Here is a 288,358-nt window from a genome sequence, read left to right as displayed (position 1 = left end):
AACAGTGGATTACAGCTTAAAAGACTACAAGACACAGACTTTCTCTGAGGAGAAATAAAAAAGGAAGTCCCAAAATCAAAAACAAGGACATTGGAGGAATTTGAAGTCTCTGGTCCCTATAGCTACAGGAAAGAGTAAATACAGTCCAACTCCTAGAAAGATTAACATAAATCTTCATACTAGAGACTTTGTGTCTTGGTACCCATTACCCAATAACATACATGGCTTTCAACAGCAAAATTATAAAGCATACAAAAGGCAAGGAAAAGCAGAGTCTGAAGAGAAAAAGCAATCATCAGATCCAGACTCAGATATGACACACTTGCTAGTATTATCAAATAGGCAATTTAAATAGCTATGATTAATATCTAAAAGGATGTAATGAGAAAAGTACCCAACATGAAAGACCAGACAGATAATGTCAGTAGAGAGATGGACACTATAAGAAAGAATCAGAAGTAAATGCTAGAAATCAGACGCAGGAACAGAAATGAAGAATACCTTTGAGAGTGGGTGAGTAGACTTGAAACAGCTGAGGAAAGAATGGGCGAACTTAAATATTAGCTGATTTTATTTTGTTTTTCTCTATACATCTGAATTACATGTTTATTTTATTACATTTTGGTTTTTTCCAGCTTTATTGAGCTATACTTGACATATAACATTTTGTAAGTTTAAGGTGTACAACGTGATGATTTGAAATATGTATACATTGCAAATGATTATCACGATAATGTTAGCACATCCATTACCTCGCACAGCTACCATTCCGTGTGTGTGAGTGTGTGTGTGTGTGTGTGTGTGTGGTGAGAACATTTAAGATCTACTCTCTTAGCAGCTTTCAAGTGTACAACACAGTATTGTTAACTACAGTCACCATGCTGGACATTAATTCCCAGAAACTTACATATCTTATAACTGGAACTTTGGACTCTCTGACCAACATCATCTGTTTCCCCTATTCCCCAGCCCCTGGCAACCACCAGTACACTCTCTATTAATTCGTTTGGTTTTTTGGTTGCTTTTTTTTAGATTCCACATCTAAGTGAAATCACATGGCATTTGTCTTTCTCTGTCTGGCTTATTTCACCTAGCATAAGTGCCCTTAAGTTTCATTAGTGTTGGGCAAATAGCAGAATTTCCTCCTTTTTATGGCTAACTAATATTCCACTGTATACATCTATATACCACATTTTCTTCATTCACCATTGACGGACACTTAGGTTGTTTCCATGTGTTATGAACTTGTCAAGTTAACACTTAATAAGTGGATCACATAGATATGTGGTCAACCAAGCTGTTGACACAGAAGACTCCTGAACTCACACCAACACAACAAATGTACAGCTACATATAGAGCAACTTCCTTTCAAAGAAATCCAGAAATTAGCTGAGTGATCCCTAAACATCAGACAAATGAGAAAATACACACATTGAAACTGGTAAAAAAGGCTGAGACACACTCTTGCTATAAACCCTACTCCCAGCACAGTAGGGGAAAATCAGGAGGGAACTCCAACTACCAGCTTCTCCCGAAGAGTGAACAGTTTGGACATTTCACTTAGCACCCAAACTTTTAAGACCCCCACACAATAGATGGGACCCCAAAACACCTAACTCTGAGAGCCAGTGAGGCTTGTATACATGAGACCCAAAAGACTATCACAAAAGAAGAAGCAATAGTTAATGGGCATATGAGCACTTGACAAAGCTATCCCACCAGGGCTCAGTGCAGAGGAAGCAGGCAAAAACATCCATCTCACACTTTTTCCCTGGAAGCACCTTAACTACATTCTTTACCAGCTGCTGCCTGAGAGTCCAGTCTTGGTAAGATATATGTTTCTAGGAATTTATCCACTTTTTCTAGGTTATCCAATTTGTTGGAATATAATTTTTCATAGTAACCTTATAATCCTTTGTATTTTTGTAGTGTCAGTTGTAATGTCTCCTCTTCCATTTATAATTTTGAGTCCTCTTTTTTTTTTTGGTTAGCTATAAGTTTGTCAGTTTTGTTTATGTTTTAAAAAAAACTCTTAAAGCTTCATTGATTTTTTTCTATTGTCTTTCTAGTTTCTATTTCATTTATTTCTAATCTTTATTATTTCCTTCTTTTTGTTAACTTAAGGCTTAGTTTGTTCTTTTTCTAATTCCTTGAAATTAGGTGGTTTATTTGAGATCTTTCTCTTAATGTATGTGTTTAACATTATAAACTTCCCTCTCAGAACTGTTTTTGCTGCATTCCATAAGTTTTGATATCTTGTATTTCCATTTTCATTTGTCTTGACATATTCTTTTATTTCCCTTTTGACTTTTTTGACCCACTGGTTGATGAGGAGTGTGTTAATTTCCACATATTTGTGAGTTTTCCAACTTTCCTCCTGTTACTGATTTCTAGTTTTATACCATTGTGGACAGAACAAATGCTTGACATAATTTCAGTATTCTTAAATTTGTTAAGGCTCACTTTATGACCCAATATATGATCTCTCCTGGAGAATGTTCCATGTGTGCTTGAGAAGAATGTTTATTTTGGTGGTATTGGGTGGAATATTCCAAATATTTTATTAGGTGTATTTGGTTTACAGTGTTATTCAGGTCTGCTGTTTTCTTATTGATTTTCTGTCTGGTTGATCTATCCAGGGTGATCATAGCATATGGATAAATGAAATGATTTGACAGCAGTGTCTCAAGGGATGGGAAGGATGACTTGGGAATACACTCATAAAGTGGAGCAGTATAGTGTTATCTGAAGGTGGACTTAGAATATTTTAAAATGTGTATTGTAAACCCTAGGGCAACAACTGAAAATGTTTTTTTTTTAATGTCAAGAGGAAGTAAAATGGAAAAATACAAAATTCTCAAACACATGGAAGTCAGAAAAAGAGGGGTGGGAGAAAAATGAACAAATGTAATAGAAGATAGAATAGAAAACAGTTACAAAGATGGTAAATTTTAATCCAACTATATCAATAATCACTTTAAATGTGAATGGTCTAAACACACTAGTTAAAAGACAGAGATCTTCAGATCAGATTAAAAAACTAGACCCAACTTTATGCTGTCTACCACAAACCTACTTTAAATATAATGACTCAGAAAAAATTAAAAGTAATGAGATGGAAACAGAAACACCATGCTAACACTAATCAAATGATAATATCATACACTGTACAAGTTATCTATTGCTATACAATGAACTACTTCAAAATATGTTTGCTTAAAACAACCACCATTTAATTTTTCACAGTTCTTTGGGTCAACAACTTGAGCAGAATGCAGTAGGGTTGTCCTTCTGGTCTCACCTGGGCTTACTCTTGTGGTCGCAGTCACTTAGTGGCTAGAATGACTGAATGATCTGAATTTTACTCACATGCTGGTTGTTGTCTGGGGCTTTCTCTTCGTGTAATCTTTCAGTTTTAAGGAGAGCAGCCTAGGCTTCTTAACATGGCAATCTCAGAGCAGCTAGAAGGTGAGATTGGAAGCTGCAACACCTCTTGAGTGCTTCCTTAGAAGTCACCCAATGTCACTTCAGTCCCATTTCTACTGGTCAAAGTGAGGCAAGTTGCTGACTATCCAGCCCAGATCAACAAGTCAGGAGATAGAGTCTATTTCCTAATGGAAGGACTTTTATTTTTAATCCACTATGTTGATATGTTCAGCTTTGGGAATTAAAGAAGCTTGGAAAAGAGATATATTTGAGGGCTTTTATTGAAATTATTATGCACCATGCACTTTGGACAAGTTAGTCAATTTCTCTGTGTCCTACCTTCCTTACTCTAATTGAAGCTAATAATATTATAGTATCACCTCAGAGGATTGTGAAGGTTAAATGAAATAATATATAAGTAGCATCTTTAGAGGAGTACCTGGTTCATGTAGGGCCTCTAAGCATTGATGGTGATGATTATGATGATGATGATGATGATGATGTGATGAACTGATTTAGCAATTACTACTTCTAGATTCTAGCTTCAACTTTGTCACTAATTAGCTAGGTGGCATTTTTCAAATCATTTAACACCCTCAAGTTAGTTTATTTGACCATGAACTTAGGGGCTTATATAATAGAATACCTCTACTATCCCTTCTCATTCTATAGTTGCAACTGTACTGATGTTTAACTGAGAGGAAATATTTCACATAGAAGAAATATATGCCAAATTTATGGTAAATATAGGTATTTAGGGCACTGGGGATGACTGGCCACAGAATTACAGTGCAGAAGTCTTTTAAATTTCTTATTAAAAAAATAAACTTGAAAAGGAAATACTCTGGATTAGATTCTGTGGTTCTCTGAGGGAGAGCAGCTATCAACAAAATAACCTGTGAGGACTATTTACTTTTCTTCAATTCAGCAATAAAGCATTAGCATGTTAAAGGTATTGTAATAGTCCCTGCAGATAAAAAGATAGATAAGACACCAGTTCTACTGATGTCTACTCTGATGCAGAAATCAGCAGAGGCAAAATTAGCCTAGGCTGGCCGACAAATATAGAGGAATGGGATGAGAGATGAGTCTGGAGCGGTAAACAAACAAAGCCAAATCATACAACGTCTTGTGAGTTACACTAAGGAATTTTTATTTTATTCTAAGACCAAAGGTAGAGAGAGGCCCTTAAACATCTTGAAGCAGGAAAAGCTTTTCAGGTGAAGGTGCAATTCAAAGTGGCCTTAAAGATGACAGAAAATTTACTACCAGCTAGATGGTCTACTTAGTGCTTGCTCTTCTCTTTGTAAAAACTTCCAGTGACTCCAAACTGCCCACAGAATAAGGTAAACACTTCTCAGTCCAAGTGTTATAGTTCTTTGTATCCTTCCTGCCCTTCTACTCTGATGCAGAAATCAGCAGAGACAAAATTAGCTTTCCTCTCCTTACCCCACTCGTGCCCAATATTCTCTTAAAGTTCACTCTTCCTTCATAGCCTGGAGTATTTATATGGGTGTTCATTTGTTTAAGTTCCAAAAGGTCAGAAGGCCGGTCTGTTTTATTGGCATCGTATGGCTTTGGTGTGGTGATTCAGAGGGTGTTGAGATGGGCTAGGCCGATCACCCTTGATACTGGAGGACTTACTCTTCCAACTGCTGCGAGTATTGTCAGTAGATGAGCCTCAGCTGTCAGTCCTCTTCAGCGCTGCTTCAGCTAAAAGAGAGCTACTTCACCGGAAGTCACCCCTTCCTGGGGGTAGCCAACATCCAATGACTGGATGGACCCAGAGGATAAAAGTTCTCCCCACTTCCCCCAATAAGAGGCAACACTAAGGGGTAATGCTAGCTTCAGAGCTCCCTGTGGGGTCAGCTGAAGCCGTTGTTGAGACTGCATAGCAGCCCATCTTCTCCCTCTGTCCAGTCCTCCCAAGAGCACTTCCCTATAAACCTCCTGGACATTAATCTCCCTCTCAAAGTCTGCTTCTCAAATAGGACATTGGGAAATATTTCCTGAATGAGCAAAAGAATGAATATACCGAAGGATAGATCCTATACCAATTTGGGAGGGGAACTAGATAGAGGAATCAGTTACCTGAATTGTTAATTATTTCCTCATCATTTAAAGGGCCATATGTGAAGCCTTAATAGTCTCTGTTACAATTCTCCTGTGTCTGGTCTTCTGTTTGTTTTCTACATACTGACACAAATTGCTTTCTCCAAGCGGAAAAGTTTTTATTATGAATGTCACCTTTGATGACCTTGTGCTCTTGTCTGCCTGAACTGGCTGGAAAAGTTTTACTACTAAAAATATACTAAAAAATGTTGGTTTGTCCACATTTCATTGATGATATTCTTTTGTTTGTTTGTTTGTTTGTTTGTTTTTGCGGCACACGGGCCTCTCACTGTTGTGGCCTCTCCCGTTGCGGAGCACAGGCTCCGGACGCGCAGGCTCAGCGGCCATGGCTCACGGGCCCAGCCGCTCCGCGGCATGTGGGATCCTCCCGGACCAGGGCATGAACCCGTGTCCCCTGCATCAGCAGGCAGACTCTCAACCACTGCGTCACCAGGGAAGCCCGATATTCTTTTTTTATACTGGGTAAAAATTTATTTTTTAAAAATTCTTATTGGAGTAGAGTTGATTTACAATGCTGTGTTAGTTTCAGGTGTACAGCAAAGTGAATCAGTTATACATATACATATATCCACTCTTTTTTAGATTCTTTTCCGAAATAGGTCATTACAGAGTATTGAGTAGAGTTCACTGTGCTATACCATAGGTCCCTATTAGTTATCTATTTTATATATAGTAGTGTGTATATGTCAATCCCAATCTCCCAATTTATGCCGCCCCACCCCCTGCCCCCCTGGTAACCATAAGATTATTTTCTACATCTGTGACTCTATTTCTTTTTTGTAAATAAGTTCATTTGTACTATTTTTTTAGATTACACATATAAATGATATCATTGCTGATATTCTTTTTTTTTTTTTTTTTTTTTTTTTTTTTTTTTTTTTGCTGTACGCGGGCCTCTCACTGTTGTGGCCTCCCCCATTGCGGAGCACAGGCTCCGGACGCACAGGCCCAGCGGCCATGGCTCACGGGCCCAGCCTCTCCGCGGCATGTGGGATCTTCCCAGACCGGGGCACGAACCCGTATCCCCTGCATCGGCAGGCGGACTCTCAACCACTGCGCCACCAGGGAAGCCCCATTGCTGATATTCTTAATGCAGGATTGTTTCATGCTTTATTATTAAATTGGTCTCAAAATATAAAGATAAAATAGATGCAATATTAAGTATCTGTATGCCGAGGAAAATATATGTATTTTAAAAATCTCAGTGGTTAACATTTTGGCCACTGGGTGTCACCACAGTTCTAGCGTTTCTTTTCTTTTTTTTTTTATTGGAGCATAGTTGAGTAACAATGTTGTGTTAGTTTCAAGTGCACAGCAAAGTGATTCAGTTATACATATACATGTATCTATTCTTTTTCAAATTATTTTCCTATTTAGGTTATTACAGAATACTAAGCAGAGTTCCCTGTGCTATACAGTAGGTCCTTGTTGGTTATCTGTTTTAAATATAGTAGTGTGTATATGTCAATCCCAACCTCCCACACTCTCCCTCCCCCTTCCCCCCACCAGTAACCATAAGTTCGTTCTCTAAGTCTGTGAATCAGTTTCTCTTTTGTAAATAAGTTCATTTGTATCATTTTTTTTGGATTCTGCATATAAGCAATATCATATGATATTTGTCTTTCTCTGACTGACTTACTTCACTTAGTATGATAATCTCCAGGTCCATCCATGTTGCTGTAAGTGGCATTATTTCATTCTTTTTAATGGCTGAGTAATATTCCATTGTGTATATATGGACCACATCTTCTTTATCCATTCATCTGTTGATGGACATTTAGGTTGCTTCCATGTCTTGGCTATTGTAAACAGCGCTGCAATGAACATTGGGACACATATATCCTTTTGAACCATGTTTTTCTCTGGATATATGCCCTGTTTTTAGTTTTTTAAGGAACCTCCATAATCTTCTCCATAGTGGCTATAACAATTTACATTCCTACCAACAGTGTAGGAGGGTTCCCTTTTCTCCACACCCTCTTCAGCATTGTTTGTAGATTTTTTGATGATGGTCATTCTGACTGGTATGAGGTGATATCTAATTGTAGTTTTGATTTGCCTTTCTCTAATAATTAGCAATGTTGAGCATCTTTTCATGTGTTTGTTGGCCATCTGTATGCCTTCTTTGGAGAAATGTCTGTTTAGGTCTTCTGCCCATTTTTTGATTGGGTTGTTTTTTTTCTGATATTGAGACACATGAGCTCTTTGTAAATTTTGGAGACTAATGCCTTGTCTGTTTCTTCATTTGTAAATATTTTCTCCCAATCTGTGGGTTGTCTTTACGTTTTGTCTATGGTTTCCTTTGCTGTGTAAAAGCTGTTGAGTTTAATTAGGTCCCATTTGTTTATTTTTATTTTCATTTCCATTACTCTAAGAGACAGCTCAAAAAAGATATTGCTGTGATTTATGTCAAAGAGTGTTCTATGTTTTCCTCTAAGAGTTTTATAGTATCTAGTCTTACATTTAGGTCTTTAATCTATTTTGAGTTTATTTTTGTGTATAGTGTTAAAGAATGTTCTAATTTTATTTTTTTACATGTAACTGTCCAGTTTTCCCAGCACTATTTATTGAAGAGAGTGTCTTTCCTCCATTGTATATTCTTGCCTCTTTTGTCATAGATTAATTGACCATAGGTGCCTCGGTTTATTTCTGGGCTTTCTATCCTATTCCATTGATCTATATTTCTGTTATTGTGCCAGTACCACACTGATTTGATGACTGTACCTTTGTAGCATAGTCTGAAGACAGGGAGCCTGATTCCTCTAGCTCCATTTTTCTTTCTCAAAATTGCTTTGGCTATTTAGGGTCTTTTGTGTTTCCATGCAAATTTTAAGATTTTTTGTTCTAGTTCCATGAAAAATGCCATTGGTAATTTGATAGGGATTGCATTGAATCTGTAAATTGTCTTGGGTAGTATAGTCATTTTGACAATATTGATTCTTCCTATCCAAGAACATGGTATATCTTTCCATCTGTGTCAATTTTCATTTCTTTCATCAGCCTCTTATAGTATTCCATCTACAGGTCTTTTGCTGCCTGGGTAGGTTTATTCCTAGGTATTTTATTCTTTTTGAAACAATGATAATGGAATTGTTTCCTTAATCTCTCTTTCTGATGTTTCCTTTTTAGCATATAGAAATTCAAGAGATTTACCTGTATTAATTATGTAGCCTGCAACTACCAAATTCACTGATGAGCTCTAGTAGTTTTCTGTTAGCATCTTCAGGATTTTCTATGTATAGTATCATGTCATCTGCAAAGAGCAACAGTTTTACTTCTTCTTTTCCAATTTGTATTCCTTTTATTTCTTTTTCTTCTCTGATTGCCATGGCTAGGACTTCCAAAACTGTGTTGAATAAAAGTGGCAAGAGTAGACATCCCGTCTTATTCCTTATCTTAGAGGAAATGCTTTCAGCTTTTCACAGTTGAGTATGATGTTAGCTGTAGGTTTGTCACATATGGTCTTATTATGGTTGAGGTAGGTTCCCTCTATGCCCACTTTCTGAAGAGTTCTTCATTTTTTCAAATGAATTTTGAATTTTGTCAAAAGCTTTTTCTGCATCTATTGGGATGATCATATGGTTTTTATTCTTCAATTTGTTAATGTGGTGTATCACACTGATTTGTGGATATTGATAAATCCTTGCATCCCTGTGATAAATCTCACTTGATCATGGTGTATGATCTTTTTCATGTTTTTTTTTTTTATTTTTATTTTTGGCTGTGTTGGATCTTCGTTGCTGTGCGTGGGCTTTCTCTAGTTGTGGCGAGTGGGATCTACTCTTCATTGCAGTGCACGGGCTTCTCACTGTGGTGACTTCTCTTGTTGTGGAGCAGGGGCTCTAGGCGTGCAGGCTTCAGTAGTTGCAGCACATAGTCTCAGTAGTTGCGGCACGTGGGCCCTAGAGTGCACGGGCTTCAGTAGTTGTGGCACACAGGTTCAGTAGTTGTGGCTCGCAGGCTCTAGAGCACAGGCTCAGTAGTTGTTGCACATGGGCTTAGTTGCTCTCTAGCATGTGGAATCTTTCCAGGCCAGGGATTGAACCTGTGTCCCCTGCATTGGCAGGTGGATTCTTAACCACTGTGCCACCAGGGAAGCCCCCCTTTTCATGTATTGTTGGATTCAGAGTGCTAATATTTTGTTGAGGATTTTTGCATCTATGTTCATCAGTGATATTGGCCTGCAATTTTTGCGATATCTTTGTCGAGTTTTGGTATCAGGATGATGGTGGCCTCATAGAATGAGTTTGGGAGTATTCCTTTATATGAAATTCTTTGGAATAGTTTCAGAAGGATGGGTGCTAACTCTTCTCTAAATATTTGATAGAGTTTGCCTTTGAAGTCATCTGGTCCTGGACTTCTTTTTGTTGGGAGTTTTTTTTTTTTTTTTTTTTTTCTTTCCTTTTTGCGGTATGCGGGCCTCTCACTGTTGTGGCCTCCCCCGTTGCGGAGCACAGGCTCCGGATGCGCAGGCCCAGCGGCCATGGCTCACGGGCCCAGCCGCTCCGCGGCATATGGGATCCTCCCAGACCGGGGCACGAACCCGTATCCCCTGCATCGGCAGGCGGACTCTCAACCACTTGCGCCACCAGGGAGGCCCTTGTTGGGAGTTTTTTAATCACAGTTTCAATTTCAGTACTTGAGATTGGTCTGTTCATATTTTTTATTTCTTCCTGGTTTAGTCTTAGGAGATTGTACCTTTCTAAGAATTTGTCCATTTTTTCTAGGTTGTCCATTTTATTGGCATATAGTTGCTTGTAGTAGTCTCTTATGATCCTTTGTATTTCTGTGGTGTCCATTGTACCTTCTCCTTTTTCATTTCTAATTTTACTGATTTGAGCCCTCTCCCTTTTTTTCTTGATGAGTCTGGCTAAAGGTTTATCAATTTTCTTTATCTTTTCAAAGATATACTGGGTATCATCACAGTTCTAGCTTTTAAAAAAATAAAGTTTTAATCAATTGATTGGAAGTAACTAATAATTTATTGATGTTATTAAATCTCATGATTATTAATCTCATTAGAGATTTAATAACATTTTCATTGTTCAACCATCATACATTGAACATTAATATCCACTAGAGGAAATTCTTTGTAAAATACAATTTTAGCATGTTTTGTTTTTCTTCACAACAAATCACATAGAGAGAAAATTTCTTCTAACCATGATTGGAGTATCTCGTGTGAGTGGGCAAGTGGAATGGGAAGGCTAAGGCTGAAGGAGGACACGGAAACAGTTGAATTACTGCGTTATCAGAGAACCAGAGTCAACTAAATAGAGAGAGGGAGAGAGATTCCCAAAATAAAAATGACCTCTTTCTGTCTTAACTTCTTTTAATCCTTACAACCTCTGTAAAGTAAGTACTTTTATTTCCTCCATTTTACAGATGGAGAAACTGAGGCACAGAGAGGTTAATAACTACCCAAGATCAGACACAAGTTGGTGGAACCAGAATTCAAGACAGAGAACATTCCCAAGGGTAGCAGATTATACCCTTAGTGAAGGCCTAGACAGTGTTTTCAAAATGTCATGGTACCTCAACCACCCTCATCAAAGTTGAATATAATCATTGGTAAAGGGCTTCCCTAGTGGCGCAGTGGGTAAGAATCTGCCTGCCGATGCATGGGACACGGGTTCGAGCCCTGGTCCGGGAAGATCCCACATGCCATGGAGCAACTAAGCCCGTGCGCCACAACTACTGAGCCTGCGCTCTAGAGCTTGTGAGCCACAACTACTGAGCCCAGGCACAACAACTACTGAAGCCCACGCATGTAGAGCCCGTGCTCCACAACAAAGAGAATCCACTGCAGTGAGAATTGCACCGCAACAAAGAGTAGCCCCCAGTAGCCACACCTAACTAATTCATTCTTCCATTCAACCCACCCTGCTGAATAATTTCTGAGGGCAACACGCTGCATCTGTCACTGAAAAAGCTTCTGAAAAGCTCTTTGTAAGTCTACAATAAAATTGGGAAGAAAAGACTTGCCTAATGTGAAATAGTTAAGTAATAATAGAAGGGAATATATGATTAAATTAAAAAAAAACTGACTAATGCAAGCATGAAGTAATAGAAGAATACAAAAATAGAACCAAAGTGGATAACAGTATTGGAACTGAGTCTCCTGGAAGATGTAAAATTAAACTGGTCCACAAACTCAATTGACAACCAACATTAGTTACACATCTATGATGAGTTCTGTCGCCAGCTAGGTGTGGGGGAGGGTACAAAAATGAACATGCCATGGACTCTCACTGGTAAAAACCTTACAAACTAGAATAGGAGGCAGACATTTACCTAGTAATACAAAGCCCGAATGGTTAAGTGTGGGAAGTAAAATGTAAGAGAAGGGTCATTGAAGAACCAATGAGGGAGAAGTGAAAAACAATGGGGCAGGGAAAGGGGCGTACCAGAGAAGGTTTTCTTAGAGCTGGTGTTAAACCAATAATGGGGTGAAATGCCATTAAGGCACAAGCAAATACATGGAAGTGAGACAGCGCCTCCTAATGAAACCTGAGAAGAATCATTAGGGTCTGGCAGTGATGTTTTAACTACAACAGAGGAGGGTGTAGGGCAGAGAAATGATCGCAGAATAGTGAAAATTTAAAAAACAAGACAGGGGAATCGAGAGGGGAGTAGTAGAAAGACATTTGGATGAGGAAATGGATATAAGTTGCTTGGTCAGATCCAAGGAAGTGAGAAAAGCAGTGTGGTGGGTCAGAGTTCGGGGGAGAGATTCAGAACTTACCTTTGAAAAGGTGAACCCCCCCAGTGGACGTGGGTATCAGGGCAATTAGTCTGCAGCCCGCCCCCAGCAATAGCCATCATCATGCAGACTCTCGTTTCTGAGGTGCTCTATAACTCTTCTAAACTGGCCCGGCTTCCCAAGTCTCCCTACCTTCTTCAACCACCCCCCCCTTGGCCCCAGGGGACAGCACCGCCGTCATCAGAGAGGCTCTCCTATCCTACCAATTACCTGGTGTCTAAATGACGTTTCAAACAGCATGGCCAAAGCAGGTCTTCTTTTTTCCTTTTCTTTTTTTTAAATTGGAGTATAGTCGCTTTACAATGTTGTGTTAGTTTCTGCTCTAGAGCAAAGTGAATCAGCTATACATATGCATATATCTCCTCCTTTTTGGATTTCCTTCCCATTTAGGTCACCACAGAGCATTGAGTAGAGTTCCTTGTGCTATACAGCAGGTTCTCATTAGCTATCTATATTATACATAGTATCAGTAGCATACATATGTCAATCCCAATTTGTCCCAACGCCCCCTCCCCACCTTGGTAACCGTAAGTTTGTTCTCTACGTCTGTGTCTCTACTTCTCAAAGCAGAGGTCTTGATCCATAACTCCTCCCCCCTGCCCGTCCACCACCAAAATCATGCTGCTAACAAGCCTTCATTTCTAACTAAATGGTATCTCAGCTACTCAGTTGATTAGCTAAAAATCTAGGCTTTATCTCCTTTTTTTTTTTTTTTTCTTTTGCGGTACGCGGGCCTCTCACTGCTGTGGCCTCTCCCGTTGCAGAGGACAGGGTCCAGATGCGCAGGCTCAGCGGCCATGGCTCACGGGCCCAGCTGCTCCGCGGCATGTGGGATCTTCCCGGACCAGGGCACGAACCCATGTCCCCTGCATCGGCAGGCGGACTCTCAACCACTGCGCCACCAGGGAAGCCCTAGGCTTCCTCTTCTATGCTTTTTTGTCTTTCATTCCTATAATAGGTGAGCTAGCTCAATATCCATGTTATATCCTGAAACTGGCCATTTCTCACCGTTCCCACTCCTATATTATTCCCTCACCTACACTGTACTAGCCGTTTGCCCATGCCTCTTCTCCTTGACCTTACGTCCCTCCTCCGTCCCGTCATCAGAGTGATCTTGTGAAAGTGTCCAGCAGAATGTCGCACTCCTCCGTGGGAAATCCCCCACCTAGCATGAAAGCCAATCTCCTTGCCACGCCCCCAAGCCAGGGAGCCCCATTCATCACTCGCATTGGATCTCCTACCTCCCTTCCTCAGGGTCCTCAGCCCAACACTCTGCTGAAGCAGCTCTGCAGTCACTGTTTGCCACATTACCTCATTTTATCTCCTTTAGAGCACATATTGGAACCTGGTGTATCTCAAATGTTTACTTCGTAAAAAATTATATATTTATGCCTACTAGAATGTAAGCATCTTGAGAACTTTGCCAAGTTCATCATGTGTCCCTATGGTCTACAATAAGGCCTGGCATATAGAAGATGCTCAAAAAATTATTTTTTGCCTGACTGATAATGATGTGGGAATTAAGGCTCTTAGTTGTAAATACCTTTAGATTATTGACCTTAAGGAATTTCCTATCAAAATTGGAATACAATGATCCCCAACGTACCTTACAGATTGAAAATACTATCATGTCATCAAATAAAGTCCTATGTCAGTTCATTCCACCTCAGTGGTCATCTTAATGTGAGAAGATGATATAGCCTCCTAGAATTTGGTAACTCGAACATCACGGTCAATGTCTTCTCCCCTCGTCTGTCTCATCAGACCCCCTTTGCTGTATTCCAACAGCTTAGTCATTCTCTGCACATCAGCGTCAGGGGAAGTTAACTATGATTTTAGCTCCAAAATGAAGATAAGGACTTGACCAAAATCACACCCGATTGCCTCTCTCATTCACTAACCTCATTTATTTGGGGAAGGGAGATATCAAAGTAGATCTCTGTGAGTGTTAACTCTGAAGAAAAAACAAAACCCTGAATTGCATGAAGTCCACAGGAATACGTTTTATTCAAAACAAATATGTATATATAGAAGATTGATCAAAATCTAATACTTCCTGAATTGTGATAAACTTGATACAAAATGCTCCGACAGATTTGTTACTAAAAATAAGATTCCCAGTACATTGAGGTACAGAATCAAAGTGTTTGGCTGAATTAACTAACTCAACCCACTGCTTTGGGTTTATAGCTCAGAGTCATATACAATATACAATCTCGATTTTCTATTTAGCCTTGAATAAGATATTATGGCCAAGTTGTAAACAATATGACATAGATGCTCATAACTTGTGTGTTGTCATTTAGGCAATAATCCTAAAATAAGTTCACTGAAATTTCATTACAATGTCCTCTAGGCTAAAGCTACAGAATCATATTCATTACAGGAGAGAGAGAATTATAGAAATTGGATTAATGCTAGAAATGCTTCTGGGAGAAAGCATACATATTCAAAATACTGTAAAAAATCACATGTAATTCAAGGAAACTTATACCTTTCAAAATTGTAATTTGACTACATTAATGATAAAGAAAATACTAGAATGCCAAGCCACTGTCAATTTATAGGTAAAAAGTATTTTTTTCATTCTTCTTTCTCACTAATACACCAGACTGTGGTCATTTAATATAATCTATCTATTACATGTTCCCACCTTAGTAAAATGATGTCTGTCTTTGTACGACACTGGAGAATATTTCTACACAAACACTGGGGAATGTTGAAATAAAATGTTTGTTTAGAGGTCATGATGGTCCAAATAGGCAGAAAATAATTTCTTCTCAGACATTTGTTAGTTTAGGTAATCCCTCACCTCTTTTGTTGTACGTTAATGCAGCTTATAGAACACACACAGTAATATGCTGTCTCTGAATAGAAGTAATCTCCTTGCCTTACAAATATTCCAAAAGGAGATATATAATTCAGCCATTCAAAAATTGTATACTTCCTTTTATCAGTAATTATCTATCACCAAATATGCTAATAATAGTCTCTCACACATGACACTTTTTCATAAGGTGTCTGTTTCTCACTGCAGGAAATATCTGCTTTCCACATTTGTGAAAAATATTTATGTATTCCCGAAGCACTGCACTGCATAAAATGGAAATTGGTTTCATTTGCCATTTATATTAAGAGTAATCTCCAAAGTGTTTTGCTAGTTCACTATGTTTCATTTTCTCTGTGAATAGTTCATCAAATAGTTCATCACCCACTGAACCTGAAAAAGAACTGGAAAGAAATCAGACAAGAACCAATTTAAATGTACAGTATGCACAAAAGAAATCTGCTAGATTTATAAGAAAATGTCAATAATTTTATCTCTTGATGGTAAGATGATGGGGAATTATTTTTTTTTCTTTTTCTTATCTGTTGTTTCTAATTTCTTCAGTAGTTGCATATTAATTTGTATAGTTTAAAAAGTTATTTCTTAAAAAGAAAGGAAGCTGAAAAATATATAAATATCCTAGGTCTTACCATAGGAGGCAAAGAAGGATCTCACCTAAACGTAATATAAACATAAAGCAGACAAAGTGGATGCAATGATGCTTCATTTATTTTCCTGCCTCTGCACCTCTGCAGCCATAGCTGTGCTGATAACATACCACAGGGGTGGGTCATTGGTCTCATTTAAGGAAATTTCTTTTACAAAATCGATAATGGAGAGTTGAAAACATAAACACCAAGTTACTTGTATGACATCCTCACCTTCAATATAAGGTGTTCTGAAATTGAAATAAGACGTACACTTCACACGGTCCACTGGCTTCTCCTGATCGTTAGAGTCACACTCTCAGCCTTGGCCACTGCATCAATCCCGCAGGTCTGCCCTTCTCCATAACGCACACTATGTCAAACCCCAATCCTCGACCTGGCCCGCCATGGTCCTTTACCACTTCTGGCCCCAGGCTTCATCCCTGGAGTCTAGTCTAGGGGAACTGGAGTCCATAATATTGGGCCGTAAAATCAATACACCATTTTATTCCTCCATACAGACTGTCTTACCTTGTTCTCTCTTATCTTTTCTTTCCAATTAGCTATAAACTCTTGCAAGTTAAGGACAGTGATGTAATGTACATGTGTAATCTGGTAGCACTGAATCAGGTACTGACCATATAGTGGGTGCTCAAAACCCATAACAATGTCACCTACAGCAAAGAAATACGCTACAACCTAAGAAATTTTGGTGTTGTTGATTCCTGGTTCAAAAGATTGAGTTTAAGAAGTAAAGTGGAGGAGCTTCAACATGGAGGAAGAGTAAGAAATGGAGATCGCCTTCCTCCCCACAGATACATCAGAAATACATCTACATGTGGAATAACTCCTACAGAACACCTACTGAACGCTGGCAGAAGACCTCAGACCCCCCCCAAAAGGCAAGAAACTCCCCACGTACCTGGGTAGGGCAAAAGAAAAAAGAAAAAACCGAGACGAAAGAATAGGGACGGGACCTGCACCAGTGGGAGGGAGCCGTGAAGGAGGAAAGGTTTCCACACACTAGGAAGCCCCTTCACGGGCGGAGACTGCGGGTGGTGGAGGGGGGAGCTTTGGAGCCACAGCGGAGAGTGCAGCAACAAGGGTGCGGAGGGCAAAGCGGAGAGATTCCCGCACAGAGGATCGGTGCTGACCGGCACTCACCAGCCCGAGAGGCTGGTCTGCTCAACCGCCGGGGCGGCGGGGCTGGGAGCTGAAGCTCGGGCTTTGGTCGGAGCGCAGGGAGAGGACTGGGGCTGGCGGCGTGAACACAGCCTGAAGGCGGCTAGTGCGCCACGGCTGGCCAGAAGGGAGTCCGGGGAAAAGTCTGGACCTGCCGAAGAGGCAAGAGACTTTTTCTTCCCTCTTTGTTTCCTGGTGCGCGAGGAGAGGGGATTAAGAGCGCTGCTTAACGAAGCTCCAGAGACGGGCGTGAGCCACGGCTATCAGCGTGGACCGACCCCAGAGATGCGCATGAGACACTAAGGCTGCTGCTGCCACCACCAAGAAGCCTGTGTGCGAACACAGGTCACTCTCCATACACCCGCTCCTGGAAGCCTGTGCAGCCCGCCACTGCCAGGGTCCCGTGATCCAGGGACAACTTCACCGGGAGAACGCACGGCGCGTCTCAGGCTGGTGCAACGTCATGCCTGCCTCTGCCGCCGCAGGCTCGCCACGCATCCGTACCCCTCCCTCCCCCAGCCTGAGTGAGCCAGAGCCCCCGAATCAGCGGCTCCTTTAACCCCATCCTGTCTGGGCAGAGACAGACGCCCTCAGGTGACCTACATGCAGACGCGGGGCCAAATCCAAAGCTGAACCCCGGGAGCTGTGCGAACAAAGAAGAGAAAGGGAAATCCCTCCCAGCAGCCTAAGGAGCAGCGGATTAAATCTCCACAATCAACTTGATGTACACTGCATCTGTGGAATACCTGAATAGACAACCAATTCATCCCAAATTGAGGCAGTGGACTTTGGGAGCAACGATATATATATTTTTTTCCTTTATCTCTTTTTGTGAGTGTGTATGTGTATGCTTCTGTGTGTGATTGTCTCCTTTTACCATTTGTCCTAGGGGTCAGTCTGTCCATTTTTTTGTTTTTAGCGTAGTTTTTAGTGCTTGTTATAATGGGTGGATTTCTTTTTTGGTTTGGTTGCTCTCTTCTTTCTTTTTTTTTATTAACTTAAATTTTTTTTTAACAATTATTTTTAATTTTATTAACTTTATTTTATTTTATTTTTTCTTTCGTTCTTTCTTTTTTTCTCCCTTTTATTCTGAGCCATGTGGATGACAGGGTATTGGGCCTCCGGCCGCATGTCAGGCCTGTGCCCCTGAGGTGGGAGAACTGAGTTCAGGACATTGGTCCACCAGAGACCTCCTAGATCCACATAATATCAAACAGCGAAAATCTCCCAGAGATCTCCATCTCAACGAGAAGACCCAGCTCCACCCAATGACCAGCAAGCTACAGGGCTGGAAACGCTATGCCAAACAACTGGCAAGATAGGAACACAACCCCATCCATTAGCAGAGAGGCTGCCTAAAATCATAATAAGGTCACAGACACCCAAAAAAACACCATTGGATGCAGACCTGCCCACCAGAAAGACAAGATCCAGCCTCATCCACCAGAACACAGGCACTAGTCCACTCCACCAGGAAGCCTACACAACCCACTGAACCAACCTTAGCCACTGGGGGCAGACACCAAGACAACGGGAACTATGAACCTGCAGCCTGCAAAAAGGAGGCCCCAAACACAGTAAATTAAGCAAAATGAGAAGACAGAGAAACACACAGCAGATGAAGGAGCAAGGTACAAACCCACTAGACCAAACAAGTTAAGAGGAAATAGGCAGTCTACCTGAAAAAGAATTCAGAAAAATGATAGTAAAGATGATCCAAAATCTTAGAAATAGAATGGAGAAAATACAAGAAATCTTTAACAAGGACCTACAAGAACTAACATGCAAACAAACAATGATGAACAACACAATAAATGAAATTAAAAATTCTCTAGAAGGAGTCAATAGCAGAATAACTGAGGCAGAGGAATGGATAAGTGACCTGGATGATAAAATACTGGAAATAACTACTGCAGAGCAGAATAAAGAAAAAAGAACGAAAAGAATTGAGGACAAATTCAGAGACCTCTGGGACAACATTAAACACACCAACATTCGAATTATAGGGGTCCCAGAAGAAGAAGAGAAAAAGAAAGGGACTGAGAAAATTTTTGAAGAGATTATAGTTGAAAATTCCCCGAATATGGGAAACGAAATAGTCAAGTCCAGGAAGTGCAGAGAGTTCCATAAAGGATAACTCCAAAGAGAAACACGCCAAGACACATATTAATCAAACTATCAAAAATTAAATACACACACACAAATTAAATACAAAGAAAAAATATTAAAAGCAGTAAGGGAAAAACAACAAATAACATACAAGGGAATCCCCATAAGGTTAACAGCTGATCTTTCAGCAGAAACTCTGCAAGCTAGAAGGGAGTGGCAGGACATATTTAAAGTGATGAAAGGGAAAAACCTACAACCAAGCTTCTCTGTCCAGCAAGGATCTCATTCAGATTTGATGGAGAAATTAAAACCTCTACAGGCAAGCAAAAGCTAAGAGAATTCAGGACCACCAAACCAGCTTTACAACAAATGCTAAAGGAACGTCCCTAGAAAGAAAACACAAGAGAAGGAAAAGTCCTACAATAACAAACCCAAAACAATTAAGAAAATGGTACTAGGAACATACATATCGAAAACTACCTTAAATATAAATGGATTAAATGTTCCAACCAGAAGACATAGACTGGCTGAATAGATACAAAAACAAGACCATATATATGCCATCTACAAGAGACCCACTTCAGACCTAGGGACACATACAGACTGAAAGTGAGAGGATGGAAAAGATATTCCATGCAAATGGAAAACAAAAGAAAGCCCTAGTACCAATGATCATATCAGACAAAATAGACTTTAAAACAAAGACTATTACAAGAGACAAAGAAGGACACTACATAATGATCAAAGATCAATCCAAGCAGAAGATTTTACAATTGTAAATATTCATGCACCCAACATAGGAGCACCTCAACATATAAGGCAAATGCTAACAGCCATAAAAAGGGAAATCGAAAGTAACACAATCATAGTAGGGGACTTTAACACCCCAGTCTCACCAATGGACAGATCATCCAAATGAAAATAAATAAGGAAACACAAGCTTTAAGTGATACATTAAACAAGATGGACTAAATTGATATTTATAAGACATTCCATCCAAAAACAACAAAATTCACTTTCTTCTCAAGTGCTCATGTTACATTCTCCAGGATAGATCATATCTTGGGTCACAAAACAAGCCTTGGTAAAGTTAAGAAAATTGAAATTGTATCAAGTATCTTTTCTGACCACAACGCTATGAGACTAGATATCAATTACAGGAAAAAAATCTGTAAAAAATACAAACACATGGAAGTTAAACAATACACTACTTATTAACGAAGAGATCACTGAAGAGATCAAAGAGGAAATCAAAAAATACCTAGAAACAAATGACAATGAAAACATGATGACCCATAACCTATGGGATGCAGCAAAAGCAGTTTTAAGAGGAAAGTGTATAGCAATAAAATCCTACTGAAGAAACAAAAATCATCTCAAATAAACAACCTAAACTTACACCTAAAGCAATTAGAGAAAGAAGAACAAAAAACCCCCAAAGTTAGCAGAAGGAAAGAAATAATAAAGATCAGATCAGAAATAAATGAAAAAGAAATGAAGGAAACAATAGCAAAGATCAAAAAAACTAAAAGCTGGTATTCTGAGAAGATAAAAAAAATTTGACAAACCATTAGCCAGACTTATCAAAAAAGAAAGAGAGAAGACTCAAATTAATACAATTAGAAATGAAAAAGGAGAAGTAACAACTGGCAGTGCAGAATTACAAAGGATCATGAGAGATTATTACAAGCAACTATATGCCAATACAATGGACAACCTGGAAGAACTGGACAAATTCTTAGAAAAGCACAACCTTCCGAGACTGAACCAGAAAGAAACAGAAAATATAAACAGACCAATCACAAGCATTGAAATTGAAACTGTGATTAAAAATCTCCAGCAGGGCTTCCCCTGGTGGTACAGTGGTTGAGAGTCTGCCTGCCGATGCAGGGGACACAGGTTCGTGCCCCAGTCCGGGAAGATCCCACATGCCGCAGAGCAGCTACGCCCGTGAGCCATGGCCACTGAGCCTACATGTCCAGAGCCTGTGCTCCGCAACAGGAGAGGCCACAACAGTGACAGGCTGGCATATGGCAAAAACAAACAAACAAACAAAAAAAAACCTTCCAACAAACAAAAGCCCAGGACCAGAGATGGCTTTACAGGTGAATTCTATCAAACATTTAGGGAAGAGCTAACACCTATCCTTCTCAAACTCTTCCAAAATATGGCAGAGGGAGGAATACTCCCAAACTCATTTTACAAGGCCACCATCACCCTGATATCAAAACCAGACAAAGATGTCACAAAGAAAGAAAATTACAGGCCAATATCACTGATGAACATACATGCAAAAATCCTCAATGAAATACTAGCAAACAGAATCCAACAGCACATTAAAAGGATCATACATCATGATCAAGTGGGGTTTATCCTAGGAAAGCAAGGATCCTTCAATATATGCAAATCAATCAATGTGATACACCATATTAAGAAATTGAAAAATGAAAACCATACGATCATCTCAATAGATGCAGAAAAAGCTTTCGACAAAATTCAACACCCATTTATGATAAAAACCCTCCCAAAGTAGGCATAGAGGGAACTTTCCTCAACATAATAAAGGCCATATATAACAAACCCACAGCCAACATCATCCTCAATGGTGAAAAACTGAAACCATTTCCACTAAGATCAGGAACAAGACAAGGTTGCCCACTCTCACCACTGTTATTCAACATTGTTTTGGAGGTTTTAGCCACAGCAATCAGAGAAGAAAAAGAAATAAAAGGAATACAAATCAGAAAAGAAGAAGTAAAGCTGTCACTCTATGCAGATGACATGATACTATACATAACGAATCCTAAAGATGCTACCAGGAAACTACTAGAGATAATCAATGAATTTGGTAAAGTAGCAGGATACAAAACTAATGCACAGAAATCTCTTGCATTCCTATACATTAATGATAAAAAATCTGAAAGAGAAATTAAGGAAACACTCCCATTTACCATTGCAACAAAAAGAATAAAATACATAGGCATAAACCTACCTAAGGAGACAAAACATCTGTATGCAGAAAACTCTAAGACACTGATGAAAGAAATTAAAGATGATACAAACAGATGGAGAGATAGACCATGTTCTAGGATTGGAAGAATATACATTGCAAAAATGACTCTACTACCCAAAGCGATCTACGGAGTCAATGCAATCCCTATCAAACTACCACTGGCATTTTTCACAGAACTAGAACAAAAATTTTCACAATTTGTATGGAAACACAAAAGACCCCAAGTAGCCAAAGCAATCTTGAGAAAGGAAAACGGAACTGGAGGAATCAGGCTCCCTGACTTCAGACTATGGTACAAAGCTACAGTAATCAAGACAGTATGGTACTGGCACAAAAAAACAGAAATATAGATCAATGGAACAGGATAGAAAGCCCAGAGATAAGCTCATGCATGTACGGTCACCTTATTTTTGATAAAGGAGGCAAAAATATACAATGGAGAAAAGACAGCCTCTTCAATAAGTGGTGCTGGGAAAACTGGACAGGTACAAGTAAAAGCATGAAATTAGAACACTCCCTAACACCATACACAAAAATAAACTCAAAATGGATTAAAGACCTAAATGTAAGGCCAGACACTATCAAACTCTTAGAGGAAAACATAGGCAGAACACTCTATGACATAAATCACAGCAAGATCCTTTTTGACCCACCTCCTAGACAAACGGAAATAAAAACAAAAATAAACAAATGGGACCTAATGAAACTTAAAAGCTTTTGCACAACAAAGGAAACCATAAACAAGATGAAAAGACCACCCTCAGAATGGGAGAAAATATTTGCAAATGAAGCAACTGACAAAGGATTAATCTCCAAAGTTTACAAGCAGCTCAATATCAAAAAAACAAACAACCCAATCCCAAAATGGGCAGAGGACCTAAACAGACATTTCTCCAAAGAAGATATACAGACTGCCAACAAACGCATGAAAGAATGCTCAACGTCATTCATCACTAGAGAAATGCAAATCAAAACTATACTGAGATATTACCTCACACCAGTCAGAATGGCCATCATCAAAAAATCCACAAATAAATGCTGGAGAGGGTATGGAGGAAGGGAACCCTCTTGCACTGTTGGTGGGAGTGTAACTTGATACAGCCACTATGGAGAACAGTATGGAGGTTCCTTAAAAAACTAAAAATAGAACTACCGTATGACTCAGCAATCCCACTTCTGGGCATATACCCTGAGAAAACCGTAATTCAAAAAGAGTCATGTACCACAATGTTAATTGTAGCTCTATTTACAATAGCCCGGACATGGAAGCAACCTAAGTGTCCACTGACAAATGAGTGGATAAAGAAGATGTGGCACATATATACAATGGAATATTACTCAGCCATAAAAAGAAATGAAACTGAGTTATTTGTAGTGAGGTGGATGGACCTAGTGTCTGTCATACAGAGTGAAGTAAGTCAGAAAGAGAAAAACTAATACCATATGCTAACACATATATATGGAATCTAAAAAAAAAAATGGTCATGAAGAACCTAGGGGCAGGATGGGAATAAAGATGCAGACCTACTAGAGAATGGACTTGAGGACATGCGGAGTTTTTTTTTTTTTTTTCAAAGTAAACTGTGATTTTATTGTGAAAATCTCATAGATGGAACATTAAATTGAATATTTGTGCTGTCCGTAGCATTTTACAATAATCTTACCACTTATTTTTGTACCATGCATTTCAATTGCCTGTTTAGTGAAAATAAAGAAACCTACAGTTTTTGGCTTGTTTTAGCTTAAATTTTACCATTGAATTAAACACCCCACCATGAAATGCGTTGCCAACAGCCACATCCCAGCCCCTAAGTAAAGAATGTTTTGGCTGCTAGTTCAACCCCAAGGAAACAATCTTTGACTTCTATCACCTTAAAATGCCAGTGTTATTAGCAAAAGATTTTTGTTCCCCACAATAAAAACCAACCCTAGGATCTTTAAGGTCCTAGTTAACAAAATTTTCACGTGTGCAAAGTTTGACTGAAATAAATGTATTTCTCTCATTTATCCTTCCCACCCAGCATTCCTGTTTTCAGCTAATTTTAAGGGATATAATTTCTAAAATTAGGGCAAAGAGTAAATTTCCTGCTTTCTACTTCAATGCTTTAACTCTCCTCCAACCTACACAGTTGTAGAGGATAAAAGAGCTGACATCTGACTCCAAGCATGAAGAAACAATATTAGCACACGTTAGTCTAACCATCTGCCAATTAGGGAAGGGTAAGCTGGGACAAAGTGAGAGAGTGGCATGGACATATATACACTACCAAATGTAAAATGGATAGCTAGTGGGAAGCAGCCGCATAGCACAGGGAGATCAGCTTGGTGCTTTGTGACCACCTAGAGGGGTGGGATAGGGAGTGTGGGAGGGAGGGGAGACGCAAGAGGGAAGAGATATGGGGATATATGTATATGTATAACTGATTCACTTTGTTATAAAGCAGAAACCTACACACCACTGTAAAGCAATTATCCTCCAATAAAGATGTTTAATAAATAAATAAATAAACAAACAAATAAATAAATAAAAAGAAGAAGTAAAGTGGAAGTCTTCCACTTGGGGGAGAAGAAAAACGAAAGAAAATAGTATCAGAGGGAAGATCCCAGAATCAGGAAATGGCATTGCTTCTAAAACACACCAGCTGGGGCACAAGGTCAATTTCATGAGGTCAAAATGCCTGGCCCTTAGAAGGGCAATGTTAATGATATTAATTTACTTAATATTTTTCCGTCCTTCTTAGGTCTCCATTCCGGCTTCTTATATCAATTCGCCTGAACCACTGTTGTCTTCTTCCGTTTGACCTGACTTTTGTTTGCTTGGTTTCTGATTTATTCTTTCACTCTAACTTTCATTTACTTTTTTTAAGAAAAAAAATATTTAAAAAATAATAGAGTATTTATATATGTGGGTTACAGAAAATACATACATAGATGCAAAAGAAGATAAAAATCAAGGAAATGTACCCAGCTCACATGGCTAATAAATTGGTTAGCATGCATTCTTCTAGATGTTCTTCTTTGTAAACATATATAAGCATATAAACTGCATTTAAAAGTCCCACCGTTATAACCTACTTTTTTCACTTTTTATACTTTGATCATCTTTCCATACTACTATTTATACACCTACAATGAAAATTACACTAAGTAGAGTAAGATTGTTTGGATTCAAATCTTGACTGTACCAGCTACTAGCTGTGTGATATTAGACAAGTTATTCAGGTGCTTGGTGTCTCAGTAAAACCACATAAATAGCATCCTCAAAAGTCTGTTGCCAAGTTTTAGATAAATCAAGTCATGTGCCTGGCACAGAGTAAGCACTCAGTAAATGCTAGCTATTCTTCATCTATAGTTTTAGTGACTCCATAATAAACCCCTGTATGGATGTAACTTAATATGTTTAAATTTCTGATTAGTAGCCATTTAAGTGCATCTGAGGTTTTCATTGTTATAAGCAGTATTGCAACATGCATCCTGTCCATACATCTTTCCATACTCCTGTAATATCCCCCATAAATTTTAGTTTGTATGGGCCCTTGGACTTCTGACACTTACGTGGACTACTCCGTATCCTCCCTTGTCACCTTATCTCCATGGCCACCATAGTCACTTTCTAGAATATCAGCTCCATTTATGACTTTACAGTAAGGACAACTGCAGGCACAAATTCTCCTCTGAAAAGTGACGAATAGCTCCGTGTGCCAAGGAGTCTGAATCACCAACTTCAGTCGTTTATTTGAAATGATGATTTTCAGAGGATGGATTCCCCACTCCCACTCCATCCAGCCAATGGAAGGAATGAAGTAAGTGGTCTCTACTGACCCTCCTTGTGTATAATTCCTCATACAGTCCTAATGTACCAACTGGCACTCATGGGAACTAGTATCAGAGAGGCTACTTCCACTGTTAACCTGTGTTCTGTTAGATCTAATATAAGGAGATCACTTTTAGGTAGAATTTAAATGCATTAGAATTAAGGTTGCTAGCTACAAGTATGTTGACATGATTTCACCTGGTGCTATTTGCTAGGGTCACTAGTCGGAAGGTCAGAGATAAACTCTTCTCATTAGAGTGAAATTTCTCAAGTTTGTAGAACAGGCTGTATGAATACTGAGTATTGCTAATCATATCTCAAAGGGAGGTGGTAAAAGACCTCAATAGAAGTATGGGACTCCACTAAGGATTAGAACTTCCTCATTTCTCAGCATCCTCTTTACCATGGTCCCTCCCAAAATCTTCCTGTTTCTCTCCTCTTTGCTCATTTCTTTTCTTCATGCATCCTTTTCCACATTCTGTCTTCCCTTTATCATCCCTCCCCCACCCCTTCTAACCTTTCTCTTCACCCTGCCTTTCTCTAGCTCCCATACCGTTTCAATACTGTCCTCCATTCTCGCGCTTCTTAAGAGTGGTCCTTCATTTCTACTCCTCTCCTTAGCCTCTTATCTCTTTAACCCCCTCCTGAGTGTGGATTCCATCCCCAATACTATAGAAACTGCATTCCCAGAATTCACAAATGGTAAATAAATGGTCATGTTTGACCCTAGTTTTCTTCCTAATTCTGGCTGATTTCTTTCCTTGGCTTGTCTTGGGCTGTTGATGTCAGGGTCCCTAGGGCTCTCCCTTCTATCCCTTCCTTCACGAGCCCTTCCCACTCACCCTGAACAATTTTACCTAATTCCACAGTCTGCTGATGCCTCCTAAGCTGACCTCTCAGCCGAGCTGCACCCAACAGTGGCTTGCTGCCCCTGCCCAAATTATGACCCTCAATGTTTCTTTACTTGTACTATTACAGCAACATTTTAACTGCACTTTTTGCCTCTGTTTTCACCCTCTTCTAATCAATTTTCCACTCTGACTCTATTATTTTCTAGCACACAGGTCTGACCATTGTCAGGTCCCTTCTTAAAACAGCAAACAGATCTCATGATGTCCATCAAAGCTTTTGCTCTCTGTCCACAGTCTTTATCTCTCTCATTCTGCTTCACGTATCATATACTACTTTAGCACATGAGACTACCTGCTCCTTCTCGAAAGTACCTTCTAATTCCATGGTGGTTCTGAGATTTTCTTCTTGCTGTAACATATTTCTTCCTTGTCATTTTCCTAGTAAAATCCTGCTCAGGCTTCCAGTCCCAGACCTGATCTCTTCACCTACTTTGCTAGGCAAATATTTTCTCTCCCGTATTCATGTTGCTGTTCACATTTGCTCACACTATTAGTGTAGTTGTTATGACCTTGTATTATCATCTAGATTATGATCTTCTGAATGACAAGTCTGTGTGTTATTAAATTTTTGAAACTTAGTTTTTAGAAAATAGTTTATTAATAAATATTTGGTAAATTGAATTCTCTCCTCTCTCTTAGCCCTGGGTTTCCAACTATAAGGAAATAAAAAAATGAACCACAAAAAAGGACAAAAGTAATTTGCAAAGTTAAGATAATATCTGATTTACATGAATTGGCCAGTATTTGCTTTGGGAGTAATTATATTCAGTTGAGGCAAAGAACGGAAATAAATGTGTGCTTTTAGTAAGAAACCTGAGTACATAAGTACAAAGAATTTTGTCTTTGTAAGTTATGAAAAATTTGAAAAATGTTAAAACATTTTCTCCCCAGATGTGTATTAAAATTCACATATATTTCAAAACAATTCTACATCCAGATGCACCCAACCTGCTTCTAAGTAAAACGTCAGGAATTAGTGGAGAAGATTTGTTTTCTTCTCTCTGTTTCCATGCAGAGGAACATCCTTAGATAACAATCCCAGCTTCTCTCTCCACCCTTTCCTTACTTCTGCAGGGTGAGTTATTTGATTGGTGAGGTTAGGAAAATGCACTGGTCACACTCATCAGCTCTCTTCTCTCTCCTGGAGAAAACATGAGTCATGTACCACTCTGTGCCATGCTCTAAGTGTCCTGCCCCAGTGGGGGTCAGGACTGCATTTGAGTGGCTGTGACTAAATGAGTATGTTTGTAAAATTCAGGGTTAGTTATTAGCAATCACACCAGGCTGCAGACCTGAGGCACATTCTTCACATAGCTTTATCATTTCTATCTGTTTGACACCTGTGTCTATCTTTCAATTGGTTCCTCACTGGGCCTGGGAATGTCAATGTCTGGAAAGAATGTAGTTCAAAAATTTCACTTAATAAACTTAATAAACGTTCACTGAGGGATGCCAATGTGCAATCCACTGTGCAAGGTATGGGGTGTACAAAGGTGAAATGAGAGATTAAAAATGGTGAAATGCAATTACTTCCAGATGTAAGCCCAGACAAAGCATCACATCTCTGACTTACCTTTCCTAAATACCAGGCTCCTATTAGATGTGAGGGCACAGATGGTATGATTTGGATCACGGTTTTCTTTGGCTGTATTATTTTTCATTTCAGTGAATGATGTTTTCCAAGCAATCTGATTAATTTCACCATCACTCATGCTTAAACCAAGGAAAGCAGTTATTTTCTTTATGGTTTTAGAAGGATCCTGAGCAAAAAGCAAATAAATACATACATATATATATATATATATATATATATATATATATATATATATATATAAAGTATATCTCATCAAAGCACTAAATTCATTCTCTGAAACCTGAAAATGGAATTCATTGATTGATTTCCTGTTTTAACTTAATTCTACTTAAGTTTTCATTGTTGAAATGGTAGAAAGGACTTACTTTCTTCATTTCTTCATAGGATATAATTAGAATGTTCTTAGCATTTTTGTGTTCTTCCCAGCTTAAAACGTCATCAAACCAGGATCCATATACAACTAGAAGAAAAGTGAATTGTTGTGCTAATATTAAATGCTATAAAAAAAAAGCTTTCATTAAACATTATCACTTTGCATCCCTGGGTTCTTCCCACTTCAGTGAAAAAGTAAGGCACACACGTATTAGACTCTGGAGGGCAAGAGTTTTCCTTCAGAGAGCTCAATTTCACTATTTCAAATAAATATAATATTGTGAAATGAAGCTGGATGGCCCCCTCTTTTAATTAGGCTGAGGTGTTTTTTTCTTATTTTTAGTAAAATATTCTTTTATCATCAGAGGGTCTTCCCTGGTGGTCTGGTGGTTAGAACTCTGTGCTTCCACTGCAGGGGGTGTGGGTTCCATCTCTGGTTAGGGAACAAAGATCCCGCAAACCACGAGGACAAAGAACAAAAACAGTGACAGCAGAACTACACAGATACATATTTTCCCAAGAATTGTGTTTTGATATCTACCTTGGATCTTGGGAGAAATAGGGAAACAATAAGAATTTATCATTTTCTTCCTGTAAAATGACATGCTTTTCATAATGATAAGTTCTTAGTATAAAAAGTTTATAAACATCCTCAAAACAAATTCTGTTCACTTATCTTAGTTCAAGGCTGAAAAATACAGTTTTAGAGATTTCTCTGTAGTTGATATTATTCCTTTATCGTTTCATTAAATTGACAGCCTTAAAAATCTCCAGGGTTTAAAAGTAAAATATTAAAAACGGGACTTCCCTGGTGGTGCAGTGGTTAGGAATCCACCTGCCAATGCAGGGGACATGGGTTCAATACCTGGTCTGGGAAGATCCCACATGCTGCAGAGCCACTAAGCCCATGCGCCACAGCTACTGAGCCTGTGCGCTAGAGCCTGTGAGCCACAACCACTGACCCCACACACTGCAACTACTGAAGCCCAAGTGCCTACAGTCCGTGCTCCACAAGAGAAGCCACCACAGTGAGAAGCCCGCGCATCACAACAGAGTAGTCCCAGCTGGCCACAACTAGAGAAAGCCCACTCACAGCAACGAAGACCCAACACAGCCAAAAAAAAAAAAATGTTGTATGCCACAGCAATAACCAAGTTTCTTTGTCAATTGCATTGTAATCAGATCTTTAACCGTGGCTTCTTAAATCTTTTGTCATTTGTAGACAGTTATTGTTTGTACTCTGATGCTTTTGCAAAAATGCTTCATCTTCAAGATTCATAGGTGGAACTTTTTGACAAGTACAGGTTTCTGATAGCTTTCAGATTATACTGCTGAACTGGCGAAATTAAAGAAAACTAATGGAAAATCTGATAGCTTAATAAAACTGTTAACAGAAGATTAAGATCAAGGATTAGTCACATAGGACTGAACAAATTGATGAATATGGTTATAATTGTTTAGTTTTTGTCTGAAATATTACTGGTTTTTAATCTGTGTTTTGAGCTATAAGGAAACCCTTCCCTTCAAGCTAATTATGACTTACAGCAATTTGGTAAGTTGTACTTTTGTAAGTAGAATTGAAATATTTATCTTTTCTCTCTACATGACCCCTCCAGAAATTGGAAATTCTTAGGTTCCCAGCAGCTTTATCAGGTGAATATGAAAGGCTGCCTCCTGGCAGGTGCAGGAATCTTGGGATATTTGGGGGACTCAGAGAAGAGAGGAGTCCATCCAAATCTATAGATATCATAGGTGGAATCTGATGTCAAGCCCTTGGTGTGGCTTTCCTGGCCTTGAGAGGCCTTTTTAAAGTTCAATTTGTTACTCTTTATAAAAAGTTCCAGCAGAGCCACCTTAAAAGAACCTGTATGATCAATTACACTTATGTAAATAATCAAGCCGAGTTTATTAAAACCAGACTTATTTTGCAAATAAATTAGTCTTAATTTGGCTACATTTGGTAGAAATGAGGGTAATTTTAGTAGACATAAAAAAAAATCATGTTGGGTTTCCCTGGTGGTGCAGTGGTTAAGAATCTGTCTGCCAATGCAGGGGACACAGGTTCGAGCCCTGGTCCGGGAAGATCCCACATGCCGTGGAGCAACTAAGCCCGTGCGCTACAACTACTGAGCCTGCGCTCTAGAGACTGCGTGCCACAACTACTGAAGCCCACACGCCTAGGGCCTGTGCTCTGCAACAAGAGAAGCCACCGCAGTGAGAAGCCCGCTCTCTGCAACTAGAGAAAGCCCGCTTGCAACAAACAAGACACAACACAGCCAAAAATAAAATAACTAAAATAAAATAAATTTATTTAAAAAATCATGTTTTGGTGGACCATTAAGTTCTACGGTTGTTGTCTTTGAGTTTTTTTGTATTTACCACCTAAGACTCACTTCTCAGATGGCTCCTTCTTGCTATGTTACATTACCAGAAAGATTTTTTTCTGAAACTTACTATCACAGTAATCTATCTTTGGAAGAATAGATGCCCCATGACCTGCAACCAGGACATTGTGCACACTGGAAAAGACGTCAGTTAAAGGAATCTTTACAGCCACTTTGGAAAGAACCCTATCAGGCCTCCTCTCCTGAATGAACTGCAAATCTTGTTCTGTTTCTAACACCTGACTAAGACCATCACTACCAGACCAGGTTGAGAAGACAACATCTGAAGTAGACAGCTGACCCAAGATGCTGGACAAGGCTCATATAGCAATTACTTTGCTAGCTGTTCATACTTTTACTTATGAACCAAATGTATTTCTTCCCTGGACTCAATTGTTTTCCAGTTTGAAAAGGTCAATCCAAGTGCTGTGTTTGTGGCCAGCTGCCTATGTCCAATATTCCTAGTTTACCTTGGTAGATTTCTCTTCTCCAGGATTCTAACTGGATGGCTCTTAGAAATTTTATTTTAGAAGAAAGAAATTCTAGTAGCATGCAAGCTAATGCTACCACCAGTATCAATAAGTGAGACCCTCTTAGATGACCAACTAATGACACTTGTTCTGAACCTGGCCATAAATACTCCTTTACATTAAATGTTAAATACTGGGTAGCAGTGGATTTATGCAACAAGTTTATGGCCTTGGCTTTCCCCAGGTTGGTTAGGAAGATGCACAACTGATTTCCTTTGGGCTCAAGGTCACTTACAGGAAGCCTTGAAACAGCCCCTGCCAATCTGCCTTTAATGCGAGCAAGCTGGGTTTCGATGAGTTTTCCAATGGTATGACCATTTGGCTGTGACACTCTTTCCTTCACTAGGGATAGGAGATATCATTAATCACATGTAGGCTTTAACAAAATTTACTCAGCAAGCTTTGAATGATAATAATCAAGCCATTAGCTTGCTCAATTTGGAAGTCTCCATGATGAGAAAAGTGGTCCTACAGGATTGCATGGCCCTGGATATTCTAACTGCTTCTTGGGGGGGGGGAACTTGTGCTATAATACATACTAAATGTTGTGTTTTTATACCTGATGGGTCTTCTAATGTGACCTGTTTTATGACACATGAAGAATCAAATTTCCCCTATGAAAGATCCTCTTCCCAATCTAAAGGAAATACTAGGAAAATGGTTTGGTTTAGGAAGATCTTGGCTTCAGTCTTTATTAATGACATTGTTACTCCTATTGGCAATTTTGACTACAGTTTGTGTAATTTATAAAGTGATAGTTTCTCAAGCTGTGTATCAACTTCTACTAAGATAATGATATCTAAACTTGAAACTATTTATCATATCTATAGTTCTCTATAAATTAATGAATGTGTACAATGCACATGCAAGGTAAAATTGGCACCAGTTCTATTGGACAACTTGGAATTGACTGTTACTCTTTGCCATATATCTTACTAGTACAACCCCCTAAAAGCAAAGAAAGAACCGAGCTATTAAGACCTGACATCAAGGGACATGGTGGACTCAGGCTAGGTAAGCAACCACCCTGGCATCAAGGGACCAAATATATGATCACCTAATGATTACTATTAAAAGATTAATGATCAAAAGCAGGAAATTGATTAATTAAAATTCATATTTTATGGTAAGATGAGAAAAATTTAAACATAAAAGTTTTCTCTGCCTGTTTGGACCTCCTCCCTCCCCTTTAGAGTGTCTGCATTAACCAGACATCCTTAGGAGAAAACATTCCTTCTTAATCTTGTAAGAAGTCATGATGACTCATGACTCACTTTGTACATATAGATCTGGATCGTGTAAACTATCAATAATACATCATTTGACATATAACCCGTTGTCTCAAAACTTATATAACTGTGCTTTGACCTCAAATGGATGGAACTGTCCTCAGAGCTTTCTGAAAGACTGTCTCCTGGGTTTTAATCCTCAGATTGGCTTAAATAAAATTTTCCATTTTTTCTTAGGCTATTGATTAATTTTTTGTCGACATCTCCTTAACATCTAAAGATTTAATACTAGCTAATGCCTCAATCATAAAAGAGCTACTCTACTGGTGATTTCCTGAAGATCTGTTGACTGCTGATTCATTTTAATAAACATTTATTAAGCCATTAGTGTCTGCCAGACATTGTGCTATACATTTAGGACACTAAATCTTTGAATAAATTGAAGTATAATTAATTCCAAACTAACTGCAGTTTTTCATGACTTCAGCTCCTGAGGAAGCAAAGGGCAAAAAAATAATGTATGTTTTTTGGCCATATCATATGGCATGAAGGATCTTAGTTTCCTGGCCAGGGATCAAACCTTTGTCCCTTGCACTGGGAGCACAGAGTCTTAACCACTGGACCACCAGGGAAGTCCCATAATGTATTTTTTTTTTTTTTTTTTTGGCTGTACGCGGGCCTCTCACTGCTGTGGCCTCTCCCGTTGCGGAGCACAGGCTCCGGACACACAGGCTCCGCGGCCATGGCTCGCGGGCCCAGCCGCTCCGCGGCATGTGGGATCTTCCGGGATCGGGGCACGAACCCGTGTCCCCTGCATCGGCAGGCGGACTCTCAACCACTGCGCCACCAGGGAAGCCCCCATAATGTATTTTTAAAACAAGAATTTCCAGGACTACAGTGGTATCATTATAGTGTTAGCCCAATTTTCTGCTCCATGGGCCCAGAGGACTATGTAATAAGAATTGGTGCCAAGAAGAGCTGCCCTGATACAATCTTCAGTTACTAGCAATCTCACTGCTATTTCAATGACTTACATAATACTTTATCTTAGAATTACCCAAATTACCATATCAGTGATAAGAAGTTTATCTTCTAAGAATGGCCAACTTTTTCCAAGGCACAAAACACATGGTAGGAGGAAGATTGACTTTCTCTCAAATTTAGGAAGTCTCTAGAAACCCAGACTATGCTCATAGTCTCAACCTGCCTCTCCAACTCCCCTCAGCAGCTACAGCCCAGCCCTGGTGATTAATGTCACTGCCTAGAGTTGCTGATGCTATGGAAGCTCCCAATACTGTCAGGGGAGCCTGTGCTTCTATAGCCAAGAGGCTGAGGAGGGATAGAGATCCAGTGCCATACCCAGTGATTAGATGTAATTGACCTTGTCCATTATGGTTTTTCAGTAGGAAATATATTCCAACATACCCGAAATAGATTTAAGAATAAACTTTGCATAATAGCCTGATCATAATTTGAGACCCAGCTATTCTATTATTGACTAATTAATTCATCCTCCACCTTGTTCCAAAAGGACTTAAGCCACACAAAAGAATCTAAAGAAATTCGCTGCCTGTGGCTTCCTTACTAATATAGGAAATTACAGTTTTGGTTCATGTTTTAATCAGAATCCTCATTGTCTAGGTCATGAGTAGACCTATGGCTTTAAAGAAAATACAGCTTCTAAAACAGATTTGAAATATTCCTTTAATGGAAAATGTTTTTCTGCACATTGTTCAGGAAATTACAGAATTATTCCACCACCTCCTGGCCTTAACATATGCCTGGATGGCCCTTCTTCTGCTATCCAAAATTACTCATTCCTCTGAAATGCCCCTAAATAGAAGTTGCTCTTTCTCAACCAACCCGTGTGCCTTAGGGTCTGGAGAGTGAGTCAGAAATCTCACTGCTTCCTACCCACTTCTAGAACGCCTCCCTCCTACAGAATCCAGGCTCCTTCGGGAATCATGGTTTTGAATATACTACTCTTTCCATCCTTGTCTCAGTCAGAAATCAGCCTTGGGATCTCTGTCCCACAGTCACTGAAGATTCTGGTTTTTGACCAAAATCTTAATGGGTAGCTTCTACAATCTCCTATTCTGACCATTTTTTTTTCACTTTCTTCCTTTTATTCATCCCCTCGACAACTGACTTACCAATACCTTCTTATTTGCCCTCTAATTGTTTATTTCAATCACCAAAAAGCACCCAGTATTAAACTAAAGCATTTCCTCTTCTCTTCCTCTCTCTCCTTGCTGCTGAGTTCTGCTGAAGAAATTTACACAACTCTATGTATTTATACCACTGCAAATTCATTTTTCCAACTTTAAGGGCTCCAGAGTTGCCTGGCAAACCTATTTGTCCTGCACAAACACATTCTCTTATTCTTCACATCAGCTATTTCAAACCTCCCACATTTCCTGCAAACCCCATGCCCTACTCTTATATCCAGTTATAATGAGGATCTTAGTTTCTAGTTTCTAGAAAGTACTCTGATGATAGATAACTGTGCAGAAAACAAAACTCGCTGGGATGAAGTGGCCTAGGAAATATAAAGTTCTAAAGTTGTCTCCAATTCTAATATAAAACTGGACAGGGGGCTGTAGGGGAAAAAAGTAAAATGCTACTATTGCATTGAGAGATTAATCTGTCAGGGTATTGCCAGAACGCAATTTATAGTTATTATGTAATTTGAAAACCTAAAGCATATTTGTAAACTGAAAGAGAAAATTAAATGATTAGACAAATGTGTAGCTATGTATATCTTTACTGTCCTGTCTTGTCATATCATGTGTATTTATGTTTATGGTTTGGAATTGGGTACAGGGTATCATGATGCCTCAGCCATAAATGAATCTTTCTGAATAAATATCTACTTGTATCATTTCCACCCTAATGTGAAACTATGTAAGTCTGTGTGTGTTTAAATATCTATGTTTAATAGAATAAGTGAGTAGATTTCTACAGGCAACTTTAGCCATCACATAACTATAACCTCTAAATAATTCTACAAAATAGATAGTTTTGTCAGTCCTATTCTACATTAGGAATCTGAACCTCAGAACAGCTAAGCTACTTGTCCAAAGCCATACAGGGAATAAAATAGAGTCAGGACTTCATCCCAGTTCTTCGGTCTCCGTAGCCTGTTCTTTCTAATATATCACGTCATTTGCACATAACCCTCCCCTCAAAAAGACACAGAAGAACATCCCTGACACGCAGTCACGTACATACAAACATCCCCTACCCCGCACACACAGGAAAACAAATACCCTATCTTATAAATAGTAAAAAGGGAAGCTACCACTCAAATAAATTTAACTAAAGCTTTAGCGGTTCAGTGACTATTCGTCTTGTGACACAGTTGGCCTAGGCTGGATTACTTGACTGTAGAATACTTACAAGTCAAATCCCTATGAACTCAGCTAAGAAGGTGTGAAGGAATCATCTGAAATATTTTTTCTGACTACACTCTTCCCTTCCCAGATATTCTGCCGGGACTCCTGACAATGGTAGCACAGGTAGACGCTCCATGGTAGCTAGTTTGCTTCCCTGCGTGTGGCCTGGGTTGTGGCTGCCCTCATAGACAAACAACCTCTAGGACAGGAGCAGGCCCTAGTCAGACCATACCCAGAGGAAGCTTTGCCTTCCAGCACCACAAAATAATGGAGATATCACCAAAGGAGAGCTCATGCAGTGCTGAGAGAGGGGTGGTGAACCACAGTCTGTAATAGTTGGAGATGAACACAGCTTCTCTTTTTTTGAGGAAAAGCAGACTCAAGATCTGTTTTTTAAAAAATAATTTATGTATTTAAACTCTGCTTATTCCAAAAATGGAATTGAGGCAGAGGGAGGCATGTTAACTATCTTCAAATATTTAGAAGGCGATCAGGTGGAAGATGAATTCATGATCGGGGGGCAGTTTTTTTGCTGGACGAGTTAAGGCACAGTGGTCAGAGCAAAGATTTTGGAGCTCACACTTGAATTAAATCTTGGCTCTCCTCATTAGTTATGCATCTGTGGATAAGATATTTGGCCTCCCAAGGCCTGCATTCCCCTCACCTGTAAAGTGAGGATACTAAGATCTACCTCATTTCTTCTAGTGAGGATGAAATGAGTTCGTGTTTGCATAGCACTTATGGCTGTATCACATGGTACGTGCACAATCTATATCACATGGTAAGATTTTTAAAAACATCTTAGCAGTACCAATATTGAATGTGTTGCTTTGGGGCAAGAGGGAGGGGTGTGAACTTGTTGTCAAGGGTAAGAAGTTCAAGCTTAGCCTCTACAATTCCTGGGGATGTTGTAAAGGTGATTCAAACATCAGGTGGGTGTTTTAACCGGAAGACCTTTAATATACCTGTCATTTCTGAAATTTGATGATTCTACCAAATATGTGCCATTAGATAGGGAGTAAAATAGAGAAGTTGAAACAGTGTGAGCATAGTATATTCTTCCTTAGGGATTACAGCAAAACAAAATATTAAACCCTGTTGCTGGGACTTCCCTGGTGGCGCAGTGGTTAAGAATCCACCTGCCAATGCTGGGGACACGGGTTTGAGACCTGGTCTGGGAAGATCCCACCTGCCACGGAGCAACTAATCCCATGCACCATAACTACTGAGCCCGCGTGCTGCAACTACTGATGCCCATGCACCTGGAGTTCGTGCTCCGCAACAAGAGAAGCCACTGCAATGAGAAGCCCGCGCACGGCAACGAAGAGTAGCCCCCGCTCGCTGCAACTAAAGAAAGCCTGCGCAGCAACAAAGATCCAACGCAGCCAAAAATAAAAACAAACAACAACAACAACCAAAAAAAACACTGTTGCTGGTGAGTTTCCAATGTCCTCATGTTAAGATTATGCTTGCTGTGGCCTCTCTTAAATTAACAAGTAAAAGCTTAACAATTTGCAAGTAAAATAGTGAAAGTAGCAATTAAGTCCAGTGAGAGATAAGATCCTCAGGGAACACACCATTTCTAAATCCTGTCTCTTCTAGATTCTGCATCATCTTGGTATATTATTTTTGTTTAATGAAAGCCTTGGGAATTCAGAAGAGTTTTTGTTTTGTTTTGTTTTCTTTAAGTGCTCCAGACACCACTGAGTCAGGGAAAAAAGAATAAATCCAAAGGTCACACATGGTGACAGGCCCAGCATGTGCTGTGCAGCTCAATAAATGATGTATCATTGTGGTGTTTTCAGAATAAATTACTTTCTGCCAAGAGTCAAGATGGCAAATTCTTTGTTATGATTGGGGAATTGGGGGTTTGTGTGTGTGTGTGTACTGTTTGACTTGTAAGGCATGTTTCAAGCTACCTGTCTAGCTTTCAGCTGTATCTCACTGTACTCTAATCAGTGAATAATTACTTCACTGAGAAGACTGATGGTATATGAAAAAAAGAAATGCTTGATCAGAATTAATCTGTTCTGAAGACCTTAAAACCAGCTAATAAGTCATTGCTCTTATGTACTACCCACTGGTGATAAGAAAAACTGTGAGGGAGCAAAGTGAGAAAGAATTTGCTTAGAAGAAGCAAAAGAATAATCTATTCAAATGTATTTCTGAAAATAGGCAGTTAGGATTCATTTGAACTTTTGGAAAATGCTTTCATTTTGAGCAGAAATATTCCCTGTATATTATGAATAAAAATCATAGTTGTATTTACCATCTCCTCTTAGGAACAGCTCAAACAATTCATGCCAGGTTTCAATGCCAGGGAGATTAGGGTTCTCTCTGTAGTAGTGGAAGGGTGAAACAGCTGTATCTTTTGGATTCCTAATGATGTAGATAATCTGTTAAAAAAATATCCATTTATTTTTGGAGGGAAATAGCCCCAACACAAAACATTTCCTAAAAGAAAGTAGCAGCCAAACTTACCTGTGCAAGTCACAACTTTTTGGTAGCTTCAGCTGATTATTAAACACAGACTTAGACGAGTGTTTCTCAAAACTTAAGGTGCATAAAAATCATCAGGGGATCTTGTTAAAATGCAGACTCTCATTCAGAAGTTCCAGAATGAGGCCTGGCATTGTGCATTTCTAACAAGCTCCCAGGTGATGTTGAGGCTGCCAGCCCACTGACCACACTTTTTGAATTTATGTTATAAAATTTGGTGGTAATATTTTAGGGGCAGACTTGAGAGACCCTACTCATTTGAAGAACAAGATTAATTTTTTAATATCCATGTATTATAAAACATGATTTATATACAAGAAGATTTCTTACAAATTGTTCAGATTTATAGGAAGAAGAATGCTTTGGAATTCCTTTTTGTACAATTTGATCCTCCAAAGAGCAGAGAATCTGAGATACCCTCCCACTTTATACAAATACTGCAACTGCAATTTAATTTGATTCAATAAATATTAATTTAGTACCTATTGTATACCAGGTAGTGTGCAGTGTTCCAGAGGCAAGGAATAGAATAACGAGCAAGACAGAAATGATTCCAGCCCTCTCAAAACTTGCAGTCAAGTGAGGGAAGCAGATAATTAAACACACTCTTGACAGTGCAGTGTTACGAAGGTTGTAACAGCGAAGTACAGAGAGCTTTAGGAGCATGTAAGAAACCTCTGGAAACCAGTGTGAGAAGTCTGGATGTAACAGGACTGTCCTCAATCATGGTCAGCATTGCTGGAGTACCAGATACTCTACTTGATTTTTAAATGAAAATCAAGGTGGACACATTTTACTTAGATAAGGAAGTTTCTACTGAGTCATTTTTAATACATAACTATCTTTCCCTACTGTGTTCATAGTCCAGGTTGTGACCCTAAGGCACAGCATCTGCTGCTCTTTACTTGAAAGATACACAAAGACCATGACACACAAGAATGAAGAGCCACCTTTAACCCCACCATTATCTTCTCTTCATCCCAAGAGATAATTGTGGAGTAACCCAGCACCTCAGACTTCCTCTAAATGCCCTAAGCTTCCTGAGCAGATTCACAAAAACCCCAAGGCCCAGAGATGACAGTTTAAAACTCCACTGCCTTAACAAAAAGGAATAAATGGCCAAATTTTAAACCTTAGACATCCAGATGGAGACTTTTTTTTTTTGGTAGAGAGAAGAATTTTTTAGGGCCTTTGGAGAACCTTCCCTCAAAGTTGCATGTCAGTACGATCTAGTGGGAAGGTCAGTGCAACCCATTAACACATATTTTACCAAAAGAGGTTAAAAGAATGTGTTCTGTAACTATGCATGGTGACGAATGTTAAGTAGACAGTGTGGTGATAGTTTCGCGATACACAGGAATACGGAATCACTATGTCATACATCTGAAACTAATATACTGTTATGTATCAATTACACTCAATAAACATGCACAGATGTAGAGAACAATGTATGGACACCAAGGGACGTGGGGAAAGCGGTGGGGGGGTGATGGGATGAATTGGGAGATTGGGATTGACATATATACACTAATATGTATAAAATAGATAACTAATAAGAACCTGCTGTATAAAAAAATAAATTAAATTAAATTAAAAATAAAAACACACACACATTAGGAATGTACTTAGCACTTAGAAACTGTAAGAAACATTAGGGGGTAGGTTGAGGGATATGAAGGGAAGGCAGAATAGTACTCTGGAGAAAAAATTAAATATTAACTAAATATTTAAAAAATAAAAATTTTTAAAAATTAAAATTCTATTTAAAAAATTAAATATTAACTTATCATGAAATGAGCTGAAACATAAATTTCATGTAAGAAAGTTGGGAAACATTATAAAAGGAGAGACAAAGGTTAGGAATAAAATATAGGAGGCCAAGTAGGGTCAAGAGCTGCTAGGGAAAGATCGGAGGAGGAACTTACTCTCTGACCGGCCCTCCTGGGGCATTTAAGGCTTGTCCAATCCCTGAGCTCTCAGGGCTCGGCCATCAGCAAGAGGGGACAGGTCATCCTCTAGGGAGACCAGGGGCAACCAGGCAGTCTCAGTCCCCATTAAGGGTCACACTGAAATGATTGTACCTTCAGGCTGTACTGTGAGTGTGGTGGTTTTAAGACGCACCCTAACCTATCTGAGTTTCAGTTTCTTTACTTATAAGAGGAAAATATGTGTGTGTTGTAATGTTTATAAAGCACAGCTTAATCTCTGGTAGCATTTGTTATCAGTTTTACTGTATTGCCCTGAGTAAGGGTAATTGAGCTTACCAGACTCCTTTCCTCCCCAAATCTCTCTCTCCTTGTCTTAGAGACAGTCTGTTTGAAATGAAGATGCTCAGTTGAGTCAAAATGTACTCAGGTTAGTATACTTTCACCTGTTCTGATAGATTTGCCTGGGATAAAAACAAAACTTCACGGCATTCGCCTCTCATTGTGTTTACTTTTATTTGGGTGGAAGAGTAGATGATGTACGTGGAAACACTGTGGTCGCAGAGTTATAATCATCAGAAGATCTGCTTCAATTTATGCACATTTGGTAGGGGTTTTTTTTGTTTTTTTAAGAATATGGCTGACATTGTTTAAAGAGGCTTCATTACTGGGAAATTGTTTACAGTGGACACATGTATCTTGCCTTTGCTTTACAAATATTATTCTCTTTTTTTTCTGATCATGCATTTCTCCATGAAAAAAAATTTGAATAAGAAGTATATGAAGATAGAAGATATTCTTTAAAATTAGAAGTAACTTCTTTGTTTTTGTTTTTTTTTTTGGCTCTGTTGTGTCTTCGTAGCTGCACGCAGGCTTTCTCTAGTTGTGGCGAGCGGGGGCTACTCTTCCTTGTGGTGCCTGGGCTTCTCATTGCCGTGGCTTCTCTTGTTGTGGAGCACAGGCTCTAGGCACGCGGGCTTCAGTAGTTGCAACACGTGGGCTCAGTAGTTGTGGTGCACTGGCTTAGCTGCACCATGGCATGTGGGATCCTCCCGGACCAGGGCTTGAACCCGTGTCCCCTGCATTGGCAGGCAGATTCTTAACCTCTGCACCACCAGGGAAGTCCCAGAAGTAACTTAAAATAATAATGTGGGGACTTTAAAAACGGCTTGAGGTAAATATTCTTTAGTGTTTTATATTATCGTTTATTTTTTATTCTTTTCCTATATACTCTTTTGCAAAAATTATAGATAAAATAATTAAAATAAAATTATTAAGGCAGTTTTTCCTTCCCTAGACATCAATATTTAAAGTAAAAGAACTCAAACCAGATTCAGAATAGAATAAGACATTGTCTAACGTAATTACAGTTGACATACTGATTCAGATTTCTTTCATTACTGAAAGATAATAATTTTTATGAGCTAGATACTGTGGTAACACCTATACACTCATTATCTTGTTTCATCTTCATCACACTATATGAGATGAATATTATTATCCCTGTATTAAATGAGAAAACCAAAGCTCAGAGAGCATCAGCAATTTTCAAAGGTCACATAGCTTGAAAGTGACACAGCAAGAATCCAAGTCCAGGTTTGTGTACCCCCGAGCCCCTGCCCTTAACCATTGAACTTACCTTGCATTGTTTTTGTTTAATATTCATTGGTAGCACGTTGTAGTTCAAATGCGTTGGGATAACTCCTCTCACAGTACATTTTTAGCTCTTCAAATTTAGAAATGTCTCCCAATTCAATAGCGGTGTTAGGGTAATTCTAGCAGTGGGAATGTTCTCAATGATTTTTGCAATCCAGTGAGTGCCTTCATAAGAAAATAAAATGAAATGCCTTTTATAATTAAGTGATACTCAAAATGAATATAGAAAATTAGTATGAGGCTATAAAAGCAATGAATGCATTAATTTTATTATAAATAGTTGTCCCCTCTTGACACCAACTGAAACCTGTTGAAACCTTTGAGATGTTAATTCACTTTACAAGAGGAATCACATTTTAAAGAGCGTGAAGAGTTATGAAAACTGTATATACTGTTTCCTCAGCTTGAAATACTCTTCTATGTTACCATTCACTTCTAGAACCTTCTCTAATTCACAAACACACAGATCTTTTTATTCACGATTCCTACTGGTCCTGCAAGCTCATGCATCTTGCTGTATTAAAAACTGTCTTCTGAATCCCCACTCCCCTCTCATAATTGCTCTCTCTCTTTCTATCCCTTGGAAGCAGCACACACCAGAATAGAGTTGCCACTGCTTGCATTCATGTCTGTCTCTCTATTTCCCCCTTGAATACAGACACAGAATCTTATTTTTGTTTGTATGCAAATACAGAGTAGTCGTGCAAACAAAACATTTGAACAATGAACGAATGCCATATCCAAATGTTATGGAGATGCATACCTACTACCATGAAGTCTGGAAGAAATACCACTTTATGTTTACCTGAAGCAAATGAAGATATGCTCCAGTGCTGTAGACTATAGTAAATTGGAGCAAAGAGGTAGAAGTTTGGGTGGGGAGGGTGTTTCACTCATTTGAAAGCAATGCCCATAAAGGGTTTAAATGAGGCCTGGTTTCCATTTATCTCATTGTAAGTCCAATTAGATACAATATCAACAAATTTACAATTGACTAAATATTTAAACAGTGCTCTCTTTAACACTATATGTTTTAAATTTAAGACAATTTTAGATTATAATGTTAATAAGTCTTAAATATGTATAATTATAATAGTCATATAAATGTGACTCCTATAGTAGTGATATTTGCATTATTTTAATTAAACATACTGATTTATTCTGATGAAGAAGAGAGAATATACAGCTTTGTGTTGCTGAAAGGGACCTCCTGGAAACTAGTGGAAGATGTCAATTTACAGGCACCAATACGTCCAGTGGAAGCCTTAAATATGCTTGTTTGTATATGGTATAAATTAGCCACCTGTTCTTATCAGCCCAGAAGAAAACCATTATTTATAAATCAATCATTAAGTATAAACTGAACAAAAACTATTTATTTATCACTATGCCTGGCTCAAAGTATGAAGAGAATTCATAATGTTATAAATATTATGCTTATTATATGTATTAACCTCTGTATGTCTTCATGAATAAAATAGAAACGAAAGTGTAGTAAAGCTCTAATTTCTCCAGTTGAATTTTCTCAAAGCACATCTTTTGGCCTTCTAATGTCAAGATTTTTCATTAAAATAAGCATTTAAGGGCTTCCCTGGTGGCACAGTGGTTGAGAGTCCGCCTGCCGATGTAGGGGACGCGGGTTCATGCCCCGGTCCAGGGGGATCCCACATGCCGCGGGGTGGCTGGGCACGTGGGCTGTGGCCGCTGGGCCTGCGCATCCAGAGCCTGTGCTCCACAGCGGGAGGGGCCACAACAGTGAGAGGCCGGCATACCGGAAAAAAAAAAAAAAAAAAAAAACTTTAAGGTACTCTAATTTCCTGTGGAAAAATTCTGAAAAATAAATGTTTGATAAAATTTATTATTATGTGTATTATTATTATTGTATTTCTACATTATAAAATACATTAAAATAAACTTTACCAGGTTTTGGATAGGACACCAGAAACACATCATCTTCTCTTGCCTCAGAAGAATCCAGGGAATTTAAAAGTTCTTCTGAAGACATAGTAGAAAAGAGGATTCCCTTGAATTTATGAAGAACACTCGATTGGCTCTCGGATGACATGTTTCATCAAATCAATCAAAAAGTATTTACTAAACACTAACTTTACACGAGGCACAGAGCAAGGGTTGTCCTTGATTTTAATCCTAGCTCACTGGCAATGTAATCACTGAGCTAACATTCGAATCAGAGGAACATATGTATACCTTTTGCAATTCTTCACAAGAGTAATTTTTAAATGATAACTGAGCCAAAGGCTACTGTGAAAACGATGTTATCTGAATTTTGCTGATAACACGTTACAAAATATTCCCTCCAACTTGACTCAGATAGTTTACATACACAGCTATCAAGTTATCAGACTGTAATCATTATATTAAGGGACTAAGGTTCATCAAATCCTTTGTCCTAAATAAGGAGAGACTTTTAGTGGCTATAATGGATTATATCATTGTGGAAGTAACTGGAAAAATTGAGCTTCTTCTGGTTAATATTAACACACAGTAGAGGAAGCAGCTAGTATTGCATTTCAGGAAGAAAAGAGGAATGGAGTAAGAAAATATAAATTTTTCTAGGAATTGGTAGATAAATCTGTGACTAACTATAAACCCCACAGTAAACACTTTAAATAAAAAGTACAAAAGATAATATGGGAATCAGGAAACCCAAGCAAAAAACAAACAAAAAAAAATCTTGAGCTTTGATGTACACAGGAAGTTTTTTGGTTGAACTAATAAAATCTTGTTTGAGTCATTCTTAGCTTCTGTCACCAATATTGTTATATTCTGGATTGAATTAGATACGGCAATGAAGTGCCCAGTTACCTCAATGAACCACATTTGAATCTTTTCTGTTTGCTCGTCTAAACATTAAAAAGAAATGCACACCAACAAGGAAATAATCACCATTTTAGTTGAGCACAAAAAAGTAGAGGTCAATTGTTGAAGAACTAATTGAAGAAGATACAAATGGAGCTGAGGAAGATGGCGGAAGAGTAAGACGCGGAGATCACCTTCCTCCCCACAGATCCATCAGAAATACATCTACACGTGGAACAACTCCTACAGAACACCTACTGAACGCTGACAGAAGACCTCAGACCCCCCAAAAGGCAAGAAACTCCCCACGTACCTGGGTAGGGCAAAGCGGAGAGATTCCCGCACAGAGGATCGGTGCCGACCGGCACTCACCAGCCCGAGAGGCTTGTCTGCTCGGCCGCCGAGGCAGGCGGGGGCTGGGAGCTGAGGCTCGGGCTTCGGTCGGAGCGCAGGGAGAGGACTGGGGCTGGCGGCGTGAACACAGCCTGAAGGGGTTAGTGCGCCACGGCTAGCCGGGAGGGAGTCCGGGAAAAGTCTGCAGCTGCCGAAGAGACAAGAGACTTTTTCTGCCCTCTTTGTTTCCTGGTGCGCGAGGAGAGGGGATTAAGAGCGCTGCTTAAAAGAGCTCCAGAGACGGGCGCGAGCCGCGGCTAACAGCGAAGACCCCAGAGATGGGCATGAGACGCTAAGGCTGCTGCTACCGCCAGCAAGAAGCCTGTGTGCGAGCACAGGTCACTATCCCCACCTCCCTTCCCAGGAGCTTCTGCAGCCCGCCACTGCCATGGTCCCGTGATCCAGGGACAACTTCCCCGGGAGAACGCATGGCACGCCTCAGGCTGCTGCAACGTCACGCCGGCCTCTGCCGCCGCAGGCTCGCCCCGCCTCCGTGCCCCTCCCTCCCCCCGGCCTGAGTGAGCCAGAGCCCCCGAATCAGCGGCTCATTTAACCCCATCCTGTCTGAGCCCTCAGGCGACCTACATGCAGAGGCGGTGCCAAATCCAAAGCTGAACGCAGAAGCTGTGCGAACAAAGAAGAGAAAGGGAAATCTCTCCCAGCAGCCTCAGGAGGAGTGGATTAAAGCTCCACAATCAACCTGATGTACCTGCATTGGTGGAATAACTGAATAGACAACGAATCATCCCAAATTGAGGAGGTGGACTTTTGGAGCAAGATATATTATTTTTTCCTCTTTTCCTCTTTTTGTGAGTGTGTATGTGTATGCTTCTGTGTGAGATTTTGTCTGTATAGCTTTGCTTTCACCATTTGTCCTAGGGTTCTGTCCGTCCAATTTTTTCCTTTTTACATTAAAAAATTTTTTTTCTTAATAATTATTTTTTATTTTAATAACTTTATTTTATTTTATCTTTATTTTATTTTATTTTATCCTCTTTCTTTCTTTCTTTCTATTTTTTCTCCCTTTTATTCTGAGCCATGTGGATGAAAGGCTCTTGGTGCTCCAGCCAGGAGTCAGTGCTGTGCCTCTGAGGTGGGAGAGCCAACTTCAGGACACTGGTCCACAGGAGACCTCCCAGCTCCACGTAATATCAAACGGTGAAAATCTCCCAGAGATCTCCATCTCAACACAAGACCCAGATTCACTCAACAACCAGCAAGCTACAGTGCTGGACACCCTATGCCAAACAACTAGCAAGACAGGAACACAACCCCACCCATTAGCAGAGAGGCTGCCTAAAATCATAATAAGACAAAGACACCCCCAAACACACCACCAGATGTGGACCTGCCCACCAGAGGGACAAGATCCAGCCTCATCCACCAGAACACAGGCACTAGTCCCCTCCACCAGGAAGCCTACACAACCCACTGAACCAACCTTAGCCACTGGGGAGAGCCACCCAAAACAACGGGAACTACGAAACGGCAGCCTGCAAAAAGGAGGCCCCAAACACAGTAAGATAAGCAAAATGAGAAGACAGAAAAACACACAGCAGATGAAGGAACAAGGTAAAAACCCAACTGACATAACAAATGAAGAGGAAATAGGCAGTCTACCTAAAAAGGCATTCAGAGTAATGACAGTATAGATGATCCAAAATCTTGGAAAAAGAATAGAGAAAATGCAAGAAACATTTAACAAGGACCTAGAAGAACTAAAGAGGAAACAAGCAACGATGAACAACACAATAAATGAAATTAAAAATACTCTAGAAGGGATCAATAGCAGAATAACTGAGGCAGAAGAACGGATAAGTGACCTGGAAGATAAAATAGTGGAAATAACTACTGCAGAGAAGAATAAAGAAGAAAGAATGAAAAGAACTGAGGACAGTCTCAGAGACCTCTGGGACAATAGTAAACGCACCAACATTCGAATTATAGGGGTCCCAGAAGAAGAAGAGAAAAAGAAGGGAATGAGAAAATATTTGAAGAGATTATAGTTGAAAACTTCCCTAATATGGGAAAGGAAATAGCCAATCAAGTCCAGGAAGTGCAGGGTTCCATACAGGATAAAGGAGAAACATGCCAAGACACATATTAATCAAACTATCAAAAATTAAATACAAAGAAAACATATTAAAAGCAGCAAGGGAAAAACAACAAATAACATGCAAGGGAATCCCCAAAAGGTTAACAGCTAATCTTTCAGCAGAAACTCTGCAAGCCAGAAGGGAGTGGCAGGACATATTTAAAGTGATGAAGGAGAAAAACCTACAACCAAGATTACCCATCAAGTATCTCATTCAGATTTGATGGAGAAATTAAAACCTTCACAGACAAAAGCTGTAAGAAATCAGCACCACCAAACCAGCTTTACAACAAATGCTAAAGGAACTTCTCTAGGCAAGAAACACAAGAGAAGGAAAAGACCTACAATAACAAACCCAAAACAATTAAGAAAATGGGAATAGGAACATAAATATCGATAATTACCTTAAATGTAAATGGATTAAATGCGCCCAGCAAAAGACACAGACTGGCTGAATGGTTACAAAAACAAGACCCATATATATGCTGTCTACAAGAGACCCATTTCAGACCTAGGGACACATACAGACTGAGAGTGAGGGGATGGAAAAAGATATTCCATGCAAATGGAAATCAAAAGAAAGCTGGAGAATCAATTCTCATATCAGACAAAATAGACTTTAAAATAAAGACTATTACAAGAGAAAAAGGACACTACATAATGATCAAGGGATCAATCCAAGAAGAAGATATAACAATTGTAAATATTTATGCACCCAACATAGGAGCACCTCAATACATAAGGCAAATACTAACAGCCATAAAAGGGGAAATCAACAGTAACACAATCATAGTAGGGGACTTTAACACCCCACTTTCACCAATAGACAGATCATCATAAATGAAAATAAATAAGGAAACACAAGCTTTAAATGATACATTAAACAAGATGGACTTAATTGATATTTATAGGACATTCCATCCAAAAACAACAGAACACACATTTTTAGTAGTGCTCATGGAACATTCTCCAGGATAGATCATATCTTGGGTCACAAATCAAGCCTTGGTAAATTTAAGAAAATTGAAATCATATCAAGTATCTTTTCTGAACACAATGCTATGAGACTAGATATCAATTATAGGAAAAGATCTGTAAAAACTACAAACACATGGAGGCTAAACAATGCACTACTTAATAACCAAGTGATCACTGAAGAAATCAAAGAGGAAATCAAAAAATACCTAGAAACAAATGACAATGGAGACATGACGACCCAAAACCTATGGGATGCAGCAAAAGCAGTCCTAAGAGGGAAGTTTATAGCAATACAATCCTACCTTAAGATACCAGAAACATCTCAAATAAACAACCTAACCTTGCATCTAAAGCAATTAGAGAAAGAAGAACAAAACAACCCCAAAGTTAGCAGAAGGAAAGAAATCATAAAGACCAGATCAGAAAAAAAAGAAAAAGAAATGAAGAAAATGATAGCAAAGATCAATAAAACTAAAAGCTGGTTCTTTGAGAAGATAAAAAAAATTGATAAACCATTAGCCAGACTCATCAACAAAAAAAGGGAGAAGAATCAAATCAATAGAATTAAAAATGAAAAAGGATAACAACTGACACTGCAGAAATACAAAAGATCATGAGAGATTACTACAAGCAACTCTATGCCAAAAAAATGGACAACCTGGAAGAAATGGACAAATTCTTAGAAATGCACAACCTGCCGAGACTGAACCAGAAAGAAATAGAAAATATGAATAGACCAATCACAAGCACTGAAATTGAAACTGTGATTAAAAATCTTCCAATAAACAAAAGCCCAGGACCATATGGCTTCACAGGCGAATTCTATCAAACATTTAGAGAAGAGCTAACACCTATCCTTCTCAAACTCTTCCAAAATAGAGCAGAGGGAGGAACACTCCCAAACTCATTGTACGAGGCCACCATCATCCTGATACCAAAACCAGACAAAGATGTCACTAAGAAAGAAAACTATAGGCCAATATCACTGATGAACATAGATGCAAAAATCATCAACAAAATACTAGCAAACAGAATCCAACAGCACATTAAAAGGATCATACACCATGATCAAGTGGGGTTTATTCCAGGAATGCAATGATTCTTCAATATATGCAAATTGATCAACGTGATACACCATATTAACAAATTGAAGGAGAAAAACCATATGATCATCTTAATCGATGCAGAGAAAGCTTTCGACAAAATTCAACACTCATTTATGATAAAAAAAAAACCTCCAGAAAGTAGGCATACAGGGAACTTTCCTCAACATAATAAAGGCCATATATAACAAACCCACAGCCAGCATCGTCCTCAATGGTGAAAAACTGAAACCATTTCCACTAAGATCAGGAACAAGACAAGGTTGCCCACTCTCACCACTATTATTCAACATAGTTTTGGAAGTTTCAGCCACAGCAATCAGAGAAGAAAAAGAAATAAAAGGAATACAAATCAGAAAAGAAGACGTAAAGCCGTCACTCTATGCAGATGACATGATACTATATATAGAGAATTCTAAAGACACTACAAGAAAACTACTAGAGCTAATCAATGAATTTGGTAAAGTAGCAGGATACAAAATTAATGCACAGAAATCTCTGGCATTCCTATACACTAATGGTGAAAAATCTGAAAGTGAAATTAAGAAAACACTCCCATTTACGATTGCAACAAAAATATCTAGGAATAAACCTACCTAAGGAGACAAAAGACCTGTATACAGAAAACTCTAAGACACTGATGAAAGAAATTAAAGATGATACAAACAGATGGAGAGTTATACCATGTTCTTGGATTGGAAGAATCAACATTGTGAAAATGACTCTACTACCCAAAGCAATCTACAGATTCAATGCAATCCCTATCAAACTACCACTGGCATTTTTCACAGAACTAGAACAAAAAATTTCACAATTTGTATGGAAACACAAAACACCCCGAATAGCCAAAGCAATCTTGAGAACGAAAAATTTAGCTGGAGGAATCAGGCTCCCTGACTTCAGACTATGGTACAAAGCTACAGTAAAGAAGACAGTATGGTACTGGCACAAAAACAGAAAGATAGATCAATGGAACAGGACAGAAAGCCCAGAGATAAACCCATGCATCTCTGGTCACCTTATCTTTGATAAAGGAGGCAAGAATATACAGTAGAGAAAAGACAGCCTCTTCAATAAGTGGTGCTGGGAAAACTGGACAGGTACATGTAAAAGCATGAAATTAGAACACTCCCTAACACCATACACAAAAATAAACTCAAAATGGATTAAAGACCTAAATGTAAGGCCAGACACTATCAAACTCTTAGAGGAAAACATAGGCAGAACACTCTATGACATAAATCACAGCAAGATCCTTTTAGACCCACGTCCTAGAGAAATGGAAATAAAAACAAAGATAAACAAATGGGACCTAATGAAACTTAAAAGCTTTTGCACAGCAAAAGAAACCATAAACAAGACGAAAATACAACCCTCAGAATGGGAGAAAATATTTGCAAATGAAGCAACTGACAAAGGATTAATCTCCCACATTTACAAGTAGCTCATGCAGCTCAATAACAAAAAAACAAACAATCCAATCCCAAAATGGGCAGAAGACCTAAATAGACATTTCTCCAAAGAAGATATACAGATTGCCAACAAACACATGAAAGAATGCTCAACATCACTAATCATTAGAGAAATGTAAATCAAAACTACATTGAGGTATCATCTCACACCGGTCAGAATGGCCATCATTAGAAAATCTGCAAACCATAAATGCTGGCGACGGTGTGGAGAAAAGTGACCCTCTTGCACTGTTGGTGGGAGTGTAACTTGATACAGCCACTATGGAGAACAGTATGGAGGTTCCTTAAAAAACTAAAAATAGAACTACCATATGACCCAGCAATCCCACTACTGGGCATATACCCTGAGAAAACCATAATTCAAAAAGGGTCATGTACTACAATATTCATTCCAGCTCTATTTACAATAGCCAGGATATGGAAGCAACCTCAGTGTCCATCATCGGATGAATGGATAAAGAAGATGTGGCACATATATACAATGGAATATTACTCAGTCATAAAAAAAACGAAATTGAGTTATTTGTAGTGAGGTGGATGGACCTAGAGTCTGTCATACAGAGTGAAGTAAGTCAGAAAGAGAAAAACATATACCGTATGCTAACCCATATATATGGAATCTAAGAAAAAAAAAAGGTCATCAAGAATCTAGGGGTAAGACGGGAATAAAGACACAGACCTTCTAGAGAATGGACTTGAGGATATGGGGAGGGGAAGGTTAAGCTGTGACAAAGTGAGAGAGTGGTGTGGACATATATACACTACCAAACGTAAAATAGATAGCTAGTGGGAAGCAGCTGCATAGCACAGGGAGATCAGCTCGGTGGTTTGTGACCACCTAGAGGGGTGGAATAGGGAGGGTGAGAGGGAGGGAGACGCAAGAGGGAAGAGATATGGGGATATATGTGTATGTATAACTGATTCACTTTGTTATAAAGCAGACACTAACACACCATTGTAAAGCAATTATACTCCAATAAAGATGTTAAAAAAAAGAACATACTAATGATGGTAGCAGAAATAAAATTTTAAATGATTATACACCAAAAAACCCCTCAAAGAATCTACAAACAATTAAAATGAATATGTAAATTGATCATGGTTGCTGGATTATGAGGGCAATACATGGAAGTAAATTGTATTTATGTATTCAAGCAACAACCAATTGAAAAATAAAATTTGAAAAACAATACTATTTATAATAATATGAAAAAATTAAATCTCTAGAAATAAATCTAATAAAATATGTGAAAGACACTGAAAACTACAATTAATGAGATGGGTTAAAGAAGACCTAAGTAAATAAAGAACAATATCATGTCCATGGACTGGATGACTCAATATTATTAAAATGTCAAGGGACTTCCATGGCAGCCCAGTGGTTAAAGCTCTGTGCTTCCAGTACAGGGGGCACTGGTTCAATCCCTGGCCAGGGAACTGCAATCCCACATGCCGTGGGATGAAGCCAAATAAAAACCCCCCAAAAACCAAAAAATAATCAAACAAAAAAATAAAATGTCAAAATTCTCCTTATTGGTCTATGAAGTCCATTTAGTTAGATCAAAATCCTAACAGGCATGTGTATGTGTGTTTGTGTCTGTGTGTGTGTGCATGTTTATAAATTGACAAGCATTTGTATGGAAGTGCAAAGGTCCCAGAATGGTCTCTTAAAGAAGAACAAAGCTGTAAGACTTAGATGATCAGATGTCAAGATTTACCATAAAACTGCACTAATTAAGATAATGTGGTCTGAGCCCAATGCTGCCCATGTAGATCAATGGAACAAAGTAAAGAGTACAGAAAAAGATCCACACATAAATGTTCACGTGATTCATGACAAAGGTGCAATTCAGTAAAGGGAAAAAACCATGTTTTTTTTTAGTGAATGGTGCTTATTCAATGGGATCCATATTGGGGGAAAGAAGGAATCTTACTTCTTATCATACACAAAGAAAAATTCAAGATGGATCATAGAATTAAACTTAAAAAAAAGTTTCTAGAAGATGTAGGAGAATATCTTCATGATCTTTAGGAAGGCAAAGATTTCTTAAACATGATTCACAAAAGAACTATCCATTAAAGAAAAAAATTATACCTTGACTTCATTAAATTAAGAAACTTTGTTGATTAAAAGTCTCCATTAAGTGAGTAAAAAAGGTAAGCCACAGACTGGAAGAAAGTGTTGTGATACATATATTCAACACTGTACTCAGTTTTAGACCCTTTAAAGAACTCCTACTAATCGATTTTTTTAAAAAATCAAACAACTCAACAACAAAAAAAGAGCAGAAGACCTGAATAAGCCTTTGAAAAATTTTCAACATCATTAGTTGTTGAGGAAATGCTAATTAAAATGAACCTCGTGGGACTTCCCTGGTGGTCCAATGGTTAAGAATCCGCCTTCCAATGCAGGGGACATGGGTTCAATCCCTGGTCTGGGAACTAAGATCCCACATGCTGTGGGGCAAACTAAGCCCAGGCTCCACAACTACTGAGCCTGTGCACTCTAGAGCCCACACACCACAGCTAGAGAGAAGCCCACACGCTGCAACAAAAGATGCCACATGCTGCAGTGAAGATCCTGAGTGCCAAAACTAAGACTCAACGCAGACAAATAAATAAGTTAATATTTTTTAAAAAAATGAACCTCGTAAGGGGATCCACTTCCAGAATGTTGGCATGAGGAACTCTGTGGATCCACTCCCTGAAAAAACAATCATCAATGGTGACAATTATTTTTAAAATAAAATAAATAGGGACTTCCCTGGCAGTCCAGTGGTTAAGACTCTGAGCTTCCAATGCAGGGGGCGTCGGTTTGATCCCTGGTCGGTTAACTAAGACCCCACATGCCATGCGATGTGGCCAAAAAAAATAATAAATAAATATTTAAAATCTCTAGAAATTGTCCTAAAAGCACACAGCAAATGAAGAAATAGTTATTCAAGAAAAATGCACTGAATATTTATAAGAACAGCCAGACTCTATCACACTTGAGCAAGAATTGTTTCCCTACCTCCATTGCCCCTGCCAGGTAAGCATCAAAGCTCCACTCCAAGAAGTTATGGCCAAGAAGATGGGGCTTCCTCTTCCCCTGGCTTCTAGGCAATAATTTGGAAAAAAAAAATCCCTAAAAATACCTCCCCAGTACTTCCCTGGGAGGAGCAAGCCACCAACATTTCTCATCCCTTCCAACTCTGTCTAAATTCCAGGTGACTGCAGGCAAGAGGTTGAGGGCTTCCTTCCTCCAACCAGTTCCCACTCATAGGGTGTAGGCCCTACTGCTGGTGTGTCAGGCTAAAAACACTGGGGCCCTGATTGCCTTTGGCCCAGCTTGCTTATAGGTCAGAGCTTCCGTATCAGGAGAGGAAAGCCAAGAAGACCAGGGGCTTTCATCATTTACCAAATCCCTGCACAAAAAAAGGTGTGTCACTCCAAGAGAAATGGACCACTGTCCTCACATCCAACTACACAGTAAATGGTTCAGAGATTTTTTTTTTCCCCAAAGCATGAAGCTGGGCATAAGAACAAAGAGCTCTGAAGCTCTTCCCAAAGAAACTGACTTTATTTAGAAAAGAATGAGGGGGAATTCAAGGATAAAAATGCTCTAGAAGACAATGGAGATTTTTGTAGTAAGCAATTAGCTCCACGAAAGCAATAAAATAAATTGTACACTAACTTGTTTATCATAGAGAACCAGGGAAAGAGGTTTAAAAAAAAAAAAAAAGATCTCCTGGGATAGAAAAACTACCTCCACAAGTGGCCCAAATTTAATTGGGTTTGACTGTGGATCAATTTATATACTGAGGCATTGCTGAAAACAATAGAGCAACCAGTCAGCAGTTATTGGAGTCAAATAGCTGGGTGTGATGCCAACAGAGGCAGACAGCTTAACAGAAAGATCAAGGAAAGAGACAGTCAAAAAGAGCCCTGCTAAAACCATTGTCATTCCAGAGCGACTGTGTACATGCCCAAGGATGCACCCTCTGAGGAGTGACATCATAGAAGGTTTGAACAACACTATATACCAACTAGACTTAATGCACATCTATACAACACTTTACCCAATAGCAGCAGAATACACATTCTTCTCAAGTACACTTGGAACATTCTTCAGTATAGACCATATGCTATGCTATACAACAAGCCTCAATAAATTTTCAAGTATTAAAATCATACAAAGTATGTTCTCTGACCACAGTGGTATTAAATTAAAAATCAGTAATAGTAGGAAACCTGGAAAATTAACACATATTGGAAATTAAACAACACATTCCTAAATAAGCAATGGGACAAAGAAAGTTGGGTCAAAAAAGAAATTAAAAGAACACTAGAGGGCTTCCCTGGTGGCGCAGTGGTTAAGAGTCCACCTGCCGATGCAGGGGACACGGATTCATGCCCCGGTCCAGGAAGATCCCACATGCTGCGGAGCAGCTGGGCCCAAGAGCCATGGCCGCTGAGCCTGCGCGTCCGGAGCCAGTGCTCCGCAACGGGAGAGGCCACAACAGTGAGAGGCCCGCATACCGCAAAAAAAAAAAAAAATTAGAAAATAATTTTTTTAAATACCAAATTTATGGGACTCAGTTAAGGCAGTGCTTACAGGGAAATTTATTGCTATAAATACATATTGATAAAAGAAAAAAGATCTCAAATCAGTAGTCTAAACTTCTACCTTATGGTGCTAAATAAAAGAAGGCAAACTAAAACTAAAAGAAGCAGAAGGAAAAAATTGTAAAGATTAGAGTGAAAATTAATGAAATAGAGAATAACAAAAAATGCAGAAAATCAATAAAAACAAAACTTGCATCTTTTAGCTGAACTGATGGGGGGAGGGGTGGTCAATGGCAGGAACACAACATTACAAATGACTTTAAAGGAATAAAAAGGATTCTAGGGAACTACTATGAAATTGTTTTCAATCAAATTAGTTAACTTAGATAAAATGGACCAATTCCTAGAAAGACACAAACTACCAAAACTGACTCAAGAAGAAATGGAAAATCTGAGTAGACTATAAGTTAATAGATTGAATTTGTAATCAAAAATTTTCCACCAATAAAATTCCAGATGGCTGCAGTAATAAACTCTACCAAACATTTAAAGAAAACCTAACACCAAATTCTTCACAAACTCTTCCAAAGAATAGAAGAGGAGGGAATACTTCCCAACTATTCTATGAGACCAGTATCACCCTGATACCAAAATCAGATAAAGATCACAAGAAAACTACATACCAATGTCCCTTAGTAAAAGTTCTCAATGGAATATTATCAAATCAAATCCAGCAAAAGAATTATACACTGTGACAAAATTCTTGGTAGCTAACCCAAGAATGCAAAATTGATTTAACAACTGAAAATCAATTAGCCTAATACCCCACTTAAATAGAATAAAAACAAAAACCACACGATCCTCTCAACAGATGCAGAGATACATTTGACAAAGTCCAACATCCCTTTATGATAAAAAAGAAAAAGGAAAACAACCTGGGAATAGAAGGGAACTTAATCTGGCAAAGGTCATCTACAAGAAAATGAGCAGCTAACATTATGTATAATAGTGAAAGACTTAATGCTTTCCCACAGAAACAAGAAAAAGATGTCTGCTCTTGTCACTTCTATTCAATATTGTACTGAGGTTTTTGCCAGGGCAATTAGGCAAGAAAATTGAAAAAAAAAAAACTTTCCAGATGGAAAGGAAAGAAATAAAACTATCTCTATTTAGAGATGGCATGATCCTGTATCTAGAAAATCCTAAGGATGTGAGAGCCAATGCAATCTGGACATACTGATCATGTCCTAAGATTCTCGAGTGTTGCTAGTGAGTCTGTGTCCAAGGACTATAGATTAAGTATAAATATTGAACATATTTATATATTTAATACAGATGAATATTAAAATAGCCCTGCTGGTTTCAGCTTAGAGAGGCAGTTCATCAGCTTAGTGGGAATAGATCTCTTCAGAGTTTTGGTAATTGGGTTGTAAGAATGAAATCCCAGGGAAAACTACAGTGATTAGATGTCATTAGAGCTATGCAAAGTTTTCCTTATTGTAATGACAATGACAACAAAGCAGAGTTTTCAAGTGGTCTTTTACATTTGGCAGTAGACTGGGTAAATGACTATCGAAGAAAATCTTGATGGTAGAACAGTTTGTAATTCTGATGGTTTTTTTGTTGTTTTCTCTCTGGACTGATGGGATATATCTGAGACCAGAATTTCTTTGTGCATTTGAGTTTAGATTGCAGTTTTATATTTGTTGGGACTATTATGCTTTGAAAATATGAAGAATTTGGGAACCTAGTTATACAGAGGGCAAATTTTTAATTACTTAGAGAAATATTTTTAAAGAAAGCTAACATAGGAAGAACCTATTTTTAATTTTACAATGCATCCTACATGTTTCAAAACACGGAATATGCTTGAAAGAAAAACAACCCTTTTCTTTTCTAAATAGAAGTAATATGTGTTTATCAGAGAAATTAAAAAATGCTAAAAAAAAACCCCAGAAAATTATCTCATAATTTTATCATCCAAAGGTAACAGCTAGAAGTTGATATACACCTTTGAGACTTTTTTTCCTATGGCTATTTGTAATATGTGTGTGTTTACAAAAATGATACCTTTTTTTTGCAACCTGTGTGACAAAACTATAAATATAATTTTATCACTATAAATATGAAAATACAAGTAACACACTATAAATATGGTAAGCACAGTCTTTAGTGGAGCCTTAGTATTCTGTTGTATTTAATTAATGTATTTAATCAATTCTCACTGTAGAAACTTTGTTTCTAATTTTTTTGTCATAATAAATGAAAAAAATCTGAATAGACATTTCACCAAAGATATACAAATGAATAATAACTACGTGAAAATTGGCTCAACATCATTAACCATCAGTGAAATACAAATCAAAACCACAGTAAGATGACTTCACACCACCAGGATGGCTACAATAAACAAGACAGATAATAAACAAATGTTGACAATTTTGGAGAGCATGGAACCCTCAAACACTGCTGGCGGGAATATAAAATGGTACAAAGCTTCGGGAAACAGTCTGGCAGTTTCTTAAAATGGTAAACATAGAGTTATCATATAATGCAACAATTCCACTCCTAACTATATACCCCCAAATGAAAACATGTCCAAACAAAAATTTGTAAACAAATGTTCACAGCAGCATTATTCACAGTAGCCATAAAGTGAAAACTACTCAGATGTCCATCAACTAATGAATATATATATATGAATATAAACGTGTGTGTATAGAGATAGATGTATACATGCACATATATGTATGATGTTGTATATCTGTACGTATTAGTTTCCTGTTGCTGCTGTAACACTGTAAACTTAGTGTCTTAAAGCAACACAAGTTTTTTATATTTTAATTCTGGAGGTCAGAGGTCCTAAAATGATGTTCGCAAGGCTGTGCTCCTTTTCGGGGCTGTGGGGAGGAATTCCATTTCCTTGTCTTTCCAACTTCTAAAGGCTTCCCTCGTTCCTTAGCTCATGGCTTTGCATCTCAAACCTTTTCCCCCTCTGCTTCTATAGTCACATCACTTTCTCTCTAATTTTGACCCCGTAGCCTCCCTCTTACAATGTCCCTGTGATTCTAGTGGGTGCACCCAGATACTTGAGGATAATTTCCTCATCTCAAGATCCATAACTTAATTATTTCTTCAGACTCTCTTGTGCCACATAAGGCAACATATGCATAGGTTCTGGGGATTAGGATATGGATGTCTTTTGAGGGCCATTATTCCATCTATCAGACTATAAAATGGAATATTATTCAGCAATGAAAGGGAACTAAATACTGACACATGCTTCACCGTGGGTAAACGTTGAAAACATGTTAACTGAAAGAAAGCATTCGCAAAAGACTACATATTTTATGATGCCTTTTATATGAAATGCCCAGAACATGCAAATCTACAAAGACAAAAGTAGGTTAGTGGTTGCCCTCAGCTGGAGAAGTTGGAGGGAAATGGGGCGTGACTACTAAAACATATGGAATTTCTTTTTTTGAGATGATAAAAATGTTCCAAAGTTGACCGTGATATGCTTGCACAACTCTGTGAATATACTATAAACCATTGAATTGTGCACTTTAAATGGGTGGATTCTGGGGTATGTGATTTTATATAAATAAATCTGTCATATTAAGAAAAACAACTAGGACTATACATCCCCTAGAATCTCTTGCCAGCAATATATAAGAATCCTAGTTGATTCATATCCTTGTCAGCATGTGATATTGTCACACTTTATTGGCAGGAGTATATTAATTGGCTGTAAACATATTGGAAAAGTGTTTGGTAGTATTCTATTTGCCTATTTCTGGTAACAAACCACTATGAATTGTAATGAGTTAAAAGCAACAATTTGTTCTTTACTAGTTTTGTTGGTTGACCATGTTCAGCTGGGTAGTTCTTGCTTCAGGCCTCTGGTGTAGTCGCTGTCAGATGGTAGTAAGCACTGGATTTTTCTGAAGACTTAACTGGGCTTGACATAGAAGACAGCTTGCTCACATGGCTGGCAGTTGATTCTGGCTGTTTGCTGTAGTTTAGCTGGGGCTCTCTATCAGAGTGCTTATATGTGCTTTTCGATGCGGTTCAGGCTTTTTACAGCATGGCAGCTGGATTATAAGAGATAGCATTCCAAGAATGAGTGTTCCAAGAGACCAAAGCAGAAACTACAAGGCTTCTTATGACAGACTCTTGGGAGTCATGTGGCATCACTTCAACTACATTCTATGAGCTACATAGGGCCAGCCCAGATGCAGTGGGGAGAGAACTACACAGAACTTGAATACTGGGAAAATGTAGTTCATGGGGGCTGTCATGGGAACCTGGTTCCTACCGTCTCCCTCTAACCTCCATGATTCATTTCCCATCTAGCAACAAAATGCTCTCACAACCTTCCTAAGACCTCTAAGTCCTCACTCTATTAAGTCATCAGGGTCAGGCTTGAAGTCTGTCATCTCATTACCTAAATCAGGTCTAAATATAAATGGAGCTCCTTGGGGACAGCTCCCTCTACTGAAGGTCCTCGAGTGCAGCTCCTAGAGCATGATTCTCTTAATCTGAAGACCTGTGAATTAGAGAGACAGGTTATCTTCTGATACACACCCAATGTACAATGCTAAGACAGGGAGAAGATAACTGTAGGAGACGTTTCTATGTAAAAAGGAGAAGACTAGGAAGCACATAAGTGTTAGTGAGCTAGAGAAATTTTGTTGAGTCCAATCCTCCTCCCTATAAGTGATTCTCTGAAGTTCTAGGCTCTGCCTTCTGGGCTCTCGGTTCTGCACTCTGAGCCATCTTTCCTCCCTAAGAAATAGCACTCTTCACAGCTGAGCATATTTCTCAGACCGACTCGTGCCTGTAGAAGGTCAGGGGTTATAAGGGCTCTTTTTCTTTTGAACTGTCTCTGTCCCTGAAGTCTGAGTAGGCGGTTGTTTTTGTTTGGTTTTGATTTTTTTTTGCCAACGTAATGCTCTTCAAAAATGGTGTAAGCTTTCTGTGATTATTATTGTTGCTCTGTCCAAGGGACAAAAAGCCACACCCACAAATATCTCCTGGATAGGCCCCATTCTTCTTTGGAATGAAGAACAGGGTGCTTTGAGATGATGTCTTTGAGATTCTTAGAAGCCTTTTTGTCTAGCAGATAAGAGAGTCATGCCCTTAAGATTCTTAAAAGCCTATTGTCTACCTATGAGGTCTATGGGGCACACATACATTTTATCTTTCTGAGGTATCAAGAAAAGATCTTACGACTAAATCCTTGACTTCATCTTTACCCTGAGACTGTGTTTTGTTGGTACTGCCAAGGATGTGATCTTGTTCTGAGGTCATTTCTTACTGTGAGAACCTTTTGCTAGCTAGAAACATTGTCATGGATCTTATTTCATACATTCTAGTAAAAAAGTGGACTGTTTCTTCTTTAATTCAACTCTTTCTTCTTATGCTTTTATTACAGGCACTAGAAGAACCCAGTTATCACTTTCAATGTTCTGCCTGAAAGTCTCCTTAGCAAAGTCACAAGTTTGTTAAGACTCAGGGGATAGTGTTGCTAATTGTTCTGCCCTGATCCTCTCTCATCCAGACTGCAATAATAACTGCCTCATAGCCCTTCAAAAGTTTGGTTACAGTTTCCTCATGCCCTGTCAAGCTTCTCCTCACTATCTAGTCCCAAAATCAATGTTACATGTTTTAGGTTTTTGTTACAAAAACACTTCATATGCAAGTATCAATCTGTTTCCTTATATATTTGCTGAATAACAAACAATTCCCCAAATATAGCATTTTAAAGTAACAGTGTATTATCTCTCATGCTTTTATAATTTTTCTGGGCTCAGCTGGGCAATGTTGATCTGGAGTCTTTCATAGCAGCTGGGACTAGAGTTATGTGAAGACTGAGCTGGTCATCCAAGATGGCTCCCTTACATGGATAAGAATTGATGCTGGCTGTTGGCTGGGAACTAATCTCGGGCTGTCTACCAGATAAATTTTCATCCTTTTCCCCTTTGCCTTCCTTCCTACTCTTGCCTCTCTCTCTTTTTTTCTTCTCTCCCTTTCTTTCTCTTTCCTAGCTTCTCCTGCCTCTCTTTTCTTTCTCTCTCTCCTTCTTTTTATAAATGAATTTTATTTATTTTTTTATACAGCAGGTTCTTATTAGTTACCTATTTTATACACATCAGTGTATACATGTCAATCCCGATCTCCCAATTCATCCCACCACCCCCCCACCACCCTTCACCCCCGCTTTCCCCCCTTGGTGTCCATACATTTGTTTTCTACATCTGTGTCTCTATTTCTGCCTTGCAAACCAGTTCATCTGTACTGTTTTTCTAGATTCCATATATATGTGTTAATATACAATATTTGTTTTTCTCTTTCTGACTTACTTCACTCTGTATGACAGTCTCTACGTCCATCCAGGTCTCTACAAATGACCCAATTTCGTTCCTTTTTATAGCTGAGTAATATTCCATTGTATATATGTACCACATCTTCTTTATCCATTTGTCTGTTGATGGGCATTTAGGTTGCTTCCATGACCTGGCTATTGTAAATAGTGCTGCAATGAACATTGGGGTTCATGTGTCTTTTTGAATTATGGTTTTTCTCTGGGTATATGCCCAGTAGTGGGATTGCTGGGCTCTCCTTCCTTTCATTTCTTTCTTTCTTCCTCCTTCCCTCCCTCCCTCCTTCCTTCCTTCCTTCCTTTCCCTTCCTTTCCTGTCTTTTTCTTTCTCTCTTTCTTTCTCTTCCTTTTCTTTCCTTCTTTCTCCCTTCCACCTTCTTTCCTTTCTTTCTCTCTCTTTGATACTTTGAGACTTTAGTCTTTGCAGTGAGGAAACTTGGGAGGAGAGAGGTCTCATCCTGGTGTGTTGATCAGATGTTGACAATTTGTCAGCAGGTGTGTTTCTGGCCCACAGGAGCAGAGCATGCTGCATCTCCCACCACTGGTAGGTTTATGCCACATGGGGTCCCTAAAGCTTGGTTTGAGCCCTAAGGCTGTAAAACCATGAATAAGTGATGGATAATTACAATCCATCAGCCAGCAGCCAGAAAGAAGAATAACAAACAGAACTCCCAGACTTGGAAGAATTTCATGGAATAGAATTGCTGGTAGAGATAAGTGACAACTTAAATTTAGAAAATAAATAATAAGAGCATTTAGGGAGATTCTATTAAAACCTTTTTAAAAAGACCTTTAAAGATGATTTACAATTACAAAGTCAGCAAGTAAATCAAAGGAGAGATTGGTTCCTGATGAATACCCAATAGGTTACCTGTAAGAGCCACTCAAAGAAAAATCACAAAACGCAGAGCAAAAATTAAAAGAAATGAAGCATTAATAATAAAAATGGAGGGCATGGGCTTCCCTGGTGGCGCAGTGGTTGAGAGTGCACCTGCCAATGGAGGGGACACGGGTTTATGCCCCAGTCCGGGAGGATCCCACATGCCGCGGAGCGGCTGGGCCCATGAGCCATGGCCGCGGGGCCTGCACGTCCGGAGCCTGTGCTCTGCAATGGGAGAGGCCACAAAAGTGAGAGGCCCGTGTACAGCAAAAAAAAAAAAAAAATGGAGGACAGATCCAGGAGGCTTAATAGTTTACTACAAGATGTAAAAGAAAAAGTAGACATACTTGTCTAGACAGAAAATGTTCAATGGGAAAAGACATCATAAATTACAAGATAAATTAAGATAGTGAAAAATATTTCCAAACACTATGGCAGATAGCATTTCTATCTATAATAAAAAGATTTTAAATTGATTTTAAAAAAAGAAAAATTGACAGAAAGCATGACACAAACTACAGATCCAAATCAAAGTGAATATATAATAGAAGCCTTACTTCCATCAAAAAGGAAATGGTTGTTTAAATTTGGATACAGTCATACTGTGAAATATTATGTTACCTTAAAAAGATACATTAAAGGCATAAGCAGCATAAAAAGAAATGTACATATTATGATCCCATTTTTATAAAGTAAGCAGTTTCTCCAAAGCCTTACATTTCTACACATGTATGTATGGGTACACAAATGTATTTGTCTGTATATGACAACATGAGCCAGAGACAGATATGAAAATTTATGACACATGGACGTTATGACTGCATAAGAAGAAAGAGAGAGGAAGAAGTAATTAAAAAAGAACAAGAAGATTGTTTCTGAGAAAAAGAGAAAACATGACATGATATAAATTATGTAAAATTTTATAGACATATATGTGTGTCTATATGCAGAAAGAGATATGATATGATAGGAGAAGCGTTAAATTTCACTTGTAGTTATCTCAGTCTGGAGGAATTTCAAGTATCAGTTTCTTACTTACATACATGTTAATGATTGCTTGAATTTTTTTTTCTTACAGACAACATCCTCATATCCTCAAAATTGAGGAGATGAAGGCTAAATTTTGAATGAACACATCTTGAGATAGAAAAGGTCTGAAAGGTTGCCTGGTTGACCATCAGCAAGAAATGTGATTGGATGCAGTACTGAGTGGTCCTGCAAGAGAGCCTTGATAGCTCAAGAACTGAAAGTTGGCCAAAATAGCTCTTAATTGTTTGGGAAGGAAAACCCCTTCCAGCATCATACTGAGGAATGCTTTCCTCTTGCCTGAGAGAGGGTTGGGAACCCTTGTGGGTGTGATGGCTGAGCCAATAGCAGTACTGGAATGAGGGGAGGGAGAGCATCAGTGTGTGTGACAGTGATGACTGAGAAATGACAACTGCCAACAGCAACACATATCAAACCCTGAACTCCTCCCTCACTCCCTCTCCTTCCTCCCATAATCCCTTGGGGCCAGAAAGGGGCAGACCCTCTTCCTTAGTCTTCTTGTCTAGATCCCCTTAAGGAAGACCCTAACCTGGAAGGCTTGGTTAGGAAGATAAAGAAGGTAGCCTTGGGAATTCCCTGGCGGTCCAATGGTTAGGACTCTGCGCTTTCACTGCCGAGGGCATGGGGTTCGATTCCTGGTTGGGGAACTGAGACACTGCAAGCTGCATGGCGCAACTGAAAAAAAGTGGGGAGGGAAGGATATTAAGGAAACGTTTAAGCCTTCTTTCAAAATGATAATCTGGTTCACTAGGTTATATCTTAATGCATGATCCTATTTTCAATGTCGAATGTGGAAAATGATCTTTTATTTGCTTTCTTTTGTTGGGCTTCCCTGGTGGAGCAGTGGTTGAGAGTCCACCTGCCGATGCAGGGGACACGGGTTCGTGCCCCGGTCCGGGAAGATCCCACATGCCGTGGAATGGCTGGGCCCGTGAGCCATGGCGACTGAGCCTGCACGTCCGGAGCCTGTGCTCCGCAATGGGAGAGGCCACAACAGTGAGAGGCCCACGTACCACAAAAAAAAATACAATTAAAAATAAAAAAGAGGAAAGTATAGAAATTATTTTTAAAAGTGTTATCCCCGTCACAACAAGTACCATTTACAGTGTACTTATTACATGCCAGGCACAGTACTGTGTTCTACGTGCACACCCTTACAACAACACTATAAAAGAAATATTATTAAACTCATTTATTTTAGTGAAAAGAAACAGACTCAATGGGATTAAGAATACACTTAGTTAGAATAGCATAGTCAGTGGTAAATATGATTAACTTGAAAGCACATGCTCTGAATCATTGTGTGACCGTCCTCCTAGTCGTATCCATGGAAGAGAGAGAGTGTGTGTGTGCATGTGTGTGTGTGTGCACGTCTGTGCTCATGTATGAGTAAAATGTCCTCAGTAGTCTGTAAGTATCAGAATTTTGGTCTGCTATTTAATGTACTAAGAAGTAAATTCTCTTCATTCCCTCCATTTCTAAAAGCAAGATTTGCATCTTTGGGGCCTTCCAGAAGCCTAGACATAATCTCCAGTGGGGAACTAAAACCAAGAGCAGATCCAGGCTCCATAAGTGAGGGAGAAACACGGTGCTCTGTCGGCTGAGTTAAGGGAGAGCACATCTGATGAACAGTCAGTAATGGCTCCTGGAGAGGGTGGCCTTTGACCAGGGACTCGAAGATTTTCACGGACAAAGGGCAGGTGGACCAGGATTTCGGAAAGGAGGTGGGGTGGGGGGTACTGGGGACCATAAGAGGGAGATTTAGGCCTAGAGGACAGTGGCTGAGAAGTGCAGCTACAACAACTTGGGTTGGAGATAGAATAGGAGCAGCAGAAGATGAGGTTAAAAGTCAGACTGTCCAGGTCTCTGCCCTGGACAGCCCTGGATGCCCAAGTGAGGAGTCTGTTCTCAATCTGAAATATAACAGGAAAGGGTCACAAATTCTCACCCTCACAGAGTCTAGGTAAGTAAAGTATGTGGGCAAAGAGGGCCAACTATAAGACGCAGACATATACTTAATTTATATTAAACACTTAGAAATTATCTTCACTTCCCTAAGCAAGTATGTTGCCTTTCAATTATAATTTAAATATGTAGCTTCTCAGGTTATCTTTCATCTTCTTATGTTTGAAATAGAGATGAGGAAAGAGAGATATTTCTCCACTCTGAGAAAAACAACAGCACAAACACAACCATAAATAACAAACTATACTTGGTCCCAGCATCAGGAATAGATAGGGAGAGCTGAGGACTCAGACAAACTGGAGTGGATTTGTTTTGTCTCTGGAGGTACTCAACATGCAGCTCTTTATTGCCTCATGAGAGACCGGGCCCAGTACTTGCAGATCTTTTAGGTTTTCATGAAAAATTAGAAATACTGAATTTGATATAAAATCCTTTGATTATTTAACAATGGCTAAAAAATGTGTTTTAAAAACTGAGTAAGCCAAACAAACAAAACATATATCCCATCTAAATTAGAACCGTGGGCTCCTAATTTGCCCCCTTGCTTAGGAAATAATTAATGTTTTTTGAATAGAAGGATAATACATTTAGAATTTACTTTAGGAACATTATCTGGGGGTCATATACGAAATGAACTAAAGAAAAAGGAGAACTCGAAGCAGATAGACCAATTAAGGCATCTTTCAAAAAGCTGGGCTTGAACTGAGCAGGAAGCTGAGGAAATGGAAAGGTGTTTTCAGGTATAGGACTGTGAAAGAGAGAAGGTCTGGAATTTGGTAGCAGGATATGGGGAATAAAAAACAAAAAACAAAACACAACATGAAGTGCAGTGGTTGTTTACAGTAATAAAAATTCAAGGAAAAAGATTGCTTTTTCTTTCTCCCATGATGTTGATACCAAGGGAGGGTATGACAGTGACTTCAAGTGCCAGGATAAAACAAACCCCAGAACAGGAAACGTGAAGCAACAGGAAGAGTAACAGACAGAAAGATATCAGATAAGAAGGAGATTTCAGGAAAGGTTCACAGGTAACACAAACAATGAGGTCACAAGGAACGTGGATGTCAGTGAATAGGGAGCTGCCTTGTGATATTAATTTTTTTTATGTTTCCTTTTCTTTTAGAACACTTTCTTTTAAAGCAACAGTTGCTCCAAGGTCAGAGTCAGAAAATACTCCTCTGACATATTTTATCAAGCACTTCTAATGCACTAGACATTATTCTGGCTACAGGAAATAGAATCTGAATATGATTGTAAAGTATATACTTTCATGGAGAGAATTCTAGTTCAGAAGACAGATAATTTTTTTAAAAATAGACAATGAGAAAATATCAAGTTATGATAAGTAAAATACAAATAACAAAACCACAGTGATGCAATACAGAATAACTAGGGGGTTACTTTAATTGGGGTGGTCAGGAAAGGTTTCTCTGTGAGGGGCCAGTTTCCATTTTCCATATTCAAGAGGAGGTCCTCATCTAGAGTCTAAACCCATACTGTTGTCTAAGTGAAAAGAAAATTATCTTGGGCCGAGGAGTACAGATACTGAGGAATTTGCTGAGAGAGTTCTGACACTGTTAAACTGTCCTCACTGGTAGGGCAAATTCTCAGCTGCTCTCAGATTATTACAGTGCAGTATTAGCAAGTGAATATTTGTTTTTATTTGTTTACTTCATTGTTTTATTTTTCTCTCATGGAGCATTTTCTTGCCTTTAATATAAGTTGAAGGAGGCTTCTGGCAAAGATGGAGTTAATGGGAGCTGGCTTACTTTCCAACTTGAAACAAAAGAACAAAATATGACTTTCCTGGCAGTGGTTAAGAATCTGCCTGCCAATGCAGGGGTCACAGGTTCAATCCCTGGTCCAGGAAGATCCCACATGCTGCAGAGCAACTTAGCCCGTGCACCACAACTACTGAGCCTGCACTCTAGAGCCTGTGAGCCACAACTACTGAAGCCCGTTTGCACTAGAGCTTGCGTGCCGCAACTACTGAGCCCACACGCTGCAACTACTGAAGCCCGTGTGCCCTAGGGCCAGTATTCTGCAACAAGAGAAGCCACCACAATGAGAACCCCGTGCACTGCAACAAAGAGTAGCCCCCGCTCGCCGCAACTAGAGAAAGCTCGCAAGCAGCAGTGAAGACCCAACACAGCCATAAATAAATAAATAAACAAATAAATATTCTTTTCCATTATGAAAAAAATAAAGAACAAAATAGTAGAAGATCTAAGAAGCAATAGGGATGTAAAACAGTTTGGTAGTTTCTTAAAAAGTTAAACACATTCCTGCTGCATGACCCAGACATTCCACATGTAGGTATGAGAAATGAAAACAAACATCCATACAGACATATACATAAAGCTCATAGCGATTTGATTTGTAATAGCCAAAAACTGAAAAACAAAACAAAACAAAACACATGTCCATCAGGAGACAAATGGATAAACAAACTATGGTATAGCCATATGACAGACTATTATTCACCAATAAAAAGGAACAAAGAATTGATACATGCAACTACATGGATGAATCTCAAAACAGTTTTGCTAAATAAAAGTCAGAAAACAAAGGGTATATACTGTGTGATTTTATTTATAGAAAATTCTAAAAAATGTAAATTTGTCTATAATGACAGAATATAGATCAGTGTTTGCCTGGGGTTGGGAAGGAGGGAGGTGGGGAGAGGCAGGAAGCAGAGATAGAAAGGGGTACAAGGAAACTTTTGGGTGTGATCAATACGCTTGTTATGGTGATGTTTTTCACAGGTGTGTACATATGTCAACTGTATAATTTAAATATGTGCAATTTACTGTACATCAATTGTACCTCAATGAAGCTGTTAAAATTATCGAGGAAAATATGTCAATATCCAGAATCTGACAAAGATTACTGCAAACTCTTTCCCATTTAATGTGAGTGTGTTTTCAATATGAAGTGGGTCTTGAGGCAATGCTACTGAAATTATTTGATAAATCACTTATCTTTATAAATTGTTTAAAAGTTTTTTTTTATTTAGAAATTTAATTAGCAGTTTTAACATTAATGAGGCCATACTATTGGAATATCATGTAATTATGTTGGTGTCTTTCTTGCTAAAGTTATTATTATTATTTTCACAGTTAAAAGCTTTTTAAATAAATGATGAATATGCAGTACACTATTTATGGGGGATGAAAGTGCATCTGGAAATAAAATACAACAAATTATTCACAGTGGTTCTCTCTGGGGTAGAATTACAAGCTCCATGGCTGATTTAATACATGGCCCTACTGTTTTGATTTTTAAAAATTAACATGCTTTATAATCTCCAAAACTGGATCTTTCCATTTTAAGAGAAAACAAAGAACTTCAGGAAAAGTTCCTGACACAGTGACTGGCACAAGACACTCACTGAACTGTAGCTATTACCTAAACCTCAGGTAACTGGCAGCCTTCCTGGGAACGCTGGAGCATCTTCAAAGAAACCCTATTCTGGTTCTCTACACAGACCCAGAGGAAAGACAACATGGAGAGTCTATTTATTCAACAGCCGCTTTGAAGACAAATACATCCCCTCAGTAGTCTGAGGGGATATATTTCCCCTATTTCTACTTCAGTCCTTTTCCACAAATTTCTGTCCTTTGCAGGCTAGAGCCTGATGCAAAAAAAAAGACAGTTGTCCTAGATATACACAATCTTTGAGGGCACAGTTTGGAGATGCACAGGACACTTGTAAAAGTGGGACAGCATAGTCTCACCGTAGCCCACAAGGAAGTAGAACCTGTGAGCAGGCAGCTGCCTCGGGACCAGGGCACAGATCTCCACCTGGTTAGCCTGGCGCTTTAGAATAAGCTGGTCGGGGAGGCAGCCGGGGAAGATGCCCAACAGAAACTGGCGAAGGAAAACATCTTCTACCGTTCGCTCTGTAGCCTGGTCCTCCCCACCACCCAGGTTACCTGTGTGCAGTGACAGCCAGTCCTTGCGGTGGGTGACGTGGTGAGGCGCGTGCGCCTCCTCGCAGTTTCACTAGCTGCTCCCCCTTGCCCAGTCAGACTCGGGCCGCCCGGTTCTTGGTGCCGACCTAGCAGGTGTTCAAGGCTCGCGAGACACCCGGCAGCTTCCGGTTCTAGAGTGCATATGGGCGCCGCCATCTTGGGCCCTAGAGCTACCGATTTTTTAATGTTTGTCTTTTCAGGGGCTAAATATGCCCTTATTTTCTCCACCTTCCCGGGCTGCCACTCTCCTCTCCTCCCCGTGTGCTTTCCGTGTGTCATTTTCTATCAACCAAAAAAAAAAAAAAAAAAAGTACCATCTGAAAAGCAAACTGAACCAAAGCATCACTGACTTTAAATATCAGGGATTTATTTCCTCATTTAGCCATTGAATCAGAGATAACACTTTATGCAGATAAGGTTCAGTTTTGGAAAGTGTTTTATACCGGAACAGTGAATATTTCTCTCTAGTACTGACGATTAATTGCTGTTCTTCTTTTGAATCTCTCACATGTATTGATTCATAGCAACCAAGAAGCTTAGCTTTGAATACAAGTATGGTAGGGATTGATTTGTGCGAGGGTTATTAGATGTATCAATCAAGTGGATCTTCCTTTATTTCATCAGCTCGGTTTGTACACCGGGCTCATACACAGTCTCAAAGGTTGCTAAAAGCAGCCCTAACACAGAGTGAAATCAGTGGTAAATTAAGTATCAAAGATGCAGTTACTTATTTTTCTCCTAAACCTTGGAAGAGACACCTATGACACAGTGAAAAGTTAAGACAGTATAGGATCAATTCTTTAATAAAATCATTGGCGCGATGCGCCCCCTGACAAATCAAGAACCCAGAGAGAAAAGACAATTTAATAAATGACAGCATTTATACCCCTCCCCTATATAACACTTACAACACTTGTTCAGAATACATTTATTTGGAAAGGTAGAGTTAAACTTTGTACTCAGAGTCCTTTTCTTTTTAAGAACTAACCACTGATCCCAATATAGCTTCCCAAGGGAGAAAGAAGCTTACTCTAAAATGGAGAGTAATTTCTTTGGAAGGTACAGAATCCTTGTCACAGAAGGTTTACAAAAAGTTATTTGACAGTAAGGATAGTACTTATAAAAATGATGTCTTGAGATTCTTACAGATGCTATAGTTCTGCCATTCTTTGGGAATTAGTACATTGGCATAGTAAGAAGACCAATTTTAAAAGTCAGACTAGAAATTGCATTTTATTTAAAATTAGAGGAATTCAGTTTTACTTATAATCTATATATATTCAGGCCATTTAGCCTGAATTGGATCATATTAAAAATGAGAAATCTCTAATCTACCATAGGGATACTACCAGTATTTTCTTCCTTCCAGACACAAATGTGTACATACCATATGATTCCATTTGTGTGAAATTCTAGAGTACAAAAACCTAACCTATAGTGTCAGAAAGCAAACAGTGTTTTTCTGGGGCCAGGATTGGGGGAATTTACTGAGAAGGAAAACAAGAAACTTTTTAGAGTGATGGACATAGTCTATACCTTACATCATGTGTCAAAAACTCATCACGCTGTGCACTTAAAATGTATTCATGTCATTACTTTAAAATTCTACTTCAATAAAAGATTTTTAAAACTATATTAAGATACCATTTTTTACCTATCACATTGGCAATAAATTCAAAAGCTTGACAACACACTTTTTTGGTGAGGTTGTGGGGTAATGAACACTCTTACATTGCTTAGAGAAGAAAAAAAAGTTTCAAGCCCTAAGGAGGGGAATCATATGCCTCTTGATACAAGAGTCACAGAATATGTAGCATTCCTGCCAAAAAATGCATTATCAGAATCTAATAATGTGAGGCTATCAGACAAACCCAAATTCAGAGACATTCAATTGATCTGAACTCTTAAAATTTTTCAATGTTAAAGACAGAGGAATAGTTCCAGATTGAAGGAGACTAAAGAGTTATGACAACTAAATGCAATATGTACTCCTAGACTGGATCTTAGAACAGAAAAAAAAAAAACAGTTATAAAGGACACAAATGGGACAATTGATAAAATTCGAATAGAAACATGTAAGATAATACTGTTATATCAACATTAAATTTCTGAAATTATCTTTATACTATGGTTATGCAGGCAAATGTCTTTGTTGTTAGGAGATATACACTGAAGAATTTGGGATTAAAGGATTATTTTGTCTGCAATTTACTCTCAAATATTTCATCAATAATAATAGTGGCAATGATTAGAGAGATAAATAAAGCAGATACGGGCAAAACAGTAATGACTGCTGTCTCTGAGTAAAGGTTATATGGGAGTAGGATTTTTACAACTTTTTAAGTTCGATGGTTCTTTTAAATTTGGATTTTTAAATAAATAATTAAAATGAATCTTCAAATAGCAGTTTCTCAATTGAGAAGGAAAGCCAAAAGAGAAAGGAGAGAATTTTTTTTTTCCTTGGGCTCTTAGAATTGAGTAGACCTCTTGGATTCTCGGGAAAGACTTCAAAATGTCCCAAAGATGATAGCTTTGGGGTGTGTCTAGGAGCTCAGAAAGTAAGGCCAGAAAATAGCCTGGTAGAAAGTGGGCAAAAATGCATATGCATGGTGGTAATGGAAGGAGGTCAGTATTTCTGCAGGCTTATTTCTGCTCCTGCTCTGCCAGTTTGCTTCTCTAATTCAGGGGGCTATGAACATTTCATTGCAATTTTGGCAACACTGGAAAATGTACATACAGTAATATTAGTAACAGGTGTTGATGGCCACAATAATTCCCTGGGAAGAAAAACGTGTTCCAGAATTTACCTTGAAACTGGGGTGGACAACTTCTTTAGTCCACAATGCAACCCTTAAGATTAAGACTGTATATTAGAGTCACTGCCAGATCAATATGGTTTGGAATATCCCAAGAAAGAAGACAAAGATAGAAGGGAATTCTGTGAAAGAAAGGGAAGAAGGGAGAGAAAGACAAGAATAAACACGTGCTGCCAGCACTACCTCAGCTGCCCCTCGAAGACACTAGCACGAGGTGTTTGCTTCTGCTCTTACCCCTCCCACAAACCTCAGAGAGGATGATTGCCTGAAACACAGGGGCTGGCTACTGCATGAGGGACATGACACTTTTTTCAAGTCAAAGAAATTTAAACTGGGCAAGGGCTCACTACTCCTTTGAATTTTTATAATTCTTTGTTCTAGTTTGCCAACACTTGTCTCATGCCTCCCTTTATTTTAATTTTTATACATGTTTTATCTCCCTTACCAAATTGTAGATGTCCTACAGGCTGAGTACAGAACAAAGTAATTTTTATGCTCCTCAAAAAGTTCAGTATAATGCCTAACAACTCATGCTCAATAAATATTTATTGAGGGAACATGACATTAAAAAAACAAAAACAAAAAAAACTAGGCCATCAATATTTCACTTGATGTGTTGTTGTGTGTGAGAGCCCCCTAGTGTTCAAAAAGAGCTGTGTGAAGGAGCCCGGATTAACAGGAATTTAAGCAAGTTTTCAAGGGAATGATCTTGGACTCACTTCTTTAATTCAAGATGCTTTTCTTTTCTTATCTCTCTGATTTATTCTTCTGAGGGGAAAGATCAGTTTTAGAATATTGAAACTCATTAATTCTCCAGGACAGCAGCACCGACTATGCTTTAGCCTCCTTCCCAAAGGCCTTTTCATTCAACCCATTAATGGAAGATAAAGTGTGTCATTGACTCTAAGATACATCTTTTCACATTTTAACATTTCTGACAAACAGCTGTCAAACAGAATCTTATCGATGCCTTTCAAGGTCACTCTTTGCTAAGCAGTAATCATGGCATTGTAGCCATTGCCTACACGTGTGCACACTTGGTTATGGCACTTCTCACATCAGTTATGAGCATTGTTTCTATCAAGTTTGTTAAATTTAACTGTCGTTTGAATATATTTTAAAAGATATATACCAAGATACACTAACTGCATATCTATATCTATATTTATACATGCACACACATACACATACACATATACATAGAGAGACAGAGCCATACTTGGCTTTAAAACATAAAGCTATTGTGTATGCAAAAAAGGCAAGAAAATTATGCAGTGGGATGTAAATCAGTCAGTGTAAATTGATTATTTTTTGAAAGAATTCCAGATTGTGCTGCAAAACAACAACAAGTTTCCTACAAGGCCTAAGAGGGGAAGAGACCCAGAAATCGATAGAGCTGTGTTGCATTCTATTACTGAGATGCATGTAAAAAGATTGCTTATTATGTGCCAAGCAATGCAGCCAGAAGTGGGAAAATTTGCAACTCTCCCTCTGAATAGATAAAAGAAACTTCAAAGTAATGAGTGACTGATGTGACCTATTTGCCCATTGCGCAGACTGTCGGTAAGATGTTAACTTGTCAGCACCTTCCTGATTTTTTGGAACAGAAGTGGTTTACCTGTAATGATACATGATTCATTTGAGGTAAAAATGGAAACAGTAATAATGGTAAATTGAAAATCCTGGTGAATCTCAAGGTAGAAACACTTTTCAAAATCATATTGACAATGTTAGAAGTATTAAAGAGATCAAGATAGTGAACACAAGTAATAAAAATCAGCATATCTACAGCCACTATGGAAAACAGTGTGGAGGATCCTCAAAGAATTAAAAATAGAACTACCATATGATCCAGCAATTCTGCTTCTGGGAATATACCCAGAGGTGACAAAAGCACTAACTGGAAAAGATATTTGCAGCCCTGTGTTCATAGCAGCATTATTTACAATAGCCAAGACATAGAAACAACCTAAATGTCCATCAGTGGATGAATGTATAAAGAAGTTGTGATATATATATATATATATGTGTGTGTGTGTGTGTGTGTGTGTGTGTGTGTGTGTGTATGATGAATGTTATATATATAATGTTATATATATACATATGTATATATATGATGGAATGTTATTCAGCCATAAAAACAACAACAACAAAAACGAGGAAACTCTACCATTTGCAAGAACACAGATGGACCTTGAAGGCATTATGCTAAGTGAAATAAGTCAGATAGAGAAAAACAAATACTATATGATCTCACTTACATGTGGAATCTAAAAAAAAAACCCCATAAAAACCTAGAAAACTAAACTCTTAGAAAAAGAGATCAGATTTGTGGTTACCAAAGGTGGAGGGGAGGAGGAGGGGGAATTGGAGGAAGGTGGTCAAAAGTTACAAACTTCCAGTTATAAGTAAATACTAAGTATGTAACATACAACATATGACTATAGCTAACACCATTGTATGATATATAGGAAAATTAAGAGAGTAAATCCTAAGAGTTCTCATCACAAGGAGAAAAATTATATTCCTTTCTTCTTTTCTTTTTTTTTTATTGTGTCTATATAAGGTGATGGATGTTAGCTGAACTTATTTTAATTATTTCACAATATATGCAAATCAAACCATCATGCTGTATGCTATACATTTATACAGTGATGTATATCAATTATTTCTCAATAAACTGAAAAAATCAGCATGTCACTATGATAATATGCATAATTACTGATGACTGAACAATTATCTCCATATATTTAAGCCACAACATGAAATCTAACAATGAGATCTTCTCCAAAAGCGCATTATGTATAAATGGCAAAATAATTGGATGGATAATGGTTGAGTTAATGGTGGGCTAGCTAAAAGTTACTTGGAATTGGTGTCAACAGCTACCCATAACTCACACAGTAGTTTGATTTCTGATGCATTTCATGCCCATGTATCTTAATAGTTAAAGGAGAAGCTCATTGAAAACTAACTTGAGTTGCCTTGGCTATTCTTAATTCTTTCTTTTTCCATATAAATTACAAGTTACACAACAAACTCTCTAGGTCTAGATCAATTTTAGGAGCAATGACATCTTTAAGATATTGAATCTTTTTGTTCATGAATATAGTGCATCTCTCAATTAATGTAAATCTTCTTTACTGTCAATAAATTTTATAATTACTTTGTAAAAGACCTCTGAAATTTTTGTTGTATTTGTCATGGATTGACATTTCATTATTTTTGTTGCTATGAAATAAAGTAATTTTATTTTTCAAATTGTATTTTCTAGCTGTTAGAAAGTAGTAGTGATAAAAGATAAAATTGACTTTCATATGTTGATCTTATATCTGATAACCTTGCTAGATTTCTGCCTTAATTTTTAAACTTGTCAAATATTGGTAGGTGAATTTGGTAATTTTGGGTTTCCTATCATTTTTTAAAAGAAGAGTTTTGTTTTTCCTTTCAAATTATTTTATTTGTATTTATTTATCTATTTATTTATTTTAAACTAATTTTTATTGGAGTATAGTTGACTTACATGTTGTGTTAGTTTCTGCTGTACAGCAAAGTGAATCAGTTATACATATATCCACTCTTTTTTAGATTCTTTTTCCATATAGGTCATTACAGAGTATTGAGTAGCGTTCCTTATTAGTTATTAAGTTCTTATTAGTTATCTATTTTATATATAGCAGTGTGTATATGTCAATCCCAATCTCCCAATTTATCCCTCCCCACCCCTTTCCCCCTTGGTAACCATAAGTTTGTTTTCTACATTTGTGACTCTATTTCTCTTTTGTAAATAATTTCATTTGTACCATTTTTTTAGATTCCACATATAAGTGATATCATATATTTGTCATTCTCTGTCTGATTTATACATCACTCAGTATGAAAGTCTCTAGGTCCATCCATGTCACTGAAAATGACATTATTTCGTTTTGTTTTTTTTTATGGCTGAGTAACATTCCATTGTATATACGTACCACATCTTCTATATCCATTCATCTGTCAATGGACATTTGCTTCCATGTCCTGGGTATTGTAAATAGTGCTGCAATGAACATTGGGGTGCATGTATCTTTTCGAATTACGGTTTTCTCCAGATATATGCCCAGGAGTGGGATTGCTGGATCATATGGTAACTCTATTTTTAGTTTTTTAAAGAACCTCCGTACTGTTTTCCATAGTTGCTGTACCACTCTGCTTTCAGAAAGCAGAGGTAGAAACACATCCTAACTTATTTTATGAAGTCAGTTTTACCCTAATATCAAAGCCAGACAAAGATATCACAAGGAAGCAAACATCCCAATGAACGCGTTCCTCCTGAACATAGAAACAAAATTCTTACTAAAATATTAGCAAACCAAGTCCTGAAACACATAAAAACTTTAAACGACATGAGAGAGTGGAGTTTATCACAGTTAGGCAAGGTTGGTTTAATATCTTAAACTTGATTAATTTAATACACCACATTAATAAAATAAAGAAAATAAAGTTGTTCATCTCAATAGGTACACAATAATGCATTTGTAAGTAGCAATAGTCATTCATGGTAACAACTCTCAAAAAACCAGGAATAGAATTCAAATTTTTCATTCTGATAAATAGCATATACAAAAAAAACTAGAGCTAGTATTGTATTAAAGCTGAAACATGAAATGTTTTTATTTAAGATCAGGAATAAGGCAAAGATGTCTACTCTCAGCATTTCTATTAAACATTGTGCTTGTGGTTCTAGCCAGTTCAGTAAGGCAAGAATAAAATTAAAGACATACTTATTGAAAAAAAGAAATACATGTGTCTTCACTTGCAGATGAAATCAAAAGCACTATCTTTAAGGAAAAACATAAAATCAACTTCGTAAAAATGAAATTTTTTTTATTTTCAAGAGACAACATTAATAAAATGAAGAAATAATTCAAACAAGGAAAAATATTTGCAAATATTATATCTGAAAAAGGATGTACATACAAAATATATTTTTTAAATCTAAGAATTCAATAATAAGAGGAAACACTCCCTCCTCCAAATGTGCAATGCAAAGGATTTTAATAGACAGTTCACCAAAGAAGATATAAGCACTGAAAATATAAGCACTGAATATAAGCACTGAAAATATACTCAATTAGTCATTAGGGAAAAGAAAATTAAAACTCCATAGAAATACCATTACATATTAAGAAGGATATCTTTATTTATTTTATTTTTTATCATTATAATTTTTACTATGGTAAGAACCATATAAAATGATATATACCCTCTTCACAGAGGTTTAAGTATGCAGTATAATATTATGAACTATAGGCACAATGTTGCACAGAAGTTCTCTAGAACTTTTTCACTCTATACCCATTGAGAAGAGGGATATTTTTTAAAAGACCAACAATACCAACTGTTATTGAGTATGTGAAGAAACAATCATACATTTATGTTGGGTGTGTATAGCTACTTTGCAAAACAGTTTTAGTAGTTTCTTAAAAGGAAAATCTTACCATGTGGGTCAGCAATATGTACACAGATGTTTATAGCAGCATTATTCAAAGTAGCCAAGGGCCTAAACTGGCCCAAATGTATATCAACTGTTGAATTAATAGGCAAAATGTGTTAAATGAATGCAATGGAATGTTATTCAGCAATAAAAAGGAACAAACTATTGATACATGCAATGACAGGGATGAATCTCAAAAACATTCTAATAAATGAAAGAAGCCAGACATAAATGACTAAATACTGTATTATTTCATTTATATAAAGTTTCCAGAAAAGGCAAAACTATAGAGGCTGAAAGCAGATCCACAGTTGTCTGGGGTTAGGGCTGAGAGCCAGGATTGACTACTGGAATTAGGAAATTTGGGGGGACGATAGAAGGGTTATAAAATTGGACTCTGATAATGGTTTCACAACTATAAATTTTACTAAAAATCATCAAACTGTACATTTATAATGGGTTAATTTTGTGGTACATGAAATACCCCCAAATAAAATTGTTTTTATTAGCAACCTAATTTATTAGCAACCTAATTTTGTTTTAACTAAAGTGTAATGTCCATGTCCCACACAGATCTTGGGTAGCTTGTCTATTAAATAATAATAATAATAATGATAACAACAATAATAATAAACCTGTCAAGCTATTAGCAAGTGGAGCAGAGGGGACTGGAAAAATCCTCAGGTGCAACAATAATTTACTTGGCCTGACATCTCCCTGCTTACTAAACCACCCTAAGAACCATTTTGATGGGAAAAGGTTAGTTAAGCTGGGCCTGAAAAACACAAGAACTTACATAGTTTTGCACATTCTGGTGATGCCTAGAACTGGAGACTGCTGCTGCTAAATCCAAAGGTAAAACCTCTGTCAAAGTGCTGAAACTCAAAGATAAAAAAATTCTAAAAGAACTAGAGGGTGAAAAAGAAGCTGAAATCACATATATGACAATAATTTTAGCAAAATCCTCATCAAACACAAGGCAAACCAGAAGACAATGGAATGACATAGTTTAAATGTTAAAGTAAAAACTGTCAAGCTATATTTCTATACCCAGTAAAACATCTTTCAAAAATGAAAATGAACTATAGACATTTTCAGATAAACAAAAGCTGTGAGAGATTTACTGTCAACACTACCAGAAAAGCTAAAGGAATTTCATCAAGCTGTTGAGAAATGATACCAGTTCTACAGAAAGGATGATAAAGCATGAAATTAGTACATGGGGGTAAACAAGCAAAGTATATTTTAATATCCTAATTTCTTTGAAAGACTAAGCAAAACAACAATACTGTATTACAGGGTTTATAAAATACATAGTAATAATACACATGTTGTCTTCATGTCAGTTTGAGCTGCTATAACAAAGTACCATAGACTGGGTGGCTTATAAACAACAAAAAAGTTACTTCTCACATTTCTGTAGGCTGGAAGTCTGAGATCAGTGTGCCACCATGGTCAAGTTCTGGTGAGGCCTCTCTTCCAGGTTTCAGATTTCTGATTTCTTGTTGTGTCTTCATATGATAGCAGAGAGAGGAAGCAAACACTCTGGTGGCTCTTATAAGTGCACTAATCCCATTCATGAGGGCTCCACCCTCATGACCTCATTGAATCCTAATTACTATCAAAAGCCCCACATCCTAATACCATCACATTGTAGGTAGAGTTTCAATGTATGAATTTTGGGGTAACATAAACATTTATTTCACAACACACAACAATAGGGAAAAAAAGGACAGGAGAGACAGAGTAAAGTGACTTATACTATTGCAAACTTCTAATATTATATATAAGGTGATATATTAATTCAAGTTATACTGTGATTAAAGGTACATATTATAATTCCTAGAGCAACAACTAAAATAAAAGCATAGATTGAAATCCAATAAGGGAGATAAATAAGACACTAAGAAAACACATGATTAATCTAAAAGAAAACAAGAAAGCAACATGGAAGGAAAAAAGGCACAGAGCAAGCCAACAGAAAACAAATAGCAAGATGACAGACTTAAACCCAGCCATATCAACAATTACGTTAAGTATAAAGGGGTTGAACATTCCAATTAAAGGATAGAATTGTCAAAATAGATACAAAGCTAAACAAGACCCAACTATAAGTCGTTTACAAGTGATGCATTTTAAAAATAAATATAACAATAGGGAAAATAAACAAATGGAAAAAGATATGCCATGAAAATAGTAATCATCAGGAATCTTGTGAGTCTTTATTAATGTCAGACAGAGTAGACTTCAAAACAAGGTTTATGACCAGGAGTAAAGAAAAATATTTTATTTATATATTTATCTTGATATTTATTTAGAGCATAATATTTATATTGTTAAAAATGTTAATACAGGTATTCCCCACTTTTCAAAAATTTGCTTTACACCATTTTGTTTCTATGAAAGACATATATTAGTACCTGTTTTCGCTAATGGAAGGAATTCTGAAGAGAATTTTTGCTTTTACAAATAAAAAAAGGCAAAAACTAAAAATAACATTCAGCTTTTGTCTTTTTTTTTTAACATCTTTATTGGAGTAAAATTGCTTTACAGTGTTGTGTTAGTTTCTGCTGTATAACAAAGTGAGTCAGCTACATGCATACATATATCCCCATATCCCCTGCCTCTTGTGTCTCCCTCCCACCCTCCTTATCTCACCCCTCTAGGTGGTTGCAAAGTACACAGCTGATCTCCCTGTGCCATGCAGCTGTTTCCGTTTGTTTTGCAGTGAACCGTTATAGAGGCTGCCCACACCCTGGGCACTGACAGTGGCACCTCCAAGATCCTTCTCCAGGAACTACACTCAACATCTCAGCATCAAGCTGCCATAGCTTTGAACTATGTCTGTGAGCATCTAAGCTTTATCTCAATTTATTTTGTGCATCTGTTTTCAAGATGTGTCCTAAGGGAATTGCTTCTTCACTTCATGCCATTTCTGGTTACAAAAGGTTTCGTAAGAATGCTCTGCTTTTGGATAGCAGGGAAAACCTGTAATAAAGGGCCAATTCATTAAGAAAATATAACAGTCTTAAAAACTATTTCCCAAGCAATCAGCCACCGAGGTGATCAATTAGGACAATGGACCAACTTGAAAGTAGCAAGCAAGCCTTTATTCACTTATTGTATCATCACAAACAAGAGGCAAAAACAAGTGCCAGTTCCTAAGTGTTTCATTTTTCCCCATGGGATGGCACTGGACGAGAGTCAGATGGATGCAGTGCAGATGGGGGAGTCATCTCACTACCTAGGAGCCCTAAACAAAAGGCTTCTGCCTCTTTATGTACCTATGGGCCAGGAGGAGGGAGAGAGACAAGGGCTAGGAGCAGAAAGGCACTGAGTTAAAGTGGAGAAAAGCGCCTTAACCCAGACCCCTGATTAGGATATGTACTGGGCTAGGAATGCAGACATGCATCTGAGAATGGTTGTCCCAGGAGGTCCTGAACCCCTGACTGCAATTCACCCCAGAAAATCAATGCATCAGCTCTGTACAAACCTGGTGTGGCCGGGACAGCTTTCTCCCCACGAGGTCTGCCGGGCAAAGCCTTGGAATGACCTGTGGTCAGGGCATGAAGGATCAGACAGTCGTCTGACCTGGAGTCAGACTCCTCAGTGTATGTAGTTTACAAGAGAATTGCAAAGTACGTAAAGCTAAAATGCACAGAACTGAAAAAGGAATGGGCATACACTTGGGAGACTTTAACATTTCTTTTTTCTGTAATTGAAAGAGCAAGCCAAAAAAACTGTCAGTAAGGATACACTTGACCTAGTAAATATTTTTAGCACACTCCTGCCAACAACTGTGCTCATGGAAGCTGGGCCATAAAACAAGGCTCAATAAATTTCAAAAAATTTAAATCATACATAGAAGATTTTCTGATCATGACAGAATTAAGTCAGAAAGAGATACCAAAAAGATACTAGTAAACACTACTCATATTTGGAAATTAAAATATACACTTCTAAAAACCCATGGGTTAAAGAAGAATCACAAGGGAATTAGAAACTATTTTGAATTAAACAGTAATACAAGCACTATATATCACAATTTGCAGGGGCCACTTCTTCCATTCCTTGGTTCCCCAGATCCAAATATTCTAAATACGATCCAAATATCTAAATATAAGAGAAACTGGTTACTGTCCAAAACATACACCATGTCTTGTAAGATGGTACCACAACTTCCTAAGATACTGTCTCTCAGATGGTCCTTAAAGTGAATCTCTGTTAGGCCCTGCCAGCTTTCTGTAAGGCAACTGCTTTTAGGTCAGTGTTTCTCAAACTTTTTACATTATCCCCCCCACCCTTATTCCAAGGAAATTAAAAAAAAATTTGCCCCTAATCATTGTAATATTTAAGATTTTTTTGCCCCTTAAAACAATCTTTTGCCTTTTGTGGAGGTAGTATCACTCCCATTGAGAATGAATGCTCTCCATGATATGGTAAAGAGCAATACTTGTTAATTCCATAGGCAAAAGCTCCTTTCTGTACTTCTTTTGCTGTAAAATGTGTCCTTGGTCAAAAGGATGTTGTGTGTTGTATATGCCAATATGGTACATAAGTCCTTCTGTAGATGGTGGTGTACATAAGTCATGGTGGTGATGGCAGAAGCATTGAGGACAGGAAAGACAAATCCAGAATAAATGTCTATTTCAGTGAGAACAAATTGCTGCATCTCCATGATGGAAAGCACTGATAACCACTCCTGACCTTTCAAGGCATTAACTGTCCTATCTCAGTCTTAACCTTTATAAGAGATCGAGGCAAAACAGTATGTTGAATAGATACCAGTTAATCTCTTTTCTCAGTTACCCCACTATTTTCTCTATAGGCTTCTACACAGAGTTGTTTTGCTAGCAGGTATGGAGGTTATGCATGGAATCAATAATCTGGCTTCCACCACTGCTGAGTGCCCAAGCAGTAATAGCATGGACCAATATAAAGATATACAGATTGCCAACAAACACATGAAAGGATGCTCAACATCCCTAATCATTAGAGAAATGCAAATCAAAACTACAGTGAGGTATCACCTCACACCAGTCAGAATGGCCATCATCAAAAAATCTACAAACAATAAATGCTGGAGAGGGTGTGGAGAAAAGGGAACCCTCTTGCACTGTTGGTGGGAATGTAAATTGATACAGCCACTACGGAGAACACTATGGAGGTTCCTCAAAAAACTAAAAATAGAACTACCATACGACCAAGCAATCCCGCTACTGAGCATATGTCCTGAGAAAACCATAATTCAAAAGGAGTCATGTACCACAATGTTCATTGCAGCTCTATTTACAATAGCCAGGACATGGAAGCAACCTAAGTGTCCATCGACAGATGAATGGATAAAGAAGATGTGGCACATATATACAATGGAATATTACTCAGCCATAAAAAGAAACAAAATTGAGCTATTTGTAGTGAGGTGGATGGACCTAGAGTCTGTCATACAGAGTGAAGTAAGTCAGAAAGAGAAAAACAAATACTGTATGCTAACACATATATATAGAATCTAAAAAAAAAAAAATGGTCCTGAAGAACCTAGGGATAGGACAGGAATAAAGACACAGACATAGAGAATGGACTTGAGGACCCAGGGAGGGGGAAGGGTAAACTGGGATGAAGTGAGAGAGTGGCACTGACATATATACACTACCAAATGTAAAACAGATAGCTAGTGGGAAGCAGCCGCACAGCACAGGGAGATCAGCTAGGTGCTTTGTGACCACCTAGAGGGGTGGGATAGGGAGGGTGGGAAGGAGACTCAAGAGGGAGGGGATATGGGGATGTGTGTATATGTATACTGATTCACTTCGCTATAAAGCAGAAACTAACACACCATTTTAAAGCAATTATACTCCAATAAAGATGTTTAAAAAAAAAAAGACTGTTTGGGGTTACTCTGAAATATATTTTGTATGAGAGACTGCCAAGTAAACTTACACTGTTATGTTCTTGATAAAAGATAATGAGTTTGAATCAGAATAAGAGGAATTGTGTTAAAAACAAACAAATAAATAAATAAAGCCATTTCCAAATAGATCAGTAATCCACCTGGTGGCGTGTTGATTACAGCTGACCGACCACATGAACTCTCATGCTCCATTCTTACTGTCCCCTTTTCCTCTAGACACAAAGGTCAGAATCTTCATCGAAGTGTATCTTGAGATCAATAAACTCTTGATTGTTTTGTAATGTAACTTTTGATTGCATTGTTTATGATGAAAAAGATCCCAAATATTGAGGTTGATTTTTTAATTCATGCCTGGAAACCATGACTCTTGTGGAGTAAAGAAATAATTTTCTCTCCATATAAAAGACGTAAAGGATTTGTTTTCCTGTACTTTCAAAATCCTAGAAACTAGTTAATATGCCACAGAATTACACGTCAAGCATAAACAGATATGGCCTCAACTTAATCCCGTGGTTTCCGGATCACTCACAATAAACTTCACAAGATTCAATTCAATCATCCTACATCTTTAGTCCTTCATACCATCAAGAACCTAACTGTATATCCAAATAATAAGTTTTCAAGCAAAAATATAGACTGTGACTCGTAATTACACTTCTTTTGGGTTTAGGAATTCTTGAGTAATTAATGCCTTTGGATTCTTAATATCTGTTTTTGAATGCTTAAACCAAAATAAAGTAGAACAGCAGGAGTCAGTAATATCTAGATTTTTTTACTTAATGATAGTTGGTGAAAACAAGTGAGATCTATTTTCCTCATGTGATCTGAGAATAGATTAGAGCAACCCACATTTATGCTGGAGCTCTGCCCTTTTCCCCCAAATGATTCAGCTAAACCTCATGAAGATTCAACATTAGGTAACAGAATGTCCTTTCCTAAAATAGCTTTAGTCCAAAAAGCTGTTATGTGAGAATGAAGTTCAGAGAATTAATAAGGAGGTCTGCACAAAGCACCTTGACCAATTTCTGGGGAGAAATGTATGGTAAAGGATGGACCAAGGTGACTTTTTCTGATATCTCTCCCTCTTGAGAAAGTGGCAGAATGGGGCCACGGGAGTTCAAGGTAAATGGGAGTTTGAAGCAATTATCTAAATAATTCAGACAAGAAGGCACACTTGGGCTTGTCAAAGTCACTGAACCTAAATATTTTGAATCCTGTTAGAAATTTATTAAAGTATCTCTAGGGCACACATACCGATTTTGACTCACTGTGTGAAGGAAAAATGTTATCCCTGGAAAAAGTAGGCTCATGTACATATACCGTGTTAAATAAATTCTCAGTTTTCTTTCTACTTTACTTTGCCCAGTAGATAGTGCCTTTCACCTGCATAACAAGTACGAATAATGTCCTTATATCCTATTCATAGCATTTATACTTCTGTATTTCTAAAATAATTTTCTAAGTAGCATGAGTTTTCACCCAGAAGAAACAAAATCAGTGTAGCTGATATGAATACAAAATAAAGGAAGAAAAGAAAAGGAAATAGAATTACCCACACGCTTCTGGGAAATAAAAAGACTTCACAAGTTATAAAAAAAAATCATTTTATTCACAGGGTACTTTTCCAAAATTTCTCCAAGTAAGGGAGGTAGAGAAATTGAGACTTACTGAACCTTCCCAGTACCAGCCATAATTACAATGAACACAGCAAAGAAAAAGACATATTTTTACAGCAAACCTCCTCCTATGACATTGCATTTAAATTCTGTGGAGAGAACAACTCAGCAGAACCAACAGAGATACTGTTTTTCTCAAGTCATACTATAAAAAGTACCAATTAAAGTTTTTTCTTACCTGCTACATATTCTATGAAACTAAAAAAAGAAGAAATGAAGAGCACAGATTTTCCCCACACCTACTGCTAGTGGAGTTTGGTTTTATTAGGAAGAAGTAATTCCAGGTACACTTCAAAAGTGATTTCAATGTTATGGTCTAATCTAACATCTTTTCCAGAATTACTGCATCTATGGACTTTTAGACTACTGTACGAGGAAGAATATTTGAATGTTTCTATTTTTTTCTTAGTCCCAGTCTCTGCAAATTTGCTCTTGAAAAACAGCTTGCATACATGTGGAATACTATATAATGTGCAATCATTGAGTTAAAGAGAAACTTTCTTTTTCAAAGCTTTTCAGACTAACTCTGCTGTATGGTTAACTGGAGTTCTAATCATGTTCCAGACTTTTAAAAATGTAGGCAAGTTTTCAGTGGAGCTCTCCTTGTCTGTTCTCGCTCCCTTCCTTCTAGTGTCTCTGACTTTGATGTATCCCAGTGGCCATCAGTCATCACAAATTGTGAATCCTATATATTATGAAAGAGTTGTCTCTAGTAACCTACCAACAAGAAAGCCCAAAGGATTGGTGCTAAAGAATGAATGAGAAACAGAAAAAAAAATTGTTTCCTTGATTCCACGAATGCTAGAATTTGCTGGAAAAACAAACATTTTTAGTCTATGTGTCCCCCTGTGGCTATCACCTAAGGCGTTCCCTATGAGAAGGTTCTACTACTTCAACAAAGGATATTTACATACTGTTATCAGACGTCTCCAAGGCCTATATACTATTGTGCATTTATATAAAATAGTCACATTCACTACACTTATAAGAGTTCTTGCTGATGATAAAGATACAACTTGGAACAAACATGGTTACACCTCTACAGTGATGGGGTACACGAAGGAAATACACAAGGAAGTGGGAGCCAAGCCAGAAAAAGTTAAGGCACCCTCTGCCACCCCCCCACCAGGTCAGCCATCTTTTTCTTTTCAATGGGCATAACTAATGCAAGGGGTGTGTGTGTGTTTACACTAGAACACAGGGGAGAAAATACATCTATGTCTGCCTAAGTAATCATGAATATAAAAGCTTTTTACTGAGGTATAATTTTGGAAGCAGTGCACTAAAGCTAACTCTATGCATAGCAAAGGGTGATCATGTTTCAAAGGGTCAAGTTCAAGGTAACACTTCCTACTATCGCTGCTGCATCATGACAAAAGATTTAAATAATCTTATTTTGGGAGTACGCATCAAAGTGGAGATGGAAGAGGGGTGTGAGAATGGGAGTGTTTGCATATTCAGGCTCAGACACCAAGGAAAGCCCAACTTGGAGAGGGCAGAAAGGGGGGGGGTAGCATTTAGACCGTGAGGGTCCAAGTAGGTAAATAAGTGCCACTTCTGCTTTCTTCCCTAAGCATCTCACAGTCTCACGCTGCTTTCTCCAGTGTCTTTCCATCATTAGCCATAACAACTGCATGACAATGTATTTCCTTTAAAATGTTTTGAAAAGGTTCTTGAGGCTGACACAAGGACAGCAGCCTCTGTGCTCTCTCTTTGCTGCACACTAAGATCCTTCCCAGTGGTCCCTCTCTATTAAAGCCCTGATTTTTATCTGTATCTTTTTCATTTTGGTTAAACCTCTTTTTTAAGATTACAATTTTCCATTTCTCTTACTATGTAGAGAAAAACAGACATATCTATCTCCTGACTTTCTCTGCCCTGGATAAAAATCACATCTCTTAGATGTTTATTGGTATCATGTGAAACATAAGCTTTTAAAATGACAAATAACTGGAGAAAATCTAATTACATAGAAGCAGAAAGAGACATGATCAATATATTTAGATACTATTCTATAAAACTCCCAGATAGCTTCACATCATTGATTCTATCCCACAGCTTCAATAGAAAAGCAAATCAGAAAGAATTTTAGCACAATGTAGAGATCAATACAAACACAGGAGGTAGGTAAATTAGTGACCATAACCAAAATATAATTCCTCTTTTGTGCTTTAAAAAGTTATAGTTATGGGCTTTGGCTATCATACAAATGCTCACAAGTATTGTAAGTCAATTTATAGTAAGTTATTTACTCCTTATTTGTTAGAGATGGAAGAAATCAGAAGTGCTGGCACCAGAAAATCAGAAGAAGGAGACAGAAGCATATTATTTTTTCTTTATTGCAATGACAAGAAGAATTTTTGTGTTATGTTTGAATGAATTTTCCATTCATGTATTTATTTCAATCTCTCACCCCTAGGATGTAGGTAAAAACTTCAGAGAAGCCTAGGCTGGGGGTAAAGCCAGTAGTACCCATTTTCTTATGCTAGGAAGAAAAGGTTATAGCAATTGCAGATTCACACAAATCTCCTTTCATTTACAAAATAGGAATTTTATGTTGCTCAACCTAAACACTGTGGCTTCACATTTAGGATTTAATAAACAGACAGTCTAGGCTTCAGGATGCCTTTGGATGAGTCTCCAGGCTTTTCAAAGAGGCTATAGAACTTTCTCTAGGCTACCAGAGAACTAGTAGAACATGTGCTATCTTCCCAGCTTCAAGAACTCAGAAAATGCATCAGATTAGAGAAAAAAAGCTCTATTTTTAATAAACACTGGCAAGGCCATAATCAGGTCAGGCTGACCAGAATTCTGTCACAAGACACCCAAATTTACAGAGCACAAGTTTAAGCATCTCAGCAAATTTCCACACCAACTCTCTAGTCACAAGGCTACTAGCTTGACCCCGGAGCCAGGCCAGCTTCCTTGGTAGTTGACAGAGATAGAGAGTGCTGGAAAGCCAAGGCCAAGGGCAGAGACTTCTCTGACCCTTTGTGTCTGGAGAGCATGGGGACTGCGTTTTTCCTCCTTTGGACTTGCCTCTTCCTTGTCCCAGCACTCAATTCACTGAAGTTGTCAAAATTGCTACTTGTATTTAGTTGTTGTTACTGCTCACTTTGTAAGAGGCTTGACCTATGTTGCAGGTGCCTCGGAGTTGTCTGCACACTTCCATCCCTGCTGTGTGCCCACTAAAATCAGATCATCTCAGAGGAGACCTCTACACTGGGAAGATGAAGAAATAAAAAGCACAGTATTGGGGCTTCCCTGGTGGCGCAGTGGTTGAGAGTCCGCCTGCCGATGCAGGGGAAACGGGTTTGTGCCCCGGTCTGGGAGGATCCCACGTGCCGCGGAGCGGCTGGGCCCGTGAGCCATGGCCGCTGGGCCTGCGCGTCCGGAGCCTGTGCTCCGCAACGGGAGAGACCACGACAGTGAGAGGCCCGTGTACCGCAGGAAAAAAAAAAAAAAAAAAAGCACAGTATTTTTCTCAAGATTTATTCCTCCACATGCTCATCCTCAAGTTCCCACAAACGTCCTTATAGCTCTTGATCTTTGAAACTCTACAGACAGAGAGCAGTTATTACCTGGTTCTGGTGGGAAAGTTTTTATACAACACAGTAAGCATTTCCTGAAGTTTTCAGTGGACTGTGACTTTTTTTTCCTCTTAGGTTCCTCCTAACTAGGATTTATCAGTTAAAAATTTCACAAAGTCAGTATTTTTAAACATAGAAATGAAAACTCTAGGTGGCTGATTTTCAAAACAGGGAAATGGGAGGTGGTATATAATAAAATTACAACCTACCATAGCTGCCGACAAGAAGAAATGTTATTGATATCATTTCTATTTGAAATTATCTGTAACATTCCTGTAAATCTTTTGACTAATCTCAGAATATTTTTGGTGAATTCAGAGTCCTAGGATTTTCCCAGTTATTTTCCATGTAGATTTTTAAGCCATGTTGCCCGTTGCTTCAGGTACAAGTTATATTTAACCTAAACAAGCTTTTTACCCCAGAAAAGGGCATAAAACATCACAAAGCCAAACACAGAGTACTGTTTGAACATCTGTCACTTTGGATCATTGGATCATTTGCCCTTGTTAAAATAGCTAAAAGTGAATTCTACAGAAACAAAATCCAGGAAGCTCTCCTTAACTTCCTGTGTTACTTACAGTTTAGATGCATAATGTTGCATAAACTTGGTCAAATACTCTATATAAAGCATATGTGTCCAGTGTCCTCTTCCATATAAAAATCTTTCATACAAAAAATTACTTTTCTTTGTTATGGAATGACTTAATCCTTTAGCCATCCTCATTTGACCAAAGTCTAATTAAAATCAAACAGAGGTCATCCTTACTCATGATCCTTAACATCAGTGCAATTTTCCAGTTGGAGCTAATAAAAATAAAAATTCGCATCAGGTACTCATTTTCAGTCTCTTCAACCCCCCTTTTATGGAGCAACCTAATTTTTGTCACTAAAAAGCAATTTAAAAATTACACTGATGTCAGAGGGTGACACCTTCTCTTGGCAGATGCATCAAAAATGATGAAATACTTTCGTATTAGATGTGTCTGCCATAACTTGAATCTCTTCTGAGCTGCATCTTAAAGGTCAGTAATATTAAAATGTAATCAACCAAATTTGACAAAGAAAGAGGTCCAATTCTGAAGGTTTCAATTTCAAATAAACAAAATAAAATAATGGGAGTTTAAATTCAACTTCTTGACGTGGCACATATATACAATGGAATATTACTCGGCCATGAAAAGGAACGAAATTGAGTTATTTGTAGTGAGGTGGATGGACTTAGAGTCTGTCATACAGAGTGAAGTAAGTCAGAAAGAGAAAGACAAATACAGTATGCTAATGCATATATATGGAATCTAAAAAAATGGTACTGATGAACCTAGTGGCAGGGCAGGAATAAAGATGTAGACATAGAGAACAGACCTGAGGACACGGTGGGGGCGGTGGGAGGGGAAGCTGGGATGAAGTGAGAGAGCAGCACTGACATATATACACTACCAAATGTAAAATGGATAGCTAGTGGGAAGCAGCTACATAGCACAGGGAGATCAGCTCGGTGCTTTGTGACCACCTAGAGGGGTGGGATAGGGAGGGTGAGAGGGAGACGCAAGAGGGAGGAGATATTGGGATATATGTATACGTATAGCTGATTCATTTTGTTGTACAGCAGAAACTAACACAACATTGTAAAGCAATTATACTCCAATAAAGATGAAAAAACTAAAAAAGAATTCAACTTCTTAAGAGTAATAGAGTATGCCAGAGTACTCTGAAAGATAATTCTAGAAAGATCCTCACTTAGGAAAACACATATTTCAATAAGGATGGATATATATAACTTTATGCTACACACACGTACACACACACAGACACTCAAAACTCCTAGGTTTAGATACATCTATCTAACCACAGAAAAGGGAATATGTATGCCATACCTAAGGATTATCACTATAAAATAATGCCAAACTGTAACCTACTCTAAGAAAACATTCTCATTAAACTGTAGTCCTACTTTGAATGATGTGAGCATGTATGTGTATCCTTAACTGAAGACAATATGGAACAATCAAAATATCACTTTGGTCGAATCCAGGGTTTCTCAACCTTGGCACTATTGGCATTTTCAAGTGGGGAATTCTTTGTTGGGGGGGGCAGGGGGCGCTGCTCTGTGCATTGTAGGATGTTTAGCAGGATCCCGGGCCTCGATCCACTAGATGCTGGCAGCACCCTCCAAATCATGACAATCAAAAATGTCTCCAGACATTGCCAAGCGCCACCAGATGAGGGAGGGGAATCACCCCATTAAGAAGCCCTGATCTAATTACACTTTATCGATTTGGGCCATTTCTGTTTTGCCTTTCAGAAACCCCAAATGGACTAAAAGACTAACCATTGTACAAATCTATTGCATAAACCTAGCCCAGGAATCATACGATGTAAAATTTCCAGAAGGTATCTCCAATGGAACTGTGACACATGGGTTCTATGGAGCTCATTAGTTACATCTGAACAGTTTTAATAATTAAAGCACTAATCTGAGTGATACATATTTTATTAACTTTTATGTATGTTTTTTATTAGGCCTTTTATATTTTGATGAAACATATAGCTAAAAATATATTCCTTTTTAAGGTAGTTATTAAGTAATAACAATAGCTCAAAAGAGGAAATACATTCAGGGTTGTACACACAGCGAATATTTAATGCAACTCCCTCATAGTACATTCTCATTACATTTTTGCTGCCAAATAGGATCAAAAGAGCAAATGAGATCTGCAGAGAACCAATACTCTCAAATTCTTAACTTTCTAAGTATCAACAGAATCTGTGTTATGTCAACCAGCCATATTTTAACTGCTGATCTCTATAATAACCTCAATATTCAATCATATTTAGAAATTGGCTATTCCAATGATGTAGAATTTTTCCAAGGGCTTTGTTATCTTGGTATCTTTTATATTAACCCACCAAAAACTGCTACCTGTTTAACTGTTTTAGTCTATATTGTATACTAAGTCTCTACCATTAAAAATGAAGCAGAACTTTTGGGTACAGTTTACCTACATTTTGGTGACACTTAAAAATAAAGTTAGTGATTTCTACTGTCTCCTTTTAGATTAAGGCATCCCAAAGCACAAAGACAATGTGAGGTTTCTTTTACCTTTCTCTTACATGTAAACACATCTGACTGCTTGTAATCTGTCAACAGAGTTTGTGTGCAGTTGTGTTGAAGCTGAGATAACAAGCCTTCTAAGCAGTCCTACCTGTTACTAAGGGAATAAACAGCTACTAATTCACATCCCTTTACTGGTGTGAAGCATGCTTTGATGACCATGCTTAACACAGGACTTACTCATGAGATGTTGGGAAGAGTCGCATTGACTAAACCAATTCTGCTCATTTGGAGTGATTTGGGGGTAAGGCTTGCATCTCATACTGGTTTGAGCATTACAGCAGCATGCAGCAGGCTGGCTTCTCTCATATCAAGGTGTAGTAGGTAGTACATAATGCATTTGTAGCTCTCCAACACCAGTTACAGATTTTTGCCACCCCAGGTCATGTGGGTCCAGCTTTCATAATCACACAGGAATGAGCTTTGTTTAACAGTGTGTGTGTGAGAGAGTATGTATGAGGGTACACAAATATATGCATTCTCTGATGTGTGCATGCATATTCTTTATCTTGGAGGGAACACACCATGGTAGATAGAAAAGGATATCCCTTCCAATCTATCTTCCAGAGACTAAGCTTTACGTCATTGTGCTTTACTTCATCTCCAAACGTTAAATTATGAAGACAATTCTGCCAATTTGCAAATAAATAATGCACTCACATTTGCAGTTTTTTGCACTAAAATAATAAGAATGCAAACAGGTTACATAATGAACACCTAAAATTGAGTTTATGCCCTAAATTCTGAGGAGGGAAAGTGGCTCTTCATTCTGACAATGAATCAACCCAGACTAAATTCAACAATGCTTCACATTGTCTAAGTAGACCTGACAAAAGGGGAGAAGGTCATTCTTATTTAACATTTTTTAAATGGAAGGGAAGGGAACTCTAGTTAACATAGACTTGGTTCAACAAATCACAATAATCAGCTGTAGCATTTTGGATCCATATTATTCAGTAAGGGATTTTTAAAATCTACCCCATCACCTACTCACTGCCCTTAAATAAGGCAAAAATAAATAATAATTTTTTAAAAACCTATAGTTCTAATGTTAGTCTTAATAAGATAGTTTTTTTTTTAATTAATCCAGTTCATGTTGATAATCACTAACACTTTTACCCTGGCATTTCATTTACTATACCTTGATTAATTCCTCAGCTTCAACAACTAGAGTTTTGTCTTGTTTGTGAACTGTATCATCTCCATTTGAACCATGAAAATGTGCTTTACCAACATCATTTCATCAGCATGTTACTAGTTGCACATCCACCATGTGCTATAAAAGATTTCATAGGACATTTCACTTCTTCTTTTGTCCTTCCAGCCAACAGTAAAAGTAGAGTTCCCCTTGAGTTTTTGTTGTCGTTTTTTCCAAGTGGCCCACGCAAATCCATGAAACGACCTGACCATTCCCTTTTGGAGTCACGTAGAAAACCTAACAAAAATACCCTGGCTCAGTCCTTTCTTTTTCCACAGTCCCTAGGAAGTGGGTGGGAGTGAGGTGTCCTCACATGGGTCTAACTGCATTCTCAGTGCACCAATTTTATGAAGATACCAGAGTTGGAGAAATTCTTCCGGCATGGCATGGAAGCCAGAAAAGGGCAGGACATTATCATAGTAGTGGTGGCTGATGGGTTGTTCATGCATATTCACAGAGAAGGGCCAGAAGCCATAGATGGCCACCTCTTCACAGAGGCCCAGGGCCGCGCTCACCAGAAAGAGTCCTGTGGACAGGCGCTTGGCATGAATTCCCCTACTTTTCCAGAACTTCCCAATGCTACGCAGAAAGTTGGGGTTGGCAAAGAGCACTGTTTGATTGGCACCAACATCTGACAGTGTGTAATAAACCCGGAGGGATGGCTCTGTTCCCGTCTTCATAGAAAAGGCAGGCATGTAGATGTAACTGTGGTTATACACTTTCATGTGGTCCACAAACGTCTTTCTGGACCACAGCAGGTTCTGAAACCTATCAAAAAGAAGAAGCTCAATTAAACCTGGAGAAAAGAAACTCATCAATACCCACTCTACCATTCTTCTGATGGCCCTGATAGCTCATATCATCTCAGCAAAAAAAAGAAAAAAAAAAAAGAAAAACACTTCTCTTGTATTTAAAATCCACCTTGAACTTACCAGTTATCTCTCATCAAGTAGCCTGACTTTTCCCCACCGCAACATCTTAAACTCCAGTTAAGATTCTTTAATGAGATGCCCTCTGAACTAAAATACATTGTACATTTTGTTCTTAGAATTTACTTGCCTGGAATGTAAAAATGAGTTAATACTCATGAATTCACAAAGATTGCTGGTTGTTGGATAGGCTTTTGATAAAAGCTACTTGTGTGGTAGACGTAAGCACATGACTGGTTTTCTCATCGGCAAATAAAAGGAATCACTTCTAAGATACTTCTTACCATTGAAATTCTATAAGTATGCAGCTTAATCAGTGAATGCTATATTATAATATTACATGGAAAAAGAAAGACTTGTCTCTTTTATAAAATGCTACTAAGAGTTGCCCATATTGCTTGCTCCAAAGAACTCCTCTTTCCTGTTCTTTCAGTTTGGATTACATAGAAAGAGGATCTCTGATTCAAATGTATTCAGCTAAAATTAATGGTACACATCCTATGCATCAGGCATTGTGGAAGTACAATTTTAATGACCCAATTTTTGATCTCAGGAAATTCCAGTCCAATTGTGAAACAAAAATATAAGTGAGCACAATATAATGTTCTAAGTACAACCGTTGATATTTGTATAAATTACTATGGAATACAGATGAAAAAATAATTCTGCCTTGGGAGAGAGAGTGGGTTCCAAGAAAGCTACAGAGAGGGGATGACATTTAAATACATCTCCTTAGGGGAACAACAGGAAGAACAACCACTAAACTATAAAGGACACTTTGGTCATAGGCAAGGGTGCAGTGTCCTGAAACAATGATGAGGATTCTGTGTCCCTGGAACGAGCGAGACAGGGATTGTGGAGGCAGTGATGGGAGATGAGGTACGTTGCAAAAACCCTTGTGTCTCTAATTTGTTTGGGCTGCACTCTGTGACGACTGAGAACCTTCACAGAAGTGAGTACTTACAGCACTTACTATCTGGACTACAAATATTTCATCATTTGTTTAGTTGTCAATCTGTGTCAAAAAAAGTGACTCTGGTGATCTGGGGAAGGAAGAGTCTGGTGGCCTGGAGACCAGTTAAGAGGTTGCTGATGTAGCTCAAGTGAAAAAAGACAAAAAGACGGTGAGTGCCTTGTAACTTCTTGTTCTTTCACAAACGGAAGTCACCTGTCTTGGGTTATGTGCAGGTGAAGAAGCAGCATTTGAGAATAGAATTCAGCCACTACCAGCAGAGGGAAGTCTGGCCTGACAGGTTGACAGGGCTCATCAGAAATATGTGAAACTGAAATTCTGAATACACAAATCCACAGGATTTTATGTCGCAATCAATGTTATGAACTCTGCCTGCCAAGAAAGATGTTCTTCTTAAGCCCAAAGGAGGGGAAATGATCCTCAAGTTTTCTTCATGTCCTTGATTCAGCAGCCTGCCTTAGCAATTTTCCCTAGGCTCTGACAGACAAGTGACAACAGGGTTTTTAGGTGCAATAACTTTACCCTAAAAGAAGGCAAGGAAGACACTGATCCATACTCTGGAGCTGGGCTAGCCTCTCCAACACAAACTCCTGCTTCTCAACTTCAATAGGCTCTGTTTAACAATTATTAAACATTGCCCGCCCATATTTGCTGCTCACTAACACTTTCCCAATCGTGTAGATACACCCTGCAGATAACTTCCTACTTCATCTGAACTATGGTTCTCAAACTTTAGTTAGAATAACCTGTATCACAGATTCCTAGATTCTGCTGAGAGTGATACAGGGAGTTGAATTTTTACCTAGCATTCCCTGATGATTCTGATGCAGGTGTCCGGGAGCTATACTTATTTAGAAGATCGACACCATCAATGTAAGCTATCTAACTCTCTGCACCTTTCCCTCAGCATCTCTTTCTTTACATCTTCTAATTTTGTCCTTGCTCCTTCCTCCTCTCTGAGTCTTCTCCTCTGTGAAACAGGCTGTTTCACACCCCCTAGTGGGTCTCCCCTCTTTAAAACAATGAACCTCTCCATCTCTACTGAATTATTCCCTTCTATCTTCTAAACATGGCTCTAACTTAATAAAAGAAAATTCAACATAAGCCCAGAGTGTTCCCAGAGCTACCCTCTAGTTCTCTCATTTCACCATCAACATCCTAGAATAGTTAGTACACTTCTGCTTGTTCCCTTTCTTGCTTCCATTCCCTTCTTATTGCTGTGCAGAATGGTTTCTATTCCACAGGGCTCTTCTGGCTGAAGGAACCTCCTTATTTTTGTAGTGGACTACATACTAATGAGAATTACAGAGAGCTCCAATAAAATCGAGGCAATTGATTTTATGAACTCTGTCTTAAAGCTGACTGATTACTTTTTTTTTTTTTTTTTGGCGGTACGTGGGCCTCTCACCGTTGTGGCCAATCCCGTTGCAGAGCACAGGCTCCGGATGCGCAGGCTCAGCAGCCATGGCTCATGGGCCCAGCCGCTCCGTGGCATGTGGGATATTCCCGGACTGGGGCACGAAACCGTGTCCCCTGCATCGGCAGGTAGACTCTCAACCACTGCGCCACCAGGGAAGCCCTGACTGATTATTCTTGAAGAAGGTAGTTTTCCTTCCTTGAGTTTTAACTTTGAAAAGGAACACACATCTTGGATTTACTGTACTCCTAATTTTATTGGCATGGTTTAAAAAACAGCTTATATATTATGTTTTAGTATTTTTATCTACCTCATTCTTCAGAATAGCTCAGAATTGTTGTATATTGTATGAGTGGAAACCTATTAAATAATAATTGAAAAAGAAGAAAAATGAAACTGACCAGTCAATAAAGTATTAAAAATAGAAGTGATTAATATATAAAGAATATGGGCACACAATAGAAAAATATAACACAAAGTACAAAAATATAGCACATTTGACAAATGAATTTAATATGTGATAATAGAAACAATGATGAAATTTTTTAAATTAGTTAATAAACAACGTCAAGATAACTAGTTAATAATTTGGAAATTTGAGGGGGGACAGATTCATACTTGACAAGAAAATTTTTTAAAATTTCAAGATACGTAAGATAAATATTTAAAGTCTACATAAAGAAAACAAGAAAAACTAAAGAAAACAATTGTGAACTTACCATTTACAAAATATCTTCTACAAAGGAAAATATTGACAAAATTGATTAGGTTAAGATGTGAAATTTCATTACCACAAAAAAGAAGATAACTGAAATAAAAAAGGAAATGACTCCAAAAAATATTTTCAGCCAACATGACAAATAGAATGTTAATACTGACAACATTATAGTCTAAATATATTGGTATATTGACATGAAAATGGACAAAAATACAGACAATAAAAGGGAATTGTGATTAATAAAATGTTCAGCTTCAGGTTGCCAGTCAAGATGAAAACTGAATAGAATCAGGGAAGGTAAGGGCCCAGCTCTCCCCTCCTAGAACAAATCTCTAGAAATAAGAGAAAATATGTTTTTTTAAAAAAATCTACATTTATTCTAAAAAAAGAAAAGAAGGCAAAACTTCAGTCAATCCCCACATCTGGAATACTTCTGAAAACAGAAAGCTTATAGAAGGAAAACAGAACATAAACTAACTTGCCAAGCATTACTCCAAAAGGTAGTTGTGCCCTATTCCTTAAGGCAGGAGATACTGGAGAAGGTGGGTGTCTTGGAACAATCAACAAGGTTATTGTTCAGATTATAGGGCAGCAGGAACATGCAGGTGGGTAGAACCTTAAAATCCCACACTGGCCAATTGTCACTGTGTGTAGTGGAGAGGTAGTGTCAGCCTCTAGGGAGGAACAGTGGCTTTGTGCCCAGATGATACTTGGCCCAGTCCACAGGAAACTGGGGATTCTTTTCAATTCATACAGTATTGGCAGCCAGGCCAATGGAGGGCCAAGAGAGAGACCTGTAGATTATGACACTTGGGAGTCACCCAAGAGAAAGCCACCTTGCCGCCTTCTCTTCAACTGAGAGTGAAGCCCACCTGTCAACAGGTCCAATCTCTGCACAGAGCTTCCAGTCTCCAAACAAGAACAGATAGTCAAGATCAGAAGACATTGAAGGAAAGCCTCCAACACGAAAGTCAGAGAACAGAATGGAAGAACGAAAGAACTCAGAAAAAACCAAGATCACTAAAGAGGCAGAAGAAAACTCTTAAAAGTCTATAATTAGTTTGTTTAGAAATATTAATTATTAATTATTAACTAATATTTTCACCCATAACTAAGACTTAGATGCTATAAAATGAAAAAAAAAAATTAGGTAATAAGAAAGAGCTGTTAGTAACTAGAATAGATAACAACAGATGGATTCTGGTAAAGGAAATCTCCAGGAAGACAGTTTACACAGCAGGCTGAGAAAGCCATCAATCAGATTCTATGAGAGAAAAAGATAGTTTCTAAAAGGATGTCTATACATAGAGAATCCTAAAGATGCTACCAGAAAACTACTAGAGCTAATCAACAAATTTGGTAAAGTAGCAGGATACAAAATTAATGCACAGAAATCTCTGGCATTCCTACACACTAATGATGAAAAATCTGAAACAGAAATTAAGGAAACACTCCCATTTACTATTGCAACAAAAAGAATAAAATACCTAGGAATAAACCTACCTAAGGAGACAAAAGACCTGTATGCAGAAAATTATAAGACACTGATGAAAGAAATTAAAGATGATACAAACAGATGGAGAAATATACCATGTTCTTGGATTGGAAGAATCAACATTGTGAAAATGACTCTACTACCCAAAGCAATCTACAGATTCAATGCAATCCCTATCAAACTACCAATGACATTTTTCACAGAACTAGAACAAAAAATTTCACAATTTGTATGGAAACACAAAAGACCCTGAATAGCCAAAGCAATCTTGAGAACGAAAAACGTAGCTGGAGGAATCAGGCTCCTGGACTTCAGAATATACTACAAAGCTACAGTAATCAAGACAGTATGGTACTGGCACAAAAACAGAAAGATAGATCAATGGAACAGGATAGAAAGCCCAGAGATAAACCCATGCACATATGGTCACCTTATTTTGATAAAGGAGGCAAGAACATACAATGGAGAAAAGACAGCCTCTTCAATAAGTGGTGCTGGGAAAACTGGACAGCTACATGTAAAAGAATGAAATTAGAACACTCACTAACACCATACACAAAAATAACCTCAAAATGGATTAAAGACCTAAATGTAAGGCCAGACACTATAAAACTCTTAGAGGAAAACAGAGGAAGAACACTCTTTGACATAAATCACAACAAGATCCTTTTTGACCCACGTCCTAGAGAAATGGAAATAAAAACAAAAATAAACAAATGGGACCTAATGAAACTTAAAACCTTTTGCACAGCAAAGGAAACCATAAACAAGATGAAAAGACCACCCTGAGAATGGGAGAAATATTTACAAATGAAGCAACTGACAGAGGATTAATCTCCAAAATTTACAAGCAGCTCATGCAGCTCAATATCAAAAAACCAAACAACCCAATCTCAAAATGGGCAGAAGACCTAAATAGACATTTCTCCAAAGAAGATATACAGATTGCCAACAAACACATGAAAGGATGCTCAACATCCCTAATCATTAGAGAAATGCAAATCAAAACTACAATGAGGTATCACCTCACACCAGTCAGAATGGCCATCATCAAAAAATCTACAAACAATAAATTCTGGAGAGAGTGTGGAGAAAAGCGAACCCTCTTGCACTGTTGGTGGGAATGTAAATTGATACAGCCACTATGGAGAACAGTATGGAGGTTCCTCAAAAAACTAAAAATAGAACTACCAAATGACCCAGCAATCCCACTACTGGTCATATACCTTGAGAAAACCATAACTGAAAAAGAGTCATGTACCACAATGTTCCCTGCAGCTCTATTTACAATAGCCAGGACATGGAAGCAACCTAAGTGTCCATCAACAGATGAATGGATAAAGAAGATGTGGCACATGTATACATGGAATACTACTCAGCCATAAAAAGAAACTGAGTTATTTGTAGTGAGGTGGATGGACCTAGAGTCTGTCATACAGAGTGAAGTAAGTCAGAAAGAGAAAAACAAATACCGTATGTTAACACATATATAAGGAATCTTAAAAAAAAAAAAAGGTTCTGAAGAACCTAGGGGCAGGACAGGAATAAAGAGGCAGATGTAGAGAATGGACTTAAGGACATGGGGAGGGGGAAGGGTAAGCTGGGATGAAGTGAGAGAGTGGCATGGACATGTATACACTACCAAATGTAAAATAGATAGCTAGTGGGAAACAGCCACATAGCACAGGGAAATCAGCTAGGTGCTTTGTGACCACCTAGAGGGGTGGGATACGGAGGGTGGGAGAGAGACACAAGAGGGAGGGGATATGGGGATGTGTGTATATGTATAGCTGATTCACTTTGCTATAAAGCAGAAACTAACACACCATTGTAAAGCAATTATACTCCAGTAAAGATGTTTTTAAAAAAGCAAAAATAAAGAGGGCAAAAAAGAAAAAAAGAAACGAAATTGATTTATATGTAGTGAGGTGGATGGACCTAGAGTCTGTCATACAGAGTGAAGTAAGTCAGAAAGAGAAAAACAAATACCGCATGCTAACAAAAAAATAAATGAATAAATAAATAAAAGGATGTCTCAACAACAAAAAAGTGACCCTGACAGACTAGCAGTAATGAAAGAAGATTTGCAGCTCTAATGGGAGTCTGGAGATGAATTAGTGATTGTTGCATGGAAAGCCTTTATTTACTCTGGGGAAAAATTAAAAGTTGAACCAGATATTAAATACTTGTAATAGACTTTTTGTCTCAGATGTGAACAGTACTTAGATAGACATTAAGGTAAGCACTGACTATTGATTTGATTGTGATATACCTGGATTGAGAGATCAAGAAAGTGTAAGTGTGTATGGGGGAGTGGTGCTGTGAGGAGCACTTTAAGAGAGAAAAATATTAATTTTTCCATAAGAAATCTATAGATAAATGGAAAAAATTTTAATTGCAATTAAGCAGGCTGCTTTAAAATGTAACAAGAGAAAAATCAGCTAGAGAAGTTGAAGGCCTTGGAACATTTCTTGGGGGAGTGCATGACAGGAGATTGCTGCTTTCTATTTGAAAGCAGTCGTATTATTTGATCTTGAAAACTATGTATTATACACATAATATTTTGGTAAAATAGATATTAAATTTTTTAACTCATAAAAATAGAAAATAAAGAATATATATATGTATAACTGAATCACTTTGCTGTACAGCAAAAATTAACAAAACATTGTCAATCAACTATACTTCAATAAAATAAATTAAAAATATAAACTAATGTATATTGATCCAATAAACAATACCACCCAAAAGTGTAACAGTCAAGAAACTTTATGCACCTAACAAGATAGTTTCAAAATATATTTAGCAAAACTGCTTAAAATTCAGATAGATAGGTATTCACAAACCCACAATCATAATTAAGTCTTTAATTTTAAAATGTCTATTATTTTTAAACATGAATAGAAAGTTTCTAAAATGACCATATTATGTCACAAAAGAAAATATATAGTATGATATATATACATAAATATATTAAAACAATTATTATCATAAAGTCCAGATCATCAACCACATAAAAATATACATACTGCACTGGAAAACATATTTCAAGTATGTTTACAAGGGGAAGTCAATATTTACAGTCGATATAATTACCTATCTAGAATATATAAGAGAACCAACTGAAAAATTATTTATTAAAACCAATAAAGTCTAGATCAACTTCTAAAAATCCATAGTTAAACTAGGAGAGAACTTCCTCAGCTTGATAAAAAATATCTATAAGAAACCTACACCTAACATAATACTTTATGGTGAGAAACTTGAAGCTCTCCCACTAACATTGGGAACAAGTCAAGGATGTCTCCAAGTCAAGAATCTCACCACTACTTTCGACATTATACTGGAAGTCATTGTTAATACAATTAGATATGAAAAGGAAGTGAAAGGTATACAGACTGAGAAGGAATAAAAAGAACTGTCTTTTCAGATGACATGTAGAAAATCTGAAAGAATTGAAAATGCTCCTAGAACTAATAAGGTTGCAGGATACAGGGTTAATATACAAAAGTCAATTGCTTTCATATATATCAGTAATAACAAGTGGAATTTGAAATAAAAAACACAATACAATTTATACTAGCAGCACCCAAAATGAAATACTTAGGCATATATCTAACAAAATATGTACAAGGTCTATGTGAGGAAAACTACAAAACTCTAGTGAACTAAATAAAATCGAGGAACTAAATAAATGGAGAGACATCACATGTTTACAAATAAGAAGACTCAATATTCTCAAGATGTCAGTTCTTCCCAACTTGACTTATAGATTCAGTGCAACCCCAATCAAAATCCCAGCAAGTTCTTTTGTGGACATCAACAAATTGATTCTAAAATTTATATGGAGAGGCAAAAGACTGAGAGTAGCCAATACAATATTGAAGGAGAAGAATGAAGTTGGAGGACTGACACTACCCAACTTCAACACTTACTATAAAGGTACAGAAATCAAGACAGTATGGAATTGGTAAAAGAATAAATAGATCAATGTAACAGAATGGGGAGCCCAGAAATAGACCCACATAAATACAGTGGGTCTTTGACAAAGGAGCAAAGTGATCTTTGACAAAGGAGCAAAGGCAACACAGTGGAACAAAGATAGTCGTTTTAACAAATGGTGCTGGAGCAAGTGGACATCCACATGCCAAAAAATGAATCTAGACACAGACTTTACACTCTTCACAAAAATTAACTCAAAATGGAACATAAACCTAAATGTAAAATGCAAAACTATAAAACTCCTAGAAGACAATGCAAGAGAAAATCTAGATGACCTTGAGTATGGCGATAACTTTTTAGATAAAACACCAAAGGCACAATCCATGAAAGAAATAATTGATAAGCTGGACTTCATTAAAATTAAGAACTTCTGCTCTGTGAAAGACAATGTCAGGAGAATGAGAAGACAAGCCACAGCCTGGGAGAAAATATATGCGAAATACGCAGCTGATAAAGAGCTGTTATCTAAAATATACAAAGAACTGCTAAAACTCAACAATAAGAAAACAAACAACTCAATTAAAAAATGGGCCAAAGACTCTGACATCTCACCAGATGGCAAATAAGCATATGAAAAGATGTTCCACATCATACATTATCAGGGATATTCAAATGAAAGCAACAATGAGATACCACTACCCATCTATGAGGATGGCCGAAATCCAGAACACTGACACCACCAAATACTTGTGAGGATGTGAAGTAACAGGAATTCTCATTCACTGCTGTTGGGAATACAACATGTATGTACGGCCACTTTGGAAGACAGTTTGGTGGTTTCTTCCAAAATTCAGCATACTCTTACCACACCATCCAGCAGTCATGCTCCTTCAACTCAAAGATGTTGAAAACTTATGTCCACATAAAAACTTGTACACATGTACTTATAGCAGCTTTATTCATAATTGTCAAAACTTGGGAGCAACCAAGATGTCCTTCAGTAGGTGAATGGATAAAGAAACTGTATTATTTCAATCCAACAGAATATGATCAACACTAAAATGAAATGAGCTATGAAGCCATTAAAAGACAGGGAGAAACCTTAAAGGCATATTATTAAGTGAAAGAAGCCAATCTGAAAGGGCTACACACTGTATGATTGCAACTATATGACATTCTGGAAAAGGCAAAGCTACAGATATAGTATAACATAAAGATCAGTGGTTGCCAGGGGTTGGAGGGGGAGAGAGGGATGAATAGGTAGAGCATGGAGGATTTTTAGGGCAGTGAAAATATTCTGTATGATACTGTAATGATGGACACATGTCACTATACATTTGTCCAAACCCATAGAATGTACAATATCAAGACTGAACTGCAATGCAAACTATGGACTTTGGGTGATTATAATGTGTTAATGTAGGTTCATCAATGGTAACAAAAGTACATCTAGTGGAAGATGTTGATAATGGGGGAGGGTAGGCATGTGTGGGGTTGGGGACATATGGGAAATCTTTGTACGTTCCTCTCAATTTTGCTGCAAACCTAAAACTGCTCTGAAAAAATAGTCTTTAAAAAATCCATAGTTTCCCTACACAAGAGCAAGCACATAGACACAGACCTACTAGAGAATGGACTTGAGGATATGGGGAGGGGGAAGGGTAAGCTGTGACAAAGTGAAAGAGCGGCATGGACATATATACACTACCAAACGTAAGGTAGATAGCTAGTGGGAAGCAGCCGCATAGCACAGGGAGATCAGCTCGGTGCTTTGTGACCGCCTGGAGGGGTGGGATAGGGAGGGTGGGAGGGAGACGCAAAAGGGAGGGGATATGGGAACATATGTATATGTATAACTGATTAAATTTGTTATAAAGCAAAAAATAAAAAAATAAAAAATAAAAATAAAAAAAGAGAAAGGAAAATAAGATTGAACAAATCTTTGATTTTTTTTTTTTTTTTTTTTTTGCGGTACGCGGGCCTCTCACTGTTGTGGTCTCTCCCGTTGCGGAGCACGGGCTCCGGATGTGCAGGCTCAGCGGCCATGGCTCGCGGGCCCGGCCGCTCTGCGGCATGTGGGATCTTCCTGGACCGGGGCACGGGCCCGTGTCCCCTGCATCGGCAGGCGGACTCTCGACCACTGCGCCACCAGGGAAGCCCCCAAATACTTGATTTTATAGGAAATAATGAAATAGATCAGAAAGTGTGAACACATGGATTTTTATGAAAGACTTTCACTTCATTAAAATTATTTTAATTTGTTTGAAAAGCAACTCCTAAAGCAAATATAATAGTATGGAATTTTGATTTTGAGATTTATTATATATATAGTAAAATACACAACAGTGACATAAAGATGTGGGTAATACATGTAATTTTACTGTTTTAAGGTTCTTATGTTTTATATTAAATGATACATTGCTAACTCTGAAAAAAAAAAAAACCATAGTATCAAAGGTTTTATTTGTAATAGCAACATGGCCTCCAACACCTTGAAAGAAACCTAAAAATAAATATATAACATTTTTATGGAGACAGTAATGAATACTGAAAGATGTTTCTCCAAATAAATGTATAGGTTCAATGCAATCTCACCAAAATTCCAATTTTTTTTTTTTTTTTTTGCGGTACGCGGGCCTCTCACTGTTGTGGCCTCTCCCGTTGTGGAGCACAGGCTCCGGACGCGCAGGCTCAGCAGCTATGGCTCACGGGCCCAGCCGCTCCGTGGCATGTGGGATCTTCCCAAACCGGGGCACGAACCCGTGTCCCCTGCATCGGCAGGTGGACTCTCAACCACTGCGCCACCAGGGAAGCCCCCAATATTATTTTAAAATAAAATTTTATATGATGAATCTAAAATTCACATGAAAGGTAAATCAATTATACATACTCAAGGCAATTTTAGACAAAAGAAGCATACAGGAAGGACTCAATTTACCAAATATCAAAACTGATTATAAAACTATAGTAATAAAAACACAACAGAATCCATGAAAGAGCAGATAATCTATAAAGAGTCTAAAAATGGAACTAGGCATATTTAGGGATTTCCTATATGATGAAAGTGACATTTCAAACCAATTCATAAAAACTGACTTCCATAAATTGTACTGGGACAACTAGCAAGCCAAATAATAGAAACTAAGATAAATTCCTCCCTCATAGTGTTCAGAAAATTAAGTTCCAGATGGAATAAAAATATATTCTAAAATTAGAAGAAAATATAAGAAAATACTTTTAAGACCTTGGGATACAAACGGCCTTGTTAAATAAGGCACTAAAAGCAAAATCCATAAAGGAAAAGATGGATAAACATGACTGCTTCAAAATTAAATATTTCTATAAGATAAAGGTTATGTAATTAATAAGACAAGCAACAGATTGAGAGAAAGTGTTTACAACATGCATAACAAAGGATTAACCGCATGCTAACACGTATTTATGGAATCTAAGAAAAAAAATTGTTCTGAAGAACGTAGAGGCAGGACAGGAATAAAGACGTAGACGTAGAGAATGGACTTGAGGACACGGGGAGGGGGAAGGGTAAGCTGGGACGAAGTGAGAGAGTGGCATGGACATATACACACTACCAAATGTAAAATAGATAGCTAGTGAGAAGCAGCTGCATAGCACAGGGAGATCAGCTCGGTGCTCTGTGACCACCTAGAGGGGTGGGATAGGGAGGGTGGGAGGGAGACGCAAGAGGGAGGAGATATGCAGATATATGTATATGTATAGCTGATTCATTTTGTTATAAAGCGGAAACTAATACACCATTGTAAAGCAATTATACTCCAATAAAGATGTTTTAAAAAAGCAAAAAACCCCCCCAAAGGATTAGTATCCAGGATACAAACAATAAAAATCAATAATATACAAATAACACAATAGACAAATGGACAATGAGCTGTCGAGTCTGAGGTGAGGAAATTCAAAGGGCCAACATACATATTAACATATGTACAACCTCACTAGCCTTCAAATTATATATTTATATCAATTTTTAAAAATTGTAACAAAACTACAGTGAAATAACAGTTTTCTACATATCCAATTGGTAAAAGTTAAGGAACATGATAATAACAAGTATTAGAAAGAGTATGAAAAAGGGGTACTTTATGCTTCAAATGGAAGTATGAATTGTTACAGTTTGGAAGGTGATTTGGCATCTTCAACATGCACACTTACTGACCCAGCACTTCTGTTTCCCTGAGGGTGCTTCTGATATTTATAGAACCTCCCTCACTTCTCTTTTAAGTCTTGGCTCAAATGTAAGCACATCAAATAAATCTTTCCTGACCACCCCATTTCTCTCACATTTGTTGCATTTGTCCATTATACCTATCACTACATGACATTTTACTACATATATACAGTAAACAAAGATATATATATATATCTTTGTTTATTGTTTGTATCCCCTTGAATGTATATAAAGAGGACTTTGTTTTGTCTACCCCTAAATCTAGAGCACTAAGAAGGGTGCCTGGCACATGGAACCAAGTTAATATTCATGAATGTTTGCTGAAGTATGCAGAAAATCAGAAACAACCTAAGTGTCCATCACTCAGGGAATGACAAAACAGTGGTATGTCCATTCCATGAATACAAGGCAATTCTTTAATAACACGACTCTATTTGTAAGGAAGCAGAAATACTTCCAAGACAAAATGTTACATGGAAATGATGAAGATGCAGAATTACTACAGCAATTTGTATAGTGGATTATCATACAGGATAAAGATATATATTTTCACATATGTATATAAATGCATGGGAAAACGTTGGAAGGATACACAATAAATTCAAAACAATGGTTACCTCTGGGGAGAGCAGTGGGTATAGGGCAGTAAAAGAGGGTCCAGCCTTATCTGGAATGCTTCTGTTCTTTAGAAGCTGAATATATTTATGTGTTACTGTGTTATTAGATATTTCCTTTTGAAAGGTCAGGCAGCTTAATATTCATATAAATGTAAAGTAAGACAATTGTGAGTTTTTAGTTTACTCTTTTCAACACACCAATAAATTAGGCCTAGGGTGTAATTTTATTCTTTTTAAGCTTTTAATATTATTATAATGTTGTCTGTACCATATAAACCACATTTACAAAAAGAGTCACAAGTTTTCAAGTTAATTTATCTTTTAAGCATATTTCATTTTAAAAGTTCACTTCTTTTACACAGAATATTTGTTCTAATTTTCTTCTCTATAACTTTTATTTGAATACTTTTCTTATTAGTTACTTCCTGTTCAAATGTTTCAGCAATTTTCCAGTAGGTTAACTCATTTCCTCCTGTTATTTACTTGCTTTTTTAATATTTTGGACTATCTGCCATGTTCATGGTTGCTGTCATTTTTCTGTGTCTTTGTGCAGCTGTTTGTTTACCCAGCTGTTGCTTCCTTTTCCTCTGTCAATGAACATTGATTTTTGTGTTGATTTACAATACTTTCCTCCTCTGGACCTTCTCATCCTACAGGGGTGCCTCTCCCACAAGAAAATATTTTACCAGATTGCAAACAACACTTCATACCAAGCTATTCCCTTCATACATAGTACATATTAAAACATGCCCTAAGAATTCAAACTTTAAAAAATATTTGCAAGATGAAGCTTCCAAACCTAAACTGGGGATGTGGCTAAGAGGAGAGAAATTTAGGACAGGCCTTTCAGAGATGGATATATCTGAACTGAATTTTGAAGACTGAGCAGAAGTTGGCTATGTACATGGAACTGAGGAGAAAGAGCATTCCTGCCTGAGAGAGCAGCCTGGGCAAAGGCACAGAGGGGAGAGAGGGGGACTTCTGGAAAATGCAAATAATTTAGCATGGTAGAGCTTTAGCACCTTGGGAGTAGCTAGTGATGAGGCTAGCTTGGTGCACAGGGCAGTATAAAAGATTGACCTACTGGGCTTCCCTGGTGGCACAGTAGTTGAGAGTCCGCCTGCCGATGCAGGCGGGTTCGTGCCCCGGTCCGGGAGGATCGCACATGCCGTGGAGCGGTTGGGCCCGTCAGCCATGGCTGCTGAGCCTGCGCGTCCGGAGCCTGTGCTCCGCAGCGGGAGAGGCCACAACAGTAAGAGGCCCGTGTACCGCAAAAAAAAAAATTGACCTACTGCCAATCACGGTTGAGATTTTACTCATAAGGAAAAATGGAGAGCATTTTTCCTCTGTGACAGAGATGATGAGGGTGCTCCCCCGGGGGCTATAGGAGAGGAAAGAGAAACTGACTTTGGTGACTGGGAGGACCACGACTTAACGTCACTAGAAAGCAGTGGTGAGGTCTAGGGGCAGTGTCCATGCTGATTTAGTATGAATGTTGCACCAGTTGTTAGATCTTTGTCCCTTCTAGGTGTGAGGATGTTTTCAGTTCTGGTGGCTCCTCTCATCATGATATACAACACAAGAGAAGGTGGTTCGAGGGGAAAGATTATTACCCAATTTTGGACCTTCTGAGCTCTGGACATAAGATCACCCAGAAGAGCAATGGACCAACATATAAAACACTGACAAATTATAGCATTTAAATGGTGGGCAAAGGGGGTAGAATTCTAGCAAAAGGTAGATGGGCAGCAAGGTGAGGGGACCCCAGGAGAGTGTTCAATAACAGAAGAGAAAAGAGTTTCAGAAGTTTGTCAACAGTGCTAGATGCTGAGAAGAGATCTAGTGAAACGAAGATAGAAAATGCTACCTGGAGATTCAGTAACACACCTGTTCTCAGTGGCATCAGCTATTTTAGTAGAAATCAATCTAGATCATGGGTTGAAAACTCAAGTGTGTCCAGGGGCTAAGCTGATTAGGAAAATATATGCAGGGGCCAAGGACAGGACAAGAGGGAGTGGATCTAGAAATGGAATGTACGTGTCCCATCTAAAGGATTTCAAATTAAAAAGAAAAAGAAAAAGAATGGCTAAGTAAAACTGTCATGCAGACCAGGTCTGGCCCGCTGGCAACAAGTCAACCCTCAAAACTTAATCATAATTCCAAATGACAATGAGACCATGAAACCACAAAATCCCTTTGAAGCAGATGAAAAAACAAATGTAGTAGATTTGGTCTCTTGTTTATGAAATTAGTGATAGTCTCAGATAAGAAATTGGAAGACCTATAATCAAATTACAGAAATAATCAACAAATTCTATTATAATGTTCTTGCTTAACACGTGTTATCTTATTTAAGCCTTATACTAACTCTATGAAGAGGGCATTATCTCTTTTCTGCTGTGGAGGAAATTGAGGAACAGAGCAGTTAAGTATTTTAGAGAAGCTTCATAGCTGGAATGCGTATAGTAGACTCCAGATTCCAACTCAGCTCAATCTGACTGGAGATTCAACGCTCTTTAAATCACCCTGTGTAGCTTTTCCTTAAGGGAAAGATGTATGCCTCCTGCCCTATTTGAATTCATTCACCTGTGATCTGGGATACACTCCTTCTCACATTCTCAAAGATCTGGTTCATGTTACCCTCTTTATTGCCTTTATCTTCATCCACTCCCTTCCACTGGCCCACTTCCCCCATGTGAGCTCTTGGCCAATTCTCCCTCACTTAAAACAAACTAACAACAAACAAAAATTTTCTCAAAAGTACATCTTTCTCTAGTACATCTGCTTCCTGATCTCTTTCTTTCCATGCATAGCTGATCTCTTCTTATCTCAAGTCACCCATACTCTCCGGGAGATTTCATTCACTTTCATTTCCCAAACTAGGACCCAAACTGGTAATGGGTGGAAAACACTATTTTAACAACTGATGCCAGAGTCCTTTTTGGAAACAGAATTCCCTTTGTTTAAGTGTAGAGGGTGCTTTGGGTGTTGAAGGTGAAATTCTAAGAGTATGTCCTGGGAGTAGAAAGGGAAATAAGTGATAACTAACCTCTCCTGCATACGTAATTAATGGGAATTTGGGGGCGGGGAGAGCCAAAGGGTGAGATGAAGGGAGAAAGAAAAGAAATGAGGAGTAACAACATCCCAGGAGACTAGAGAGTAGCGGTAACACATCAAGTGAGACCTTTCCAGTGACAGGGAGGTCAAATACTTTTTGTTTGTTTGTTTGTTTTGCGGTACGCGGGCCTCTCACTGCTGTGGCCTCTCCCATTGCAGAGCACAGGCTCCGGACGCGCAGGCTCAGCGGCCATGGCTCACGGGCCCAACTGCTCCGCGGCACGTGGGATCTTCCCGGACCAGGGCACGAACCCGTGTCCCCTGCATTGGCAGGCGGACTCTTAACTGCGCCACCAGGGAAGCCCTACAAGAGATACTTTTGATTGCCTTCACATTTGTCAAGCAACATCTGCTTTCACTGGTTTTTATGCAAACCATCCCCCCCTCACCCCCCCATCTTAAACCGGAAAATGGGTAATTAGAAACTGAATAGCACTCTTAAATACAAATCTCTCATTAGAAGCTGGTTCATTTTCTTGTAAACAGAATATGATCATTTTCAACAAACATCAAACCCTCTAAGAATCATATAATCATTTTTCAATCTCACGAAGCATTTAGAAAAATTTCATTGTTTTCCAAGACAAATAAAACTGTGCTTGTTTTTCTGACCATAGGTGTTCTTCTTTTGTGGTTTCTCCCTTTTGTAGTTCTCAGAATAGCAATTATATTTATTTCTTTAAAATTCCTATGAGGGCTTCCCTGGTGGCGCAGTGGTTGGGAGTCCGCTTGCCGATGCAAGGGACATGGGTTCATGCCCCGGTCCGGGAGGATCCCACATGCCGCGAAGCGGCTGGGCCCGTGAGCCATGGCCGCTGAGCCTGTGCGTCCGGAGCCTGTGCTCTGCAATGGGAGAGGCCACAACAGTGAGAGGCCCGCATACCGCAAAAAAAAAAAAAAAAAAAAAAAAAAAAAAAAATCCTATGAAATTAAAGCCACAGTAAACTTTAAAAACAGATATAGATTTATTTTAAGACATATAAAATTAGGTGAGGTATATTCTAATCTGTGGAATGTCACCTTTTAGGTAAAAAAACTATGGCAATGTTGGCACAAAGCAATAATCTTATATTTTAAAAAACAGATTTCATTTTAGAAGCCAATAGATATTACCATATTCGTATATCATAAAAAATTTTAATATAGATGGTGGTCTCAAATGTGGCTTCCAATGGTAGAGAGGGTACTTGGAGAAGACTGAACATTCGACTCTTCCACAGGCAAACTATGCAACCTTAAGCAAGTTACTTCCTCTCTTTATGCCTCAATTTTTCTCCTCCAGAAGAAATGGAGATAACAAGAGCACCTAGTTATATGGTTGCTGTGAGATCTAGGTGAGTTCATACGTGTGATGCACCTTGAATAGTGCCCGGCACATAAGAATTCTTATAATTTTTGCTTTATCATCATCATCACCACCATCATCACCATGATCGCCATCACCATCATCATCATAATCACCATTATCACCATCATCACTATCAACACCATCATCACCATCACCATCACCATCATTCTTCCTCTCCTCTCTGCAAGAACAAGTAATGAGAAACCGATTCTTAAAGAACTGTAGAGAAGTAAACATTACTGCCAAGGAAACAAGTTATAAATGAACAGAAAAACCACGTCCTAGGCAGGATGTGGCTAGCACGTGTTTATCCAGGCATTGTCATTTTTCTTTATTTTGTGAAAAAAAAATTAAATATGTGACTGATATTCCAAACTATCAGTGAACACTTAGAAATAACAAGGAAAGAATAAGGGTCAGTGAAAATGGTCAATTTCATGTAGTTTGCCAGAGATTTATTGAGAGCAGAAAGGGAATATCAAAGAATTGTTTCTATAATAAAAAAGAAAAAAGCTAAATATAATCAAAGTTTTATAAGAGAATGATATCTCTCCAAAATACTGTAAAATTATTTTATCACAAAGAATTTATCTGTGCCCTCCATAATGTAATTTATAAACAATTAATGGAATCATTTGCATTTACATGAACATTTTTAATGTACTGCACATTTATTCTAGGTATCACATTTATTTAATGATATATTCCATTGTTACTCAGTTTAAAATTTTGCCAATAAAATCATTATCATACATCTAAATTATATGTTTTAATGTTATTAGAGTCTCTATTTCTTTGATTACTTCACAATTGAAAAGTTAGAAAATAACTTGCATTTCTCTTCTGTGGCATAAACTCAACTCAAACTGAAAATCTGGGAAGGGTGTGAAGGAAGGGATCCTTTTCCCCCAGGTTCTGGGAAGGGGGTGGTGAGAGGGATGATCAGTTGCACTTAAGAGCCAGGAAAGAGCTGAGGGCAAGGGCACTTGCTATCACTGTGCAGCCCACTGACTGATCTGAAGAAATGGAAGAATAAATGTTCCACCTGCCTTTGGCTGGATGACTAGGCAGGTTGAATGCTTGATATTGCCTCAAAAATATGACTAAGTTGGGGAGACTTCTTGATGAGAATTTTAAGAAATGAAATCATTATTAACTAATCATTTACAAATCCCAAAAGCCACTAGAGAGTGTATTTGATAATCATGGGAAAGCAAACGGAAATATCTCACTAGATGTGCCACCTGTAACTTGCAAAGGCTACTTTTGCAGGCTGCCACAAGACATGTCAGGGTGTCCATGACTCATCTGCAACGAACACCCATTGCATCTGGTGTGGTCATTACATAGAGAGGTCATTATCTCAAAAACGTAATCAACTATCAGATTTCACTTTCACTGAACCTTTCTAATCCATTTTTGGGTACGATCATCTGAGCATGCTACTTGGCAAACTTGCTCTGCTTCTGAAGATCAAGACAGAAGGCTAGTTCGTATATAATTGCAACATGGTAGGTCTTAAATTGTAAATGAAGAGGTCTGCTTGAGAATTAAGCTCTATATAAACTCTACAAAATGATTCCTGAGAAGCTTGGAATTTATAACTAACCAACCTCAAAAGCATATACTTAAGGAACAGAAGAATCAACTCCAAGGCCTTATTTACAACTCACATGGTAGGACATGGATCATTCAAATACCACAAAGAGTAAACTGGACAGGCTTATTTTTAAAATAGCATTGAATTATGGTTTCCTCTTTACAAAACCAGTATATAGTAATTGTATAATTGTAGAGAAATTAAGAAATGAAGATAAGCACAAAGAAGTGTGTTTGGCATATAGTAAATGTTCAGTAAATATATGCTGAATGATAGAGAGAAGGAAAAATAAAATAATAATCACACAATTCCACCAGAGTTGACCTCTATTAACATACTGATTTCCATCTTTCAACACACACATACACACACATCCCTAAAAGCAGGATTGAAATTTACACACAACTCAGAAGTCTCCCTTTTTTTTCCCTCTACAGTTGCCTTCATCTTGTTCTGGTGGTCCTATTCTTACTAATGGCTGGAGAAGACCTTCCATTTGTCAGTTTAAAGTCATTCCGTGTCTTTTGAAGTAAAACAGTCTTTGGACTAAATGCTTCATCCATTTAAAATACAAAACTCCTTCAGAGCTGTTTTTCCTCTTTCAGGAGGTCTCTCCTCCTACTCTCCCCCTCTGGATCCTCATAAAATTGATGGATCCTTTGGCCATCTCTAATGCAGTGTGGTTTATCTTGTCTGGTCCTTGGGGTCTAGCTCTGGTGTCTCTGAGATGTGGTCAGTATCTCTGGTTTCTTTGGACACCAAGCTGGCCACTAGTGCTCAAGCCTGTGGTCCCCTCTGCTGTCCCAGTAATCCATGGTTGCCCTTCCCCAACCTTGGGTCTCTTCTTCTCTATTGGTACCCTTTTTTTTTTTTTTTTTTTGGCTGGGTCACACGGCATGTGGGATCTTAGTTCCCCAACCAGGGATTGAACTCATGCCACCCTGCAGTGGAAGCTTGGAGTCCTAACCACTGGACCACCAGGGAATTCCCCCTCCATCGTTGCTTTTAATGTTTTTGTATCTTCCTACTGGAAATATGGAAATGTCGTGATTCTCAAAATATCACATGCAGGCTACGGAGAACTGGAGACGTCATCTCAAGCCCACCCCTGGGCACTCTCTTTTAGCCATTTTTTATTTATCTCCCAGCACCAAAATGGACTCCACTTGGGCTCCCAGTCTCCTTGGAGAGACACATAGTCCTTTCAGACACACACCCTGATCATTCACACTATTAATACCCTAACTCTCTAATTTATACCATCACCTGGAAAAAAGAAGAGGAGGCATGAGGACAGATGGGGAAGAAAGGAAAAAGAGAGAGAAAGCAAAGGGACATGAGGAAGAGAAGGTAAGTAAAAAGTACTGCCAAAAACAAATGGAAAGATAAAATCAGGGGATCAAAAACTTGTGTGGTTCAGAGTTAGAGAAACAAATAGAGAAAAGGAACAAAAATCATTTTACTTCTTTCCCTGTCACTGACTCCATTCTCCATCTGCCACAGTGAACCAAGTTGCAGAGGGAAATAGCAAAGTGAAGAAAGTAACTAAGAAGAGGAGGTGAGGTGTGTCTCAGTTGCTCTCTTCAACTTCAAGGACTAATTATACACCAATTTCCTCTCACCACCAATTCTTTCAAATCATGAACTGCAAACAGCCCCAGACAAACCTCAGTAGGCTGCAAAACAGTTGATTCTGTGGCTAGGTAAAAACAGAGGCTAAGAGTTCATTATATTACAGTTGTTGAAAACAGAACATCTATTTTTTTTCAGGTTGTGATTCAAGTGTTAGTGGATTACATCAGCTTTTAAAGTAAACCGTCTTCCCCACTTAAACTTCTATTAGATGTGTGGGCAAACAGCGACTCCTTCCATTTCTATCTGTCCTCAGTCACTGCCTGTCTACACTAGAAAGTATTTTGATAACAAATTTTATATGTTATATACACCCAGCAGCCATTCTCCTACCTCTCTAAACATGGTTAATACCAACCTTCTCCCACTGCTCAAAAATGGAAAAGAAAGTTAAAAAAAAAACCAGAACAGCACATATATTGGAATCTTCTTAGTACCATGCTCTCTCTATAATCACAGTGTGTTAGGATAACAGACCAAATATATTTATAGGAAGGATGAATTTGGGGGAAAAAGTTCATTGATTTATTATATCTGTTATTGGATTAATTTATTTTTAACATGAGAGTCTCTATTTTTCAGCATCATCCTGTAGGGGTTTCCTGGAACTAGGTGGGGCAGTTAAGTTCCTCCTTAGAATCTCTGAGAAAAGCCTTCTGCTAGGTCATATACTAAGTTGGAAAAGCATGGTCCAGACAGATATTCAGCAGAAGAAGGTGCCTCACAAGAAGGAACTGTAGGAAAAGAAAAAAAAAAAAAGAAAAGAAAAAAAACTTTTTGCTCTTCTTGAGTCGTTTTATTTCAGGAATCGATCTACGTGAAAAAATCCTTAATTTTCCAAGAAGAAAATCTCTAATACTTGAGGAGGAGAGAAATGATACCGAAGAGTTTACGTTTTTGTCACAGTTGGTAAAAATTATTCATTCAAAGTACCAAAGGAATTTTAATTAAAAGTAAAGCACTCGGGGCTTCCCTGGTGGTGCAGTGGTTGAGAGTCCGCCTGCCGATGCAGGGGACACGGGTTCGTGCCCCGGTCCGGGAAGATCCCACATGCCACGGAGCGGCTGGGCCCGTGAGCCATGGCCGCTGAGCCTGCGCATCTGGAGCCTGTGCTCCGCAACGGGAGAGGCCACAGCAGTGAGAGGCCCGCGTACTGCAAAAAAAAAAAAAAAAAAAAAAGTAGAGCAGTCTGTGTGAAAGAAAAGTAAGTAATATTATTGCTAGTTAACGAGGAAAAGACCATATGCATACTGTCTTTCTGGGTTTTATTTTTCTTTGCAAGCAATTATTACAGCCCATTGATTTATTTATGACTGAGAAATAAAATTAGCTTATTTATATATTAATAGTAAATAAGTCTATATAGTACTGATGGTTCATATTATGTGTCAACTTGATTGGGTCATGGGGTGCCCATATATCTGGTTAAATATTATTTCTGGGTGTGTCCGAGAGGGTGCTTCCAGAGGAGATTAGGATTTGAATCCATCTGAGTAAAGCAGGTAGCTCTCCCCATCATCCAAGCCACTGAGGGCGCGAATAGATCAAAAAGTCAGAGGATGGGAGAATTCATTCTCTCTGCCTGATTACTTTAGCTGGACATTGGTCTTCTGCTTTTAGGCAGAACATTCTATGACATAGATCACAGCAAGATCCTTTTTGACCCACCTCCTAGAGAAATGGAAATAAAGACAAAAATAAACACATGGGACCTAATGAAACTTAAAAGCTTTTGCACAGCAAAGGAAACCATAAACAAGACCAAAAGACAACCCTCAGAATGGGAGAAAATATTTGCAAATGAAGCAACTGACAAAGGATTAATTTCCAAAATTTATAAGCAGCTCATGCAGCTCAATAACAAAAAAACAAACAACCCAATCCAAAAATGGGCAGAAGACCTAAATAGGCATTTCTCCACAGAAGATATACAGACTGCCAACAAACACATGAAAGGATGCTCAACATCTTTACTCATTAGAGAGATGCAAATCAAAACTACAATGAGATATCATCTCACACCAGTCAGAATGGCCCTCATCAAAAAATCTAGAAACAATAAATGCTGGAGAGGGTGTGGAAAAAAGGGAACCCTCTTGCACTGTTGGTGGGAATGTGAATTGGTACAGCCACTATGGAGAACGGTATGGAGGTTCCTTAAAAAACTAAAAATAGAACTACCATATGACCCAGCCATCCCACTACTGGGCATATACCCTGAGAAAACCATAATTCAAAAAGAGACATGTACCAAAATGTTCATAGCAGCCCTATTTACAATAGCCCGGAAATGGATTGGGACTTAACACCATTGGTTTTGAGGCCTTTGGACAGGGACTAGAACCTAACTATGTATTCTTGGTTCTCAGTCCTTCAAACTTGGACTGGAACTAAGCCACCAGTTTTCCAGTCTCCAAGCTTGCAGACAGCAGAGGATGGGACTTCTCAGCCTCCACAGTTGCATGAATCAATCCTCTATAATAAGTCTCTTCATCTATCTATCTATCTATCTATCTATCTACTTATCTATGTATCCTATTGGTTCTGTTTCTCTGTAGAATCCTAACTAATACAATAGTCATATACTTTAACATAAATAACATAAGACAAAGACATGTACACATACCTAAATTTATACCTAAATGGCTAAACTGTGCTACCCACACAATTGTATCAGCAGCCAGAACTCACGGCTGCTCTGAAAAAGTCAAGTTTAGAGGGAAATTAACAAGCCCTTTCTTATTTCTTTAAATCCTAGAAGAGCAAAACAAATAGTCTGTTCATTCATGTCACTAATTCCAGCATTTATTTAACAAATGTTTGTTGACTTGTTGTGATGGGGAATGAGGATTATAAAATTAATTTATTGTCATTGTAGAAAAGGTAAAAGGTATACTTAAGAAAAAGAAATCCCTCATAGACTCATGCAAGTGCTGAATGCACTGGCATATTTCTCCAGAGTGTTTTGTCCCCTATATATTTTTCACAAGTTGAGATCTTACATATATCTTCTATTCCACTCTTTTAAAAAAATGTTAAAGTAAAAGTATTTCCAAAATCATTTAAAGCCACTGAATGGGGACTTCCCTGGTGGAAAAGTGGTTAAGAATACACTTGCCAATGCAGGGGACACGGGTTCAATCCCTGGTCCGGGAAGATCCCACATGCTGAGGAGCAACTAAGCCCGTATGCACAATTACTGAGCCTGCGCTCTAGAGCCCGCGAGCCACAACTACTGAAGCCCGTGCGCCTAGAACCTGTGCTCCGCAACAAGAGAAGCCACCGCAATGAGAAGCCTGTGCACCGCAATGAAGAGTAGCCCCCGCTCACCACAACTGGAGAAAGCCCGCACACAGCAATGAAGAACCAACACAGCCAAAAATAAATAAATAAAATAAATAAATTTATTTTTAAAAAGCTACTGAATGCATTTCTTACATTTTGGATGTTCAGGGTGTGGCAATTATATCAACATCCTCACATAGTATCCATTCCGACCTCTTTCTGTGCCTTCTGCTCAGAAGCTGGGATACTAAAAACTGCATTTCCCAGACTTCTTTACAGCTAGGGTTTCAGCTGTGATGTAGGTTCAGCCAATGAAATGCACCTGTGTGTCTTGAATTCTGAACTGGGTTGAATAGATTGTTTTTGAGATTTTTGTTTTAAAACATTTAATATTAACCTACAATACAATGTAAACTTTTTTGAAAAAAATTTAAAGTACACTAGATTTCTTCAGTAAATGATCAGATAACTATCCAGGTGCGGTACAAGTTGGGGCACTGCATCCTTTGTGGATGGATTTCCTGTGGCTGCATCCCTCACAAGTCCTAAAAAAAAAAAAAAAAAAAAGGCTGTTAAGTGGAGCTCCTTGTTCGAGCACCAGATAACAGTCCTCTGATTTTGCATTCTGGGGGTGATCACTCCTTCCCACACTCATTTTCTGTGACTTTTTCCTTGGCCTTGGCACCATTAGCAATTTTCATAATGACTGCTCAGTTGAAGATTCTAGGTTCTTTTTAGCTTGTTTAGCTTTTGTTTTTGTTTTCCTTTTAAGAGACACATATTCTCCACTGGCCGTCTCTTATCCAAACATCATAGTGGAGGCAAGCAAGGAAAAAGAAGTATTTGCTGCAGGAAATTCTGCAGAAGTGGAAGAAAAGACTGGAAGGGCCCCCACTGAGGGTGCAGAAACTCAACTGACTCCAATTGGGTGTCTTTGCTCGATCATTTCCTGTGGAAATGCGGCCAAATCTATAACTTCAGTCTTGAGAGTGTAGAATGAAACTGGAAACAAGTGTTTTTGTTTTAAAGTCAGATTCTGACTCAAGTAGCATGTGTCTGGAGCTAGCAGATGACGTGTAGCTTCTCAACGTGGCAGGTGGCTCCCTGCTCTGCCCTCTACTGATCACAGTAAGTTCTGTAGTGCGGCCTCTGGAGTCATTCTCCGTTTCTTCAATGTTTCATCAGCCTCCCAACGATTTTAAAATCCATTTAAATCAATCCCTTTATGCTTAAACTACCTAGTATGGATTACATTCTCTACAATTAATCTTCAACAATAGAGTGTTTGTAATTGTTCAAGATAATACTGAATTCTTTGATACCCCTCCTTTTTTTTTTTTGCTTTCTACTTTATGCTATACAGATTTCAAGATTACCATTGTAAGATGGACTTTCAGAAGTCTTATTCCTAATTCAAAAGGTAGGAATATTTTTAAGGTTCTCGATACATGTCAATTCTTTTGTTTTTCTAGAAGAGAAGATTGCACTAATTTAGTCCCCCATGATTCTCCCATGAGAATGCACAGTCATTGTTATCTTTTCTCTTTATTTTTGCTACTTCGATGGTTAAAAATAGATAGCTTGCTATTTTAATGTAATTGTATTTAATTATTAATATTGTTGAATACTTACTCATTTCATGAGCCATCTGCATGTACTTCTTTGTGACTTTTCCACCTTTATATCCAATTATCTCCTGGGCTGTAATATTTTTCATATCTATTTACATACTATCTTTATATATGAAAGAGATTTACCATTTTTCTTTTCATAGCTGATGTAATTTTCCCCTAAATTACTGTCGGATTTTCAATTTTATTCATGTTTTGGGCAAGAAGAAATTAAAAATTTTTGGAGTCAAATAATCATCCTCCTGTGATTTCTGCCAGCACAAAGTATTCCATCCTCAGAACAAATAGGTATTCACATCAATGTTATTTTTTGTGTGGTTTGTTTCTTACGTTTTGTGTTCATTCTTATACTCGGTGGAATAGTGTTCCTCCCAAAATCCTTGTCCACCCAGAAACTCAGAATGCAACCTTATTTGGAAATAGGGTCCTTGTAATGTAATTAGTTACTCTGAAATTAGGTCATAGCAGATTAGGATGGGCCCTAATCCAATGACTGATATCCTTGTAAGAAGAGAAAACAGACATGGCCACACAGAAACACACAGGGAGAATGCCATGTGATGATGAAGGCAGAGATTGGAATGATGAGTCTACCAGCCAAAGATTGCTGGCGCCACCAGAAGCTAGGAAGAGGCATGGAAGGATCCTCCCCTAGAGACATAAAGAGGGCACGACCTTGCCCATACCTGGATTTCAGATTGCCAGCCTCCAGAGCTGTGAGACGGTAAACCTCTGTTGGTTTAAGCCCCTCAGTTTATGGTTATTTGTTACTGCAGCCCAAAGAAACTAATACGAGGAGTATACAATTGGTTTTGGTATATGGTCTCAGATAAAATGTTTATTTTTTTCTCAAATTGCGAATAACTGGTCCAGCTGAAGCCAGCTCCTAAAGGCATGTGAGAGTCAACTGCACTTCTCAATTCCACACTGACATCACACTGGTAGCTTGAAATTGGACACAGTAGCCGTTCTTACACCATGAACGTTGGCAAACTCTACAAATCATGTTGTTCCTCCACACCCCTACAGGGGGTTTTAAAACACTGACCAGCATACCACCGTTCAGTCCCTACATTTTTAACAGCTTTTGGATTTTACTATTAGTACCTTATACTGCAAATTTCCTTGAGTATTTGGCACTCAGCTCTGGTATGTGTGTGTGTGTGTGTGTGTGTGTGTGTGTATACACACACACACACACACACGGAACATACTATATAATCACGTAATTCAAGAAAGGTATTTGAGAAATATATTTTCTGAGCCCTTGTATTTTATATGAATAGACAACTTGGCTGGAGAAGGAATTCTGCTGTTCAAATCTCTGTACCTATTGTGACACTGCTCCTGAAGTTCAGTGATATGGAGAAGTCTGAAGCCACACTTATTCTTACTCCTTTGTAAGTAAACCATGTTTCTCTGACTCGGTGCTTGTAGAATTTTTCTCTTTATCCTTGAAATGTAAAAATGTTGTCAGAATATGTCAGTGGGGGTCTTTTCCCATTAAGTTGACCTTGGAATGTGACAAGTGCCTTTAATCTGTGGACCAGGTCCTGTTTCAGAAAAGATTTTTTTAACATTTTTTTTTCTGATTGCGTCTAATGATTGCTTATTTTTTGTTCTCTCTTGATTCTTCTTCAGAAAACCTGAAACTTACACGGTTCTCCTTTCTTTTTCCTCCATCTTATTTCTTTTTTAAAATTTCTTTTAATTTTAAAATTTTTATATTGAAGTATATATTTATTGAAGTATATATTTTTATTGAAGTATATATATATATATATATATACATATTATTTTCAGATACATTTCCATTAAGTTTATTACAAGATATTGAATATAGTTCCCTGTACTATACAGCAGGACCTTGTTGATTATCTATTTTATACATAGTAGTTTGTATCTGCTAATCCCAAACTCCTGATTTTTCCCTTCCCCCCTCCATTTCCCCTTTGGTAACCATAAGTTTGTTTTCTATGCCTGTGAGTCTGTTTCTGTTTTATAAATAAGTTCATTTGTATCATTTTTTAGATTCCACATATGTATTATCATATGATATTTGTCTTTGTCTGACTTACTTCACTTAGTATGATAATCTCTAGGTCCAATCATGTTGCTGCAAATGACATTATTTCACTCTTTTTTATGGCTGAGTAGTATTCCACTGTATATATGTACCGCATCTTCTTTATCCATTCACCTGTCAATGGACATTTAGGTTGCGTCCATGTCTTGGCTATTGTAAATAGTGCTGCTATAAACATTGGGTTGTCCTCAATCTTATTTCTTGTCATGTACCTCTCTTTTTTTTCCCCTCTACATTCAAGTTTAAATATTACAGGCTTTACTGTCTGCACTCTAACTCTGCTCTTTGCTGCATCCAATGTGAAACATATTGCTTTCTTTGCAATTCTGCCTGCTCTTAGCCATCTCTGTTTTCATCTGTACTTTCAGCTCATTCTCTGTTCTCCTAAATACCCCTTGTACCCAGTGGGTCAATTCCTGTTAAGTACATCAAGCTAAGCCTTTGAAGGTTTTTTTCTTATTTCCTCTGGAAAAATTTTTTTCTGTTTTTTTTCTTCTGAGCCTTTAAGTCACTTTTCTTTGTGCTGCAGAATATTTGGGGGAATCTACACCAAATATTTTAAAATTATTTTCCATAAACAGTAAACACACATGCACGTATGCATGCACACAACCACTAACCTGATCCAGAACAATATTTGGCTGCAGAATGGGTGCATGATGTCCTCTTACCCTCTTACTGGTCATTTAGGTGTTTGTACATTGTCTTTTTTGGATCTATTCCTAGAGAGAACACTGGAGTGCTGAACCCTGGGCCTGGTTTCCACTGTCTTGTAAACACTCATCTCTTGTTTCGACTGGACTGAGGAAGGATGTTCCACTCCAACTGGCCAGTTGACTGACTGCTAGGAAGTCATATGCAAGCTTTAGTCTTCTTCAGTCAATGACAGAAGTAAAAATTGTACTTCTAGCTGCACTATTCTTAGGGCTCTTCCTCTCTTCTTCATCTTCCCTCTGTAAACATTTTCCTGAAGCTTTTACAGATCTCAGCCTGCAAAGGGCTACTGTCTCTACCCATGTCAGCAAATGTATTGTGAAGTATGGTTTCCAAGTGGACGAAAAAGAGAACTGACAGGGAGAAGGGCATGACAATATCAGTCTAAAAAGAGTTCACATGGTTTTGGAATTTTTCTGTTTCTTGGCTAGTGGATAGAATGGGGTTGGGTCATAGTCTTTTCCCATCTTCTTCCCAGATTTCTGTGCTCTTCTGATTCAGTAGGCTTAGTTTAGGATTATGACTCTCAACTCAACATTCTCCTCGCTACAGTTAGTGGAAATTCCATAAAGATGTTAGCATTTGATTTCCTCTTATCCTTATTTTTCAGTTACCTTGTAGATTTTTTGGGTCATTTATTTATTTATGGTGATTTAATTTAAAATTTGGAATAAAGTATTTCACCAGAATGGCACATATAACCCAGTTACTTGCTGAAGATTCACTCTCTGTGTGTCAAACACTCTGGTTATAAAAAAGGATGAAAGAGACAGTGCCCAGCCTTTGGAGAGCTAAGTCTTGTAAGAGACAATGAGGAGAAGGACCATCCAGGCAGAGGGCACTCCATGAGTGCAGTGGTGCTGGTGAGCGCAGTCTTTGGGGAGTGATGAATGATGCTGGAGTTTGAGGCAAATGGGAGAGGTGGTGAGGGATGGATGATGAGCTGAGACTTCATTGAGAAAGTGATGGGGAGCCAATCAAGAATTTTCATTTTGGATTTCAGAAGATGTATCTGTACTGTAGGGGAAAACAGATTGAAGGAAGATCTTAGGACACTATTTGAGCTCTGACAAGGGCTGTTATCCTTTGAACAAGGGCATGAGAAATAATGAGACAGTACAAAGTTAATGAATAATGTGAAAGTAACATTGTCAGGGCTTCACAGGTAGATGATGAAGCCAGGAGGTGCAAGGAAGACTTAAAGGTTAGTCACCTCAGTGACTGGCTGGATGGGGCTAATAACTGTAATAGGGATACAGGGACAAGGAAGACATAATGGGAAAGACCATTAATTCACCTTGGGGATATATTAAATGTGAGATACTTATGGGACTTCTCAATGGAGGCAGCCAGTAGACACATAGCTGTCTGAAGCCAAGAAGAGAATCGCGGTCTGGGATGGATCTACACTAGTGGTGGTTATGGCTGACAGTGAAGGCTGTGGATGTTTTCCCCAAGAGAAGGCAAATCCAGTGAGAAAAAAAAAAAAAAGAAAGAGCTAAGAGGTAACACTGGGAAGCACCAACATCAAGGAGGGAGGGTAGATGAAAGAAAAACCAGCAAAAGAAGCTAACAAGAAACAGGAAAAAGAGATGTGTTGGGACTCAAGGGAGCAAAGAATTTCAAGGGTGGGGAGAGGGATAAACTAGGAGTTTGGGATTAACATATACACACTACTATATATAAAATAGATAGCCAACAAGGACCTACTGTGTAGCACAAGGAACTATACCCAATATTTTGTAATAACCTATAAGGGAAAAGAATCTGAAAAATATATATATACATATATATATTTATGTATAACTGAGTCACTGTGCTGTACACCTGAAAGTAACACATCGCAACATTGTAAATCAATTATACTTCAATTTTTTAAAAAAGAAAAAAAATTCAAGGAAGCAGAAAAGCAAATGTTCAAACAAATATTAACTGAAAGCACTTGTACAATAACACAAGTGCTTCTAATCAGAAAACTTTTCCATGTAATGAGAATTTGTATTAGGAAGCCTCTGCCTTCTGGGCTTTTTAGCTATATCAGGCACAGGTTATTATCTAGCAAAGATTTGAGAAATGTTGCCTTTTTGTTTCACAGAATTTGTTGCAGTGATGAGCTGAGAGGTAACCCAAGAAGGATACAACTTTACAAGAGCCTCTGGTCTTAGAAGACAGCAGTAGAGTTTGAATCCTGCCCTCTACGGGGATTTGTGATGCAGAAAAGTAGAGTCTGTTTCCCATTAGTTCTCCGAATGCCATCATTAATCTTGTGGGCAGCAGGGTCAGCTCTAAGACTAACTAGCCATATACATGGTGTGACATAAACAATACTAAAGATTCCTTTCCAATCAATCACTGAAAATACCTCCCCAGCCCCTACCCCTAAGACAGCCAAGGTGTCTGCGATTTCTCTAGTTAGAGAACTATTCTAATTTGCTAAAGCACTTAGATTCCTCCAGGTGGTTCCATAAAAACATTGAGAGGAGTAAAACATTAACTCATTATCAGCCATTAATATGTCAGCAGAGAAACCTGTTCATCAAATGACTTGTTACTGTCTTAGGAAAAAGAGTTGCTACAGGGCATTGAGAAGACTTGAGTCATAGGGCCCTGCCTCTAGGACAGGGCTCTTGTAAAGAAGGAATACCATGTCACTGGGAATGGGAGATAGGATGCTGAAATAAGGGAAAGGGACAATGTAAAGCAGAGTTTCTCAGACTTTTTAAACCCAAATTTCTCTTTAATAAATATTAAGATCTCTTATGTCACTGTCCCTCCAGAACCCAAATTTCTCTTTAATAAATGTTAAGATCTCTTATCTTGTCGCTGTCCCTCCTGATTCTGATGTACTTCCCAAGGTGGCTGTGACCTCCCCTAAGAATCACAAATCTGTAAATTCCAAACAACCAAAAGAAAATGTTGCTAAACATGATTTCCTGTAATTTGTGAAAACTATAAGGAAGTTTCTTAAAATTTCCAAATATAAATATTTCAATATATAATTATATTATAATACTGCATATGTTTTTCCAAAGACCCACGTCCTGCCGGAGATCCTGACTTAATGTACCGTCTGCGCTACCACCACTACCCCTGTCACTAACACGTGTACTCCAAGACAGGCAAGAGGCAAGCAATCGGTCAAATTAACTAATATTGGCCATTTTTCCTCCCTGAGCTAGAGAGCATCATAGAAAATAATTGTTATAGGCTGAAGCAAAAATTTAAACCAGAAAAGCCAGCCCATGTGGTAAGAAAATGCCTGAAAAGAGAATAAGGAAACAAGAATTTGGGATGGCCAAATACAGACTAATTCTTCTATTTTATGCTAATATTTACAACGGCTTTATTGCTTAGATTGGGTTGTTGTGGTTTTACAAATGCCAAATTACTAGAAGACAAGAATAAGAATTTCTCATCTGTGTGTTGACTGTTTTAAATGTGTTCGAAAAAACTGCCAGTTGGATTGAGCTACTTCTATGGAAAGGGACTGATGCTAGGGTGATGCCGTAAGAACCATAAAGAGACAGGAAATCCAGAGGATGTAGACAGGAAATCCACAGGATGCCAATAGGAAGCAGAAAGGCCCCCTCCCTCTTCCGCCAGCCTCTGTCTAATGCCCCCTATTGGAAAGCCTCACAGGGAACCAGGTAGCAAAGGAAAAATGTGATCTGTAGAGTCCTGGTTCCAACATCACAAAACACTGTAAAGGAAAGTGTGTTTGTAGCTGAGACACAACAACCTACTAAGTGGCACAAGCAGTAAGAGCAGAAGCATAAAAATTTGTTGGAAGACTATTGCAGTAATTCAGAAGAGATGATGGCTTGGACCAGGGTAGTGGCCGTGGAGAAGGTGAGAAATGGCTATAATGTTTGAAAGAAGGTTCATCAGAATTGGCAGTGGATTTAATCAAATATAAGGTATGAAAGAAAAAGATAAGCCAAGGTGGACTCCAAGGTTTTTGAACTGAACAACTGGAAAAATAGAGTTTCCATTTTTTTCAGATGGAGAAGATGGCAGAACCCATGAGTTTTAAAGGGGAAAAAAATAGGAGTTCTGTACAGATTATTTTAAGTTTGAAATTCATATTTGATATCCTAATAGATTAGCCAAGCTGAGAGTTGGGTGTATGAGCATGGAGATAAAGAATTATGTCCTGGCTGCAGTACAAATTTAGGAGTCATCAGGGTATATATAGTATTTAAAGCCATGAGACTGGAAGAAATCCTGTAGGGAATAAACAAATAGAGAAAAAGAAAAGTTAGAGGGTAGATTCCTGGACCACTCAAATGCTCATAGGTTTAGGAGTTGAGATGCCAGGAAAAGCTACTAAGAAGTAGTGGCTTCTGAAACAGCAAGAGAATCAAAAGAGTGTGGATTTGGAAGCTAAGTGGAGAAAATGCATTAAGAGGGAGAAGGATCAAATGTGTCACATGGTACTAAATAGGTCAAGTAAGATAAGAACTGACAATTAACAATGTGGAGTTAAAGAAATAACCCAAGAAAACTTCCCAAAGTGGGAGGACATGCGCTTGCAGATTAAAAAGGTCCACTGAGTTCTAACATGATAGATGAAAGTAGGCCAATAATAAGGAACATCATTGTGAAATTTCAAAATACTGGGGGTGCAGGAAGAGAAGGAGGTAAAGATAAGACCAGTTTGGAATGCAGGGGGAAACAGAAATCCAGGTCACATACAAAGATCAGGAATCAGAATGACATCGCTTTTCTCAAAAGCAACTTTGGAATCTAGAAAACACTGGAGAAATGTCTTCAAAATGCTAAAAGAAAAGGATTTCCAAACAAGAAGTAAAATCCTACCAGAAATATCAATCAAGTTTGAGGGTAGAATAAAGATAATTTCAGACACACAAGATTTCAAAGCTTTTAATTCCCTTGTACCTTTCCTTGGGAAGCTATTGGAGGATGTGCACCAGTAAAATGGAAAAAAAAATATCCAAGAAAGAAGATGATACAGGTTATGTGAATTCAGAGATCAATACAGGTGAAAGGGGAAGGGAATCTCTAGGATGATGGTGAGGAAAGATTCCAGGATACCAGTCTTGCACCTAGTAGGTATTAGAACACGTGAGAAGATTCCGAGACTCATCCTTTAAAAAGCTGAAATTGGGGCTTCCCTGGTGGCTCAGTGGTTGAGAGTCCGCCTGCCAAGGCAGGGGACACGGGTTCGTGCCCCAGTCTGGGAAGATCCCACATGCCACGGAGCGGCTGGGCCCGTTAGCCATGACCGCTGAGCCTGCGCGTCCGGAGCCTGTGCTCCGCAACCGGAGAGGCCACAACAGTGAGAGGCCCACGTACTGCAAAATAAATAAATAAATAAATAATTAAAAAAATAAAAAACTAATATAAATAAAAATAAAAAGCTGAAGTTGACTGTTTATACAGCTGAGTGTCATTTAAACAACTGGTTTAGATTTGGGAAGTTGTATTACAAACAGGTACATTTAAAAAAAAAAAAAGAAAAAGAAGAAGGAATAAGACATGAATTAACTCCAGGCAGGAGGGATTGGGATGGAGGAGTGAGAGCAGGGATGTTTCGTTCTCCTCACTTCTATTTTGCCTGGAAAGTGGAAAGCAAGGTTATCACCTCAGAGAAGAGGGATGAACAGGCGATGTTGGAAGTTTGAGAGAGAAGACAGCATATAATCATCTAGAAGTGGGAGAATGAATGGACTTGAAAAATGCTGTGGAACTGTCTACCAGTTCTGAGTGGCATATGAGAGAGCTGGTTTCTTTGGACTGATAAACTGAGCTAATGGAAGGTGAGAGCAGCCAGAACGAACAGAAACGACTCCAATATGAGAAAAAAGGACACCAAGCAGAGAGTGTGGCTCACAAGCCTGAGTGGTCATGAAGAAGAGCAGAGGTCAACTCCAAGGGAGAATTGGCAGGAGTGGTCCCGAGCAGGCGGCGCCCAGTGTAAGAGTATTCCCAAAACGCACACTGCAGAAGTGGCTTGAAATAGAAGGTGATGATGCCACCTCATTTGAAGGAAAGCAATTTGAAGAACTGAAAGGTGTCACAGTTAAAATATCACATGGTAATTTGGCTGTGAGAATTGATTGTAAAAAGGTGGAAGATAATAGAAGCAGAGAACCTGGTAAGGGGTAATCACAATTTATCCTGAAAATGAGTAATCAATTACCTTTTACCCAGATGGGAAATAGTATACTAAGGGGTGAGTTTAAAGCTACTACAACAAGCAAGTATTTAGTGACGGGATGCTTCTCTTTTAAACAGCTCCAAAAAAACAACTGGAAATAGAAGCGATGGTAAATTCAACTTTAATAAAAAGGTTTTCTGTATTAACTTGCAGTGGCCTGGGTCTTTTTCCTGCTGACTCTTCGTGTTTCAGTAGTAATCTTGTGGCTTCCTCTGTTTTTTGGTTTTGTTTTGTTTTTGTTTCTCTCTTCCATTTCCTCCTGCTGTCAGAATCTTGGTAATATAGTATTACAAAGTCATAAATCACTTTTTTTGTCTCCTCAGGAGTTTCACCCAATTGTCTCTTCATCAAAAATTCTCTCTTTCCCTTTTAAACGGTAAACTCATTACTGGCCTCTTGGAGTTTTCTCTTCTCTTCTCTCCCAGAGATAACAACTAAATATAAGCTGTGAGAGCAACTATAAACCCCTAGGTGATAGTTCTCCAGCTACTTCCCAGGAAAAGAAAAGAGAGTCTAAAGTCCTAGGTTCAAGCCAATTCTGACACAATATCTGATTGAAGCAAATCACTTAGCTTGTCACAAAGACTGTCACAGAAAAATCAGGATAATGCTAATACCTGCATTACTAGCCTCTCCATGTGTCGCTCCTGTGTACATAATGGTTACACAATGCTTAGTGTTTCTTTCTTTTATGTGTCACTCTGCCTCCAAACATTCACTCTTTTTTTCTACTTAATTATTTTTTATTTCTGGGTAATTGGCAGGTATTATTTATTTAAAAGAAATTATATTCCATCAGATCTAAGATGCTATCATACAATTTATCAATAATACAGAAAAAAAGAATACTGCCAATGAAACTATGACTCAATGATTTTACAATAGTGCTATGGACAGTCCTGCACTAGCCTCTACTTGCTTTGACATTTCTTTCATCCATTCCAAGGAACTGATCGATTTTTCCTACTTTCACATGCACTGTCTGACTTTTGATATGGAGACGATCATTCTGCACACATCTTAGAAACTATTTATAATACTGCTTCATCTACTTGTGGGTATTTTCTTCCTTCATATTTATTTTGCTGCCTTACAAGAAAATATAGAGTTGCTTCCATCATTTCTCTGAAATAATTTGTTTATAAGTCAAATTGACACCGCACTGCTGTTTCCGTGCCTTTCTTTATACACAATAGATATTCCATCATTATGGTTATATTTTAAATGTCAATCAAATTTAACATGTGCAGTACCCACAATGCACAAACCCTGCTCAGGAAGTGTCAACTATGCCTCAGCTTCTAACTGGTCACCAGAGGCTGTAAAAGGCAGCTCAGTCTCATAAATGCTATAATATGAAACTCCTCCCCTAATCAGAAGAATATGTTATTTTTATCTTGTAAGCATCTCTTCCTTCTGCCTTTCCCTTCATTAGTACATGCAATAGTATTTATCAAATATGTTATCTGACCCACCAATTTATATTCTTCCTGTGTCAATAATTTACATCCTGACCCTGATCATTAAGATGCCTGTCCTCCTGGGTTGTTTTTTTTGTGGGCATGTGTGTGTCATATAGAGATCCAGATATGAGAGCATATCCAGATATGCATTTAAGTTAAAATGCATATCATGATTTATAGATCCAATCAAACAGTAGAGCTCTTATTTTTTAAAAAAAAAAGTTCTAGTAAACAAATTAAACCAATTTAGTAATAGAAACTTAATAGAGACATGTTCTTTTTTTAACATCTTTACTGGAGTATAACTGCTTTACAATGGTGTGTTAGTTTCTGCTTTATAACAAAGTGAATCAGTTATACATATATGTATGTTCCCATATCTCTTCCCTCTTGCGTCTCTCTCCCGCCCACCCTCCCCATCCCACCACTCTAGGTGGTCACAAAGCCCCAAGCTGATCTCCCTGTGCTATGTGGCTGCTTCTCACTGGCTATCTATTTTACGTTTGGTAGTGTATACATATCCATGCCACTCTCTCACTTTGTCAGAGCTTACCCTTCCCCCTCCCCCTATCCTCAAGTCCATTCTCTGGTAGGTCTGTGGCTTTATTCCCGTCTTGCCCCTAGGTTCTTCATGACTTCTTTTTTCCCCCCACCTCAGGTCCACATATATGCGTTAGTATACAGTATTTGTTTTCCTCTTTCTGACTTACTTCACTCTGTATGACAGACTCTAGGTCCATCCACCTCACTACAAATAACTCAATTTCGTTTCTTTTTATGGCTGAGTAATATCGCATTGTATACATGTGACACATCTTCTTTATCCATTCATCAGCTGATGGACACTTAGGTTGCTTCATGTCCTGGCTATTGTAAATAGAGCTGCAATGAACATTTTGGTACATTACTCTTTTTGAATTATGATTTTCTCAGGGTACATGGCCAGTAGTGGGATTGCTGGGTCATATGGCAGTTCTATTTTTAGTTTTTAAGGAACCTCCATACTGTTCTCCATAGTGGCTGTATCAAGTTACATTCCCACCAACAGTGCAAGAGGGTTCCCTTTTCTCCACACCCTCTCCAGCATTTATTGTTTCTAGATTTTTTGATGAGGGCCATTCTGACTGGTGTGAGATGATATTTCATTGTAGTTTTGATCTGCATTTCTCTAATGATTAATGACGTTGAGCATTCTTTCATGTGTTTGTTGGCAATCTGTATATCTTCTTTGGAGAAATGTCTATTTAGGTCTTCTGTCCATTTTGGGATTGGGTTGTTCTTTTTTTGATATTGAGCTGCATGAGGTGCTTGTATATTTTGGAGATTAATCCTTTGTCAGTTGCTTCATTTGCAAATATTTTCTCCCATTCTGAGGGTGGTCTTTTCGTCTTGTCTATGGTTTCCTTTGCTGTGCAAAAGGTTTTAAGTTTCATTAGGTCCCATTTGTTTTTGTTTTTTTTTAATTTCCATTTCTCTAGGAGGTGGGTCAAAAAGGATCTTGCTATGATTTATGTCATAGAGTGGTCTGCCTATGTTTTCCTCGAAGAGTTTGATAGTGTCTGGCCTTACATTTAGGTCTTTAAACCATTTTGAGTTTATTTCTGTGTATGGTGTTAAGGAGTGTTTAATTTCATTCTTTTACATGTACCTGTCCAGTTTTCCCAGCACCACGTATGTAAGAGGCTGTCTTTTCTCCACTGTATATTCTTGCCTCCTTATCAAAGATAAGGTGACTATATGTGTGTGGGTTTATCTCTGGGCTTTCTATCCTGTTCCATTGATCTATCTTTCTGTTTTTGTGCCAGTACCATACTGTCTTGATTACTGTAGCTTTGTAGTATAGTCTGAAGTCAGGGAGCCTGATTCATCCAGCTCCATTTTTCTCTCTCAAGATATCTTTGGCTATTCAGGGTCTTTTGTGTTTCCATACAAATTGTGAAATTTTTTGTTCTAGTTCTGTGAAAAATGTCATTGGTAGTTTGATAGGGATTGCATTAAATCTGTAGATTGCTTTGGGTAGTAGAGTCATTTTCACAATGTTGATTCTTCCAATCCAAGAACATGGTACATCTCTCCATCTATTTGTATCATCTTTAATTTCTTTCATCAGTGTCTTATAATTTTCTGCATACAGGTCTTTTGTCTCCTTAGGTAGGTTTATTCCTAGATATTTTATTCTTTTTGTTGCAATGGTAAATGGGAGTGTTTTCTTGATTTCACTTTCAGATTTTTCATCATTGGTGTATAGGAATGCTAGAGATTTCTGTGCATTAATTTTGTATCCTGTTACTTTACCAAATTCATTGATTAGCTCTAGTAGTTTTCTAGTAGCATCTTTAGGATTCTCTATGTATAGTACCATGTCATCTGCAAACAGTGACAGCTTTACTTCTTCTTTTCCGATTTGGATTCCTTTTATTGCTTTCTCTTCTCTGGTTGCCATGGCTAAAACTTCCAAAACTCTGTTGAATAATAGTGGTGAGAGTGGGCAACCTTGTCTTGTTCCTGATCTTAGTGGAAATGGTTTCAGTTTTTCACCATTGAGGACGATGTTGGCTGTGGGTTTGTCATATACGGCCTTTATTATGTTGAGGAAAGTTCCCTCTATGCCTACTTTCTGCAGGGTTTTTATCATAAATGGGTGTTGAATTTTGTCGAAAGCTTTCTCTGCATCTATTGAGATGATCATATGGTTTTTCTCCTTCAATTTGTTAATATGGTGTATCACATTGATTGATTTGCGTATATTGAAGAATCCTTGCATTCCTGGGATAAACCCCACTTGATCATGGTGTATGATCCTTTTAATGTGCTGTTGGATTCTGTTTGCTAGTATTTTGTTGACGATTTTTGCCTCTATGTTCATCAGAGATATTGGCCTGTAGTTTCCTTTCTTTGTGACATCTTTGTCTGGTTTTCGTATCAAGGTGATGGTGGCCTCGTAGAATGAGTTTGGGAGTGTTCCTCCCTCTGCTATATTCTGGAAGAGTTTGAGAAGGATAGGTGTTAGCTCTTCTATAAATGTTTGATAGAATTCGCCTGTGAAGCCATCTGGTCCTGGACTTTTGTTTGTTGGAAGATTTTTAATCACAGTTTCAATTTCATCACTTGTGATTGGTCTGTTCATATTTTCTATTTCTGCTGGTTCAGTCTCGGAAGGTTGTGCATTTCTAAGAATTTGTCCATTTCTTCCAGGTTGTCCATTTTATTGGCATAAAGTTGCTTGTAGTAATCTCTCATGATCCTTTTATTTCTGCAGTGTCAGTTGTTACTTCTCCTTTTTCATTTCTAACTCTATTGAGTCTTCTCCCTTTTTTTCTTGATGAGTCTGGCTAATGGTTTATCAACTTTGTTTATCTTCTCAAAGAACCAGCTTTTAGTTTTATTGATCATTGCTATCATTTCCTTCATTTCTTTTTGGTTTATTTCTGATCTGATCTTTATGATTTCTTTCCTTCCGCTAACTTTGAGGCTACTTTTTTCTTCTTTCTCTAATTGCTTTAGGTGTAAGGTTAGGTTGTTTATTTGAGATGTTTCTTGTTTCTTAAGGTAGGATTGTACTGCTGTAAACTTCCCCCTTAGAACTGCTTTTGCAGCATCCCATAGGTTTTGGGTCATCGTGTTTTCATTGTCATTTGTTTCTATGTATTTTTTGATTTCCTCTTTGATTTCTCCAGTGATCTCTTGGTTATTAAGTAGTTCATTGTTTAGCCTCCATGTGTTTGTATTTTTTACAGATTTTTTTCCCTGTAATTGATATCTAGTCTCATAGCGTTGTGGTCAAAAAAGATACTTGATACGATTTCAATTTTCTTAAATTTAACAAGGCTTGGTTTGTGACCCAAGATATGATCTATCCTGGAGAATGTTCCATGAGCACGTGAGAAGAATGTGTATTCTGTTGTTTTTGGATGGAATGTCCATTAAATATCAACTCAGTCCATCTTTTTTAATGCATCATTTAAAGCTTGTGTTTCCTTATTTATTTTCATTTTGGATGGTCTGTCCATTGGTGAAAGTGGGATATTAAAGTCCCCTACTATGATTGTATTACTGTCAATTCCCCGTTATGGCTGTTAGCACTTGCCTTATGTATTGAGGTGCTCCTATGTTGGATGCATAAATATTTACAATTGTTGTATTTTCTTCTTGGATCGATCCCTTGATCATTATGTAATTTCCTTGTTTGTCTCTTGTAGTAGTCTTTATTTTAAAGTCTATTTTGTCTTTTTTGAGAATTGCTACTCCAGCTCTCTTTTCATTTCCATTTGCATGGAATAAAAAGAACTGAGGAAAGTCTCAGAGACCTCTGGGAAAACATTAAATGCAGCAACATTCAAATTATAGTGGTCCCAGAAGAAGAAGAGAAAAAGAAAGGGACTGAGAAAATATTTGAAGAGATTATAGTTGAAAACTTCCCTAATATGGGAAGTAAATAGTTAATCAAGTCCAGGAAGCACAGAGTCCCATACAGGATAAATCCAAGGAGAAGCACACAAAGACACATATTAATCAAACTATCAAAAATTAGATACAAAGAAAAAATATTAAAAGCAGCAAGGGAAAAACAACAAATAACTCAGAAGGGAATCCCTGAACGGTTAACAGCTGGTCTTTCAGCAGAAACTCTGCAAGCTAGAAGGGAGTGGCAAGACATATTTAAAGGGATGAAGGAGAAAACCTAAAACCAAGATTACTCTACCCAGCAAGGATCTCATTCAGATTTGATGGAGAAATTAAAACCTTTACAGACAAGCAAAAGCTAAGAGAATTCAGCACCACCAAACCAGCTTTACAACAAATGCTAAAGGAACTTCTCTAGGCAGGAACCACGAGAGAAGGAAAAGACCTACAATAACAAACCCAAAACAATTAAGAAAATGGTAATAAGAACATACATATCAATAATTACCTTAAATGTAAATGGATTAAATGCTCCAAGCAAAAGACATAGACTAGCTGAATGGATTCAAAAACAAGACCCGTATATATGCTGTCTACAAAAGACCCACTTCAGACCTAGGGACACATACAGACTGAAAGTGAGGGGATGGAAAAAGAGACATGTTCTTATAATTCAACGTGTTGAAAGTCAATATAAATGCTGTGTAAAAATTCTTAACCTGGTACTCCTTCTGGGTCAACCCCTTAATATTTTATCACTGGAGTGCAACCTACTCTCAATGGATCTGCATAAAAGTATCATGAGAAATTAGGCTATTCCAGTACTAATTATGTACTAATTATTCTTTTAAAGTAACATTTGATGTGACCTGCTACTTAATGCTGAGGATTAGAACTTCAGAGAGGGAAAGAGAAAGGGAAGAAACAAATGGACACTGATGTGATAACTACTCCATGTCAGGAGGTGGGTTCTTGTTGCCAGGCTCACTTCCACTGCTCCCAAGACAATGTTCCTGAAAAGATGCACAGAATGTTCTGACTTTCTGAATTCAGTACATAAAATTTGGGGTCCAAGCCAGTCTTACTTAGATCTGGAAAGGCAGGGACACACACACACAAAATCAGGGCTTCATTCTATTGTCTGCTCTTCTAACTCATAGGGCTACTGTATCATCAAAGGGAGTTAACATTAGGAGAAAATGTAAAATAACAAGGCTTGCTTTTAATGAATTTTTTCCTATTATAAAACTTTGCAGCCAATCTGGAAAATGTTGATTTATTTCCTTAGGGATTTTCTATGCATATAGTTTTACATAGTTGAAGCATATGCATTTATAGACTTATTTTTTCACTTACTATGTGGGCATTTTACCATTTGTTAAAATTATTCATGAATATTATTCCATAATATCATTGCATAATATTCCATCAATATGGACACTAGTTACAAAACCACTGATATATTTTTGTATGTCTAAAGAGCGCAAATGTTTTCAAATTATTTACAACATGATATGTGTGCTTGTACACACTAGGGTTTTTTTCCCTTTATTTTTAGGACAGATTTGTAGAAAATTATAAAAGGTCCATTTTAAGTAATTTTTATTTATCAACTTTTCAAAGAATCAACTTTAGCTTTTTAGATCCCCTCTGCTGTACTTTTGTTTTCAGGTTATTCTTTTCTGGGTTTCTTTTGTTGTTGCTGTTCCTTCCTTCAATTCTTTGGAGATCCTGGGACTTGAAGTTGATGCTGTGATGGAGTAAGTCTTGAGGGTGTTCAGGGAAAGACTAATGTTATTTTGAATGGGCAAGGGATATGAATTGTGACCCAAGGCAGATTATATTTTCCAGAGATGACCACAATAACATCTCCTATCATACATATTCTTTTAACAATGTGACTTTGACACTTCTCCTAACAACAGGCAGATCTGTGCTAGGACTCTTTCCTCTCGAAGCTGGGTGGGCCTTTGTGATTGCCTCAACCTACAGAATGTGATGGAACTGACCTATATGCCATTTCCATTGTGAGGTTATACAAATGTCATGACTTCTGCCATGTTCTCTTTGGACACTAGCTTTGGTGGCAGCCAGCTACCATACAAACAATCCAGCTGTACTGAGGCTGGCATGCTGTGAGGGGGCCCAAAGAAGCTCACAAGGAGAGACCACATGGAGATCCCTGAGACTAGATGGAGAAAGAGAGATGCCCAGCCAACCCCAGCTGCTCCAATCCTTCACCATTTCAACTCCAGTCACCGGATGAGAGATCATAAGCCAGATCTCCTGAGCCTGGTCCTTCCTGAATTCCTGACCCACAGAAACTGTGAAAAACACTAAAATGACTGTTGTTGTTTAAGCCATGGCGAATGATTTGTTATTGAGAAATAAATAACTGAAACGAGCTTTAAAACACTTCAATCTCTCCCTCCCAATTTAAGTGATGTTATTTTCCAGTACAGTCATCCCTTGGTATCTGCAGGGAATTGGTTCCAGGACCCAGTCCATGGATACTCACATCCCTTAAAGCAGGCTCTCTGTATCTGTGGCTTCTACAAATCATATGTAAAGATAAGGTATAATTATTATTTCATATGGGTGAGGTTCGTTTAGATTTGTTTATATGTTTACCAATTGCCTTTGCCATCCCAGATTTTCCTTCTAAAGTAACATTCTTTTTTCCTGAAATACATTCTTTAGAATTTCTGTGAAGGTCTGCTGATGGTAAATAATCTGTCTGTTTTTACAGAAAATGTTTTTCTTACTTGAAAGACAATTTGTACACACTCCTATGTTGATAGTTTCTTCTCTCAGCATTTTGAAGATATTTTCTCACTGATTTTTTTTAATTTGTATTGGAGTATAGTTGATTTACAATGTTGTGCTAGTTTCAGGCGTACAACAAAGTGAATCAGTTATACATATACATATATCCACTCTTTTTTTCTTTTAGATTCTTTTCCCATACAGGCCATTACAGAGTATTGAGTAGAGTTCCCTGTGCTATACAGCAGGTTCTTACTAGTTATCTGTTTTATATATAGTAGTATGTATATGTCAATCCCAATCTCCCAATTTATCCTTCACCCCCAATCCCCTGCTAACCATAAGTTTTAACATCTGTGACTCTACTTCTGTTTTGTAAATAAATTCATTTGTACCCTTTTTTTTAGATTACACATATAAGTGATATCATATATTTGTCTTTCTGTGTCTGTCTTACTTCACTCAGTATGACAATCTCTAGGTCCATCCATGTTACTGCAAATGGCATTATTTTGTTCTTTTTTATGGCTGAGTAAAATTTCATTGTACATATGTACCACATCTTCTTTATCCATTCCTCTGTTGATGGACGTTTAGGTTGCTTCCATGTCCTGGTTATTGTAAATAGTGCTGCAGTGAACACTGGGGTGCATGTACCTTTTTGAATTATGGTTTTCTCCAGGTATATGCCCAGGCGTGGGACTTCTGGGTCATATGGTGGTTCTATTTTTAGTTTTTTAAGGATCTTCCATACTGTTCTCTATGGTGGCTGCACCAACTGACATTCTTATCAAAAGTGTAGGAGGGTACTCTTTTCTCCACACCCTCTCCAGCATTTATTGTTTGCAGATTTTTTGATGATGGCCATTCTGACTGGTGTGAGGTGATACCTAGTTGTAGTTTTGATTTGCATTTCTCTAATAACTAGTGAAGTTGAGTATCTTTTCATGTGCTATTTGGTAATCTGTATATCTTCTTCGGAGAAATGTCTGTTTAGGTTTTCTGCTCATTTTTGGACTGGGTTGTTTGTTTTTTTGATATTGAGCTGAATGAGCTGTTTGTATATTTTGGAGATTAATCCCTTGTCAGTTGCTTCATTTGCAAATATTTTCTCCCATTCTGAGGGCTGTCTTTTCGTTTTGTGTATGGTTTCTTTTGCTTTTAAGTTTTAAGTTTAATTAGATTCCATTTGTTTTTTCCCATTGATTTCTGACTTCCATTTTTACTGTTGGAAGAAGTCTGCTTTTAGTGTAATGACCATTCTTTTGTAGGTAATGTTTATTTTCTCCAGCTGCTTTTAAAAGCTTCTTATTATCTTTAGTTCAATTTTACTAAAATGGTCTAGGTTTGCATTTATTTAAATTTAATTCATGTTTGATACTTTGTTTTTTGTATTTATGGATTACATTACTCTTTAACTCTGAAGACGTCTCAACTTTTACCTCTATTTTATAATTCCAAAATTCCATTAAAGAAAGACTGGACTGGTAGTCATTCTTATTCCAGTCTCCAAGTTTCTTTGTCTTGTCTTCATATTTTCTATATCTTTGTATCTAAAAAATTATTTGCTCTATTTTCCAGTTCACTGATCCTCTCTTCAGTTATGTCTAATCTGATGTCTGTCCATTTCAACAATTATATTTTCATTTCTAAATTTCTTATTCTTATTATTTTTTTTTGCAATACGCGGGCCTCTCACTGTTGTGGCCTCTCCCCCTGTGGAGCACAGGCTCCGGACACGCAGGCTCAGCAGCCATGGCTCACGGGCCCAGCCACTCCACGGCATATGGGATCTTCCCAGACCGGGGCACGAACCCGTGTCTCCTGCATTGGCAGGCGGACTCTCAACCACTGCGCCACCAGGGAAGCCCTAAATTTCTTATTTGGGGGACTTCCCTGGTGGTCCAGTGGTTAAGAATCTGTCTTCCAATGCAGGGGAGGCAGGTTCAATCCCTGGTTGGGGAACTAAGATCCCACATGCCATGGGGCAACTAAGCCCACACGCTCTAGAGCCCGCACACCACAACTAGAGAGTCCCCATGCCACAACGAAAGATCCCGCATGCTGCAACTAAGACACAATGCAGCCACATAAATAAATAAATAAATAAATATTAAAAAAAAAATAAAATTCCTACTTGGTTCTTTTTTAAAGCTATCTAGGTAATTTTGATATTTTCTTGCTGACTTTCGATTCATATTTATTTTTTCTATAAGAATTTCATACTTAGTAATATATTGCATCTGACAGTTTCAGTAAATTCTCAGGCGTGTCTATCCACAATTTTTGTTTACTTTTTATCTCTGAGGACTTTCAATATTGTGAATTTCAGTGTTTCCTTATGCGCTTATATCTGTTTGAAGGTGTTATTCTGAGAGCTTTCTTCTGGAAGAAATTCGTGTTTGCTTCTATTAGAAGCCATAGACTGCTAATATGACTTGGGACCACATTGTCCCTTATCAAGGCTTAATATGGGGCACACATTAACATGGTAAATCCAAGGCTTGGTCTCCTGTTCTCAGCTTTAGTATCAGAATTTTATAGTTCACAATGCTTGGTCTGGTTTTAGGTTCATGATTTTCTGTTTTGTTTTTTGTTTGTTTGGGGGAGAAGTATGCAGATACTCTTGGAGATTCCCTAAATTCGATGAGCCCAATAATGCATTAAAAATATGTTTTAACCAAGAACAAAATGTATTCCAACAGGAGAGTCCCCCTGAGTAGCTATTCTGGGTATTAATCAGAATAGCTTCTACTGGCCACAGCTACATTATTTCATTTACATCTCTCAACAATCCTCAAGGTAAATAATTTTATTCTCAACTCACAGGGGGAAGGTTAAGTAACTAACTTTACATAGCTAGCAAGTATGAAGCACTTACTAGCAGTGGCACTAGAATTTGAACACAAAGTCTGTTTAAAGCCAAAACTTGGATAACTATTTCATCCAGACACAAACCCCATAAAGATCTACACCCTTTTAGAGGCATCTCTTCTCTGTCTTCTCCTTGCTCTCTCTAGTTCCAGTTTTAGCATCTGCCTTTTAATTCCCTTATATCACAGCAGATGTTAGACAGAATGGCTATCAGTGACTGCCAAACCTTGGTGCAAACACTGATAAACTGTTCTAAGTTTGGAGAGAAAAGAAAAAAGAAGTCAGCGGGCAGAAGAGATGGAGATGTTTAGGAACACAGTCTGAGGCATGAGTCATGTAGAATGTTAAAAAGAAGTTGCTATAAACCCTCTTTGGATCCAAGTCATTCTCCTCAAAGCTCAAATTATTTTTGAAAAAGTACATCAATAAAATAAGCAATTGTTCTCCCAGATAATACCTCTACACTCCCAAGTACCTTTAGCAAAATTAGAGGTGATAACCATTGGATAGTCTCTTTCACTTGTATGAAAAGAGATTACCCAGTTTCTACCTGATATTAGAAACCTCAAAATAAATATTTGGGTCTTATATCAAGTCCTTCCAGTCAACTAAAAGCTACACACTTACAAACTTTAAAAGGTTAACTCCACCATGATTTGTACTCCATTTGTTCTGATAGTTTTTTTGTTCCTTAATTTATGTCAACTTTTTTAAAAAAGAGGAACCAAGTTTTCCCTGCTAAACATTTCATTAATACTGCTTTGAAATATCTGTTACTAAAAAATTTATCTCCTTAGTTTAAGACCATAGAAACATTTTAACTGACACCAAAAAATTCATTATTTTTCCTTTTTAAAGACAATTTAAACCAGAAATTCAGTTTGAAGGATATTTAAAATATATTTATTCACTTATTCATTCATTCCCTAAACATTTACTGTGTATGTCCTGTATGCCAAAAAACATGCTGGGGTCTCAAGAGCACAGATAAAAGATTCTTGACCCCAAGCTGTTCACACTGATACTACTGCCTCTAATATGCTCACATGGAAGCACACACTCAGAACACTGATGCTCATTTTTGTGGCTGCATATAATAATCATTGCCCAAGCTGGAGCCTCAAAGCTCAAAAGTAATATAAAAACAGGACAATCAATTAAGTTCCAGTTTTTATTTTTTAACCATCATTTGCCCAAATATGTACTGAACACCTGATATGGGCAAAATGGCTAATTGAGTTTTCAATTCTATTGAAAAATTAAGAAAGAAGCTTTGAGAACTGTAATCTCTAATTTTACTTGATAGAATGACTCAGTTTGGGCCAGTGAATTTTAAACCTATTGTGAGTAATGGAAGCCTTGGAAAATCGGATTTAAAAAATACATAATACACATACATAAAATTTTAAAAATAAATTTCAGAAGGGATTCAGAGGTCCCCTGGACCCCCTTTATGGATTCCAAGACCACAGAATGTCTGTTGACTGGGAGCAACTTCAGGGTATGAGTTGTATTTTCTTCAACTTTGTACTCTCTGTCTCAGAGTAGATTTCAAAATATATTTGTTGAATGAGCACCTCTGCAACTTTGTTCTTATGAAGCTCCCATTTTAATCTCCCTCTTCCCCCATGAATTTCCAAATCCTCAAATTCCACATATGCACTTTTCTAAAACATTTACTCAAGACTAATCTGATAGCCTAAACAACTTTTCCAAACTCTACTTGCATAATTTTCCACTTCACAAAAGACATACCTCCTATTATCCCAAATATTATAATGATGCAGTGCCCCAGAGTGTAAAAACCACCAGGCAACCAAACAAAGAAACATTTGTAAGGTACATAGTTTCTGAAGAAGTGTCCCCTGAGAACAAGCAAAAAGATCTTTATAAGAAATAGATGGAGGCTGTGCCTTATTTTATCCAGGGGACAAACTCTTGGCAACTCCTATACCTTACTTATATGTTGAATAATTAGAACTCAGAAGTGAGATGATTATATGGGGTTACATTTTAGCACTTAATTGAATAAAATGTAGTCTGCCTTTTTCTGACAGAAAGTCAACTCAACTTAATGAACTAATTTGACAAAGCGCACTGGCTTTGCTATGAGGACGTGGAACATCCAAAAAGCTAAATCTGAGACTTTGACAATATGTATTTAAATATGCACAATGTAGAAACTCTGGAAGTTCATGCTTGGCAACAATTTAACTTCATGCCAAAAAAAATTAGGTAACTTTTAAAAGATCAAGGAAATAATGACGGATTTTAAAAATTCTTTTAAAGTGTATTTGAACAAAAATGTTTGCAGACCAATGGGTTAGAGCTGGTGCATGCTAATGAAGGGCAACCCTGTGAAGGGATCCTTGGTGCCATCCACCTACAAAACCCAGAAAAGGAAGGAAGAGGACAACAGCAGTGGGTGTGAGGATCCAACAGACTCTGCTGTCACATTAGAATAACTTCTCTAACCCATAAAAATGCAATCAGAAGTTGGATGAGACTGCAAAGCCCTTTCTAATCTGTGTCCCGGGCACCCTAACTAATCCTTTTGTTCTAGGTGCTGTCAAAAATAGTTCACTATATACCCATTGAACAACAATCTGTTAAGAGAATAGAACTCATCTTAAGTGTTCTTATTACCACACACTCAAAAAAACAGGGGCACAAGGAAACTTTTGGAGGCGATGGTTATGTTTATTACCTTGATGATGGTGATAGTATCATCGGTGTATGCATATGTCCAGACTCATCAAATTATACACATTAAACATGTGCAGTTTTTTTTGTATATCAATTATACCTCAATAAAGCTGTTTTTAAAAACTGAAAATGTACTCTAGACAAGATATCCTAACAAAGGCTATAGCAGAGCCCCTTCTTACTGAGAAATTCTACTAACTACATCAACGAATATTACCTTCTCTAACCTTATTTTTCCTACAGGCAGAATAATGTGTACATTATAAATATATATATATATATACACATTAATTATACATATATAATGTGTGAATCATCATTATGGGTGCCTTTCATATATACTGAATTTCCTCACGCCTGTTTTATCTTGATACCGATATCTTTTCTAGGAGAATTTTGTAGTGAAAACTCATAGTGCTTATAACTCTCAGTGGAATATTTTTATAAGCATCAAGGATCTGGAGGACAGCCATGAAAATCAGTGGTACTTAGGCATTTCCACTGCACATCTTTGCCCAATGAATTTGATTTTTAGTCACGTGAAAGTGCAAGACACTGCCAGCATCTTGGGTGTGCAAAGCTTTGGGAGGAGACTACAAGATCTGAATAAAAAACTTCCTGAATCCAACACTCTCCTCCCCTGAGAAGGAACCACCTGTTGGTCCTCCGAATTGTTATGGACGTGTCTCTAAACCATCCTGTTAACTAGTTTTATTTTTATCTTTATATGGACATCCTACTGTATTTTTATGACTCCCTTCTTTTTGTCAATATCAGGTTTTTGAAGTTCACCCACTTTATTGTGGGTAGTCATAGTTCGTGGCAGTAAAGCATTCCACTATGTGAACATACCTGAATTCATTGATTCATTCCACCATGAATTCACAATCAACTATTTTAATTTCTAGCTACTATAAATGTTATTATACATTTCTCTCTTATAAATACTGTTTTTCTCTAGGGTACATACCTAGGAGTGGAACTGCTAGGGCATGGAGCATGCGTATCTTCAACCCTACTACATAACGTCAAAACACATTCCAGAGTGGTTGGAACCATATTCCCTCCAAAGAGCATATACGGTACTTTCGGGTCCACATCCTCACTAACAGTTGGAATAAGTTCTGCCAACCTGATGGATGTGTAATGATATCTCCTAGGGAATCTTATTTGCATTTTTTCTGATTACTAATGCAGTAGAGCATCTATTCATTCACTTATTGGCTATTTGGAGTAGCTCTGTGAAGTCTGGTTCAACTCTTTGACTTATTTTCCTACCGGTTTTCTGTTTTTCATATTCAATTAATTTATTTCTAAATTACACATAAAAGAGTTATTTGTATATTCTGGATCCAAGTCCTTTGTTAGTTGTCTTTCTCTAAAATGTGGTTGTATTTGCCCTACTTCTACCATGTCTTTTTATGAATAAAAGTTCCCAATTTTAATAAATCAAACTTATCAGTCTTTTCCCTTCTATTTAGTGCTATGTGATTCTTATATAAGAAATCACAAGACCTATGTTATTTTCTACAAGCTTGCTTGTTTTGCTTTTCAAAGTTAGGTCTAAACCATCTGGAAATGATATTTGGTATAAGATATGAGGTAGAGGTATAATTTCAAAGACACCTAACTGTCTCCACATCATTTTGGAAAATTTGTCCTTTTCTCTCTGATCTACAATATTACCTCTGTCATATATTAAGGGTCTATATATATGTGAATCTGATAACTACAGAAGGAGAAAGGAAAGGGTCAAAAATTAAATGTTTAAGAGGCAAAGTAAAGCTGTTGGTTAAGATTAAGTTCAATATAAAGAATTAGCGCAAGGTTAAGCAAGAATCATTAGAATATTATTTGACATTTAGGTTGTCCAAAATGTCCCTCAATAAAATTCCGTAATTTTTCTATAGAGGGTTTGCTTTTTTGTCTAATTGTTTGTTTGCTTTTTTGGCCGAGCCACGTGGCTTGCGGGATCTTAGTTCCCTGACCGGGGATTGAACCCAGGCCGGAACAGTGAAAGCACCGAGTCCTAACCACTGGACCACCAGGGAATTCCCATTGTCTAACTGTTAAGTGTATAAAAGTATCTGATGTTGCTGGGATATAGTTTTCCATATTTCACAAAATGGAACTGCTATATACATTTTGATTTTGTATTCAAAAACCTTGCAACATTGAATATACTTTGTTAAGTGAAAAAACTTTCACTCCTTTTTCCAAAATGACTTATCACTTGTGGAAACCCAATTGTCTCCTTGTGCAACATATGGATCACCTGGAAAGATGGGGTGTGCGATGGTCACTGGTTAAGAGTATGGGTTTTGGACTGAGACAAGTCTGGGTGAAGTCCCAGACTGACGACCAGCAGCTGTGAATATGAGCAGATGAGAAAACTTATGTCACATTTGTTTTTCTGTAAAAACACACATTAAAAGACTTCCTTATTAGGATTATTTTTAGATTAAATGAGGCAATGCATATAAAGAACACAGAACCTGGCACATGGAAACACTGACTAAATGTTGACCCAGTGTTAATCATAATGACTCTTGCTTGCCTTGCATTAATTCTTTATATTGAAATTTTTTCCCTTCAAACAATTATTGATCCTTTCCTTTCTCCTTCTGTAGTTATAATTTTTCTCAAAATCACAATCTCACTTTCTCTTTCATCTTGCTCTGTTTTGTTCTAAATAAATACTCGTTTTCACGAGCTTTTTAAAATCTTACCACCAACTCCACACATTCAGGTAGAAAAATAGACTCTTTTGTCCTTCAGTGTAATGTACTGAATGTTTCATTCCCCTCCAGGAACGGAAAAGTATTATACTATGGTTATGCAAGACATTACCATTGGGGTAAACTGGATGAAGAGTACAAAGGACTTTCCTGTACTTTTTTTTGTTTTGCAACTTCTTGTGAATCTGAAATTATCTAAAAAAATTTAAATAATCAAAGAAAAATATTTCTGTAAGTGTTCTCTTGACCTTTTGCTCATTCTCTTGAATCTGATATGAACCCTTCCCAATTTTAAAAATTGCACATTTTTATGATTTCCAGAACCCCAATCCACTTAATTGAATTAAAGAGACATCATCATCATTGCTGATTTTCTGACATCTTCCTGATCAGACCCCCAAGTCCTCTCACAAAAACCCACAAAAAACCCAAGACTGAGTGAGAGTTGATAACTAAACTGTAAAAGAGAAATGTTTTGTTTTCTTCTTCTTCCCAACTCCTTGCTATGCTACATTAGTTTACGTCAGCAAACAAATCACACTAAAAATTAAATACAGAGGGGCTTCCCTGGTGGCGCGATGGTTGAGAGTCCGCCTGCCGATGCAGGGGACACGGGTTTGTGCCCCGGTCCGGGAAGATCCCACATGCCGTGGAGCGGCTGGGCCCGTGAGCCATGGCCGCTGAGCCTGCGCGTGCAGAGCCTGTGCTCCGCAACGGGAGAGGCCACAACAGTGAGAGGCCCCCGTAACGCAAAAAAAAAAAAAAAAAAAAAAAAAAAAATTAAATATAGAGCACTGATTTTTGGTCATTCATTTAAGTTATTCAATACTAACTCACAAATTTGACTGGCATTTTTGGTTTTCAGTGACATTTTTAAAACTAACTGTTTATTATGAAAGTAATATACCTATAAAGCTATATTCACTGACAGCAAAAAGGCTTACCATACAAAAATGAACAGAAAACTAAAGTACAAATTTTGGAAAATGTCAAATCATATATGTAGCATTAAGTCCAAAAAATAGGAAGAATAATCTGAATATAGAAAGAACAAAAACACAAAACTTTTAAGTCCATTTATACAGTCTTGATGAAACCTATATCCATAAAAAATATGCTGCTATGAGAAAAATAATTTAGCTCACAAAAAATAAAAATACAATTAAGAACTGGAAATGGTAGACTACATAGCAGAATGAACACAACTAAAATAAGATTTAGTGAGCTGAAAGGGGTTATTCTTGGGACACAACACACATATACACACACAAAGCTACATGGTACAAGGAAAGAGTTAGAAATCATGGTTAATATATCTAGAAGTTCTAATATCCACTTAATAGGAGGACTAGAAAGAGAGAGCAAATATAATGAAGAAGAGGAAATAATCAGGCATATAAGAGAGAGAATGTTCACAAAGATGAAAAGCAATACTAATGATAGCTAACATTTATATAGTGCTTACAATATACCAGGTACTGTTCTAAGCATATATATAATTATAATATACATATATACACACACACACATATTTACACATATATACATCTACATATATATGTAGTTTAATTCATTGTAGGTATGAATTAAACTAAGTATTATTATCCCTGCTTTACAGATGAGGAAACTGAAGGAGGAAGTGTTAAGTAACTCAGTCAAGCTCACACAGCTGTGAGTGGGCGAGCAGGAAGCGAAAACCAAGTCATCTTGCTTTAGAGGACAGGCTCATAACCACTACACCTCCACATCTTCCAACTCAAAAGACCTCTTATTAATGTGCCAAGCAACATTAATGAAAAAAGAGACCCACTCTGAGATATATCTTGGTAAACTTTCTGAATTTAAATGGTAAAAAGAAATGTATAAGTTTTAGTAGAGGAAGGAAAGAAAGATTTCCCTCAAACAAAAAACTGAATAAATTTCCATTAGATTTTTGTTGGCATCTCTGGGTGCCAGAAGATAATGAAACAATATCTTCAAAGTTCTGAAGAATATATGGAATATCTGAAAAAAGTGTACCTCGTGTCAGTTATAGTTATTTACAAATGGTGAGGTTTGGGGTGATTCTTTTTGTTACCATCTTCTTTGTGTTTTTCTCTCTTAATTTCTTACAATGAACATATATTTTTGTGGAAAAACATTAAGATCAGTGTTATAAAAATAAAGATAGTCACATGGATTAAATTTCTTAAGTATGATAAATGAAACTATAAATGCACTAAAAAAATACAGGGTAATATTTTCTCATTGGAGGGGATGTGGGTAAGGAAGATTGTCTAAAGATAGTTTTTTTTTTAAAAAAAGGAAAAGACTAACAAGTTTCATTGTATAAAAAATATTGAGTTCTGATAGGACAGAAGTTAAACAGACTAGAAGAAAATATTTGCTCCATATATAGCAAACAAAGACTTAATATCTATACAGTTCTTATAAATCAACAGGAAAATAGCTTGTAAAAAGAAAAAAAGTACAAAATGAGCAAAAAATGCAAATAGGCAATTCACAGAAGAAAAAATACTAATAGTCAATACCCACTCAGCCCTTCTTATATTAAAAAAAACACATATTAAGTAAAAAATAATGTATCATTTTTAACTCAGCAAACTGACAAAAATTTAAAAGATGAACAGCACATAATGTTTTCAGTATTGGAAAACAGGCAGTCTGATCCATGACCGAAGAGGAAGTAAATGGTACATTTTGGAAGTGTAATTTCACAGTATCTGTCAAATTAAAAATTGGTTGTGTTTCCCAACATTTATTTTATAGGAATACTTACTTATGAACCAAAACAAGTAGTGTAGCATTGTTTATCAAGTGACACACAAGTGCTGTTCACTTGGATAAGACTTCCTTAGGTGGCAAATGCCTGAGCTTAGAATATCTGGGTATTTCACTATTAACTGCTAGTGTACATGGGAGAGCATAAAGGCGATGTCTGACTCTTCTTTTCACAGAGACTGAGTCATTCTCTACAACGAACAGTCCTTGGATAAACAGCTCACATCTTACCGCTCAGCTTCATCAACTAGAGACCGACGACCCCCAGAAGCTCCCACAGCAGCTGCCAAGATTTCTGGAATCGATACTAGAGTAAGAATTTTCCATCTGCTTTACCAAGTCTGACTGAATATCATGTGATGTACTATACTGTAACATCATATAATCACACATTCTTGTACATTCCCACAATATTGCTACTTTCATGCATGTATATGCAGTAAAGTGGTCACTTCTCTGTTTTTACTCTTTAATAAAGTTGATATGACTTCAGTTCACCAATCAGTGCCAATCAATGAGTTGGGACTGAAGCCAACCAATTGGAAAGTAGTAGTAATGAGTAAGCACAATATTATATTACTTCTTTGAGCAAAACGATGGATTCACATATTATTTTTACGATCTCTAAAGGCAAGAAACGGAATCCCAGAGGAAGCATGAAATAGTGTTTGGATTCCTATAATTCTGTCTAGTTTATTTACAATTCCCTCCTTCATCCTTCCTGCCTGTCCAGATGGTTTTCTTCTTTGTTTCCCAAACTGAATTATGTTCACTCCTTTAAGATGTTAAATATTTCGAAAGCCTTCCTTTTAATTCCTCACAAACAGAAGTCATGAACTCTTACCTTTGCCGAATTATGCTGGGGTTAGCCGTCACTAAATGACTTTTGGATCCAACATCCTTAGTATATTCACTTGACAAAGGAGGAAGATTGCATCTAGAGGAACAAGAACAAGCACTTCAGAATGATTTACATACTTTTAAATCAGGTCAATTATCATGGCAAATAGGAATTTTACTAAGTCTAGCTCAATTCACAAATAACTGTTTTTATCACCTCTCCCTTTTAATAGACATTAGATGACTAACTCTTAGCATCTTCAAAATGCTGTCATAAAAACTATTTCTGTTTTAGAAGAAAGAAAATGTCAGCTAGAGAGGTAAGGGATTTACTAAAGGAAAGAGATATAACTAAAATGAATTTATTCCATTCAAAATATTTTTGAGGTGATAAGTCAGGGTATACTAGACTTGAAATTAGTGCTCAGGAGGGTGTAGTCCCCTAGAAGACATAGGACCTACAGTGCTCTCTGTGGATACCAACAAACTTCAAGAGAAAAGGAAGAATTGTATTTGCTTGTGTTTTTCATTCTTTTCCCAAATTCTAAATTATAATAGTACATTCAAGGCAAACTCTGCCACCTAAATCGATGCATGTGCGACTTTTGGGTACATGACCAACGTATGGTTGCCTACTGGTGAAGACAAAATAATCTGTCATTTAAAGAAATGCAATGATTCTCCACCATCCCAGTCTAGGCAAGGGAAGAGTACAGGTGACAGAAACAGCTCCTCCTCCCCCCCCACACACACACTCACACACAGCACAGCCCTGGGTGCTCTCCTCTACTGCAACATCTCATGAATGCTTACAACGGAAAATATTGCAACTGCAAATCCAAATCCCATGGCTTTCTGCCAGTGAGACCTTAACCAAGTTGTCAACTGCCTCAGTTTCCCCATTACACAAAATGAGGATAATGACTTTTCCTCTCCAATAAGGTGGTTGCAAGGATTCAAGTAAGAAATGTATAAAAAGTCCCTACCTTGATGCCTCATACACAGTAAAAGGTCAAATATATCACATATCAGAAATATCATATAAATATAACTAAATATATATAACTATTACTTCTGACCATCCCAAATGAGTCCATAGCTTCCATTAGATTTTCTTTTCTTACTGAGTCCTAAGTGCTCCTCTCCACCCATGTCTCTAAGTTGACTCCACAGCAGGGCACCTCTAACTTTTTCTTACTTCAGCAAACCAAAGCATCGTGTTTTTGCCGGTAGACATCTTACAAATATTAAGGTCTAGGCCATTCCCCAGCTATTAAAATTTCCCTACAAATTTCCCCCAGGACATGGACTTGTCTGAGCACCGACTCAGCTGATCAGCACAAGTTCCTTGATGTCGTCTTGTATTTACCCTGTATTTGACTCCTACCACATCAGGGCATCCCAGGCAGAAACTTGTCTCAGTTGATTTGGAATCTTCCTTTCACCTGCTCTTTGGCAACAAGAGTCTGGTTCTTCTGGCAGCTCCCCACAGATTAGTCAGCCAGTTGAGTGCCCAGTGAGAACAAACACAACAGGCATGGTGGCGAGCCTGGGGGAAAAGCCAAGTCACAGAGCCTACTTAAGGCATCTCTAGTCTAGTGGTCGCACCATATCCCAAGAGGTTTCCGAACACCATGTCGGGGAGTGAGCTCATCCGGCCATGGTGCTGACTGTGGTCTTGTGATTTAACTGATCTTTGCAAAGATGAAAAGGACTCACAGGATAAAACACAGCCTAGAATTTGGGCATCTGTCTCTCTTTTTTTTTGATGAATGTAATTTTTTTTTTTTTAGTTTTTATTGGAGTCTAGTTGATTTACAATGTTGTGTTAGTTTCAGGTGTACAGCAAAGTGAATCAGTTATACACACACACACACACACACACATATATATATCCATATATATATATATATATATATATATATATATATATATATATATATAATATATATATATCCATTCTTTTTCAGATTCTTTTCCCATATAGGTTATTACAGAATATTGAGTAGAGTTCCCTGTGCTATACGGTAGATCCTTGTTAGTTATATATTTTATATATTGCAGTGTGTATATGTTAATCCCAATCTCCTAATTTATCACTTCCCCTTTGATCCTGATGGCCCTTCATAACATTTGAGAATCAACCACATTATATTAAACCTGTAAACTCTGAATATTGCCGGAAAGTGCGGTTAACCTGTTTTGTCATCGTTAAATGAAACTAGTTGGTATTCCTGAAAAAATACTTGGTTTTTCTGTGCATTCCTCATAGATTGATCCATGGCTCATGTGTTTGGGTCCACTTCACACCTCCTATCACAAAGCAAAAGCTCAGAAAAACACTTCCAGACACTAACTGCCAAATCCTGCAATAGAGGGAAATGCTTAAAACAATAAAGATAATATTTTATACATTCATTTCTGGAAAATAATGACATTGTGTTCTGGTGTAAATATCTGTTCTTCTGGGTAAACTTTCTCTTCAAGTCCAAATTTCTATGACACTTCCCTGTAGCTCTTCTCTTCGAAAAAAAGCACACTATAATTCTAGCTCCACAATTCCTAAATTGGTAATTACATAGATTTACATAAAAGGCACATTTAATACAATCAAATTGTTTCCAATAAGGCATAATTGTGTAAAAGTGTTTCCAACTCTGCATTATCGCTTGTTGGCTCAATGAACGGATATTAATGGCTGAAGTGTCTTAGTAACTGTACTTGTGATCCTAGAAGATACGATCACAGAACTGATGAGGAATGAATATTCTTTGAAGTGGGGAGTGGAGATGGGTGGGTGATGTGGGTCTGGAGAGGAATCTTTAAATAGAATAAATTCTAAACTTCCTTTTTAAGTTGCATGTACACTTAAATATGCAAAACACATATAATTGAGAATAATTCAAAGGCACCAAAATTATGTTGTCCTCACTCATATTCCTGAGCCACCCAACTCCTCTCCAGGACAAAATCACTGTTATCTCTTGCACAACTTCCAGATACATTTTATTCAACCATTTTATTTTTTAAAGTATTGCTTTTGGTTACAGAGCAAATGTTTACTTTGAAAAACGGGGAGTTGACTTCTAGCATTAGAAGACGTATTTGAAAATGTCCAAGCAAAGGAAATTATGGCATTGTTATATCCTAATTCTGGAAAACATCTTGAACTGTAACTGGGTATACCACTGTGTACAGGTAAGGCTGTTTTGGGATCTCCTCTTTCAATGTAACTGTCCATGTACCCTATAGTCCAGGAACATACTATGTGCTTTCTAATTACATTTACTCACTAAATGTTTAATTTTGAACGTATGATATTACCTCAATTTCCTCAGGGTGCCCCCAAAATGTGTATTAAGCAACCGTGCATAAATAGATACATAAATGGCCAAATAAGAATACTTTATAAACAATTTATCAACATTTAATTACTCCCACATTGTAAACTATTAATAAGGCTTTTTAAACATTCAAAGGCCTTATGATAATGGCGCCATTCTTGAAACTGAATCAAAGGCACATGCACATCTAGTTTTGATGTTACCTTCTTTGAATTTTTTTCAATCCTCACCTCCCTCATCATTCCATGAACATCTGTTTAATCCTGTGCTGTGCACCCTAATCACAAGCACTCATTGATTCTGAACTTGAATATATCAATATTGATTGTATACAACACAAATGTAGTCTTGGTTATTTGTAACAAATAATATAGGTAACCCCCTAAGATGCTTAGGCCTGATCTTGTGCACATTAAGTTTAAAATATCCATCTTCCTAAATGTAGTGACAAACACATGCCCACTCAGGGATACTAAAAACACACATTTATTGTACTAATGCCTCCTTCCACATTGCACTCAGACCTCCTGAAATCACTTAACTTTCCTGAATCTGTGAGTATAATATTTCCACTCTTTCTTCCTTACATAGTTTCTGGAAAAAGCAAATCAACTTATACTCGAGAGCAATATGAAAATTTAAACTAGACTACGTGAATGTGTTACAGCGGTGTGATAGTCACATCATCACAGAATCAGAGTTTCCACAATGGAAAGGCTTGTGGTATTGTCTGCAGCCACCTCCTCACATAGATTAGAAAGCTGAGCTGCAGCAAAGGTACAATGGTGCACTGAGGGTCACAGAGTGAGTTTGCAGCAAGGGCTGGTCCTCCAACCCCTCTGTTTTCTTTGCTGGCCCTTCAGCCTCCACCTAACACCAATGTATTAGCGGGGGTACCTCTGCTCTTCAGGTAACTGTCCCCACTTCTACAGCTTAAACCCCATCTCACCATGCTCTCCCCATGGCTCACAACCCTGTGGCAGCCCTTGGTGTCCTTCCTACATTAGAGCTTGGACAGGGTGGCCTGTGTCCAGAATGGAAGGGAGAGAGGGTTCTGCCCAGATGCCACTTCCCCTCAGAAGGTCCCAACTCACTCATCATCTGCTTCTGAATCACCCCAGTCACAGCACTGGCACATCTCCAGGTTTTAAGTCCATGAGGGAATTGTTCAACATACCATTCCCAACCCCACTGAAGACCCAATACAAAGTAGGTGCTCACCAAACTGACGTCGACTTGAATTAAGAGAACTACATTTTTATTGTCTCCATGTTTCTATGGTTTGTACGTATCACAAAAAATAAGAATGGCAATGGAGAGGAAAACAGAGTCTTACACTGGAAAAACTAGGGCAGGGCAACTCCATAAAGGAAAGAGAGATAGAAAAGGACCCCACTCCCACTCTGCAGCAGGCTTCACCCATGAGATAAAGTCTTTCAAGGAGCCCAACCCTTGCTCTCTGAGAGGGAACTTGACCCTCCCCTGAGTACACAGCTTCCTTGAAACACTCTCAGACAGGCTTTACTCTCCCCTACTCCACTTAGCTCAGAGCCCAGAGGTGGTTCAGTGTTCTCTCAGCTAACTTTTGCTACTTCTAGGCCATTATCTATTTATCCTTAAAAATGAACACAAAACACAACCGCCAGCCCCCTTCAGCTTTCTGCTCTCTGTGTTGCTGGACACCTCAGACTTCCTGGCCCCGGAGCTTTTTGGCCCCTGGTTCATAGTCATTTATTTCCACTTCACTGAGACTTCGGGGCCCACCTGAAAGACCCTCCCCAGAACAGCTTCCAGGTTCCTACACTTCTTCAGTAACAAATGTCCCTTTTTTCTACAACACGTCTGCTCATCCCCCAGAGAAGGTGAAGTCACATCCTCCAGTGGGCCATTCTTTGACATTAGCTCTCTTTTGCCCACCTTCTCTCATCTTTCCCACCACTGCCCCCTCCAGCTCTGAAGCACCCCATCATTTGGTCCCATTGGCCCCCTTCCTTTCTCCTTCACACCTCTCAGGGCCCACTTCCCATCCGGCCGAGACTTCAAAGTGTGTCACTTCATGCTCTGTCTAGCCAGGACCCTCCATGCTGTCCTTTCCCACCCTTCTCTCCTCTCCACCAGACAATCCCAAGCCTGTGTCTATCCAATCACTCGCTATCTTCCCTGCTGGTCAAAATTACCCAACGGTGCAGGTTGGTGCCATTTCAGTGTCACGGTCTCTACTCTTGGCTGGAGGTGTCCTAGCGGTTCCTTTACCCACCCCTGCAGGATCACGTCACCACTCTGCTCAGTCTCCTGACCAAGCTTCCTCTTCGCTCGAAATGTAATCTCCCTCCTTCCTTCCAGTTTTCTTCGTCCCGCCCAGATCCAACCCCTCTTCGAATCCTATCCACTACTTGCAAATGCTTTTGTGAAAAACAAAGCAGCAGAGTGTGTAGAATGAAATGAATGAATGAACATGTTTATTCATAGAGAGTTTGTCTTAAGAACAAGTCTCAAAGTTGGAGTCATCCAACTGTATCGTCTAAAATTAAATGAGTGTTTCCACTCTGGGGGTCTCCCCACGACGTCTGAAGCTCTCCCAGCTTTGCACTTTCTTGGGGCCCGTTCCCTGGCTCCCCTGGCCTATCTCCTCAACTCACTTCTATGTGAACTTGAAGGGACGCTGAAGAGCAGCTACCGCTGATGAATCACCTGTGACTGGTTTCCAAAGGCCCCGGGGCTGGCAGGAGGGGTGGGGGAGAAGAGAGGAGGCAGAGGCCGCGCTGTGGGAGCTCTCTTACCGCATGACAAAATCTGCTTCATCTATTTGACGGCCACAGTCACTCTTCTTCAGAATCCCACCATTTCCCACCACCGCGCATTTCTTCAAGGGCAGCTGGAATGGGGTTGCCTAGCAACAGAAAACAAGGCGGGTTTTCACTGCAGAGAACACACAACCACTCACAAAATCATTGTTTACAGCAGACCCAGCCAGAGAATTTGGCTGAAGACTGGGCAGAGGGAAAAGAGCATGTGGAAAGAAAGATGCCAGGACGTTTGCAAGGAACAAACGAGCCTAGTCCTTTGAAATAAACAGGTTTTTTTTTTTAGCTCCCTGAAGTGTATTTCAATATAACATTTTTTGGTATCAAACTGGCCGTGCACATAGTGGGGAGTGACTGCTAAAGAAAATGGAAAAATCCCCACCAAACATTCTTAGGATTCTTTTTAAAGGCATTAAGCTGGGAACGAACTCGAATGAATTCTATTCCCCTATTTGGATGCAATTTCATTCATTCATACAATCAGTCATTCACTCAACGTTGCTGGTGTTTCCTATGCTAACTGTTGGGGATAAACGCGAAGACAGAGAAATCACAGGTCTCAGAATTCACAGTTTGGGATGTGAGGAGAGTGTGAACACAGAAACTTATGCAACAGACCCTATTGTAATGCTGAACTTGCTGTAGAAGAGGTATGTTTCACGTGCTGTGGAGAATCCAGAGAGGGGCAAGAAGGCACGTCTGTCAAGCTGATTCAGGGAATGCTTTCTTACTTGAGCTGAATCTTTTAAGGATGAGTAAGATTTTGCCAGGCAGAGAGAACAGCATAAACAGAGGCACAGAAGTATGCTGAGAGCAAACGCTGTGTTTATGAGCACATGAACACTCTGGGCAGGTCTGTCTAGAACTTAGGAGGCACTAAGGGACAAGTGACTTGTGTGTCCATCCAGACAGCATATGACTTTCTGCAGACATTGAACTGGACTGTGAAGAAAATGTTCCATGTACCTGAACGTTCCCTGGGGTGCTATTTATAGTACCAGGGAATATCAAAACCCAGCACTAGCCCCTGGAAGTGAAATGTGACATTTGGTCTCTTTTAGCTGGGTCAGCAAGAACCGCCAGGCACGGCATTTCCTGCTTGCTGAAACCAGGCACAGCAGTTGGTGTTCTCTGGGGGAACACCTTACATCTGCATAACTGGGACATAAAACAACCATGCCGATATTAAGTCAGCCATCCTTGATGAACCTGAAGGGCATAATATGGATTACACCAAAAGACTGAATAAATACCTGAATATACGCACATAAATTAATTAAAGCAGAAAAATGAAATTCCAGGGGTGTGAGTGATCACTGGTAGGTGCGGGGCACTCACTGTACCACAAGAAGGGAATTTCACTTCCTTGATTTCTATTTTGTAAAAGGAATAGCCAGAGCTATGACAATATAGCTGATGAAGATACAGTACTGAAACTGTAGCGTCTAAGCATTTGCAGAAGGGAAAGACTTCCCTTCGTAACACTACAGCAGAGACTGTCCAGTGACCTCCAGATCAGGATACAGGAGTGTCAAGCAAAGGCCAGCACCCCAACACGCCCAGGATAAGCCAGGATGACACATGGCATTTTTCTCAGTCACTCCTGGGAGGAAGGTTTGAAATCAACAAACACATGGGTTAGATCTGTGATTTTTTTAGATGTAGATTTAAGTCTTTATGCTCGAATTAACTGTTCTTTTATTCCACGACTATTTATTAAACACCTACTATGTCCCAGGCACTGTCCTGGGTGACAGGGACATAATAATCCCTGTTCACAAGGAGCTCACATCCTAGCGGGGAAATGGATGATAAATAAGACAAATGAGTAAATAAACAGAATATCAGATGGTGACATGGGCTGTGGAGAGAAAGAAAATCATTGGCATGAGAAGATGAGGAAATACTTTTGAAGAGGACTTGCCATTGAAATAGGGTGGTCAGGAGACATGGAAGCAAATCCCTGAAGGAAAAGGGGTAGTGAACCTTACTGGTACCTGTGGGAACCACTGGAAGGGACACTTCTGGGGTATGAAATGAAGAGGAAAGAGCCCACTGTGTCTGGAGATGAGTACGCAAGGGACAGAGGAGGGGGGGAGATTAGAGACTTACCTGGTAGGAAGGTTGGGGAACAAATTCTGTAGAGCTTTGGAGGGTACAGACTTTGGGCTGTATTATGAGATGAGAATCAAGTCAAGGTAGGATGAGCAAAGGAGTGACACTATAACATATTTTGGAACAATCACTCTGCTGCTGTGTGAATAGGCTGTAAGATGTCATGCACAGAAAGAAAGACACCAGTCTCCTGAAACAGCAGACTAGAGATTTTGGTGGCCTGGGCTAGAGTGAGAGCAGTGGGGGTGGTCAGAAGTAATCAGATTCTGGAGATGTTTTGGAGGAAGAGCTGACCGGATTTGCTGATGCAATGGAAATAGGATAAGAGAAAAAGAGAGGACTCAAGAATGATGCCAAAGTCTGGGGCTTGGACAACTGTGAAGACGGACGTGCCATTTACTGAGACACGGAAGATGATAGAGAAGCAGGTTTTGGTGGGGGGGATAATTCGGAGTTCAATTTTAAATATGTCAAGTGTGAGATTCTCCGTTAGACATTTAAGTGGTAATGTCAAGTAGGCAGTTGAATACATGAGAATACAGTTGGGGAACTGGTCTCTCCTGGAGATAGAAAGATGGAGGTGATCAGCATATAGGAGGTATTTAAAATCAGGGGACTAGCTGGTGAATGAGTGTAGACAGAAAAGAGAGGAGGTCTAAGAACTGAATCCTGGGAGGCTCCAACAAGAAGTCAGGAGACTGATGAGAAGTCGGTAAAGGAGACAGAAGGAGTGGCCAATGGAATGGGAGAGAAAAACAGGAAAGTAGAGTGTCTTGCAAGCAAAGTCAAAAAAAAAATATCTCAAGATACTCAAGAAGGATGGAGGAAAATTGCAGCAAATGCTATTGATAGATTGCGTAAGATAAGTGCGGAAAATTGCCACGGGATTTTGCAACATGGAGGTCACTGGTAACCTTCCTCAGGACAGACCTGTTTCAGGAGTGAGGATGGAAGCCTGATCTGAGTTCAGTGAGTTATCCAACTATCTGTATACAGTTTATGTCAAAAGTGTGGGCCCACTCATGCACTACTAATATTTAGTTTGCTTTGTAAAAGCCAACTTAACCCCCGCTCATTGTTGTTAAAGGAAAGTCCCTGGACCACATCGACTGACAATACCAGTTTTCCAAGCAAGGATCTGGGCACAGAACAAGCAGAGCTGGGAAGTGGCAGCAGCAGTAGCAGCATAAACCTGGGTACAAATACTACCTCCTAACTTCCAGATTGTGGGACCCGTGGGCGCCCCACTTCCTGTCTCTAAAGAGGGATAATGCTGCACAGGACTATATGAGATTATATGAGATGATGTACATAAAGCATCTCACTGAACCACTAGCATGGTGGTCCTCCCATTATCCTTCCCCTCTTCTTTCCTCTCTTTCCTCCTTCTAGCAGAGTCCACTGACTTGTTCAAGCTATAAAATACTTAGATTCCATGGGTTTGGGAGAAACATGGTAAAATAGTGATTTATCACACTCTATCTTAACAACTGGAATACTTTTATTAGCCTACTTTATATGGTATTTACCTGTTCTTACATTATATATACATATATGTCATATACAACACATATGTATATATATATGTTTTATACACACACACACACACACACACACATCATTGCACTTTTTTAAGCCTTTGAACAAAAGCCCAGTTGAGGAAGAAGCCATTTCTGACTTTGTGCTGGTAATATTTGCTTACTTCCTCTTCATTTGGTCAATGCTGGCCCTCACACAAGCAACTTCAGTTCAATAACTGTTTCTCCGGTATCTGGGTGCATTCTTCTGGGCATTGGTAATATGCCAGTGAACAAAGGAGCTCACCAAAGTTTTACAGAGAAAAAACTTAATTGAGAAAATACTGAGGAATTTTTTTTAACTAATTGAGATAATACTATCATTTTATTCACTATCATTATTCTATTCTAGACACAAAATATTTTAACTTGGCAATGGTCGATGCTTACCAGAATGATCCATGAGCAAGGTGTCCTCCTTTTGCTGTATATTACATAGAAAGAACTTTGGTCGTCCATTTCTACAAAAATATTATGATTCTGTCAAGGAGTATTTTTATTAAGGCACTAACTGCATCCTTTCTTTTCAAAGGTATCTCCTTGCACCCATGTAAGAAAATATCTACTGGGTCTGAGAATATAGTACTATACTCTAACACTCTTCCTGCTAACCTTAAAAAATACTACTCTAAATGAAAGGATGGATTAGGCAGATTGACTACAGCCATGGTCTCAAAATATTGCTTGACCACCAATTCACCTTATAAATCTTTGTCCAAGTTTTTTCACCTATCACTGTTCCATCTAGTAATGGCCATCTTCTTAATGACTCTATTATATTAACCATCTGGATTCAGATTATGGTTTACCAGGCCCTGCAAACTCTCAGTGCCTCACTGGAAGTCAGGCATAATAATAACTATCCCATCTGTCTCCCAGTATGATTATGAGAATTAAAATCAGCTGAGGTGTTGAACATCATCAGAAAACTCTGAAGTCCCATACAAATATATGAGACTAGTACATTATTAAATACTAAAAGAATTAAATTATCTGGGGAAAAATTATCATTACATTGCTAAAGCACTACTATTACATATAGTTTACCTTTGTGTGAGATACTTGCAATTTCAGAGGTTTACACAGATTTTGAACAAAATATTTTCTAATCATTGGCCCTTAGAGGGTATATCTACTACTCTGATCAATCAATGAGTTTTTAAATGCACATTTTTGCATGAATCAATCCGAGTATTATATCTTTTTTGCTCACTGTTCTATACGCAAACTAAGAACAGATCAGATGATCAACAATCTGTTCAATAATTATTTAATTTGCAGATTTCTATTGAGCATCCAATCTATTTTAAGCAGTGTCTGACCTAAAGGCATTTTCTTGATGTCATAATGGATATATTATTCGTTTATTTATTTTTAAAATTTGTTGACATATAGTTGATTTACAATATTGTGTTAATTTCTGCTGTACAGCAAAGTGATTCAGTTATACACATATATACATTCTTTTTTTATAGTCTTTTCCATTATGGTTTACCATGGGATACTGAATATAGTTCCCTATGCTGTACAGTAGGGCTTTGTTCTTTATCCATTCTGTATATAACAGTTTGCATCTGCTAATCCCGAACTCCCAATCCATCCTTTCCCCAGCCCCCTCCCCCTTGGCAACCACAAGTCTGTTCTCTATGTCTGTGAGGCTGTTTCTGCTTTTGTTTTGAATTTTATTTTATTTTTTTATAAGGAGGCTCTTATTAGTTATCCATTTTATACATATTAGTGTATGTATGTCAATCCCAATCTCCCAATTCATCACACCACTACCCCCCGCCCTGCTTTCCCCCCTTGGTGTCCATACGTTTGTTCTCTACATCTGTGTCTCTATTTCTGCCCTGCAAACTGGTTCACCTGTACCATTTTTCTAGATTCCACATATATGTGTTAATATACGATATTTGTTTTTCTCTTTCTGACTTACTTCACTCTGTATGACAGTCTCTAGGTCCATCCACGTCTCTACAAATGACCCAATTTCGTTCCTTCTTATGGCTGAGTACTATTCCATTGTATATATGTACCACATGTTCTTTATCCATTTATCTGTCAATGGGCATTTAGGTTGCTTCCACCACCTGGCTCTTGTAAACAGTGCTGCAATGAACATTGGGGTGCATGTGTCTTTTTGAATTATGTTTTTCTCTGGGTATATGCCCAGTAGTGGGACTGCTGGGTCATATGGTAGTTCTATTTTTAGTTTTTTAAGGAACATCCATACTGTTCTCTATAGTGGCTGTATCAATTTACATTCCCACCAGTAGTGCCAGAGGGTTCCGTTTCCTCCACACCCTCTCCAGTATTTGTTGTTTGTAGATTTTCTGATGATGCCCATGAGTCTGTTTCTGTTTTGTAGATAAGTTCATTTGTGTCATATTTTAGATTCCACATAAAGTGATATCATGTTTGTCTTTGTCTGACTTACTTCACTCAGTATGATAATCTCTAGGTCCATCCATGTTTCTGCAAATGACATTATTTCATTCTTTTTATGGCTGAGTGGTATTCCATTGTATATATACACCACATCTTCTTTACCCATTCATCTGTTAATGGACATTTAGGTTGTTTCCATATCTTGGCTATTGTGAATAGTGCTGCTGTGAATATAGGGCTGCATGTATCTTTTTAAAGTTTTGTCCAGATATATGCCCAAGAGTGGGATTGCTGGATCATATGGCAACTCTATTTTTAGTTTTTTGAGGAACGTCCATACTGTTTTCCATAGTGGTTGCACCAATTTACATTCCCGCCAACAGTGTAGGAGGGTTCCCTTTTCTCCACACCCTCTCCAGCATTTGTTGTTTGTAGACTTTTTTATGATGGCCATTCTGACTGGTGTGAGGTGATACCTCACTGTAATTTTGATTTGCCTTTCTCCAATACAGTAAGTCCCCTACGTACGAACCTTCAAGTTGCGAACTTTCAAAGATGCGATCATGCGTTTGCACGTCCAATCACGTAAGTTAGTTCACGTGTCTGGTGTACATTGTCACATACGTGCATCCTTTACAACAAGTGGTTGTGCTTTTGTGTACTTTACTGTACTGTACTGTATAGAGTACAATAGTACAGTATCTTTATTTCAAGCCCAGGATGTCTGGCAGCAAGCGTAAAAGCAGCGGTGATGTAGCTGGTGCTGCTAAGAAGCACCAAAAGATAACGATGGAAACAGAAGTGAAAATAATTGAGAGAGTGGAGTGACAAGAGGAAGAAGAAGTAACTGAAGAACCGAAGAGAGTCACAACGCAGGAAATGGCAAGGGGCTTTTCTTTATTTGAGGAGGCACTGTTAGTATTTGAAGCACAGGACTGGAACGTAGAATGGTACACGAATGTTGCAGCAGCCGTTCAGAATGCAATCAGTGCTACCCTGTCATCTATGATGAGAAAAAAACAGCTACTACCCAGACATCACTAGATCGTTTTTTCAAGAGGGTAGATAGAATTGCATCCAGCAAGGAACCAGAACCTCTGTCATCAACGTCAGGCGTGAGTGAAATTGCAGCCTGCCCTCCATCTCCTGTTGCTGATGATCCTTCAGCTCTACCATCTCCCACCTCCTCTCCCTCCTCCAGTCAGTAACTCTTCCTGCCTGTTCACTTGATGCCAATCCCTGTATGCCAGCTGTTGGACTGTACTACTGTATTTTTCAAGGTACGGTACTGTAAGATTAAAAATGTTTTCTTTATTTGTCGTGTTTGTTTTTTTATGTATTACTTGTGTGAAAAGTATTATAAACCTATTACAATAGAGTACTACTTAGCCGATTGTGTTAGTTGGGTACCTAGGCTAACTTTATTGGACTTACGAACAAATTGGACTTACGAACGAGCTTTCAGAATGGAACTCGTTCGTAGGGGACTTACTGTAATTAGCGATGTTGAACATCTTTTCATGTGCCTCTTGGCCATCTGTATGTTTTCTCTGGAGAAATGTCTATTTAGGTCTTCTGCCATAATGGATATATAATCTCCAAACTTCAAGAACAAACATGAGACCCACCACTCTCTAAACACGAGCCGATTAATGAAGCCATTCAGAATCTTGCTTCTGAGACACGCTTACCCTTATTACGGTCCACAGCCTGCACTGCCTGTGCCTCTTCTTAAATACCCTGATGCCTGATTTCCCTTTTCATTCAGCAATTATTTGTTGAGCCCTGATATGCACCAGGAGCTGTTGCGGATGCTGGAAACGTATTGGTGAACAAAATAGACACGTACCCTGCTCCTGGAAACAGGAAAAACAGAATTTAACAAATAGGAAAGTACAGAATGCTATAAGGTTAGGAAAAATCTCTCTGAGGAACTGACACTGGGACCTGAGATCTGAATTTTTTAGGCATAAGAAAGGTAGTTGAGATTTCGGCCTATTAGATCATCTTAGGAAGATTGGGGAAAAAAAGACAAAAATTAAAGTCTTCGATGTTTTATGGAACGAATGAAAGTGAAAAGACTCGTTACAGGTTGGAAGACTTTTTCAGAAACAAACTACAAATGCCAACTGTGAAAATATTCCTGGCTGAGAATATGCCTTGAAGAAGGCTATTAAAAACTGAAGAACTTAAACCCTGTTCTTTGTGTCTTATGTAAATAGCTCCAAAGCGTCCCAGAATGGCTCTTATAATTAAGTGAATAAAGCCTTATTTACCAAGCCATTTCCAAAGCCAAACACCTCACTTCCTTTTCCTCTTCATGGGCAATCCACACAAGACTACAAAGTAGTAAGGCCCAGTGACCTTGATCACCTACTCACACAGGATCATCTTCTGTGTGAGGATCATCTTCCTCACACAGACATAACTAGATGTCCTCAATGATAACTACACTAGCTCTATGAGTGACTGAGTTAACCACCGTCAATCTCTAATTCTTAGAGTTTGGGCTGGCCTTGCAGGGAGGGGAGGTAGGACAGGTGTGGGAAAAAAGAAACGTGCAAACCATTTAGTAAATAAAGAACTGGATTAAACAAAGTGTGGTAACTATTTTCACAGGAATACACGACATTTTAGTAACAGCACCTCTACCTCCGATCACAAATTAGAAGTGCAGAAGTCAGCAAGGGAGTGCTACACCTCTGGCTAGGGTCTGCGGCCCCTGTCCAGCAGGAAGACGTTTCAGAAGAAGAGACCTTCGGCCCTTTACCCCTTAAGAATAAGGGTGTAGAGTCTCTCAGGAGGAAATGAGACAGGCTGGGACCTGGGACCCTTTGCTGCAGTGCTGCAGAGCTTGTACCTGGACACACCTCTCCTCCAGCAACAAAATACAAAGAAACTGTCTGGGACTAAAAATAACTGTGTACACACCCAGTTGGGGCAAAATTATGGACAAAAAAGAGAGCAAAAAACGCAACTGCCACTCCTGAAGAGCCTGGAGCAAAAGCAGGGTAGTGTGCATGCGCCCTGAGCAAAACAACACAAAGGGGTGGGCAGACCACCGAAGCCACCACTCCAGCCCGACCCCTGGACACACCCCTACCCTCACCCCATGTAAGGAACAAGCTCGCCCCCCCTTGGGGAAGCAAGCAAACAAGGGATCCTGTTGTTTGTTCTCACTCCCCACCCTGCTGCAGCAGGGGCCCCAATAAAGCCTTGCCTGAAAAAAAAAAGTTACAATATTCTTGGAGAGAGAGGGTATCTTTTAGGCATGTCTAACAATGTAAAAAATTAGCATCAGAACCAAAGAATAAAAGATGTTCTGCAGAATCACTGTAGGACAAAACTGGAGATTAGGGAGAAGGCTGTAATGTCCCTACATCCAGGTAATAAAAATAACTAACCTTAAATCTAGGCTTCTTGGGAGCATCAGGAAGCCAAAAAGTTTGAAATCCTGGAAGCGACCCACTTGGATTCTATCCACGGTGAAGCTCGACCAGATACAACCTAAGCCCCAAACAAATGAGAGGAGGCTCTAAGGTGTCCAGAATTAGGAGAACTGAGTAACAGACTGAATCAGATTAAGCAGACTAGTGGCCAATTAAATAACTTTAATATCAAGAATTTCTGTAAGCAATGAATTCGTATTTTAAAATGCTCTCCTGCTTTTGAAGATGGTAACAAAAGACTCCATTGTTTTAAATTTAATACAGTATATATCAGATTATTATAACTCTCACCATACTTCACTAATTCAATATGTTTCTCAGATACACTGGGTGATTTTTGGACCTAACTTGTTCTAGATTCTTCTTCCTCTAGCTCCTTTCTATCATTCTGTTTCCATTGTACCCGTAAGCTACATTCCTTGCCTTCCTAATTTTGTACTTGAGAGGAAGGGGAGAAATGCCATAAATATTGCTGAATAAACATGGTTTCATAAACTAAAAAAAAAATGAGGCTGTCAAGCTAAATTTTGCTGGTTTTGTTACACATGTAACTTTATGCTGATACTTTAAGCTGGAAGAGTTGGCACTTCTATTTTCACGCTTCACAATTCAAAGGAAAAATCTTTGTCTTGCTCTGCGACTCCCTCCAGACTTCTCTTTTATAGGAAGGAGGAGTAAGTCTTCCTTGTCATGCAGTTTTCAAGGTAGAAAAATTACCAAGCCTTTCAGTACTTAGAACACCACCAAGTGCCATGATTAAGAAGAGGAATCAATGTCAATGTTAGATGTGGGTCTCAAGTCCTAATAGAAAAGCAGGGATTTTGATTTGCAACCCTTTAGATAGGCCTGAAAGGCTGTCACTATATGCCAGCCGCCATTAGTGATGAAGTCAAAACATATGCTTGCCCTTATTGATGAAAATATCAAGTTTTTGTCCATAAGAACATGAGCTCACACATCTAATTGCATCTAACCCATTCATTCCTATGTACCCTCACCCATGTATCTGCATGGACTCCCACACATAATTATGCTTCACTCACACACATAATTTAATTTCTTGCCCATATGTTAATTATATCCTCAACCTAGGCATCTAAATACACCCCCCCTCCGCCTCACATCTAATTACAGCTCCCCTCTTCTGAATGTAATTACACCATTCAGCCACCCATCTAATTATGCCCTCCTAGACTATTTAATTGCACTGCCCTGCTCAAGGACCTAATTACATTCTAACCAGTGCATCAGTGAAGCCCCCAGCCCTCCAACCATAGTCTTCAGATGCACATCTCTTTATCTCTGTATCCCACTTTATTATTTCAACTAAAGACTGGCAAGTTCCCACAAGCAAATTCCTAGTAAGTATGGCGCCCAACAAAACAGGCAAAATGATGACAAGATGCAGCTGAATCAAAAGCAGCTTTGGTCCTTTCCAGTAAATAAGCTTTTTCCAATATTTGCTTTTTTGGTTATTTAACCAGCCCCATTGGAAGTCCAAATTAAAATTTCAGATGTTTTCTTATTTTGCATGTTTAAGCTTTTTTTTTTTTTTTTTTTGGTACGCGGGCTTCTCACTGTTGTGGCCTCTCCCGTTGCGGAGCACAGGCTCCGGACACACAGGCTCAGTGGCCATGGCTCACGGGCCCAGCCGCTCTGCAGCACGTGGGATCTTCCCGGACCGGGGCACGAACCTGTGTCCCCTGCATCGGCAGGTGGACTCTCAACCACTGCGCCACCAGGGAAGCCCTGTTTAAGCATTTTTATGATGAAAATATCTAGCAATTAATTTATTTCAGAGACAAATGCTTCTCGTTACAGATATTTAATTATTGAACCCTTTAAAAAGATATTACCCAAAACTTTACCTGGGGATATATATTTATAAATACTAATTACAGAACATTTGCACATCCCTACCACTCAAAAAAGGTTAATTGTTCTTCAATTATACACAATGAATTTCCAGAAAGTTGTTGTTAAGATCCGTATTCCCCATTCCACTAATAAAATTATGATTTTAAAAAAGATTAGTTCAGTATTAATAGTCTTTCTACATAGGATGCATCTCTGGAAATTGAATGAGGTGAATATTTATATATTGGGTACTGTTTCCCTATTAAACTTTCTGACTCAATCCATTATTTAAAAAAAATAACACTTAAGCATTCCAAGGAATATTATGTATTTTTCACATATCTATTATTCTGGACATAACTTTTGGAAGCCAAAAATAAAACATCAGTTCAGATTGTAAGAACAAATCTGACTCCTTATTAGATCTGTTCCTTTTCCTGTGCTTAGTCATGCTGACTCTGCACCTTTTGTAACAGAATGTTGCCTATAGCCTGAAATATACAGGATGGCCTATTCTCAGGGCTCTGACCTTTAAGAGTCCATTCATACAGAGATAAAAAGATGCAGAACAGAGAATAATTTCTGTCTTGTTGCAAGTTGGCAAGAATATCATGACCTATGTGGACAGCTGCAAGAACAAAGGATTCCGACCCCAAGAAGTCTGCAACAACTAACCAAGCCTCTCTCTCACCTCAGCCATAAAAAGAAACGAAATTGAGTTATTTGTAGTGAGGTGGATGTACCTAGAGTCTGTCATACAGAGTGAAATAAGTCAGAAAGAGAAAAACAAATACCATATGATAACACATATATATGGAATCTAAAAAAAAAAAAAATGGTCATGAAGAACCTAGGATGGGAATAAAGACGCAGACCTACTAGAGAATGGAGTTGAGGACACAGGGAGGGGGAAAGAGAAGCTGAGACAAAGTGACAGAGTGGCATGGACATATATACACTACCAAAGGTAAAATAGCTAGCTAGTGGGAAGAAGCTGCATAACACAGGGAGGTCAGCTCGGTGCTTTGTGACCACCTAGAGGGGTGGGATAGGGAGGGTGGGAGGGAGGGAGACGCAAGAGGGAAGACATATGGGGATATATGTATATGTGTAGCTGATTCATTTTGTTATACAGCAGAAACTAACACATCATTGTAAAGCAATTATACTCCAATAGAGATGTTAAAAAAAAAAAAGTGCTTTGCTGAAACCCTTTGAGGAGTTCATGTTTTTTGGGCATGAGCCACCCATCCCCCTGCAATAAACCTTCTTCTGTTCCAAACACCAAAGTTTCAGTTTGTTTGGCCTCACTGTGTGTCAGGCACACAAACTTGCTGTCAGTAACAAGATGACCATTCATCAGATTTACTGAATATTTCACATTCAATTCCTGGTTAACTGAAGTTTGTTACTGATCTTGTTTCTGACCCATGGATGCTAAAGCCATAAGGGGGACTTCCCTGGTGGTCCAGTGGATAAGACTCCGAGCTCCCAATGCAGGGGGCCTGGGTTTGATCCCTGCTTGGGGAGCTAGATCCCGCATGCTGCAACTAAGACCTGGCGCAGCCTAAATAAATAAATAATAAATAAAATATTTTTAAAAAATAAATAAATAAAGCCGTAGGAAGGCTGAGCCTGTGCTTTAAGCCAGAGGTTGGCCACATTTCAAAAATTCTCAGAACTGGGGGGCTTTTTATGGTGGAAAGGAAAGGAAATCTGAAGGGCATGCACATTGCAAAGGTAGTGGCCAGTGATTCTTAGTAGTGAAGCAGAAAGTGGCAGCCGCCGCAGCAGAAACTATACCTCATGTCATGGCGAGAATTTGTCTTCTCAGCTCCCAAGGTGGAAATACCACTGAAGGATTCCTTTTCTGCAGATAGGCACAGTTCCTCTTCCTGCTGATGAGCCTTACCCTAGAGCCTGCCTGCCTGCACCCGAGTCCTGGCTTAACGTTTCTTCTATAACCGCTGGCAAGTTACTTAACCTCAGTGCCTTACTCTTCTCATTTGTAATAATGGTATCCACCTTGTACAGCTGTTGTGAGGATTAAATGAGTTCTGTCTGGCACAAGGTAAGTGATCAAAAACTGTTATTTTTATTTTTAATGGACCCAGATTTCCTCAGCAACAAGCCTAGAAACCTTGGAGTCATGTTTGCTCATCTCTCAACATCACCCTAACACCTACCTCTTCAAAAGCTCTTCTATGCTTTTTCTCCTTCCACTTTCATTGTAAATATTTTTACAATGGCTGGTTACTATTAGTCGGCTTCTAGTTCTTATCTCCCATCCCTCCTTCACTATCATATACCAGTTATTCTTCTAAGACAAAGGCGATGGTATCACAGGTGTTTGCAGTATGTCCAAGTGTGTCAAATAATGCTCATTAAATACATGTATCAATTATCCCTCAATAAATCATTAAATAAACAAACAAAGGCTAATGCAAATCACTCCCCTACCAAAAAAGTACAAAATGTACTATGTTGTCTGCCGACAAAAACGTTTGAGATCTTTACAGAGGCACTCAAGACCCACCAACACCCCAAAATCCCTGCTCATCCTTTTCTCAAACCACATCATCTATGCTCACACCCAATATTCTCTCCACACCATTTTATTTACGACGGTTGGCCTCCAATACAACCCAAATTTCTTGTCTCCCTATATTTTTGTTGAGGCTGCTACAGCGCCTCTTCCCCTCCCCGCTTCCCTACTCAGTTCTCCACCAACCAAATTATTTTTCACTCTTAAGATTTATGAAGTGTCTGCAGGTATTGTGTCCAATAAGATCCCATACAAATTCAAGGAAATGCTCAAAAACTGAAGCAGATCAGAGGAACGTTAGGATTCATTTATGCTCAATGAGTCATGAGAATTAGGTATTAAAGCTGTGCACGGTGGCTTGTAAGTATATGTGGAGTTGAATCAAATCATTTCTTCAATACGTCAGAGGCTTTTAAACTTATCACTGTTGATGTCGTTATTCTGCTTGCTTGGAAATGGAAGTCTCTTGTTTTTTGAACAAGGCTGTATGCAGAAAAATCCCGTAAAAAGAAACAAAAATAGAAAAACAAAAGATAAGATGTTGTTTGAGGTCAAGGTGGGCGCCCTCCCCTCCCCGACCTCTTGGTCTCTCTCATTCCTGAAAGTGACACTGAGACACCCCAAGGAATTTGATGGTGTAGAAAACTACTAACCTAATCAAATTCCTTTTTTTTGCCCCAGAAATGAAGAACCACAAACATCAAACACATTTCAGCTAAGGACATTTGGCAAGCATCTATTGAGTGACAACCAATCATATACCAGTCACTATACAACATATTGGGGCAAAAAACCTGACCCCCTGGCTCTATGTTTATCCCACTAAAATGTGGTGGGAATTAAGACATCTGTTTTGTTTTCAATTATAAATAGTGTGCAATTACTCAGTAATGGAGCAGATTGTTAAACTGCTAATCCAATTTAACTGATTAAGTACCTGAACTAGCAGAACCAGATTATCAATTGCCTGCTAATTAACTATGAAATTAATTATTAAGTTTAAAGAAAGCAGACCCAGTACTGTCCCATATATAACTATTCCATTAAAAAGTGAAGAAATCATGGGGGAGGGATAAATTGGGAGATTGGGATTGACATACACACACTACTATATATAAAATAGATAACTAATAAGAACCTACTGTAGAGCACAGGGAACTCTACTCAGTACTGTGTAATGACCTATATGGGAATAGAATCTAAAAAAGAGTGGATGTATGTATATGTATAACTGATTCACTCTGCTGTACATCAGAAACTAACACAACATTGTAAATCAACTATACTCCAATTTAAAAAATTAATAAAAAAAATTTTTTTAAATGCAGAAATCAGACAGAGAATATTCTCTTTGAGAATAACTGGCTCCTGAGGCTTCCCACCTCCCCCCAACTTTATAAAAAATTATCTGTCTTCCTTTCTTGTAAGAAAAAGAAGGAAAAGAAGTTGTTGCCAGAGCATCCCTTTCTTCCCAGCATTGCTCCCTGAATCATCTCCCAGGACACCACCATACAAACCTCCAGTCAGCTAAATTTTATAGCCTCTAAGGGCCCACTCACACCCCCACCTCTACTTATTTCACCCTACCAGCCTCTCCCCTTTTTTCAGTGTGACCCACGTATATCAGAATCACCCTGATATGCATATTAAAGATGAGTATTCTTGGTCCCACTCCTGCCCTCTTGAATCACAATCTCTGAGTAGAGCATGAAAAGCTAAAGTTCTCCTACACAATTCATGTGCACAATAAAGTTTGTGACCCACCAGATCCTACCAACCCTCAAGTACAACCTAAGGTCTTCCTTCCTTAGAACTTTCCCTGACCAATCTCATCTTCTGGGATCGTCATCCACAATCCTGACCACTACCATCAAAGAGCTACAGTGCTGACTGTCCCTCTAACTAAACGCTCTAGACACTTAGCATTTGGCACCAATTGCTAGCCTCCATTTTGTCTATATACCCATCCTCCACAAATACAGAATAAGCTGCCCAAGAGTATAAAGCATGTCTTGCAACTCCTAATGTCCTCAGACATTATATATTGAGCACAATAAGTACATAAAAGTTTTCATTCATTCATTCATTGACTTACCCAGAGATGCTAGGAATATAAGCAAATAAAGCAAATCTGTTCACTTTTCCAGACTACTGGTATAGAGGTTAAGGATACACAGCTGAGCTAAAAGAGTCTAGCACACAAGAGTTACAAAATCAAATGCCTACAGAATCCAGGCAAGAAGCACAAGCAGAGTGGAGGGAAGACAATAGGGAGTGCTAAGAACTATGGTAAACAAAGGACACCTGACCAAACCAAAAAGAGCAGGAACTGATCCATACCCTGTTATGAGCACTGGGACCCAGTGCTGCCAGATATACTGATTTTTTTTTCTAAGCAATACTAAAAATCCAGATTTTTATATGAGATCTAGTTTTTAATGTTGGCAATATAGTTCAGATGACTTTTTTCTTTAAACAGTAAAAGCCAAACAAAAGACATTTGAGGGCCAGGTTTGGCTTGCTGATAGCATTTTCTCCTCTAGAACCCAGGCAGAGCCTTAGCTGACTTATATTTATTCAAAGGGTAGGAGGTTAGGGACTTCCCTAGTGGTGCAGTGGTTGGGAATCCGCCTGCCAATGCAGGGGACATGGGTTCAAGCCCTGGTCTGGGAGGATCCCACATGCCACGGAGCAACTAAGCCCGTGTGCCACAACTTCTGAGCCTGCGTGCTGCAACTACTGAAGCCCACACACCTAGAGCCCGTGCTCTGCAACAAGAGAAGCCACTACAATGAGAAGCCCACGCACTGCAATGAAGAGTAGACCCCGCTCGCCACAACTAGAGAAAGCCCATGAGCAATAATGAAGACCCATTGCAACCAAAATTAATAAATACATAAATTTAAAAAATATATTTATATAATCTTAAAAAAAAACCCAAAGAGATGAGTGTGAATCTTTAATTATTCAGAAAGATATAGGAAAATGCATGTTTTAGGGAAGTTTTAGCCAAAGACTGGGGAAGACTCTCTTTCCCTCTCCAGGACCTAAAGAAGGAGGTCCTTTGAGAAGGCAGTTTGTGAAAAATTCAGGATTCAAAGAGACAAAGAACAGATCAAAGGTTTTTTGAAAAGTCTCCCTAATATCAGTTTAAAATAATATTAAGTCATATTCAGATAGTCTCATCCTAAACAGTTGTTTGTTTTCTAACCAAAATGGGATCATCTTATCCTTGCTGTTGCAACATGCATGTTTATTTAACAAGATATGATGCACATCTTTCCACCATTGTTTTAATATCCTCATTCTATTTGACTGGATAGGTGGCTCATAATTTAATCGATTCCTTACTGTGAATATTTTAGGTGGTTCCCAATTTTTCACTATGATAAACAACACTGCTATAAACATCTTTGGATTGTGGCAAATCCAGGCAGGTGGATAGGGAGGGAGGGATGAGCCCAGTCTATTTTCTCCTTTGGTATAAACAATCAGGTTGGCTTAATTTTATGTAAAGTTCCATGCAGGAGCCTCTTCAAGACCACTTTTCAGCAAGAGTGCCATCCCTAACCCATTCCACACAGAATTCCTCATGCTGTTACGGACCTGATACATACAACCTTGAGAACTTGATCAGTTCTTTTAAGGTAAATCCTTAGATGTGGAATCGCTGGGTCAGATAAGAAGCACATATTTAAGGCTTTTGATATGCACTGAGAAATTTCTCACCAGAAAAACTGTACCAGGTTCACTGACCCCAGTGTGCCCTAACAACCTGGGTCATATCAATAAAAGTTAGCAACTGAGTAAGTATTCATCCATTTCCATAAGAAAAACAGAGTGGAAATCTCCTTATATACTCTCACAGCTATTTCAGACATACCAAGGGAGATACTTTATTGTGTTATAATCATTCTATGGTGGATTATTTAATCTGAGAGGAAATGATACTCAAACAGGATCCAAGGTATTAACATAAGTGAACTAGAAAAGAGGAGATAAGAGTCTCCCGGGGAAAGGAAGAGAGGGTCAAGAAGCTCTATAGAAAGACAGAACTTAGTGTTTATGAGGAACTGAAAGCAGGCCAAGAAGGTGAAGTGTAAAGGGTGAGAGAGAACACTATGGAAACTGATGCTGGAACCCCAGGCAGGGACCAGACCAGGCAGAGCCTTGTGGGCCTAAGAAGGCTGTCTTCTCCTGAAATCAATGGGAAGCTAATCAAGGATTTTAAGCAATGTGATGGCATAATCTGATCTACATTCTAAAACAATAACTCAGGCTGCAATGTGGAAACAGACTGGTGAGGAGGCCAGATTAGATACAAGAAGGCCAATAAGAGACTACCGTAAAATTCTAGGCAAGAGGCCACTGTCATCTGGAATAGGATGGCAGAGGCAATGGTGGAAAATAAGGAATAGAGATAAAGAGAGAGAAACGATCTTCACAAACATCAAAATGTCCTTCAGCACTACCCGGTAATAATTTCTCAAGAATAATGTGTCTGAAAAGTGATTAATAATAATAGCAAAACAAACAAAACCAAAATAACAACTACATACATGTCCGGCACCAATACTGTAGCTCACTTTAAAACTGTATGATCATTTTATCTCAAGACTAGGATGAAATTCTGAACACTAAGAAGGTGATCTCAGACACACCATCCCACACCCTTTCCTTCTCCCAGTGCTGTTGTCTTCGTGGGAATGACCTTGGGTCCTTCTAGCACAGGCAGCATCTCCTTCCAAAAGAATGAGGCTGCTGTCATGTGGTTGCAAAGGCTTTGGAAGAATAGCTATCCATTCTATTGTTCATTCAGCTCGTTTTCATTTACCACCTGCTATGCTACGTGCCAGGCTCTGTCTAGGTGCTGCCTTCAAGGAGTTTACAGTCTGGCGCACAGAAAGCACGTGAACAAATCACTGCTATTCAATAGTATAGTAATAGATATATACACAAATTTGGGTGGGGTGGGGGGGCGGAGGACAGATTTTTAGTTGATATGGCAGACAATGGAGATTTGGGAGAGGGAACTGGGAAGGTTATTCAGACATGAAGATGCTTTAGCTGGATCTTGAAAAATAAGAATTCATCAGACAAGGAAAGGAAGAATATTCTGGGCAGAGGGAATAAAAAAGCACAGCTTTTGGGGGGAAATGCAAGTCATGTGGTAATTACAGAGTACAGTTGACCTTTGAACAGCAGGGGGATGAGGGACCCCGACTCTCCACACAGTCAAAAATTCTCATGTTAACTTATAATCAGCCCTTCTTATACTCGTTTCTCTGTATTCATGGTTCTGAACCCATGATTCAACGCACGGCAGACAGGAAAGTACTTCAGTACTTACCTTTGGAAAAAATCTGCGTATAAGTGGATCCATCCTTAAACCCGTGTTGTTTAAGGATCAACTGTATCAAGTAATGAGAAGCAGGGGAAAGAAGGTGGACGGCTGTTACTAAGCTTATATTATTTTATATTCTCCGAGAGTTCAGATATTGAAGGCCTGTGTGCCCCCGTATGAAGTTTGAACTTTATCCTGTAGGGGGTAATCAGGCAGGGTTAACTTGACCAAGACTGATCCCCCACAGTCCAGAAAAGGAAGTGGCCTCTGATAAAGTTCCATGGAGACCAGCAGTGGTCAGGCGCTGAAGACCCTCAATCCTGGCCAATAGCAAGACCGGGATCCCAGCCCTCCCATCATGCCAGGGAAGAGGCTAGCTCCTGCCGAACCATGAGCTGATGGATAAATCCTTTTCTGGCAAGCTACGTCATTCACCTGTGTCTGCAAGCCTTGTCCTCTAGCGGCCCATCATGACTGCAGAGGGCTTTCCATCACCCACAAGCACTGAGCTGATAAACCAGACCGAAGCCAAGGCTCTGCCATATCTTAATACTTTAATATCACAGTCTTTGAATCACACACACCTAATTAGACGGCTAATATGTCAGCCTAGTTTAAGAGCCCTTCTCCTGGCATCCAGAAAGTCTAGGATCTCATCATTTGTAATTATGAAAAGGCAGCAAAGTATCTGCCAGCTGCTACTTGGCCTTCTCTGTGAGATTCCTCCACTGACACTGCTCCAGCAGATTTGGTGAGTGTGCTGTTTGGCCACTTGCTCTTGTGTGCACGGCGGGCAGAGAGGAGCGACCTAAGAGAAGTTACACAAACAGATTTACGTTTTATAATGACAGCCGTTGGCAGCAGGGTGGAGGGCATTGCAGGGAGGCAAGTTCATAAGAGTGAAACCTGTCAGAAAGTTCTTGAATGAGCCCATAGAACAGATGATAAACCCTGAACTACCACAGTGGCAAAGAGGTCAGGGAAGAGGGGATGGAGTCAAGAGATATTTACAAAATAAAACTGCATTGGGGAAGTGGTTAGTACAGAGGACAGATTCAAACATAAGACCCAGGGGTCAACTCTAGTGATTCGTGGGCTATAGTATCATTACCTGAGGCAGGAAGCCAAGAAGAGAAGCCGGCTGGGGAGGGAGGGCATTTAATTTTGAACATGTGGAAGGTAAGGAATCTCTGGGACACTGAAGACAGTACACGCTGTGGGGAGAGAATGGGTCTGTCTTTACTCACCACTACCTCCCCAGAACTAGCACTGTCCCTAGTACACAGCACAAGGTGCTTAATAAATGCTTAATGAATGAATGGGTGAACTCATTTTATACAGAATCACCAAAATTTTAGGAAAGCATAGTTTCGCTGGCTGCAGGACATATTTATTTTGGTGGCAAGTCCAATACATGTGAAAGGGAATTTCTGGTGCATCAGAGCCTTATTTTAAACTTTAACTCAACTCTGACTATATTTTATTGATTCTTGATTTGTACTAAATTTTATGGATCATCTAGAAGTACTATATATATTTTTTTTCATTTAATCAGGATATATTTTATTTTATTTTATTTTATTTTATTTTATTTTTTTTGTGGTACATGGGCCTCTCACTGTTGTGGCCTCTCCCATTGCGGAGCACAGGCTCCGGACGTGGCTGGAGCTCAGTGGCCATGGTTCACGGGCTCAGCCGCTCCGCGGCATGTGGGATCTTCCCGGACCGAGGCACGAACCCGTGTCCCCTGCATCGGCAGGCAGACTCTCAACCACTGCACCACCAGGGAAGCCCCCTATATTTTTTAAATAACCAGTAAGGACCTACTGTATAGCAAAAGGAACTATACTCAATATTTTGTAATAAGGGAAACGAATCTGAAAAAGAATATGTGTATGTATATATATGTATAACTGAATCTCTGTGCTATATACCTGTAACTAACATGATATTGTAAATCAACTATACCTCAATTTAAAAAATCACATTTGAACAGGACCAATAGATACTTGTAAATAAACAAGTAAATACAAATAAAATTAAGATTAAAGCTTATTTTATAAAAACAAAAAGAAGAACTATATTTTTTCTTGAGTCCATACATATCACTGGCCTTTGGGTTTGAAGAAGTCCTCCAATAATCCCCATCTCATCTGGAAGCACCTGCCAACTGTAGTTACTTCAGTTCTTAATGACTTAATGACTGTAACACTACAGTCAAAGTCTATGTCAGGCTTTAACAAGAAAAAGCAGTTTGGAAATGTAACATTTTATGGCTCCAAAATTAACAATACTTTGTGAATGTGCTATCATCTGAATAGTAGATAAGACCCAAAATGTATATAAAAGCAGAGTAGACCAGACCCTAGGGAGAGAAAAATTTAAGCAAAATAATCATATACTTACAAGGAGCTGCTAGCCAGTGCTTTATTAACAGCAGACCACCTCAAGTAAAGACACTACTGAATGAATTTAATTTTCTATTGTCTTTTTCCCAGCACCTTTTTTTTTCATAGTAAAGAGTTAAAACTCTGAGTCTCGGTAGACAGGAAAAATAAAATTCGGCAAGAAAAAATTTATGAAAAATAGTTTTCAGAGTATAAAACGTTGGTTATCCTCAAAAAGCACTTCTGTTTCCATTACAGACAGCACACCCACACCCTATCCTGAGTTTCTCCACCACACTTATCCCCTCACCTATTTTTCTGACAAGCTGCTAACATATTGCCTTAATTAACAATTTGCCCAGATTCTCTCCTTCACTTAGCTTCTGCACCTTCTGTCCTGTCAGCCTCCATAGAGGTGACACAGGAAAGGATAAGGATCTAACATTTTTGTCTTAAAAATTCTTCTTTATCAGGCCTAATTCTCAGCCTGAACCCACATCGGAGCCACTGCAGATTTGGCCTGAGCCCTGGGAAACGTGGATCAGCTCTAGCTTCAGGGGGATGATTTGGGGGAGTGGCCACCCAAAGCTGTGGGAATCACCATCAAGTTACACCTGCGGTCTTCTGACCCTGACCTTCGGGTATGGCTCTGGTAACTTGGCTTCTGTCTTATTTTCAAAACACAGCCCCAGGTTGCCCTTCCAGACTCCTGGTGCCCAGCTCAGACTCAGTTCCAGAAAGGTGCTTCCATCTTGTTCTCAAAAATGGTGCCTAATTTTGACCCCCAGGCTGGAAACTTCCACCTTGTTCCCTTGAGTCCCTGCCTGGATTAAACAATCAGCTTTCCAAGCCTCTAGAAGGACGGAACCCTGCCTTCCTCTGGCCAGTACCTCCCCAAAGCTGCCAGTTGCCAAAACCTCCAGCCTAGTGGCCGGGAACTTGAAATCAATGACAGTTTAATCTGGGTCTCTGGGTATAGCTCCACCCCCTCCCCCAATCTTCATGACTGAGTTTTGCACACTATTGGCACATCATTTTTTTTTCTTTTTTTTTAATTGAAGGAGTTGATTTACAGTGTTTTGTTACTTTCAGGTGTACAGCAAATTGATGCAGTTATACACATACATATATATCTATTCTTTCTCAGATTCTTTTCATTATAGGTTATCATAAGATATTAAATATAGTTCCCTATGCTATACAATAGATCCTTGTTGTTTATCTATTTTATATATAGTAGTGTGTATATGTTAATCCGAAACTCCTAACTTATCCCTCCCTCCCCCCTTTCTCCTTTGGTAACCATAAGTTTGTTTTCTTTTCTTTTTAATTTATTTTATTGAAGTATAGTTGATTTACAATGTTGTGTTAATCTCTACTGTAAAGTGATTCAGTTATACATATATATACATTCTTTTTCATATTATTTTCCATTATGGTTTATCACAGGATATTGTGTATAGTTCCCTGTGCTATCCAGTAGGATCTTGCTGTTTATCTACCCTATATATAATAATAGTTTGCATCTTCTAATCCCAAACTCCCACTCCATCCCTCTCCCACTCCCCCTGCTTGTGACAATCACAAGTCTGTTCTCTATGTCTGTGAGTCTGTTTCTGTTTCGTAGATAAGTTCATTTGTGTCATATTTTAGATTCCACATATAAGTGATATCATATGGTAGTTATCTTTCTTTTACTCCTTATTTTCTTCTGGTTACTGGAAGCAGTTACCTAGGATGAGAATCTTAATAACCCTTTCTGGTTACTAGCTGGACGGCCTTTTACTCTCCACAGCCAAATTAACTTCCCTATTCTATCCCCACCCCAACCCTTCTTCACACAGAAGTTCTGACCCTACAGATAAGAGGATATGTTAGGTCATGAGGGATGACAAGAATACTGTGCCAGCTCCCATGGGATCTAAAGATTATAGGCCAATTAGCAGAAGAAGGAGAGTAAATTGATTTGAACAAAAACAAACATTAAGAAAATGTTCTCCGTACTCATTTTGTATCTTTTTATTGCCTAACCAAATTAATTAAGCCAGAGAAAATTCAGTATTGATATGATCAAAGTTAATCAAATGTACCTATATGCAGTTAAGAGATCTCTAATAGACTTAAGGAGTGCAAATGAGCATATCAAGAGCAGAGGCCTCCTGGTATGAAAACAAAAGCTCAAAATGAAGTCAAGGAATCCAAATCAGAAAAGAAGAAGCAAAGCTGTCGCTGTTTGCAGATGACATGATACTATACATAGAGAATCCTAAAGATGCTACCAGAAAACTACTAGAGCTAAGCAATGAATTTGGTAAAGTAGCAGGATACAAAATTAATGCACAGAAATCTCTTGCATTCCTATACACTAATGATGAAAAATCTGAAAGTGAAATCAAGAAAACACTCTCATTTACCACTGCAACAAAAAGAATAAAATATCTAGGAATAAACCTACCTAAGGAGACAAAAGACCTGTATGCAGAAAATTATAAGACACTGATGAAAGAAATTAAAGATGATACAAATAGATGGAGAGATGTACCATGTTCTTGGATTGGAAGAATCAACATTGTGAAAATGACTCTACTACCCAAAGCGATCTACAAATTCAATGCAATCCCTATCAAACTACCACTGGCATTTTTCACAGAACTAGAACAAAAAATTTCACAATTTGTATGGAAACACAAAAGACCCCAAATAGCCAAAGCAATCTTGAGAACGAAAAATGGAGCTGGAGGAATCAGGCTCCCTGACTTCAGACTATACTACAAAGCTACAGTAATCAAGACAGTATGGTACTGGCACAAAAACAGAAATATAGATCAATGGAACAGGATAGAAAGCCCAGAGATAAATCCACACACATATGGTCACGTTATTTTTGATAAAGGAGGCAAGAATATACAACGGAGAAAAGACAGCCTCTTCAATAAGTGGTGCTGGGAAAACTGGACAGGGACATATAAAAGTATGAGATTAGATCCCTCCTTAACACCATACACAAAAATAAGCTCAAAATGGATTAAAGACCTAAATGTAAGGCCAGAAACTATCAAACTCTTAGAGGAAAACATAGGCAGAACACTCTATGACATAAATCACAGCAAGATCTTTTTGACCCACCTCCTAGAGAAATGGAAATAAAAACAAAAATAAACAAATGGGACCTAATGAAACTTCAAAGCTTTTGCACAGCAAAGGAAACCATAAACAAGACCAAAAGACAACCCTCAGAATGGGAGAAAATATTTGCAAATGAAGCAACTGACAAAGGATTAATCTCCAAATTTTATAAGCAGCACATGCAGCTCATGCAGCTCAATAACAAAAAAACAAACAACCCAATCCCAAAATGGGCAGAAGACCTAAATAGACATTTCTCCAAAGAAGATATACAGACTGCCAAAAAACACATGACAGAATGCTCAACATCATTAATCATTAGAGAAATGCAAATCAAAACTACAATGAGATATCATTTCACACCAGTCAGAATGGCCATCATCAAAAAATCTAGAAACAATTAATTCTGGAGAGGGTGTGGAGAAAAGGGAACCCTCTTGCACTGTTGGTGGGAATGTAAATTGATACAGCCACTATGGAGAACAGTATGGAGGTTCCTTAAAAAACTACAAATAGAACTACCATATGACCCAGCAATCCCACTACTGGGCATATACCCTGAGAAAACCATAATTCAAAAAGAGTCATGTACCAAAATGTTCATTGAAGCTCTATTTACAATAGCCAGGACATGGAAGCAACCTAAGTGTCCATCGACAGATGAATGGATAAAGAAGATGTGGCACATATATACAATGGAATATTACTCAGCCATAAAAGAAACGAAATTGAGCTATATGTAATGAGGTGGATAGACCTAGAGTCTCTCATACGAGTGAAGTAAGTCAGAAAGAGAAAGACAAATACTGTATGCTAACACATATATATGGAATTTAAGAAAAAAAAATGTCATGAAGAACCTAGGGGTAAGACAGGAATAAAGACACAGACCTACTAGAGAATGGACTTGAGGATATGGGGAGGAGGAAGGGTAAGCTGTGACAAAGCGAGAGAGAGGCATGGACATATATACACTACCAAATGTAAGGTAGATAGCTAGTGGGAAGCAGCCGCATAGCACAGGGAGATCAGCTCGGTGCTTTGTGACCGCCTGGAGGGGTGGGACAGGGAGGGTGGGAGGGAGATGCAAGAGGGAGGAGATATGGGAACATATGTATATGTATAACTGATTCACTTTGTTATAAAGCAGAAACTAACACACCATTGTAAAGCAATTATACTCCAATAAAGATGTAAAAAAAAAAAATGAAGTCAAAATCAGATAGAAATGCCTTTCTACACTTGGACATTTGCCAGTAAGAAGGACCAAGATGAAGAAAGCAACTGAAGAACAACAAAGATATACCAGCTTTTTCTCCAGGAAAACACCCTGTCACGTCAACCAAATCTAAGAAGAAAATGTTCTGTGGAACATTAACACCTCCTGAAAAGAGTTATCACTCCCATCAGACCTACGGGATGAGATTTGACTCAGTGGTAATTGGTGTCATGCAACATTTTCAGTTGTTCTCAGGAAGTTTTAAGCCTGAGCCATAATCAGTCTTTGTACTAAATTTTACACACTGTCACATATTTTAGAAAGGTCCACACCGTGGCGAGATACACCATTCCTTACAACTCATTTTCATTTTGTTCTCAACCATAGACAACCTGTGATAATTTTCATTAGAGAAAGGTCTTAATTTGTAATTATTTCTAAGTTTGAAAGACAAAGGCGTCTTACAGTTTGCTTTCAACTACTCTGTGGGGCAACTAACTTCTAATCGTGTGCTTTCCTTTCCTCCGAGGATAACAGGTATTTGGAAGTCCTGTGATGACCCACTCTCCTCATCTGCTCAGTTACGGGACAATGAGAGGAATAGAGGCTACTAATCCATTGTCAAGATACACAATCTTAATTCACTAGAATTAATAATGTACCTTACATTGCACTTTCAGCGTATCATAATTATTATCCAACTATAATGATACAAATGTCCAATTGGCACAGCCTGAGGCATTCTCCATAACTAATTTATACTTCCCTAAATCCCAGACTCAACAGATTTATCTCTTCTCACCACTCACCAGCATGGAAAATTGATTTGACCACTTTTCTAGAGTTTCCCCCCCATTGGTTCCCAAAATGCCTAAGAAGTGCTTACATGCCATAAATGCTTAAGCAGATAATAAAAGTAACATTATTATATGTTTGCACAGTGCATTCATTACAAAGCACTTTTACACCCCTAATCTCATTTTAACTTGGTGTCTCATAATAACACTGAAATACAAACACCAGGTATTATTAGTCCCGAACTGAAAATTATAAATTCAGGCTGAGAATAGCTACATGACTTGCCTGGGATCACAAATGTCATCATAGAAAGCCAGGTCTAAAACCCAGATCTGTAGACTCCATTCCCTACATATTTCTCTAACGTTGCCATTTAACCAAGGATGATAGGAGTAAATGCTCTGAATTATTTAATGGTAGTGGGATTCTGTTCTGGATTTCTATAATATAGAAGCAGTGTGCAAAGAATAATTTGCTTTCCTTTCTCTATCACAGATGCGATGCTGTGATTTATAAGGAACATTCAGATGACAAAAATATGTTTCCCAAATATATTTGGTCTTCATGCCCAGTTCCTGACTTACAGCTCCCAAAACCCTTGGAATATCCTGAACAATAAGAGCAAAGGGAACATCTTTTATAACATTTGGTCTCTTGTCCTCAGTTCCTGAAAATCCTTCAGAGCCATAAAGGTGAAAATGGTGTCTTGTTATGGATAACAAGCCCCTTCACACCACATCTGGGTTGATGTTAATGTTAGTGACTTTTGGAAACCATCTAAGTATGGGGACTGGTTGTCAGGGGAACCAATCATGAACAGAGGGTTGGAACTTTCAGTCCCACCCCCCTGATCTCCAGGGAGGGGAGAGGGGTTACAGGTTGAGTCAAGCACCAATGGTCAAGGAGTTAATCAATCATGCTGACATAATGAAGCCTCCATAAAACACCCAAAGGATGGGGTTCAGAGAGCTTCCAGGTTAGGGAAACAGGGCGCTTCCACTTACCACGAAGCAGGGCCCCAAGGTCCAGGAGGACAGAAGCTCCTTTGTTGGGGAGCTCGCCCTATGTGTCTCTTCATCAGGCTATTGATCTGTATCCTTTAATATCCTTTGTAATAAATCAGTAATCTAGTGAGTATACGGGTTTCCTGAGTTCTGTAAGCCATTCTAGCAAATTAATAGAACCCAAGAAGGAGGTCGTGGAAACCTCTGATTTATAGCCAGTCGGTCAGAAGTACAGATGACAACTCGGATTTGCGATTCGCATCCTGAGTTTGGGGGGGTCACTGGAACTTCCCATTTGTAGCCGGTCGGTCAAAAGTACAAGTAATAACCTGGGCTCATGACTGATGCCTGAAGTGGAGCGTGGTCTTGTGGGACTGAGTCCTTTACCTGTGGAATCTGATGCTAACTCCGAGTAGGTAGTGTCAGAATTGAGTTGAATTGTAAGACTCCCAGCTGGTGTCTGAAAAGTGCTTGGTGGTATGGGAAAGTCTCCACACACAAACACGTTGGATTTGGGTCCAGAACCCATTTAATAGAAACCACTTGGAACTGGTTTTATTTCTCCTTCCGAAGTGGGCCACTAGGGCACTCAAAGTCAAAGGGCAACTACAGTGCTGTACGGCATCCTAGAGCCTACATATCTGTATTCTATTTTTTTCCTCTCAGATAGCTACGAAAGAATTTCTCCATTTCCTCTAAGAGTATTCATATAAGGGAAGCAAAAACCTTAAAATGTTTTCAAGGTGATTGCGTGATAAAAATTAACAATGAATCCACCAGAACCCATGACTTTTTAAGAAAAAAATAGAAACAAGATAACAAACAATAACACTCGGGGACTTCCCTTGTGGCGCAGTGGTTAAGAATCCTCCTGCCATTGCAGGGGACACAGGTTTGAGCCCTGGTCCAGGAAAATCCCACATGCCGCGGAGCAACTAAGCCTGTGCACCACAACTACTGAGCCCAAGTGCCACAACTACTGAAGCCCACACACTTAGAGCCCGTGCTCCACAAGAGAAGCTACCACAATGAGAAGCCCACACACCGCAACGAAGAGTAGCTCTCACTCGCCACAACTAGAGAAAGCCCACACGCAGCAACAAAGACCCAACGCAGCCAAAAATTAATTAATTAATTAATTTAAAATAATAATAATACTTTGGAAATCAGACAGGCCATGTTTTACATGCCAGCCCTCCACTTGCGAGCTCTAGAGCCTTGAATAAGATATTTAACCCTCCTCAGTCTCAGTTTCACCCATGAAAGGAAGACCAGAGTAACAACCACACAGAGTTGCTATAAGGAGAGAGTGAGATAACCTGTGAAGAAACTAAGGCAGGCAGTTGTCCAGGTCACCACATGGAGTGCATTTGCCTTACAGTTGAAATACTGAAATTTCCCAGCCTCTCTTGCAGCTAGACACACCCATGAAATTCAGTCCTGGCCGCTGACACATCAGCAGGAGTCTGTCCAGATTTCCTCTTCTGTTTCCTCTCTGTCCTACTGGGATCCTGGATCAAAACTAGAAGGTTCCTTGGCCATCAGCTAAAGATGTTCAAGCAGGAGCCTGGGAACTTGATGGTGCTGTGTAGCCACCATCTAGCTCTAAGCTACTCACCTCCTAATTCCTAACTATTGCTTGAGATAAATAAATACCTATTTGGTTAAGCTCCTGTGTCAGGTCTCAGCCAAACACAAGTCTGACAACATGAACCAACACAGGCTTGGCAAAGATCTATGCCGACCAAACAGTCCCCTCAGTTTCCTTCTAGTTGAAAAAGTATAAGTTTGGAAAATGATTACAATCATATTGGTAAGTAAAAAAGCAAGTTACCAAATGATGTAGATTATATAGTAGAATCCAAATTTCGTTACGAGAAAAAAACTGCTCTGAGACTCGGGAATACCCAGGAACTCAGAGGATTCTATTAAGCACATCACTGTGAAAAAAAAAGTGTATTTTCATTCTAACAAAGTCATTTTGACAAAACTACTTCAAAATATCCTGCTGGGTTTCCCCTGGGCCAAGGGCACTGTGGGTCCACGCCAAGTGGAAGATGTCAGGGAGTTTATGGCGACCAGAGCAGCTGGAAGTGTCTGTCTGTGGTGCATTAATGATGTTTTGTGATTCTTTACATGTGGCCTTGGGTAGATATTTTGAGGGAAAATGAGTCGTCTAGTTTGTGATGTATTTCACGTGACTATCCAGCACAATGTAAGAGAATGGTGGGCCGACCATACATTTATTACACCAAAGAAAATATTTATTAAATTATATCAACACAGTTGTGGTTTCTAACATTCCTGCTACTCCCTCACTCATTGCCAAGGAAATTTATGCTCTTTCTGGGTAAAAATATGTCTTAGGCCAAATTAGCATTTATTCGGTATTACATACAAATGTGGGACCATGTAGGCTTCAAAGGGAGAGGCGGAGCAGTAAAGAGCTGATCCCAGCCTAGGGGATGGAGGTATCCTCAAGTATTCTCAAAGTGGGAACACCTACCATCACACTGTCCCCTCCAAACACACACACACACGTACTGCATATTCTAGAAAACCTACATGAGCATTAAACTTCGGCCCTTTATGTCTAGCAATATTCAACAAAGATTTCACCAAAATACATTTATAGAGCCATTTGAAAACAGTTGCATCGAACTGTCCTGCTTGGTCTCCTATAGTTCAAGCCAGGGCACAGCAGTGGTCCAGCCCAGGTGGGACATACATAGGCAGGGAGAGCAGCTGGAAATGAGCATCTATATTAAGTGCGAAGCACTGCACGAGGCACAAAAATGAGTTTCCTCAAAAGCTCACAAGATGGGGCTTCCCTGGTGGCACAGTGGTTGAGAGTCCGCCTGCCGATGCGGGGGACACGGGTTTGTGCCCCGGTCCGGGAAGATCCCACATGCCGCGGAGCGGCTGGGCCCACAAGCCATGGCTGCTGAGCCTGTGTGTCCGGAGCCTGTGCTCCGCAACGGGAGAGGCCACAACAGTGAGAGGCCCGTGTACCACAAAAAAAAAAAAAAAAAAAAAAAAAAGCTCACAAGATGGTATTGAGATCAGCAGATAAAGACTTTTAGAAAACTGTGATAGGTGATTAGGCAAATAACCACATAGGAGGCAGAATTGAATAAATTTGATAATAAAGCCATGGGAAGTCATAGGAGGTCCAAATAAGAAGCAACTAACTGTAATTACAAAGTATACAGCATCTCACTAGGGCCCTTGTGGACCCTCCAGCCTTGATTCAGGACATGTTAACTTTCCACATCACACAGAGAATCTTGGATTGCATCTTGGCAACAACAACAAAAGCAGTGATTAAAATAGGCAAAGGAGTAATACCAATAATAATGACAGCTGACATATATGGAGCATTTAGGGGAGAAGTGTAATATATAATTAAACTAAATACATTAAAATACATAATTTAAAGTGTGATATAAAGTTATACATCTGAGTTAGCAAAGGAGTGACTTAGCATTATCTTCCTGAAACAGGGAGCGGAGGGATGCTTTGTTCAACTGTCAACACGGAGCTCAGCTCACTCACCTGCATTTCTGCCTAATCAGCACACACCACTTTCTTCTCACAGGGAGCATGAATGAAGCCTAACAATTAACTGACAACTTGGCTTCCTGATAACAAGCTAGAAATCTTTCACTGAGAAATAAGAGGGCCCGGGGATAGACACCCTTTGATGCAAACTGATTCTCCAGGATTTCTATAAATTAATGAGTCATTTCAGAATCTCTTCAGAAGAATACACAGGTAGCCTTTTTTCAAGTCTACCCATTGAACTGGTTCAGCCCTTTGTCATGACTGTGCACACACAGAGTGATGGGATGACTTTCACTTTCTAAGAAAAAAGCATTTTTCCTTTATTATTCACGGATGGTTCCTTGGTCTTGCAGCTGGCACACAGAGACACAAAATTCATGTGCACACACTTGATAAAGAAAATGTTTCCTGCTATCTTACTGCTGCAACTTAACAGATAAGATGGGAAGTTAGTTTGTATTTCTTTAATCATTTCTTCTCTTCAAGTCTATTTTCTAGCACAAAGTCAGTTAGTATGACTGAAAGCCGTCGTCTATAAAATCCTATTTTGGGTTTCTTTAAAATCTTTTCTATTTGATGAGCTGTTAAAGGAGATTGCTTCCTTATCTCTTCTTCATTTCATAGCTCGAGTTGATATCAGTGTTTGTACAAAGAAGATGCTGTGAATTGGCTTACTCAACCTCAATTCCACCCTTTTTCTAGCTTCCTGCTAAAGCTTGATTGCTTTAAAAACTGCCCCTCCTGGACTTCTTTGCAACTAGTGTTCTGGATGCAAATTAATCTTACCCACTAGATGCACTTGAGGGAGATTTGGAGGGAGGGGGTGAGTTGAAACCCATCTTCCTGGCCCTGTTTCTGCTAATGGGAGTGGCCACTGTGGTTTTCTAGTCCCTAAACCACAGTTATGGCAGTAAAGTTCTTGGGCTAAGTAATTCCAGGAGCCACCTCTTGACTCCCGCTCCTCACGATTTTTTAAGTGCCAAATGCCCAATATGAAATATCCTTCTGCTAAAAACACCTAGGAAGATTTCTGACTAATGCAATTATATTCTTCATTCCTCAGTCTAAAGATGCAGTATATGAACCAGGACAACATTAATAAACCTAAAACATTTACATAATACTTTGTAGTTTACAACATACCTGGACATGCATTATATGACATGTCCTTGACCTCAACTCTGTGAGTGGACAGGTACTGCTCTCGCCACTGTACAAATGAGAAAGCTGAACCTCAGAAGAGTTAGGTGACTTAGCAAGGCATTTAGTTAGGAAGAGATGAAGACAAAATTCAATCCTACATTTTATGGCCGTTAATCATTTCCTTTGACATAAAGAAGGCTCCCAAGGGCAAATGAAGAAGAGAGAAAAAGCACAAGGATGCTGGCCATGAATTAAACCTTCTATTTCCTATTTTAAAATAAAGTTTTTTAACTGTATCATTATACATACTCTAAAACCGTTAAATTGGATGAAAACACACTAGCAAATGGGAGCTATTTCATAGAGCATGTGACTTTGGTTCTGGTACTGCCTGTGCCTCAAACTTTATAAGATGCCTCCTCTGAAGAATCTTTGCTATTAATACAGATATATATTTTCCACCTCTGACCATGAATTCCCTTTCTGCACAATCATCTGACCAAACCAAGAGTAGCGTGAAGACTTGGGGAAGCCGAGATTCATTTCTCAATTTCTCCCTAATGGCAATTTCACCGAAGATCCACTTCCCATCTCCAACTACGGCTCCCTAGAAATAAAGACTTCCTTTTTCCCCCCACTAGCTACATAGATATATTTTAGTAAAACATTTGATTTCAATGCTTTGGAAACCACAAAGAAAAACATTAAGGAAGCAAAGCTTGATTCAGACCACTTCAAAAGTGGTCAAATACTTTCTCTCCATCTCCACCACTCCTACACTTCATAGCAGTAATCTAACCACAGGGTTAAGATTCACACGCTCTAAGAAGCAACTTCTGACCATATGGTCCCCATTCCCTGTGAGCAATATCAGCCCTAAGAAAACATTCCAGTGTTGCAAATCTTCAAGATCATGCCACAGCCAACCTCAAAACACTGGAATTCCAAAATTCCCTGATCTTGCTTCCTTCTCTGCTTGCTTTCTTCAGTCTCATATGACTCAAATCAGAAGGGCTAGGAAATCTGTTACTCTGTAATATCCTACTGCTGCCCCTGCATCACAACATTATTTGATTTCTTCACGAAAAAATGACAGTATAAAGGGAAGCATTTATAATTCAGAAAAGTAAGAAGATGAAAAGAAGTAGATCTGATTAGTTAGGCAAAATCAATTATCCCTTTCCTATGATATCAAGACATATAAGAGACTATATTGAAAGGCAACAAACTCCGTACTAACCTGGGGGAAGAGAGAATAAGTTGAATTGTCAATGGTGAATGAGTATAAAAACTCTCCATCGTACCACATGCTCTTCCCCATGGGGGAATTCATTTTAGTCATAGCAAAGAGATGGGCAGGGTCACAGCAGTCTTCCATCTGTTTCCTAGGAGAGAAAACAGAGAGAGAAAAGAACAGCAGGTTAAGTGAGCAGCAGACTCATTCACTTGTCATTCCCACAGAGATGTGCAGCCTTACTTCAGTGCCAGCTCACAAAAGCATCTGTGTCTCCAGGGTGATTAGACTACTATTAATTCATTCTTTCAGCCATCAGAATGCATGACTGGAATATTTCATAATTTTTAAAAAGTTAAAAAAAATACATCAGCTTGTAGGACTGTAAATTGGTGCAGCCACTATGGAAAACAGTATGGAGACCCCTCAAAAAATTAAGACTAGAACTACCATGTGACCCAGCTATTCCACTTCTGGGTATTCATCACAAGAACACAAAAACACTCCTTTGAAAAGGTATATGCACCCCTATGTTCACTGAAGCATTACAGTTGTCCCTGGGTATCTGCAGGGAATTGGTTCCAGGACCTGCCTCAGGTACCAAAATCCACAGATGCTCAAGGCCCATAATCGACCCTCTGTATCTGAAGTTCTGTCTCCATGGATTCAATCAACCTCAGATTGTGCAGTACTGTATGTATTTATTGAAAAAGTCCATGTATAAGTGAACCTGTGCAGTTCAAGCCCATGTTGTTCAAAGGTCAGCTGTATTTACACTACCCAAGATATAAACTCAACCTAGGTGTCCATTTATGAATGAATGGTAAAGAAGATGTGGTATATATACACCATGGAATACTACTCAGGCATAAAAAAGAATGAAATCCTGCCATTTTTGACAACATAGATGACCCTTGAAGGTATTAAGCTAAGTGACGTAAATCAGATAGAGAAAGACTGTCTGATTTCACTCATATGAGGAATCTGAGAAAAAACCAAAAAAACAAAACAAAACAAAAACAAACTCATAGTTGCAGAGACCAGATTAGTGGTTACCAGAAGGGAAGGAGGTTGGGGGGTGGGAGAAATTGGGTGAAGGGGTCAACTGTCTGGTGATGGATGGTAACTAGATACATGGTGGTGATCAATTTGTAGTGTATACAGATGTTAAATTATAATGCTGTACTCCCGAAATTTATATAACTAAACAAAAAGAAAGAAAAACAGCTTAGAGCTGTTGGGGATGAGGAACTAGAGTACAGTCATCCTTGGTCTCCTCGAGGTTGGTTCCAGGACCGCCCCCCCCATACCAAACCCCATGGATGCTCAAGTTCCTTATATAAAATGGCACAGTGTTTGCAGATAACCTACACAATTTCTCCCGTGTACCTTAAATCATCTCTAGATTACTTTTTAGTGCACTACTTAATGCAGTGTGTTATGTAAATAGCTATAAATACAATGTAAGTGCCATGTAAATAGTGGCCAGTGTGAGGCAAATTCAAGTTTTGCTTTTTAGAACTTTCTGGAAGTTTTAATTTTTCCAAATACTTTCCATCTACCCATTGGTTGAATCCTCAGAGGCAGAATCTGAGGATGAGGATTTGGGGGCAACTGTACCTGGGTTCAAATATTGGCTCTGCCACTTACTGACTCCATAACCCAGGAATGTTACTGGGCTTCAGAAACAGCCTCAGAGACTGTTCTTGAGAATTCCCTGAGAATGCACAGGTGAAGCATGTAGTACAAGTTTGACCTCATTGCAGAGATGAATAAATCGAGTCAGTGCCTGGAACTCTTCCCAACACCTGGTGCTTTCTCTGGTGCTTTCTGGTTGGCTTCCCCTTCACAAAGGTTTCAACAGAAAGGACAGGGGAGAGGGGCTTGGGAAAATGGCCTTCATCTTTCAAAGTTGCTAGAATGTGCGTCACTCTTGCTTCTACATCATCATTCCATCAGCTGCTCTTTCCTTGCCTCCTCCATCTTTGGTAATTTTTATTGTGTTTCATTACCCAAAAGGCAGCCTGAACAGAGGCAGGAAAGTTTTATAGTGAATTGCCTACATTTTCTCAACTAAGCATCCTAGGTACTATAGTCAGTCAACATAGAACTAGACATGGCTTAAGACTGTCTTTAAAAATGAGGAGAATTACCTTAAGCATGACTCTCAACTTTTTGGGGTGAGTAAATTTTTGAGCCCCTATTCCATTTCTGGTGATATCTTACCACTTTTAGTCCTTACAGGAACCCTAAGAGATAATTAAGGGAATTATTATCATTATTATTCCTAATTCACATCTGAGGAAATGTATTGGGGCCATCACGGGACATGCTTTTTCCTCTCTGCATGCTGCCTGTTCAGGACCATTTTGACTCACCCTTACCTTTCTCTTTCCTGAAGGAATGCTTTCCAAACACCAGCCAAACACCTGCAACACACCAGGTGCCTTCCTAGATCTTTTCCCACTTAATTCTCACAGTGAGTGACCTTGGAGCTACATAGCTTTAGCTTTAGGATTCTTTTTTTCAGTAATTTAACTTGGGGCACATCACTAGTGAAGTGGTGGGGCATGATTTTGCTCCCAGGTCTTTTTACTTCATATCTGGTATTTACTTCCAGCCAGACCACAGCTCTCACCTCCAAACCAAACTAAACTTGCTATTGAGCATGAAGTGCTACAGGAAATTCAGAAGAAAAATTTGTCCCAGCCATATAATAACACCCCATTTAATCTTTATTAAGCTAGCAGCTTACATATCACTTTGCACTGGCTTCCTCTATTCATCCCCCAAAAAACTAAGATAGAGCTGATTACATTACCTTAAACTTACAAACAATGGAACTGAAGCTCAGAGCAATAGACTTGTTCAAGTCAAGTTCATGAGGTTCCTACACTGTTGGTAGGAATGTAAACTGATAACAGCCTCTATGTAGAATATGGAGCTTCCTTAAAAAACTAAAAATAGAATTACCATATGATCCAGCAATCCCACTACTGGGCATATACCCTGAGAAAACCATAATTCAAAAAGATACATGTACCACAATGTTCATTGCAGCTCTATTTACAATAGCCAGGACATGGAAGCAACCTAAATGTCCATCAACAGATGAATGGATAAACAAGATGTGGTACATATATACAATGGGATATTACTCAGCCATAAAAAGGAACAAAATTGAGTTATTTGTAGTGAGGCGGATGGACCTAGAGTCTGTCATACAGAGTGAAGTAAGTCAGAAAGAGAAAAACAAATACCGTATGCTAACACATATATATGGAATCTAAAAAAAACAGTACTGATGAACCTAGTGGCAGGGCAGGAATAAAGATGCAGACGTAGAGAACAGACTTGAGGATGGGGGGGAAGGGGAAGCTGGGACGAAGTGAGAGAGTAGCATTGACGTATATACACTACCAAACGTGAAATGGATGGCTAGTGGGAAACAGCCGCATAGCACAGGGAGATCAGTTCGATGCTTTGTGATGACCTAGAGGGATGGGATGGTGGGGGAAGGGAGGCTCAAGATGAAGGGGATATGGGGATATAGGTATACATATAGCTGATTCACTTTGTTGTACAGCAGAAACTAATACAACATTGTAAAGCAATTATACTGCAATAAAGATGTGGGGGGAAAAGTTCATGAGGTTAATAAATGTTTGCTTAATTATTGATTAAATGTGTGTTAGATGGACTCAAATTCACATGTTTTCCTACAGCATCATCAGGCTCAGGGCAATCATACCCTGAGTGGGAAAACCCAATACTCGACAGAAAATAGAAAGTGTCACACGTGTACAAATACTTTTAAAAATCCAAGAGTTATAGCAAATTCAAAATAAGCACAGCACCATTTGCAATATGGGAGTGCTTTTCTTATAAACTTTTGGACTTCTCCCTCCATCCAGAGTACCTTCCCATCTTCCTTCTGCCTTGCGCATGTCTGGAGGGTGGCCGAAAAGGGACCACAACGTAGAAGTATGTTCACCCCCCATGCCTGAGAAGGGCCCACACGAGCTCACCCGCTGTACAGGCTACAACCACAGAAGCAAAAGCAGTAGTGGAAATAGCACTCCCGGCAGTAGGAGTGGGAATCATGGCAGTGGTAGTAGTAATGGTTTTTACAGAGTGCTTGCCGAACACTGTGCTAGGTTTGGGGGATACAAAATTGAACTTCACCTCCATCCAACTTGCAGGTGACCCTGCAGAGAAGACACATACCAGCTTTTAGAATGTTTAGAAAATTTGGTTCCCACCCCCTTTCTCATGCTTTGCATTATGCTGCCTATTATTTGTGGCAGGCAATAAAATCACAGAGTTGAAAAAGCAGAAGTAAACCCATTTTTATATTCAAGTTGAAATCTGCAGATTATTATGTTTCAGTTAAGTGTGAGTCGAGTATTGGAGTTAAAATGTAAATGCTTTTTATTATTTGAATTCAAGATTCAGAAGAGCTACTGCTAAATGATGCTATAATTGCATCATGAAGGTAAGTATTTAGGAAGCCTGGGAGCCACTTGTTAAAAACTCACTCAGGTTCTCATCCCCTCCCAGTGAAAGCCATGCATATCAACTAAGCCAAGAAGACCTCACTGGCTTACTGTGCCAGGAAGACTGAGGTTCTGGAGAAACTAAACAGACAACTAAGAGTGAAAACCCAACCACTCCGTTAATAATGCCCAGTATCAGCATGAACCTTGCTGAAACTCTCTTGGATGCCATGTTCATCACTTTGGTCACCAGACATGAAGGAGGTTGGGAGGCTGTCACTCCAATGACTGACACTATCGTACCCCTTCTGAGGAAGAACTGAATTTGAGAAGGTGAAGGAGGGTTTCACTTTGGTCTCAGTATTTGGCCAAACTCTGCTGTCACACTCCAGCTTTAGACTCAGCTAAACATCCAATTCAATGCCATTTCTGGTCTCCTTGTACACGTATGTGACAAACGCTTGTGTGATCATTTCCTTCACCATCGTATCTAAATAGGGTGTTGATGTTAGTAACATAAACAGGGAATGTCACTAAAGTTTGCTGTTTACAACTGAATGTGCAACTTAACATTCTATAAGCAGCCTAGAAATAGATGGAGTGAAAAATCTCCTTATATGCTTTCTATGTTGAATTTCTATCCATCAGGTGAAGTATAAATGTATCTTTAATACTTCGAAAGGAAAATGCTGCAATAATAAATTTATTGTGAAAGCTATTAATTTTATGTATAAAAATTATGAAGGATCTTCAACTACAGAGGAGAATAAATTGTCAGTTAAAGGAAATATTAAGTGTGCTTAGCATAAAACCTTAGGAAAAATACTGCGTCATTTTTTTACCAACAAATATTTATAAAATTTTAAGCAATAATATAAGAAAGAATAACAGAGTTGAGATTACATGAAAATTCTAATCTTTGTAGAATGAGTTGATATACTAGCATTCAAAATATTAAACAAATATTAAACACATAACCCTTAAGAACTTTATTTAATTTTCAGTTATTTAATTCCATTTAGACAATGAGTTGCTCTGGGGAAAAAAAAAGTCCTAGTTGGGAACTCTTCATATAAGGGATTAATAGTTAAATACCAAATCTGCCCCTAAAAATTTCATGAGAATAAAAAACCCTATAAACAACACCATGAAAAATCATCATGACCCAGTCATAATAGAAAGTTCCTCATATCCTTAACTGCTTTATTCTTCTTAACAGCACTTATGCTCTTTATATGCCATATGTTTTATCTATACTTCTATTGTCTGGGTCCCCAAGTCCCAGAATTTAAACTCCATGAGGGCAAAGACTTTTGTCTTCTGTTCACTGCTCTGTCCCCATCCCCTTAAATGGTGGCTAAGACACTGAATTGGTGCTTAATAAATGTTGATCAACTGGATGAACAAATTACAAGTTGGAAGAAGAAAATGTTACAGAACCTCAATGCACATTTTGTCCTCACTCATCAAAATTCAAATTGAAGAAGTCAATTCCTTACATTTGCAGTCTATGGAGACCAAAAGACAAAAGCTTGTCAAAATAACTGCTACAGGTGGGTAAACATTTTCAGTAGTAGCAGATCCAGGGTTTTTAAGATTTGCTGAGTGGTGAATCCCAAGTTCCTTATACTGTGCACTAAACATGAGTGTGATTAAAGCGAGCATCCCTTTTGGATTGCAGGCCTGCAGCACAGGCACCACAGGAGTGGTCCATCAGTGGATGGCACTGATAAATTCTGTTTCCTTCACCAGTGTCAAACTTTCAAAATTTGACTTATAAAATTTTAGGCAAGTTTTCAGATTTAATCTTGCCTCCAAAAAATTCTTTCTATTCTAGCGATGTCTGACTTCAGTCAAGTACTGATTTTAACATTTGGCTTTTGGCCAAAATGTATATCTAATGTATTTCCTCCAGACAGTTCAATCGATAGCTCTTGTTGTAAACTGTCCTGAGTTGAGTTCCTAAAATTCCTGTTAGACTAGTATATGTTAACTCCTTGGTTAATGTAGCTCCAGATTCACTGTTAAAAACATGTCCACATACCATATCAGAGGATAATATATATAAAGTCCTTAGCACATTATATGTTTTCAATAAGTATTCATTTCATTCTCCTTCATATCCAGGCACCATTCGATTCTGCTTGCCTCCCACAATCCTAGGTTATGACTGTTTCCCAGATACAACTATCCATAAAAAGAAATGAAATTGAGCTATTTGTAATGAGGTGGATAGACCTAGAGTCTGTCATACAGAGTGAAGTAAGTCAGAAATAGAAAGACAAATACTGTATGCTAACACATATATATGGAATTTAAGGAAAAAAATGTCATGAAGAACCTAGGGGTAAGACAGGAATAAAGACACAGACCTACTAGAGAATGGACTTGAGGATATGGGGAGGGGGAAGGGTAAGCTGTGACAAAGCAAGAGAGAGGCATGGACATATATACACTACCAAACGTAAGGTAGATAGCTAGTGGGAAGCAGCCGCATAGCACAGGGAGATCAGCTCGATGCTTTGTGACCGACTGGAGGGGTGGGATAGGGAGGGTGGGAGGGAGGGAGACGCAAGAGGGAAGAGATATGGGAACATATGTATATGTATAGCTGATTCATTATGTTATAAAGTGGAAGCTAACACACCATTGTAAAGCAATTATACTCCGATAAAGATGTAAAAAAAAAAAATAGTTACCTCCCCCCTTCCATTCCCAAACATGTCCCTATTTGGATGATAAATTATATGTTCACTCCATTAAGAGTAGAAGATAAACAGCAGCATCCAATAAAAGAGGGCTCTTCTTTAAGTGAAGAATCTGGTGGCCTACAGAGAAATTTCTTTTTCTAAATATGGAAACGGCAGATTTCACAGAGATTATGGCAGGTAGGATTTGTACCATCCTGAAGTTGGTTTTCACCCTAACTTAAAGGAATCTTTGTCTTAAATTACCCATTTTGAAGCAAGTATAAAAGTAAGGAGTCACAGTTGACTGAGGGCCCAGGATCTAGAACAAGCACTAGCAGAAGCTGCTCTGAAGTGAATGAACAGCAGGGCCCTGCCTGTAGGAGACTTGGGAGCAGGTGGTGACAATACCATCTCTGTGGCAAAGGCCACACCTTCTGTCCACAGTATTGTCCCCTCAATGGCTTACATCCCTGACCTAAGAGATTCAAAATACACACTCGATACAGTGTAGAGATTTGTATTCATCTTATTTCTCTGTAAAACTCTCTTGAAAGGTATGGAGGAGAATTAGTTTCATGAGATTATCACTTAAAATAATGTTTTCTACAGATATAATAAAAAAGGCTTTTCAAAGGTTAATCTCTGGATAATTTGCCAGGACTACAAAAACAGAGAAAAACAACTCTTGCATAATACTTAAGACAGCAAGTAATCTTTTATTTAGTGGCATTTTATTCTTCACATTTGAAATGACTGTATTATAAGGAAAAAGTATTTCAAAGAGAGGTCGATCTGTGCCCCATGTAATTTGCATTTCTCTACCACAGGCAGAGCAGACTTACAGGAGAAACTTTTGGAAAACAAGTATTTCAAAGATGATCTGGTTTTCCCTAACACATATTTGTTTTGTAGTGTACTTAACAAGTACCCATGATTATTTGAATTGAAGAGTGTAAATTTTTCCAGGAAGGATTTCAATAAGCACTTACCTGCAGTCTTCCTACTTATGCTTATCTGTCTATACAACTAGAAAAGCCCTAGTGTTATCCTTTGGGAATCACCGGTTTGCTTTTTTGGTAACTGAAACTGACTAGGCTCCTTTGAACAGTGCTCATTACTTGATTCACTCAATAAATATTTATTGAGAACTTTCTATGTGTCCAGTGCTGTTCCAGGCACTAGGGACAGAATGGGGACCAGGAGAAGGAGAGCTTGGAATACTTTGCCCTCTTAAATTCTAATGGAGAAGACAGACAAAAGATGAAGTATGTGAGTAAGGGGTGGGGGTGTAATTTTCAACAGGAGGCTGGGTAAGTCCTCACGGGGTAGGTGACGTTTGAGTCTACTCAGAAGGAGGTAAGGAAGTAAGCAATATAGATATCCAGGCTATCCCAGAGAAAAGGATTCAGGGAGAGCAAACAAGTACAAAAGGCTTAAGGCAGGAGTGACCCTGGTATGTTCAAAGAACATGGAGAAAACCAGCGAAGCTAGAGTAAGGAGAGTGTGGCATTGTGGGGGGCAGGCGGGTCGCAGGGAGAGGATCATGCAGGGCTGCACACATGTGGTTTTTACTCCAGTGAAAAGAGTAGAATCTGCCCTCACCATCAAACTTCTTGTGGCATCATCCATAGACCCACAAGGATAAATCCAACTCCAAAATCACACAAAGACATTTGGATTTTCCTGAAATTGTAATGGAGGGGGTTGGGTCACCACACCACAAAAACTTCTTAAAGTCTCCCAGTGAATATCTGTCTTTTCCCTGGATACAATTCTATCATTTCCTCTAACCATCCCCAAAGCCAGCCTTTTCTCCATCACCTCTCTCTCTTATCCAGAGAAACTTCACTTGATTAAGCCCTCTAATTTTGACTCCCTTTCTAATCATTTAACATCAAACTTAGGTATGAAAAGACCTATTATACATACTCTTTTTGGATTTTTTTTCCTCTTTTGAAGAATGGAAGGATTTGAAAGACAAAGAAAATTTTCCTGTTCTATATGTTTAATTTTATGAATAAAGATATTTCTCTCTTGGTCTCTTACCAGGATCATGACAAAACAGCTAAATGGATATACACCAAATTTGGATAATATATTTTTAGTGGTATGAAACTTAAAAACATGGGTTTGGAGGAATGCAACAAATTCACTTTAGGAGGCTTGGGTAGGAGTACAGGGAAGGGGCAAGTGCATCCCCTCAGAGAAATAAGTGGGCAGTCATCCATGAGAACATGAGGTTTTGAAAATGAGGTCTAGATCAGAAGCACCAGTACCCACATAAACCACCATACTCTACTGAGTTTTAAACTTCTGCCCAAGTGGCAGATGCTTCAAATCACGAGTTACATTGATTTACAATTGAGCTGTTTCTCCAATGCACAAGTTTACACAGAAAAGGGGGATGCAGCAGGGATTTCTTTATGTAATCATGTTAATGGTGTTCCTGAATAGCACTAGGAGAAATTATGTTTTAAATATGCGAACTCTATTCAGCTGAACCACACATTAGACCAGATGAACTTAACAGATATACATAGAACATTCCATCCAAAAGCAGCAAAATAAACCATTTTCAAGTGAAAATGGAACATTCTCCAGGATAGATCACATGTTATGCCACAAAACAAGACTTAGTAAATTTAAGATTGGGATTATATCATGTATCTTTCCCAACAACTATGAAACTAGAAATCAACTACAAGAAAAACACTGCAAAAAACACAAACACTTGGAGGCTAAACAATATACTATTAAACAAGCAATTGGTCACTGAAAAAATCAAAGAGGAAATAAAAAAGTGCCTGGAGACAAATGAAAACAAAAAAAACAATGATTTTCAAAATCTACGGGACACAGAAAAAGCAGTTTTAAGAGGAAGTTTATAGCAATAAAGCCTACCTGAGGAAATTAGAAAAACCTCAAATAAACAACTTAATCTTAGACCTAAGGGAAAAAGAAAAAGAAGAATAAACAAAATGCAAAGTTAGTGGAAGGAAATAAGTCATAAAGATCACAGCAGAAATAAATGAACTAGGGAGTAAAAAATAAAAACAACAGAAAAGATCAATGAAACTAAGAGCTGACTCTTGGAAAGACAAACAAATTTAATAAAAATTTAGCCAGACTCATCAAGAAAAAAAGAAGGACCAAACAATTAAAATTAGAAATGAAAAAGAAGTTACAACTGACACCACAGAAATACAAAGGATCATAAGAGATTACTATGAACAATTATAGGCCAGTAAAATGGACAACCTAGAAGAAATAGAAAAATGCCTAGAAATGTACAATCTCCTAAGACTAAACCTGGAAGAAATAGAAAATATGAACAGACCAATTAACAGTACTGAAACTGAATCAGTAATTTTAAAACCCCCAACAAACAAAAGTCCAGGACCAGATGGTTTGTTGAATTCTACCAAACATTTAGAGAAGAGTTAACACCTATTCTTCTTAAACTATTCCAAAAAAATTTACAGAAGAATACTTTCAAACTCATCCTATGAGGCCAGCATCACCCTGATACTGAAACCAAAGATATCACAAATAAAGAAATTGCAGATTTTTAATATCACTGATGAATGTAGGTGCAAAAATCTTCAACAAAATATTAGCCAACTGAATCCAACAATACATTAAATGTTTTAATGTATCAGTTGGGATTTATCCCAGGGATGCAAGGATGGTTCAATATCTACAAATCAATCTATGTGATACATCACTCTAACAAACTGAAGAATAAAAATCATATGATCATCTCAATAGATGCTTTTGACAAAATTCAACATTTATTTATGATAAAAACTCTCCACAAAGTGGGTATGGAAGGAACATATCTCAAAATAATAAAGGCCATATATGACAAAACCACTGTTAACATCACACTCAATGGTGAACAGCTGAAAGCATTTCCCCTAAGATCAGGAACAAGACAAGAATATCCACTCTTGCCACCTTTAGTCAACACAGTATCAGAAGTCCTAGCCACAGCAATCAGACAAGAAAAAAAGAAAATCAAAGGAATCCAAGTTGAAAAGGAAGAAGTAAAACTGTCACTGTTTGCAGAGGACATGATACTATACATAGAAAATCCTAAAGACATCACCAAAAAATTAATAGAACTCATCAAAGAATTCGGCAAAGTTTCAGGATACAAAAGTAATATGCTGGGTTTCTAAAAACTAACAATAAATTATCAGAAACAGAAATTAAGAAAAAATCCCATTTACAATCATATCAAAAAGAATAAAATACCTGAGAATAAATATAGCTAAGGAGATAAACGACCTGTACTTGGAAAACTATAAGACACTGATGAAAGAAGTTGAAGATGACACAAATTAAGAGATATACCATGTTCATAGATTGGAAGAATTCATAATGTTAAAATGACCATACACCCCAAGGCAATCTACAGACTCAATGTAACCCCTATCAAAACACCAATGGCATTTTTCACAGAACTAGAACAAATCTGTATAGAAATACAAAAGATCCTGAACAGCCAATGCAATCTTGAGAAAAGAGAACAAAGCTGGAGGTATCATACACCCTCACTTCAAACTATACTACAAAGCTGCAGTAATCAAAACTGTTTTGCACTGACACAAAAACAGGCACATAGATCTATGGAACAGAATAGAGAGCTCAAACATTAACCCACACTTATATCATCAATTACTCATGACAAAGGAGGCAAGAATATACAGTGGGGAAAAGACAGCCTCTTCATTAAATGGTGTTGGGAAAACTGGACAGTTACATGCAAAAGAATCAAACTGGACTATTTTCTCACACCATATATAAAAATACAGTACAAATGGATTAAAGACTTAAATGTAAAACTCAAAACCAAAAAAACAACTAGAAGAAAACAGGCAGTAAACACTTTGATACCAGTCTTGAGCAGTATTTCCTCACACAAGGGGAAAAAAAGCCAAAATAAGCAAATGGAACTACGGCACACTAAAAAAAAAAAAAAGCTTTGCATAGCAAAGGAAACTATCAGTGAAACAAAAAGTCAGCCTATTGAATGGTAGAAGATATTTGCAAACAATGTATTTAATAAGGTGTTGATATCCAAAGTACACAAAGAACACATACAACTCAACATCAAAAAAAAAAAAACCCAATTAAAAAATGGGCCGGGCTTCCCTGGTGGTGCAGTGGTTGAGAGTCTGCCTGCCGATGCAGGGGACACGGGTTCGTGTCCCGGTTCGGGAAGATCCAACATGCTGTGGAGCGGCTGGGCCTGTGAGCCATGGCCGCTGAGCCTGCACGTCCAGAGCCTGTGCTCTGCAATGGGAGAAGCCACAACAGTGAGAGGCCTGTGTACTGCAAAAAAAATAATAAATAATAAAAAAATAAAATAAAATAAAATAAAAAATGGGCAAAGGACCCAAATAGACATTTTTCCAAAGAAGACAAAGAAGACATACAGATGGCCAACAGGCACATGAAAAGATGTTCAACATCACTAATTGTCAGGGAAATGCAAATCAAAACCACAATGAGATATCACCTCACACCCTTCAGGATGGCTATCATCAAAGATACAACAAATAACAAGTGCTGGCAAGGATATGAAGAAAATGGGACCCTCGTGCACTGTTGATGGGGATATAAATTGGTGCAGCTACTATGGAAAACAGTATGGAGATTCCTCAAAAAATTAAAAATAGAACTACCATATGATCCAGCAATTCCACTCCTGGGCATTTATCTGAAGAAAATGAAAACACGAATTCTAAAAGATATATGCACCCCTATGTTCACTGCAGCCTTATTTACAGTAGCCAAGATATGGAAGCAACTAAGTGACCACTGATGGATAAATGGATGAAGAAGATATGCTGTATTTATACAATGGAATATTACTCAGCCATAAAAGAGAATGAAATCTTGCCATTAGTGAGAACATGGATGATCCTAGAGGGTATTATGCTAAGTGAAACCAGTCAGACAGAGAAAGACAATACTGTATTATTTCAATTATATATGGAATATAAAAAACAAAACAAATGAACAAACATAACTAAATAGAAACAGACTCATAGATATGGAGAACAAACAGGTAGTTGCCAGAGGGGAAAGGGGGTCAGCAGAAGAGAGAAATAGGTGAGGGAGATTAAGATGTACACACTTTCAGTTACAAAATAAATGTCACAGGTATGAAATGTACAGTGTAGGGCTACTATACATAAAACAGATAACCAACAAGGACCTACTGTACAGCACAGGGAACTATACTCAATATTTTGTAATAATGTATGAGGGAAAAGAATTTGAAAAAGAATATACATATATATCTGAATCAGTTTGCTGTATACCTGAAACTAAAACAACATTGTAAATCAACTATACTTCAATTAAAAAATGTTTTAAATGATGTACAGTGTGGAGAATATAGTCAATAATTATGTAATATCTTTGTATAGTGACAGATGGTAACAAGACTTACCATGGTGATCATTTTTAAATGTTTAGAAATATCACATCACTATGCTGTGTAACAGGAACTAACATAGCATTGTAGGTCAATTATACTTCAAAAACAAGCAAACAAACAAATTCATATAAGAAGAGATAAGATTTGTAGTTTCCATAGGTGACGGAGTAGGGGGAGGGGGAACTGGATGAAGGTCGTCAAAATGTACAAAGCTCCTGTTATAAGATAAATAAGTACTAGGGATGTAATGTACAACATGATAAAGATAATTAACACTGATGTATGTTATATATAAAAGCTATTAAGAGAGTAAGTCCTGAGTTCTCATCACAAGGAAAAATATTTTTTCTGTTTCTTTAATGTTGTGTCTCTATGAGATGATGGTTGCTCACTAAACTTCTTGTGATAATCATTTCATGATGTATGTAAGTCACTATGCTGAAAAAAATTAAGAAAAAAGAACTCTCTTTAGAATGATTTTTTCTTTTCTTGTTCTAATAACACCTAGGTGTGAGATTATTTCTGTGAAAGATGAGAAGTTAGTGGAAAGCAAAACAAACAAAAAGGAGACAAATGTGATAGAAACCACATGGGTTTTCCAAACTATACAGATTTCTCTAAACTAGGAAAATGAACCAACAAACATAAGATGACCTAAGTGATAAATTTTAGAGGTTCAAACCCAGGAGTCAAGTTTGTTGGATTCAACTCAGCTCTACTGCCTACTCAATGCAGGACTGGAGCATTAGTCCTGAAATTTTTTTGTCTCTTCCATGATATACGGCACACACTTCTGGTATTTATGTGAGTAACCATTCCAGTATTTCAACATACTCAAAATTATTTTCTGAGAAAAAATTTGGCTTTTCGTTATGACCCATTTTCACAGGATAGAATTCTGTGCAACAAAACCAACCAGGGATTCTCAATTTTCTTACCAGAATATTAACTGTGCCACCTGCTTGTCTAAAACATATGGGTCTCTCTTTACTCAGCACAGAGTATCAGCCATTCAGGTTGTCAATACCCTTTAATTTACTGTCATCTAGTTCCCATTAAATGTGTGGTTAAAGGAACGGGTATTTGGGAGAGACAAAGGGATGTCTTAGCAGATTTTCTCCTAGGAGTTCGACTCTTTATTTTCTTTCTCTGTATCAAATCAAACCACGAACAAGTCAGCTATTTGCATAACTAGTAGCTATTTTTAAATGCCCATCCTATAAACTTTCACAGATGAGAACACAGCTTATTCTCCAGGTCAAATGTGTCAATTCAGTTTACCCCCAACATGTTGTGAAAACAATGAGGCAGGTATTTTCAGTTCATCCATCTATCATCCCTCACCTTGTTTGTTATGTTTGCTACATTTGTACTTAATTTTGAATTGTTTTGTGAATATCATTGATTCCCATCGAGATAGAAAAGTATTGAGACAGCTGACAGCAACAGTTAAGGAGAAGAGTAGGCTTAAAAAGGAAACAAAAGTGGAGATGAATTTTAAAAACTGAAAGCATTGAGAAAATAAAGGATAGTACAAGTGTAGATGGAATGAGTCATTTGACAAAGAGTGAATAAAGAAACAACACTTGAAAAAAGTGAAGAAAATAATAGATGAAAGGGATTTTTTTTGTTTTTAGTTTATCAATAAAGGATAAACAGAAGCTGAAAACTAGAGACCGGATAAGCCTACTATGATGTCTTCAGTGCTTAGAGATAAACAAGACTGCATTCAACTGGGGGAAATACAAAAATGTATGTTTCCTGATGTTCAAGGCCACACTGAATCTGCCCATTAAAGGGGACAAAGGCAAGTGTTTATGGGTTACCTGCTAAGGAATCCCTCACAACATCAGAAGAGATCAAGGAAAATGCTTAGTTACCTCAAAACCCTTGAGGACAGACAAAACCTAACCATTTGGGGAAACTGTAACTTAATTGGCTATAAAACCAAAAAGCAGAATAACATACTTTCAAAGGACAGAGTCACACTCTACTTGGTAGAAATGTATTGGGGAATGCAAGGTCAAAAATTCTCTTGGTTGGGCCTCCCTGGTGGCGCAGTGGTTGAGAGTCCGCCTGCCGATGCAGGGGATACAGGTTCGTGCCCCGGTCTGGGAGGATCCCATATGCCGCGGAGCGGCTGGGCCCGTGAGCCATGGCCGCTGAGCCTGTGCGTCCGGAGCCTGTGCTCCGCAACGGGAGAGGCCACAGCAGTGAGAGGCCCGCGTACCACAAAAAAAAAAAAAAAAAAAAAAAATTCTCTTGGCCATTTTGGACTTGAAAACAACTTTTGGAACAGTAACCTGTGAAAAGTAGAGAGGTCTCTGAATAAACTAACCATCCTGTAGAAACGCCTTCAACCAAGTTACATTACAAGGCTATGCTTTTATTGAGGGTCAGTATAAGAAACAGTTACCTCAAGAATAGCATCCAGGGCTTCCCTGGTGGTGCAATGGTTAAGAATCTGCCTGCCAGTGCAGGGTACACGGGTTCGAGCCCTGGTCCGGGAAGATCTCACATGCCACACGGCAACTAAGCCTGTGTGCCACAACTACTGAGCCTGTGCTCTAGAGCCCGTGAGCCACAACTACTGAGCCCGTGAGCCTGGAGCTCGTGCTCCACAACAAAAGCCACCACAATGAGAAGGCCACGTACCACAAAAAAGAGTAGCCCCTGCTCTCCGCAGCTAGAGAAAGCCATGTACAGCAACAAAGAACCAAAGTAGCCAAAAATAAATAAATAAATAAAATAAATTAAAAAAAAAAAAAAGAATAGCATCCAACTTTCTTTAAAACTGAAGTTGAAGGTAATGCCTATTACATATTCATGGTCTCGTTTATTTATGTGATAATTTTCTCCTTGAATTTAGTGTCAGGAAATTTTTTTCTAATTACATAAAAATGTTATGTTTCTACTTATCAAACAATAAGAATTACTTTGACCCATCAACTGGTCCTTTGGACTGAGTCATCAGGAAGTCCAGAAGCAAATACAGTGCAGTTATAAGACCATTTCAACCTCAAGCCTATGAACTGCTCTCTTTATTGGTGGTTGTTTTTAAAATATTAATGGTTGTTTTTTAAAATGTACTATATTTTTAAATTATAGAAATTTATAATTTACAAATGTTCATCTTAGAAATTTTCAAAAATACAAATTAGAAAAATAGGGAAAAATAAATATCACAGATAATCCCTCCACACAGAGATAACTGCTGTTAATAGATTGTTTGGTGTGTATTTTTCCTATGCATTAATTCAATTATTCCCTTAGTCAGTAAATATTCAGTAAATATTTATTGAGTACCTAGTGTGCGTCAGAGACTGAAGGCACAGCAGTAAACAAAATGAGCCCAGTGCTTGCCCTCTTGAAATGGGAATTTAGTCTGTTTACAATTTGTTGATGCTACAAACAACACTGTGGTAAACATTCTCATGCTTAGATTTGTGAACATATTCATGATTGTTTTCCTGGGATAAAGTTTTAGAAGTATTTCCTGAATTAAAGGGTATATACTAATGAGGTTCCTCTTGCTTCAAAAAAGTATGTTATACAAAATACAAACAGAGTTTAAACTACTAAGTGTTTCCTTTCATATTCCCCACACCCATGTCTAGACCAAAAGGCAATGGTTTCATTCATTCAAATAGTGCTATTTTTATTTTCCAACTATTTGTACTATCAATTGACTTACTACTAAGGAAGATGAAGATATCACTATCCAATCCTACCCCAAACAGACATGCACAGATTTTTCTTCATTCCACATTCCCCAAAGAATTACATAAAAAATTTTAGTTGAACCAACATTATTTTAGTATTATGAGTCCTAAGTATGATTTCATAGCTGAGTACTATCACTGTATTTCCTTTCTTGTAGGCTTTCTAAAATTTGCTCTTCCTGGAGTTAACTATTGCCTACTTTCATTTGCTTCATTTATCATGTGCCTTCCAATAATTCCCCTTCTAATTCTTCAAAGAACTGTAAAATTTTCTCAGTGTGGTCAAACACATCAAGAGATCAATCAGTTTGATTTTTTTTCTTGGAAACATCTCCTCTGGAGCCTTTGTCCTCTGGCCCTAATCTGGGCTGCCTTCTCTCTAGCCTTGATGAACACCTGTCATCTTGGGAACTGCCTTCACCTCTTTTCTGTATTGTATTACTCAGTTTCCTTTATCCATATTGTCTCTTTCTTGGTACTTTCTCATTTGGGTATAGCATATACTCTATTTTCTTCTCGAGAAAGGGTGCAAGGAAAGTACATTTTTTGAGCCTTTGAATGTTGAAAATACTCTCACTTAGTTTGGCTGGGTATAAAATTCTAATTTAAAAATGATTTTTCTCAAAACAAGATAAATTTTCTCAGATTTTGAAGGCATTATCCATTGTTTTCTAACTGCCAGTGTTTTGTTGAGAAATCTGGAATCATTCTTATTTCTAATCATTTGATTTTAATCATTTTTCATCTTAAAAGGTTTTTAAGATCTTAAATTAAGGATTCTGAAATTTCACAATCATATGGCTTGAACAGGTCTTTTGCATTCACTGTGCTAGACACTTGGTTGTCCCTTGAAACCAGGAAACAGGTCCTTCAGTTCTGAAAACAACCTTCTATTATTTCTTTAATAACTTCCTTTTCTTCTATATTTCTCTTTCTGAAATTCTTATTATCCAAACTTCTTACCTTTTTTCCACTTTTTCACTGTTTTATTTTTCTTTTCTATTTTGGGGGGAATGATTTCCTAAACATTATTTTACAAATCCACCTATTGAACTTTTAATTTCCACTACCATATTTTTAATATCAAAAAGTTCTGATCTTAAAAAAATTTTTTTATTAATTTTTATTGGAGTATAGTTGCTTTACAATTTTGTGTTAGTTTCTACTGCATAGCAGAGTGAATCAGCTATATGTATACATATATCCCCTCTTTTTTTGGATTTCCTTCCCATTTAGGTCACCACAGAGCACTGAGTAGAGTTCCCTGTTCTCATTAGTTATCTATTTTATACATAGTATCAATAGTGTATATATGTCAATCCCAATCTCTCAATTCATCCCACTCCCCCCTTCCCCTCTTGGTGTCCATAAGTTTGTTCTCTACATCTGTGTCTCTATTTCTGATTATCTTATTTTCAAAAAGTTTTATGTTCATAGCTTCCTAACCTTTGTGAATGCAATACATTTTTTTGTGAGAATCGTAGCCATATAATTTGTTATATATTTTTCTGCTTCCTTATTGTCCATTTCATGTGTGTTTTTTATATTGGTTTACTTTGGTCTCTGTCTTTCATGTTAGAGGCTTTCTAAAAATATTTTAGAAATATTTTTATTTCTAAATAAAGATCTATAGCTCTCTGTTTACATTTAAGAATGAGGTACTAAACAGATGAATAAAAGCTCTGTGCTTGGGTAGTAATTACCAACTGCTGAGCCTCATCAGAGTGTAATCCAACAGCCATTTCATGACAGGATCCCCAAATGTCAGTATCCACATCTTTTTCTCTTGTATTAGTCAGTTTTCCCATTGAGGAATCTTCCAATTTCTCGATAAGGTATAAGCCTGGTTGATAATATTCTGGGAGCTAAGTGAAAAGAGAAGGCTGAGGTCTCACTCTTCAGAATATAACCTTTCTCTTAATTTCTCTGTTTTCAGCTGATGTCTCAAGTCCAGAGTCACTCCGTGTCATCTCCAGTCTTCTAACACATGGACAAAGACAACTCGTTGTGTCTGTGGGTAAGGGGAGATCGGGAACACGTTCAACCAAACTTCCTGCTTTTAGTGTCATCAGCACTCACCTCTAATTGCTGAGTCTTTTGGGAATTCTGCAACATAAACTGTCTTCCTTCTTGCTGGCTTACCCTGTTGCAAACACTCAAGTTTCCAACTTCTGTACTCTACATGTTGTCAGACATGACTGAGCCATCTGCTTTTCATCTCCTAAAATTCTGTTGATGCCTTTTGTCTGCTATTGTAGCCTCTTCCATTTTCTTCATTCTTACAAGTTCATTCTTATTTATATTCCTCTATTATTATTTATTAGTCTTTCAAGAGGAGTCAGAAAACCAGAAGTCAGGTGGTATTATCCTTTTCCAGTTTAACTTCTTTACTGGTGATTTTCAATGTTTTCTGATTTGAAAACATATGTGTGTAAAACTAAACGGCTGCCAGGAAAAACGATTCTGATGATGGCTGCTTTAAAGAAATGGAAATGGGGGGTATTAGGATATGTAGGGATTTTAATATTCATCTTATATGTTTCTATATCTTTTTAGTGCTGTGAAAGTTATCATTTTTATTATTTTATCAATTTATCTCTTATTTGTCATATTTTTATTCATTCATTCATATTATGTATTTATATTTACCATTTTATTACTTTATCATATTAAATTTGATAAATTTTTTAGAACTATTAAAAACTTAAAGTAACAAATTCTTGTTATAGAAAATCTGGTAAATATTTAAAATGACAGAGGAGAAATTAAAAGTTAAAAAGCAATACAACCACACTGAGAGAAGTACAATTAATATTTTTTTCTCCCAGTGATCTTAATGCCATATTCTCAGGCTTTCTTTAAAATTAATTTACACTTACTAAACACCCCTTCTCTCCAGCATCCTGAAAGTCTCCTTTTTATCTAAATCCTTAATTTCTGACCATAAAAATACTTATATTTATCCTAAGCCAAAGAAAAATTTCCTCAGAAATGCCACCTTCTTTAAGATGTGCTAAAATCTCTCTGAGGACTTTTACAAACAAAACATCTCAAAGCACTTATTGCTTCTATTTCCTCATTAACTTTTTCACTTGCCTCCAGTCCATCACCTTCACTGAAACAGCCCTCTGCAAGGGCTTCAAATACATCCAAATGACCAAATCAAATCAAATGGGCTTTCCTCATTTCTTACTCATCCAAATAACCACTCTGGCCTTTGGCATTGTTGACCAACTGTTTCCTTCTTATAAGCTTCTCTGCCCTGGATATCCATGGCAGTGTATCAACCCACCTAACCACCTCCTCTCTATTTGCTTTTTCTCTCTTTCCTGACAAAATAGCAGTTCTTCCTCCCATCACCTAAATGTGGTTATGTCCCAAGGCTCAACTTTGGTTCGCAGTATTTTTTTCTTATGCTAATAGTAATGAAAGATTGAGTCACATTCATATTCCTTACGCTCAACCAAAAAAACTAATAATATCTCGTATAGAGATACAAAAGAGAAAAAACCTAGAACAGACCATCAGGAGATATCTAAAACTGAGTGGGCAGGGCTGGGCTAATGGAAAAAGGAGGATACAGAGAAAAAGGAATTATGAAAAGCACTCATTTCTTACAATGCACAAGACACTATGTCAGGTCCTTTCAAATATATGCTACCCCATTTAGTTCTTGACACAATCCCGTGAGTCAGGTACTTTATTTCTCTTTACAAGAATTAAGCAGGGGCACAAAAACCACAGAGCTATGATCCAGGTCGTCTTATGAGGAAAGAAGCACAGTGTAATGTAAAGAATGGAGACTCTGGGGGTCACACGGCTTTAACTCCACCGCTTACTGCCATGTGGTTTTACCCAAACCACTTAACACTCTGGCTTTCAGGTTTCTCATTTACAAAATGGGGACAAACTTAGTTGATGACTAATGAAAGGATTGTAAATAAGATGTATAAAGTACTTAGTACATAGGAAGTGCTCATAAGTAGTTGTGGTTATTATTATTCTGAATCTATTATAAAGACGGGATATTTTTATTACAAAAGAGAATGCAATGGGAAGCAAAGCAAGAGAGTTTCAAGAAGAAGAGGTAATGTTTTTTTCTAAAGCATAGACCCAAGCCCAGATGGAACTCTAGGTTTCTCATGGCTGCACAGTTTTAGAGAAGAGATCTCAGCAATTTGCCATCAACAGAGAGCATCTCTGTGAGCAGTGCCAAGAAGTGGGTCCCACTGTGACTGAGCAAGAGTCAGTGAAATAACACGAGTCAAAGTCATTTTGTGAGCTGGAAAAATGCTCGACCCAGGAGCTCCTACTGACTAGAGATCATATGTCCCCAAAAGAGAGTGCTCGCATGACTAATAAATATTACGACAAGCTGTGGCTATCCTTTCTGGATAAATCGTTTGCACAAAATTTTTAAAAGGCAAAAAAAGGTATGTATTTTTTAAAGGAACAATAACGAAAAGGAAAAGCATCATAAGCCCCGGCGGATTTAGAAAGATCAGACTACAATAAATGCTGAATATTCTCTACACCTCCTTTATAGCATGCCTTAACATTCCTTTGCCATAAAAATGTGATGATCAACCTGGTAAACCAAAAGTGAACAGACTACAAGAAAAAGACAAACTGACCAGAAAAGCTGAGAGAAGCATTATAGCCCATGGAAGTATTTCAGACAGCAGCTGCAGACTGTTCCCAGACACTCTGATAATGGAGAACATAATTAGTTTTCCTTGACAAAGAAAAATAGAAGAACCAATGAGGTCAAAAATCCATAAATTAATTCAATTCAATGAGCGCTTGTGTTTGTTTGAATAAATCCTCTGTGCTTGAAACTGCAGGTCACAGAAGATGAACAAGACACAAGCCAAGGTCATGAAGGGTACCCAGATATTTATTCATTCATACATTCATTCATCGATTAAATGCTTATTACACACTGTGCAAAAGACTATATGCTAAACCTCAGGAATGCGGGTGAATAAGATGGGTCTCTGTCTTCTAAAATCTCATGGTCTTGTGGTAAGAGAGAGCAGCAAATAAACAACCTCATCACCATTTATCAGTTTCTGGAGGAAGATGCACAGAACGCCACTGAGGGGAGATAATTGGAGGGCTGGCTCGGGTGGGAGAGAACAGGTGGAGGGAGATGGGAAAAGATTTTCTAAAGTCAACATGTAAACTGAGAATGGAAGGACTAAGAGGATTTAGCCAGACAGGCCAAAAGCTAGAGGCATGAGAAAAATAAAGAATTCCTGACCAAGAAAACAGCATGTACAAAGGCACCAAGTTCCCAAATCCCACAGGCCAGGGCCAGTCCAGAACAATTTTCTTCAACCATCTCTGGTAAAATGAGGAGAATGCAGGCAATGAGTGAGGCTTTCATATTTTATTTTAAATAGCAGCCTTTTTTCCTGAGATTGTGTCCTTTCTACATTTTGATGGTAACGTGTAAAGTCTTTAATGAAATGGTGGTATCTTATAATTTCCTTTCTTGCCACAATACAAAATTATCCATTTATTAATGTCCATTTCTTAATTTCTTTGGTAATTTTCTAGCCCATTAAATCCTAAATTTGGGAAAGCCAGAACACGATGAACAGAGCCACAAGTACTTGGCATGATTAGGAGGCAAAACATACATGGCAAATAAGCATGAATTTGTTTACAGAGGAGATTTGAATTCCAAAAGTAGGCGAGGACCAGATTATGAAGGGCTTTATACAGCTGGTTAATAAGTTTAGACTTTATCCCATAGGCAAAAAGGAGGGGAGTGACATTCAAAAGGGAAAGGAATTAGCAAGTGTGATGCTGGACAAGTCGCTTACTCTCTTTCTCTGTTGCTTATTTGGAAAATGCTGATGCTGGTAACCACACCACACCTACCAGATTCATGGGTGCTTAAATCAAAATAAGACAAGTTGATGAAATACTCCATAAATTCTAGGGTATATTCCAAAGGTAAAGGGTTAATATTAATAAGATCCTCCCTCTTCTCTAAATAAATATTTAAACTAACCAGTTTAAACTCCCACCCCTACCCCTATCACTTTTGGCCAAGGTTTTGAACAGGTCTTACTGATAGGACATGAAGTGCCAAAAACAGTAAGACACTTCTTGAGTTCTAATTGACGAATGACACGTCTCTGCACAGACTCTGATCTTTATGTGTGACAAAGGACCACCTCTTAACAATCTACCAAGTTAATTTTTAAGTGTTATGAAAAATTTGGTATTCAAATACTAGAATTACAACATTTTTAGAGTTTACCAAGAATTCCCACTCAACATTCTACAAAGAAGCCTGGCTGCTGTGTCACACTTGGCTACAGGACAATGCTTCCTTTGTACCTGATACATGCAGTTTTGAAATTCCCACAATTGTTAGAAAAGACGTGTTGTATCAGCGCATCATCAGTGTTGTGGGAAACTGGTTGTGATTTTCAACCGCTACTGCTCTTGTTTGTAAATATAAATTACTTTAGTCCTTGCTGGATTCACCAAAAGGCAGATATGTTTGTATATGGTGTGCCAACCAAGTAAGGGCATCACAGAAATGGAAAAAAAAATTTTTTAATAACTTGATACTTGAATTCCTATAAAGCATTGAAATAATCATCATGGGCAAATTCAAAAAACTTTGCTAAACCAAGCATCCCATATTCTTTTCAATGGTTACGGCCTCTAAAAGTTTTAAGCAGAACTTTTGATTAATTTCACAAACAATTTTAGTTTCTTTTTTCTTTTTTTTTTTTTTTTTTTGCGGTATGCAGGCCTCTCATTGTTGTGGCCTCTCCCGTTGCAGAGCACAGGCTCCAGATGCGCAGGCTCAGCGGCCATGGCTCAAGGGCCCAGCTGCTCCGCGGCATGTGGGATCTTCCCGGACCGAGGCATGAACCCGTGTCCCCTGCATCGGCAGGCGGACTTTCAACCACTGCGCCACCAGGGAAGCCCACAATTTTAGCTTCTTATGCATTATTAGACTAACTCTTTGGCAGGTAAGTGATGAGTATTTACACTGAGAATGTTGTTGTATGTTATAATTTTCGAGCAACTTTAATTTGAGATATATCTGTATTATTCACAGTTCAAATATGAACCATCCATAAATGTGCTGGTATAGGCATAGCTTATGGTTAGTAAGCTTTGGAAGCAAGCTAACCTGAATTTGAATTCTGGTCCTACCTCTTAATACATATGAGACCTTGGCTATATTCCATAAACTCTCTCAGCTTCATTTTTCTCAACTGGAAATAGGAGTAAAACAGTATCTACCTCATAGGTTAGCAGAGAAAATGAAATAAGATCAATCATAGAAATTCCTTTGCATGGAACCTGTCACATTGCTCAAAGTTAGCCATTATTATTATTACTATTTTAATTCATTTTTCAAAATAAAGTAAAACTAGCTTACAAAGAAGGACAAGAAGACTTCATGCATTAAAGCTACCAAATAAACACACTTGAGTTTTGCCAACAAAGAAAACAGGAAAAATGCAGAACAAATGATGGAGGAGTTATTTCCACACAGAAACCATCAGGAATAGAAAATGGGATAATATCCAAGGGAGGAGAAAATGAGAAGCAAGAGAATTCCAGCCTGTGCCAAAGGGCTTGGGTAAACACTTGTCCACAAATGTCACCCTGTTCCAGTGAATACAGACAACTAAGCCAGATACCCCTGATGATCAACAATGAAATAGAATTATTGAAATGTACACTAAATTGTACCAAAATTGATGAATGTATATCTAAGCTCAATTTCCCAATTTTTATGGAAAATACTTTAAACTTCTCACACAGGTGCTTTTATGTCCAGAATATGCTAGGAATGTCCATGAAGCCAAGGGCATGTGTTGCCAGCAGGAAGGTCCTAGGCCATCTGGGCTGACCAATTCGTGGTCAGATATCTGGCACCAGCAGACATGCTCTATTTATGCCTTGGTATTTGCTCACAATGCAAATCTAGAGATTTTCATTTTTATTAAGTGTTTGTCTAGTGAAAAGATATTTTTGCTGTATTTGCTTCATGTGTGTGTGTGTGCACACCCGCCTATGTTTGGGTATGCTGCAAGGCAAGGGGTGCATTTGGAATAAATGCTTTGTGATCCTTCAAGCACTGAGATGGTTTATCTGAAGAGAGATAAAAGAAGGGAATAAGTATGTCAGGATGTCTGCCTCTGTCATCCATCCAGACCCCTGCTAGCTCGGTCCCACCTGGTGCACAAACATCCACTGCACATGGACCAGAAGCAAGCAACTGACCAAGTGACTAATGTGGAACTGGTCTAGCCTTACACTCTCCCCTTCCCTCCACCGTGATCACTGAGGTATCAGCATTCATTGTAGATTTTCAGTCATCAAAGAGCTCTCAAACGCAGTTTCCCCATAGTATCAAAGAAGAAAAGGAAACCAGCCCGTGTGTCTCCTGATAGAAGTTCCTAACTCCCCCTCTGTTATTCCATCATAGTGAGAGCTTTGACTTTTCACTCCCTGGGGCATCTTCTGGAGGATCACTTAAGGACAAGTCAACACATATCCCATGAAAGGGCTATGGGAATGCATTGAGAATCCCATCGAACAATGAATGGGGCAAAGATTTAAAGAAGAAAAATGAAATGATAACTGGCTCAACAGGCAGAAGAAAACTCGATTCCAGCACAGACTCCATGACTCAGGACGAGAGTGTGTAGCTAATGTTAAATTGGCCTGTCGGTCCAGTTTTAAACAGCAGCACCTGAGGCTCCAACCTGATTTATCGTGTATCTTCCCCCTCTTCCATTAACTCTACTAAATCATTTCTTCACTAGGGGGTTTTCTGCTAGGTCTCTGAGATCTATCTGCCTCTTCTACGCCAGCCCCATCCTCTGCACTCGACGTTGGGTTCTTGGCACGGTGGTCTCTTAACTCACATCCCTGCCTCTGACAATCCACCCCCACCCCTCTACCAGACATCGGCTCCTAGTCACAGTCACCGAGTTACTTCCACACCCAGGAGCTTACAGTGGCTCTCAAACTCTTACTGAACCTCGTCCGGACTGCTTGAGATTTTCTTTCATTCTCACGCTCACATAATTCTGCTGAAACCAACCATTCAGCACTAGCTCACAACCAGAAACTATTTCTCAGCCTCAGAAAGTGCCATTACTAGTTCTCTGCCACTTCAAATCCCACTCATCCTTCAGGCATAAGTTCAGCACTCTTTTCTTCTCCTAAATATCATTACTTAGTTGTCTGACCCATTGCCTACAAGCACCTGGAAGTCTGGGACTATGCCATTCCCTTCCTCTGTATCCCGTCTCAAAGCCATCATTATAGTAACAGCTCAACGATGATTTGATGGATAAAAGAAGATGTACTAGGCAGAGTTGAAATTCTCTCACTTGCAAGCAAGAAGTTTCTATTTTTGCCATTTTTCCTACTCCAGCCCCATCCTAACCACCCATGATAGACCTATGCTCCACTAACAAAAAACTTGGTTTAGAGCAGCCAATCTGTCTCTGAAGTATGAGGCAGGCAGAGAAAATACAGCAAAATTAACACACACCAATTTTTAAAATCTATCATCAATTTCCTCTCTTCTGAACAGAACTTCTGTTTTGGCTCTTGCTTTCCATTTCCCCACAAAAATCTAAACTATTTTCCTGCCCTCCCTCCTATGTGCCCTCCTAAAATAATGACATTTCCAGAAACCAGATTCATTTAAGCCTCTCACAGTGAGCTGTGTTTCCCTCTCAAACTGAGGACCTTACTGTAGTGAGGGTTAAGAGGAGAATATGCAGCAAGAGTCCTCGAAGGAGTGAAGAAATAAGGACTTCGAATAATCTGGAAAAGATGAAAGTGGTTATGGCAAACAAACAAAACCAACTCAGAACCCCCCTCCAAAAAGACCATCACAGAGAGGCAATGTTATATGATGAAATCTGCTGTTTCTTCAAGTCAGAGGTCCATCTTACTTTGTTTCCAGTCACCATAATGGTTTATCAAATGCAGATTTATTATATCAAATGCAGATTTCCCCCACAATTATTCCAACACAATGCAATCTGGGATGAGGTTTGGTGACTATACTTAGAGGATCTATAAGCAAATAAGCAGGGGGGAGGGAGGGACAGTGGAAGAGAGAGAGGGAGAAAGGGAGAGAGAGAGAGAGGAAGAGAGAGGGAGGAATGAGAGGAGGAGAAGGAGGAGGAGAGGAAAAAAAGAAGGAAGAAGGGGCTTCCCTGGTGGCACAGTGGTTGAGAGTCCACCTGCCGATGCAGGGGACACCGGTTCCTGCCCCGGTCCGGGAAGATACCACATGCCGCGGAGCGGCTGGGCCTGTGAGCCATGGCCGCTGAGCCTGCGCGTCTGGAGCCTGTGCTCCGCAACGGGAGAGGCCACAACAGTGAGAGGCTCGCGTACCGCAAAAAAAAAAAAAAAAAAAAAGAAGGAAGAAGGAGGATGACAAGGAGGAGGGGGAGGGTGGCGGTGGGGGAGGGGAGAGGGAAGGGGAAGAGAAGAGACAGACAGGCAGCAAACAGGCTTCCAAAATCATTTTTGAGGCCATGTATAGGGATAGTCTTAGAGAGTAGTCCTGAAGTCAGAGATTCCTGAGTCTGCATCCTGGCTCAGCCACTCACTACCCCTCTGAGCCCCACTGTCTTCACACATCAGACCTTGTCCAAGGTCACAGAGCTCGAAACTGATGAGGGGTAAGATTGAAATGAAGAGAGAGAGAGAGAGAGAGAGAGAGAGAGAGAGAGGAGAGGAACGATAAAGAAGTCCAGACCTGAACACATTAAATAAACACCGAAAGCAGGCCCATTAAAGAACACCAATCACAAGAAGTAAATATTAAAAATGAGAGCAAAATTATCATTATGTATAAGATATATAAAAATGCAAGTGCATATATGGAAAACCCAAGAGGATAAACCAAAAAAAAAACACTAAGAAACTTAAATAAGGTGGATTGTTAGAAATAAAAATTAATAACTTTCCTATATATGAACAATAATCACAGAAATAATTATGAAAAGAAAATACTACTAGGTATAAAAAAGAAGCATCAAAAACATAAAATAACTAGGAGCAATCTCAATAAGAAATGTATAGAATCTAAGAGAAAACAACTAAATACTCTGTTTTGGGAAATAAAATAAGGATTGAATCTATAAGGAAATATATCTTATTCTTGGACAGAAAATGTCAGTTTTGTAACAATATATCAATTAATGAAATTCAAATGAAAATATCAACAGGAATCACTTGAACTTAAAAAGCAATCTCAATTGCACCTAAGAGAAAAATATGAAAGAACCGCAAAGAAAATTCTGACAAAGAAATGGTGACTAGCCTTTCAGGATACTAAAATTTACTAAAAAGCTACAGTATTTGAGACAGTACGGCTGTAGAACAGAATTACTGAGACAAAGCTATGCAAGGAAAGTGGAACTTCCAAAATAGACCCGAACATACAGAATTATCTAGCATGGATAAACTTGACATTTCAAATCAGTGCAGTGAGGTAAGTTTTTTGTTTTGGTTTGAAGTAATGATGCTAGAACATATGGGGAAAATACAGGCTCTCTACCTCATTATACTAAAATAAGTCACAGACAGATCCAAAATTTAAATGTAAAAAGTTAAATCAGAAAATACCAGATGAGGAGGAGGAACAAAGATGGCGGAGTAGAAGGACTTGCTCTCACTCCCTCTTGCGAGAACACCAGAATCACAACTAGCTGCTGGACAGTCATCGACAGGAAGACACTGGAACTCACCGAAAAAATACCCCACATCCAAAGACAAAGGAGATGGTAGGAGGGGCACAATCACAGTAAAATCAAACCCCATCACTGGTGGGTGGGTGACTCACAGACTGGCGAACACTTATACCACAGAAGTCCACCTACTAGAGTGAAGGTTCTGAGCCCCACGTCAGGTTTCCCAAGCTGGGGGTCTGGCAACGGGAGGATGAATTCCTAGAGAATCAGATTTTGAAACCTAGTGGGAATTGATTGCAGGACTTCAACAGGAATGGGGGAAACAGAGACTCCACTCTTGGAGGGCACACACAAAGTACTGTGTGTATCAGGACCCAGGGGAAGAATCAGTGACTCCGGCTGTGACTGAACCAGACCTACCTGCTTGTGTTGGAGGGTCTCCTACAGGGGCAGGGGGCGGCTCTGTTGCACCCTGGGGACAAGGACAGTGGCAGCAGAAGTTCTGGGAAGTACTCCTTGGCCTGAGCCTTCCCAGAGTCTTTCATTAGCCCCACCAAAGAGCCCAGGTAGGCTCCAGTGTTGGGTTGCCTCAGGCCAAACAAGCAACAGGGAGGGAACCCAGGCCCACCCATCAACAGTCAAGTGGATTAAAGTTTTACTGAGCACTGCACACCAGAGCAACAGTCAGCTCTACCCACCACCAGTCCCTCCCATCAAGCCTCTTAGATAGCCTCATCCACCAGAGGGCAGACAGCAGAAGCACGAAGAACTACAATCCTGCAGCCTGTGGAACAAAAACCACATTCACAGAAAGATAGACAAGATGAAAAGGCAGAGGGATATATACCAAATGAAGGAACAAGATAAAACCCCAGAAAAACAACTAAATGAAGTGGAGATAGGCAACCTTCCAGAAAAAGAATTCAGAATAATGATAGTGAAGATGATCCAGGACCTCAAAAATGAATGGAGGCAAAGATCGAGAAGATGTAAGAAATGTTTAACAAAGACCTAGAAGAATTAAAGAACAAACAAACAGAAATGAACAATACAATAACTGAAATGAAAACTACACTAGAAGGAATCAATAGCAGAATAACTGAGGCAGAAGAAAGGATAAGTGACCTGGAAGACAGAATGCTGGAATTCACTGCTGCAGAACAGAATAAAGAAAAAAGAATGAAAAGAAATGAAGACAGCCTAAGAGACCTCTGGGACAACATTAAATGCAACAAACATTCGCATTATAGGGGTCCCAGAAGGAGAAGAGAGAGAGAGGACCAGAGAAAATATTTGAAGAGGTTATAGTCAAAAACTTCCTTAACATGGGAAAGGAAATAGCCACCCAAGTCCAGGAAGCACAGCGCGCCCCATACAGGATAAACCTGAGGAGAAACACACCAAGACACAAGTAATCAAACTGTCAAAAATTAAAGAGAAAGAAAAATTATTGTAAGCAGCAAGGGAAAGATGACAAAAAACATACAAGGGAACTCCCATAAGGTTAACAGCTGATTTCTCAGCAGAAATTCTACAAGCCAGAAGGGAGTGGCATGACATACTTAAAGGGATGAAAGGGAAGAACCTACAACCAAGATTACTCTACCCAGCAAGGATCTCATTCAGATCGATGGAGAAATCAAAAGCTTTACAGACAAGCAAAAGCTAACAGAATTCACGGGCCTCCCTGGTGGCGCAGTGGTTGAGAGTCCGCCTGCCGATGCAGGGGATGCGGGTTCGTGCCCCGGTCTGGGAGGATCCCATATGCCGCGGAGCGGCTGGGCCCGTGAGCCATGGCCGCTGGGCCTGCGCGTCCGGAGCCTGTGCTCCGCAACGGGAGAGGCCACAACAGTGAGAGGCCCGCATACCGCAAAAAGAAAAAAAAAAAAAAAAAAAAAAAAGCTAACAGAATTCAGCACCTCCAAACCAGCTCTACAACAAATGCTAAAGGAACTTCTCTAAGTGGGAAACACAAGAGAAGAAAACGACCTACAAAACCAAACCCAAAACAACTAAGAAAATGGTCACAGGAACATACATATCGATAATTACCTTAAATGTGAATGGATTAAATGCTCCAATCAAAAGACACAGGCTTGCTGAATGGATACAAAAACAAGACCCATATATATGCTGTCTACAAGAGACCCACTTCAGACCTAGGGACACATACAGACTGAGAGTGAGGGGACGGAAAAAGATATTCCATGCAAATGGAAATCAAAAGAAAGCTGGAGTAGCTATACTCATATCAGATAAAATAGACTTTAAAATAAAGAATGTTACAAGAGACAAGGAAGGACACTACATAATGATCAAGGGATCAATTCAAGAAGAACATATAACAATTATAAATATATATGCACCCAACATAGGATCACCTCAATACATAAGGCAACTGCTAACAGTTCTAAAAGAGGAAATCGAAAGTAACACAATAATAGTGGGGGACTTTAACACCTCACTTACACCAATGGACAGATCATCCAAAATGAAAATAAATGAGGAAACAGAAGCTTTAAATGACACAATAGACCAGATACATTTAATTGATGTTTATAGGACATTCCATCCAAAAACAGCAGATTACACTTTCTTCTCCAGTGCACACACAACATTCTTCAGGATAGATCACAGCTTTGGTCACAAACCAAGCCTCAGTAAATTTAAGATAATTGAAATCATCTCAAGCATCTTTTCTGACCACAATGCTATGAGATTAGAAATGAATTACGGGAAAAAAATGTAAAAAACACAAACACATGGAGGCTAAACAATACGCTACTAAATAACCAAAAGATCACTGAAGAAATCAAAGAGGAAATCAAAAAATACCTAGAGATAAATGACAATGAAAACATGACGATCCAAAACCTATGGGATGCAGCAAAAGCAGTTCTAAGAGGGAAGTTTATAGCTATACAAGCCTACCTCAAGAAACAAGAAAAACCTCAAGTAAACAATCTAACCTTACACCTAAAGGAACTAGAGAAAGAAGAACAAAATAACCCCAAAGATAGCAGAAGGAAAGAAAACATAAAGATCAGAGCAGAAATAAATGAAATAGAAACAAAGAAAACAATAGCAAAGATCAATATAACTAAAAGCTGGTTCTTTGAGAAGATAAACAAAATTGATAAACCATTAGCCAGACTCATCAAGAAAAAGAGGGAGAGGACTCAAATCAATAAAATTAGAAATGAAAAAGGAGAAGTTACAACAGACACGCAGAAATACAAAGCATCCTAAGAGACTACTACAAGCAACTCTATGCCAATAAAATGGACAACCTGGAAGAAATTGACAAATTCGTACAAAGGTATAACCTTCCAAGACTGAACCAGGAAGAAAAGAAAATACGAACAGACCAATCACAAGTAATGAAATTGAAACTGTGATTTAAAATCTTCCAATAAACAAAAGTCCAGGACCAGATGATTTCACAGGTGAATTCTATCAAACATTTAGAGAAGAGCTAACACCCTTCCTTCTCAAACTCTCCCAAAAAAATTGCAGAGGAAGGAACACTCCCAAACTCATTCTATGAGGCCACCATTACCCTGATACCAAAATCAAACAAAGATACTACAAAAGAACAAAATTATAGACCAATATCACTGATGAATGTAGATGCAAAAGTCCTCAACAAAACACTGGCAAACAGAATCCAACAACACATTAAAAGGATCATACACCACAATCAAGTGGGATTTATCCCAGGGATGGAAGGATTCTTTAATATATGCAAATCAATCAATGTGATACACCATATTAACAAATTAAAAAATAAAAACCATATGATCATCTCAATAGATGCAGAAAAAGCTTTTGAAAACTTCAACACCCAATTATGATAAAAACTCTCCAGAAAGTGGGTATAGAGGGAACTTACCTCAACATAATAAAGGCCATATACAACAAACACACAGCAAACATCATTCTCAAATAGTGAAAAACTGAAAGCATTTCCTCCAAGATCACGAACAAGACAAGGATGTCCACTCTCACCACTATTATCCAACATAGGTTTGGAAGTAGGTTTGGAAGTCCTGGCCATGGCAATGAGAGAAGAAAAACAAATAAAAGGAATACAAATTGGAAAAGAAGAAGTAAAACTGTCACTGTTTGCAGATGACATGATACTATACATAGAGAATCCTAAAAATGCCACCAGAAAACTACTAGAGCTAATCAATGAATTTGGTAAAGTTGCAGGATACAAAATTAATGCACAGAAATCTCTTGCATTCCTATACGCTAATGATGAAAAATCTGAAAGAGAAATTATGGGAACACTCCCATGTACCACTGCAACAAAAAGAATAAAATACCTAGGAATAAACCTACCTAGGGAGACAAAAGACCTGTATGTGGAAAACTATACAACACTGATGAAAGGAATTAAAGATGATACCAACAGATGGAGAGATATACCATGTTCTTAGATTGGAAGAATCAATATTGTGAAAACGACTATACTACCCAAAGCAATCTACGGATTCAATGCAATCTCTATCAAATTACCAATGGCATATTTTACGGAACTAGAACAAATCATCTTAAAATTTGTATGGAGACACAAAAAACCCCGAATAGCCAAAGCAGTCTTGAGGCAAAAAAACGGAGCTGGAGGAATCAGACTCCCTGACTTCAGACTATACTACAAAGCTACAGTAATCAAGACAGTATGGTACTGGCACAAAAACAGAAATATAGATCAATGGAACAGGATAGAAAGCCCAGAGATAAACCCACGCACCTATGGCCAACTAATCTATGACAAAGAAGGCACAGATATACAACGGAGAAAAGACAGTCTCTTCAATAAGTGGTGCTGGGAAAACTGGACAGCTACATGTAAAAGAATGAAATTAGAATACTCCCTAACACATACACAAAAATAAACTCAAAATGGATCCGAGACCTAAATGTAAGACAGGACACTATAAAACTCTTAGAGAAAAACATAGGAAGAAGACTGTTTGACATAAATCACAGCAAGATCTTTTTTGATCCACCTCCTAGAGTAATGGAAATAAAAACAAAAATAAACAAATGGGACCTAATGAAATTTCAAAACTTTTTCACAGCAAAGGAGACCATAAACAAGACGAAAAGACAACCCTCAGAATGGGAGAAAATATTTGCAAACGAATTAATGGACAAAGGATTAATCTCCAAAATATATAAACAGCTCATGCAGCTCAATATTAAAGAAACAAACAACCCAATCCCAAAATGGGCAGAAGACCTAAATAGACATTTCTCCAGAGAAGACATACAGATGGCCAAGAAGCACATGAAAAGCTGCTCAACATCACTAATTATTAGAGAAATGCAAATCAAAACTACAGTGAGGTATCACCTCACACCAGTTAGAATGGGCATCATCAGAAAATCTACAAACAACAAATGCTGGAGAGGGTGTGGAGAAAAGGGAACCCTCTTGCACTCTTGGTGGGATTGTAAATTGATACAGCCACTATGGAGAACAGTATGGAGGTTCCTTAAAAAACTAAAAATAGAATTACCATATGATCCAGCAATCCCACTACTGGGGATATACCCTGAGTAAACCATAATTCAAAAAGATACATGTACCACAATGTTCATTGCAGCACTGTTTACAATAGCAAGGTCATGGAAGCAATCTAAATGCCCATCGAGAGACAAATGGATAAAGAAGTTGTGGTACATATATACAATGGAATATTACTCAGCCATAAAAAGGAATGAAATTGGGTCATTTGTTGAGACGTGGATGGATCTAGAGATTGTCATACAGAGTGAAGTGAGTCAGAAAGAGAAAAACGAATATCGTATATTATTGCATGTATGTGGAACCTAGAAAAATGGTACAGATGAACTGTTCTGCAGGGCAGAAGTTGAGACACAGATGTAGAGAACAAACGTATGGACACCAAGGGGGGAAAACCACGGTGGGGTGGGGATGGTGGTGTGCTGAATCAGGCAATTGTACAAAATTGATGACTAATAAGAACCTGCAGTATAAACAAACAAACAAACAAACAAAACTAATACTAAACTTTCTTTGGGTTATTTGTATGGAAATATGTTAATATAAATGTTTCAGACATTACATGAAATTTCTAAAAATCTTATATGTTCTGGTATAATGTTATAAGTCATAATTCTAGTTATTACTTTAAAATATATATCTCAGGAATAACTTTAAAAAAAAGAAAATACCAAATGAAAATATCTTGGGCTGCAGGATTCGTGACACAAAGGTTCAAAAGCCATAAAAGAAAAAACTGATGAAGTTGATTGCCTGATTATTCTTTAAGTCTTTACAGAAAAAAAAAATGTTTTCCTATTTCTTTTTTTTGCAAAAAGTAGACTTTTATTACAGCAGACTTTAAAACTTTTTAAAACATTAACATAAGCAAAGTCAAAAGATAAATTGGGAAAAATATTTGCCATAGATATGACAAAGTCAAAAAAGAAAAAAATGACCACCTCAAGAAGAAAGTAGGCAAAATACATGAAGTACCCTTCCCTGGAAAGGAAATCCTCAGGAATAAATTTAAAATTTTTTTTAAAAACAGTAAAATGAAGCTCAGTCTCACTAGTCATTAAAATTATAATTTTTCACCTACATATTGCAAAATGTTTTAAAGTTAATACTATTCAGTTTTGGACAGACCAACAGTCTCCTTTGAGTCACAAAACAGATGACTTCCATTGGAAGATAATTTGTAAATATCAGTCTATCTAAAATCAAATGTGTTGCTTCATGACCTTGAAACTTTCAGTTTAAGAAGCTATCCTGTAGAGATAATTGCAGAAGCAGAAACATCTATTTCCAGGATGTTTGTTAAGCCAGTTTTGGTTTAAAAAACAAAGGAAAAAACTCACCATGGTCAATTCTAAAATGCAATTTTATATTCTCTCCATCTTTTTCGTTTAATGAGATAGTATTGCTTTGTGCTACATGCACTAAATGAGGTATCTACTGACAGATATGTTGTGAGTGGGAAAAGACGGATGTTGTTAAGAATACTTTTTATGTGATTTGATAATTACTTGATAAATGTTAGCTATTTATTACTACATTAACAAATTACTCCAAAACTCAGCAGCTTCAAACAACAAAGATATACTTCTCACACAGTTTCTGAGGGTCAGGAGTGTCTGAACTGGATGGGTCTGGCTCAGGGTCTCGGATGAACTTGCAGTCAAGCTGTCGGCTACCGTCACTTAAAGCTGGAGGATCCACTTCCTAGCTCACTTCCGTGGTTGTCAGGGGCCTTGGTTCCTCACTGGCTGTTGACAAGGCACCTCGGTTCCTTGCCATGTGTCCTTTACCACTTTCTTACCTCAGTTCCATGAACTGGCCAAGTTCCTTACAACATGGCATCTGGTTTCTCCCAGAGCAAGTGACCCAGTGGAGAGAAAAAGAACACCCAAAATGAAAGCGATGGTCTTTGTAACTTAATCTCTGAAATGATATACCATCACTCCTGCAGTAATTGATTCTATTCTAGAAGTGAGTCACTAAACCCAGCCTACACTCAAACGGAGGGGATGGCACATGAATACCAGGAGGTGGGGATCATTGGGGGCCATCTTAGAAGCCATCACTATACTATATATATATATATATATATATATATATATATATATATATATGGAGTATATCTAGATGTTTATATAGATATGGATAAAAACACTTATATAAAGTAGGAGGATTGTATCAATACATCCCAGTTTGTTTGAAATAGTCCTATTTTATTGCTGCTGCCTTGGCGTAATGATAGTATTTTACCTCAAGTATCCCAGTTTGAATACTAAATTATACTCTGAATAGAAAAAACATCTAAAAGGATACACATCAAAACATTAACACTGTTTACCTCTTAGAGGGAATGAAATTGAGAAGACTTCTATGTTTGCTTAATACACACTTGTAAGTTTTAACTTTTACACTAGAAATGCATTACCTTGATGAAGAGTTTTCAAGAAACAGAAATTACACATTAGATCTCTATATTATCTTTTGGAATAACTCAAAATATTATCACATGGCTTCCATTTCAGGCACAGAGACTGACACCAAAAGAAAAGTCTCTGGGGATTTCAGCTATGGAGAGAAGAGAGAGAATAACTTCCCTTTTCAGGTGACACAGGAAAGGTCACCATGCAGTTAGCTGTTCCACTCTGGTTTCTCGCAGTTTTACAGACTTCAGTCCCCTGATACCCCATAGTTGGTACCACTTCTTAGCATCCATCTCACAGGTATAAATGAGAATTAAGAAAGTGTGCTATGACAGCTAGATAGGAGAGGAAAAAAACAAACAAACAACCCTAAAGCTAAGCCCCTGGGATGAATAAGAGATGTAAGGCGGAGACAGAAAGGATGGAGACACCTTCCTGCTGGCTTGAACCCAAGATCTTTGCTTGATTTGCAGGATCTTTGAGGAGTGGGCGGTAAAAACAGCTTTGGATACTTGGATAACTAAAAATACAACAAGTGTTAATTCACCTTCACAGACTGAAATTTTACCATCTGAGATTCTTTCCTTTGTGTTAAAAAAGGTAGCAGGCTTTAACTTGAACCCCTGAAAGTCAATGTTGGTCCTACAGCAAAGGGAGCAGTCCACCATATTAAGGAGGCTTAGAGCCCTAGATCCCATGAACCCTAGAGCCGGACAGATTTTTTACTAACTGCATAAGCCTGAGCGAGGTCCTTAAGCTCTCTTTGTTTCAGTTTCTCCATCAGTAAAACTGGACTATCTTAGTCTTTTCAACAAATGGTGCTGAAACAACTGGACAATACACCTGAAAAAAAATGAGTCTAGGCACAAACCTTATACCTTTCACAAAAAATAACTCAAAATGGATCACAAACCTAAATGTAAAATGCAAAACTATAAAACTCCTAGAAGATAGCACAGGAGAAAACATAGATGACCCTGGATATGGCAATGATGTTTTACATACAACACCAAAGGCACAATCCATGAAAGAAATAACTGATAAATATTATCAACTAATTGACTGGACTCCATTAAAATTAAAAATTTCTGCTCTGTGAAAGACAATGTCAAGAGAATGAGAAGATAAGCCACAGACTGGGAGAAAATATCTGCAAAGACACAGTTGATAAAGGACTATTTTCCAAAATATACCAAGAACTCTTAAAACTCAATGATAAGAAAATAATAACCCAATTTTTAAATTAAAAAAATAAAGATCAACTCATAGATACAGAGAACTGATTGGTGTTTGCCAAAGGCTGGGGGGTGGAGGTGGGTAAAATGGGTGAATGTGGTCAAAAGGTACAAATGCCCAGTTTTAAAATAAATAAGGCCTGGGGATGTAAGGTACAGCATGGTAACTACAGTTAGTAATACTGTATTGTACATCTGAAAGTTGCTAAGACAGTAGAGCTTAAAAGTTCTCATCACAAGAAAAAAACTTTGTCACTATGTACAGTGATGGGTGTTAACTAGACTTACTGTGGTGATCATTACACAATATACATAAATGTTGAATCATTATTTTATATACCTAAAACTAATATAATGGTATATGTCAATTAGATTGCACATTAAAAAAAATGGGCCAAAGACCTAACAGACACCTCAGCAGATGGCAAATAAGCATACGAAAAGATGCTCTACATCATGTGTCATAGGGGAAATGCAAATCAAAACGACAATGAGATATCATTACACACCTATTAGAATGGCCAAAATCTGGAACACTGACAACACCAAATGCTGGTGAGGATGTGGAGCAACAGGAACTCTCATTCATTGCTGATGGGAATGCAAAACGGTACAGCCACCTTGTAAGATAATTTGGCAGTTTCTTACAAAACTAAACATACTCTTACCATACAATCCAGCAATCAAACTCCTTAGTATTTAATCCCTGAAAGTTTAAAAACTATGTCCACATAAAAAACCTGCATGCACATGTTTACAGCAGTTTTACTCATAACTGCCGAAACTTAGAAGCAACCACGATGTCCTTCAATAGGTGAATGGATAAACTGTGGTAGATTCTTACAACGGACTATTAGTGCTAAAAAGAAATGAGCTATCAAGCTGTGAAAAGACATGGAAGAACCTTAAATGCATATTACTAAGGGAAACAAGCCAATCTGAAAAGGTTATATACTGTAGGATTCCACCTATAGGACATTCTGGGAAAGGCAAAACTATGGATTCAGTAAAGGATCAGCGGTTGCCAGGGTTAGGGGAAAGGGCAGGGATGAACAGGCAGAGGATTTTAAGGGTGCTGAAAACACGTGGTATAACACTATAATGATGGATATGTGTCACTATACATTTATTCAAACCCATAGGATGCACAACACCAAGAGTGAACCCTAATAAGATACACTATGGACTTTGGGTAATTATGTCAATGTAGGTTCATCAATTGCAACAAATGTACCACTCTAGGGGAGGATGTTGACAATGAAGGAGGCTGTGCATATGCGGGGGCCAGAGGGTATAGAGGAAATCTCTGTAACCTTCCTCTCAGTTTTGCTGTGAACCTAAAACTGCTCTAAAAAATAAAGGCTTGGGCTTCCCTGGTGGCGCAGTGGTTGAGGGTCCGCCTGCCAATGCAGGGAACACGGGTTCGTGCCCCACTCCGGGAAGATCCCACATGCCGCGGAGCGGCTGGGCCCGTGAGCCATGGCCGCTGAGCCTGCGCGTCTGGAGCCTGTGCTCCGCAATGGGAGACGCCACAACAGTGAGAGGCCCGCGTACCGCAAAAAAAAAAAAAAGAAAGAAAGTCTTAAGAAAGGTACGGGAAGGCAGAGGTACAGTGAGGGGCCTAACCGGCCCTTGGGAGCTTTTAAGAAGGAAGACGGGAAACATGTGCCAAGGAATGAGGGTGGCCTCTAGAAGCTGAGGACAGCCTTCAGTTGGCAGCCAGCAAAAAAACGGTGACCTCCTTCCTTTAGCCACACAGGAGTGAATGCTGCCAACCACACGGATGAGGAAAGAAATGGATCCTCCTCTAGAACCTCCAGAAAGGGATGCAGCCTGTAGACACTTTGATTTTAGCTCACTGAGATGAAGCCCACGTTAGACTTCTATTCTGCAGAAATGTAAAATAATAAATTTGTGTTGTTTGGGGGTGGGGAAGGACTATCTTACAAAACTCCTATGATGAGGGTAACATACATAAAAGTATTTCAAAGAGGATCTGACACATAGTAAGCGTTCATTAAATGCTAGCTCTCAGCACCACCTACAATCTAAGCGGCCTTAGGCAAATAATTCCTCACAGCCTGTTTCTTTATAAAATAAGGATAATAATATCTCCCTCACAGAGCATTTGTGAATGCTAAATGATAACACTGCGTAAAGTGCTTAAAACAGGGCTTGGCATATGGCAGACACAAAATAAATAACTATACTACTAAAAATATCGTCATTATTGTTTGAAAAATGGAGCTGATTTTAAAATCCAGGGTTAGATGGATATATTGCACATGAGGCCATCTAGCACAGTGCTTGCACGTAACTGGTGCTCAATAAATGCTAATTAAATATAAACTTAATTTTCCGTATTGCATCTCTATTTTAAAAATGTAAAGAGCATTTTTCAGAATGCTTAAAAGTTATAAATCTTGAAATCTGATATGCCAGGAGCAATCTTCTGGCTTCTCTACAGGTTCTTTCCTTTTGTAACAGGATTTTCAGTGGGATTTTATGCTGGAATTATGGTTGAAGTCCAAAGTTGGAGACAAAGATGCTAAGTACATCATATTCTGAGTTGAGGGAGGCACTGGCTATGCGGTCAGTCCCCCAGGAGGGCTTGAGGGGGGCTCATTAGTAATCGAGACTCCCCCCACCACTACTATCCCCCAACCATGGTCATAAAAAGAGAAAACTGGCATGGGGGGGGAATAAATTAGGAGTTTGGGATTAACATATACACACTACTATATATAAAATAGATAACCAACAAGGACCTGTACTTGTTGTATACTGTGTACTGTATAGCACAGGGAACTCTATTCGATATTTTGTAATGACCTATAAGGGAAAAGAATCTGAAAAAAGAATATATATATATATATATATATATATATATATATATATATATATATATGTATATATAACTGAATCACTTTGCTGTGCACCTGAAACTAACACAACATTGTAGATCAACTATACTTCAAGAAAAAAAAGAGAAAGAGAGAAAACTGGGAGCTGGAGAAGTCTGTTGAGGAGTGGGGATTCTCCCCTTCCCCAAAGAAGAGGGAGCACCCAACAGAATTAAGACTGGGGGTACCTGGCCAGAGGGGTACCCTTCCATAGGGTTGGCTTAAGGCAACACCCTTGTTGGTCCATCCCCCAAGCTTCCTAAGTGGAAAGAAAAGGAAATGAGAATGAATCAGCAGTAGGAGAGTGACCCTAAATGATGAGGCAACAGTGGGAGACACTCATGGTAAACCCCCAAAATGGGGGTGTGGGGAGCATGGATGACTTTTTGGGATGTGAGACCTTGATCACCTGCTCAAGATGGAGGTGAACTGACTCAGCTGAGCATTTCGCTCTTCCTAGGGCCCATAGGGATCCTTTAAGAAACAGTGCACAATGACAGTCTTAGAAGGGTACAAAAACTCTTCCAGGGGATAAGTATAACAAAATATGAGGGTTTTTTTCTTCTATCTGGGAATTGTGGTCATAGCCCCAAACTGAGATCAACATGTGCCAAGTACCCCATCTTTTTTTTTTTTTTTTTTTTGCAGTATGCGGGCCTCTCACTGCTGTGGCCTCTCCCGTTGTGGAGCACAGGCTCCGGATGCGCAGGCTCAGCAGCCATGGTTCACGGGCCCAGCTGCTCCGCGGCATGTGGGATCTTCCCGGACTGGGGCACGAACCCGTGTCCCCTGCATCGGCAGGCAGACTCTCAACCATTGTGCCACCAGGGAAGCCCTAAGTACCCCATCTTTTAAGTTCAGAAAGCTGCCAGAAGTTGGAGCCAGCCACTTCCCTACAAGTCTTCTAAGTGGTGGTACCCGACCCGAGGAACAGTCCCCGCACCGTACAGCTGATCCATACTAAGAAGGCCTGGGAGGGATGAGCAGCCCCGGGAGTGCCCTGTTTTGGCCGTGATGCTATTGCTTCTCCCTCCTGCGGGGAGAGGAGACAGTGCTCTCCCTCCCTGCCAACTAGGGAAGAAGAGGGATGGGCGAAGTTCCAAAAGAACCCACTTATAAAAGCGCTGAGGGTCTGCATTAAAGAGAAACAGTTATTGCATCCTCGGGTGCTTTGCTGTGCTGGCCCTGCACTGTCTGGGAAGAAGAAACAGACATGGAAAGAGGTGGTGAGGCTGAGGCGATGGGCAGTGAAATTCCCTTTGGTGAGGCGAGGATGGCGTCTTTCCTCCACCTGAGAAGGCTGCCCAGCAGGCAAAGGAACCCGGACAATTTGCTCTTAAAAAATGTGGGCAGGCTGTCAGGGTTCACCTGAGAAGCAGTAGTCACCAAGAGAAAGACTGTGAATAGTCTCCTTCCTCCCTGCCCAGTGGGGAAGGAGCAGCTTCCAGGCAGGGGAGGATCAGGGCTCTGCATCAGAGGGCACCCCTCACACTTCCAGCCCAGGTGCTGGGATTCATGCAGGGTCACACACGAGAGTTTTCACTGTGCTTTAAAATCAACACAACTGGGGCTTCCCTGGTGGCGCAGTGGTTGAAAGTCTGCCTGCTGATGCAGGGGACACGGGTTCGTGCCCCGGTCGGGGAAGATCCCACATGCCGCGGAGCAGCTGGGCCCGAGTCATGGCCGCTGAGCCTACGTGTCCAGAGCCTGTGCTCCGCAACGGGAGAGGCCACAACAGTGAGACGCCCGTGTACCAAAAAAAAAAAACAATCGACACAACTGAGCTAAGTACCAAGATAAGACTATCCCAGTAATCAAGGTGGATGTAAATCGATAAAATCTGGCCAATCTTGGTGACAGACCCATTAGTGTCAATAAAGGGGAGTAAGGGGTGAGGGTCAGGAGGTAGATCTGACAAGGCATAGTTGGAGCAGTTACCAGGAAAAAATAAAATGACTGTATTTTTACCCCCAAATTGAGGCTTCCCAGTCCCCGGTGGATGCATCCTATTTCCCGCCTCTCTGCTTCCTGTTGAGCTCCCTCTCACTATGGCAGCCTGGCTGGGGGAGTGCAGAGCAGTAGCTCACCAAGTGAGAGATCCCCCTCCAAACCGGGCTGGCTTCTCCGTCTCTTTTATTCCACTGGTAATTGAGTTTTGCTTTCCCCCAAGGACTCATGTATCTTTTAGCAATGCTTTAAAGGGCTTTTTCTCTCTGATATCTCACATATTGCACAGGTTACCCAGAGTCGAAAGATATTATACCACTGAGCTGCATGGAGTCCCCGTGCAGGCCAAAATCTCAATGGACCAAAGGAGGGACTTGAGCCCTCTCTGGACTCCACCAAATACAGACACACACAGCTCAGTTCTGAAAGTGAAGGTCAACCTGCGTTTGGTTTTCCTCCATAAAAAGGAGCTGAGAGGCTTTTTGGAGCACATATCTGTTCCTATAAATACTGTGTGCTTCTGTGTTCTCTGCCAGAAGGCCCGTGTCCTCCTGGCTACCCGCTTTATTCCCAGGGCCTAGCAACAGTGTCTGGCACATAGAAGGCACTGAAGAGATATTTGCTGAATGAAGGAATGAGTGGAGGAGTGAATGAATGAATTGGAAGTGAATATTTATGGCATGGAGTCTTAATATTAGGCAACAAAAGAAACTACCCCTGAAAGGTATTCCAACAGCTGTGGACAGGCCTTTCAGATAATCCAGTGTCTTTATTCAGACAACAAATACTTCTTAGACACTTAGTAATAAGACAGTGATGAGGGATCTAAAACAGACAAAAACCAGACTGAATCTCTGACCCTAAAGCACCAAAGCAACAGTATGTATAAGCTGCTTCAAACAGGTACAAGGGGAGAAGGACATGGGAAGAAATGACATAGGTCAATGTCAACACAATCACCAACACTCAACCTCCAAAAACCGAACCCAACAAAATATCATCATGGGATTTTTGTGCCTTTTTACTGCACCTTCACCCCCCACTCAGTGGGTACGATCTGTTCCAGAGTCAAGCTCAAGAGTTTTTATTTCAGTAAACAGGAAAAAGACTCTTAACAGAGTCAGAAAACACAATTTTTAAATTTAAGACCGTTGTATTTTTCCTTGAAATCTCTACCTGATAGTGAAGCAAAGTTCATTTTCCCTTTTAAATTAGTTTTATTTAATTGCTTAAGTCCTGGGAAAATGATGCAAATGGTTCCATAAAGGCACTGCTTTTTTTTAAAACTGAAGTATAGTTGATTTATGATCTTGTGTTAGTTTCAGGTGTACAGCAAAGTGATTCAGATATATATATAAATATATAGATATATTCTTTTTCAGATTATTTTCCATTATAGGCTATTACAAGATACTGAATAGTTCCCTGTGCTCTACAGTAAGTTCTTGTTGGTTATCTATTTTACACACAGTAGCATGTATCTGTTAATCCCATACTCCTAATTTATCCCTCTTCCCACCTTCCCCCTTTGGTAACCATAAGTTTGTTTTCTATGTCTGTGAGTCCATTTGCTTGAAAATGCAAAAACTCTAATTGAAAGAGATACATGAACCCCAATGTTCACAGTAGCACTATTTACACTACCCAAGATGTGGAAGCAAACTACGTGCCCATCGACAGATGAACGGATAAAGAAGATGTGGCATATATATACAGGAATATTACTTAGCCATAAAAAGGATGAAATGTTGCCATTTTCAGCAACATGGATAGACCCAGAGATTATCATACTAAGTGAAGTCACACAGAGAAAGACATATTATATTATATCACTTATCTAGGGAATCTGAAAAAAATAACACAAATGAACTTATTTACAAAATAAGGCACTGCCTTTTAAATGTAGATGACAGACCATGCTAATGGGGAGGAAAACCGTGACAGATAAAGGTACATGTTACATAGCACTAAGTAAATTCCTCATAGCTAGGTCTCTGCAATTGAGGGGAGACTGTCACTGTACATATCCAGTTTTATGGGAATCTTTCTTAGCTGTTTTGGCTTGTTGACCAATTTCATCATTTAATGCTAACAATCATTGTATGTCTGACTATTTACGCAATCGTTATCCACACTGAAATGGAGGAAACCTCAAATCTGCCCTCAGCCAAAGTCAAAGATTTTCTATGAACAACCAAAGAAACCAGTTATAAAGAACTGGTGGGGGGGGGGGAAAACCCATCAAGAAACTACTTTTGGAAATGTATACTAAGAAAATAAATGGACAAATGCTTAAGATGTATACACAAGTATGTTCATAAAAGCATTATTTCTAAAGGTAAGAAACTGCAACATGAATATCCAGTAACAGTGGATTACTTAAATAAATTATTAACTATCCTGAAAAAGGAAAATCTTATAGCCGTTAAAAAGCAATGATGTACAGCAAGATCATTTTGACCCACCTCCTAGAGAAATGGAAATAAAATAAAAAATAAACAAATGGGACCTAATGAGACTTAAAAGCTTTTGCACAGCAAAGGAAACCATAAACAAGGTGAAAAGACAACCCTCAGAATGAGAGAACATATTTGCAAATGAAGCAACTGACAAAGGATTAATCTCCAAAATATACAAATAGCTCATGCAGCTCAATATCAAAAAAATAATCAACCCAATCCCCAAATGGGCAGAAGACCTAACTAGACATTTCTCCAAAGAAGATATACAGATTGCCAACAAACACATGAAAGAATGCTCAACATCACTAATCATTAGAGAAATGCAAATCAAAACTACAAGGAGGTATCACCTCACACCAGTCAGAATGGCCATCATCAAAAAACCTACAAACAATAAATGCTGGAGAGGGTGTGGAGAAAAGGGAACCCTTTTGCACTGTTGGTGGGAATGTAACTTGATACAGCCACTATGGAGAACAGTATGGAGGTTCCTTAAAAAAATAAAAATAGAACTACCATACGACCCAGCAATCCCACTACTGGGCATATACCCTGAGAAAACCATAATTCAAAAAGAGTCATATACCACAATGTTCATTGCAGCTCTATTTACAATAGCCAGGACATGGAAGCAACCTAAGTGTCCATCCACAGATGAATGGATAAAGAAGATGTGGCACATATGTACAATGGAATATTACTCAGCCATAAAGAGAAACGAAATTGAGTTATTTATAGTGAGGTGGATGGACCTAGAGTCTGTCATACAGAGTGAAGTAAGTCAGAAAGAGAAAAACATATACTGTATGCTAACACATATATATGGAGTCTAAAAAAAAAATTGTTATGAAGAACCTAGGGGCAGGACAGGAATAAAGACGCAGATGCAGGGATTCCCTGGTGGCGCAGTGGTTGAGAGTCCGCCTGCCGATGAAGGGGACACGGGTTCGTGCCCCGGTCTGGGAAGATCCCACATGCCGCGGAGTGGCTAGGCCCATGAGCCATGGCCGCTGAGCCTGCACGTCCGGAGCCTGTGCTCCTCAACGGGAGAGGCCACAATAGTGAAAGGCCCGTGTACCGCAAAAAAATGGACTTGAGGACACAGGGAGGGGAAGGGTAAGCTGGGACGAAGGAGAGAGTGACATGGACATATATACACTACCAAATGTAAAATAGATAGCTAGTGGGAAGCAGCTGCATAGCACAGGGAGATCAGCTCAGTGCTTTGTGACCACCTAGAGGGGTGGGATAGGGAGGGTGGGAGGGAGGGAGATGCAAGAGGGAGGAGATATGGGGTATATGTATATGTATAGCTGATTCACTTTGTTTTAAAGCAGAAACTAACACACCATTGTAAAGCAATTATACTCCAATAAAGATGTTAAAAAAAGTGATGATGTAGATCTACATATATTCTTACTACAAAAGTATTCACGACGTACTGTCAAATTCATTATATACACACACGGAGGCATTGAATGGTCTGGAAGAATATATACCAAAATATTAGCAATGTTTCTCTCTGGGTGAATAAATGTCAGTCACTTTTACAAATGAAAGCAGTATTGGTCTTATATTACATGCCAACTTTGAGAAAGAAGAACTCTTTAAAGAAGCTCTTTGATTTCTCATATTCAGTATTTGCCAAATATTGGGCTGGCCAAAAAGTGCCTTCGGTTTTTAAGTAAAAATAAAAGACACATTTTTCATTTTCACCAAGAACTTTATTGAACAACGTATTCACCCTTTTGTTCCACTACCTTCTGCCATTTTTTAGGCAACTTCATAATTCCATCTTCCCAAAACGTTTTATCTTTTTGAGCAAAGAACTGTCCCAGGTGCCTTTTACAATCTTCCAGGGAATTGAAATTTGTTCCATTAAGGGAATTTTGTAAAGACTGAAATAAATGGAAATCCAAAGGTGCAATGTCTGGTGAATACAGTGGGTGAATCAGAACTTCCCAGCCAAGCTGTAACAGTTTTTGCCTGGTCATCAAAAAACATGCAGTCTTGCATTATCCTGATGGAAGATTATGTGTTTTCTGTTGCCTAATTCTGGACGCTTTTCATGGAGTGCTGTTTTCACTTGGTCTAAATGGAAGCAGTACTTGTTGGAATGAATCATTTGGTTTTCTGGAAGGAGCTCATAATAGAGGACTCCATTCCAATCCTACCATATACACATCATCACCTTCTTTGGATGAAGACCGGCCTTAGGTGTGGTTGGTGGTGGTTCATATCGCTTGCCCCACGACCTCTTCCCTTTCAGATTATTGTACAGTATCCATTTTTCATTGTCCGTCACAATATGTTTTAAAAACGGAATGTTTTCATTGCATTTAAGTAGAGAATCGCAGGCAGAAATACGGTCAAGAAAGTTTCTTTTGCTTAACTTATGTGGAACCCAAACATCAAAGCAATGAACATAACCAAGATGGTGCAAATGATTTTCAACGCTTGATCTGGATATTTTGAGTATGCCAGCTATCTCCCATGTGGTATAACGTTGACTGTTCTCAATTAATGTCTCAATTTGATCACTATCAACTTCAACTGGTCTACCCGATCGTGGAGCATCGTCCAGTGAGAAATCTCCAGCACAAAACCCCGCAAACCACTTAAGACACGTTCAATCCATCACAGCACCTTCTCCATACACTGCACAAATCATTTTTTGCATTTTGGTTGGATTTTTACCTTTCTTGAAATAATAAAGCATAATATGCCGAAAATGTTGCTTTTTTTCTTCCATCTTCAATATTAAAATGGCTACACAAAAATTCACCAGTTTTTATGTCTTTTTTTAAATGCATGCTGATATGACAGCTGTCATATACAATCTAACAAAATTGTTTTGAATGAAGTTAAAGGCAACTAAGTGCTACTAGAGCCATCTTATGGAAAAAAACAAATGAACCTTTTGGCCAACATATCTTTTCAGTATCCTTTTTAAGGATCCTTTTGAAGAAAGTAATTTGTTCCAATGTGGTAACATTTTTTTTAAAAAGAAACTCATGGTAAATAATTTTTTTCCAAAATGAAAATCATAAATCTATTTTATCACAAGCTTGTAAGTTAAAAATTAATTATATGAGAAAATGTTAAAGCTATAATGTTGAATGATTAAAAAGGATATAAAACTAAATATACAAAATACATAAAATTTAGTAATAATACACATGCAAAAAAATACACAAAAAGAAAGTTACAATGAGCACTTCTGAGGAACGGAATTATGAGTGATTTTTTTTCTCCTTTTTCCTACATTTAAAATTTTCCTATAAGGGCTTCCCTGGTGGCACGGTGGTTGGGAGTCCGCCTACCGATGCGGGGGACGCGGGTTCGTGCCCCGGTCCGGGAGGATCCCACATGCTGCGGAGCGGCTGGGCCCGTGAGCCATGGCCGCTGGGCTTGCGCGTCTGGAGCCTGTGCTCCGCAATGGGAGAAGCCGCGGCAGTGAGAGGCCCGCGTACCGCAAAAAAGGAAAAAAAAAAATTTCCTATAATAGGTATCTATTACTTCCAAAATCAGACAAAGAGATATATCCCCATATCTCTTCCCTCTTGCATCTCCCTTCCTCCCACCCTCCCTATCCCACCCCTCTAGGTGGTCACAAAGCACTAAGCTGATCTCCCTGTACTATGCAGCTGCTTCCCACTAGTTATCTATTTTACATTTGGTAGTGTATATATGTCCATGCCACTCTCTCCTTTGTCCCAGCTTACGCTTCCCCCTCCCTGCGTCCTCAAGTCCACTATAAATTTTCTAAATAAGCGTGAGGGACATAAAATCATGTACATATTTGTTTTATCAATAATTGAAACAAGCACTTTGTTCAAAACAAGCCCTTTCTCATTACACTCACTTGGAAATAAATCTCTGGTTTGTAGTCTGTTCCTCAAGCCCTGAATAATGGAGACCGTGTAACTCTGAATTCATTTCAGCTTCCTTCTGGCACCTAATTAAAGGAGTGGCACAGCTCTTATGGCTTTGGCAGCTTCCCTCTCATGCAGTGCCATTGCTAGAAGACGGTCCAACAGGAAGGGGGAAAATCGGTTGCTTCGAAACTCAGCATGATTATCTAAAACAAACTCTCACCCTTGGAGCACAGTACTCAGTTTCTTACTGACTTAACTAATGACACTAGACTCGACAATAACTTCTATAAAATCATGAACCATGTCTAACTTTCATCACTGTATTCCAGCACCTAACTGGTACACAAGAGGCATTTACTAAATGTAGATAAATGAATGATTGAATGAATGAATGAATGAATGGGTGATTTATGACTGGGGTCTGCTCTCTTCCTTAAAGTTCTGCTGGCCATTTTACAGCAACCTTAGTACTAACACTGTGGAGGAAGAAGTGTGTCATAAGGTCACATTTCATTGTCATACATTCCATTACTAAAAGTGCAATAATAGGCATAGGATGTGTCCCAGGAAGCAGCTTTTCTCATCATTATGGCTTAATAATTAGCAATTATTCAGCCCCTAAGCCTCCCAAGGTAAGAAGTGCCACCCATAGCTAAGGCTCAGAGAAGCCAGGTAAATTTTTCAAGGTCACAAAGTTAATAAATGACAGAACCAGTATTAAAACCTGATTCTATGGGGCCCTGAAGTCCAGGCTCTTCCTATGTGGGAACAATCATCTTGTCATCTCATCAAGCCAGCTTGAGAATGACTATGGCTTGCACACTAATCATCTCCCTTAATTATCATCATAAACCTAGGAAGTGAGTTGGCATATTATACCACGTTTCAGATGACAAAACAAAGGAACAGAGAGGTTAAGCAGCTTGCCCAAGGTCACAGAGCTCCCAAAAGAGCCAAAATAGAATGAAAAGCTAGAAAGTATTTGACTAGAAATCTATCAACTTCATCATAAGGGACTGCATTAATGATACACAGTCAGCATCACTTCCGAAATGACTCACAACTATGATGAGAAAAACAAGCTTTGAGAAAAAAGCTTGTTTTACTGAGTTGCTGCCTAGGCATTTTACAGTATGATAGCCCTGCTCACACCCAGAGTCTGGACGTTTTGATAAGGACTCGCGTTTAGGATGCCCGCCCTAAGTTCCCTCTTTGCTTTTCTCCAGGTACCTTTTAAAATAACAACTTAGAGTTAAGCCAACAAAAAGTTCCAGACCTCTGCCCCAACCACCTTATAAGTACTAGGTGCTTGTTACCTTGCTTTCTGTCTCCCACTCTTGAGCTCCTGGCCTGGGACTGAGGGCTGCCCCTCCTCAAGCTCACTGTCCCCCCTTGCTTCTGGGATCTGTAAGTAACAAACCCTAGACTCCACTTCCTTTGTATGAGTGTATTAAAACCGTGTCTTCAATCAATACGACCACGGGTTTCACCTCCCCAAAGTGGACGCTGGACGCTGAGGGAGGTACCTATCGCCACAGTGGGGAACTTGTGTCTCCTGATTCAGCATGTTTTTTGTTTGATATAACAGCTCTGGCTTCCTAACAGAAGACAAACTGGCCATACTCTACACTAACATATATAATTATTCAGTTGATCCAACTAGCTGCCTAAACACTCCTCTACAAAACGAAGACAAATAGACTCCCACATTGCAAAAAAAAAAAAAAAAAAAAATACCCCTACTTGCAAGGCAGAAGACAAAAGTGCAAATTAACAAACAGATAAAATATATGTTCTCTCCTCCTATCCTTTTCCCTGGACAAATATACCTGTATAACTATCTGGAATGCCAGATTCAAATTGAGGCTTCTCAAACTCTAGCAAGTTTGGTACTGGAACATGGCAACATAGAAAGAGCCACCCCTCCCCATGTGTACATGTGAAATCCCCCCAATCCCATATCCAATTTCCTCTCACAGCCTCCCATTCTCACAAAGAGCTGTTCCTTGGCCAACCCTTGGGCCTAGGAGTGCACACAGCAGTGGGACAAGCCACCCCCAGGATGAGGAAAAGGGGAAACACTACATAAAGGCAGGCAGGCTACGGAGTGGGCTTGAGTCATGTGGGCTGGGAATTCCAGGGTCTACAAAGGCCCCATTGAGCCTTGCCTGATTGAGAAGCGGTGAGACCAGAGGAGGGGCAAAGTGAGCTCCCCCCTAAAACACAGGACACAAAGCATGGGCTTCTCTTGCCAAGGTCTAAGGGGGGGCACTGATCAGCTCACACACAAGCTTTCAATAGAAACTTATCATAAATCTCCCCAAATGCATCCCCTCTCCCTACCGTTCCCTAGAACCAAGACCTGTCCATCTATCAAAGTAAATTCATTCACTCCTCTTCCAGTCATCAAAGCATTTACAGTTTGTCGTTTCCAAATGTAGCTGTTAATTGCATGATATTTTCTGGGTGTTTTAAATCCTGTTAATCGGACTGATTTTGTTTCTCTAAAGCAGTGATTCTCAACCAGCAGCCACTTTGCCCCCTGGGAGATATATCTGGGGACATATATGGTTGTTTCATTCCGTGGATGGTCAGTAGACAAAGGCCATGGGTGTTGCTGAATATTCTACAATGTACAGGACAACCCTCCACAACAAAGAATTATCCAGCCCAGGATGTCAGTGGTGCTGAGGTGAGGAAACTCTATTCTAGAATAGGAACCCTTTGAGAGGATGCCATTTACTCCTTCGGTCCCCAAACAGCCAAGCAGAGTGCTGGACCTCGATAAATCCTTGCTGGCTGACTGGCTAACTGGTCCCACTCCATTCTAAAACGTTCAGTCACGCAGTAACTCAACAAAAATGAGTGTGCCAGGAACCACAGCTCAGCTCTGGGGATGCAAATATGAATGAGTCGGCATGAAAGGCAGACAAGTAAACTGGTACTTTTAACACAGCTTGAGAAATGCACCTGTCATTACCTGCTATTTCTATATTTACCTGTTTATTATGTCTCCCCTCGTTAGCCTATAAATTTCAAGAAAGTAAGGGTTTTGTTAAGTTCACTGTTATGGTTCCAGCCCCTTTTACGATAATAGTGGTAGATACAGTAGTAGATATTTTGGATCAATGAAAAAATGAAATAATATGCACAAGGGTTTTTGTTTTTTTTTTTTTCCCTCTGAAGGAGGAGATTCTAACACATCCTGGGGAGGAAGGAAGGAAAGCTGCCTTGAGGAGAGCTAATGCGGATTAAGCACTAATTACACTTGGCCCTCAGTGTCCATGAGGGAATGGTTGCAGGACTCCACCCCATCTCCCCGCCCTCCCACCCTGCACAGACACCAAAATTCCCGGATGCTCAAGTCCCTTATATAAAACGGCTAGTATAGGATGCCCTCCATATCCGTGGATTCTACCTCTGAGGAGTCAACCAACTGCGGATCTCGAATTTCCATCCTAGGCTAGTTGAATCCGCGGATGCGGAAACCACGGATTCGGAGGGCCGACTCTATGTGCCAGAAACAGTTCTCAGCATTTTCAACGTATAACCTATTCTAATGCTCACAACACTCCTATAAGAAACCACAATTTGGGCTTCCCTGGTGGCGCAGTGGTTAAGAATCCGCCTGCCAATGCAGGGGACACGGGTTCGAGCCCTGGTCCAGGAAGATCCCACATGCCGCAGAGCAACTAAGCCCATGTGCCACAACTACCGAGCCTGCGCTCTAGAGCCCGTGAGCCACAACTACTGAAGCCCGCACGTCTAGAGCCTGTGCTCTGCAACAAGAGAAGACACCGCAATGAGAAGCCCGCACACTGCAATGAAGAGCAGCCCCCGCTCACCGCAACTAGAGAAAGCCCATGCACAGCAACGAAGACCCAACGCAGCCAAAAATAAAAATAAAAATAAATAAAGAGGGCTTCCCTGGTGGCGCAGTGGTTGAGAGTCCGCCTGCCGATGCAGGGGACACAGGTTCGAGCCCTGGTCCGGGAAGATCCCACATGCCGCGGAGCGGCTGGGCCAGTGGCCACTGAGCCTGCGCGTCCAGAGCCTGTGCTCCGCAACGGGAGAGGCCACAACAGTGAGAGGTCCGCGTACCGAAAAAAAATAAATAAATAAAATAAATAAAGAAATAAAGAAAATAAATAAAGAAAATTAAAAAAAAAGAAGCCATGTTTTACATACGAGGAAATGAAGTCTGATTTGCTCCAGAACACGACAAAGAGTGGCAGCAGGGTTTGAGGACCGCTAACTTTGGAACCTTTACTCTTAACCACCGCAACTGCACTGTGGAGAGATGAGTAAGAACTGACCCCGTGAAGGGTGGGCCCTGCGGCCTTGAAGGAAAAGCATTCCAGGCAGAGGGAATGGCGCAAGCAAAGCCAACACAGCCTGGCTTATTTCAGGGACTATAACTTTCACCAATATGACTAAAGCATAAGGAGGAACACGGATGAAAGGTGATGGTGGAAAAGTAATCATGGCCAGATCATAAGAGACATCAGCAATGCCTCGTTTCCCCGAGATTATCAGGGAATGAGCCTAAGGCTTAGAGTCTAATAGCTGTGGGTGGAAACTCAACCCAATCACTTTGTTAGTGGTTCTCTCTGAACCTCCATTTCCTCAACTGTAAGACAAAGAACATACAAATATCTACTTTATAAAATAGCTATGGGAACAAACATAACTAATACAAGCACTAAGAACTGGACCTGGTACATGTCATGAGTCCAAGCAACGTGAATGACTTACTTTTGTTATTGCATCATTGCTGATGGAGTTTTTTCACATGTGTAAATCTGCAGCATAATGGCAGCTTATTTTCGTAAGCACCACATTAAACCAGCTTTTTCCTAAACTACTTTTACAGTGAATTCCACAAATTCGCCACTTAACAAACATAACACTTACATCGCATATACACAGATGGCTGCACCCCCCTCCCATCCCGTCACCACCCCCCCCAATGCCCTTCTGCAGCCACCGGGGCAGCTGTGGAAACACCCGAAGCTTCTGGTAACCATAGATTTAAAATAGGACAGAAAGGAAGCTACGTAAAGCTAGAACTGCTTACAGGAGTGTTTTTCGTTCAGAATTTAGAAAGGGAAAGAGGAACAGGACTACTTAGACTGATGGCCCCCAGCCAGTGAACAGACAGGATGCTCACAGCACTCTGGTGTTATCCCCTTTCCCCAGATCCACCCGGAACAGTGATGTGCCACCTCTGCTGATGTCAGCACATGGCCAGTGCCCTTGGATACTTGATGTCTGTTCATTTCCCATGAGCTGCACCTTAAGCCCATTTCAGAGCTTGTGACCTGGCTCCCACCTGCCTCCCAGTCTGCTTACTGCTGTGCTCGCTGTGGGCGACTTAAGAACTTTCCACACAGGAAGCACACCAGACACTTGCCCACCTCCCCGTCTTGGCTGTTGCTGTCCCGTCTGCCTGGAACATCCTCTGCACTCCCCTCTCACTACTCCCCCATCTTACAGTCCTTCAAGGCTGAGTACAAATACCACCTCTTCTCCAACTTCCCTCCTTCCCCAGAATCAAGTGCCACGTTCTATGAATCTCCCCAGCCCTTTGTTTGTGGTTCAATTGTTTAAGGGCCACGTATTAAACAGAGGTACGAAGCAAGCATCCTTTTAAATGCTATCTGTACGCTACCATAGGATTTTCACTATAAACCTGTAAAAAATGATTACAAATCCCATTTTACAAATGGGGAAGGTGAAGCTCTGAGAGTCAAACTTGCCAACGGTCATACAACTAGAAAGGGAACTCCAACCATGTACTGACAGTTCCCCAATTCCTCAGTTTTTCACTCTGTTAATGCTGCCTCTCTTTAATGGCCTTATTGCCAGGTGGTTAGTTGATTACATACATATACACCTGTCACAGGGACCAGGGCATAGTCATCTTTGTAAACGCAGATAACAAGGGACCCATACAACGTTCTTAGAAGAATTAAATCAGACAGTACATTTAAAACGCTTAGCATAGTGCCATGCATATAACAAGAGCCTAATAATTTGTTGGTTTTGTTGTTGCTACCATGTCAGGTGCCTTGCACATAAACTGTGAACAGGAGTTTATTTCCGAGAAACAACCAAAACGGGGAAGGACCTGATGGAAGAGACAAATGCCACTTTGGTTTGGCATTTCCTTGCACTACTTGATTACTCAGTCAGAAGCAGCAAGAGTTCTGTAATAACTTTAAGTTTCTATGATAGGGTGAATTGACTTCTTTACCCTTCTTAGACTATGTGGGTGATGGGGAAACTTCCTATTTAGCAAAACTCTTGCAGCTTTGTTACTTTCTTGCTGCCCACCCCCCCCACCACCACCCACCCCCCACCCCCCACCCCCGCCACCCAAGCAATCTGTCAAAATTCCCCTCTGAGAAGTCAGCACTTAAGTTCTAACCTTGGAGAAGAAGAAAATCACAAAGGTAAATGAAAGCACTGAGGGCAAAACGGAATCTGAAATTCTGATGCTTATAAACCTAGTGAAACACTTTCTTTTGTCCTCACAGGATTTTACAAGACTTTAAACCATCACATTTCCTTACTCATAGGTTTTTGTCAGTCGCACCCTAGGAGGAGGCAAGCTGTCTCAGAGGAAGCAATCCATGCATCCTGTTTACTGCTCTCCCCCAGGGCCTAACTCATACCTGGTGCATTGTAGTCACTCATTAAATATGGGTTGACTGACTGGCTGCAGTTGTTTGTATGTATGTATATATGAATATACATATATTTATACATATACATACATCATTCCGTGGTTTATGGATAAATGTGTACACATCCCCACATGTAAGTGCATATTGTACATTTATGTATGTGTGTTTGTATTTGTGCAGAAGATAATTCAACTGGCAAACACAAATACCTGTTTGCCAAAGTTGTGTCTCCTTAACACAATAAAGGCCTCTGGCTGACCTAATAGTTAACAATCATACTCTGTTACCCATATACTAACAATCCAGATGTTAAAAAACAATCAAACATGCAGAGTAAAAAAAAATTTTTAACTTAACAAACCATGATACTTTGACTATCTTTTAAAATCCTCGTCCCTGTTCATTGCTTCAGTGGGGAGGCGTGCAGACGGGCGAATTTGGACCACTAATGATTCGCTGCAAATCTGGCAAGTGAAACATTCCAAATTCCGATGTCCTGGCCAAATGTCCTTATTAAAGTTGTAACGTATATAACTTATCATTTACACTGACTAGTTAACAATTAGAATGACACCACTGACTAGTTATATGTGCCAGACACTTGGCATCAGTTTTTTTATTTAAACTTTACATCAACCCTGCAAGGTAGATGCTATTATCTCTATCTATACATAAGGAAACTCAGACTCAAAGAGATAGAGTAACTTGCCAAAGATCCTCTGCTGTTTCCCTAGTCATGGCACGGTCAGTCTAATCATTCAGGATTCTCCTCCAAAGCCCAAACTCTTTTCCATGAGCAATGGTGCCACTTACACAGTCTTACAGACACTAAGTTTGAGGGGTATGTGTTTAGGCAGTTTTGGGATTTTCATAAGTATTTCTCTGCACAGAGAGACTAGACCAAATGCCAGCCAAGCACACTGAAGATTACCCCCAGGCTACAGACAGCAAGAGGCAAGTGTGCCTGAGAAACAACCAGCCTGGGCTTCTCAGAATGTGAAGCATTTTCCACTCAATTATGTCCTCCAAAAGAAATCTATTCTCTAAAAGAGCTTCATTATTGCTCCTCCTATTAAAAAAAATGTACTCTTTCATTGCAAACCAATGGGAAGCTCTTAACTCATTTCCTTACATTACTTGAAATGAAAGTGCCTTCTGTCTCTAGAGAAAAGAATGGCTGCACGCTATGCCTTTTGAGTAGAACAATCAATACCATGAAGGCAAGAGAAAATTAGCTCTTATATACTTTTAAGTGGAGTGGGGTTATTTTAAACTTAATGATAGCAGAATTCTAAACAGAGAGACAGAAGGAACGTCTTCCCTCGCAGTTTAAAGGCGGATTCAGCTGCCTTTCCCTGCAAGGTTTGGCTATTATCTCTTTGACCTTTCCAGCAGCAGGCCTGAGAAAGGGAAGGAAACCATATGTTTTAAAAGTTTGTTTTCTTAATTTACAGATATTTCTGAACATTTGTAACTAACAGTAGTGAAGCTGGCTCTCACCTGGCCATATACGGCTTGCAAAGATCCTATGCAGAGCAGAGGAAAGCACTCCGTACCCCCTCAACTCCCAGACCACAACCATCACAGCAAGAGCCAACTGCAGCATCTTCAGCTGAATGGACTGAAGGTGAAAGGGGCTCCTGACAGTGGGAGAAGCATCAGGGTGCCCCTTCGGCACGATCAGGAAGGCAGAGAAGAAGCGGAAGCAGCTTTGCCTCACCTCCAATCTTACCGCACAACCCCTGCTGCCAAGAACTCATCTGTAGACCCTTAAACTGAAATTCCCAGAAAAGAAGGGAAACTACAGCCTCTGAGTGATGCTCAGAGGTTGATTTCCAACCTGGTTTTGGTTTTTTTGTTTGTTTTCTGATTTCAAGTCCCCACCTAAAGTACATCTCCCAGCCTCCAGAAGGCATCCACAGTAAGCCAAGCAAAAGAGCTGGGAGCTTTAGAGCTTTAGGTGACCAAAATCCCAGCTCCGACCCTGCAAAGGTACATGACCTTGGGGAAGGAACTTCTCTGAAGATTCAGTTTGTGGTTGGTAAGATGGGGATATTAATATCTGTTATTAGAAAGTCGGTGAAACTCCAGTAAAAATCACTCAGTCCCCGGCTCTTTAGTAGGGCATCAGTAAGTGCCTTGTGTTTGTTATGGGCATACTGCACAAAGCAGCGGGAGCCAGGCTGGATGTCCATGTTTTCACTGCCCATGACTCCCTCATTAGTGACTTATGTTACCAACCATGCACCAAACCCCAGGAAGACGCCTGGTACCTGCTTCTAGTTCTCTACAGCTTCGAATGTCTGCAGAGCCCGAGATAAATTCTCATTAAGTTCAAGGGACAAAGTTAGCCTAGATTCTTCTTCCCACCGGTTATCGGCAAATCGTTGACTACAACTCAGGCTTGGGAAGAAATGCGTACAGACTTTCCACAGCCAAAGCAGGTGTCTGCACATCTCCCGGGGTAAGGGCTGGGGAAGGGCCCCTGACTAATGTCTCCAGGTTGGGAACGACAAAGAAAGGGACTAGGACAAGAAGGACGGGATGAAAGGGCCTCTGCAAGGCGGTCCTCGCCGGTGACCCTGTCCTCGGCGTCCCGGGAGGAAAGGACACGAGCTGGGTGGAGCCGCGAGAGCAGGAGTACCTGAAGACTCTGGCCGCCGTCTGGTTCCTCCTCCACGCCGTGCCCTGTTGCAGCACCCCCTGCACAATCTCCTTCTCGTTGGGCAGTCGGTAGACGGGGAAGATGTACAGCCAGCAGAGGACCACGACGCAGAGGGCACTGGCTCCCACGGGCAGCCGGGTCCGCGGGAACTTCCACGCCAGGACGGCCATGGCCCCTCTGGACGTCTGTCGCCGGGCCCGCCCGCAGGGGCTCATCGCAGCCCCCGGGTCCCAGGGTGGCGGTCGAGGGCCGAAGCCTCAGCACTAGGCTAGGCGCAGGGGCAGCGGAGGATCCCCCCACCGCCGGCCCCCCATGCACACACACCTTTCGATTTCGTGCTCGCACTCGCACGCACGCTCCTTCGGCTCCCACAGCTTCAAAGGTCGGCGCAAGGATTTTTTCCAATGCAACTTTTCCGCGGATTTTTTTCTAGGGGAAGTGCCCCGGGAGCAAGTCACGAGCTACGGCCATGGTCGCTCACCCTGAAGAAGGCGGGCGCCGGGGTCTCCGAGAGCGCGGGGAGCGGCGGCGGCGAGTCGCTCCCGCCGGTTCTGCAGCGTTACCGTCGCCCTCGGCGTGGGGCCGGGGAGAGTCTCGGCTCCCTCGCAGACATTTGGTCCGCGGCGTCCCCTTCTGAGCGATGCTCCTGCTCCCTTCGCCGCCTCTCCCCGCCTCCCGCGCTACTGCGCTGCCGGGCACCCCCCAGACGCGCTCCCTGCGCCGCGCCAAGTCCTTGGAAATTTCCACGGCGGCCCGGGACCGCTAGCCCGCCCCGGGCTTCTCCGCCTCCCCCGCCAGGACCCCTGCTCCCCACCCCTCCCGGCGAAGAAAAGAACTCGCTTTCATCAGTTAATTCAGCGGCGCGCCGCAGCCTTCCGCGGCGCCCGGGACTTCGCAGACAAACGCCCGGGGATTGGTGGAAATCAAGGTCTCCCCTCCCTCCCCCACCCTCGAAATTGCCTCCTTCGACCCGTTCAGATGCGCGACGCTCGGCTGGAGAGCGCGCCCCTCTCTCCCGCCCTGGTCCCCCGGAGACAGAGGCAAACAATACAATAATGATAATAACCCTTCCCCAAAATGCGTATACACAAATCCCTGAGTGTGGCCGAGACTGGCTGAAAGCCTGACCCTCCGACACGCAGCCGGCGCGCCGGGGCTGTCACCCTGCCGCCGTCACCCTCGGCTCTCTCTAACTGGCTGGTTATTAACCCACAGTGAGGCGCGAGGAGGCCGGCGGAGATTGATTCCTTCCTGGGCCCCCACCCCCATTCCCCGGTCCCGGAGCCGCGGCTCCAGCGACACCCGTGCGCGGGCGCGCGCGCGGGCACACACGCAGACACACACGGGCACACACGCTCGCGGGCCCGCACGCGCGCGCACGAGGAGGTGCGTGCACACCGGGGTCCTCCGCCTCGCCTCCGCCCTGCAGGGAGAGGCGCTGCTGCATCCAGATGTGCAGGCAGCTGGTGGCCCAGCAAACAGACCTCGGGACGTGACAATGCCTTGGAGGCGCTGCCGCCTCCTCTGCCTTTTAGATGCAAGGGCCGTTTGTTCTTCGACGTCCTTCTATCTCCACCGACCAGCTTATCGCAACCCCGACCTTGGGAAAGCGCCACCCGCCTGGACCGGCCGAGCCCAGGGACACACAGTTAGCCATTTCTGCTACCCCGGCGGCTGGCGAATAGCTCGGCTACCTCCTAGCGGTTGCCTAGTATTTGCTTAAGCGTCTCGTCAAGCATGATGTGTGCAGGGACAAAGAAATCCAGCAGCCTACTAACCAGGTCGCCTTCATCGTCACGAAACCAAAATTTAGGGCCATAACTTCAGTTGCTCAGCCGACCAAGCTGCAGCGTCCCTCGGACCTACACTGAGTTTTACGTGGCCTGGTGCATCTTTCTCCACTGAGAGATGGGACTTGAGAAGTTGATGGAAAGTTATTTACCAAAAAGGACCACCAAAGTCTCATTCCTCCCTCTTAGGAGAACGGCCCACTGCCCTCCGGCCTGCAAGCATGTCCCAGGAATCCCTCCTACTTAGGTGAATCAGGAGAGATGAGAAAGCGTAAAATCCCAAAGTTACATCCTACACAGTGGAGCTTAATCGAGATTCTTTGAAATAATGATTACCTGCAAAGTAGTCCTGCAAAGTACTCAACCCACCCTCTTCTGTTCTGGGAAGAGGATTGTAAGGGGTGGCGGGGGGGTGGGGTGGGGGTGCAAGGGGCCAGGGAAATCTTTCCCATAGTTGCCAGGCTGTGGATAAATCATCTGCCTCCTTTGTTCCAGTCATTTAAATAGAACACAAACTACTTTCTCTTTTCTTCCCCTAGTCCAAGGGGTACTCCTGTCCCAGTCCCAAATAAATAAGACAACAACCAAAAATATTGCAGTTAGGAAGGGGTTATATAAATGTTTCCCCATTTAATGTCATAAAAAAATGCAGAAAAGTTGTGCCTTAAACCAAGGGATTTCTGTGATGCAATGTGCTGTTTTTCCTTCTTCTGAAAACTAAAATTCTCTTACCCTTGTTGACTCCTGCCCTACCCTACAATCCAACTTAATTCCCTGCTTCTCTGGAGCATGAACACCGAATCCAGTCAGACCATTGCCCTTCCCCCTCCAAGTCACACAGGCATCACTTTTGTCACTGTGTTTTGTGGTCCACGTTCTTCTTTCATGAGATACCGTTTTTCTCCCTCCATACAAATCCAGCACATGATTCAAGGCCAAACCAAGTGGCTAGGAATTTCTCCCTCCATGTGTTCCCAGACCACCTAAAACATAGGCTTCATAGGTAGGAACTCAGTAAATGTTTCTGGTTTCTGCTTCTATTCCCTTTGACCTCCTGATCTGAATGTCTATAGTATTCGCTGGCTCTGACAGATGGTTAAACGTTTAGATGTGTAGTGTTGCTATGTTGCTAGCCTTTTTTACATGTAGCTTTGCCTCAGCAACGGGGCAGTAAGAGTATTTGGTCTCATATGTCAAATGACAAGCCTGTACTTTTAATCCAAAGGAGGACTCCACATGACATGCCTCCATGTCTAGGGGAAGAGCAGGAACAATATTTTATGTTTTTTTCATATTCCTCCAGGTACAATCTCAGGCTAGAGTACATACATACTCAACAAACAATTGTTGCTTGGTTGTTTGCTTGAGAATTTGAGAGTCTCAAATTTATTTGGGCTGTTGCTCAGGCAGCACTGCTAAGGAAAGGTATAAACCCCCATGTTTAATGTATTAAATAAAATATTTTACCTGATATTTAGCTCTCTGGTTTATACGACTTTTAGTAGGTAGTTTAGGTATTGTTTTATAGTTCTGCAACTGAGTACACAAGCAGGGTTTGCTATATAAATGTCTTTTACCGGACCAGTCGACATGATGTGCAAAACTACTTGATACCATAAGTAAATTTGATGGGCAGTGCTTTTGTGACATCAGAGTTGTGGTGAAAGCTCATCTAAGAGATGAAGCCACCACAGAACTGAAAAGAAAGGAAAAGGAGCCCCTCACACTGAAAAGCTGAGAGAAACCAAGATGCAGGGAGATGATCAGAGTGAAAGGGTCACACGCAATTTACAAGCTAGCTTGGATGCTGACAGTGTGTAGACAAATATTAATAGTCACGTAGAAGTTTCTCATTAGAAGACTAAAGAGAATTGTCAGTGAGTTGAGATTACAAAATTCAAAAATATCACCCTTTCTTCAGTCTCCTCTCAAGTTCTTGTTGTCAGAATTACTTGGAATTGAGAGATGAAAGCAAAAACCATGCCCTTTTCACAACCAGTTACAATACTAAAGCAAAGAACATGCCCTTTTCACAACCAGTTACAATACTAAAGCAAATAGGGTTGTAAAATGAGAAAGACTCTGAATATAGATTATCTGAATAAATGCATTTGCTTATCTCCACTCCCTCTTATGACCCCACTTAAAGGACACTAAAGGAATAAAAGAGGCATAAATTCAAAAGAACAAGAGAAAAGGAAAGCATGCATAAGCAGGCAAATTGTGTCAAAAAGTCCAAGTAAGTAATTGAAGAGTGATAACTGATTTATCAGAATGGAGAAACCCCTGGGCCTTCAAGTGATATTGTGTGTTTGTGCATGTGTGTGTGCACACACTTGCACAGGATTGGGGAGTCTAAATTGAAGCCAACAAGAATCAAGCTAATTTGCACTATGGAGCACTCAAAAGGCTCAGAATTTAGAAGCGTCTGGTACCTCTGAAGATGGAGGTTATGGATGAAAGAAAATAAGAGGTTTGTTTGAAAATCTTTAGAAGGAACAGTGATATCTCCAGGAACAGTGTTATCCTCTAGCCTGGCTTAACATATGAGATTACCTCTCTACAGAAACTGACCAGCACAAAGGAGAAAACCTACACATTGTGATATATGCAGGAGGTCTCCAACCAAACAGCCATATCCCTGCATCACACCTATGGTGAAGCACATCAGTGAAAAGTTCTACTCACACAGACCCACTGGCCTCTTTGTTAGGCCTCAGTCTTAAATAAGAGTGGGGAGTGAAGGATCCCAGACATTTGAAGAGTCTTCAACACGAAAGCAAAGAAAAAACAAGCAAAAAAAAAATTGCAAAAAAAAAAATAAACCCAGACGGGGAAAGAATAATGCAGAAAACATAAGGTATCTTGAATAAAAATTATAATGAGGAGATTGGTTCAACATGGCGGAGTACAAGGACAGGCTCTCACTCCCTCTTGTGAGACCCCTGCAATCACAACTAACTGCTGAACAATCATGGACAGAAAGACACTGGAACTCACCATAGAAGATACCCCACATACAAAGACAAAGGAGAAGCCACAGTGAGATGGTAGGAGGGGTGCAATCACAATAAAATCAAATCCCATAAGTGATGGGTGGGTGACTCACAAACTGGAGAACACATACCACAGAAGTCTACCCACTGGAGTGAAGGTTCTGAGCCCCACGTCAAGCTTCCAAACCTGGGGGTCCGAAAACGGGAGGAAGAATTCCTAGAGAATCAGACTTTGAAGCCTACCTGGATTTGACTGCAGGACTTTCACAGGACTGGGGAAAACGGAGACTCCACTCTTGGAGGGCACACACAAAGTAGTGTGCATATCAGGACCCAGGGGAAGGAGTGGTGACCCCATAGGAGACTGAACCAGACCTACCTGATAGTGTTGCAGGGTCTCCTGCAGAGGTGGGGGGGATGGCTGTGGCTCACCATGAAGACAAAGACACTGGCAGCAGAAGTTCTGGGATGTACTCCTTGGCGTGAGCCCTCCAAGAGTCTGCCATTAGCCCCACCAAAGAGCCCGGGTAGGCTCCAGTGTTGGGTTGCCTCAGACCAAACAACCAACAGGGAGGGAACTCAGCCCGAACCATCAGCAGACAAGTGAATTAAAGTTTTACTGAGCTCTGCACACCAGAGCAACACCCAGCATTACCCGCCACCCATCCCTCCCATCAGGAAACTTGTACAAGCCTCTTAGATAGCCTCATCCACCAGAGGGCAGACAGCAGAAGCAAGAAGAACTACAATCCTGCATCCTGTGGAACAAAAACCACATTCACAGAAAGACAGACAGATGAAATGGCAGAGGGGTATGTACCAGATGAAGGAACAAGATAAAACTGCTGAAAAACAACTAAATGAAGTGGAGATAGGCAACCTTCCAGAAAAACATTTCAGAATAATGATAGTGAAGATGATCCCAGGACCTCAGAAAAAGAATAGAGGCAAAGAGTGAGAAGAGCAATAAATGTTTAACAAAGACCTAGAAGAATTAAAGAACAAACAAACAGAGATGAACAATACAATAACTGAAATGAAAACTACACTAGAAGGAATCAATAGCAGAATAACTGAGACAGAAGAATGGATAAGTGACCTGGAAGACAGAATGGTAGAATTCACTGCTGCAGAACAGAAAAAAGAATGAAAAGAAATGAAGACAGCTTAAGAGACCTCTGGGTAAACACAACAACATTCGCATTATAGGGACGCCAGAAGAAGAGAGAGAGAAAGGACCCAAGAAAATATATGACGAGATTATAGCCAAAAACTTCCCTAACATGGGAAAGGAAATAGCCAACCAAGTCCAGGAAGGGCAGAGGGTCCCATACAGGATAAACCCGAGGAGAAACACAATGAGACACATAGTAATCAAATGGGCAAAAATTAAACACAAAGAAAAATTATTGAAAGCAGCAAGGGAAAAACGACAAATAACATACAAGAGAACTCCCATAAGGTTAACAATTGATTTCTCAGCAAAAACTCTACAAGCCAGAAGGGAGTGGCATGACATATTTAAAGTGATGACAGGGAAGAACTTACAACCAAGATTACTCTACCCGGCAGGGATCTCATTCAGATTCGATGGAGAAATCAAAAGCTTTAGAGACAAGCAAAAGCTAAGAGAGTTCAGCACCACCAAACCAGCTCTATAACAAATGTTAAAGGAACTTCCCTAAGTGGGAAACACAAGAGAAGAAAAGGACCTACAAAAGTAAACCCAAAACAATTAAGAAAATGGTAATAGGAACATACATATCAATAATTACCTTAAACATGAATGGATTAAATGCTCCAACCAAAAGACACAGGCTTGCTGAATGGATACAAAAATAAGACCCATATATATGCTGTCTACAGGAGACCCACTTCAGACCTAAGGACAAACAAAAGACTGAAAGTGAGGGGATGGAAAAAGATATTCCATGCAAATGGAAATCAAAAGAAAGCTGGAGTAGCAATACCCATATCAGATAAAATAGACTTTAAAATAAAGAATGTTACTAGAGACAAGGAAGGACACTACATAATGATCAAGGGATCAATTCAAGAAGAACATATAACAATTATAAATATATATGCACCCAACATAGGAGCACCTCAATACATAAGGCAACTGCTAACAGCTATAAAAGAGGAAATCGACAGTAACACAAAAATAGTGGGGGATTTTAACACCTCACTTACACCAGTGGGAAGATCATCCAAAATGAAAATAAATAAGGAAACAGAAGCTTTAAATGACACAAGAGACCAGATAGATTTAATTGATATTTATAGGACATCCCAACCATAAACAACAGTACACACTTTCTTCTCAAGAGCTCCTGAAACATTCTCCAGGATAGATCATAGCTTGAGTCACAAATCAAGCCTTAGTAAATTTAAGGAAACTGAAATCATCTCAAGCATCTTTTCTGACCACAACGCTATGAGATTAGAAATCAATTAAAGGGAAAAAATGTAAAAAACACAAACTCATGGAGGCTAAACATTACATTACTACATAACCAAGAGGTCACTGAAGGAATCAAAGAGGAAATCAAAAAATACCTAAAGGAAAATGACAACAAAAACACAATGATCCAAAACCTATGGAATGCAGCAAAAGCAGTTCCAAGCGGGAAGTTTATATTAATACAAGCCTACCTCAAGAAACAAGAAAAATCTCAAATAAACAATCTAACCTAACACCTAAAGGAACTAGAGAAAGAAGAACAAACAAAACCCAAAGTTAGCAGAAGGAAAGAAATCATAAAGATCAGAGCAGAAATAAATGAAATAGAAACAAAGAAAACAAGAGCAAAGATCAGTAAAACTAAAAGCTGGTTCTTTGAGAAGATAAACAAAATTGATAAACAATTAGCCAGACTCATCAAGAAAAAGAGGGAGAGGACTCAAATCAATACAATTAGAAATGAAAACAGGAGAAGATACAACAGACACCACAGATACAAAGCATCCTAATAGACCACTACAAGCCAATACTACTATGCCAATAAAATGGACAACCTGGAAGAAATGGACAAATTCTTGGAAAGGTATAACCTTCCAAGACTGAACAAGGAAGAAATAGGAAATATGAACAGACCAACCACAAGTAATGAAATTGAAACTGTGATTAAAAATCTTCCAACAAACAAAAGTCCAGGACCAGATGATTTCACAGGTGAATTATATCAAACATTTAGAGAACAGCTAACACCCAACCTTCTCAAACTCTTCCAAAAAATTTCAGAGGAAGGAACACTCCTAAACTCATTCTATGAAGCCACCATCACCCTGACACCAAAACCATACAAAGATACTACAAAAAAAGAAAATTAAAGATGAATATCACTGATGAATATAGATTCAACAATCCTCAACAAAATACTAGCAAACAGAATCCAACAACACATCAAAGGATCATACACCATGATCAAGTGGGATTTATCCCAGGGAAGCAAGGATTCTTCGATATACCCAAATCAATCAATGTGATACACCATAGTAACAAACTGAAGAAGAAAAACCATATGATCATCTCAATAAATGCAGAAAAACTTTTGACAAAATTCAATACGCATTTATGAAAAAAAACTCTCCAGAAAGTGAGCATAGAGGGAACCTACCTCAACAAAATTAAGTCCATATACAACAAACCCACAGCAAATATCATTCTCAAATAGTGAAAAACTGAAAGCATTTCCTCCAAGATCACGAGCAAGACAAGGATGTCCACTCTCACCACTATTATTCAACGTAGGTTTGGAAGTAGATTTGGAAGTCGTTGCAATGGCAATCAGGGAAGAAAAATAAATAAAAGGAATACGGATTGGAAAAGAAGAAGTAAAACTGTCACTGTCTGCACATGACATGATACTATACATAGAGAATCCTAAAAATGCCACCAGAACACTACTAGAGCTAATCAATGAATTTGGTAAAGTTGCAGGATACAAAATTAATGCACAGAAATCTCTTGCATTCCTATACACTAATGATGAAAAATCTGAAAGAAAAATTAAGGAAACACTCCCATTTACTATTGCAACAAAAAGAATTAAAATACCTAGGAATATGGGCCTCCCTGGTGGCGCAGTGGTTGAGAGTCCGCCTGCCGATGCAGGGGATACGGGTTCGTGCCCCGGTCTGGGAGGATCCCATATGCCGCGGAGCAGCTGGGCCCGTGAGCCATGGCCGCTGGGCCTGCGCATCCGGAGCCTGTGCTCCGCAACGGGAGAGGCCACAACAGTGAGAGGCCCGCATACCGCAAAAAGAAAAAAAAAAAAAAAAAAAAAAAAATACCTAGGAATAAACCTACCTAGGGAGACAAAAGACCTGTACGCAGAAAACTTAAGACAGTGATGAAAGAAACTAAAGATGATACCAACAGATGGAGAAATATACCATGTTCTTGGATTGGAAGAATATTGTGAAAATTACTATACTACCCAAAGCAATCTACAGATTCAGTACAAACCCTATCAAATTACCAATGGCATTTTTTACAGAACTAGAACAAAAAATCTTAAAATTTGTATGGAGAAACAAAAGACCCCGATAAGCCAAAGCAGTCTTGAGGGGGAAAAAAGGAGATGGAGGAATCAGACTCCCTGACTTCAGACTATATTACAAAGCTACAGTAATCAAGACAGTATGGTACTGACACAAAAACGGAAATATAGATCAATGGAACAGGACAGAAAGCCCAGAGATAAACCCACACACCTATGGTCAACTAATCTATGACAAAGGAGGCAAGGATATACAATGGAGAAAAGACAGTCTCTTCAATAAGTGGTGCTGGGAAAACTGGACAGCTACATGTAAAGGAATGAAATTAGAACACTCCCTAACACCATACACAAAAATAAACTCAAAATGGATTAGAGACATAAATGTAAGACCAGACATTATCAAACTCTTAGAGGAAAACATAGGAAGAATACTCTTTGACATAAATGACAGCAAGATTTTTTTTGATCCACCTCCTAGAGTAATGGAAATAAAAACATAAATGAACAAATGGGACCTAATGGAACTTCAAAGCTTTTGCACAGCAAAGGAAACCATAAACGAGACGAAAAGACAACCCTTAGAATGGGAGAAAATATTTGCAAACAAATCAACAGACAAAGGATTAATCTCCAAAATATATAAACAGCCCATGCAGCTCAATATTAAAGAAACAAACAACCCAATCCCAAAATGGGCAGAAGACCTAAATAGACATTTCTCCAGAGAAGACATACAGATGGCCAAGAAGCACATGAAAAGCTGCTCAACATCACTAATCCTTAGAGAAATGCAAATCAAAACTACAATGAGGCATCACCTCACACCAGTCAGAATGGCCATCATCAAAAAAATCTAGAAACAATAAATGCTGGAGAGGTGTGGAGAAAAGGGTACCCTCTTGCACTGTTGGTGGGAATGTAAATTGATACAGCCACTATGGAGAACAGTATGGAGGTTCCTTAAAAAACTAAAAATAGAACTACCAAACGACACAGCAATCCCACTACTGGGAATAAAGCCTGAGAAAACCATAATTCAAAAAGAGTCATGTACCACAATGTTCATTGCAGCTCTATTTATAATAGCCAGGACATGGAAGCAACCTTACTGTCCAACAACAGATGAATGGATAAAGAAGATGTGGCACATATATACAATGGAATATTACTCAGCCATAAAAAAAACGAAATTGAGTTATTTGTAGTGAGGTGGATGGACCTAGAGTCTGTCATACAGAGTGAAGTAAGTCAGAAAGAGAAAAACATATACTGTATGCTAACACATATATATGGAATCTAAAAAAAAAAATTGTTATGAAGAACCTAGGGCAGGACAGGAATAAAGACACAGACATAGAGAATGGACTTGAGGGCACAGGGAGGGGGAAGTGTTAGCTGGGATGAAGTGAGAGAGTGGCATGGACTTATATATACTACCAAATGTAAAATAGATAGCTAGTGGGAAGGAGCTGCATAGCACTAGGAGATCAGCTCGGTGCTTTGTGACCACCTAGAGGGGTGGATAGGGACTGTGGGAGGAGACACAAGAGGGAGGAGATATGGGGATATATGTATTCGTATAGCTGATTCACTTTGTTATAAAGCAGAAACTAACATACCACTGTAAAGCAATTATACTCCAATAAAGATGTTTTAAAAAAATTCTATGTCCAGTCAAAATATGACTCAAACCTGAAGGTAGAATAGACTTTTCTAACACAAAGTCTTAAAATCTGTACTCCCATGCACATTTTCCTGGGAAAATACTGGAAAGACTCCACTAAAATAAGAAGTTTACCAAGAAAAAATGCATTAAGTGTTCAGAAATCCAAGGCTCTCATGCAGGAGAGGGACAAAGGGAATTCCTAAGGAAACAGCTTAGACTCAGATCAAAAGAATAATCAATAACTTCTGGTTTTAGCTCAAAATTAATTGGAAATTGTAACTTCCATCCTTCCAAGAAAACTGAGCAAGCTGTAAATCAACAACTTTTCTTGCATCATCAGAGAACTGAGGTCACAAGGTAAACCACCAATCTTGAAACATAGGCAGATCCAGAGCCAGAGCTGTGATCTGTTTATTTGGAGCAGAAGATGTGGAGCCATAAACTGGTAGGAACAGTTCAGAGTAACTTGGAGTCCCACCAGTTTCTCAGGGTGAAAAACTGAGAAAGATCCGCTTAGGGCTCTGGTTAGTGTAGAGAAGAGTAATCATTGTAAAATATGCTCATAAGTCTGTCACACAGAGTGAAGTAAGTCAGAAAGAGAAAGACAAATACTGTATGCTGACACATATATATGGAGTTTAAGAAAAAAAAATGTCATGAAGAACCTAGGGGTAAGACAGGAATAAAGACACAGACCTACTAGAGAATGGACTTGAGGATATGGGGAGGGGGAAGGGTAAGCTGTGACAAAGCGAAAGAGAGGTATGGACATATATACACTACCAAACGTAAGGTAGATAGCTAGTGGGAAGCAGCCGCATAGCACAGGGAGATCAGCTCGGTGCTTTGTGACCGCCTGGAGGGGTGGGATAGGGAGGGTGGGAGGGAGACGCAAGAGGGAGGGGATATGGGAACATATGTATATGTATAACTGATTCATTTTGTTATAAAGCAGAAACTAACACACCATTGTTAAGCAATTATACTCCAATAAAAAAAATGAAAATTGCAGAATTAAAAAAAAAATATGCTCATAAGATTCTCCATAGCAAAGTCCTACTTTCTAAGGAAAAAGACCTTATAATAGCCTTATCCCATCTGGAGGAAGGGCATTTCTCCTATTTTAACCCACAGGTGTCTTCCTGCCTCAATTAATTTGAGAAAATAAAACTACGAAACACTTATGAAGTTCACAGCCCAGGAACACAGGTCTTCTAAAAGACTGAAATTTAATCATAGTATCATGGAACACTTCCCTTCTTTCATGCATTACCTCCAGGCTAATAAGTTTCCAATGAAATAACAGGATTACAGCTGAAAAGTTACAAATGCATATTCTCTCTGAGGAAAGAACTTAGGAGGCCCAAAGTCAATAGATCAGTCCAAACAAGTGATATTAGAGAAATTTGAAGCCTATGGAAATTTGGAGCTACTACAAGCATTAAGCACAGGCAAATACCCAGCCAAATTAACACAAAACTTTACACTAAAGGCCTAGTTATCTTTATTTCTATTACTCAATACATCATGTCTGGCTTTCAACAAAAAATTGTATGACAAGAAAAAAATACTGTGTGAATTGACAAAGCAAGGATCAGAACCAGACACAGCAAAGAACATATGACCCAAGTGTAGGAATTATCAGACAGAATTTAAAATCACTGTGATTAATATGTTAAAGGCTTTAATGAAAAAGGCAGTCAGAACGCAAGAACAGATTGCTAATGTAAGAAGAGCAATAGAAATTCTAATAAAGAATCAAATGGAAATGCTGGAAAACAGAAACCATAATGAAAATAAAGAATGTATTTGATGAACTCATCAGTACTGCATATGGCTGAGGAGAGAATCAGCAAGCTGGAAGACAGGTCAATAGAAAATTCCCAAACTAAAATGTGGGGCAGTAAATAGTAAATTCTAAAGGTGTTAAAGGAGCTTCCTGGAGGATGGCCAAGACTGAGGAGTAGGAAGACTGAGCTCAGCTCCTCCCATACTCATACCAAATTACAACTATATACAATATTATATACATATATATATATACATATATTAAAACTATACACAATATTCTATTGATAATAAAGACTAGAAGACTAGCAGAAAAGCTCTTCTATAACTAAAGGTATAATGAGGGAACCACAACAAGATGGGTAGAAGGAGTGGAGACACAATATAGTCAAGACACATACCCCAGATGGGTGACCCAAAAACAGGAGGATGATTACAATTGCAGAGGTTCTTCCCAAGGAAAGAGGGGCCCAAGCCCCACATCAGACTCCCTAGCCTGTGGGTCCTGCACTGGGAAGAGGAGCCACCAGCACATTTGGCTTTGAAAGTTAGTAGTTCTTACTCCTGGGAGGGGAGACCCAGAGGGTTGTGGGAAATACAGACTCCACTTTTAAAAAGCACACACAAAATTTCACATGGTCCAGGACCCAAGTCAAAAGTAGTCATTTGAAAGGAGCCTGGGTCAAACCCACATGATGATTTTGGAGAGCCTCCCAGAGAGGCAAGAAGATACTGAAGCTCACCCTGGGGACAAGGACACTGGTGACAGCAATTTTGGGAAGCTTGTCCTACCATGAGAAAAATGTTGCTGTAAACCACCATTTTGGAATCTTCCCTCTAGCTTTTTTCTGCCAAGACATGGTCCCACCCACTGTCCTATTGGCACCAGCACTGAACCTCCTATGGCCAAGCAACTAGGTAGGTGGGGACATAGCCCCACCATCAACAGGCGGACATCACCACCAACAGGCAGACATCAGCCCCAGGACTGTGACAGCCCTGCAGCCTGCCATGTTAGGATCCAGCCCACTTATGAATAGGACAACACCAGCTCTGGGGTACCTTGGGTCCCTCAACCACCCACCTTGAGATCTGACCCCAACCACCAGGAGAGGAACACAAGCTTTGGGACACCCCAGATGCCACATATATATATATTTATATATATCATGAGCTTGACCCATCCACCAGCAGGACAAAATTAAATCCAGAACTCCTGACCCCACAGCTACCTACTGCAGAACCTGGCTCCAAGCACCAGTGGGCCAGCACTAGCCCTGAGATGCTATAGGGCTCTGCAACAAGCCACCTTGTGGCCCAGCACCACCCACCAGGGTCCAGCAGCCTCTGCACAAGATGGGACCTGGCAATCAACTGAACCAGAGCCAGCCACACCTATCAGACAGCCTATGGTAGTCAGCCCACCACAAAAGAGGGACACACACACACAGACCACACAGAGAGCACCTCTAGAGCATATACTTTTTTTTTTTCTTCCTGCGGTACGCGGGCCTCCCACCGCCGTGGCCTATCCCATTGTGGAGCACAGGCTCCAGATGCGCAGGCTCAGCGGCCATGGCTCACAGGCCCAGCCGCTCCGCGGCATGTGGGATCCTCCCGGACCGGGGCACAAACCCGTGTCCCCTGCACCGGCAGGAGGACTCTCAACCACTGCGCCACCAGGGAAGCCCTAGAGCATATACTTTTTTTTTTTTTTTTTTTTTTTGCGGTACGTAGGCCTCTCACCATTATGGCCTCTCCCGCTGTGGAGCACAGGCCCCGGACGCGCAGGCTCAGCGGCCATGGCTCACGGGCCCAGCTGCTCCGCGGCATGTGGGATCTTCCCGGACCGGGGCACGAACCGGTGTCCCCTGCATCGGCAGGCAGGCTCTCAACCACTGCGCCACCAGGGAAGCCCTAGAGCATATAGTTTTGATGACCAGAGGGGAGTACACTGCTGGAATGCATAGGATGTCTCCCACAAAAAAACACTTCTCCAAGGTTGGGAAACATAGCCAACCTACAAGATACATAAAAATAAAAACAGCAAATTAGGCAAAATGAGGCAACAGAAGAATATGCTCCAAAATAAGGAACAAGATAAAATCCCAGAAGAACTAAGTGAAGTGGAGATAAGCAATCTACCCAATAAAGACTTCAAGGTAATTATCATAAAGATATTCAAAGAACTCAGAAGAAGATTAGATGAACAAAGTGAGAAGTTAAAAGTTTTTAACAAAGAGTTAGAAAATATAAAGAGGAAACAAAAAGAGATAAAGAATATAATAACTGAAATAAAAAGTACACTAGAAGGAATCAACAGTAGATTAGATGATACAGAGGAATGGATCAACAAACTGGAAGAGAGAGTAGTGGAAATCACTGAAGCTGAACAGAAAAAAGAAAAAAGAAATGAGGACAGTTTAATAGATCTCAAGGACAACATCAAGCAGGCTAACATTTCATATTATAGGAGTACCAGAAGGAGAAGATGGGAGAAAGGGGCTGAGAATATATTTGAAGAAGTAGTAACTGAAAATTTCCTTAACCTGGGAAAGAAATATCCAGGTCCAATAAGCACAGAGAGTCCCAAACAGGATTAATCCAAAGAGGACTGCACCAAGACACACTGCAATTAAAATGGCAAAAGTTAAAGATAAGAGAGAATATTAAAAGCAACCAGGTAAAAACAATAAGTTATATACAAAGGAACTCCCATAAGGCTATCAGCAGACTTCTCAGGAGAACCCTGCAGGCAAGAAGGGAGTGGCAGGCTATATTGAAAATGATGAAAGGGAAAAGCCTACAGCTAAGAATACTTGGCAAGGCTTTCATTCAGATTTGATGGAGAAATCACAAGTTTTACAGACAGGCAAAAGTTAAAAGAGTTCAGCACCACCAAACCAGAACTACAAGAAATGTTAAAAGGGACTTCTCTAAGCAAAAAAAAAAAAAAAAGAAAAGGCCAAAATTAGAAATATGAAAATTACAAGAAGAAAAAACTCACTGGTAAAGGCAAATACACAGGAAAGGTAGTAAGTCAACTACCTATATAGCTGGTAGGAAGGTCAAAAGACAAAAGTAGTAAAAACATCTATACCCACAACAAGTAGTTAAGGAATACACAAAACAACAGGATGTAAAATATGATGTCAAAAACAGTAAATGTGGGTGAGGAAGTAAAAATACAGAATTTTTAAAATGCATTTGAACTTAAAAGATCAAGAACTTAAAATAATCACGCATATGTAGAGATTGCTATATATAAATCTCATGGTAACCACAAACCAAAAATCTATATTAGATAACACACAAAAAAGAGAACAGAAATTGAACATAACTCTAAAGATTGTCATCAAGTCACAAAGGAAGAGAGCAAAAGAACAAGAAAGGAATAAAAAAGAGCTACAAAAACAAGCCAAAAACAATTAACAAAAATGGCAATAAGTACATACCTTTCAATAATTACTCTAAGTTTAAATAGATTAGATGTTCCAATCAAAAGACATAGAATGGCTGAATGGATACCAAGACAAGACCCATAAAAGACCCAAAAATATATTTTGGATATGTTTCCTCATGCAAGGGAAACAAAAGAAAAATAAGCAAATGGACTACATCGAACTAAAAAGCTTTACACAGCAAAGGAAACTATCAACAAAAAGAAAAGGCAGTCTACTGAATGGGAGAAGATATTTGCAAACAATGTATCTGACAATGGGTTAATATCTAAAATATACAAAGGACTCATACAACCCAACACCAAAAAAATAACTCAGTTAAAAAATGGGCAGAGGATCTGAATAGACTTTCTTCCAAAGATGACATAGAGATGGCCCACAAGTATATGAAAAGATGCTCAGCATCACTAATCATCAGGGAAATGCAAACCAAAACCACAATGAGATATCAACTCACACCTTTCAAAGTGGCTATTATCAAAAAGTCTACAAATAACAAGTGTTGGCAAGGATGTGGAGAAAAGAGAACCCTCATGTACCATTGGTGGAACTGTAAATTGATGCAGTCACAATGGAAAACACTATGGAGATTCCTTCAAAATATTAAAAATATAACTACCATCTAATCCAGCAAAGCCACATCTGGGTATATATCCAAAGAAAACCAAAACAGTAATTAGATAAGATATATGCTTACCTATGTTCATTGCAACATTATTTACAAGAGCCAAGATATGGAAGCAACCTAAGTGTCTATTGATAGATGAATGGATAAAGAAGATGTCATATATATATATATATATTATATATACACATACATATAATATGCATATACACAATGGAATACCACTTAGCCATAAAAAAGAAGGAAATCTTGCCATTTACAACAACATGGATGGACCTAGAGAGTATTATGCTAAGTGAAAACAATCAGAAAAGAAATACAAATACTGTATTATTTCACTTACATGTGGAATCTAAAAAATGAAACAAATGAACAAGTGTAACAAAACAGAAACAGAGTTATACATAAGGAGAACAAACAGGTCATTGCCAGAGGAGAGGTGGGTGGGGGAGGAAAGAAATAGGTGAGGGAGATTAAGAGGTATAAACTTCCAGTTGCAAAATATATGAGTCAACAGTATGAAATGTACAATGTAGCAATTATAGTCAATAATTATGTTATCTTTGTATGGAGACATATTGTAACTAGATTTATCAAGGTGATCATTTTGCATAGAAATGTATAGAAATATCAAACCACTATGTTGTATAACAGGAGCTAACATAGTGTTGTAGGTCAACTATACCTCAAAAACAAACAAACTCATAGAAAAAGAGATCAGATTTGTGGTTACCAGATGTGGGGGTAGGGGGGAGAAAAATTAGATGAAGGTGGTCAAAAATGTACAAACTTCTAGTTATAAGATGAGTAAGTATACTAGGGATATAATGTACAACATGATAAATATAATTAACACTTCTGTAAGTTATATATGAAAGTTGTTTAAAGAGTAAATCCTGGGTTCTTATCACAAGGAAAAATTTTTTTTCTATATCTTTAATTTTGTTTCTGTACAAGATGATGGATGTTCACTAAGCTTACTGTGATAATCATTTCATGATGCATGTAAGTCAAATCATTATGTTGTACACCTTAAACTTATACAGTGCTGTATGTCAATTATATCTCAATAAAAACAGAAGAAAAAACAAACAAACAAAAACAACTTTTAAAAAGATGTTAAGTATGTTTAATTGGAATACCAAAAAGAAAATTAAGAGAGAAAGGAACAGGAGAAATATTTGCAGTAATAATAGCTTAGAATTTTCCAAAGTAATAATAGACACCAAACCACAGATCCAGAAAGCTCAGCATTTAACTGAGTGTTTAACTGTTTAACTTTACATACAGTAAATATCCATCTTTACTTTAAATTAAGAAAATCCTAAATCTGTAGGTTATGGGAAGAAAGCATGAAGCATTAGTGAATGTATCCCATCTAATGAGTGCAGAGTTCGGCCAATTCTTTTTGTGTCTTTCGAATGCAATCTTCCTGTGTTGCTACCATCTCAAGTATACTTCTGATTTTCTTTTATCTCCGAACATACTCCTTGCCTGCAATCTTTTTGCTCATCCATTTTGTGTACCACTGACATATTTACCTTCCTAAGAAACTCTTTTAATTGCATCATCTTGCAGTTAAACAAGGACTCCCAGTTTCCCACATATGTGTGACTAAATCCATAGTCTATCAGGCAGGATGTACCGCAGTCTCACCAATCCTTCTTTGCAAGCTTATATCCCCATACAAGCCATGCCTCCAACCAAGTCATTCTAGTTCATGGCCCTACCTTTCTTGTGCTTGCTTCGTTTATATAAGCCTTCGTTTGACATTCTGCCTGTACCGATCTTACCCATCTTCAAATCCCATCCTTTTCATGAATGCTTATTTTTCCCCACAACATTCCAAGCCATGGTCATATCTCCCCTGGTTGATTTTATGCCAGTATCTATAGACTCTTTTAGCAGAGCTTATAGAATGATTGCAACAGGGTTTGAATTTTTACTTTGTTTTCCTCTCTGTATATTGAATTTACATGATTTGCCTTCTAAGTTAGATTTTAAACTACTTAGAGCAGGCACCATCAAATACAACTAAAAGGCCATCTTTTAAAGCCAAACCACTATGTAGGTATAAAAATACAACGATGAGCAAGACAGACACAGTCCCAGTTCACACGTTGCTTAAAGCCCATCCTTTTTTGCACTAATCGTCTTTTGTGTATTAATGGAGATAAAACTGTATTTAATGACTATGCCTACCTATAATTCCTCTAGCATATCACAAAACAGACTTTTATGTTGTACAAAGTGCCCATTGAGCATGAAATAAAAAGCTTATCAAGACAAGTCTGTATTCCCAAATTCACAGCCTAAAGCAAAGAAATTTCCTGTCTTTCACAGTCAAATACCTTACAGCGTTGGTGGTATAGTAGTGAGCATAGCTGCCTTCCACAGTCAAACACCTTTGCTCCTGTCAGTAAAAATATCCAGAAGCAATTGTATTGAATCCGGTTTCAGTGGCCCAGGGTGATTATTATCATAGAGCCATGTTCAAATAAATTCTTTGTGTACTTTGTAAAATAATCTATTTTATGAGACCCAGTGGAGACTAAATGCCCACTCCATCTGGCATAATATATTTATTTTTCCCAAATGTCAATATGTATACTGTACGAAATTCCACCCACAGTAGACTACAAAGTCACTTAATTTTTCTAGGCCACATATTTCTCTCTCCTAAAATTAGAGAATTATTCTTGATAATCTTGAAGTTCCCTCCAATTATAAAATTCTACAATTATTCTTACATACACACCACCTAGAGTTAGAATCAGAGTGATGAACATAAAAAAGGATGGGAAACAAAAAATTTTCTTTAGTTGTGTGATGGTTAATTTTCCTTGTCAACCTGACTGTTGCCAACAGGGTGCCCAGGTTAAACTTTATTTCTGAGTGTGTCTGTGAGGGTTTTTCTCCATGAGATTAGCATTTGAATCAGCGGACTCAGTAAAGTGTATATATTGCCCTCCCCAGTATGGGTAAGCATCGTGCAATCCCCTGAGGGCCGGAATAGAACAGGAAGCAGAAAAAAGAGGAATTTGTCCCTTTTTTCTTCCTGCCTACTTGCTCGAACTGAAACATTCGTCTTCTCCTGCCCTTGCAGTGGTATTTATACCATCAACTCCCCTGGTTCTCAAGCCTTCAGACTTGAACTGGAATTACACCACCAACTTTCCTGTATCCCCAGCTTGCAGATGGCAGATCGTGGGATGTCTCAGCTTCCATAATCATGTGAGCCAATTCCTCATTTTATATATATTTATATATGCATGCATGTATTTCCTACTGGTTCCATGTCTCTGGAGAACTCTAACTAATACAAGTTGTAAAATGAAAATGAGACGTGGGAAGATGAGGTCAAAGGGGCGAAGAGGGGAATTTAGATGTAGCTCCTATTATCCTTACTACAGCTGCCCCCAGCCACGTACTGATAGAAATGTTTGAGTGCAAATGAAGCAACAAAAACTTAACCTGGGGGTTGTGGGTAAACATTTTGCATTTGACAAATGTCTTTTATGCAAGATAATATATTTGTAAATATCAAAACCAGGCGAAGTCCCTAGCTATTCTTTCAGATCTACTGACAGAAATAGAGGCAATCCTGCATCATCAGAAGGATAAAGAAAGCCTATTCCAGTATTTCCCAAACTTTAATGTACATACGACTCACTTGGTAATCTCGTTAAAATGCAGATTCCGATTCAGAAGATTTGAAGTCGGGGCCTGCTGTTCTGTATGGCAAGCAATGATCCTTAACGTGTCAAAACCTAACCAATTTGTGCCATAGGGAATATAAATAGCTTTTTAATTTATGACACTGTGGGTGTTATGGAACCAAAACAAAGAACCCACTTACCAGTGACATTTTGCCATAGTCTGGCTTCAGCCACACTTTAGGCTGGCTTCAGTTTTTCCACAAATTCACCCTCCTAGCCTGAGCCTCCATTGTATCTGGGCACTGCCCTTTTAAGTATATCAGATTCTGTTGCAAGCAATATGTCAGGGCTCATGCCTTTCCCCAGAGATGTTAGCAAGCCCAATCCTCTATCAGTTTAGTAATAGGTGAAGACCTTTCTCCTATTGCTTCATCATCTTTCCAGACACACCAACAAGTCTGCAGCTATCTCACTAGTTGTCCTTTTCTGGCTTAACAGGTCTTTTCCACCATGATGGTGAGACTCCAAAAAAGCTATCTATCTCCGCTTGTCTTCATATACCAAGTCCAACTCCCCAGACGTGCAAGTCCCTCTTAGTGTATTGTGGCCAATATTGATCAAGGCACAACAGATGTTCTCACTGTGTATTTGTGGTTTGAGTGAAATTCAGAAGTTGTGCTAGTTGAGCCTATGAAACTCCTAGATGCAGTTCATTTTGAGTAAGCCGTAAAACTTCCCATAATTTTTCTTTTTGAAGTTCCAGACATGAATTACCAATCATATATGATAATCATATCAAGCCAGTATTCAACCTCTGGAGCACCATCCTGATTCCATCAAGATGGGCTTGTAAAGCACTTTATCTCATTCACATCTGGCATTGTCAAAAGAGCAAAGCAGATCCTAATATCCAAGGCAGGCAGCATTGCAGCAAATCATCTCCCATCATACCCAGTTGCCTTAACAGGCTGTCATCTTGGTTCACAGCAAGGCACGGTATCAGCTACAGATGCCAAATCTGCAATCCCTCCTCCAGTTCAAAGATACGATTCTTCTAGAAACTACAAAAGAATCAATACGATAAACACAACCAACAAAACATTACCCAAATGGCAATTGCAACCTGCTCTTATTCAAGTGAGTCATCATGAAATGCTGTTGATTAATATCTTTTCTCTAAGTGTCCCAAGTACATTCTTCAGATGAGTCTTATAGTAGGGCTTCAATCCAGTTCTCCTTCTCAGGGGAAAACAAATCTGGGGGCTGTGCCTAGCATTGGCCATAAGTGAACATCACATCTGAAAGAGCCTAAAGTATTGATTCTCTTGTTCTGAGATGTTCTCTCGGGAAAATGTGAGGTGCCCTTTCCTAGCATCATCACCCAGTTACATACTCCCTTCCCATCTCCCACAGTTTCCACTTGCTTCCATTTATTATCTTGTTTCAGACTTCCAGGCTGACAGTCTCTGCCTAACCACAGACCAAGCTTCAGGCCCAGCCTTGCCAGAGTTTCCTCTTCTGTTCCTGCCCAGGAGACAAGACTAGCATTTTGAAAGATTAAGGACGATGAGACTGTTTCCACCACTAGGCAGTGAGACAGCACTGACCGTCAAACCTAGTTTAGGCACATGACATGCCATCCAACTCACTGTTCCCTTAAGAATACACTGAGTCAAATTCAGAAGAATTAAAATAGTGTTCTGAACACTATTTTCCTCTTCCAGACACACAAGGGCAGCCCCAGAACCAGCACATCTGAATGTGGGAAAACAAAAGAAAAATTGGGGGAGATAGGAAGAATACAGAATTGCTGTGGTTGCATCAAACCCCACTCCTTTCTTCACAATCCCCATTCCAGAAACCTGTCCAAAGATGTGTCCCCTTTACTACCCATATAATCAGATGAAACTTGCATTCACCCAAGTGAGTCAGCCATCATCTCCTGCCTTATCATCTCCCAGGTTTATTGTTAGGTACTTTAATTGCTCATCGTAGCTAGCAACCAAACTTCTACTCTGCATGTGGTCAGGGATATTTGTCCATATGTTATTACTCTCTTTAGTCCAGTTTTGTACATAACCAGCAGCTAAATGCATACCTTGGTCCAGTGAAATCTGGGGGACCAATTAATGCACAACTGGTGCCCCATACCTTAAATGATCTTCTCAGCCATTGTTGAGGTCACTGGGGAAGCACAGACCAAAGTAAATTACATGTCTACTCCAGGCAGGACTTATTGGAAGACAGCTAGGGCTACTCATGAGTCCTATTATCCACTTGCCAGCTAAATGCTGGCTCTTAAACTTGAAGACTCTTATCCAAAGCCATCTTTAGGTGATTCTTTTCTTCTTGACATTTTCTACAGTCTTTTACCTCATTAGCAGCTTCAGCAGGAGGAAAAGGAATCTGTCATTTTTTCACCAGCGTTTCATAACTTGAACATTTTCATGCAGCTCAGTTCACGTACCTGGGTAGTTATTTCCAGTGGCTGGACAAGGACAGTCTTTACATTCCCAGTCCCCTTTTGAGCCACCCACTGGGCTTTTCTGGTTGGCATTACATAGCTCACTTCAATTCATCCTTGGAATTCCTACAGGTTTTTCCATAATTGCATTCTCTGGGAAGCGTTGCCTGACTATGCATTCAGATCTTAGTAAGGTCAAGTTCTTGCTGTACTATAAATACAGTGCCCTCAATATTGACCATTGTTCAAACTCACCCTTGCTTCTTCAGCCAAGGTTTTATGACCCACTGATCAAACGGGGTAAACTTCTAGACTGCAAGGCATTCTCAGTTTGGGAACTTCTATCATTAAACCAGGAAACTCACTTTGCTTTAATAAGGAGAGAAATCTATGATTCAAACCATGTAGCACTAAGAGCTGCCAGTTTGGGGGGTTCCTGTGGTTGGCCCTAAGGGCAGGGTGATGCTATAACTATGGATACAATATAGATCTCCAGGGCCACAGCCTGTGGTATATTCATATATATATATATATATATATACATATATATATATATATATATATATATGATTTCCACTTTTACACTGAGGTCTTCAGAGCTGCTCCTTCCTTATGGGAATGAATCTGACATTGCCCAAGACATAAAGGTATTATGGATCTCAGAATTATTTTAAATCCCTGATAAGTGGGAGCAGTATCTACTGAAGCCCAGTAAAAGGCCAGTAATTGTCTTTCAAAGGGGTCATATCTCTTCTCAACATCAGGGAACTTTGAATCCAATATTCCAACAGCTGCTGCTTGGGGAGGGAAGGATCGAGTTAAACACTTCTGCAAGAGACTCCAGTCTGTGTGTCCAGATAGCAAAAGCCTTCACAATAATTTGTGCATTAGGCCAACTCAAATGGTACTATTTGAAGCTACAGCCCTCTGCAAGTCTCTCAAAGCCCGTTTTTGTTTTGGATCTCATTCAAATTCAGATTTTCTTCTTGTCATTCAATATATTAGTGCTTGCAAGATGCCCAGGAACAGTGTATGGTGTCCCCTAAACCCAAAATGCCCCACAAGTTGTATCTCTCTTATTAACAGGGCATGGCAAATACATCAGTTTATTCCCTGCTTTGGGTGGCCTGTCTCTCATGGTCTCCAACCCAAGTAATTCCCAAGCATTAGCTGACTGAACTCAGCTCTTTATCTTAGCCATACATATAAACCATCTTCAACTAGTCATATGGACCAGTGTTGTTTTCAAATCTTGGGGGCTTCCTCCTCTGAGAGGGAAACTTTCATACTATCATTAACGCATATGTTAACTTTGCAGTTGACTGTGATCTGGTCTAAACCTCACTAGATTGTCAAAAGACACTGGAAAACTCAACTACCCTTAGGAGAGGATGGTGAATGTTTATCAGTCATTCCTACAAAAAATGAAAATTTTGCCTGACTTGCTTCTAAGATTGGGCCAGTATAGAAAGTATTAGTCAAGACTATCACAGCATCCCAGTTATCTTAGCTTACTGGATTTTCTGAACAGCTTTCCCCATGTGCGACATGGTAGGAGTGATCAGTGGAACTACTTGATTTAAGCACAATAAATGACATTTCATTTCCATGAATCATCTACTTTTTCCCCACAGGCCAGAGAGGATGTTTGCAGAGCAAGCTGCTGGGAATTAGTATCCTTTTAAATATTTAAATTAAATTTTAAAACATTAAAAATTAAAACTAAAATTTCTTGTTATTTTCTTGGGACTTGGTACTGTTTAGTATTTGGTAGGGAGGAGGGTGCAGGCAATTCTAAAAATTCCTAATTAATATGACCAATTAAAATCAAACAAAAGGTACTGCCCACAATGGCAAAGCACTCCATTCACAATCACATTTATTCCAACTATGCACTCAGGTATATTGGTAATGCCACTACAAGTTTTTTGCATTTAGGAGGATTTATTGGGGTTTTTTGGATATTGTTCTTTACTTTCTCACTTTCCAAATAATGGTTTTGCCATAACGCTAGTACTTCACATCATAACATCAACTTACCCCTAAAGATTTGCTTTTGGTCTCCTGATTTTTCCTACCACTACATAGCAGGTGTTGCAGTACATTGTTCACCAGTATGCTATAACTCCATCACCCCAAGGCTATTCAGTTTAGACATAGCATATAGCCTTCAATCCCCCCACCCATGGGATTCAAGTCAATTATCTTTTCTTTCACCACCTTAACAGATGGAGTAAACTCAGCACCCTCCTCACACATCCTTCTTCTACTCCCCATCAGTACTACTGGATTTAAATTCATCCAAGCTGGAATAAATAAAGTAAAATTTGACAAGACCGTTTAGGCAAGGTGGTCACCTGTACTGAAGGAGTTTTTCTTCCTCCCAGCTAGCAATAATGTGCAATCTAGTAATGTGCAAAGTCAACACATTTTTCTTTTGTTTCCAAATACCTACGTTAACTTTATGTGGTCTGATATTATTTTTCCTTAGCCCCATCAGTGATTTAATTTTTATGAAAGCAGTTTGCTGTAACCAGAGGATTGTATTTCTCGCCACGTCTTCCTCATTTTACCTCTCCTTCTCAATGCATTTTGTCAATTCCTCAAAAGTCAAAGTTTTAGCACCCAAATTCCATTGATAACATTTGTCCCTGGTAATTTGTCACAGATCTTTCACAACTTCAAACCTAGGGTGGGTTGACTAACACCCTAGCTTCAAAATGTTGTTAGATTTCCATTCTGGCCAGGATGGTGTGTAAGTCTACTTTAGCCTAATTACAACTCTGGACAAGATACAAAAGCACCTGAGAGCTTTGAAAATTAAAAAGTAGCAGGGAGATTGGGAAGAGAAATCAAATAATCAGTATGGCAGTGAATTTTCTGAGTTTTTCCTCTCCTTTATCACAATACTTTGACCCAAGGCTGGCCCACAGCACAGCACGGAAGATAACAGAAACTCAAAGAGAAATCCTCTTTTTCTTGCCAGAGGACCAGAAAAATAGACTTTTACTTATACCATCTATTTCTTTCTCAGACTTTCTATTTTTTCATTTATTTCAAACATGTTTGTAATTGTTTGTTGAAGATTTTGTATGGTGGCTGCTTCAAGTTCCTTGTCAGATAATCCCAATATCTGTATCAGCTCTGTATTGACATTGGTTAATTGTCTTTTCTCATTCAAGTTAAGATTTTCCTGATTCTTAGGATGATGGGTGATTCTGATAGTATCCTGGACATTTTGAGTATTATCATGAGACTCTTATTTAAATCTTAATTAGCAGACATTATCTGACACCATGCCAATTGGAGAGAGGGGGAACTTTCCCATTACTCCCAGGTGGGCATTGAAGTTCACGTTCCGCATGTTCTCTACTGATACCACTGGGAGTGGAGGGAAGAGGGGGTGTCATTACATCTGGATAAGGGTGAAGACTAGCCTCCTCAGCCTTTGAGAAAGGGGATATAGTCACTATTTATTATGAGTTCTGGTGGTTGCATTAGGGCGGTTAGTGTCTAAAAGACTTCTTTCTTGCTAGTCTTCCTCTTTCCTGGTCCTTTAGCTAGAGAGAGTCAGTTTTTCTTGGAATGTTTTTGGCTGTGCCAATTGATGTTTCCAGGTTGCCTCTTTCAGCACCCAGTCCAGGGTGTATAAATCAACAATGACAATAACAATAACAAAAGGGAACTCTGCCAGGGACTCTGCCAACTCCCTAGTTTTCCTTCTTTCTCTCTATCTTTCAAAGTCCTCTATGTTTGATTTAGATATACTGTCTAGGATTTTTAGCTGTACTTATTAGAAAGACTAGGGTAAAGTTTGTCCACTCCATATTATCTTACAACCAGAGAAAACCTAGTTGTCTTTTAAAACAGAACAATCAAGTTTCTCTGGAGAATTTTAACAGGACTCAGGATTCCATAACATAATTTTCAAAATGTCCAGGGTACAATCTATAATTACTCAAAGTCCAGGAAAATGTGCCTAATTACTGAGGGGAGAGACAATCAACATATGACAACCCTGAGATAACTTAGATATTGGAATTATCAGAAAAATACATTAATGTAACCATTATAACTATGCTCTATGAGGTAAAGGTAAAAATTCTTGAAATAAATGGAAAGACAAGTTGTCAGCAGAGAAATAGAAACTATAAGAACAAACCAAATAAAAATTTTGTAACCAAAAACCACAGTATTGGGAATAAAAATATCAGTGGATGTGCTCAATAGCAGAATGGAGATGACAGAAGGAAGAGTGAATTAGAAGATAAATTTAGGGAAATTATCTAATTTGAAGAAAACAGAGGGAAAAAAGGATGGAAAGTACATTAACAGAGTCTTAGGGACTTGTGAAACAGTATTAAATGGTCTAGTATTCATATCATTGGTGTCACAGAGGAAGACAAGAAACAATTATTAAAGGAAAAAAATCTAAATAAATTACACTGAAAACTTCCCAAATTTGAAGGCCTGAATCTATATATTTAAGTACCTCAGGAAACAACACACAAGTAAACTCAAAGAAAAACCAAGCCCAAATGCATCATAATAAAACTGCTGAAAACCAAAAATTAAGAAAAGCTTTAAAAGGAGTCATTAAAAAAATGACACATTGCATATAAGGAAACAAGAATTTGAATGACTATGGATTTCTCATCAGAAACTACAGAGGCCAGAAGACAGTGGAACAATATCTTTAAAGTCCTGAAAGAAAAGAACTGTCTATCCACAATTCGATGTCCAGTGAAAATATCCTTCAGAAATAATGGCAAAATAAATCTATTCTCAAATGAAGGAAAACTAAGAGAATCTGTTGTTAGCAGACTTGCTTAAAATAAATAGTAAAAGATGTTCTTCTGGATGAGGGAAAATAATACCAGAGAAATATTTGGAACTACTGGAATAAAGGAAAAGAAACATAAATAGGTATATATCTAGATAAATATTTTAAAAATATTTTCTCATCCTAAGTTTTTTAAATATATATAGCCATTGAAAGCAAAAAAAAAAAAAAAAACTTGTTACATTTTCTAGTGGTGGGCTTTCACTTAATTAAATGTAAAACATATGACAACAATAACATAAAAGGAAGAGAGAGTTTCTTTGCTTGAAGTGCTAAAATATTAACTCTAAGTAGACTGTGAAAGGGTAGGTAGGTATACCGTAATCCCTAGAGTGCACATAAACACACACACACACACACACACACACACACACATAATATATATCCAATAACAATATGGTATCCAAGATATAGATCAAATAATAACATGAAAGTAATGGAATGTTAAAAAAATGAAACAATCCAAAAGAAGGCAGAAAATGGGAAACAGAAGAACAACAAATAAAACCCCAAGCATATTAATATTTACATCAAACATAAATAATATAAGCATATCAGTTAAAATACAAAAAAATTCATATTGGATTAAGAAAATGAGGCCCAACTATAATGTTGTTTACAAGAAATTCACTTTAACCATAATGATATAGATATGTTAAAAGTGAAAGGATGAAAAATTATATACCATGCAAATATTAATCAACAGAAAACTGGAATTATTATATTAATATGAGACAAAGTATATTTCATATAAAGAAGGAAAGTGTGGATAAAGAGGATAACGATAAAAGGTCAGTTCTTCAAAAATATATAACAATCCTAAATTGTTTTGCACCTATTAATAGAGCTTCAAAATATATGAACACTTATAAAACTTAAAGGAGAAGTAAACGAATCCACAATTATACTTGGAGACTTTAAAAGTCCTCTTTTAGTAATTGATATACCAAGAAGACACACAAACAGCAAGAATATAGAAGACTTTAACTACCAACCAACTTGGCCTAATGTACATTTATAGACATTTATAGACTATAGAATATTCTGCCCAACAAAAGAATATAGAATATTCTACACAACACTTTCATTTCAAGTTTACATGAGCAATCACCAAGAAAGACCATATATTTGGTCATAAAACAAACCTTAACATACTTGAAAGAAGTTACATTATACAAAATAAGTTCTCTGACACAACAGAATTAAATTGTAAGTCAATAATAGAAAGATATATGGAAAATTTCCTCATATATTTGGAAATTAAACAACTTGCTTCTAAATGCCATATGGGTCAAACAAGAAGTTGTGGGAAAGTTTAAAAGTCATTTAAACTGAATAAAAATGAAAATGCAACATACGTAAATCTGTAGTGGGCTGCTAAATCAGGGATTAGGGGAAAATATATACATACACAATTTGCTTAGATTATTAACATTTGATGTATGTATAATTAATTAATTAATTTAAAGTTTGTATTAGAAAAGAAGAAAGGACTCAAATCAGTCATTTAAGATTCCACTTTAACAAACTAAAAAAAGAAGAGCAAACTGAATTCAAAACAAAGAAAATAACAGCAACAACAACAAAAAGCAGAAATCGATGACGTAGTTGTTTTGTTTTTTTTTTAAGAGAAAATAAATGAAACCAAAGCCAGTTACTTGAATAGAATAATAAAATTGATAGACTTTTCACGAGTCTGGTCAGGAAAAAAAAGAGAGAAGATACACATTACTAACATAAGGAAAGAAAAAGGGATATCACTACAGACCATGTAGACACTAAAAAGGTAATAAGAAAACACTACCAAGGAGACCTTCAAGATGGCGGAGGAGGAAAACGTGGAGATCACCTTCCTCCCCACAAATACATCAGAAATACAGCTACATGTGGAACAACTCTTACAGAACACCTACTGAACGCTGGCAGAAGACCTCAGACCTCCCAAAAAGCAAGAAACTCCCCACGTACCTGGGTAGGGCAAAAGAAAAAAGAATAAATAGAGACAAAAGAATAGGGGCGGGACCTGCACCTCTGGGAGGGAGCCGTGAAGGAGGACAGGTTTCCACACACTAGGAGCCCCTTCGCGGGCGGAGACTGCGGGTGGCGGAGGGGGAAAGCTTCGGAGCCGCGGAGGAGAGCGCAGCAACAGGGGTGTGGAGGGCAAAGCGGAGAGATTCCCACACAGAGGATCGGTGCCGACCGGCACTCATCAGCCCAAGAGGCTTGTCTGCTCACCTGACGGGGTGGGTGGAGGCTGGGAGCTGAGGCTCGGGCTTCGGAGGTCAGATCCCAGGAAGAGGACTGGGGCTGGCTGCGTGAACACAGACTGAAGGGGTCTTCTGCACCACAGCTAGCCAGGAAGGAGTCCAGGAAAAAGTCTGGAACTGCCTAAGAGGCAAGAGACCACTGTTTCGGGGTGCACAAGAGAGGGGATTCAGCGCACTGTCTAAATGAGCTGAAGAGATGGGCGCGAGCCACAGCTATCAGCGCAGACACCAGAGATGGGCATGAAATGCTAAGGCTGCTGCTGCAGCCACCAAGAAGCCTGTGTGCAAGCACAGGTCACTATCCACACCTCCCCTCCCGGAAGCCTGTGCAGCCCGCCACTACCAGGGTCCCATGATCCAGGGACAACTTCGCATGGTGCACCTCAGGCTGGTGCAACGTCACATCAGCCTCTGCCGCCGCAGACTCGCCCCGCATTCCATACCCCTCCCTCCCCGCCAGCCTGAGTGAGCCAGAGCCCCCACTCAGCTGCTACTTTAACCCCATTCTGTCTGGGTGGGGAACAGATGCTTGCAGGCGACCTACACACAGAGGCAGGGCCACATCCAAAGCTGAACCCAGGAGATTTGTGAACAAAGAAGAGAAAGGGAAATTTCTCCCAGCAGCTTCAGGAGCAGCGGATTAAATCTCCACAATCAACTTGATGTACCCTGCATCTCTGGAATACCTGAATAGACAATGAATCATCCCAAAATTGAGGTGGTGGACTTTGGGAGCAACTGTAGACTCTGGGTTTGCTCTCTACATCTAATTTGTTTCTGGTTTTATGTTTATATTAGTTTAGTATTTAGAGTTTATTATCATTGGTAGATTTGTTGAGTGATTTGGTTGCTCTCTTCCTTTTTTATTTATATATAGATAGATAGATATATAGTTTTCTTTTTCTCTTTTTGTGAGTGTGTATGTGTATACTTCTTTGTGTGATTTTGTCTGTATAGCTTTGCTTTTACCATTTGTCCCAGGGTTCTGTCTGTCTTTTTTTTTTTTTTTTTTTTAGTAGAGATTTAGCACTTGTTGTCATTGGTGGATTTGTTTATTCTTTCTTTCTTTTTCTCTCCCTTTTCTTCTGATCCGTGTGGCTGACAGGGTCTTGGTGCTCCAGCCGGGTGTCAGCCCTGTGCCTCTGAGGTTGGAGAGCCGAGTTCAGGACACTGGTCCACCAGACTCCACGTACTATCAAACGGCGAAAGCTCTCCAGATCTCCATCTCAACACTAACACCCAGCTCCACTCAATGACTAGCAAGCTACAGTCCTAGACACCCTATGTCAAACAACTAGCAAGACAGGAACGTAGCCCCAGCCATTAGCAGAGAGGCTGCCTAAAATCATAATGAGGTCACAGACACCCAAAAACACACCACCGGACATGGTCCTGCCCACCAGAAAGACAAGATACAGCCTCAACCACCAGAACTCAGGCACCAGTCCCCTGCACCAGGAAGCCTACACAACCCACTGAACCAACCTTAGCCACTGGGCGCAGACACCAAAAACAACAGGAACTACGAACCTGCAGCCTGCAAAAAGGAGACCCTAAACACAGTAAGTTAAGCAAAATGAGAAGACAGAGAAACACACAGCAGATGAAGGAGCAAGGCAAAAACCCACCAGACCAAACAAATGAAGAGGAAATAGGAAGTCTACCTGAAAAAGAATTCACAGTAATGATAGTAAATATGATCCAAAATCTTGGATAGAGTCTGTCATACAGAGTGAAGTAAGTCAGAAAGAGAAAAACAAATACCATATGCTAGCACATATATATGGAATCTAAAATTTAAAAAAAAAAAGCTTCTAACAAACCTAGGTTCAGGACAGGAATAAAGACGCAAATGTAGAGAATGGACTTGAGGACATGGGGAGGGGGAAGTGTAAGCTGGCACGAAGTGAGAGAGTGGCATGGAAACATATACACTACCAAATGTAAAACAGATAGCTAGTGGGAAACAGTTGCACTGCACAGGGAGATCAGCTCGGTGCTTTGTGACCACCTAGAGGGGTGGGATAGGGAGGGTGAGAGGGAGACACAAGAGGGAGGGGATATGGGGATATATGTATACATATAGCTGATTCACTTTGTTATACAGCAGAATTTTACACAACATCGTAAAGCAATTATACTCCAGTAAAATGTTAAGAAGAAAAATAAATATACAAATGGACAATAAACACGTGAATAGGTGTCTGTCAGGTATTATGAATAATGAGTAACTATTTAAAGCTATTGTAAATATCACTACACATCTATTAAAATATGTTAATTGATTAATTAACTAATAAAATTTAATTAATACCCATTAACAATACTAAATGCTTTTGAGGATGCACAGCAATGAAAAGTTTCATACATGACTGATGGGAATGCAAAATGATACTGTTACTTGGGAAAACAGCTTGCAGTTTCTTATAATACTAAATATATACTTACTGTATGATTCAGCAATCCCATTTCTAGATATTTATCCAAGAAATATAAAAACTTATGTTCACTCAAAATCTGTACAGTATGTTTATAGCAGTTTAATTTATAACTGCCAAAAGCTGGAAAGAATTCAGAAGTCCTTTAACTGGTGAGTGATAAACTCTGTTACATCTATAAAAAGGAATATTACTCAGCAATTTTTTAGAAAGGGCTATTGATACACAAAAACAGGAGTGAATCTCAAATGCATCATGCTAGGTTTAAAACACTATACTCAAGAGGCTGCACACTGTACAATGCCAAATATATGATATTGTAGGAAAGACAGAGCCGTAGGGGTAGAGAACAAATCAGTGGTTGCAGGTGTGGGGACAAGAGAGTGCTTGATTACAAAGGGGTAGCATGAGAAGCCATTTTTTAGGTGATGAAACTGTTATGTTTCTTGATTGTGATGGTGGTGATTATACAACTTCATGCATGTTTCACAACACATAGAACTGTACACAAAGAAGTATACATTTTGCTGTATGTAAAATCAAAAAATTATAATAAAAATAAATTTTAAAATAAAACCTTGTTAGATCCCATCTCCAAGTATTTTTTATTATGCCTGGGTGCTTGTTTCTAGCAATAATTGTTATAAGGGGAGATCAGACTTCTGTGGACAATCAGTAGTGTCCACCATAGAAAGTTTAATTCTGCATGGAATTATTCGTTAGTGAAAAACCTTTTTGTACAGACCCCTAAAGAGAAATGATGAGAGGATTAAAAATTTGCAGACAGTAGAATTGAAAAATCGCTGCAATTCTCTTATCCATATAGAAACTCAGTAAAGCCATTGCAGCCTGTTCAATAAATTATTAAGAGATGAAGAAACTAAGCCAAAGGAAATAGGCAGAAAGGAAATGAAAAGTACAAGGTAGGGTAAAAGGAGAATACAGTGTAAAAAGGGAGAAGAGGTAGAGTTGGAAAGGGAAGACAAGATAAGGCGGGAAAATAAAATGGGATAGGGAGTGTATGAGATCTTTATATCTTTCTTATGCAGAATACGTTTCCTATAATGTAGATACAAAAGCAAAAACATCAATTGGGTGCAAAGTGTTACCGATTTTTGGCTCTGAATTAAGCTTCTCACACACTAAAAGAAATTGCTAAAAGTCTTCTTTTTTATAAAAATGTTGTCAAGTATTCTGCCTTAGAGTTGGTGTATAAAATATCACTGTGTTTCTCAGAAAATGAAATTGTCTTACTGTTCTCTTATGAGTATCTCTGTTGCCGGTTCTCATATTCTTTAAGCATAGGGAAACTGCTTTCTCCATAGATGTTAAGTTGAAAACAACATTAAAATCAACTTATAAGACTGCCAAAGTTATCAATAAACTATGTGGTGTTTTAACATTTACAGCAGTGCAATGTGGCATGGATATCTTCATGGCATAAGGAAATAACCCCTTTCCTTAAAATAAAACACCAAGCCCTTACAAAACAATCAAATTGTGTTCATTCATTAAAATGCCAATGAAAATATATACAGAGAGACTGCCAAGAGCACTATAAATTAAAGCTAAGAGAAGAAATATATCAAATTCTGAGAAGTTCTACTAAATACATTGTCTATCGGGATGAATTATTACAAGTCTTGAACCTTGGACCCAAACACGTCAGAACCTTCTTCCTGGCATTTCCAAAGAGCACACTTAGAATGGACATCTTAGGGTTTTTGCCTTGCCAGCCTCTAATTCCCCTTCCTCTGGTCCTAGCACAGTGAGAGCCGAACGTTCTTTTAATATCTGTCCATGTAACTGCAGTGAAGCTGACTCTCCCTGTTTCAGGATTAGGCTTGTGAAGTAAGCATGGACGATAGGAGCTCTGAGGCTCCCCTTACTATGGGGATTGGTTCAAGAATGGGCACCTGACCCAACCCGGGCCAACCAGAGCCAACAAGACTGTATTTTAGGACTTAAAAAAAAATTGTTGGGAAAGTGAAGCTCTTTTTCTACTGAAGTGGAACTAGTAGAGTATACATCTTAAGATATTGGTATCCATCTTACTGCCATGTGGAGAGGGTTGAGAGAGAAGCCAACACAGAGAAAGCAGAGATTCCAGATATATAATATGTGGAAACTGAGGCCCTGACAATATCACGTATTGCTCTGGATCTATTTCTGTAGCTCTACCTTTGAACCTTTCAGTTGTTGAGAGAATAAATGTACTGTTTATTAGACCATTTGAGTTAAGGATCTGCCAAGTCTCATGGAAAGCACCCAGGCTAATAAAGTTTATAAACTAGTTTTTCTCTCCATTTATCATTCAAATTCCTGAAAACACAAACAAACAAAAACCAACCAGTAAAACCAGCAGGAAGAGTGAAGGGCCAGTAGATAGGGCAACTAATTGCAAAAGTGAGGAGGGAAAGAGACAAGAAGAGTATGGAGAGCCTCTGTGCCTCACCTCCCATCAGCAATATCAAGCTGAGAGAAGATTTTTAAAAAGCTTCTACTTGGATCTGATTCTCCCTTCAGCAGCCTACATTGGATTATGACATATGTATATCAGTAGTCTTCAACCAAGGAGATTTTATTCTCCAGGCGACACCGGGTGATGTCTGGAAGGAGACATTTTTGGCTGTGATAATTGAGAGAAGGGGGCTACTAACATCTAGTGGTGGAGGCCAGGAACCGGGATGCTGCTAAATATTCTACAATGCACAAGACCACCTTCCACAATAAAAAATTATCCAGTCCAAAATATCAAGAGTTTCAAGGCTGGAAAACTCTCATCTATATCTATCAACATCTACATCCTTATCTGTATCTATTTTTAGACCGAGTACTTGTTTCGGCTTCTGGTGGCTTTTGTAGCTTTGGATGTTTGGGGTTTTCTGATAAGCATCGCTTGTTCTGGATAAGAGACCACAGGATCCATTAGTAGACTTTTCAGAGGCCTTAAGAAAAGATGTTTTCAGTAATATTGACCATTGGCAGTCAGTTTCTGACTCGAGCGGCAGAGCCCTGATTTATGTAGCCACATAAATTCTGAAGAGGAACAGATCCTGTGGCTGGGAATGGAAACTCCCACAGTTCTGAAGACTGTGCAGCTGGCCTCCACTAAGGAAGTAATAATATTCCTGTGGCACTTCTTAAAAATAATAGCAAAAGGGAGAAAAAATAGAAACTAGCTTTAGGTGTGAAATACCAGCATATTTGCAAATACTTGGAAAATGGGTACTTCTTTACCAGGAATAATAAGTTAGCAAATTCAATTTACTCTTAAATGGATCTTCAGACTCAGGTAATACTGTTCATCTCTGAGAGGCACTGAAAGTACAAAACTTAGGTTCACCCTGAGAAGTGGACAGAATGATTTATATATGAAATAAATCAGAGAAAAATCTTCATTTTTTTAAACTGAGAAAGTCTAAATAAATAAAACTTTTACTCTAACAAAAGAGCTAAAGTATGGGGGAGGGAGTTAAAGCTGAAAAATTCTCTAGTTTGCATGTAGCAAATCCTCTCTGTAAGAGTAAAAAGATAAAGCTACATTTTGAGCCACGATATTGATATTTAAAAACTGGTTTGGGTATGAAAACAAAGAAAAACATTTGTAATCATTGTGTTGTTTTAAGTGCACTTTTAAAAGACTTTAAAAGATTTAAGAAAATTTGTGTTAAACTTACAAAAACATTACAATTACAATCTATGTTTAAGTATTTGGAAATTTTAATTGACTACATAAATAAGCTTCTATTTTTGGTTGTAAAAAGAGTCTGTGAATATTTGGAAAATTTTGTGTTAAGGATTAAACAAACATTAAATGACATACAAATAAAGGTGACGTTTTGTCTACATACACGAAAAGCCCTCCTGAAAACTGCTCACTTCCCAAATTATCACTTGCTATCTGTCTGCCCTTACTTTAGGTCTCTCTGATTATAATGTCATAAGAAGAGAAAACCCACTGAGAGAAAGCACCTGTCAGGAAAGATTAAATTACCCCATTATAAAATCCCTCCTCCAAATCATAACAGTATGTTTAAGAGGCCATGTTTGAGAACCAGACTTCATGGATTCAACTCCTGTGGCCCAGCCATTTAACAGCGGTGCCACCTTGGACAAATTATTTAACTTATTCAACCATTCTCTAACTCAGTTTATTCCTTTGTAAATGGGAATAACAATAGAAGCTACCCTATAGAGTTGCTATAAGGATAGAATGAGATAACATTTTTAAGGACTGGGCATAACACATGAAAGATGGATAGCATTATTATATTACTCGAAACACTGTAACCTTTCTCCCTGTCTCCTAGAATTGGCAGGGGTTTGCTGTTGCTGTTGTTGTTTGATTATTTTTAGATTTGAGACCCAATCCCAAAAATCTGAAGGGAAACTGGCCAAAAAATTTTCAAAATATTTATTTAACTTCACCAAACTGTAAAAGAAACATACTGTTACTTTTAGTAAAATGTTCTAATAGTGCATTTCACAAATACAAAATGTATAGGGTTGAAAATAGAACATAAGATATATCAATGAGTTCTGTTTAATAATTGACTGGATCAGAAGGAGATAAAATTTAGAATGAAAGGAGACATATGGACATTCACAGTGATGGTGACAAAGATGTGGGGATGGTTCTCATTTGTTGGATGCTTACTGTACACCACACCCTCTTCTGGGTATTTGTTCACTCATGTTCACTCAACTGGTTCTCAGAACATCCTTGTAAGTGGGCACTAGTGTGATTTCCATTTTTGTGAATGAAGAAGCTACACACTGAGAAGTTGAGAAGCTTTCCCATCATTTCCTTTTAATACTTTGTTTTTACATTATCTGGGCCAAGCAAAATAGTATATTATCTGGATTAAATGTCTTTGAGACATTTATAAGCTTCATCATTTGCAGGGAGATCCATCTTACTAAATTGAAAAAATGATACCGAGACACTAAAGTGTTAAAATTTTCTATTATTTTACTCTTTTATTATTTCAAATATTCCTATTTTATTGCTTTTCTATTTCAGGTATAAATCTGGTTATGTAAGAATGGTCTTCGTAAACTATAACAGAAACCATCTGAATGAACTTATTTACAAACCAAAACAGACTCAGAATTTGAAAACAAATTTATGGTTATCAAAGGGGAAAGGTGAGGGGGGGATTAATTAGGAGTTTGGAATTAACATATACACACTACTATATATAAAATAGGTAATCAACAAGGGTGTACCATATAACACAGGAAACTCTACTCAATATTCTGTAATAACCTATACAGGAAAAGAATCTGAAAAAGAATGGATATATGTATATGTGTAACTGAATCCATTTGCTGTATACCTGAAACTAACACAACATTGTAAATCAACTATACTCCAATATGAAATAAAAATTATATTAAAAATTAAAAAACAGAAATAATCTGGCATCATACCCAGACCTCACTGACATTTCAAGCAATGAGGAAAAATAATATGGCTTAGGTAGTTTGGCTTGAGGCCACAGCTTCTGTAGCTTCTGAATTGTTTAGCAAAATATTGAAGCTTGAATTCTCCTCTCCTACATTCTTTCATAAAAGGGGAGAGGGATATTAAATGAGTGATACTAATCAAAGAAAAAAACATATTTTCAGAGTTAGTCAACATGCATCAGAAGCTCAGATACCAGGAGTCTGGAAGAAGTGAGGGGTGAGAGAGTGATCTTCAAACTGAAAGTTGATGAGTGATACCCAAACTCCAGCAAGACTGTGAGGTTCCCACATCCCTGCACATACAGAGCCTGTACACAGCCAAGCTGGCAGAACCAATTTAAAAAGAGAGCATCAGAGAAAAACTGAAGAAATAAAGCAGTGTCCAAGAGTGAGAGAGGCAGGTGCAGGCTAGAATGAGTAATTGTGATTAGCCTCATGGAAAAGCAGATCATCTCTCCTGCAGGTAGATGGACAGTAAGACCAGGAGTCTTCCTCATTCACCTAGAAAGACAAAGTGGTCCTTCCTGAACTTGATAGGATGAGGCTTAGAGATGAGATCACTTAAACCTTATGTAATGTTACTCTATCTGCAGACATGTGCTATTTAGACTTGCAAAACAAGAAACTAATAATTACTAGCTCCAAACAAATAATTTAGGATAGTTAAGCTCCTGGAAATCACATCCTTAAGGGTAGCCCTAAAAAGCCCAGGCAGTGGGAAATGCCCACATTCAAAGGGTCAGTGGAAATGAAGACGTTTTTGATATTCTTGTTGAGGCAAAAATAGAGATCCACAAAAGACCTGGTGACTGGGATTGCAACCATTGAAATGCCTGCATTCTTGAGAGAGAACATAATATACACGGGTGGATTTTTTTTCCCCTCAGGTGCAAACACACAGTAGCATAATAACCTCTGGTGACTTGACATTGACAAACCATGGAATACAAACAACTTACTTGGATGGACCGGCATCCTGATGAGCCCGAAATCAAGGTTTTCTCTTCTCCATTGATCTTTCATTCAGTTACCACAGAGTTCCCATTTTTGGAGTTTACCAAGTACTAGGTTTGGGGAACATCATTTTGCTTGGGATAGCTCTTCTCTAGGAACTTGGGATTTTTTTTAAATTTTATGGTGGGGTAAGTGTGGGGGGCTGAAACTGTGATTATCTTGTGTAGCCTGTTATTTAAACATGAGGCATATGTAACCTTCTGAGATCCTGAAAGAACCACACCCATATCCTCTAAAGACAGTACCTGCTGAAGATTTTTCAGTGGTTCTCAGTCTTGGCTGGCATTAAAATCAACTCAGAGCTTTTAAAAACTGCCAGTTCCGCAGCCCAGTGATTATCAGAGTGTGGTT

General features: G+C 38.9%; 2 protein-coding genes across 2 annotated transcripts; both read right to left on the bottom strand.

Annotated features, from left to right (window-relative positions):
• Positions 1–15,454: 15,454 nt before the first annotated feature.
• On the bottom strand, positions 15,455–44,475 carry LOC309812095 (sulfotransferase 6B1-like; the record flags this gene model as incomplete). The annotated part of the gene is given in 8 exon segments (XM_082635601.1): positions 15,455–15,543; positions 28,400–28,586; positions 28,786–28,880; positions 38,600–38,726; positions 42,394–42,457; positions 42,459–42,513; positions 42,516–42,575; positions 44,331–44,475. Coding segments are annotated over 8 exon segments (822 nt in total).
• A 49,655-nt stretch (positions 44,476–94,130) lies between these two features.
• On the bottom strand, positions 94,131–249,231 carry ST8SIA1 (ST8 alpha-N-acetyl-neuraminide alpha-2,8-sialyltransferase 1; the record flags this gene model as incomplete). The annotated part of the gene is made up of 5 exons (XM_082634583.1): positions 94,131–94,617; positions 150,315–150,407; positions 156,435–156,544; positions 190,215–190,359; positions 248,996–249,231. The coding sequence occupies 5 exons, from the start codon at positions 249,229–249,231 to the stop codon at positions 94,131–94,133; spliced, it is 1,071 nt and encodes a 356-aa protein (XP_082490709.1).
• Between the last annotated feature and the right edge of the window lie 39,127 nt (positions 249,232–288,358).

This window comes from Mesoplodon mirus (assembly GCF_964341445.2).
Source record: "Mesoplodon mirus genome assembly, chromosome: 11".
NCBI lineage: Eukaryota > Metazoa > Chordata > Mammalia > Artiodactyla > Ziphiidae > Mesoplodon > Mesoplodon mirus.
The sequence above is the reverse complement of the archived record's forward strand: the minus strand, read 5'-3'. Positions and strand labels throughout refer to the sequence as shown.